Consider the following 244,779-nt stretch of genomic DNA (forward strand, 5'->3'; position numbering starts at 1 on the left):
CCAAATCTAACAGTATCCCTGAGAGTTTTACTGACAATGCCTATGACAGTTGCCTCTGGAGATAGATCATTCAGCAAGCTATAGCTGATAAAGACAAACCTACGTTCCAACATGAGTAATGATCGCTTAACCCAATTGGCAGTAATTTCAATTGAAAACCGTGTGGCACTATTTCATTTGATGCAATACTAGATAAATGGGCAAGTGCAAAGGCACGGCGTGTTATTATTTAGTAGCAACTTAAGAGTACTATATTTTGGTAGCAGCATTGTTACACATCAAAATTGTTGCTGCATACCCCCCTGACACTGGGCAGTTGCACCCCTGACCGGGACATAATAGCAGCGCCACCGACAGATTTACCTGCCGTGTTCAGGGTACTCAGACGGGGAACAAGGGCTGGTGCAAAAGTGAAGGAAAGGAGGGAAAATAACAGGAGATTGAAACCCTGCCTGCCCTCGATAGACATGGGCAATGTCGCTGGCCAACAAGATGGGCGAATTATCAGCCCTGGTGAAAGATCAACGTGAGTACGGGGCGGTCAAGCATGTAGTGCTTTACGGAGACATGGCTGACTGGGATTATACCAGACAGTTTGGTTGAACCAGTCGGCTTCACGGTGGTGCGGGGATAATAACCAGAGCGGTAAAATGAGAGGTGGAGGGCTTGCTGTGTTTGTTAACTCCAGATGGTGTAATCCCAGGCATATAACTGTAAAAGAACGTATCTGTTCTCCGGACATAGCGCTGTTGGCTGTAAGTTTAAGGCCACACTACATGCCAAGAGAATTATCACATGCCATCGCTGTCATTGTTTAAATTCCTCCAAGTGCTGCAGCAGTGCACGCCAGTGGGATTACAGACAAAGCACCCTGACGGTGGGTGTCCACGGGACGACACATCGTGTCGCTCTCATTGGGATAGAATGGAAGCGCCTTGTTGCCTGCCGACAACGGCTGAGGAAAAAGTCGGCTCTCCTGGCTGCAGAAAGTTGGGGATTTTTTAACTCTATGCAAATGAAGGCGACTTGCTGCCTGCTGAGAGCCAATCAGTTCGGCGTGTGGGTGATTTGGAAGTCAGCGTAGCTCATAGGGGCGGGAGTAACCAAAAATATCGAACAAAGATGGCGGACTCACGGCACTCAGTTACCGGGACATATTTTATGTGAATAAAGGTTATCTACACGACTTTTTATTGTCTAATCGACTCGGTTTGTTGTTTATATGCTACACGAATGCTGTGAGGTCAAACAGAATATTGTAGGTCTTAAATTAAGCTCTAATTAAGCTCTCAACTATTAGTTAGCTTGCCGCTAAAAACCCACTGAAAAGCCATTGTAGCTAGCTAGCTGCTAAATGTTACAATACCATGTTTCGTGATTGAACTGGCTGATATATATGGTTTAGATAGAATAAATTCACAAATTACAAATTAAAGTAATCAGCGCAACATCTTAACTGAACTCTGAACTATTACTGTTAGCTTGTCGCGAAAACTTTAACCGAAAACCCATTGGAGCAAATAGTGGCTAGCTAGCGAGTTGCTAATAAGTTTCATATACTTGAACATTTGCTACAGCCAAACTGAATTTTCTGACCACGCCCACCAGGCAACTAGTCGCATGGCGACTAAACGCAAGACATATCTATCGTGGACACCCACCGTAAGGGCCCGATCACACAGGACGCGCTTTTATAAGCGCAGTTGCATCGAAAGCGCGTTGGCAAGAGGCGCCTGGGGAAAAGCGCCTGTGGAGTGGTGCCTACATTTAGCTAGCCAGCTAGCCTATTTGTTTTAAAGGCATTTATGTGTCCGCCGTATAGAATTCGAATAATTCTTACATCTGGAGTTGTACAATTCCTCATAGTTATAAACTGCTAAAATGTGCGACTCCGCGCCTTGCGCTTAAAGTTGAGAATATTTTAACTTTTAGGCGCGCCTTTAAACCGCCAGAAAGGCGCACATGAAAGGCAACTAAATCATTAAAAAGAGGTATGTTGGAGGAATGTCTTCTATCGTTTTTGGCAAGTAACCGTATAATAAGCGGGATAATGTATTGTCCGTCGGTCATTCTCCAAAAATAATTCCCGATGCGGCGAACAACACCCCGACGCGCAGCGGAGGGTGTTGTCTGAAGACCCTTCAGGACGAAACAATACATTATCCCTTACGTGTCAATCAAAATTAGGTAGGCGGTATTTGACACACCATTGGCTAATCGTTTTCAATGAGTTGTATTCGATTATGTTAGGGGATGTTCTCTCAACTAGATAGTTAGTCATCATAACTAGCGAAAGTGCAGTTTGCTAGATAGAAAGCTAGCTAACTGCAAGCAGCTTAATTTGATTTGGAGCAGACATATGTGTTTTTAGCGATGTATTGAGTTGGGAGTGGGGTCTCACACACTGTTTAATCCACAGCTGGCAACTTTCCTCCTATGTTTTGGGCTTTGGAAATGTGAACAAAAACGACGTGTCCCTCTAATCTCTCAACGCATTGGAAACGATTAGCCAATGGTGTGTCAAATAACGCCTACCTATTTTTAATTGACACATCTCATTAACGTATTGAGAAGAAGAAATAGGAATTGGAAAGACTAAATGAATAAATAAATACATTCATTCATTTATTTCTGTCTAAATGCATGGATGTGGACATTTATTTATTCATTCATTAATTTGTAAGTATGGCAGGTTTGGTCCTCCATAGTCACCTTTCCTGCACTCTAAAAAATAGGTAATTGGATGAACTCAATTTAATTGTGTGCATTTATTGAAAGTGAAATCCCTCATTAAGACACACAAGAGACTAAACCTGGTTGGTGTTTTTATTGAAACATGTGTACACACACAAACAGGTTATTTAAAGGCACAGTATGCAACAATTATGCTTCAGGATTAGGGTTAGGATAAGCAGTTTAACCTTAAAATAACAGCTTTAAAAAAATTGGGGCGCTACAATGACATTTAATATGGAGAATCGCTTCGGTGCCATTGGCATAGCAGGGTCGATAGGCATAAAACTGCGTTATGTAGTTTTCCCTGCCGCAGCCCGCCGACCTGACTTGCTTACCTACTGCCGATCTAGTAAGTAGCTTATTTGTTTTTATTCGTCTTGCTTAGTCTTGTGTTGCACTTGCTTGATGTTGTTGACTGTGTAAGGACAGTCGTTGAGTAACTAGTTTGTCATAATGTCAAAGTCAGCACATTTCAAGAGATTTCGTTAGTTTTATCTGCTAGCATACCTTTAGCGAATAGCTATTGTTGCATACTGTGCCTTTAAACAAGAAAAAAAAAAAACGAGTTAATAGTCAAAAATACACAACGTTAATAGTAAAATACACAATCAAATTCAAGCAATTCATCAAATGTCACATTGCTCAGGAATTGATGCCTTCGATCACAATTCCCACATCGTGTGGCTCTTCATCTCTTCTGATCATGTAAATCTCCATGACTGTGCTTGCAATGTCCTTCTCTGCATCCTCAGTAGCGGAGGCCTGAACAACAACACAAACAAAGGACTCGTGTTAAGTAAATGCCACACACCACAAACAATATAAAATCAGACTAGACTAGACGGTCAATTCATTGGTTGTTGGGGTTAATTAGATGTGATTTCCCAAATCACATTTAAGTGCACTTGCTAACCTGTCCCATAGACCGAAAGACATTGGTAGGGATAGTATGCTATAGGATGTTCTCATTATAAATAGTGGGCCTTGGGAGAAATAAGAGTCGGTAACACTGTACGATGCCACATGAGGAACATCAGTGTTAAACTTCCCAGATATTCCTTGAAGAAAACATCTGGATCGTCATTAAGAGTCTATTGAGATTGGACACCTTACACAGCCATTGGTGAGGGGGTAAATTAAATGCAAAAAAGTATAGCGCTTAAGAGACCAGTGATGGACAATTAAACCTTACAAAAGCCACAATTCAATGACAAGGATGTTATATGCATTTCTACTAACCAAATATATGATCGCCAAAACGTCTTTCATCTTTTTCCCCTTCACTCCTCCTTTTCTCTTGAAGATCTCGATCAGCTTGTCTGAGAAGTGGTCCAGCTGTGACATGAACTTTGATGGCAGTGGCTTGGTGGTGATCGGCAAAAACTCTGCATTCACCTGAAACACATTCAAACAAAATACAAACATTTGTTTTTTGTTAGATATAATAAATACCACATAAGGATGCAGGATTAGTGGCAATTTCAAACAATATATTGTTCACACTCGTACACATTTACTTACTTCACACTGCAGAGTTCGAAAAACAGATGGCCTGCCCTGTTTCTGCAATCATGGGCCTCTGCTCCACAACACAACAACAACTCGTCTTCTGTGGGAGAAGGTTTTCATGGCATACATTACAATGAATGATACAGGGATGAAACAATGATACAAATCAGTTTGTGTAAGCGTTGAACGAGTAGCGTATTACTTACTATCACTAGGAGGTTGCCTTTTGCTTGGTAACGCTGATTAAACTGTAAAAGATAAACATGTTAGTTGTAAGTACTAAAGTAGTAGAAAAACGAATTTCCTTAAATGGGAAACTGTAAGAATAGGCCGCACTTTAACATAGTATATGTATCAAGTGAGAAATCGCAATGGTTGCGGTCACACCTGCTACATGCAATTTTAGTGCACAAACCCAGACCAAGCTTCAGAACTAAAACCTGCTTTAAATATTTTACCTGAAGTGCGAGACTGGCTAGCTGTAACTACGGTACAAGTGAATTTAATTTTGGACGACGATTCGACAGACCAAGCTAAAAATGTGCTTGAAATATTTTACCTCAAATATAGTAGGCTAGCTAGGTAACTGCGACCACGATACATGTGCATGCAGTGGACAAACCAACCAACTGAGCTTCTGAGCTAAAAATGCGCTTGAAATATTTTACTTTAAATAGTGCCAGGCTAGCTTGTTGCGAATAAAGTACACGTGGATGTCATTTTCTAATCGACAGACCAAGCTAAAAATATGCCTTTACCTCAAGTATTAGGCTATAGTAGGCTAGCTAGCAACGACCACGATACAGGTGCAGCTAGCCTGCTAACTCAGAATTGACAAAGTGAAAACGATGCGAAATTCCTATTACTTAATGGTTGTTCCATATATTTAGATCAGTATTACGAAATGCACATAGCAAAGTACATTATGTAAGGGATAATGTATAGAACGCAGGTCATTGTCGGAAAATAAGCCCCGACAGGGCGAACAGCACCCCGACGCAAAGCGGAGGGGTGTTGCTTCACCCTGAAGGCGCTTATTTTCCCGACAATGACCGGCATTCTATACATTATCCTGCTTATTATACGGCTACTTGCCAACACTAAAAAATTACTTCACACAGTGTGTTTTCTTTACAATTTATGTGTTACCATTAGTATTAAAAAGCGTAGAAAGCAGAGAAATATTTTGTCAAAGACGTTGAACATTTAACAAACATTCTTTAGAACACAGCTGCTCAACCGTCTGCTGAAACTCCATTGACAAGTTACCGGACTCCTTGCGGAGTGCTACGAAAGACGTGAATCAGAGGCAAAAAGGCCACTTTCCTTGGTCATTATTGCATACCAACGGTCAGGTATCGGTTAATTACTGACCGCAGAACGTTGGGAAGCTCCATTCAAGTGAATGAAGCATTCTACAGCATTAAGAAGAGCCGTGTATTAAAAAACGAATACATACCAAAGAATGAACTTCCACCTGCAGCCAGTGTCTCTTGCCGTTGTGAAACTTGCTCGAAAAAGGTGGTTGGAGATGAGGTTTGGGGGAGTTGTCTCGCACATGTGCAAAGGGTGGTTTCTAAACAAAGCTAATTTATTTTGAGTTGATCTAACCTAGTTAGAACCTAGATCTCCCAGGTGAAACTATTCATACATTTTGAGTTACGCATCGCCTACGGTGAATGATAACTAGTAATAATACTTTTAGAAATGATTTAGTTCGGTAAAGCTAGTTTAATGTTAGTTAGCTAACATTAGCTATCTCTGATAGTGCGTTGGCTACAAAGGCTTGCTTGCAAGCTAGCTAACTAGTCTAATCTGTATTTCCTGTAGGCCTACTATGGTAGGTACATGATGAAAGGTAACACAAAAATCCATAAATATAATGTGTTATTATTATAAAAAAAGAAAGAAAAAAACGATCGTTAATAGTTAAAAAATGTTTTACCTTTACTAAGATTGTATTAGCTGTTATTACTATAACAACTAATAACCACAAAGAAATAATACTATTGAATATGATTGTCTAATTTACTTTGTCTGTTTGGTTTTTGTTCAAAAAATCTAAGAAAACACTTTGAATCTGTAGACTAATGCTAATAGTCTTATTATTGCCATTTGATGACAATTGGTCATATATTGTAAGCCTAAATAAGTGTGTTTTTTTATTTTGAACAAAGGTTAGGCCTAAATGTTGTTTTTAAAAGTGCCCCCAATTTTTAGTTTTTTGAAAATTTCAGTAAATCGTTTTGCCATTTGTAGCCCGTTAACAAGAATGGTGAAGTCTTGCAAAAAGTATTGGTTTCATGCACTACTATGAATTAGTAAGTGATAATATCGTGATAATATGAAGTTCAAATATCAACGCGGTATGCAGCCATGACCCAAAGTGAGTGCCGATTATTTATTTTTTCAGTCAGATGATTTTATTTTTTGCTTTAATCCCTGAGTGCAATGGTGAAATGTTGCCTCTCCATCTTTCACGGCCCAAGAGTGGAGTCATCTTTTAGTTTAATGAACGATATTATTGACCAAAGGAGTGGCAACATGAATGTTCCTACATTCAATGCTATCCAGACAGTCAAATACACATTGCAGTCCAGAGGGAAGACAGCCATGCAGCTTTTCAGGAGGGATGATGTGAAGTTTGGGGAGGTGGACAAAACACTTTGCAGGAACATCAACTCTGCAGCAGCCACATATAAACGCCAGCAGAAGTTAGTTCAGGAGAAAAGCAGTAGCGGCAGACCCAGTATGGCTCCCAAGCCTCTGGCGGTGCTCAGCAGGCCAAGAAACAAAGTGCTGAAGAGGAGAAAAGGGCGAGGCTGAGACATGTGGCAAAACAGAGAAAGCGGGCCATGGAGACACAGGCTTCAGGCAAAGAAAAAAATAATAATAAATTGCCAATAAAACATATTTTTTGAATTACATAACATTGTATTGGCTGTCAATCATGATGGAAGAGTAGACAAGTTAAGTTACAGCATGTCCACCATCTCTTGTGGGGGTTATGCATTAAGCCATTTGTGGTGCCCTTACCACATTGTGCCTAATATACTGTAAATGTTAGACCCAGTGACAGGCTGGCATGAAATGGCTTCCATAATACTTGGTAAGGAGGCCATGATAAGTTTTGACTCATGGGTGAAATTAAGTTTCTCCAGCTCTCCCCAGGTTGGCAAAAAAAAAAGCATCTCAAAATACATCAGATTGGACCCCCCTAGGGCAGGGGTTTTCAACAGGGGGTCCGTGGCCCCCTGGTGGTCCGCAACGGCATTGCAGGGGGTTACAAACACGGATGCGCGTGCAGGCAACCTAGTGAGCTGTGCAGTTTGTAGCAGGGCAAGAATGAACCGTAGGCAGAAGGGTAGTGAAAACCCGCCAAGGCAGGTATATTTATTTCTTTTGTGGAAGCTGGGTGTGTGCAGGTGAAGGCCCCTCGATGTGTCCAGTGCTCAGGGGGTGAAGGTCTCGGGGAATCAGCCCAGTAGGCCAGGTGCAGCTGAGGGGCTCACCGGTGGGGGTAAGGAAGAGACTGGAGGCCGGGAAGTCAGGCAGGGTTCGGCCGGTCGCGGGCTCCAGTCGTCGGGTTGGATCGTTTGTTTAAGCGCTTTCTGTGCAAGGGAGAAAAACACTTGGTTAGCAAAACATAGAACACCCTCCCTTGACGGCGTGGCTCCTTTTGTGCTGCGTAAACGAGGGCAAACGAGAGACGGGTTTGGGTGGTGATGAGTGGCTGCCAGCCGTGCCTCGTTGAAGCTGTCAACCTTGGCCATGTGCTTCTGTTGACCACGAGAGACCAGGTTCCACTGCAGCAGCCCTCTAGAGGGCGCTAAAGAGACTTGTGATGGTGTGAGCCTGGCACAACACCGACTTGAAGGCTGCCTGGCCACAAGTTCTACAAAGGTAATGGACGCTGCGGGGCAAAGAACTCCGCGACGCGATGCGGAGTGGAGTTGCTCCGCACAGTCCATTACCTTTGTAAAACTGTACAGCTCGAAGGCCGTTATCCCGCTTATCTCCCGTTTACAACATCCAAAAATGTTTTTATTATTATATTTAGAATTTCCATTATCTTTAGGAAACTTAATATGCATAATAACCTGATAAATTCTTGATTTGAAGCCTAGTGCTCCCGTTAGAGAAAGAAAGTAGTGCCTGGAACTGGTCTTATGACCTTTAGTTTCCCCGGGCATTGCTGCAAAGTGACACTCATGAGCTCTCCTCTGTAAACGGACACACGGACAAAGGTGTTGTTCATAAGGTTTTACTATTTAAAGTTGAACTCCACGTTTCCGTTGATGGTGAAGTTGGACAGAGCAACAGGGAGGTCAAGTTTGGTGATTTTGGTCGAAGGCTCACAATCGAGCCGGCGAGTTAGCTGTGTGAGCTACTATCAGTTTGAATGGGTTTTTGGTCTACGCGTTAGCAGCCGCCTACAAATAATATTCGAGACTTTCAGTTAAGACTTACAATACTCTGCAACATTCGTGTAGCACATAAACAACTAACCGAGTCACTTTAGACAATTAAAAAGTCGTGTAGATAGCTTAACATTTCCCACTAACTTCTCCCAACACGCCGCATCTTTGTTCGAATTAGCCTAGCTGTCAAAAAATAAACGTTACTTTGGTTGTCAATTATAACCATTCAAGAGCATTGACATGGTACGGCGATTTAACTTTTCTACTGGGACTACGTCCAAGGTGTCCGGTTATACGAACTTAATGTACACCCCATTAGCCAATCAGAAAACAGTATTTCGTTCCTGAGGGAGATAATTCTAAATAGCATGCATTTGTAACTCACTTGGGATGCCTCAAATAGAGCAGGCCATCTGGAATGTATGTCCTCAATGCTGGGTGATTTGTTTACAATTTCATTCCTTCTGTGTGCAAATGTTTTCCCCATTTTGTCTTTAATAACTTTGCTGTTGTCCCTTTTCCTTACTTCAGTTAGTAGCTGAAGCCTCTCTTGTTCTTGACACTCTTCATTCTGTCCTGCCGGGTAAGGGCGGAGGTAGTTAACCTCTGCCTTTCTAGGCTTTTTGACACTCTTTGCAGACTTCTGGTCAGCAGGGCTTTTGCGTTGGAGTGCTTTGCACATAACTTCAGGAACTCCGAAGCCTCTGAGTTTAGTACGATAATTTGCCATCTTGTACTTCAAGCTTTGTTGCCAGCCATAGATACCCGAGAATGAGCCTGGTTCCTTTAGAAATGGATACTTCATGCAAAGTACCTCAGCAACGTCACTCATCTGTGAACCTGATGGATAAGCTGTATATGTATACATATTTTGTGACAGTTTCTCAAGGATGTCTGCCTTAACCTTCAAGGTATTCAAAAGAGTTCCATTCTTCTGATATTTTTCAGCGGATCTTCCAAGGCACATCTCAGTTTCATACGCAAACTGTGGAATGGGGAACTGCTTTCGCCATGGTTGGCATCGCTCTGTGGAACTTTTCTTGGTCAGGATTAGAGTAGACGCCTGTGAGGACACTGATACAAAGGATGACTCTGCACTTAATGCAAGTGACTCTGCATCAGATCTAAACTCACAGTCAGTTGATTGTTGACCAAAGAAACTGTCCAAATGATCTTCAACTGGAAACAGCTCAAGAAGAATCGGGGCAGCCTTAACAACCTTTATGGTGTCCTTGTGTTTGATTTGGTCACTTTTATGGAGGGTAAAGAAATCTTCAAACTCAGAATCCAAATACTGGAGACTGAACTCGAAAGGTATTCCAAAGTTCTCCTTCACAACAGTCTGCAGTTCCTCCAAGGGCGTAGGTTTGCATAGGGTTGGTAGGGACTAGTCACGACCAAGTTTGGAAAAGACACAATTGTCCCTACCAATATTTTGTTAATTTTGAAAAAAAAAAATTTGCACAATACATTTGCAAACTCATTCGTATTATTATACTATGTTTGTCGCCCAGAAGAGTGAAACAAATAAATGTCCAAGTTAACCAATGTGCCCTCGAGCCTGCGATACAAGATGATGTCATTTAATTGGCTGAAGTGGCAGAGTCAGAGATACTTCGAGAATAGTGACTTGCAGAAAGAGATCTGGCAGCTGTCTGACACGGTAAGCTACTTAATAGAATACGCCAGTAAATAATACAGCCTCATATTGGATTTCCGTTTGGTTTCAGCAGTGATATTTTTGACACTATATTGCTTTGTAGATAGGAAAAATGACACCCAAAAAGTTTTTTCACCACCGAGAGAGTAAGTAGCTATCAAGAAGGTTGTTGTTGGTTAGCTAATATGAACTTTACACACAGTACAATCCTGCTAGCCTACATCGCCACCCATTCTATAATGGAAACATGTTTTGAACGTTGTTTGTGTAGTACAGCATGTCACTTTTGCTTGTATTAATTCTATCCCTAGCGGCGTCTGCAATCGTTCGACTAGTGTGTTAGCAGCAGCTGGATAAGGCTTAGCCTAGTAAAAGCAGGCTAGCAACTCAAAAGTGATATTAACTGGTAATAAGTAGACCTATATGATCCTTTGGATAGTAATATGGCTATCCCTGTAATCTCGACAAATGGTAGCAGTCAACTAAGCAATGTTAGTGTCTGTTTAAAATTGATGAATTACTGTGCAGGAAAAATCGCACCCTGAAGCTACAGATGTAGAGCAGGGTGGTGATGAGTCAGCATCAGTGGTTCAGGTGAGATGCTAAATTGTCCATTTTGGCAAAGATTGCATTACATTGCTGCTGTTAAAGGGATGTTTAGACAATCACGAATGTTATCATCCACACTAGGGATGGGCATTCGATTAAATTGGTTTTTAGATCGTCGGGATAATTAACCATAGGCTATATTAAAATGCAGTGGAAATAGAAAAATAACTGCCTGTTTCCTCAATGAGATCTTTGGGCAATTCCATGCAAATGTCAACCTCACCATGAAAAAATAAAGTAGCCACATTAATAACAAAACCTATTTAAAATGTATCATCAAGGTCTATATTTTGAAGTACAAAAGACATCTGATCACAATATTCATGCAAATACATGTTTTTCTCACTACAATGAGGAGACGCAATACTGTAAACATTTATTTTTCAGTGAACAAAATTGTATGACTTTCTGAATGGGCAGTATGGCAAAAAAAAAAAATCACCTACGGATGTCTTTTAAACTGACTTTTCATCAGGAAGGGCTGTTGTGTCAATATGTAAATCAGTTATGTACTTTGTGTCTTTGCATTGGCTGGTGGAACGTGCTGTTATGATGCCCGTTCATGGGACAACTCATGTAACGTCCATAAAGTTTTTTAGTAAAAGTTGTCATAAAACATGCATTTTGAAAGCAATGTCAGCCAAACTTTCCAAGCAAAGCTAACTTTAATAAAGATGACATATTAGCAACAATTGTCATCCTGGTCTTATTTTTTGTATTATTTCCGAGCGTTACGGACGCTACCGTGACGGACGTCACTTTATAGAGTCGAACCCCAGTCGCATGTGTGCACGTTAATAACACTGTATCACGTTAATGGTAACACCCCACTGTTAATAGGCTACTGCTCTTGTGGCTCGCTGTGTAGTGTAAGTTTAGCCTACTATCATCCTGAATGAGCAATTTGCAGGAATCGGCTGCCGACATGAGAAAAAGGAACTGTATCACATGAATACGCAGTCTCTCACGATAGTATTTCTCTTCTTGCTCGCTGTTTACAAGGGCCCGCGAGTATCCGGTGCGGATAAAGCACTTTTGACGAGTAATATTTTGTAATACGAGTCAGATGCTCGTTATGAATGAAAATCCTGCAGCTGACCTGTCCACAATCTGCGCCAATCACACACACACACACACAGTGACAACCTCTCTATCAATTACATACGTTTGACAGATCACGTTGCATCTCTCATCATCCTGTACTCACGCATTAGCCTACATTTGACAGCTGTCACAGCTGAGGTGATTTACGACCAGTCAGTCGCATCCAAAAAGGTAACGTCTACTATGTAGTCTACCATGTCTACTATGTAATGTAATCGATCAGTATTAGAGTAAATGAGACAGTCATTTAGTATGAGAAGCTGGGGTAGCCTACATTTTTAGTAATATAGCCTTGGCTGTAATTTTACTTTTCCCTGCTAACTTCTGGCTGGCTAACGTTAGCTAATGAAATGTTAACGTGTTAACTTTAGCTTGATATGAGTGAAAGATCAGGCACCATCAGCTAGTGTGGTAACTTTAATCATACTGTATAAGTGCTGAATCCTCTTGACTATTACCAATACAGGCTTGCCTGCTAGTTAGTTCATAGAGTAAAGATTAGTTCATAGAAAATATCTCGATTTGCTGCGCTTTAAGCATCAACTGTCAATCAAAGTGCGTCTTTCTCCCTGCAGTGAATCCTCCTGACAGCTGCGCGTCTACACAGACTCAGTTTAACACAGACTTACTCAGAGACACTGAAAGGTAGGCAGGTCATTTAGTGCAGTTTCATATAGAAATAAAAGGAATATGAGCTGTCAGTGAAAGTGACCCACCCAGTTTGTAAATAAATATAATAATAATAATAACAATACATTTTATTTGTATTGCACTTTACATTATACAAATCTCAAAGTGCTAAATATGAAAACAGTGCATACTAAACATAGCCTATTTCATTTAATTTCAGCATGGGCAAAACAGATGTAGAACACCAGAAGGCATTCAGGGAGAGGAAAAAGTATGATGAAGCTTTTAAAGCAAAAGAGAGAGAAAAGAAAAGGAACACTCAGTCAAATGAGGAGGCAGAAAGAGTTCGGGCGTTAGGAAGGGAGAGAGTAAGAAAATGCCGTCTTCTCAAAAGTAATGCTCAGGAAGTCAGTCAGTCTGTGCAGCCTTTTAAAACGAGGCAATCTTTTGGGAAGGCAATAAAACGCACAGTCAAGGCTCTGCCACACAGCCCATCAAAGAAGAAAGCAGTGATCGAAAATCTGGCCCTTTCAATTAACTTGTTGGTCAGGAAACCCACCCCAAAAAACACCAAAATCCAAGATGCAACTAAAGATAAAGTGAAGGAGTATTATTCCAGGGACGACATATCCAGACAGGCCCCAGGGATAAAGGATGCTGTGACCATAACAGAGGGAGAAGTCAAACAGAGGGTCCAAAAACGGCACATGTCCATGTCCCTTATGGAGGCGTACCGTTGTTTTAAGGAGGACAATCCTAACGTGGTAATCGGCAAATCCAAGTTTGCTGAACTACGGCCACCTCAAGTCTGTCTCTGTCCAGAGACTCCAAGGAATGTGTGTCTGTGTAGGTACCACGAGAACACCTCTCTGCTCCTGGAATGTGTGCGGCGCCATGTTCCTCGCAAAGTGTTCAAGAGCTCAACTGAATTTGTCAGCTCCGTGGTGTGCAGCACTGATGACCCACAGTGTATGCTGAATACCTGTGAGGAGTGCAGGAATGCCCAACTGTTCCAGAGCAGTATTGTGGACCACATACCAGGTGATGAGAAACAACTGAAGACCACCTGGTGTGCCTGGGAGACGGTCGGGGGAGTGCAGGCGAAGGTCCAGAAGACTGGAATACTAGGAGATGTACTCCGTCTTCTCACGAGCAGTGCCCCACAATTTCTGAAGCACTGCTTCATAAAGCGAAAACAGAGTGCAGTGTTTGAGGAGAAAAAGAGAACAGCCCAAGCAGATGGAGACTCTGTGGTCCTACAGGTGGACTTTGCAGAAAATTACACTGCAGCGTATCAAGATGAGATCCAGTCAGCCCACTGGAACCAAAAGCAGGTGACCATCTCCACCTCTGATGACATTTTTAAGTCCAAGGGTGGACATTCCGGCCGGACGCTTCGGGCGTATTTGCAACAAGTCGCACCAGGGGTAAGTTTCTCATACACATTCATTATTTAATGGTGTCGGCAAATAAGTGCCACCACATTGTACATGCAGAGCTGTTAATTGACTGTCCTTGACCATTTAGGGGTGCTGTGTGTTTGAAATTATCTTTCAGAATACAGATATTACTGCTAAGCGAACAGCAGTCCTCTGTGGCCTTCCTGTCATCCTTGGAGATGAGAACCAAGACTTCTTCAAGACATGCTTTGTAATTAGTTTAATGTCCTAATTTACGGTGGCCGAGAGGGGCCACAACACATGCGCTGCAAATGCCACAACACTTGCATTTTCATACAACACCTCCAAATTCAGAAACAACAGTGTCATAAAGGTAGCCTATTTTCATATATACAATTTCAAAACAATCATGCACTCTATTGACAGTTTGGCAATATGAATAAGCCATATTCGATAGGGAAACAACATTAATCTATAATTAATAATTATTAAAAATAATTATCCACAATTCTAGTTCAGTGTTTAATCAAGTATTGCAATTAGTTGGTCATAGAAGAAATTATTAGAACTCCTATAGTTATAAGCAGACAGTGAAGTTGTACAGAAGCCTCTTTAGATGTAAATGTGACTTGCAGCAGTGAAGATACCCTCAGGACTGCCTATCAACCTCCTTTCTATTGTGGCTGTTTTGTGTTTTCTACCGAAATGCAAGGTTACATGTCAACTCATTTAATTGTATTTTTTAGGACTGTGACGAACCGGACCTGGCCAACACCTCCATTGGGATCCTAACAGTAATCCCTGAAGACACTCCATCTTCTCTTGACTCGCTGTATCTACAGGCCTCAAGTACTAACCTCATTTTGGAAGGAACATTGATGATGGATGACCTTGAAGATCTTCCAGGTGCCATGTGCCATCTGTTTGGGCTCATTTATGCCCTTAATTTGCAGTACCCTGAACAACTGAAGAGCACATTTGATTTTATTCAAAGAGTTCTTCTTTCGCTTGGACACAAATGCCTTAAACCAAAAATTCAGTCACTCAAAAATCTTTTGTGCAGTGAGTGAATGTGAAGTTGATGGGATCTGAAGTCGGTCATTCTTATTCCATTACCATTTTGTCATATTTCGGTCAGATTGCGCTCTCTCTCTCTCTCTCTCTCTTTAGATGCATGAAGTGGCATATCGGTAACATTGCTCTCTTTTCCACTCCTAAAAACAGACAAATACTTTTTTTAGTTAATTTAACATATTAAACTAATACTGTGAACTTCCTTTATGACATATATTGGTCAATTATTTTTTTTGTTTAGCCATTTTAATTTTATGCATAGTTATGTCATGACAATGTTACAGATATGCCACAAGCTATATCTTCACCATAACTGGAGAGAATGTGAATGTTTTTACAGATTCTTGGGGCAATTTCTAGCTATATATTACCTGCATTTATTCTCCCTAAAGTTTTTGCTTAGTTTTTTTTGGTCAATTGTTTTCACCGGAAAGACATCCTGCGTTCCTATGAGAGTGCATACACATAAAGTTCGTAACTGGTTATAAGATTGCAGAGTTTTTTACAAGCTCTGCATTAGTAAAAATAGTGATTTTTTTTTTTTTTGTATATTCCAGTTGCAGGGATCCTTTGTATCAGCCTCAGTTAATTTCAAATGGATTCCTCTAATTTTGACAGAATTATTTAAGTTTTATCTTTTGAAATCATGTTACCGATATGCCATAATATCCCAACCTGTTTTTTGTTGTTAAAACACTTTGGAAATACTATAATCATTTTTTTTTTTTTTCATTGAAAAAGAGAAAGAACATCTAACCCTCCAGAAACATAAGATTTATTAACCAAAATATTACCATTTTATGTTTTAATTTGACTGTAATACCAAATTGTGGCATATCGGTAACATTTTTTTAAATTGTTGTATTTTTGTCATTATCACATGAAGGAACAAAATATGAAACTGTTTTGTAAGAACCTAATACCATGTTTCAGTTTATATAACAATACTTGAGAAATGTGTTTAGTATTGGACAAATACAGATGTTTGTGTATTTTTGTGGCAATTCAGTAACGCAGCCTAGGGTTAGTTTTGGAGAAGCTATTTATGATGTGGCCAAATTATTCATCTTATTAGGTTATTTGGGTACGAATGAGGTAATGTGAAGAGTTTTGAAAACATTCAGACATTATAAGCATTTCCTTTTTGCAATTTTAGTAATAGCGAATTTAAAAGAAAATATTACTAACTATTGGGTTGCAAAACATTCATAAATTTCTCTTTCTAGGACATTTTTTAAAATATGCGGTGTGTCTAAAATGGTCTTGGATTGCTTAAGCAGCATTAAAGACACATCACATCTTAATGGGCACAATGTCACACCCTGTATCTTTATACGCTGCCACTATTGTAGATGTGGTATTTTTCATGATCGGCTGATACAAAATGGCCCCCACCATAGTGGAGAATCATTTAAAACTCTATAAACTATACATTTAATGAAAGCTCATGAAGTGTACATGTCATTAAACATCTTATTTGGCACATCAGATGTGTCTATATGGATGTAGAAAACAACTATCCGCACTACGTGCATACGAAATTCACGCCACTCGTCACGACTGAATGAGTCAGGATGACCCGCACCATAGTGGAGAATCATTTAAACCTCTATAAACTATACATTTAATGAAAGCTCATGAAGTGTACATGTCATTTAACATCTTATTTGGCAGAGAGACTGTCTAAGGTGGGCAGAGCAGAGAGACTGTCTAAGGTGGGCAGAGCAGAGAGACTGTCTAAGGTGGGCAGAGCAGAGAGACTGTCTAAGGTGGGCAGAGCAGAGAGACTGTCTAAGGTGGGCAGAGCAGAGAGACTGTCTAAGGTGGGCAGAGCAGAGAGACTGTCTAAGGTGGGCAGAGCAGAGAGACTGTCTAAGGTGGGCAGAGCAGAGAGACTGTCTAAGGTGGGCAGAGCAGAGAGACTGTCTAAGGTGGGCAGAGCAGAGAGACTGTCTAAGGTGGGCAGAGCAGAGAGACTGTCTAAGGTGGGTAGAGTAGAGAGACTGTCTAGGATGGGCAGAGCAGAGAGACTGTCTAAGGTGGGCAGAGCAGAGAGACTGTCTAAGGTGGGCAGAGCAGAGAGACTGTCTACGGTGGGCAGAGCAGAGAGACTGTCTAAGGTGGGCAGAACAGAGAGACTGTAAAAACCTCTATAAACTATATATTTGGGTCAATGACGTGACGCCTACATTTTCTGTCCGACTGCATTATTTTCAGTTAAAAAATGGTTTAAATGCATAAAAAGATACCATATATATGAAGTACCTCTCCCATATATGTACTCACTTTAATTATCCCAAAAACATTAGTTATTTGTAATTTTTCTGTTATTCAAAGTGTCAAAATATCATGTGGTGCGACCGTCCGGCCATGACTGCTGTTGTGAAAACTTCTTTGAAATTGCTCTAAATCTATTCAAATGTATTTTCTGCCCTATTTGGCATGATTTCCCAAGTGTTTTGTAGTCCTGTACAAAATTGCAAAAGCATTTGTATTTATATTTCCATCATAATATACAAACAAACGTTGTCCGATGATGTCCATATGTCATCGGGTTAGAAAAATGTGCGGATCAGGCGTCCTCGCGAACACGGATCCGCTGGTGGGTTGGAATCTTTCCACTCTTGAGACCGGTTTCCAAAGTAATGTTTGTGTTCATGAAAATTCTATGAAATTTTTTAGAAAATCTGGTTTTAATCTATGTTTTGTGTGGAATTTATTGTTTAATGATCTCTTTAAACAATAGGAGGTTTTCATATCATTTGGAGCGACCACTCATCATGTGGTGCGACCAATAATACCAATAACTGTATTAAATTCTTAATAAAATATCACATTTTTGGGGCTGAAATATTAATCACTAATACAGTATGCTTAGATGAATGGTATTTTTTAAACATTTTGATCCGTCTTATGCACTTTACAGGAAAAATAAGGCCCAATCCCATTTCTAATCTCTACCCCTACCCCTTCGCCTTCGCTTTTTCAAACGGAGGGGTAGCCGAAGGGGTTGAAACGCTAGCCCTTTGAATTGGGATAGCACTTCAACAATTACGTACGTCATCAGTACGACGCGTCAGCTGTTACGTTACCGGAGAGCGACAGCTGTCACTCACCAGACATAAACAAACATGGCGCCTGCAGCTGTTATTTACACAATGCAACATTTCATCAAACAAGTTTTAAAATCATGAATTACAAAGAAAATACTTTCATTTGTGTGATGCTTTCCCTGCTGTTTCCGACATTTTTAAATGGACTCGCGCGATGTTTTTTCTTTAATGATCACGGGTTCGCAATGCATTGAGGGAAATCAGTCTACCCCTCCGTTTGGAGGGGTAGAAAGCGCTTCCCCTTCCCCTACCCCTCTGTCTTAACGTGAATTGGGACAGCCCTACCCCTCCACATGAACGCGCAAAACGGAGGGGAAGGGGAAAGACGAAGGGATAGGGGGAGAAATGGGATTCAGCCTAAGTCTGTAAACCACATTTAAGAAGGGGACTTAAGACATAATAGAACAAAAAATTGAGAATTATGTACAAAAAACCCAAAAGAAATGCAAATACTGTCTCTAAACACTTTGTATTACTGACAACTTGTTAAAAAATGTTAAGTATGTTAAGGATATTAATTTGTTTTAAGATAAATCACGGTCGCACCAGATGACATTTTTTTAAGGCCATGGCCAATTTATCTAGATGAAAAAACACTAAAATCACTTAATTTAAAATTTGAATATGAATTTACGTGTACACAACATTCTAAATGTTTGAAAAATTGCAATAGATATTCATATTTTTTGTATTTTAAAATTGGCCTGTTGAAAATCCTTATACGTCATTGACCCATTTAATGAAAGCTCATGAAGTGTACATGTCATTTAACATCTATTCAGACACATCAGATGATTCTATATGCTTTTATTAATTAATCAGCCAATAATTTTCGCTCATATTTGATTCTGCTGATGATTTGTTTCATTTTGTAGAGCTGGAGGACAGCCCTGCCGTCCTCGGTCCCCTCCAAGGTGGCCCTTATATTCGAAGGGCCTATAGGGCCTTTCTGAATAATTCTTTCTTCTAAAACATCTAAAATGTAGGAAACATAGATACAAGATAGCATACAATGTTAATTTGTCATCCACAAAACTCTAAGCATTTTGGTTTTTGGAAATGTATGTATGCGTACCTTTTTCTGATTCTCTCGGAAGAGCTTCCCCCGGCTCCCCATCCAGCTGCCTCCAGGCTCTTCCCCTGCCCCTGCTGGCTCTGCTCCTGCCCCTGCTGGCTCTGCTCCTGTCCCTTCTCCTGCCCCTGCTGGCTCTGCTCCTGCCCCTTCTGGCTCTGCTCTTGCCCCTTCTCCTGCCCCTGCTGGCTCTGCTCCTGTCCCTTCTCCTGCCCCTGCTGCTGTGGGGTGGGGAGAACACGGCGGTGGCAGCAGCAAAGGTTCCCCACTCATCTCGCAGGACAGCACCTTAGCTGCTGCCACCGCCGTCCTTTCCCTCTTGACCAATCTGTTCAAATATGAAAACATACATTACCTTCCTATATCTTATTGCCTTATTGTATTGTATTGACTTTTAGCTAACCTGTAGCACTTTTGTGCTGTCTGTTGCCTGTGGCACATCAGGTCAGACAAATTCGCGGCCTGGTCTGGCCGCTGCTGGTGAAGCAGGGTCACTGCCGATTTGCGCATAAGTGTGCAGGTCACGCCGTCCAGCCCTGTTTTAGTCCACATGGACTGGACGGCCCTGCACACCTGGCTACTGACAGGAAAACATTCTGTTCTTTGGGCACAACCTGTGGGCGCAGTACGTCTGTGTACAAACTCATCCACCTCTTTAAATCGGTGGAGAGCACCAGTTTGGCTGGCCCCGAGATGTGTGCTGTTTTATGTTCTTTGACAGTAATCACTGTTGTCCCCTCAATCTCTTTAGCTACCCTCAATTCTTTTGTTGTCATGTTGGCCAATACGCCTGTTCTGTTTGCATTGCAAATCATTAGTTTCGCCATTAAAAAGTCCCGGGCCAGAACATAATCCGTTTGTCTAAGATTTTTCTTCGTGGTTAGGCCCAACATTCTTGTGGCGTCTCGGGCTGCAGCACTGGTTTGCTTTCCTATATGAGGACACCCACCGACTAATGGCATCCTGCAGAGAGTTTAGCTCCTGGTTTGGAACAGGACCTAGGAGTCTAAACGACATCAAATGTTTAATGCTGGCCAAATAGGACCGAATTGTCCCTGGCAGAAACTTCTGCTGGACGCAGTATTTCTCCAGGAATTTAGTCTTTATATTTTGTTTGATGAAGGGGGTGCCAGTGACAGACACAACTGTGTGTGCCTGTTTGGCGTGCTGGTAGGCAGACTTAATTGATTTTGCCCCTCCATCAGGTGATTTAAGCCAATCTCTAAAATTTTCGAATTCTAGGCCTAATTGTTTTTTTTTGTAATTTTGGCTGCAGTGTGACCCTTGTGCATGCACTTGAGGTGCTGGGCCATCCTTTTGACCACACAGCCACATCCTTTCACCGGGCACTGCTTGGGAAGGTGCCGGTCCACGGTGGACAGGCCCGTCCTCATTCTGAAGGTCTGGACGGCCCGGACAGCTTCCTCCTGCCTCCAGTCGTGTTGCTCCCTCAAATGCCTGGGGATGTGCACCACTGTTGCGTTGCACCCCTCAACGGGGCACTTCTTTGCTTTTCTATTTCTGGCTCTCCCTGTTACCTTTTCTATCACGGCCTGTAGGGGGATGGGCTTTGGCCGCCTGATTTGAACCTCTGATGAGGAGGAAGAGGAAGAGGCTGGGGGGCTGAAAAGCGACCCACTGCCACTGCAGCTTTCATCTGATGAATCCATCTGAATATGTGCAATGAAAAGACATGACGTTATCTTGGAGTTAGGAAATCTTATATGAAAACACTATTCCTTTCGATAATCTGTTTTGCAGCTAACCACCAATGCTCTGTCCACCATGTTTTTTATTATTGTTATTCATTATTATTATTATTATTTATTTTTTGTGTGTGTTTGTTTTAGGTTCATCTTTACTGTGCGTTAGATGTGTATGGTTTCATAGCTTATGGAGAAATAGGCCACCATGACTGATTAAATGATAGGCCTATAGTTAAAGCATTTGTGCCACACATAAATAGCTTCAAATAGTAAGAACGCTGCGGGGCAAAGATCTCCACGACGCGAAGCTCCGCGCAGTCCATTACCTTTGTAGAACTGGACAGCTCGAATGCCGTTATCCCCCTTATCTCCCGTTTACAACATCCAAAAATGTTTTTATTATTATTATTTAGAATTTCCTTTATCTTTAGGAAACGTAATATGCATAATAACCTGATGAATTCTCAATTTGAAAGCCTAGTGCTCCCGTTAGAGAAAGTAGTGCGTTTTTTGAAGAAAAAAACCATTATGTTGGCCACGTCACATCTGCAAGGGTGCAGCGGTTGCCCGTAACCAGTGTTGGGGAGTAACGGAATACATGTACCGGCGTTACGTATTTAGAATACAAATTACGAGTAACTGTATTCCGTTACAGTTACAATTTAAATTGATGGTATTCAGAATACAGTTACATTGTTGAAATCAATGGAATACATGACGGTACTTCTCTATTTCACGAGTTTATTCACTCTCTAAATAAAATAAGGCAACTTGATGCATTTCCCAGAAGCCCCAACATGAAAACGAATGAAAATGTTATTTGCGTGATCACATCAGTCTGCTGATGGAGTCTTAAGAGGAGCAGGTGCCAGAGCCGGCACAAGAGAGCCAGGGCAGGAATGCGTTTCTATCCTGGAAATTTAATAAGCATTTCATGTTAAAGCAAGAGAAGGGAGGACGGAATATAACTGTGCAACCTCCTTTCGGCTTGGAAAGACTCCACCTCCAACTTGAAAAAGCATCTAAAAGTAAGTTTATTTTTCAATTCGCCCAGGGTAGTCATCTGCTAGTTTAACTGGTCATCTTGCTATAACATAGTTGTATCAGCCAGATGTGCGCCTTTACATTCTCCTATGTGCTGATTTACTAGCCCCGGTGACCAGTAAAACTACAGCTTCCCTTGGCTAATTCAAAATAAACTTACTTTAAGATGCTTCTTCAAAAATCTAACCTCAGTTTTTAAGCGAACACAGGCTAATTTTAGCTAACGTTAGCTAGCATGTCAAACAGGGCTAATCACAGTCTTTCAACGGCTTATTTTCACTCCACATCACAACAAAATGACAGATAAGCACTTTGAGCAGGCTCTCCTGCTGAGATACGACCACACTTTACTGGGGTGTGTTGACATGTAGAATAGGCTAGGTGGGTCAAATGTAGGTAGGTGGCTCAAAACATACTGGTCTTCAGGTTCACAGGCATTCACAGGCAATGCACGTTGACAGCCTCATTTCTGTGTTAAATTAATTGTTATCTTTTTTCATTTGACATTCGTATAAAAGTAACACCTTTTGTCACCCTATCCTTTTTACAACTTTGACATTTTGAATAGGTTTTTGCTGCTAGCCTTTGTTGTTATATTACCAAGAAGTTATATTGGTTTTTGAGTTTAACATTGTTTCATGTGGGCAAAATGATATTTGATTGCATAGTTTAAAAAAATTATATTCTTTGCCATCATCTCATTCAGTTTGAGCTTACGTTTTGTTTTGATGGACAGTTTTTAGTTTGTCATTTTTCACAGCTGAGAAAATAAAGAATAAAGAAACTGTAAAGGGAAAATTGTGGCTACTTTAACCAAGTAAAATCTCTTTTGCGTTAACATGGTCTTATAGTCTTTGTTCCTCTACAGCAAATTATAATTACAGTACAATAAAATTGCACTTTCAGGGAGACTTGGGCCCAACACATTCAGCCAGTTGGAACAGTAGAACACACCAGAATAGGCCTGTTTAGTACGCAGGATTTGATGGCCGCATTCCTACACTTATACAGTAAAATGCAATTCAATGTTGAAGTATTCCAAGTATTCAGAATACAATACTCAGATTAGTTAATGTATCGGAATACGTTACAGATTACATTTTTGGGCATGTATTCTGTAACGGAATACGTTTTGAAAGTATCCTTCCCAACACTGCCCGTAACACAGAGGATGGCCGCTAACGTTAAGTTACTAGCCTATTGACGAGAGGGATAACCGGTGCCTCAATTTTAATGCATAGCCTACATTTTTTGGTCCATTATTGTTTGCTATTACCACTTTCAACAATAACTTAAACTAGATTTTTGCTAGATCATTGCTAGATAGCTATCTTATCTAGAGAGCTTAGTAATTTACAACTGTCATGTCTATTCATGCTTTCCTATTGCTAAATAACCAATGTTGAGTTAAATATTAATACTCAACATCTGCATTTGCATTTATCAAAGTGATTCATATCATACTACAATGACAATAGGTAGTCATCTAATGACATTGGCTTTTGGCAAAAAAAATAAAAGTACTCACCTTTAGCTGATTTTTTTTTCTGGCCGTTGCTGTCCTGATGTCCAAGCAAGCAAATTGTCCTTTGGTCAGTTTAAATGATCATCCTTTCAGTGGTCAGCTATTCAAAATTAACCATGAGGACTAACTGACCAGTCAAATGCATGTATGCAAATGAGCCTCGTTGGATACGGACGTCAAGGGGGTGCAACGGCGGTCTCTTGAACGTCCGCACAGGAGGCCATTGTAAGGACGGTATAGCTTCCGGGAGGGATCAGTAGGCCCATATAGGGTAGACTGAGTACAGTTGGATACACGTTTACTTTTACCAGCTTCCTCACACAAATTAGACTATTAAAAGACACCAAAAAAGAAATTCTTTTAGACTTAACATATTTTCAGGGTGTGTGCCAATATATAACCAAGGATTTATATCTTGAAGGTGTCTAATTTTTATACAATCAATCAAATAAAAAAGTGCACTTTTGTATCAACTGTACCCTCGCTGAAAAATGGTAGAGTACAGTTGAGACAGTCGGGGTCAGCTCATTTTTCCGACGCCCCATTGGTCCGATGCGTCAATATTCCGAAAATGTCCCATTGATCCTACAGCCCTTAGTCTTAGATAGATTTTCACCGATAAATTGAAACCCTTTGTCCCGACAGTTCAATGTTCCGACCAAAAGCTGCTTTAGATCACCGTCACCTCATGATAAAATAATGCATGCCTATACAGGCCTATAGTATTATTATTATTATTATTATTGTTAGGCCTACTATAATTATATAGACTAAATCGATAGAAAACTGTGAATCTCAAAACCAAAGCGGAATCATCTTTCCATGACAGCTCTCGAAAAGCAGCGCAAACAGGGTTCTTTCCATTAAGCTATCCTCCCGTCCTCGAACTGTGCGTGGCTGCAGTAGACCTATGCTGCTGTTAGCCCATCCGTAGTTGGTTTGTTTTGTTTATTTTACATTTGCAAAGACGCTGCTGGCCTAGACTTCACTAGCTCGACCAAAAATCGAAATAACTTGTCCGTGTCTGTCTCCATTGCGTCTCTGGTGTCTGGGCGCAAAGTAGAGAAGCAACAACGTGCGTCTGCAGTCGTTACAGCGGCAGTCTACTTGGCACCCGGTAAAAGAGGGGCGAGGAATATACGACCTGGGGAATTATGTTGACCGACCCCAAACAGCCATTAGTCGGAACATTGAGCTGTCGGAGCAATGGGTTTATGTTAATCATTTCGAATTAGTGGGCTGTAGGATTAATGGGAAATTTTCGGAATATTGACGGGTCGGACCAAAGGGGCGTCGGAATAATGGCATGCTACCGAGACAGTCGCGGGTGGGTCAAAGACGATACGCTCATTTTTTTGTGAACATGAGGATGAAATACATTTAAAAGTGTTAAAATTTGAGAAAAATCTATCAAATCATTTTCAAACATCATTTTCTTCAAGACCAAATCTAAAAGTTCTGGTTTCATCCAATTTTGTGAGAATATTAAGAGAATAATGGTAAAATTGTCAACATGGTGTAACCATAAAAACTTAGTACCAAGTTATAAAACTTGCTGATAAAATGTGAAATTCCCTTCAAAATGACCTTGAATATACTTTGGCATAATCTTACACAAGTACTTTCTAATACTAAATAATAGTAGTGAAACATCATTGTTTAGAATATTTTAATTAATAAGGGGAATCATGTCTGCAAGGTCAACCTCTTGAAATGTCAAGTGGTGTAACCGCATTTTAGTAGCCTGGTGACACCAGCCTACGTATTTCCGCCTGAATTGATTTCAAGCTCATACTCAGTCTGGCCCAGCCCCATTGACAATCGTTTCCAGAACTCAAAATTTTGCCGGACCAATCAGCGAACAGTTCAGAGCTGTGACGCAAAACTCGCCTTGCCGAGTTGCATGTAGTCCAGCCGAGTTTGTAGTTTAACAGTATAGCAAAAATTGCTACGGAGGAAGAGACACGAAAAGCTATCGGAGAAGTTGTCTCAACTCTCGAGAACATCAGAAAATTAAAAGGAGAACAAGAGTATTTTCTTGTAAGTTTTATGATTGGAAAGGACGTCGTAGCTCTTCTCCCAACTCGCTTTGGGAAGAGTTTAATCTACCGAATGCTTACTAAACGTTGCTGATTGGTTAAGGGAACACCAATGATTTTAAACCTCAAGATAAGCACCCGCCCATCTCAGAAACCAAAATGCATTGGGTTGGCCCAGACTGACTGACGGAATGAAATGGAGTCACAGTCTGGTAACGGCCAGGCTAGCATTTTAGGGGGCATTTTGTAAATATTGTGCCAGAAGATCATGTGACAGGATATGATGTCACAGAGAAGGACCCCTGAAGACACTGACTGCTACAAGTCAAGGTTAGTAACTCTCTCTGAAATTTTACATAATTAAGCTTTTTTAAGCCATGGCCAGGCTTGTTAAGGTAACATGTGAAATGGTATGACCTCGGTAAAAAAAAATATGAAACAATTTTTATCAAAGTTAAGTGTTGACCTAGGTGTCCTTAATAATGCCTGCAAATTTTGGTTTTAAACTGAAATGTCAAATGGTGTAACCGGTTACACCATTTGACATCCTCCTAAAAAGGAAGATGTCAAATGGTGTAACCGGTAACCGGCATTTCAATTAAAAAACAAAATTAGAGGGCCAATTTTATAAATTTAGGGCCAAAAGCTGTATATGTGATGCTGATTATAATATTTTTTTTTATAGTTTAAATAGTGACTCCTACTGTTCAATATAAACAGCAGGTTAAAATGTGTTTTTTTTTTCTCCATGAATTTATCGATATTAATTTGTTTGTTTATTTGTATTTGTTTAATTATTCATTTGGTTAATTATTTAATTATTTATGTATATATCTAAATATGTATTTATTAATCCATTCATTCATTTGAATTCACATTTCTATAATACTGTACATTGTAGCCTATGTAAGCCTATGTAATGCAAACAATAAGCTTTCTATCCTCTTGTCCCTTAACAGATGGCTCTTTCAAGTAAAGAAAAGGTGGCTCGCCACAGAGCACGACTCAATGCAGACCCTGCTGCAAGGGCCACTTACCTGGCCAAAAGAAAGGAAAGGTAGTACACACATGCGTAAATACACACACACACACGTTTCATGTGAAGGACTGCCAGTGTAAAGTCAGTGATGTAGATGTTCTGAAAGGCTAGTGGAAATGAGAAGTGTGAGGTGGTAATGAATGATAAGTTTTAGTTCTAGACATAAAAGGCTAATTGTTTTTTCTTTCTGTTGTACTCTTAGTTATCAAAGGAGGGAAAAATTACGAACACCCCAGTAGCGGCAAGGCCAAAGCAAAAACAGAGGAAGTTGAGGGAAAAGTGGAGGCAGTCGCAGAGACAGTACAGGAACGCACACAGGGTACTTGCCGATGTGCTGAACCTGACTCCTCCATCACTAAATTCGTCAGCGGATGATGGCCCTCCTCAGCCCATAGGAAACCTTGACCATGACTATGTGCAGCCAGAGAGACCACAGGCCTCATCGACTCCGTTAGCCAGCACAGACAAGTGTCAGCAAACAACACAGCGCAGCAATGAAGGAGAAGCAGAGGCTGAGTTCTGAGCTCCGTAGAGTAAAGATGGAGCTTAAGGTAGCAAAAACAAAGGCAGAAAAGCTGCAAAGAAAACTGGAAAGACAAAAAAAAGAAAGAAAAGAGCAGAAAGTCAGTGAGAAGAACAAACAGAGGGACAAAAAGAAAATCTCTGAGAAGAGACAGGAGCACGTGGTCAGATATCTGTGTAGGGATGAGAGTAGCCGCATGTTGCCTGGCAAAAAACATACTGTCACAAAGAACAAAACCAAAAAGCAAAGGAGAGTGCTGCTTCACTCCTTGAAAGATTTACATAGCAACTACTCTGAAACCGCATTGAGGCACCACAAAGTATCATATAGACAGTTCCTTAGATACTGCCCATTTTACGTGACTCCTCCCAAAGAGTCCGACCGAAACACGTGCGCATGCTATGACCACCAAAATTTTAAACTAATAGTGGACAAATTACAGCAGAAAGGAATCATACTGACAAACAGTGTATCTGAACTGCTGGCGCTCATTGCCTGTGATACTTCCAGGATGCAATGTATGTATCGCATGTGTGCGAAATGTTGCTACGATGAAGTGGAGTTTGAGGGCCCTCTGGATTACCAAGTTCTGACATGGGAGCAGTGGGAACGCGTAGTGACGAGAGAGGAGGGGAAAACTTTTACCAAGTTTAAGTTAGCCATGAAGAGTGGTAAGACCGAAGACCTTCTTGCTCTTTTGAACAAGCAGCTGAGCACCATGACGAGGCATCAGTTCAACTGGCTCCATCGAGCTAGATCAGTGAGGGAGTTGAAAGAAACTCTGCGCCCAGATGAACTGTGTGTTCACATAGATTTCTCAGAGAATTACAGCTGCAAGTTAAATACCGAAGTCCAGGCTTTTCACTTTGCTGGCAGCCGCAAGCAGGCTACCCTGCACACCTGCGTAGTATACACAGCCAATGGAACCCACACCTATGCCACCATCTCTGACTGTCTCCGCCATGATGAGCGTGCGGTGTGGGCCTCATTTGGAGCCAGTGTTGAGGGATGCTAGCCTGGATACCAGCCTGAACTCCGCCCACAAAATTTTTGTTCTGGGAGATTCAGTCTGGAATCGAGTTAGTTGGGAGAGATTTAACGTTTCAAAAAGGTTGAAACGCAATCTAAACCAATCAAATTGTAAGGGCGGGCTTTATACGTTGATGGACAGATATAGATAGAATATACCGGAATATACATCGAACAAAGATGGCGCCGTCTCGGGAGCTTAGTGGGACATATTTTATATGATTTAAGCTATCTACACGACTTTTTTATGTGTACATTGACTCGGTTAGTTGTGTATACGCAAAACGAGTGTTGCCGAGGATTTTAGGTCCTAACTAAAGCACTCTAGACCATTATTGATCGGTTATGCTAACGCGTTGGCCAAAATAATCGTTGAAACTAATGGTAGCTTCTAGCCTTGAGTGCTAATTAAGGAACGTGAGCAGGCATATCTCAGCAGATATTGACAGCGCATTCATTTTGAAAGAGGAACAGAGAAACGCGATCAAGGCATTTGTCGATTGAAAAGATGTTTTTGCCGTCCTTCCTACGGGAGCAGGTAAAAGTTTAATCTGTCAGATGGTAATACTACGTTGCGCTGATTGGTTCTAGGTATCCAATTCAGCGAAGAGGAATTTTCTTTCCTGGTTCGTTGAAACACGCCCCATAATCACAGCCCAATTGTCCGATCTCAGACTCATATTCTGACTAGAATTATGAGTATGACATCGTCAGGCTAGAGGGATGCCATTGCTAGGAGTGAAATACCACCTTCCACCCTCCATGTCTTCAGCGATGGACCTGTTACCCAATATAGGAACAGGAAGAATTTTTACCTCCTCAGCACTGTGCCCTTTCTGAGCGGATTCCAGAAGATCAGCTGGAATTTTAGTGAAAAGGCACATGGGAAAGGCGCCCCTCATGGAGTTGGTGGGGCTGTAAAGCGCCTTGCAGATACAGCGGTGCAGAGAGGGAAAAGCTTACAGTCTCCTGAGGACTTAACCAATTTCTAAAAGACCAGACATCAAGTGTCACATACTTTTGGATTTCTGAGGATGCCATTGAAAGGTATGATGACAAAGTCCCAGCAGTTGTCCCTGCTGTGAAGGGTACGATGAAACTACACCAGGTGACCTGCGAGAAGCCAGCCTCAATCCGCTACAGGGACATTTCCTGTTTCCGTGCGAGGCCTGCTATTTGCAGGTGCTATAATCCATCAGCGGTAGATTTCAGTGATCTCCCCTCAACATCAGTTGGCCTTGAAGATCAAAGAGGGAAGTTTGCTCTGGTCAAATATGAGGGTAAACCGTTTGTGGGTCAGATTCTTCAGGTGGTGGGTGATGAGGTTCAGGTTTCTTGCATGAAACAGCTAAATGGCAAAAATGTTTTCACCGGGCCTGACCCACCTGATGACCTCTTCTACTACCAGTCTGATGTGCTCCACGCAGAGATGGGCAGTATTTAAATTACTTGTATTTGAAATACTAGTTAATTTGCTTTTGAGTATTTTGTAATTTGTATTTGATAGGGCTGATCAAAAAATCGATGTAAAATGTAATTTGTAACAAAATACTTTAGAGTGGAGTAATTTTGTATTTAAAATACTCAAATTACTTTCTCCAGTGTTGAGGCAGAAGCTGTATCAAAGCTGTATGATGTCCTTATACGCAATTACGTATGACGGAAGCACGGTGGGGATAGCCCTCCCGGAAGCCATAGAGAATGCAATGAGAGCCCTGTTTTGTGAACGTCACACATAGGCCATAGGCTAGCTTTTCTATTGTATCATTCCGTTCCAGTATTATGGGAAATAAAATCTCTCAACGTATTCTGAAAGTGTACTACACCATCCTGCTTACATGAAGTTTCCACACGCTGAAATCCTGTATTTATTTTGCATTTTGACTCTGAATATCGAACTACCTTATCTGCCGCGGTATGATTCACGTGTTAAGCGTCACTGATCCAGTTCCGACCAATGAGCGATCACGATTACTACTTTGTGATGTGAGTGAGTCGCGGTCTGTTGGTAAACAAAGATGGCGACGCCCAGTCGAAAGCGGTTGCGTTCAGAGGAAAATCCTGCTTGCTGTATGCATATTTTAGAGAATTGTGACGAAAATACCTGCGTTTTAACTCGAACAAGATGGGACACATTCAGGAAGATCGCAAAAGAGTGGATATCGCTGAAAGGGAGAGAGAACAACGCCGTGTTGCCAATTGTACACATGTTGGACAGTGAATACTGTGAACTGGAAACACTCCCCTGCTATCATCCCTCCTGCTACAAACGATTTACTGATAAAAGACAGCTGTTCCATGCCAAGGAGAGACTAGAGAAACAGAAGTCAGGTTGTACTGGTGAGTAGGCCTCAATTTATATTTTCTGCACGTTTTTTGTCAATAACAGGCGAAGCCTCAGTCATAACCAGTAAAACAGCATTTCTGTATGACTAGCCTAACTATGCCATATTATATAGGAAAAATCGAATTAAAAATATTATTGGGACATGCCATCATGTTCATTGTTATTTCCAGACAGTGCAGGTCCTTCCCCTAAGAGATTGCGTTCGAAAACAGAAATGCAGGGATCTTCAGCAATACTTCCTGAAGTCTGTTTGATCTGCAAGAAAAAGGAAAGATTTACAACAGTCAGAGGAACGAGAGTGAAGGATAAATTGGCCAAAGCAAAAACAGAAAACTGCGGTAGTAAACTTAGTGTAATACATTCTTGGACTCTCTCGTAGTTTCAGTCTCATATTGCAGTGTTTGTAGCCTACTGAGGTTTATGTTTACTACTGTGTACATTTTAAAAATGTTTCCCTTCACATTCAAAATACGATATAAATCCTTGCAAAAATAGATCAAAACTTGTGATGTATACTTGTTTCTTGTAAGTGAGTGAGTCATATTTAGGCTTACCAGCATACTTTAAAAGCATTATGATTGAATTGACTGCTAGCCTAGTCCATACCCCTATTGTCTCTACTACATGTTTTATTCAAGTTCTTGTTTTAATAGTCGGCTTAGTCCTCATTGAATTTACATCAAAATGTTCAGGGCGACTACGCGAGGCAGCAGAGCTGAAGCATGATGAGAGTATTTTGATTCAGATACGTGGGAAAGATTGTGTAGCAGTGGAGGCCAGGTATCACTATGACTGCTACAGAGCGTATACTAGATTCCTTTCTAAGACTCAATCTGAAACAGGAAGGTTTGTATTAATGAGAAATGTTATCCCCAAAACATTTTTTTTAAGAATTTGAACTTATACCTGATTGAATTAAACTTTGCTGAGGGAATTTTTATGAAATATTTCAATTTCAATCAAGGCACTGAATCTTAACATTTATCCTAGGTGGCTCTTATTTTCCTTAGATAATGCTTTAATTATTGACTAGTGTAATTTCCTTGCAAACTAATCTTCATTCTTTAATGCATTTTACAGTGGGAGAAGGTCATTATTTGATGCCTCATACAAGGTATTCTGTGATACTGTCATTGTGAAGAGGATTTTGGACAACCAAGAAGTTCTTCGGATGACTAGCCTTCTAAAGACCTTCAAGAAAATTGTGCAGAAACATGAGTCATTGGATGCCTCCAATTACAGGTACACATAATTGTATTTCTGAGGGTATTACTGAATATACCTAACTGAATAGTAGTAAAGAAATATTTTTGCTATTGAATATGATTTTGATTTTTGGCTTGGGAAAAAAGCCCCCCTCTGCAAAGACCCTCAATTGTAAGATTTTGTTTTGGATTGAATAATGAACTTGTGGGACCAAGAAAAAAAAGCTCCTAATCCAAAACACAATGGAGGATCATTAATGCAATTCTGTAGGAATGAGCCTTGATCTGGGAATTTCAGAACTCTCTATTGTTTTTTTCTTTGAAATCTCATTCACCAGCACGAAATTGTTGTCAATCACACTTACCAGTACTTTTTAGGGGCATCAGTGGTCTAGTGGTTAAGAAATTGGCTGGACCGAAGGGTTGCAGGTTCAAATTCCACCTGAGACGCTGATGAGGTGCCCTTGAGCAAGGCCCAAGGCCTCGGTGGCAGCACACTGCTCCGGGTGTAGTAGGAATACTAGAAATAGCCATAGTTCCCGGATGGGTTAAATGCAGGGGATTAATAGAATTAAGTTAAATTCAGTTTTTAATTTCAGGAATGACCAGCTAAAGTCAAGGATTCAAGCAGACTATCCTCAGATCACCTTTCATCGGCCATCTCTGAGAAATAAGAGTGAACTTGTGTATGTTGAAACGCTTTCAACTGGGTCTGTTTTTGAGGAATTACACTCTACAGAAAGTGACCTAGGATCTTCAGAAACAGACAATGGCTCTTACAGCCCAGAGCATGTGACTTCAAGACTAGACCAAAAACCAAAAGACCTCCTACACACATTGTACTCTGCTGATGATACACTTTAGCGTGAGTAGGCTATTCTGGAGCGCTTAATCGTTTATGATGATCAAATTTGTGGTACATTGTGATTACAATGGATGACCCACAGGGTCGTAACAAATGTGTTTTCTGTTTTGCCTTGTGTCTTGTAGGTGGGTTGGTGCGCAGCTGTAGCTGGAGTTGGAGATCGGGGAGTCTGGCCCTGCACCTGGATTACATGTGTGTTTGTGTGTGTGTATGTGTGTTTGTGTGAGTGTGTGTGGGGGGGGGGATCAGAGAGTAGCAGCTCTCTCGTGTGTGTGTGTGTTTTGTGTGTGTGAGTGTGTATGTTTGTGTGGTGTGTGAGTGTGTGTGGGATCAGAGGGGGAGGGATCAGAGAGCAGCAGCTCTCTCGTGTGTGTGTGTGTTTTGTGTGAGTGTGTATGTTTGTGTGGTGTGTGAGTGTGTGTGGGATCAGAGGGGGAGGGATCAGAGAGCAGCAGCTCTCTCATGTGTGTGTGGTGTGTGTGTTTTCTATTTTTGTAAATAAATGATTATTTTTATTCCGTTGTCCGTCCATTTCATTTTCGTTTTGTCATGTCCTAAAAGCCCTAGACAGGGGCGTGACGACAATATTGGTATATGTTTTATTTGATTCCATTGAAGGTATAAGAAATTATTTGGAACTTATCTTAATATCAGTTAAGGGGCTTATATAGTCTAATCTGAAATGTGGTATGTGAAAAATTACACCCCATGGTGAGCTTCTTGCGCCTGGTGAAACATTTGCCAAACAGCTTATACTGGCAAACTTTTCGTGGGCGCAACCCACAAACTCAGCTCTGCAGCTCATCCTACGAATGCTTGTTCCTTGCAAATGTGGCACCATTTGAAAGGTGAGTAAACAGGCTTTCCAATGGTATATGGTTCATTGCCAAGAAGCGTTGTTACAACAAAGAAATAATCTACCAAACACCAAATTTCCTTAGTTTCAGTTTATTCTGGCACATTTTTCATGGGCGCAACCCACAAACTCAGCTCTGCAGCTCATCCTATGAATGCTTGTTCCTTACAAATGTGGCACCATCGGAAAGGGAAGAAAGTAGGCTTTCCAACGGTATAAGATGTATTGCCAAGAAGCATTCATACAGCAAAGAAATAATCTACCAAACAAAAGTAAGTTTCTCTACTTTTTGTGCTGAGTTTATGTCCATACTTTCATACATTTCCAACTTCAAAAGGCGATTTACTCACTAACTGCAAAATTCCTGCTTGTGGAACTTTTTGTGGAAGAAGTTTAACTATTGTACTTGATAAAAAACAAAAAAAAAAGTATTTCCCAGGATACTGGAACGGAAGTCAATTTCTAGGCCCTTTCTGAGAGCTAGCCTATGGCCTAACAGCTGCTGCCTGCAAAAATATATATATACAAAATCAATCAAGTTGTTGTCTTTTAATAGCTTTGCTTAGTTACACTGACATTCTGTGACTGTTCTTCCTTTTTTTACTGGGTTCACCAGAGCGGAATATGTGTGCGGGGGGAAGGGCGTGGTGGCGGTGGTTACAAACATGAAAAAAAGGATATGGGACTCAAATGTTTGGGAACCACTGCCTTACACCACTTACAAGGGCCCGTCATAATAGCCTGCACCTGGACCCGTGGTTACTACGTTACGCCACTGAATAGCCCAAACCTGAATGTTCTGCTATAGCCTGGGTGCCATCCGTTTGTACGCGTTCCACTGATTGCTGCCTTCTCGCTGGGTGCCATCCGTTTGTACGCGTTCCACTGATCTTGCTGAACAAACGGTCTGGGAGCGCTCCAGCCGCTTTGGTTTGGTTATGACGATATTCGGGCAGAATATGGCCGAGAGCGCTGATTGGTCCCTTCCTTGGCTCGCGTGTCAACTGGCCGCAATCTTGGGGAGGTGATCATTTTTTGTTACAATGTGTCAGAATGGGAGTTTTGGGGAACGATATATGTCAATAATTTGGTATTTCATGGGTCTACAGTGTTACAGTTATGGTTCCTGCACTTCTTGATTTCATTTTATGAATCTGAACTCTAACTGTCAATTCGCGTGAACGGTAATTTAAAAAGAAAGTCAAATGAACTTAACGAACTCACTCACAATACAGTTACTCAGAAGATTGAAGCCTCATATGTAGCCTTTATGTCTATGAGCAGGAAGGCTTCTCATCATAATAAACATGACCGACATGGAAGCCGAAAGGCCTAGCTTGATCGAGCAGGTAAATTCGTCTGTTCTCGATAATTAAGAAGGTATTTCAGAGCTAAAACTGCCCAGCGTGCCCCGCGTGGTTCAGCTCATTACTTGACGTCATAACCAAACCAAAGCGGGTGGAGCGATCCCAGACCGTTTGTTCAGCGAGAAGGCAGCAATCAGTGGAACGTGTACAAACGGATGGCACCCAGGCTAGTTTGCTATACCAAATTGTGAGAAAACTGAAAATTCAGAAAAAGTATTTCCTGTATTTTAAAAATACAAAATACATGTATTGTATTTTGTTACATTTTCTGGCAACAGTATTTTGTATTTTATTTTGATACATTTATTTGAGGGGTATTTTGTATCAAAATACATTTTGATGTATTTTTGCCCATCTCTGGCTCCACATGTGTGCTGAACCAGAGCCTGTGAACTGCCGCCACTCAAAGCTCACAGTAGATGACTGGAAACAATTCCAGTCTCACAGCCATAAGCTATGATATTTTTCCCACAATAATTTTCTTGTCAGGATAGGGATGTTTGTGTTCACAACCTATTTGTGACCCTGTTCATGTATATGAATTGTTGTAAAATGAAATGTTTACACTCACATTCACACACACACACACACACACTCGCACACTATTTGTTCATTGTCCACTGTTCATTCATCACTGTTCATTCATCACTGTTTGTTCATTGTTTTGGTAAATTAATATAATATGAAAAATAATATGAGAACATATTAAAACATTAATTCATTTTACCTTGATGACTATTTATTTGTTTTTTTTTCTGTGTGTGTGTGTGTTACTTATTCTTTGGCTGTATAAGCAATATGGTAATTTGGGGTAACCGATTTATGTCAAGTGGGGTAACCACTATTTTTCACAAAAATCTCATATTGTACAAAAACGTTAATATGGATGAGACTTCAGCATTCTACTACACTATAACAATGTGTTTTTAAACCATTTTTACCCAACTGGTCAAGGAATAGGCAGAAAACATTAATGTTTACAACATACTGTCCTGCTCAGTACAACAAAAAGTCCATATAATCTAAATCTAAAAATAATTATAATAAAAACTATTTCATGTGATATTGTATTACTTGTTTTCATGAGTACACTTACATAGAATCTAGGAGGGTGAAATATTGAATATTTGTCATTTATTTATGGTTACACCATTTGACAATATAAAGGGCCATTAGTTCTGTATTTGGTTAAAAATGGTAAAAAATTTCATGTCAAATACTATGAAACCAACAGAAATGCAAAATATACATTCTAACGGTCCTTGGGCATGTTGTTTTAATAGGTTTGAAATGGTCATCATGCCAAACCTTATTTGTCACTGACCTGGGTACAGTTGAGACTCCATTGAAAACAATGGAAATGTGACATGCCAGTCTTTGCAGTCTTTGTATTTAAATCATTGAAATAATTATGTTTCATGTGTTTTTCTAATGTATTAGGTTAAAATACCATAGACTACCATCCATAAGTCTTTAATCAATGTCATTTACATCACACCATCTATTCATATTTTTAATTTCACTTTAAACTTTAAAGTTTTGGCAACATTCATACAAGTAAAATTTCACAAGTTTGGCCACTTGCAAAGAAATGTGTGATCTATAATTGTAATGGTAGGTGTATATTAACAGTGAGAAACAGAATATCAACAAAAAAATCCAGAAAAATGCATTTTATAACATTTATGACTTGCAAAAATGATGCAAAAAATAAGTATTTGAACCCCCAAAACTGACTGACAAAAATGACTTAGTACTTGGTGGAATAACCCTTATTGGCAAGCACAGACGTCAGACGTTTCTTGTAGTCGGTCACCAGGTTTACAAACATCTCAGGAGGGATTTTGGTCCACTCCTCTTTCCAGATCCTCTCCAAATCTTTAAGGTTGTGTTTTCAATGGGAGGGAATGAGGTTCAAGCCCAATATTCCACGTTACATGGCCCCATCCATAGTCCCATGGATGCGGTGGAGTCGTCCTGTACCCTTGGCAGAGAAACAGCGCCAAAGCATAATGTTTCCACCTCCATGCTTGATGGTGGGTATGATGTACTCTTGGGGTCGTATTCAGCATTCCCCCCCCTGTCAAACACGGCAAGTCGAGTTGATGCCAAAGAGCTTGATTTTGGTATCATCTGACCACATTCTGTCTCCCAATCCTCCCTAGAATCATTCAAGTGCGCAATGGTAAACTTCAGATGGCCCTGTACATGCGTTTCCTTGAGCAGGGGGACCTTGCGAGTGCTGCAGTACTTCAAAAAATGACGGCGTGGTGTGTTGCCAATGGTTTTGTTGGTGACTCTGGTCCCAGCTGCCTTGAGATCATTCACAAGCTCCCCCTGTGTAGTTCTGGGGTTATTTTGCACCTTTCGAATGATCACTGATTCCGCACGAGGGGATATCTTGCATGGAGCCCCAGACCTAGAGCGGGTGACAGTTGTTTGGTGTTGCTTCCATTTATGAAGAATCGCACCAATAGTTATCTGCTTCTCACCTAGCTGCTTGCCGGTGGTTTTGTAGCCCATTCCAGCCTTGTGCAGGTCTACAATCTTATCTCTGACGTCCTTGGACCGCTCTTTGGTCATGCCCATGGTGGTGAGGTTGAAGGTGTGAAGAATGATTCTTTGGACAGGTTTCTTTTATACAGGTCACCAGTTGAGATCAGTATACCTTGTTAGACCTAATGAGGACTATCTGTGTGCTTTTTGGGCACATAACTGGCCATTGGTAGCCAGAATTCTTGCTGTTTGCTTGGGGGTCAAATACTTATTTTTTTGCATCAAATGCAAATAAAGTCATACATCTTATAAAATGCAGTTTTCTGGATTTTTTTGTTGATATTCTGTTTCTCACTGTTAAAATACACCTACTAACGTAGTGTTAGCAGACGTCGGTGTAGCTGTTGGGTAGTGTAATAGCAAGACATATTTGCACTCCACATAGGCACAGGTCACACTGAAGTATTATTGTGATGCATGTTTCCTTTTCATTAAGAAATGTTTTAATGTTGTATAGCCTTTTTGGAGATACACCATCAAATAAAGTTTGAGATTATGTATGGATGCAGTTGAATATAGATGTCAAAGTTGCTGTCTAAACTATAAACTAAATGTCATAAAGAAAGAAATAATTTTAAATGAAGTTATGGTTGAAATAGGATCACTTCTTTATTGTAAGGGTAAGTGTAGGGTAAGAATGGTCATGCAGTTGGACTCAAATGTAGGTTCATTTTAATGAATGTATGTACTGTATGTATGATCCACGTCTCATATCCACAAAGAAATGCTTTTACACACGGTCCGAAATACAAATATAGTTGACATTATGTGTGTGATTCAAAGGTATACAGAGACCATAAATGGACATGCAGTTGGACTCAAATGTAGGTTCATTTTATTGAATGTATGTACTGTACTGTACTGTGTGACTTCGATGATGCTAGCTTTGACAGCCCACTCTCAGACAGATCGTAATCTAATTATGTCCTTACAATGGGAACACAGTTTAAATACTCTGACTGGAGATGGCGTTACTATCCCCCACCCAAATTCAGTGCAGGACTGGGAGGATAACATGACGACGTGGGCCCAACATAACTTACAGCGAGATTTGTGCGTATTTCATGGACTCCATAGCAACAGACGGGAAAGCAATGGACAATCTGAAAGCCTCCGACGCAAACGATAAAATAGATCGCGAACTATGAATTCAGAGAGAGTTGTAGAGTAAAATTCATGTGTTTTGCATATGCCATGAATAAGTGCTGTAATCACAGTTACATTTCAACCATGCTTATGAAATGAGTTTGCCAAGTCAAATAAGTGCAGAAATGTACTGTAAAAATACGCTATACTAATAAACAATATGAACATTTTGATGGATTACTATTCCCTGTCTGTTAGATGACTGTACAACTCTAGACATTACTTTGAAACTTAATATAAAGAAGCTTATATAAACGAATAGATAAAATCAATCACTGTCTTAAGATTACCTGAGCAAAAGTCTGTATCTGTTCACCAAGAAGAATTTGAATGCGGACCTCCTTATCGTATCCAACGCTATTCTGAACTTTGAGTGAAGGCAGGATAGTTTTAATACCGCTAATATTGTTTGTGACGTCATTTCGGTGCTACGGGAAACGATAACCCATTAGTGCCTACGGGAAACGGTAAAATACAAATATCTCGCGAACTATGAATTCAAAAATCTTCAAAATCAAGGATGCACAGGTTCATGACATGCGTAAGCTACATGCGAAATCTCATAACTAACCTAACTACCGTCAGGGAGATACGCCCTAGACAGACTGACACACACACACACAGAGATTCCTGGATTTATAGATAGATGTATTTCAAAGCAAGAAAGGGTCATTCCACAGTCAGCTACATGTCTGTCAGGGTGTTGGCGTTTGCTATGGTGGACATGTAAAGTGCTTGCAAAGCAAAGGCAACCTGTCAACATACTGTAAACCATAGCAACAACCTTAAGTATCATGACAACACTAAACCAACCACTTGAACTACCATAACTACGCTGTGGCAACACCTTAGCACCTTAACACCTGCTGCACCATAGCAAAACCTTAGCAACCTCTGTCTACTCTGATCATTCACTGCCTGTTGTATGCAGTGCTAACCAATGTAAGAGTTTAACTAAGATCTGATGGGTTCCATTCATTAACGTCCGTATATCCAAAAGGCCCAGGAGCCATGGCCTCTAGTCTGGTCTCGGCTGGATCTTTTTACCCAGACAACTGGTGCTCAGTTGTTGGGCAACGCTGTCCAGACCAGTGGCAGCAGGGGGACTGTGATGCTCCTCATTACTACAAGGTTAACAAGTGCCTATAGGCACAAATACTGTCATAAAATACATGGGTCACTCTTACGGCATCTCACATCACATTTTCTGTCTTGATGTTCTGCTGATAGTGCAGTAAATAACATTGGGCCTCATTCTCGACAGCAGTTGGGAAGACTTTCCGAAGGATTTCAGAAGGAACTCCACTTCGGAAACATTTATGAAAACATTTGCATTCTCGTTAGTTTTTTCATCTGTGCTTTCTTCTGAACTTCAGACAACTTTCAGAATTCGAAATAGCAGTCGTAACTCTACCGGAATCTTCTCAAATGGGATTCCACGGCCAATCTTGTGGTTATTTGAGGAATCGTGTTGAGGAATGACATTTGAAAAAACTCTGTATTACAGTAAAAGGGTTAACGGTTGAATTTGTGAGAACCCGTTGGTGATTGCGTTCATGTCAGCTCTACAGACATCCTCGGATTAAAATAATTATGATAATAATAAATAGAGAATATTTGTATCATTAACAATTACGTTTTACATTTAGTCATAATTATACGAGGTAGTATTTATTGTTACACTAGGTCTACATGGCTCGTAGCTTGACTGTTCTCTCCCTTGTACGTCACTTTGGACAAAGGCCGCGTCTGCTAAGTGACTGAATGTGAATGACATGAACACTGCACATGTAAGTGAATAAATAAATAAACACTAAACCCAATCTCCAAGTACCGAAGCATTAATTAATTGCAATTTATACTCCTACTAGGGACCGGTCTTCACACCTATGGTGACTATTTTTCGATTTAAAAAAAAAAAAAAGTGAGTAATTAAATGTGTTTTACGGACGTCGGACGTTCAACGTAATACAATATCTCCACCTTATTAATGAACACCTGTTACGAGGTGGATTCGGGAGATTGCGACAGCACACGTTTCTAAAATTGCGTCTCCTAATAAGGAGCTGGCAGGGCGTGTATGTATGCAAATCCACTTACACGAGAACGCGCATCAACCTAAGAAACTAATCGGAAGGAACCCAGCTGAGAAGACTTCGGCTGCTTAGGAACACATTTTCAAGCGTGCGGGAATGCAGCGGAAGCGTTTATCTTACGTTGTTTTTGCGAAGTCGTGTAAGAAACATTTCTGAAGAATTACAGAAAAAGGTCGAGAATGAGGCCCATTGTCATTATTACTCCTTGAACACTGCAGATGGACTTAAATGATTTCCAGGGTATTCTGGGACGTCAGGACAAGTAGGTCACATATACCACTAAATTATACACATGATTTATATTCTATAAACATCCACATAAATCCTTTCAAAAGATATGACGGAGCAATTTCTTACCTAGCTGGACAGCGATGGCCCTTACATATTGTTCTTTGTTTTGTTATTTAATGACAGTAATGGCCCTCACAAGAGTGAGGTCATGGCCTTAGGGGAAGTCCTTGGAGTGCCTCAGAGACATCAGTGTGGAGGACCGCTGCTCAGCATACCTGAGCTGGCAGCTTGTGGCTCTTCTCTGCCAAATGAATGGAGTGAGTGATTGCCTGATCATATCATTTAACATTTAACATTTGTATGCACATGTTGGGAATAGGCCAAGATTTCCATGTTTTACTTATCTGATGTTATGTAGCTTACATATGATTTTGTTTTCTACAGCATGTTATGGGCAGCGATATTGCTGAGCTCCTGCACTGTCAGGAGACAGCCCGGCTTAGACGGGAGGATGAAACCACTGTCTATGATCTAGTGGACATATGTGACATCCAACCAAAGCCAAGGACTAAGGAGACTCCTAGTCTGAAGGCTGTTCTGCATTCCACAGAACCTGTTGACTTTAGTGTCATGGAACACTTAAGGGTGTTGCTCCTTGCTGGCAAGACAAGGGTAAAGTTTCTCCTAATTATTACATCTCGCATAACAAATATTATTCAATTCATCTGATGTAGTTGCTAATTAGCATGTTATATTGATGGTGTAGTGCCTGTAAGCTGTCAATGGAAAGGTGAAAATGTGTGAATCTTCGATTATTGACAGGAGGCACTGGATCACTCCGCGCAGGAGGGGCTGTGGGGCCATGCCTTTCTGCTGGCAAGCAAGATGGGCAGTGCAGCACTGGATGGGGTTATAACCAGGTGAAAAAAATATCTCTTTTTGGAACACATTGGCTTCACATAACTGTTCATACAATTATAACTTTGCATAATCACTAATTAATAATTCTGTATAAATCATATATTATAAATTGTTCTGTTATTAGATTTGCCAATTCAATGGAGGGGGGCGATCCTCTCAAGACCCTGTACCAGATAATGTCTGGAAGAGTTCCAGATGTTGTCAAGGTATGTATTCCCTGTGTGAGATGGATGTGTGTTTATGTGTCAATCATGCCTGACAGTTTTTCATTTGAAACTGCTTCTCTTCCAGCATTGTGGTGAAACTTTAATTCACTGGCATGCTCATCTGGCCATGATTTTGTCAGCGAGGTCTGATCCAAGCGATTTATGGATCGAAAGCATTCAAACGATGGGAGACAGCTTGGGTAAAAATGAGCAGTTACTAATACATACTTGCTCGTCCTAATGCACCTTATTTTCTAGTAGCAAGTGCCATCACAAACATAACTGATTGTGCTTGTGATATTTCTTTCATCAGCATCTAAGGGCATGATTGAGGTCGCCCATTTTTGTTATACGGCAGCTCAAATCCTGCTGGGTGCACAATATAAAGTGCCATTTAATGTTTTCCTGGACCCTGAGCAAAGGTGAGAAGCAGAGTAACGGCACGCATAAATATGGTCTAATGTCCAAGCTGGCAGTATTGCTCTATTTATGTCTTTCCTTCCCCCACAGACTTCCCCTTGGTCTACTGGGAACAGTAGAGGGTCCACGGGACTTCAAGGTATGACTTCTTGGTTACCGCACTTTTAAATGGATTAACCGTTGTGCTTTGCCTATGTGCCGCCATCTCTCAGAAACATATTAACCAAGGTTTTACAAAAAGTGTAACAGTGAGTGTGTAAAGGAAATGTATCAGTTGTGCTGTCAAGCTTGTGTCTCTTTCTACTAAAGGGTACAGCTGTGTTTATGTATTAGGCAAGGCAATGATCAAATCTTTCAAAATGAACAGATACCAATCGACTCTGTTTTGATTATAACACCGAATCTCTCCCTCTATCGAAGGGTGTCCATCTGGAGGTGTTCAGCGAGTCCAGTAGCTTCTCACTCCAGAAGCTCGTTGAGTGGATCACCTACGTTCTCCATCGATTCAGTTTGGAGTAGAACAGGTGATTCATTGTTGCAGTTTACTGTCCCTCTGGGGTCACTATGATAGTGGTTTGGTTTATTAGTTTGACAGACCAAGTGTGCGAGTGGTTGTTGTCTTTGTGAGAAGGTAGTCTATGCAGTCATATCTTACAGTCTGGACTATTACAATGCACTATACTCAGGGATAAGCCAAGAATCACTTCATAAGTTTGACTTAGATAAAGATACAGTATGTTTAACCATATTACACCAGTATAAGCAGAACTACGTTGGATGATCGAAAACGTATACGCTGGGCTTTTATTTGTGCTTATAGCAGTTTGAGTTTTACTATACTTTTCTTTGGTTATATTTATGTTTTGTTTGTTTAATTTTGTCTCCAGTCCACCCCACCCCACCCCATTTTTCAGTTTTTGTTTGCTTTTATTTGTCTTAACCATTTAGTTTTAACTTATATTAATTTTAGCTTTTGCTCATATATATACAGTCGCGTAAAAAATTAAGAGACCACTTCAAAATGATCAGTTTCTCTGGTTTTACTATTTTTTGGTATGAGTTAAAGTAAAGTTAACATTTAAGTTTTATTCTATAAATTACTGACAACATTTCTACCAAATTTCAAATACAAATATTGTCATTTAGAGCATTTATTTGCAGAAAAATGACAATTGGTCAAAATAGCAAAATAAATGGAAAGTTTTCACATCTCGAATAATGCAAAGAAAACAAGTTCATATATTCTTAAACTACACAATACTAATGTTTTAACTTAAGAAGAGATCAGAAATCAATATCTGGAAAAAACGCATCCTTTTTGTTATTTTGACCAATTGTCATTTTTCTGCAAAAAATGCTCTAAATTACATTATTTTTATTTGAAATTCAGTAGAAATGTTGTCAGTAGTTTATAGAATGAAACAAAAGTGTTAATTTTACTCAAACACATACCAATAAATAGTAAAAATAGTAATAAATTAGGGGTGCAACGGATCAAAAAACTCACGGTTCGGATCGTTCCTCGGATCAGAGTCACGGATCGGATCATTTTTCGGATCAGCAAAAAAAAAAAAAAAAAAATAGACAAGACAAATAAACATGTGGAGGAAGGGGCTGCTTAAATGCCGCGGTGATGAGCGGTTGTTGAGCCGCTTTCGGTTTCACTCCTGTCAGTGAAACACCGGGGTGATGTCGCTGTAAATGCGTGGCCATGCTCGATGTGTTTCCACTGTTGTATGGCTTTCTTGTGCCACAGTCAGTGGCGGTTCTAGACCATTTTTACTAGGGGGGCCAAGGAGGGGCCAGGGTTTAACCAGGGGGGCACATTAAAAACCAGCAACAAATGATATTTAAAGATTATAAACTTATATTACTTTAAAAACATATAAACATGAATAACTTAACATTATAAGAATAAGTGCAAGAGAGGTAGGGCCCTACAAAATGAACAACAAGTCTTTTACAGTCATTTAACCCACCATGGGCAATGCTGAAATCACTGTTACAGATAGTACAGTGTGCAAGACTGTAATTGTGGTTTACTTTTATAAGACAGGGGTACGTACACCTTTGTATAGTCTGTTGTAAAATGTCTTACATTTTCTTTTTGGGGGGCACTCTCCCTGTGCCCTGTTCCTAGATACACTGAACTGATTAATTTCATTATTGATTAATTCGGTCGGGAGAAGAGATAAAAGCCCGCCCACACTGAAAATGAATTTGTTGACTTACCGAAACAGGTAAATCAGGATGCTCCTGAGGCACACACGCACACTGCCTCACACACGCACAGTCTCTAGGTCCCTCTCCCTCTCTGTCGTGAGCGCGCTACACAGATGCTAACGCAGTTTGGATCACGTCTGTCTCGTGTGCGCGGTCTGGCTCGCTCGCTCTAGATTCCGGGAGATTTTAAGTAATTTGCGGGCATCAAGGAGTCGTTATCAATATGCGGGAGACTCCCGGAACTTCAGGGAGACTTGAGATGTCTTTGTATTCACATAACATCTGGGAAAGTCAACAGGCATAGGATATTTCCATCTTTTGGTTCTTGAAAAAAATCTTCTCTGCCTTCATGTGGCAGAAAAATCACCAGCTCAGCCGGTAGACAGTTGTATATCATCACTATGGTTACCACTACAGGCACAGGCAGACTACCAGCTTAAGTTTAAAACCCAGCGATCTATTAATGATAGGGAGCGAGCTAAACATTTAAATCGTAGCTCCTCTCTCCAACAAGCACCACACATGGCAAACTACAGTGTTAATTTACCCGTGTGGAACGATTCGTCGCATTAGTACCGCTTTTGGCGCTTGGTGTAAAATCATAATAAATTCATATTTTGTTTTATTTGGTCAGCATGGTCATTTATTTTTTTCATAAATCAATCCGCGGATCATGCGTGTGCCGAACCGAAACAGATGATCCGAACGGATCACGGATCAATGATGATCCGTTGCACCCCTATAATAAATAGTGAATTTTTTTTTTAAAGTGGTCTCTTAATTTTTTCCGCAGCTGTATATTCTATTCTGTATTATATATAATTATCTTAAGTCTTTGTAATCTCTTATTCTAAGGTGTTATTCTTGTTTACTTTTATTGTAAATTGATCAACCTGTGTAGTCTGGGAAGTCCCGCCCCACTTCTTCCGGCCAAATTGATTTTGCCTCTGCAGTGGGTCTGGTCAACTTCGGATAGCCGTTCATTTCAAGATTTCCAGAATCCTTGGAGCCAATCACAAACTGGCTTTTGGCTACCTGGCGCGCCATTGGCGGATTTAAACTTACCACGGCTACGTTACAAAATCTACTGCACGGAGAGTTTTTAAACATTGGACATGGTGGCCGCTGAAGCACCGCAAAACTTCGATAAGGCAAGTTTTCTTTGGAAACAGAACAGAAACTTGCCCTGGAACAATTCATACAGAAAAAATATGTGTTTGCTTTATTACCGATCGTTGTATCGTTGTATAGTATCGTTGGTCTGATTGGTTAAAGGACTGTCCAATCAGGTGGCTGAAGTGGAGCGCCGTTGAGAGTTGGCCAGACCAACTGAACAAATGGAATGCAGTGAAGGGGCAGGGAATTCCCAGACAACAACCTGTGTGGATGCATTCCAGAGTCAGCTTCTCCCGTAGTTGATATTGAAGCTGACAGCTTAGAGCCGCTAACAAGCCAGGATATGGCTGTGGAGGGGGACACAGTGGCAGCCCCAATTCACATCCCGTCCCAGTCCTGTGAGGAACGGACACATGATGGGAGCAACGGGATGAATGGTGAGGGTCTTTGTTAATGTTATAAAGGTGTCTCCCAAACCAACATGTTGGAGGGAGACTCCCAGTAGCTGCTCACTGTGGCCCAGATCTGATGTGGATGTATTCCAGAGTCAGCTGTAGGTTATTATGGGATGCGTAGTGATTTACAGCAGGCCTCTGAAAGCAGCACTGATGGTCTCTTCTCCAGAAGGACCCAGGAGGAGGTGTGTGGATGTGCTTAATACGTCGCAGCCTGAAGTATCAGCCGCCCCTCCCAACATGTGGGACAACATCATGACACCAATGGCAATACCCGACCTGAAGGAAGACCAAGGTCAGTCACACAAAAACAAACTCACACTCTTCAAAATATGGCCATATTACTGAGGATCAGCCCCCTGTGTTGACCAGTAGTTTCACTGGTACCTGTGTTAAGTCATTTTTGATGAAAAATATGGCTGAGAAAATGAAATGGAGTTTTAAAAGCAAGAAGAAATCTTGAGAGAAAAATCTGTTGATGCGTATTTCTTGATTCACAGATGCAGATGAGATTGGACTGACCACACCTTCAATCATTCTTCCAGCTCAGGTAGTCAACACACACAAAATACACATAACCAGCCTGGATTGTATTCTTGAGGATTTAATCAAATTGAAAAAGATTGACCCAATGCCATAACCTCTATACTGCATCCTCTCAACAGGTGACGAGTGACTCTGAGCCCAGCGGGCTAAGGGATTCTCCCGTAGTTGATGTCGAGGCTGACCACTTGCAGCCGCTTACAGTCCAGAATCTTGCTGACTGTGAGGATGCAGAGAAAGCCAGTGATTTTGGCACGTCTCCCGGTGGTGACCAATCACCTTTCCCGTTACCAGTGGTGAGTATTGACCAGCTTGCAAGCAGCCACCATCTTGAGCGCCCATCCTCTCAACAGGAGGTGGTTCGTGCCAAGGAGGTCACTTCTTTTGTGGTCACGGCCCAGGACTCTCTTGGATCTGATCTCTTGGATCTCATTACTCAGGCTGAGAGTCTGACAAATCAGCATCTTGCAGTGGAAGGGGGCACAGTGGCAGCCCCAATTCCCATCCTGCCCCAGTCCCGTGAGTTTATTTTTTTATGTTTATGTCTCCCAAACCATCATGTTGGACCTAGACTCCCAAACCCCTGAGCTGTGCACTTTTCCACTGGTACCCATCAAGTAATCATTTTGCAAAAAGAAAAATGCATGTTTTTGCCAATCAGGCGAATCTGGAGTGAATAATGTGTTTATCGTATGCAGAGGTTGGAGAAAAGAGCAAAGACAGTGAGGATGCAACCTCAATTTCAGCCTTTGGTTCAATTCAGGTAATATTTACTGTAATGTTAACCAAAGTAGTCAACACATCAATTATACATTACAAGGTTGGATTTGTATACTTGAGAAAGGAGAATCTAATGTCTAATGTTGAAAAAGACCTCAAGCCAGGTAAGGTGTGAATAGGTCTCCTTTTCTAAATAACACATTTTCATTTACACCCAGTCTTCCATAACAATAAAGTAACGAGTGTTGTATATTCCCACCCAACTCTATTTAACGGGATGCTACGGAGTGCGAACCTCTGCGAGCTATAAACTATACCAGCTATCTCTAAGTTCAGGAACCATGTTAACAGTTGGTATTTTCTATCGTATGCAATATGAACTCTTGTTAATATGAAGCTGCACAAGCACGGAGGGTTTTAAAACTATACGGGCTTTCTCTTAGGGAACCATCTGAACAGTTGGCAGCAGCTAACGTGTGTAAACATATATAACTCATATTAATATGTGTGAATATGGACTCGTGTTACAGTAATATGAAGCTACACAGGCACCCTGAGGGTTTCAACCTTTTCCAATAATTGTATTAATTGAATAAAGGAGACTGTAACATCAGGCAGATACATAGGTTTCATATAATGCAAATGATACTGTCCCATTTAAGGTATCATTACATGCAAATGATACTATCCCATTTAAGTCGTTTAAGGTTACTTAAAAGTGTCCTTAGCTAACTAGCTAGATAGCTAGCGTAGCAACTAGACAACCATAGCAACCAGGAAACACTGTTTGCTGCATAGCCTTAAGCAAAATATAAGTCCTCAAACTCAGCTCACCAAAAACAGGCAAGACTTGGGTTCAAAGTGATCACAACCACTTGTGGATAATGTTAAATTGCGTCACATAGACTTTAAACAATCCCGAGAGAAATATTGTGACACCTCCTCTCAGCAGGAGGTGATGAGTGGCACCAGGCCAACTGATATTGCTACCATCAATGGCCCTGCTGTCTTTGGTATGGAGGCTCCCCATATACAACCTCTGATAGAGAAGGAGGTTGTGGAACCAGCATCACTTGGTCACCAGCATCATAGCGTCACGGCATCACTCAGTGATGCTGAAACTATGAAGCAAGCCCCTGGCAACATAAAGGCAGTGGCTCCAACAGTAACAGCTGTTTCCACCAAGGATCACGCACCATCCTTTAAGGTTTGGATTCAGAAACTGAAAAATAATTTGTATTTAAGGTACACAATAATAGAGTTCCGTCAGTTAGTAATTGTTATAGGTATATACCGTAAATCCTCCAATTGTGGCCGGGATTCAATTAGAAGCCGGGCTTCAGATAGTAGCCGGGGTCGTGGTCCATACGAACAAATAAAGGCCGGGCCCCGAATACAAGCCGGGGGTAAAATAAAGTAGCCTATTACTGTAGCCTACCAACATCAGTCCTTCGGCTCAAAGTAGGCATCACAATTTAATTGAATGTATTTCACAAATAGATGTTCTCCTCATGTTTAATATTATAATATGTAATATTGTTGGCTAATTTCATGGGCTGAAATTTCCCCACGTAGGACTACTAGGCGAATGTTTAGCCTAAATCCACGTATCGTATAGCCTACTGTTGTTTATCTGTAACGTTTTAGTTGGCTAGGTTACTTTTTCCAGTAGGTATCATAAAACAGTTGTAGACTTACGTAACTTTGATATTAAATTCAAAGAGATGGTGTATGCTGATTGATTGCTGAAGAACATTCGGGAGAAAAAGCAGCAAAGAAGTTTGACATTGACCCGAGACGAATGCGATAGGCTACGACTAGCAGGTGGAGGTAGAAAGAAAGTTAGGCTGGATATCAAACCAGGTCGTTGAATACATTTTTTCAGTCCGTGATAAGCATAATAGAGTGTCTAGAAAAATGATTAAAATCAAGGCTTTGGGAATCTTTTTCTCCGTGACTGACAGTGGAGACCATAACTCCGATGTTTATTTTTTACGTTGACACATCGCACCTAAAGCGCTACGCGATGTGCAGGAAGTGTTGAACGCATATGCAATGAATTAGATTAGCCTACTGCAATTATGCCCATTATTTAAATAATACAATTCTATAACAGAAGATAAGTAAGAAATAAAGGCCTGCCCCTAATACAAGCCTGCCTCAAATAAAGGCCGGAGCGCTGTGCAGCCTAAGTAAATAAAAGCCCCGGCCACAATTGGAGGATTTACGGTAAGTGTTTTTAGGTAATTGATTTACTATAGATTGCTCTTATGAATGAAAGTGATTTTATGTATTTTGCCACAGAGATCTTGTAGAAGCTGGTTACGGTGGATGTTTCCTCAGAAGAAAGGGGTTCATCTTCCAGACGACACCAACAAATCCGTAAGGAATCTTATTTGAGGTTAATAAAACCAGGTAAAATAATTATACTAGGTAGATGTTTAACACATCTTTTGCAAAAAATGTGTTCTTACAGATTGTATGGGACGAGTCTAAACAGCGATGGTTGGATCACAATGAACCAGAGGTAACATCTTAAATGAGTAATAGGAATTAAACAGACAGTCATTTCTGTGCCACTGATCTTTTATTACAGTTTTAAAGTGTAAGTTCACCCCCAGCCCAGCTCCTTCCACTGTATCATTTTGGAAAACGCTTATAAGTGGGCAAGGGGCTTAGAGGGGGAGGGTGTCTCTATCAGCAAATAAAATGATTAGAGGGCGTTAACATATACATTTAATGCTATGGATGTGTACCAGCCAGTTGACTCTACGTCAGCATTGGTTAATTTGGTCAATATTAACACCAGCATTGATGTGTTTCATATCATGTCATACTATTTAGTTTACACATTTAAGTGTGCACTACCTCTTTAAATGAAAATCAAATAGTACCCATGGATTACAGGATGAAATACACAAAACAATATTATTGATTTTGTTTTATTCCAAAGACTAAAGCTATTCCGCCACCTCCACCCATGGGCCTTCCACTGATGCCCCTCAGTAACATGGGCAGTCAAACAGGAAGTGGAGGCCCAGCTAGTGGACCCCCAACCAACGGACCACCGGCTAACATGTTCCGGAAAAGAGCAGGCAAGTTTGTCTTTAGTGTGTTACCAACAAGACCTGACTTGAGTCAGTTTGATTTTTCAATTGAGTGATCACAGACTCAGAGCCGTCTTGTACTTAAGATCGTTGTATTTACCAAATCAGATCACTTAGTTGGAAAAATATTCCATTTCAGAGTTCCATTTTTAACATATTCAGCCTTTAGAGCATAGGTATTCTTTTTAATGTTATTAGTAGCAATTTAACCAGCCCAGCTGAAAACCTCTTTAGTTTATTGGCATGTAGTCTAATCTACAGCAAGATACTTACATCAGTGGTCTTGTTTACTAGGAACCCAGAACAGATACATTTTTGTAATGAACCCAGGTGGATATAAGCCTGGGCTGTGTCCCCCCACCAACCATGTTGGCCCTGCTGTCTCCTGTGGAAATATATTCCACCAAGCCTGAGGTTAGTCTTAAAATAGTTTGTTTTAAACTTTCATGATGGTTACTTTGACCCGTGTTACATTCTGTCGCTTTAACGTTATTGCATTTGTTTGTTTGTTTGTTTGACAGACTTAAAGAATGCAGGACATTTGAACTAGTCCACAGAAACCAGATATACAAAACAGACATAGTGTGACACAAAATAAAATGTTCCTTTAGCATCATAATTGCATTCTCCTGTCATCTGTTCCTTGCGTTTCCATAAAGATGCCTTTTCTTGTGTTTCTACCATCTCCCAACACCTTCCGTCCTACTTTGCCCAACCACTGACATGTCAAAGGATTCAAAATGGTATTACCTTACCTTAGATTTAAGTCAGTACACCGTTTTTGACTGAGAAGTTTAAATCTCCTCAATAGACCAATAAGGAACCCATTACAATGTCAGGCCAGATCACTTTTAAATGTTCAACTGTTTGCGATTTACAGCACAAGCTCTTAGTTTAGGATAAACCAAGTCACGACTTCTGGCCAAGAACAGCATACATTCTCCTCCATCAGATCCATGGAAGACCATGACTCATTTTTATACAAATGACATGCTAAACTACCCCCCACCACAAAGATGACAGGCAAGGCCAGTGGGCATTAAAAGGTTTCTTTGGAAATTGCCCAAAAGCAAAACACAAGGATTTGGGTTTCTTCAGTCAAAAGAACAACCAGTTTTGTTCAGATTTGGCAACCAATACAACCTGCCTACCTCAAAGAAGGACACAAGTTAAATATTTAATATTTTTTTATTGAATTCGATTTGCAAAGTCTTGAGATCCATGAGGTGGCCCCTATTGAGAAAAGGGAAACATTAGTACCTTCTAAAATGTACAGAAGAGACTCTGTGCGAAGATCATGTGCCTTACCTGGTACTTCTGGTCATCAGCCCTGTTAAAGAGGATGGGTCATCTCACCAGGCTCGCTTTAAGGGTGCTGTAGCAGTAAACATCCGTTCTGTCTGAGGGGGCTGTGAAAAAGCTTGAGGAACCTTAGTGTTGGTCTTTGAAATGTTCTGCACTTTGCCCAAGCCACTTGGAGCCTTCCTGACAGGGCGTTGAGGAATCCTCTCAAAGCTAATGTCGGTCCATGCATTGCTGCCATGCTCGTCGGTGGAACTGAAGTGAGTTACTGTACCAGGTGGAAGTTGGCCAGTGATGAACATTTCAAAGAACTGGTCATCATATTCCTCCTGGGGTGGACTGACATGACTACTGGGCTCTGGGACACCGTTCTCAGAGACAGCTGGGAGAGGAGGGGGAGGCTGAAGATATCCAGAATCATGGAACTCAGATTCTTCATTGCCATGTTCATAAGTAGCAACCCTCTGAATTAGTTGCCCAGCTTTGTAGAAGGGCTCAGGTGGAGGTGGTGGACCTGACATAACTACAATCTCAGGATTTGGCTGTTCAGGGTCAAACGGCATCTGAGATTCAGGCTCAGACACCCACGATGTATACGGAAACTCGTCAGCAGGACCAGGCAACGGCTCCATTGGACTTGCTTGGGGAACTCCTTTAACAGGTGCAGGGGAATACAACTGGCCTTCAAGTGGTTCATAAGAATCAATAGCTATGGGGGCAGCCTCAAACTCTTCATATCCAGAACTAGTTTGAGGCATGGAGCCCTTGGCTTCAGGAGAAAAGGTCATCTGAGACACATCGTGACTTGACTCTGTATACAGCCCAGGGGTCTGAGGTGGAGGTGGACCTGACTGCTGAACATCAGTGGAGCTTATAGATGGCCAACCAGTCTCCATTTGACCAAGCTGCGTCTGCCACCAGTTGTTGAAATATGGATCAAACTGAGGATTCATGGCATCTTGACCAGACTGCGGTAATGGTTGCTGGGCATTATATCCTTAAATGAAGGAATGTTAGAATAAAGTTTTGAAGAAAAAAAACCTACAAACCCATTTTTGGATTGCAACAGGTAAGACAGAAGGAAATTACAATGGGATATCTGCTTCAGAAAACAAATAATAATAAAAGTATTAAAGGGTTACCTTTAGCTGGGAAGCTATAGACACGAGACAGAATGGCAGACAGGAGAAAAGCCCTGAAATTTGAAAACAAGTTTAGATTCAAGACATTAACAAGCAGGAGAGCTGAATAATTAGCTTTGCAAAGCCATGTCACACCTAAGAACTGATTAAAATCAGCATTAGCAACCACAAGAACCTCCACAAGTATGCCAGTAGATCCAATTAACACCACTTAAAACTATTTAAAGTGCTTCTTAAAAAAAGGTTAAACACTACCTCAAGCTCAAGTCAATATCCATGATTCCAACAACTTCACTCCCAAAACATAAAAGAACTACCAGTTTGCCTGCTCCTAGTTGCAGTGGAGAATATATAGGGAAACATTCAGCCAATCAAAGACTTTATTGAATAATTAGGGTCCAGTGAAAATAACTAGCCAATAATGAACATGTTCGCAGGGGCGGTTTGAGCAAATTGGAGGCCCTGGGCAAAGAACAATGTTGAGGAACTGACATTTATTGTGAGTATATGACTTTAACAATTAAACAATTGTAAATTATTTTAATTATGAGGTTTTGAGTGCAGTGTTTTAGTAGTGTAACGTTTTTATTGCTTAATCAAAACAATGTTACTTGTTACATTTGATTAATGCTTTATAGTTCTGTTTCTGAAAGCTTTCAACTGAAACTTCCAAATATGTACAGGTACTGTTTTAACCATTTCAATTCTCTCTCTATCTGTTAATTTGTCACGCCATGGGGGTCTTCACTAATCACTGTATCTCCAACATTGATGTACTCACATTGTTGATATCACCGCTGTCGTTAACAGCCAGCTGCGCTTGAGCTGTGTTCATGACCATGGCAGTATCATGCGTGTCGTCGTCAGTGCGGGTGTGACAGTGTCTCGGATATGGGCAGCTGTGGTACATGATGGCTCACCATTTGTAGAAGCAAAGCAGGCAGAGCTCGTTGGTGTCACTAAGCTCATTGTCTGCTGCTGCTGTTAGCAATCGCTAAACTTGGCTTAGCCGCACTTGAAACATTATCAAATGAACTCGACACATTATCAGATATTTCTTCCACTTCCACGGACGAATTCCTTGATAGGAAATTGTGTGTTACCTTAGGTAATTTCTCCCTGAACTTCTCATCCTGCCCTTTCCTCTTTCTTTTCTCGCCACTTAAAAGACGTTTCACGCTTAACTTTGCGACCACACACGTCACCACACGAAAAATTGTCAGTGACAGAAAAGTCACGTGGCCTGGAATAATTTGTTCCATGATGGAATTAAGATACATTTTAAGCTGATACTGAAAAGAAAATAATCGTGTTTCATGCTTATTATGAATTGTCATTATTTTGCAATGCCAAGTGATTTATTTTAATTAGCAAAAAAAATAAAAAAATCGGAAATACGACGAGGCCCCCCTGGTGGCCGAGGCCCTGGGCAACTGCCCGGTTTGCCCGTCCGTCCGGTCCGCCCCTGCATGTTCGCTATAGGCTTTCCTCTAGCAGTATTCTCAACACCACCTCCGGTCATGTGATTGTTAATATGCAGTTTAGAAATTGGTGAAAGGCTTAATAGATAGCCTAGTGTCTACTTAATTTACTTTGTCACTGTAATGGTTAAATACATTCAATGAAAAATATGAATAAATGAATGTGTGAGAAGGGGAATTCTTCCCCTCCTCACCGTGGCAAAAAGGGATGCGGCCCTTTAAGACTGTTGGACTCCTCCCCCATAATGGTCGGTTCCTGGCTCACCTGATGCCAATGACCTAATCAAGAACTAGTGGACGTGCCCTTTTTAAAGGGTGCCTCATGTTCATGAGAGACTTTCTTGAGATGGCCATTGGAGAACTTTGAAGGCAGGCATGAGAGGCTGAAAGAATCTGGAAATCACTTACCTGCTGTGAGGCTAAGTGTAATGGTGTCTAACTCTGTGGATACTTACCTGTGCTGTGAAATTGTTCCTAGTGAACCTGTGTATTGAATATGTTCCTTCTGAACTTGAGACTAGTGAACTTGTGCTTGAGACTAGTGAACTGTGCTTTGTGAAATGTTCCTTGTGACCTTGTGATTGGTGAATCAGTGAATAAGAATATGCCTAGTTCTCTTTTGTGTTTGTAGCACTTTAAGTGCGGCCATCTTTGTGTTTTGACTCTATGTTTGTTTAATGTGTATGTACGTGTTTTCGGGGTGGATACAAACGATTCCCAATGTGAGAAAATAAATCGCAATATATTTTTATATGGAAGCCACCATCTCTTCCCAACTACACCACCCAGTCCAGTCACGACCTCCCAAAAACAACGTGGGGTGACCGCCCGGTCCCTCACAGTATAATGTATGATATAAATGCTTAAATATTTGACCAATTTTAAAAGTGAATCACATTTTGTTCCTGAAATCCAGAATCCACGTTTCTGTTGCGATCAGGAATGTCCCGATAATTGTTTTTATCCTAATTGTCCTAAAACCTTTTGAACAGCACATATCTTGATCTGATGACAGACCCTGGCCGCAGCTCTGTCAAGTCTAAGATCTGGGAACACTGGCATAAGTGCCTTTTTTAGCCCTTCTTTCCTTGTGTATATATATGTATTTATGATTGTATGTGTGTATATTTGTATGTCATTTATTGATTATATGTATTGTACATCTTCCATGTGGGCCTTGAGCCTGTAATAAAGTTTATTATTATATCAAATGCTTGATCTAGATCAAAAACATGACTGGATTAGTTGATCTAATCTGATTTCAGAATCCTTTTTTCCCCTATTGGACAAACCATTTTCAAGATTTTATCCAATCCGACACCTGAAACCCAACCAGATTACTTCTGAACAACTCGGCCAATGAAATCCAAATTGATCAATACAACCAGGGTCATTTCATGGTTTAATAATTAGGGATCATCACATAAATTATTAAAAACTGTAACACAGACATGCAAAAGTGTGGATTTGTCTTTCCTGGTGCAGTGTTCCATGCAACCTAAGGAATGCATGTCAACACTGCATTGTTTCACATAAAAGCATGAATGAGAACAAAATGCCTTAGCGAATGTTTTGTACTTGTGAATTGATGAATAAATGTTCAGCACGCTTTTCTGCTCTTGATTAGTTGAATGTACGATAGTTATGACAGGTTAAAACAGCTTTTAAAGTTCAAACAGGCATGGCAGATTGAAATCACACCAAAGTGTTTGGGATCTTAAGTACAAGGACGGTCCCTTCATTATGGAGTTCCTCAGTTGCCTCTACACAAACTCTATGCAAGGTACAGCCACCTTTAGAACCTTCAGCCTCTCCACACTTTGACCTCAGATCAGTGGTCATTGGAACACAAAGCAGCTGTACTTTAGAAAAACAGGACTTCCTTGCCGTCTGCAAACATTCTATACATTTCTGCAACTTTTTTTTACCGGAGAAGATTACATTGATTAAATGAAGGTACCCATTACAATGTCAGGCCTGGATCACTTAACTGACCTGGTACAAGAAGGACATGAAATTGAGATTTAGGTGTATCATTTCCTTGGCTACCCAGAGGGAAAAGAATGCTGCAATGTTTGTATGAAATACAAAATTATTTTATTCATTATGCATTTATGATTCAAATAAATGCTGAACAAAGAAAGCACATAATAATAGTAGTAGTAATGAAGGTGAAGTATAGCTTCCTGTTGCCTCTCTGCAGTCATCCAGTGTAACGTATGGAGACAGATGTTCAGTGCCATTATCAGCATCATATCCTGTGCCATAGTACACAAGAGAGTACAGACATTATTTCAACTCAGTCGATTCTGTTCCTTGTTTTCAGTTTGCTGCTCATCCTCCATTTGGTGATCATTTCCCAATTCACAGATTGGGGCTGGTGGAGTCAGTACCTATCAAATATAAAAGACATTCTAATTACAGTTCAGTGCATGGCCATGATTGGTCTTCACTCAGCAGTAACTATAAAAATATCACTGTAGATTCTGGTATAAATTACCACTTTCATAATGAAACCAATTTAATTCACAGTCTCCTGGACACTCTCCTGATTATTTCACAAACCATCGCCACACCATCTTCCTTAAACAGCAGTTTTCTCATACAATTCACATAATTCAAAGCAAACGTATCCACTACTACATATTGAAAACAATAACCGGAAACAACCATGTACACTTACTATCATGTATGCATCATCATAAATACAGGAGTGTCAGGTATATTCATTAAGCATGAATTGTTACAAACCGTCTTCTTCCTCCCGACGGGGCCATCTTGTGGTTATTTGAGGAATCGCATTTGAAACTAGAAAATGAATTTCCTGAAGGAAATACCGGAGCATGAAATGCAAAAGTTAAGAAAGGAAGAAGGAAAGAAAGAAGAGTGAAAGAAAGAAATAAGAAAGGAAAGATGAGTGGAAGAAGGAAAGAAGAAAGGAAAGAAGAGTGAAGAAAGGAGAGAAGAGTGGAAGAAGGAAAGAAGAGTGAAAGAAGAAAAGAAGAGTGGAAGAAGAAAAGAAAGAAGAGTGAAAGAAGGAAAGCAGTGTTGAAGAAGGAAATAAGAGTAGAAGAAGGAAAGAAAGAAGAGTGAAAGAAGGAAAGAAGAAAGGGAAGAAAAGTCGAAGAAGGAAAGAATATAAAGAAGAGTGGAAGAATGAAAGAAGAGTGAACAAGAGTGGCTCTGGATAAAGCCAGTAAATAGAGAGTGAAGATAGATAGATAAATACTTTATTAATCCCGTGGGGAAATTCTGGGATCTTGCAGCTCTCACATATTTTCAATAATTACAAACAATATATACAGACATTACAAACAATACAATTCAGCTGGAAGAGGGAAAATATTGAAAGAACAAGAGAAAAAAGAGTGAAGCAGAGAGATGGAGTGTGAGAGAAAGTAGAGTGAGAGGGATGGAGAGAAAAAAAAGTAGAGTATGGAAGGTGTCTCTTAATATTCCTAGTTGAATGGAGAGGGACAGAGAGAAGAGGAGCCTTGGAACCTTGGCGCACGTGTCAGTGAAGCACAGGTGCAAGCCAGTTTAAAGACCCTATTATGATGTCATAATGGCCCAATGTAAGTCAATGGGAACATTTAGATTCGGTTTTTTTAATATGTTGAAAAAGTATTAGAGTAAAGTAAAGTTAAGAAAAGTGAAAAATACATAGCATAAGTGTCCTTTACAAGACCTACGCAGCAAAGTTTGAATGAAGTTTCCACGTTAAGCGGTTAGAGCTTAATTAATTCCAGAAGTCGGTACGGTTTGTCAGACTGGGGAGCTGTGCATCTGACATAGTTGTGAGTAGCACTTGGGCTCCACAGGGGACTGTGCTGGCTCCGTTCCTGTTCACCCTCTACACATCTGACTTCATCTACAATTCTGAGACCTGTCACGTCCAAAAATACTCTGACGACACGGCTATAGTGGCGTGTGTGAGGGAGGAGCAGGAGGGGGAGTACGGGGAACTGGCGAGAGCCTTCGTCGACTGGAGTGACAGGAATGGCCTACTCCTAAACACCAGCAAGACCAAGGAGTTGGTCATTGACTTTCGTAGGTCTAAGCCACATTTGCAGCCTATTAACATTCAGGGCAAGGACATCGCGGTGGTGCAGACCTACAAGATCTTGGGGGTGCATCTAGACAACTTGGCATTGACTCCAGAATGGGAGATGCCATGGAGCTCTTCTAGGCTCCTTCCTTGAATGAAAGGAGTCTCCTGGGACAGTAGTCCAGCCTGGGGGAATGTGTTCTGCAGTTGGACATGTTGTCCAAAGCCAAGGAAGATGATAGCAATCTCAAGGGTCTCCTTCAAAGGGGTCTTAAACACCCCAAATGTATCCTGGTGAACCAGTTCACCATCTCCAAATAATAACTCAAATAATAATAATATCAAATAATAACTATTATATTTGTATTGCACCTTTCTGATTTAGGCCCCTTACCTTTTCACAGTTTTACTGTCACTTCATCACTGAATACTCTAACATCCTGAAACTACTACATGTGCCACCCTACAAACTCTCACATCATGTCTCAACATCTGTTCAAAACAGTGCTGCCCGGTTTCTCACCAAGACACGGAAATCTGAACACATCACCCCAGTCCTCCACTCCCTCCACTGGCTTCCAATCAACCAGAGAATAATCTTCAAAGTACTACTCCTAGTTCATAAGGCCATAAACACCACCGGCCCAGCCTATTTCCAGGATCTCCTCACCCCACCCCCTTAGGTCCGGACACGCAAACCTGCTTGCATGTCCCGGACAAATATGACCAGAATGGGGGAGATTGTGCTTTCTCCTCGCTGGGGCCACGACTTTGGAACAAGCTCCCGGAGAACATTAGGGCTTTGGATTCCCTCACTACTTTTAAATCACACCTCAAAACCCATCTATTTATATCTGCCTTCACCTAAAGTCCTGGTTTCTGTTTTTATTTCTTTTCTATATTGTTTTTAGAATGCACTGTTCTAATTGCTATTTTTGCACTCCTTTTACCTTGCATTATTGTTGTTGTGACCCTGTTAAGCACCTTGAGACCTCTTTGTATGTGGAAGTGTGCTATAAAAATAAAATCCATTATTATTATTATTATTATCCTGATACTACTACATGTGTCACTTTGTCACTGTAAACTCTCACATCCTGATGCTACATGTGCCATATAATGGTCAAAACAGCATATTCTACTTATTGTTTCAGTCAACTGTGGCTTTTCAAAAAGTAACTCATCATACCTTTATTGAGTACAGTATGAGGAGACAGGCTTTAAGACTTTTTAATAATAGTTTATTAAGAATTACAAAGTCAGTTTAAAAAAGTCAATTTACAAAGTCATTTTTAAAAAGTCAATACAGAGGCTGTTTTAAAGAGACTTCAACTTTACTTAACTGTTTTAAGATTAAACTTAAACTTAGACTATATTATTGTGTTTGGGTTTTGTACAATTTAAGTCCAGAGCAAATATCCACACATACTGTATATCACAGGTATGCACCCGAGTGAGAACGTCTGTCCTCACAGTCACCATCATGAAGAGTCAGCCCTCTATTCAAGGTTCTCTTTAAGGTGAGGTGAAGTGATCCACTGAGTAGGCAGAAAAACACACCAACAGGAGCCATCATGAAGGATGGGCCGTAACGGACACTGAGATGGAAGCTTGGACACACTGTCACCCCTGCTGGAGAACATACTGCTCTAAAGTATCCATCCCATGGAACCATACGATATGCATCACAAGTACACACAACAGCAGAAGACCTGTAGAGAGAGAGGGGATGGGGAGGGGTGGGTGAGGGTGGAATAAAAGCAATGGCATTAAACCCATATCATCTCTCAGGTCATAGACGGACACTTTGATGGGTAAAGACTTTGATTTGAAATGTATTTGGTTAAAATGAAACTTGAAGCCTACACCATTATTGACCTGCCTGTGTAGAAAATTCTGTATGAGCAGTAACAAAATGCATGAGTAGTTTGTGACTTACCACCTGTGAGGAACAGACCCCCTACAGCCTTATAGATTGAGGCTCTGCCTGACAAGCTGGCTCCAAAGCTCAGGAACCTGCCAACATGACTGTGCTGATTCCCAGCAGTATTAGGTAATTATTACACTTTTTCAAATATTTGACTATGGCATATTTATTATAATTGTGTTAGACTAATACATGATAAGTATAACTTGTATTTAATATAAATTTCCTTTTTTGAATTGAGTGATTTTTGACAGACCTAAAAAAATAAACATTAAGTTTAACTTATACCATGTCCACGCACCTATCCAGAATATCCAGAAGGATTCTTCCTCAACTCTCCCCTCAAAGATGCACCTCCAAAACAGGGTAGAACACCATTCCTCCATATACCTAGGATTTTGGTAAGTCCCTTCAGTAGAAGAAACTGAACTATATCTGATGAGCATTACTTTCACAGTTGAAAAAGGTTTTTAAAAAATCTGTTTTACTAGCATTTCTATCATGACAACTCACAGAAGAATAAAAATAAGAAAAACAGTATCAAAGTTGTACAAAAGTCTATTCATTAAAAGTCTATGTAATTTTATTATGTGATTCTTACAGTTAAGTCCAAATTCATGCATGCAATGTTGAGTAATAAGCAACATTTATACCAGCTTTTGACTGAGCACAGTCGAAACTTGGTGAGACCAGGCTTGAATGTTAGCGGGACACTTGTGTATTTTAAATAGAAACTGAGTTAGTCAGTGTATTAATAGTAGCATTATATGAGAGATATACAACGCCACATAACAGAAGAGCTAAGTGGCGCTACTATACTGTGTTTAGATTGTTTTTGTGAGGTTTTGTGCTGAATCTGGCCCAGTCTCAGTTTTTCTTGGAGATCTCAGTTTAAATTCTGCTGCAATGCAAAACCACTTCAGATGGATGAGACTGGCTGGTCAGAGGTAGAAGAGGAGCGATCACAATGAGGAGAGAAAGAAAGAAGACGCTGCAAAACAAGCTCCATCACTTTAGTGGTTTGAGAAATCTCATTATGTGACTACATATCTTCAACAAACCTTGTTAATCAACACTTTAGGCCATAACCTGAAATAAGTCCACAGAATGCTGAATAGATGTGAAATCGAAAACAGTGTTCCTCCCGGTGCACATGACTTGAAAGTAATTTTGCATTTAACATATACAGTTAAATGCAGATTCAGCCCATAAACCTACTTAATGTAGTAACCCTGTTTTGTGTTGGCATGAGTATCATAAATGAAACCAATGCAATGATCTTCTATGTAATGTACACAACTAAGATTGGGTTAATGGGGGAAGGATTATTTTATGTCTTCAGGTTCACATGCAGTGAGCTTCTATTTGACCAGCTTTTCAATACGGCTGCAAATGCTGTTTTATTTAGTTCTCTCCGGTACATCATTACCATACTAAGCAGTTTGCTGGCCACCTCGTCATTACATCATCCTGCATCTACACAACAGTTCATGGAATGGGCAAAAATCTGGAGGAAATAGGTAGTCCTCTGCGAACACGAGTGTTTTAAACTTTTTCAACTCAAAGTACCTTGGATATTGTAGTCATCAAATATACTGTATATGAAACGGTCCATAGACTCTCATCTGAATATAATCTGAATGTAATTGTTCTGAACTACAATTGGGTACTCAGACTGTAGCCACACAGGACACGGAAAATCGATAAAACAAGTCCGAGCGGACAACAAGATGCGTCAACTCAACTCTGCCAACTTGTGGACACAGGAAGGAATTACAATTGAAAGAATGCGTTTCAGACAGACCGACCGACAGACGGACGGACATACCCTCTTATAGAGATGCCGGACGCATCTAAAAAAGCCATTTTTAGTTTAACTTAAAGGCAATTCCCTAAACATCAGGGGCGTGTTTCCAGGGTTTCTGGGTGTAGAGTTGCATATGGAAGTTTCCATGGCAATAAAACCCTCCATTATCACTGCTGGGGCTGTGGTGACCTGGCTGTGTAAGCTGCTCAGAAAAGGGCTGCAGTCAGCTGGATTACACACACACATCATCAGTGTCATCCTCTTAATGAGACAGGCCATAAGACCTGCAGCACTCAGCCGAGGGGGTCGGGGGGGCAGAGGCTCCTTAGTTCAGATAGAATCCAACACCTACATACCCTGATAGATATAATAATAATAATAATACCTTTATTTTATAATGCGCTTTTCAGTGACCCAAAGTCGCAATTTACAATGTCATAGAGGGGGGGGGGGGGGGGGGATTACAGACAGGGGGGACAGCACAAACAGGACGCATTTACACTTACAGAAAAAGGGGGGGGGGGGAGGGATAAAAGTGAGTGAAAAGTGAGATAATGCTCAACCACACTGGAATGTGCAGTCTGGCCCAAGACGCTCATTCTCTGTCTTTTTCTAGAAAGCTCTATGTAGGAGTCCCGTCATCTTCATCTGAAGATCAAAGGCTGCTCAGAACATTGATCTGCTTAGTTAGTTGTAAGTTTGGATGGCATAGTACACTGATAGATCTGACAGTGTCATGTACTGTACCGCATCTGATTACTGCCAGGTTCAAAACTCAACTCCATATCTTCATTAGGGGACATTTACTGAACTGAACTGAGTAGTCTAAAACACAGGATGAATGCTGTTGTCTATAATTATAAACTGTTATAATCCATCTGAAAAATTGTGGAAGTACTGGAATACTTGAAGTCATCTTAATACGACTTTGGGTCCTTGAAAAGCGCATTATAAAACAAAGGTATTATTATTATTATTATTAATAATAATAGGTATGTCTCAGATTTACTTTATTGAAACTACAAAATGTCAAATGTCTGTGTGTGTCATATTCATATTTAATTACAATTAACTATAATTGTTACCTTATTATTTTGCATTAATATGTGTATTTGCTGCACTTTTATATAGATAGATAGATAGATAGATATAACAAGTGCCTCTAGGAAAGAGGGTCTGGCAGGAGAACACTGCCCTGAGGCACACTAAGTGTGAATAAAGGATTCTAAAGACAACCAAAGGGCTCTACAAACATTGACAGACGATGAACTGAGGAAACGCGAGGGTTTAAGTGCAGAAACAAGACACAGGTGGGCACGGAATAATGAAACACCCCAGGCAGAAAAACAAAAGGGGTGTGAACAAAGTCACAAAGGCCAACAAAAGAACAGCAAACACAAGAAGTAAACAAAGAAGTACATGCCCAAACGCATGACACAGAAACACAAGACCATGACAATGAGTAAATAAAGAAAAAAATAATTATGCGGATTATGTGTTAAACTTTAAAAATCCTTTATTTTGCTAGCATGTCCATTTGGAATACTACAAACATTATTAATAGGCCATATTGGCACCATGAACAATAACAAGTTGAGAATGTTAATGTCTTCCAAAGGAGTACTGCTAATTCTACATAACACATTTTACACAAATACAAGATCCAACACTTGATCCTTAGGTGAGGGAGCCAAACAAGGCAGACAGACTACAAACAGATGATTTAAACAGAAGATGTCTGTGTTTTAATTCGGCTTTAATATACAGCAAAACCAGAAACTATCAATGGAGGTGAATGCTCATTCACTCTAACGTTAATGATTTCTTTACTGGACTGCATTTGTTTCTGAGCTATTATTTAACCACTGTACTACACGTTTTTTAAGAGACATTTCATAGATGCAACCACAGAGCAAGACACAAATAATTTGTGGTTTTGATTTTGAAATCCATGTTAGTGTATCATGTTATTTCATGGTGATGTTTATTATATACATATACAATTATTTTCAGATGTAAGGCATGCAAAAGTACAATTAACATTTGATCTGTGGATATTCTGGTGTTATTGCTGTGTCAGCAGGGTTTAACTCGAGGCCTTAATTTGAAAGACGACTTTGCCTTCATAAGGTTCATAGAAGTTCTCGTAGCCGATGTTGTGAGCCATGACCCTACACTGGATCTTAGCACAGTGCTGGCCAATCAGGTGAAACTTCACGGCCACTAGGGGGTTCACATAAGAGGGCTGCAGGGAAACAGGAAGGTGAGAGTCGGTGTCTTAATGTCTCAGCAGTCATTATGCATTTAACCCTTTAAGGTAAGGAAAACTAGCAGTGTCTTTATTAAGTTTCATAATGCATTCTGCTAAGGCTGGAAGTGCATCCTATAATCTTGAGCAACGGACCCCATGCGTGTTCTATTCTATACTCTAATACGTTTGGTCAAATATAGCAAATGTCCTGACCGTGTCAATGAGAGACAAACAGTCATGTGTCAATGAGAGACAAACAGTCCTGACTGTAAATGACAGACAAACAGTCCTGTCTGTGTCAATGAGAGACAACAGTCCTGTCTGTGACAATGAGAGACAAACAGTCCTGTCTGTGTCAATGAGAGACAAACAGTCCTTACTGTGTCAATGAGAAACAAACAGTCCTGTCTGTGACAATGAGAGACAAACAGTCCTGTCTGTGTCAATGAGAGACAAACAGTCCTGACCGTATCAATGAGAGACAAACAGTCCTGTCTGTGTCAATGAGAGACAAACAGTCTTTACTGTAAATGAGAGACAAACAGTCCTGAGACAAACAGTCGCTTGGGCTGAGGCATACGCTATTCCAGCCAATCAGCATGTTTGCTTCTGGAGCACTGGAGGGGTGGGGAGGGGTGTTCAAATATTAACAATTTATCACCAGAATTGCGGATTGTACACGTAAGCAGGGTGCACAAGCAGTTAGGAAATCTCATTGCAGTGCTAAAGGCAAGGCAAAATGGTGTTGTAAAGAAAAAAAATTATAATTTAAACTGACTGCCTACAATAACAGCAGTCAATGCAATAAAGAGTTCTGCAAAGATGAGCTGCAAAGATGAGCGTCATCAAGATTCCTGTCAGTTTACTGTATAACTACGACCGCCTCCATGTCCTTCTTACTCTGGTGAAATCAAGTTAAGTTTTAAGAAACCCTTAAACTTTCACTGAGCAGTGAGATTTAATATCTGCATTTGACCTATCCTGTACTTAGGAGCAGTGAGCACCCTCTCACTAGGAGCAGGAGCAGGAGTAGGATCAGGAGCACACTCTCACTAGGAGCAGGAGCAGGATCAGGAGCACACTCTCACTAGGAGCAGGAGCAGGAGCACACTCTCACTAGGAGCAGGAGCAGTGAGCACACTCTCACTAGGAGCAGGATCAGTGAGCACACTCTCATTAGGAGCAGGAGCAGTGAGCACACTCTCACTAGGAGCAGGAGCAGGAGCACACTCTCACTAGGAGCAGGAGCAGGATCAGGAGCACACTCTCACTAGGAGCAGGAGCAGGAGCACACTCTCACTAGGAGCAGGAGCAGTGAGCACACTCTCACTAGGAGCAGGAGCAGGAGCACACTCTCACTAGGAGCAGGAGCAGGAGCACACTCTCACTAGGAGCAGGAGCAGTGAGCACACTCTCACTAGGAGCAGGAGCAGTGGGCACACTCTCACTAGGAGCAGGAGCAGTGAGCACACTCTCACTAGGAGCAGGAGCAGTGAGCACACTCTCACTAGGAGCAGGAGCAGGAGCACACTCTCACTAGGAGCAGGAGCACACTCTCACTAGGAGCAGGAGCAGGATCAGGAGCACACTCTCACTAGGAGCAGGAGCAGGATCAGGAGCACACTCTCACTAGGAGCAGGAGCAGGAGCACACTCTCACTAGGAGCAGGATCAGGAGCACACTCTCACTAGGAGCAGGAGCACACTCTCACTAGGAGCAGGAGCAGTGAGCACACTCTCACTAGGAGCAGGAGCAGGATCAGGAGCACACTCTCACTAGGAGCAGGAGCAGGAGCACACTCTCACTAGGAGCAGGATCAGGAGCACACTCTCACTAGGAGCAGGAGCAGGAGCAGGAGCACACTCTCACTAGGAGCAGGATCAGGAGCACACTCGCACTAGGAGCAGGAACAGGAGCACACTCTCACTAGGAGCAGGAGCAGTGAGCACACTCTCACTAGGAGCAGGAGCAGTGAGCACACTCTCACTAGGAGCAGGAGCAGTGGGCACACTCTCACTAGGAGCAGGAGCAGGAGCACACTCTCACTAGGAGCAGGAGCAGTGGGCACACTCTCACTAGGAGCAGGAGCAGGAGCAGGAGCACACTCTCACTAGGAGCAGGAGCAGTGAGCACACTCTCACTAGGAGCAGGAGCAGTGAGCACACTCTCACTAGGAGCAGGCGCAGTGGGCACACTCTCACTAGGAGCAGGAGCAGGAGCACACTCTCACTAGGAGCAGGAGCAGTGGGCACACTCTCACTAGGAGCAGGATCAGGAGCACACTCTCACCAGGAGCAGGAGCACACTCTCACTAGGAGCAGGAGCAGTGAGCACACTCTCACTAGGAGCAGGAGCAGTGAGCACACTCTCACTAGGAGCAGTGGGGCAGGAGCACACTCTCACTAGGAGCAGGAGCAGTGAGCACACTCTCACTAGGAGCAGGATCAGGAGCACACTCTCACTGGGAGCAGGAGCAGTGGGCAGGAGCAGTGAGCACACTCTTACTAGGAGCAGGAGCAGTGAGCACACTCTTACTAGGAGCAGGAGCAGGAGCACACTCGCACTAGGAGCAGGAGCACACTCTCACTAGGAGCAGGAGCAGGAGCAGGATCAGGAGCACACTCTCACTAGGAGCAGGAGCAGTGAGCACACTCTCACTAGGAGCAGGAGCACACTCTCACTAGGAGCAGGAGCACACTCTCACTAGGAGCAGGAGCACACTCTCACTAGGAGCAGGAGCACACTCTCACTAGGAGCAGGAGCAGGAGCACACTCTCACTAGGAGCAGGAGCAGTGAGCACACTCTCACTAGGAGCAGGAGCAGGAGCACACTCTCACTAGGAGCAGGAGCAGGAGCACACTCTCACTAGGAGCAGGAGCAGGAACACACTCTCACTAGGAGCAGGAGCAGGAGCACACTCTCACTAGGAGCAGGATCAGGAGCACACTCTCACTAGGAGCAGGAGCAGTGAGCACACTCTCACTAGGAGCAGGATCAGGAGCACACTCTCACTAGGAGCAGGAGCACACTCTCACTAGGAGCAGGAGCAGGAGCACACTCTCACTAGGAGCAGGAGCAGGATCAGGAGCACACTCTCACTAGGAGCAGGAGCAGTGGGCACACTCTCACTAGGAGCAGGAGCAGGAGCACACTCTCACTAGGAGCAGGAGCAGGAACACACTCTCACTAGGAGCAGGAGCAGTGAGCACACTCTCACTAGGAGCAGTGAGCACACTCTCACTAGGAGCAGGAGCAGTGGGCAGGAGCAGGAGCACACTCTCACTGGGAGCAGGAGCAGGAGCAGTGAGCACACTCTCACTAGGAGCAGGAGCAGTGGGCAGGAGCAGGAGCACACTCTCACTGGGAGCAGGAGCAGGAGCACACTCTCACTGGGAGCAGGAGCAGGAGCAGGAGCAGTGAGCACACTCTTACTAGGAGCAGTGGGGCAGGAACAGTGCTGCGCCCAGGAAGCAGTTAGGAGGTTAGTGCCTTGCTCAAGGGCATTTTAGCCATGGATGTTAAGGGTGGCGAATGCGCTGTTCGTTCACCCTCCACGCTCACATTTTCTCGCTGGACCAGAACCGACCCAAAGCCTGCTTCTCTAACCTTTAGATAACCCTAAACCTGCATCTCTAACCTTTAGATAACCCTAAACCTGTGTCTCTAACCTTTAGGTAACCCTAAACCTGTGTCTCTAACCTTTAGGTAACCCTAAACCTGCTTCTCTAACCTTTACGTAACCCTAAACCTGCTTCTCTATCCTTTAGGTAACCCTAAACCTGCTTCTCTGACCTTTAGATAACCCTAAACCTGCTTCTCTGACCTTAAGTGACCCCAAACCTGCTTATCAGGGGCCGTATTCACAAAGCCTTTTATCTTACCACTAGGAGTGCTCCTAACTCGCGCTTAAACCTTTTACGTAGGAGTAATTTCTTAAAAGTGATTCACAACGGCTCTGAGACCTACTCATACTAAGGATAATACCAACTCCTAAGCTTAAGATAAAAACTCCGTTGCTATGGATGACGACGATTCTCATGCACGAGTTTAGAAGGGGTGAGGACGGTGATTGGTTGTTGACAGGCTCTCTCATTAAAAACTCATTTGTGACGTCCCTCTAACAATCCCACTATATCAACTGAAAATAAGAGAATAACCTAGGCTTCAAATTAAGTCATATTAAATAGTTATGGACAGTGCAGTTAGCAGAATGCACACGCATGATGACAAGTTTGTGCATCCAACGGGAATGACAATTTGCACGATAAGATAAATAGAAAGCGATCAATATATAATATGGCAATTGCATGTAATCAAGGCAGTAATAATTAAAGCACCCAGCAAACTGTTAGGCTATTATATTTCCAGCCCTTGACCACTTCAAATATCAGCACATACGGCCCTTCAAGCCCTCCAATCTTAATTGATCAAAGCGAAACGAACGTGAACCGTAGCCTAGGCGAAAGCCTACTGGTCCCAGGACCAATAGTCACTGTCACCCCAGCGGCATCCAGCTGGTAAGTTCTCAAAAACCTGCGACCGCTCTCCGTTGAAATACACGAGTCATCGGTACATCCAGGCCACGGTGGACGAATTATTGTAATGTGTGTCCCGTCACTGGACATTACTGCGATGATCGCCATGGAATTTACTTTGATATTGTGTAATAGGCGATTGTCCAAAAGCAACTGGATAAACTGTTGGATGATGTGGGGTCTACAGTGCGTTGATAGTTTGATGAATTAAACGGCTGACTGATGATTCCCAGTGTCGTCAGTTGCGTTTTCCGCGAAGCCAAATAGGCTTTCTTTATGTTTCCAAACATTTCACTTCGGGACACATCGTTGTTTAAAGGCGTCATTGCATCCCGCGCTAATTCTACGACAATATTAATACCTTCACGGTTTAAGCAATGTCTTTTATCAATTCCAAGTCGGCTGCAGCCATCTTACGATTTTTTGTGAATAGGTCTTAGTGATTTAGGAGTCCTCATGAGGAGTTTTAAGCTGTCCTAGACTTAGGTGCTACTTTTAGGGATAAAATATTTTGTGAATTGCTCTTAGTAAAAAAAATTAGGAGTCCTACATTTAAGACTGACACGCCCATTATTTTTAGGAGTTTCTCCTAAATTCGCCACTTATGACCTACTTTTAGCCCTAAGATTCTTTGTGAATACGGCCCCTGACCTTTAGATAACCCTAAACCTGCTTCTCTGACCTTAAGTGACCCCAAACCTGCTTCTCTGACCTTTAGATAACCCTAAACCTGCTTCTCTATCCTTTAGGTAACTCTAAACCTGTGTCTCTATCCTTTAGGTAACCCCAAACCTTGAACATTGTAGCTTGAAAACAAACAAAGTCCCAGAGATCAGCTTGTTATGGGACAGATCCATCACTGATCTTGCTCAGACCTAGTGGAACAGGGCCAAATCAAGCTCCAATCAAAGTCAACTGCTGATTATGACGGTGTGTACCTGCGCTTGCTTTCCATAGTAGGGGAAGTAGGAGAGGTCGAAGGTGCCGTTGGAGGGGAAGTACTCTATCCAGTCCACGTTTTCATGTCCTTCCTGTACGGGCACAAATGCAGACATTGGATACGTGATTCGTACATTAAGATGTGAAAGTACCCACAAGGCAAAGGCACACTGTCTGAAAAAACCCACCAATGTAGTGCAGTTGACATAGGGGGCCATGTCAGTTCCGTTGTTGGGCAGAAAATTAATTATCTGTGGGAAAAAACACAGAATCTTTCATTTGAAACAAACAATATATATAAATATGTATATTGTACCTTATCTGTAAAATGTGCTTTAACATTTGTTGTGGTTTGTTATTGGTGTTTTGTCCTGCACCCTATACATTTTGATGATAACACATGGCTTTGTTCCATTGTACCCTATTCATTTTGATGATAACACATGGCTTTGTTCCATTGTACCCTATTCATTTTGATGATAACACATGGCTTTGTTCCATTGTACCCTATTCATTTTGATGATAACACATGGCTTTGTTCCATTGTACCCTATTCATTTTGATGATAACACATGGCTTTGTTCCATTGTACCCTATTCATTTTGATGATAACACATGGCTTTGTTCCATTGTAGCCAAACGTGGGGTCCTCCAGGCCCGAGCACTGTTCAAGCATGGATTGGTGGAAGGGGCAAGACCACTTAGTGTGTCCTGGAGCATCAAACGATGTCTGTAAATTGTAGTGTCCTGGCTTGCATTGGTGCATTCTATGACAGGTTTCCTGTAGGGTGTCATTGTAAGCTTTAAGACACAAGAGGACAAAATCAGTGCCAAACTCATTCAACGCCAAATGAATATACACAATTTATATAATGAATAAAATGCGTGCAAATTCAGGTTGAATAATCTACTATCCTCTACGATTGGTTTTGAAGTCTCTTCATTAAGCAAATTGGATCCTTACGGATGAGGAAGTCTTTCAGGCACTGGGCCATCATCTTCACGCTGCTCTGCTCAGACATGTTGTAAAACAACTCCAGGTTCTCCTCATTGTACACATCCGGCCAAACCATTACTCCTATATGTGAAATCATAGAAGGCAAGAGGTTTATTAAAGCTTTATTACACGGCTCTTCTTAATGCTGTAGAATGCTTCATTCACTTGAATGGGGCTTCCCAACGTTCTGCGGTCAACTATTTTCCGATAACTGACCGTTGCTATGGACTTAATGACCGCTGTCAAGGAAAGTGGCCTTTTTGCCTCTAATTCACGTCTTTCGTAGCACTCCGCAAGTAGTACGGTAACTTATCAATGGAGTTTCAGCGGACGGTTGAGCAGCTGTGTTCTAAAGAATGTTCAACTGTCTTTGAAGTGCAACGTCTTTGGCGAACTATTTCTCTCCTTTTAAACACTACATATAGTAACAAATACATTGTAAAAAGACACACGGTGTTAAGTAATTTGTTTGTTTTAGTAGTAACCGTATAATAAGCGGGATAATGTATAGAACGCCGGTCATTGTCGGGAAAATAAGCCCCTTCAGGGTGAAGCAACACCCCTCCGCTTTGCGTCGGGGTGCTGTTCGCCCTGTCGGGGCTTATTTTCCCGACAATGACCTGCGTTCTATACATTATCCCTTACTTAACTATGGTTTATTATAGCAATCTTGGAAATAGAAACACTAAATATTGCTACTTTACTCTCCAATTTCGCTCACAAAGTTTTCGATTTGTATGTCCTCACCAGGGGAATGTAATCGATCCTGGTAGTCTGGTGTGTATGGATCGAGGGTGTACATCAGGGTCCATAACGACAGAGCAAACAGCGCTGTCATCACCACATAAAACGCCACATAGTACAGGCTGATGCACACTGGTAGAGAGGGAAACATTAACATGGGGCTATCATGACAGACATGCAGGCTTATGAAGAGCATACAACCATTTAGTTAGAAACAAATTCATAACCACTGCCTTCAGCAAGCAAAGAGACGGTCGTTTAAGGTGAGCCTGTCACTCACATCTCAGGTGGAGACCTGCCAGTATTGTGTTTACATACCAGTTGGCCTCTTAAAGACATGTCTGTCCTCTTCAAGGTGAGCTCTCTGACTGAATAATATACATCTACTGAAATGCTCAGAGGACACTCTTCTGGAGTGACGGCTTATCAGTTATTATACCTCTAAACACTGTGATGTATTCTGGAGGGACTGCTTATCAGGTATTATACCTCGAAACACTGTGATTGTGATAAGGAGAAGTGCTCTTTATCACAAGGTCACGGCAAAGTTGCTGCGTTTGCTATGTCACCAGGAGAGAACCAAGTGAACCTGTTGGTGATTGAGTGAAAACCTTCAAGTAAGGACACACTAAAAGCAGACAAATATACAACTATATTAATGTAAACACACACGTAAGACAGACAACTATATTAATCTCAACAGACACACTAAAGACAGACAACTATATTAATCTTAACAGCAACTGACAATGTAAGTGTGACTACATGGCAATGGTATTTACTGATTGAACCCCAACCGAACATGATGTCTATACATACAATTTGGGCACTATTTGCAAGCTCAACTAAATTATACAATTTTAATTATTTATTTTAAACAGATGCAGATATATTTGAGGTTGCCATGGAGTCCGTATTGTTTGTCCATACAAGTATCCAAAAGGGCATGGACCACAAAATCATTAAAAAATAGAATACTTTAGATTTCTTACATTCTACATATTACATTTGAAGCCTGAAACCTTTGCTGGAAACCAACATCGAGCATAGGACTATGTATGTATATCTTGCCTTGAGGTCAAGCCCATAACATTGGTGAGTAATTTAGTATCCTGTATCTCTGATTAGTAACTGCACCGTATATCAACAGCATCAAAGTATTGTATGTTATTTTTTATAAAACAAACGTGTGTATTAACCACACTTGTTAATTAGCCATGTTTTTCAATGTTAGGTCATTGAGTCAAAACTCTACTACAACAGTTTGGGTCCTCTGTGTGTAATTTAAGCAGCACATCTTCTTCACACTACCTGGTGTGCACGCATTTAGTACGAAAGAGAAAGAGAGAGAGAGGGCTTGTCTTTGTTGGTATCTGGTTATAGCTAGAAAATAGCTTATTCATTATGGCAAGATTTAAAGGCTATGGATATAAGCAGTTTAATTCACTATGGCAAGACTTAAAGGCTATGGATATAAGCAGTTTTATTCATTATGGCAAGACTTTAAGGCTATAGATATAAGCAGTTTTATTCACTATGGCAAGACTTAAAGGCTATAGATATAAGCAGTTGTATTCACTATGGCAAGATTTAAAGGCTATGGATATAAGCAGTTGTATTCACTATGGCAAGATTTAAAGGCTATGGATATAAGCAGTTGTATTCACTATGGCAAGACTTAAAGGCTATGGGATATAAGCAGTTGTATTCACTATGGCAAGATTTAAAGGCTATGGATATAAGCAGTTGTATTCACTATGGCAAGATTTAAAGGCTATGGATATAAGCAGTTGTATTCACTATGGCAAGACTTAAAGGCTATGGGATATAAGCAGTTGTATTCACTATGGCAAGACTTAAAGGCTATGGATACAAGCAGTTTTTTTCAAAACGAAAAAGGATAAGTGCAAAGAGCAGCAGGCGAGGTTAGAGGTGGTGGAGGGAGAGTTCTCATCTGCTGTTGACAATTTGGGCAAGAAGAGTTCATTTGGGCCAGAGCGGAGCACATTTGCCCTTTAGTTCACATGTGCAAAGATGAGAGGAGCTGCATTACCGTGGGTGAAAAGTATTAACCGGAGGGCCACAGAAAGTTTACAAAATCAATGTTAAAACCGTGGTTAATAGCCGGGAAATAATATTACTCATTGCTAGTGTAATGTTAAAAACGTGGTTAATAGCCGGGAAATAATATTACTCATTGCTAGTGTAATGTTAAAACCGTGGTTAATAGCCGGGAAATAATATTACTCATTGCTAGTCTGACTCATGTCTGTAAATATGACACCTTCCATCTAAACTCTCCACCTTCATACATACCCCATTTGACTGGGGTCCTGCCCATAAATGTTCCATGGTCTGGGTTCCACACAAAGCGCCCAAAGTCCTCACATCGTTGTCCACAGGTCCTCTTCTCCTTCAAGGTAGCCATCTCAGCCAATCAGATTGAAAGCTACAAAGAGAAAACCAACACTCTAACTGTAGCATCATAAGTACCATGACAGATTCATGTCCCCAATGTCTCATATTATGCCTCACTGTCTCCTTCCCCTGTCTTACCCACCTTTAGTGTGAGATAGACGTCTCCTTTCTGTATTGGTCTCTTCATGGAACACCAAGGTAAGCATGGAATGCATTTGCCCAGAGACTGCTTTATAAGCTCTGATAAGGACCAGCTCCGTGCGCACAGACTGGGGTGGGCTGAGTGCCGCCACTGATAGTGTGAAGAGGTGAGACTGTGGAAGGTTACCTTGTGTGGAAGGTTGTTACTCTTTGCCATCATAACCACACCAAACAACGGAGGGCCTATCAAAATCTCTTAATGTACAGTAGCCTATATCCCCGTCCTGCATGTGCACAGTTGCTCATATAGTATTACTGCTTCCCACCCTTTAAGTATACAGCCGACACAATCACAAGGTATAGTTTCTTAAAAATGTCCAGTGCTGCCTCAGTAAACACTTAGGAATTACATTTATACCATATATTCCAGACTATTAACGCAGTTTATACATTGATTTAGTTACATTTCTGTAGCTCTGCTACACAGGGCGTCCTATACCCGGGATTGCATTTTTTCCCGCCTGATAGCTATGCACACAGGAACTCTGCCAGGTAAAGCGTGAATGGGTCTCTCTCCCTTTCACATCTGAAACCCATTAGTGGATCAGATTAAAAAACAACATCAAATAGATAACACATTTTCATTCACACTCAGTCACATTTTGTCTTTTATAACAAGTTAATGGGTGTGGTGTATTCCCACCAGACTGTATTTAACAGGGTGCTATCTGACACAAACTAATTTTAATATAAAGGTAATATGAACTTGGGTTAATATGATGTTCAACCTTGAGGGCTTCTATCTATCATAGCTTTTTTACTATCTTAGCTTCCACTAGCGAACTTAGCTTAGGGGGCTTAGGGAACCTCCTTAACAGTTTGCAGCTGCTAGTATGTGATGAACTCATGTTAATGAATGAATCTGAACTCGTTAATATGAAGCAGCACAGGCAGGCTAAGGGGTTTCTACCTTTTCCTATCAAAATCAGCCCACCAATAAAAGGCAGTTGTGGGTTCAAAGGGATCCCAACTACTTGCGGGTGATGTTAAATGGCTTCACATAGACATTAAACGACCCAGAGAAAAATAATGGGACATCAATGGATCGAGGGCTTACTCTGATATCAATGTAATGTAAGTTAATGCCCTTCTCAAACACGTTCAATTCAATGGTTACGATTCTCACTGCAATTCTGTCAGAAGATTATCGTTCCACGGTAGGCCTACTTTTTCGTAGGTGTATTATAAAAATGAAATGGTGTATGCATTTTGCCAATGGTGTGATTATGTAGTGAACTGAAGTTAATGGGCTGATCCAAAAACACGTCAGAGAGCTTGAAGCCATGTAACCCTATAACTAAGTGTTAGCATTATCAACTGTCAACCTGACATTCAGGTTACCCTAACGTTATTGAGAAAATCTCTGCCACAAATAAGAGAAGATGTCACTGAGGTTAATATGTTAATGATACAATGGATAGCCTCTCAAAGTGCTACATCTAAAACTCATGCTTTTCTAAAGAATGTCATAAGCACAAGTATTGCAACCATCGCAGTTGGGATTGGTTTGCCAAGAAAAATGACCAGAAAGTGCTGCATAAAATGTGTTTAAAAGCAAAAAAAGTCAAATTTGGTGTAATGACAGCTACTGGCCAGGCTAATCTCCAACTAGCCATCTACTAGTCTATAATGGCCTGCGTGATAGCTATACTTACTGAAATAATACATGGATAACTTTCAGTGGACTACACAAAGGATGGTTTACTATCATTAAGCTTTAGACCTTGGTTACTGTCCAAGTGTGTTTTGACATTAGACCTCTTAGTGTGTTTTTGAGATGGTATAAAGCTGATTAGTTATTGCCTTCACATGGTTGTTAACACTGGTCACAATCAATTAAAACACCAAGATTTTTGACAATGTCCTTCTTTTCAGTCAAAATAAGTAGCATCGTAAGTCTGTGTTAGTGCATTGACAAAGAGTAGAGTAAGGACACTGCGGAACTGTGAGGTTGATGTTTTTCAGTACAGTGAGTAAACAATTTTGATCTTTGCATGTGATTCCTTTAGTAGTTCCATCAAGCAATCACTGACTTGTGGAATCAACTCGCAGCAATTACATTGATTTACAGGTCCTCAGGATGCTGCAGAAAGTCCCATTGATTTGAATGGGCCATCCCAACGTTTGGAGGCCTGATATTCCTTGAAAAATTATTTTGGCATTGGCAAATGTTTTTTTGCTTCTCAATCATTTCAGTTTTCCGTTCGTTTTTCATAATGAAAAAATATTACCATTAACACATTACATTGCATGAAGAACAATTTTTTCTCAGCGGAAATGGCAACAAAATAATTTTTAAAACATGTTTGGGGGAAATGTATTTTATCGTTTTGGCTGTGCGTCGGGGTCCTGTTCATCCTGATGGGATTCATTTTCAAAACGGACTATACATCATCCCTCACATCTCACAGTAGCACCTGCACAACAATGGTCTGATATGAGCCTTGCTGAAGAATGAAGAACCCAGTGACCGTGTACATGCAGTCTTTCTCACTTGTATAAGACTTACGAGGGGTTAAGATGGGGAAGGTATTATAGCGTTAGGAGATAAAGGCTTTAGAGAAAGGTGTTGAGTCAGGGGGATGAGTGTGAGTGTATGTCATGCCCAGCTAAGTCTTTCAGTTTAGTGTCTAGCCTCAGTCTGTCTCTGTCTCTTTCTCTTCTTGGCTTTCCATCGCTCCATGGGGGCCGCCGTTCCTAGATTTGAAGCTGAAGGACATTAATCCTTGGACTATCCCGTTCTTTGGTTTTTGAACGCAACCCATGTTGCTTTCCTCCACCCCTCCCTCACGGTGTGGGGTACTCTGAGCTGCGTCCCTCTGTCTCACCTGGTTCTCTTTCCTACCTCCACTCCGGCACCCTTTTTCTTTTCTTAGTGTGAAGAGAACACAACATCCTTCGTCGCCATGGATATGGGTAGTCTCACCACCGTGGTGGCAAATTCTGCATATATCTCGGCGCGCGGCAGCTTTGATGGTTCTGCGAATCCGGCTGCCAACCGCGACAAGAAGTATCATGCCAGGTTGAAGCTGCCACACATCACAGTGTGCGAAGACCTCCGGGAGACACTAGACCTTCAGTTCCAAAGTATCTGTGAGGAGCAACCCATAGGCAAGCGCCTCTTTCAAGAGTACTTGGAGACAGCCAACGAATACAAAGGGCCCTGTCGACTGTGGAAGGACATTGAAGAATATGACACAGCTGAGGACAAAGACCGACTGAGAAAGGCGTCTAAGATCATTGAGCGTTACATGGAGCCCGCTGCCAAGTACTACTGTCCTTTTCTCCCTGAGAACGACATCACTAAAGTCAAGGAGAGGCACAAGGAGGCGTGCGATGATCTCTTCAACCAAACCCTCATCAGCACACTAGACTTCCTTAAAGAGGTTCCATACACGTTCTATCTGGAGACCATGTTCTTCAAGCGGTTCCTCCAGTGGAAGTGGCTGGAGATGCAGCCCATGACTGAGGACTGGTTCCTGGACTTCCGTGTGTTGGGTAAGGGCGGGTTCGGTGAGGTGTCAGCCTGCCAGATGAAGGGCTCGGGCAAGATGTACGCCTGCAAGAAGCTAAACAAGAAGAGACTAAAGAAGAGGAAAGGATTTGAGGTGAGAGATGCTTTGCAGATATGTAACAAATTCCACATTTAGATCAGTTTCAAAAACAATAACAACAACAACAACAACCATAATAATAATAATAATAACAAATAATATTTATTATCACAATTCCATACCTTTGACATTGGCATTGTAATAATGCCAACGGTTTGGCCTTTGATTTGGTATTGTAATAATATATATGATTATGTATTATTATTATTGTTATTAAAAGTTATTTTCTTTCTAAAAAGATTGGTATGTGTTGATCCATAAGTTGATCCTGCATGTTCTCAAACCATATGATCACTTCACTGGGATATTTTCACAGCCAAAGCCGCTCACCTTCATCTGAATGTCACTGCCCCTCAGATTATGTTTCCTGCTTACTTACATAAGACTTAAAGAGTTTGGAGGGGGCTTGTATCCGGTTATCTAACTGGCATACTTTGATATTTGTTTTGGATTTTGTGTTGTATTAAATTATGTCATATTTAATCACAGAATTAAATATATTTTGTGTGATATTTAATCAGTCATATTAATCACAAACAGAAATGGATTTGTTCTTATATTTAATCAGTCATATTAATGACAAGCAGAAATTCAGGTTAATGTTAATTGTTGAGAAGAAGACACACAGTTGGATTTACAAGTTGTTTAACGAGCAAGACTGGCTATAGAGTTGAGAGCACAAATACTGTATGGGCCTCCCTAAAATAATTGCTCAACTTACTGTTTTTTATTCTATGACGTAAGTGTTTCTTGTTATCGGTAATGATAACATAGCACTGTTCTGCACCAAAAGATGACACATTTTATTTTAAGAAGTGTAAAAATCTAAAGTTAACCTGACAAGAAAACCCATAAACTGTCTAGCAAATATTCTTCAAAGTAGCTACTTAAATGGTTACTTGCAGATTCTAACCTTAAGTTAAAGTTCTTTACGTTTTTAAGAATGTAGTATCACACAACATGTCACATATAAGACATTAGGCACATCTCTAATAGACCTTAATGGTCAATAATTGCATGCAGTATTATTGATTATTGTAGTTAAGCAGAACGACAGAGCAGTAGGTCTGCTATATGTGTATGCACCGCATATAAACACATTTGGTACATCAGTACTTAGTTCAGCTAGTTGTGCAAAAAAGGCATATTTGAAAGGCATATTTCAAGCTAGTTACAGTACATTCTGCATTGTAGCAAGGTGACATTTTGCTCTAAAACTGGTTAAATGTGTTCAAAAGCTGAACTATATAGCTGTAGTGTTGCTAGTATTGCAAGTCGTTGTGAATATTCCTCCTGTGATGGACGACTGAGTTGATTATGAAATGATCTGGTAATATTAGGACATTTTGGATGGGAATCACACTGGGCCACTAAAAATGGCTGTGAGTGTTTTGAAAAGTAAACTCATAAAAACTGTAAAGTGAAATTTGCCTTGAAAGAGATGCATGTATATGTATGTGCCTTGAAAGAGATGTTTGTATGTGTATATGTCCTGAAAGAGATGTATGTAGGCCTATATGTTGAGCGATAGACATTACCTCAGCAGAAATTAAATGTTTTCAGCATGTCAAATTTGTTGAAGAATGGGTGCTTGGGTGGCATACAATCACAGCGTTGGAAACCAGTACAAGGCATTAGCATGTGTGCTGTAGTATTAGCGCTACCATTGAGCTCATTAGGAAGTGCCAACTCCAACATATTTATATATGGAACAGATTTGATGTGCCTGTCAAAGGAAGGACATAAGAGTAGACAGCACAAACATAATGCATAGGAACATCGTTACCCTGACTACAGGGGATTGTTACATCATTACCCTGACTACAGGGGATTGGGGACGCCGTCAGCCTCTCATCATCCTTATGAAGAACTAAAATAAAATCAACTTTGAAAAGCTTCTGTCTACAACTACTGTTTTGGAAAATCTATATAGCATATATGTATTGAAGACTCTTTTAGTGTTTTACAATGCTAATGGCTGTGTTTAAGTGATATAGCATTTAATGTTAAGTTCACTCTAAAGGTGTTCCACAGTTCAAGACTTTTGCCTGAATCACAATTTTTTGGACAGTCTACCTACAGCTAAACTTAGACCAGACTGTTTAGGGAGAAACAACTCAAAAGCCAAGTGTCAGGAGATGCTGCTCAAACCCTCATTCAGAACATGTTCAGCTCTTGTCTTGGTCCACTCTAAAGCTATTCTACTAGGCTTGCTTGCATGTGCAGTGACACCTCTGCAAATGCAGCAAATAAGAAACAGTCCCCTGTTCATTATTTCCCATTGGCCCTCTGTAGCAGCTTGCAATAGCAGCCACTAGATCAGCTAGCCTGGCCCTGTCAGCCTATTGCTCCCAGATCAGTTTCTGTTGTAATTAGAGTTTGGAACTGGTGTTTGCGAGGTGAAACTGTAGACCATTCTGAGGGGTCCACCAACCAGCAACCAGTGGGGGTGGCTAAGTGCAATCACATTGAAATTAAGCATTTGTTTGAGTCGTAGTTAAAACAATGTCGGCAGTGCTAGAGCTTGACAATGCAATACAAAAGGTAGAAGCAATGCTAGCAAACATCAAGGAATTGAAGCCGGAGTTGGAAACATTTGTAAATGTGTTCATTGAGGGTCAAGACATTGTTGCCTTACTGCCACAAAGTGAATTTGGGGCTGCAGTTGCGTTACATCATCTTTTCCTAACTACTTCTCCTTGACCTCGTTGGAAAACGTCATGAGGTACAGTAAAGAGAATCTGACTGCACTTCCACTAGGCTACTTATTATGCAAAGGTGGAAGTTATTGATGTGGGTCATTTGATCATATTTGATCGGTTGTTGATTGGATTGTTATTGCTGTTGCAAGGAATGGCGGTACTTTCTCCTTTCCTTTCATAAAGGATGCTCCAGCAAAAGGAGATACCAAAGTAAGCATTGAAGCTCCTTTCCTAAGCATTTGGAGAATTCAATCAATTCTTATCATGGCTGACACTTAGATACTTCCGGGTCATTCATCCTGAATGAGGTCTGGACTGGTTATCTAGATAAAGTCTGTTGATCCATTGCCATGCTCCTTCTTGCCCAGCACATTCCATACAACAATGCTGGGCACTGCCATCTCTGTTACTAGATCTCCATCTACTATCTATCTATATCTTGATTATATTGTCTGTATTATTATAATAATAAAATGAATTATAATAATAATTATGTGCACGTTGTTACCTGGTCTTTCGTGTTTTTCTCCTCAGGGGGCGATGGTAGAGAAGAGGATTCTGGCACGCGTTCACAGCAGATTCATCGTGTCTCTGGCCTACGCCTTCCAGACCAAGGATGAATTATGCCTAGTCATGACCATAATGAATGGAGGAGACCTAAGGTGATAGTTGTGATGTATTGGTAATAGCATTGACACACCACGCCAGTAGGGGATGCTATGCTATGTTTAATATGAGATGTATGCATTAAGAAATAAACCAGTGTAGAACTATAACCAAATGTGGTCGGTCGTCACTCTGCATACTGATGCTATATAAGTGAATAAGAACACTGCAGATGACTTGGAAAGTCATTACAATCATATAGGACCATAACAGGAGTCATGAATGTAGTGTCTGATCCTAGGAATGGAGATCAAATAGACACTTATACAAGAATGGACAACAAGCTTAAAGAGTAGTCATTTTGATTTCGTTTCAGCCATTTTCTTGAACATGATTTTACTCACATTCTGTGAAAGATAAAACTGATCATGTAGAATGTTAATAAGAAACACTTCTGCGGTATTCTTTTCTCTCAGGTATCACATATATAATGTGGATGAGAACAACCCAGGCTTCGACGAGACTAGGGCTGCCTTCTACTCTGCCCAGATCATCCAGGGAATGGAGCACCTGCATCAAAAGAGGATCATCTACCGAGACCTGAAGCCTGAGAATGTCCTGCTTGACAACGAGGGTGCAAAGACATAGTCACTCACACAAACAGAAACACATATTTTCTCATGTAACTCAAACGGTTATAGGCTTATCCACACAAAGCATTAGAATCTCTGTGACCTTCTTAAGCAAATATAAATGTTGTTAAGCAAATATAATTGGACAGTATAAAGAGTTATCAACCTTATCTCTTGTAATGTACATATTGCTGAAACACAAGCTCATGGTCACTCTGTCTCTGTCATTGGTTTGCTCCAAGGTCATGTGCGTATCTCTGACCTTGGGTTGGCAGTGGAGCTGAAGGAAGGACAGGACAAGATCAAGGGCTATGCTGGAACTCCAGGTGAGAGCCTGACAGTAGCCTTCACACTCATGCTATACATGGCAAGACTATCAGTGATAATCAGGATTATAAATAATAATTATCATTTTTTAGTTACAAATACCCTTACATGAGTTCATCCTCTGAATTCTCACGCTGACTCTCAGTCCAAACAGGTTGTGTCATAGTCAAGTAGATAGGTATGAAAAATCTTGCTATCCTATATGTGTTTAGTATTTTTAACTTTATTATCCTCCCTTTTCCCCCTGAATTATTTCCATTATTGATCAAAGAAAGCTATTCTGTCTTTCAGCACAGCCGTGATATTGAGTAGATACAGGCCTACACGTTTATGATAACAAAATAAGCTGTCAGGCTTGAGATCGTCGCTCCTAAAGCAAGGAACACGTTCCCTGACACATGTGCCTTGACCACTGTAGGGTTCATGGCCCCGGAGCTGCTGAAGAGTGAGGAGTATAATTACTCAGTGGATTACTTCACCTTGGGAGTCACACTCTACGAGTTCATCGCAGCCAAAGGGCCCTTCAGATCCAGAGGTGAAAAGGTAGCCTGTCCTCTCTTTCTCTTCCTTTTACTGCTTTTATTAAATATCTATCCTCACCTTCTTATCGTATTATTTTATAACACAGCTTGTGATTAGCACCATGTTATCTTAAGTGGAATAGTAAACTGCGTCCCCTGTGCCTGTTGTAGTTGTCAAACCTCCGTGTCTAATGTAATAACTCACTGCAATGCACGGAAACATCGGTGTATGTCTCACCCTTCTATGTCTGTAATTAAGTGTTGTCTGTTGATTTATTCCATTTTATTTTGTTTATTCTATTTTATTTTGTTTATTCCATTTTATCTTGTCTTATTTTATTTTTCTTTCAATATCTAATGCACTATGTACAGCACTTTGGTCAGTGCAAACTGCGTTTAAATGTGCTCTAAAAATAAACTTTACTTACTTACTATTTAAATAAGGACACAGGCGGGGTTTCTAGATTGTTCTTCAGGACATTGTCACACCAGTTTGTTCCTTTTGCTCATATGTGGTTGAAATAATTAATCTGGAACTCTGCCTCAGCATAGCTGTGGCTCTACAATGTGGCTTGTTCTTGCAATTTCGCCACATGGATATAATCTAAATCTAAGTCTCCAGGTTGTGTGTAAATCAGAGCTGCTTCAGTCAGTGCGTTCACATGATGGCAGTTCTCCGATTTCGGCCAAACCCCGATTTCTCTCTCCATGGGGTCTCCATGGGGGGTTAACTGCGTTATCTCACGGCACATGGCAGTGACAAATCCTGATCTTGGCCGCGTCAGTTCAAATCAAATGTGGAATGTTTACAAGCGGGCAACTGCTACCGTTGATTATACAGTAAATAAGTTGTGAAATGAAACAAAAACACACCACAGTTAAAGTTGTATTAGTATTGATTGATTGACATCGATATGAATGGATTACATGACATTACATGCTGTGCTCCATCATCTTCCCCTGTCTTTCCTTGGGCTTGTTCTATCTGCATAGGGAGATTCTGACTGATTGTGCATTCTTTCTTTTTTTAAGATGTTTTTGGCTTTTTTATTGCCTTTAATTGATAGATAAGTGAAGAGTGGGACAGGAAATGAGAGGGTGAAGAAGTAGGGAGTGGACTGGAGAAATGACATCGGGCTGGATTCGTACCCGTGTCCTCCATGGGAGTCAAGCCCGAATGTGGTCGAGGCTACTGTGTGAGCTACAGTGACCCCCTACTGAATGTGCATTCTGTGTGCAGGTGGAGAACAAGGAGGTGAAGAAGCGAATACTAAATGACCCAGTCACCTACCCGGAGAAGTTCAGTGAGAATGCCAAGTCCCTTTGTGAAGGTCTCCTGGCCAAGTCTGTAGACGATCGACTGGGGTTCAAGAATGGATCGTGTGATGAGCTGAGGGCGCATCCTTTCTTCTGTGAAATCAACTGGAGGAAACTGGATGCAGGTATTTTGATCGATTTCTTTCTTACTGTAGATGTGTGCAGTTTGGTTCACTCATGTCTTCAAAGTGTTAAATCATAAATCATGTTACTTTTAAGCCAATATAAAGCTAATCCAGAGGGTGTGATTTGTTGTGTCAGCCGTCAGACTGGCTGACTCCCACTTGCAGAGGCAGATTGATTCAAGTGATTAGCTGGCCTTCATTTCATAAGCTGTGAGTCACTGACAATACAAGAGAACTTGATACTCATAGTATCAAGGTAAGCAGTGACCTGAGTGTCAAAGAACTTATGTGTCTTTCATCTGAGACTTTTCAAGTGTTTCTCCAGCACACATTAAACATGATTTCATTCATCTGAGACTTTCCAAGTGTTTCTCCAGATGAAATGAAACGTGATTTCATTCATCTGAGTCTTTTCAAGTGTTTCTCCAGCACACATTAAACATGATTTCATTCATCTGAGTCTTTTCAAGTGTTTCTCCAGCACACATTAAACATGATTTCATTCATCTGAGTCTTTTCAAGTGTTTCTCCAGCACACATTAAACATGATTTCATTCATCTGAGACTTTCCAAGTGTTTCTCCAGATGAAATGAAACGTGATTTCAGTCATCTGAGACTTTTCAAGTGTTTCTCCAGTAGAAATTAAACATGATTTCAGTCATCTGAGACTTTTCAAGTGTTTCTCCAGATGAAATTAAACATTATTTCTCCTTATTAGGCATCCTTCCACCTCCATTCGTGCCGGACTCTAAGACCGTGTATGCCAAGAACCTAGACGACGTGGGTGCCTTCTCCACAATCAAGGGTGTGAATCTGGACGACCCAGACAACGAGTTCTTCGACGAGTTCGCCTCAGGAAACATTCCCATTCCCTGGCAGGAGGAGATGATCGAGACGGGCATGTATGGTGAGCTGACCGTCTGGGGGACCCCGGGGGCGGTGCCCAATGACCTCCGTCGGGAGTCCATCCATGAGCTCCCTCCCAAGTCCTCCACCTGCTGTGTGTGTTAAACAGCTCTCTGGATGCAGAACTCTCATCCCATTTTGTCCATGTACAGTATGTTCCAGTTGGAGAGAGAGATTGGTTGAATCAATGTGGAACATGTTGAAATATATTTCATTCAGGGGTAATATTTTTTCCTTCATAGGTCCTAATAGAGGAACAATATTTTGCTGACAGGCAATGATACTGACTGAAAATACCAAACTAAAATTGTATATATGCAACACAGTTAAGAATGGTTAGGGAGTGAGTGAGAGATTGTGGGCTCTAAAAAATAAAACAGCAGGTGAACTTGGCTATAAGTTCCATTCGTGAAACTTGCTGGTGGAATTGGTAGGGCTGTGTCCTCTCAAAAGATTGCCCTGAGCAAATGAACTAGTTTGAGTTGTGATGTCAGGCACAAGATTATATGCATAGTCCCTCTAAAGCTCTCAGGTGTGATTACCATGGCAACATGTCGCAACATGTTGCGGGCGGCAGAGGAGAGGCTACATGCAGGTTTTATTATTTTATTAAAATGTTATTTATTTAAGATCAACACATAAATCATGAATTATCCACAGTCCAGAAGAGCCCAAGCAGCAAATAGAAGCAAGATGATTAAAATGAAAGGTGAACAGAAGGTTACTTCTGATAACAGAACAATAAACCTCTAAAATGCTTGACAAAATGTAAAAAAAAAAAATGTCTAATATGGCAAAGTTGTATAAAGTTGAGATAGTTGATTGTTATCCTTGATGATTTTTGTGAAAGTTATTCATGTTTTTGCTTATTTAAGTGTTTACGTAGATATTACTGCAGAAAAGTAGAATATTTGTCGCTAGAATTCAATTCCACAAATTGATGAAAGCTTGTCATTGACAAAGAAGTTATTTCATCCGCAGCATTAATAAAGTAAGAAAATGAACTTGCTTCCAACAACTATTTATTTCGATTTAAAATTGTAGAGACTGGTAGAACTGATCAATTCAATTTAAGCCAGTCTTCTTGATTTGTATTGTTATTAACAATGCATATCGTCTCAAGTCTTTTTAGACATCAAGGCCTAAACCCCATAGAGCAAGCCCATAGTCAACAGTTCTATCAAGTTAGAAACCTCGAGCAAGGCCCAGCTCAGAAAGGGAACACCTGCCCAAGGTTGGCCCATGAAAGAGATAGAATTAGGATATGGTAGCGGAAAAGACAAAGACACAGAGAAGGGAGGAGGATATGAGAGAGAACAAAAAAGAAGCATATATACATACATTTGCTGATGAGTATTGTGAACTTGCATGTTATTCTTACTTCTGATAGGATGTGGAGCTATGAGTCGGCATATCTTGTCACAATGGGAATATTTACGGTTGTTTCCGCTATGCTAAAATTGTGTTTGTAATATGTAAATTGACATTTGTTACATTAATGTTAAATGGAGTTGACAGTTGAATAGAGAAACCCAAAGTAGACCACTGAGGAGTGATGGAGGACTATGTACAAGGGCTGCTGACACTCCCCACAGCAGGGCCCGTCTAAACAAGGAGGATGGTACTGGGAATGGGAATGGCTTTTTCTGTATACATATAGGTATACAAACAGTAAGGGATGAAAATAATGCTGACAGAGTTTTGAGTGGTCCAAAAGAGGAGGTCCTTTTACGACATCTCTTGGATATTAAACACGCTGGGTGCAACATGCTTAAGGGAAACTCCAACAGAGCGGGGAACTGGGAGACCTCAGAGCCAGACTGAGAGCTAAGGGCCAGACTGAGAGGTGAGAGCCAGACCGAGAGGTGAGAGCCAGAGAGCTCAGAGACAGAGATGAGAGATGAGGGGCTGAGAGCTGAGGGCCAGAGAGCTGAGAGATGAGGGCCAGAGAGGTGAGAGATGAGGGCCAGAGAGCTCAGAGATGAGGGCCAGAGATCTGAGAGACAGAGATGAGAGATGAGGGTCAGAGAGCTGAGAGCTGAGGGCCAGAGAGCTGAGAGCTGAGAGATGAGGGCCAGAGAGCTGAGAGATGAGGGCCAGAGAGCTGAGAGATGAGGGCCAGAGAGCTGAGGGCCAGAGAGCTGAGAGATGAGGGCCAGAGAGCTGAGGGCCAGAGAGCTGAGAGATGAGGGCCAGAGAGCTGAGAGATGAGGGCCAGAGAGCTAGAGAGCTGAGAGATGAGGGCCAGAGAGGTGAGAGCTGAGAGATGAGGGCCAGAGAGCTGAGAGATGAGGGCCAGAGAGCTGAGAGATGAGGGCCAGAGAGCTGAGAGATGAGGGCCAGAGAGCTAGAGAGCTGAGAGATGAGGGCCAGAGAGCTGAGAGATGAGGGCCAGAGAGCTGAGAGATGAGGGCCAGAGAGCTCAGAGATGAGGGCCAGAGAGCTGAGAGATGAGGGCCAGAGAGCTCAGAGATGAGGGCCAGAGAGCTGAGAGATGAGGGCCAGAGAGCTGAGAGATGAGGGCCAGAGAGCTGAGAGATGAGGGCCAGAGAGCTGAGAGATGAGAGATGAGGGCCAGAGAGCTGAGAGATGAGGGCCAGAGAGCTGAGAGCTGAGGGCCAGAGAGCTGAGAGATGAGGGCCAGAGAGCTGAGAGCTGAGGGCCAGAGAGCTGAGAGATGAGGGCCAGAGAGCTGAGAGATGAGGGCCAGAGAGCTCAGAGATGAGGGCCAGAGAGCTGAGAGATGAGGGCCAGAGAGCTGAGAGATGAGGGCCAGAGAGCTCAGAGATGAGGGCCAGAGAGCTGAGAGATGAGGGCCAGAGAGCTGAGAGATGAGGGCCAGAGAGCTGAGAGCTGAGAGATGAGGGCCAGAGAGCTGAGAGATGAGGGCCAGAGAGCTGAGAGATGAGGGCCTGAGAGATGAGAGATGAGGGCCAGAGAGCTGAGAGATGAGGGCCAGAGCGCCAGAGAGCTGAGAGCTCAGAGCCAGAGAGCTGAGAGATGAGGGCCAGAGAGCTGAGAGCTCCGAGCCAGAGGGAGAGCTGAGAGCTTAGAGAGCTCAGAGCCGGACGGAGAGTTGAACATGTTCCCTGTTGGAGTGATAAAATGGATCACAAATCAGTGCCTGTCCCTTCCCCTCAAGATTCAACAGCTTGTCTAGCAGGGCATGATGCCCCACCACGGTTCATGTCAGCATTGGACCATGTAGGTAGGTGAATGTGTTAATACAATCTTCTTTTATTTCTTAAAGAATGATATACCACTTAATCTGAAGGTAACTTACGAGCTGTTGATGTGTGCTGACGCTGTGCATGACATGTAGCTAGTTGTTTCCTAAACAGTGGCATCAGTCTAGCGTCAGGCTAGCTCACCCCTGAAAAATACAGGTTTTGTGTCTCCATATCAGCTTTAGTTTTTGAATGTTACATGGACCTCAGTTGTATACTATGGAGTGCTGTCATATTGACACCTGTAGTGTATCTTTCTTGATACCTTCTTGATAGTTCAGTCAATTCATTACATGGAACAGGTTCTCCAGGCCATGTGTTTTGATTGGAGAACTTAACAATTAAAATTGCAGAAATGGCAGAAAAGAATGTGGAAGGCTTGGTGTAAATGTTGGAATGTGTTGCTCAGAGATGTGATCTCAATGCATTGCTCATACTTCTTTGCTGAGTGCACTTTTGTTTCTCTACACACAAAAAGGTTGTTGAGATTCTGTAAGAAGGTGTTCATATAGCTCAATAGCATCACCATATTGATAGACTTTGTACATTCAAATAAATATTTTTTCCCAGAAAAAAGTATGTATGTTGTGATCATTTACTTAATGTCTTTTTTTTAATGTGAAGGAATACAATTAACTTCGGTATCTCAGAGCTCTGAGCATACATCCAGAAATACAGATGATTTAAAATGTATCTATCTAAGTCTTTTTAGCAGCCTTTTTGTCTAGTGCCATGGCTAACAAAATGACATTTGAACCCACTACGTATAGCAGGGCGTTACACAGTAGGATTCCTTACCGTCCACCTCCACCGAAAGTCATCTCCTTCTACACAGAGAAACTGGCATCACATCACTTTGAAAATCTTTCCTATCGCATTCTAACAGATTGAGGTCACACTATTACTTCAGAAAGTTTCATTTAACACCAGGCCCAGGCCATCACATTGCCTCCGAAATGCTTCACAGAGGGCGTGATACAGTCATGTACAAATGTTTGTTTACGAAGAAAAAAAAAAGACGTGTGGTTACACTGGAAATTGAATCATTGATCATGTCGTGCCAGCGACATCTAGTGGTGGGACCAGGCCATGGAAATCTCCCACAAGTGGTCGTTTTTTATACACTATCTATGTTGGTGTGATGATGGCTTAAATAGCTTGAGTCTAGATACATTTATTTTCAGAACTACAGTGATATTACATCCACTACCCAGATGCCAGGCTTGTATGCTATGTATGTCTTTACCCATGTAGGCTTATGTCATCAATAAGGACTACATTGACTATGTAAATTAAATTCTATACAGACATATTACTTGACATAAGCCAATATAAAGGTACGTAGTTGTAATATCTTGCGGTGCAATAAAAAAGGCACTTCTGACAGCCGGCTGCTTCTTAAATGAATTTACTGCAAAACTTTTTTGTACTGTGCACTAGGTTCGTCTTCCATGTTACTTACATATTCCATCATGTGACCCCACAAACCAATCATGTCCTCCGTGGGGTGTGCTTACCCAAGTAAGGTTTGTGATACCGGAGACGGGCCTTGGCGCTACCATGGCAACTGTTGAGCGTGTACCTTGGGAGACACATGGCTGCTGGAGACTTTGACACAGTGGTGCAATAAAACCGTTTTCAACCAGAGCCAGACCATGAACAAGAACAGGCCCCAGAACAATTTTTGGAAAATTAAAATTCAACAGGAATTTCTGAATGGTTAATTAACTTAACATCACTTTGACGCTTCTTGTTGTATATTTGCACATTGGCTAAGGTCATACGGTCTTGGTGGCTTTGTCAAAGACCAAATGCTATGAGTCAAGTATGTAACTACAGTTACTTCCATTTATTACAGCAATTAAACATAGTGCTCTCTTTAAGTCGTTGCATTTGGTGACCTATGTCTTTAATAGTTCATTCCCATCAGCGTGGGGCTGTAACAAGAGGCAGAGCTGCCTTTGGGTCAACATATTGCACTGGTGCCAATACATAACCATACAATGCAATGTTTTCTCCAGAGTAAGAGTTAAGTTTAATGCTTGACTATTTTATAGTGTTTTCTCCAGAGTAAGAGTTAAGTTTAATGCTTGACTGTTAGGTCAAGTAAGGTAAGTGGTGAAATGTGCTTTGGTGCACAGCGTATAGAATGACTCAAGCTAATTAACTAATTAGTCAAATGATAATTAAAAAGATAGGTTTTTTAATGAACCAAGGCTGTCGCCTTTAAATCTGAGATCTCTCCATTCTTTTTAAATGTTTTGAATCTGAATTTGTAAAGCTAAACTTGAATATATTAGGTGTCAATTAGTCATAGGCATTGGTTATTGCTATTTACTAAAACATGTTCAGAGAAGCTGTTGCATGCTAATTTAGAAGTTACCTGACTGACTAAGTAATCCTCCTTGGTGCAATACCACCTGGCCCACCAGTTTCAGGAAGGTATATGTTTGACTGATGGACATATACAAAACCACAGCTGACCTTGAATAGAGGGGTATTTTATTTTTAGGGTTTATGTATGACCTGTGAACAAGTAGGCACTTTTTTGTAATAAACCCAACTGAGTGGCATGTGACTTTTTTATATTATATTTTGTTATAATTAGTTATAGTTATAATCACTTATAAAAATTGTCAATTTGATTAAAGTTTGAAATACTTACTCTAAGTAGCCTAAGTTGACCAAACTAGATTTCTCCTTAAAGTAGCTTTGCTGTTATTCAGCGTCTTCCAACGTGCTTTTAAGAAGCTTGCCCAACTCCCCCCTATTTCTAACCAACAACAGGTGTCGTGTTCTCCATGGAGCAGCCTTGACGAGCTGAGGCGACAGCTACACAAACCATTCGCGCAACCAACCGGCGAGATGCTGTGACGGAGACCAAATAGCTGTTTGTTGAGTTGTCTTGTTGACTTCTTCTTGGGGGAAAAGCTCCATATCTTATCCAGTGACATTTCCTTACGAATATTCGTCTTGAACGGCAAAAACTCTTCTGTGAGGATATGCAGCCACATCCCACACCCCCAATTCAGCCCGGGACCACAGCGTTGGAACCCGCAGGTAACAGAGAAAGGTCGCTGTATTCTCGTCAACAATTCACAAACAATCTGTCCTTATTTCATCACAACATAAGAAGCTAACAGCACACACCACATATGCTATGACTAGACATCAGTCACTGGAAATTTCGAGAAACTTAGTTTTGATGTAGACCTACACCATATCACTATTCTAACATTAGTAAAATGCTGTTGTTTAACCCATCTTTGACCAACATACTCTTTGTCCTAAATAACGCCACACATGATGTGTACGAAGTGCATCATTCTATGATTCGGGCAGTGTTGTTTTTTTTCTCAGTAAAACAAAATTACTTGTGTGGGTATACATTTGAATTAGCGTTGTATGTTGGCGTTAGGCTACATCTGACGCGGTAGCTGGCGAGGTAGGCATCATTTGTGGGATTATGTGTGCACGTTTTCCTCTTCGACAGAACCGTACCTGAAGCGGAGACGGACAGCTCTCTGTTTCACTCTGGCTCTTCTTGCATTGTCAGTGGTGATCCTAATAGTGGGTTTCGTCTCTTCAACGCGCACCGATAATGTTGCTGTAGCTGGCTTCTACCCCGGCATCATTGTAAGTGTGTTTGCCTCTACATTACATGCCAACAGTTTGCAGTCTCATTTATGTTTTCAGATTGAACCAAGTGTAATTATGTTGCAATAGGATTGTTTATTGTTGTAGTTTAGATGTGATAGCTTTTTATGATACGGAATGTTGGGAACAAAATCATTAATAAGAGCTAGGCCTATTTTGGAGGAATGTATTTTATGATTTTGGCATAGGCTACTGTATAGTGCGCAGGTCAGTAGGAAACGACACTCGCCAGGATTTATTTTCTGATACTGACCTGCGGACTGTAGGACCTACATGATCTCTTACTTATCCAGAGCGACTCACAAAACGTTTGATACAAATATAGTTAAAACAATAATGAGAAAATATAATGTTAAAGCAAAACTATTACTAGGCGATGTTAATAATAAAAATAAAACCCAAACAGACAGCACTGTTATACCACAAACGAAAAGTTTGACTGCAAACTCTTGCTGCAGAGAAAAAACAAAGACAAAGACAAAGACAGCTGACGCTCATCATACGAGTGAAGTGGTCAAGAGGGGAATAAAGCTGAATTATATAATTTAAATCGGCTGATGCCAATCCAGTAGCTGTTCTATAGGCGAGAGTAAAATATTTTAAATGTATGTATACTGCCTGTAGCAGCTACAGGCTCAGTTTTAATTCAAAATGGTAAATTGCTATGGTATTATGAATGATATTGCTCCAGTAAAAGTTAAGACAATCACAAAGTAACAAAAAGGACTGCCAGAATTTAGTTTGATAGACAATACAATTCTTGGGGGGAAGAAAAATCAGGATCTCTGCTCTTCCACATGCTGCCTAAATACTTAAATACTTACCAACTGTTTTCAAATCTGTTTTCTACCACTTTTCTGCATATGTGCTTAAAATTGTTGATGTATCATTGCTGTCTAACATTTCCTAAGTGCCACTGGGTAGTTGTTATAAAGCCCATACTCAAAAAGAATAATCTTTGCTTCCATACTTAACAATTATCGACCCATATCCAACATGCCATTTGTTGGTAAATCATTGATAAAACAGTTTTCAATCAACTAACTGCCTTTTTTTTAAACATCAAATGGCTGTTTTGATAACTTTCAGTAAGGATGCAAATCTCAGAGTCACAAATCCGACTGTGAATATCCTAATGGGCTACCAACTGTACCAGTGAGAAACTTGTAATTGTGTTCTAATGGCTATAACCTAAGCCAACAATTAGGTTACACTAGTGACTTGAGGTCATTCAGTGTTACAGTAAAAAAAAAAAAAAAAAACACCACTAAAAAATCCCTACTAAGAGGCCTGGCTGTGCGAAATTGAACTTCAATTAAAGTTAATGTTAATGGGCCCAAGTTAAATAGAATATACTGGAAACATTGACCTAAAACTTTAGTGATAGACTTACCCCATCTTTACTGTCTTTGGTGGTTTGGCTAAACTTGCAAATACATGAAATAACTAGTAGGGCACTCAGAGATAATAGATCGCAGAACGGAGGTAAAGGTCAAGTAAATTTAGCAGTATTTCTCCCTATCAAGAGTTTTATTTTCCGCTTGAGTCATGACACAAATGCTATTTCATTGTAATACATTCTTTTGTTCATGCGGAAGAGTTGGGATAGTAGATGTGGCGTGCTAGTCATTTGTCAATATTCCATTGTTCTCATCACCTCTCCTTCTCGTCCTCCATAGTTGAGCTTTGGCTCCTTCCTCGGTCTTCTTGGTCTGAATCTTCTGGAGAACCGCCGGCCTATGGTGAGTCCAATCGACTTTATGTTGGGATGTGTTTTAAAAGCTCCTGAGGTAGATGCCAATGACTACAAGGTCTATGAACTTGTTTTTATTATTTATATTATAAACATGTCTGAAATCATCAAATGGTAAGTTCACTGTAAATTAGTGATATACATAGGTATACAGGTATACATAGACTACATTTCCTTGAATAGACTTATCAGTAACATCTTTATTGCCTTTGTTATATTAAAGCAGCACAACGGATCAATAGCTATTCGCTAAAGGTATGCTGGCAGCTAAAAATAACGAAATCTCTTGAAATGTGCTGACTTTGACATTATGACAAACTAGTTACTCAATGACTGTCCTTACACAGTCAAACATCAATCATGTGCAACACAAGACAAAGCAAGACGGCAAATAAGCTACTTACTAGATCGGCAGAAAGTAAACAAGTCAGGCCGGCGGGCTGCGGCAGGCAAAACTACAGAACGCAGTTATATCCCTACGGACCCTGGTATGGCAAAGGCACGGAGGCAATTCTCCATATTAAAAGTCATTGTAGTGCCCCAATTTTATTTAAGCTGTTATTTTAAGGTTAAACTGCTTATCCTAACCCTAATCCTGAATGGGGCTTTAACACCACAGAGTTAGCCAAATATATTTGTGCATGATAAGAGGTCAGTTAATTGTAATTTAGGTGGCTTGGTCAGTGTCTTTCTGTATGTGAGGTTTTTGGACATTGCTAAGTAATAACTTAAGTACAGAAAAGCCTCCTCAAGAAAAACTGACAGAAATAAATGATGTTTGTGTGTGTGTGTGCGCGTGAGGTGTGTGTGTATGTGTGTGTGTGTGTGTGAGTGTTTGTGTGCAGAAATTAATGAAGTAAACTGCTGTGTGAATTCACCAACATCACAAAGACTCTTAACTTATTCATGGTTTGCTACTGGTGTAACCAATCCCTCCTCATACATACACTCTGTACCCTGTACTCGGTACTCTATCTCTCTCTTTCTGTGTGTGTGTGTGTGTGTGTATGTATGTATATATATATTAAAGTCATTTATAAGTGCAGTACAATACAAACACATCCAAATAGTTTAACAGCATGCCACAAAAAGTGAGAGAGCTTTTTGTATTTAAAGTGCATAAAAAGTTCTGGGAGAAGGTCTCTGGCAAAATGTTGTCTACTTGGAGTGTTGCTGCAGAGCGTGCCGTGTAGAGTAACTTGACATGGCATCTCTGAGGAAACAGTCTATGGCTGGGCCTTCTCTTCTCACCACATGGTGGAAGGATGACCACACAGTGTTATGGGACAGAATATAATGTTCATGATGCACTGGAGGCCAAGATGAGTACGTTCAGGTGGGTGGTGGGGTTTTGTGGGTCAAGATCAGTACGTTCAGGTGGGTGGGGGGGTTCTGTGGGCCAAGATCAGTACGTTCAGGTGGGTGGTGGGGTTCTGTGGGTCAAGATCAGTACGTTCAGGTGGGTGGCGGGGTTCTGTAGGCCACTCTGCTGGTCAGAATCCGGGTGGTGAACTTGGTGCAGGCAACCACAGGGATCCAATGCAGGGAGATGAACATTGGTGATGTGAAATCTAATAGTATTAACAAATAAAGTCTCACACCTTACCAAATGAACATTGGTGATGTGAAATCTTATAGTATTAACAAATAAAAGCTTGCACGTTACCAAATGGAGGCTTTGCAGTGGTCTGTGTTGGGTCTCTGGCCACTGCTACAGTATCCCTGCCACACCCAGACCAGTACTTAAATATTCATTAGGGAGCCTCTGGACTGCTCTTCAGTTCACTACCTGGAACTGAGCCTCTTGTTTCCATGGTCACATGTACAGGCTTGTTCACACATGCACGCACACAAACTTCTATACCCACACAAAGCACATGCAACGTGAATTGATAGCTAGTTAATTCATTATTGAGCCCTGCTCTATATCAAGGTGCTGTGCATGTGTCTGGGGCGACACTGAGCCTAGTCACAGTGACTCAGAGGGACCTTTGTGGAAGGTGTAGGGAGAACGAAGCCGGCACAGATAGGCACGAGACAGATAGCTGTTTGTTCTGGTCGTTTAAAGATGTGCCACTCTGTCAGCAGACTTCAAATATGGTCAGTAGGAAAGCAGGTGGATTACAATGTCTGGAGGCTGTAGACTTCACCTGGCCTCACCTTAAACCATCACATGATGTTTTGTGATTTACATACACAGTACAATTGTGTATGATTTGCTCCCTGTGTTGTACAGATGCCCAGGACATCATGGGTAGATATTACAGTTTATCCAATTAAATATTTTCATTTCAATCTTGTAGTGTGACAGTGTGTCCTGTGGGAGGGCTTCCATAGAGTGTGTGGAGCAGGGGATTACAAATCTACAGAAGGCAATGGAGACTGGGATTAATCCACAGCAGTACAGAAGGCAATGGTGACCGGATGAAGAAGATACAACTTGCCACTTTCTTTTAATTTATATGAAGTGGACCATATTAAGTGTGAGGGGGTGTGAGACAGTTCAGTATCCTGATGGCATGGGGCTAAAAAATTGTCTCTGAATCTGTTGGTACGGGTCCGAATGCTTTTCTACCGTTGGGAGGGTAAAAACTAGGGCTGGGATGGTTGGAAAGAATCCCACCATCCATGCAGCGCTGGCTGTAAAGGTCCTGTATGGATGGTAGCTCAGTCCCTGTAATACACTGCGCTGATTTGACCACCGTCTGCAGAGTCAAAGTTGGTTTGTATTCAACAGTCCATACTGAACCTCCACAGCCGACGCAGGGAGAAGAGCCGCTGTCTAGCTGGCCTATATGGTGTGACCAGCTGAGTTCCTAACTGATGTTAATGCCAAGGAATCTGAAGCAGCTGAAGGCCGAAAGATACTTCTACGACTCTGTTACTCCGTGATCACACAGTTGCCTCGATATAATAATTTCATTTATGGTTTTTACGCCACACCATCTAAGGGTTAACTTTATGATTGCTTCTCATATACATCAAGACTTGCATGCATGGCTAACCATTTCCCTCTTCTAACATGGCATCTTAATCACACACGATTACATATACATTGGCCTTCATATAGCCACACGCGCAAGAAGAATACTCGAACTTCGCGCTGCACACAGGCTCGTCCTTTTTCACACCACACATATATGTTCACGAACGTGCACACACATTCACGCGGAACTACGGTGGTCAGACAAAGGAACACACACACACATATTTTCAGGCGCACTCCTAACAGCGCAACTCAGAGCTCGCGCACACACACATTCCCTCTCTCTTACACAAACACACACTCCCTGAATTCATAGGTTAGTTACATTTAGTTAGAATACATATTGTGTGTTATTTTCTTATCATTGTGTAAATAAATACTTTGATTTATATACGCTGGTTTATTTAATGTTACACAAGAATGGACATTGTCAACCTCTTCTATTCAGAACTCCAATGACCTTTAACCATACTATTAATAAGGTAACTTTGTTTGTAGTTATTAACTTAATTATTAATCAGAGTTCCACATGGATAGTATAATATATTTAATGAGACTGATATATTTAATGAGACTGATTTGTGGATTATCATTACTTTGACCACCGTGAACACTACACTTTGTGTGGCGCCCCCTAGGTGTTCAACTTAATTGATCTGCCTTTGTGTTGAATGGTTGATACCTGTCCAATCGGGTGATATTACCAACACATTGTTGCTGTTGTAAGGACAGCACCAGTGTGTCTTGGTGGCCCTCGTGAAGACAATTTCACAATTTACACACAAATGCACCCACATTCACCCGGCGCCTGCTCACTGGGTAAGGTACCTACATAATCTGATACTCCCTTGTGAGAAAGGTACCAATTTTACCTACAAAAGTTATTTGTTTGATACATTTTTTTTGCTTCGATTTTTTTTAAAGTTACAGAGAAATAGACATTGTACAATGTTAAAACCCCGTTATTGTAACTGTAAAATACGTTTGAGCGGATTTGCGTGGTGTTTGAGCCAGCTATCTAATGTTAGCATGCTACTACTGACAAGGTAAACAGCCCTGGGGTCTCCCTTGGACAGTTGCAAAATTTGGGAGGTGCATGTCAGGCTACGGAGAGGTGTTCAGAGAGGGTTTGCAACGTCAGAGAGGGCTTTCCGTGTCTCTGTGTCGCCATAAATGGAGGACCATAAATCTGCCTTGACTCTGTCCACTGCTGTGCCCCCGATGTAAATGGGTGTGTGCCTCTCTCCTTGCAGCCTCCTGTAATCTACCATCACATCCTCTGTTTTGCTGACATTGAGCAGCAGACTGTTGTCCTGGCACCATAATAATTAAGGTTGCCACCTCTGCTCTGTAGGCAGACTCATTGCCATGCTTGATGCAGCTGATTATGGTTGCGTCACCAGCCAACTTGATTGTTGTGTTAGATACGTCAGTGGCTACACAGCCGTGTGCATAATACATCCCTGTGGGCCGCTGGTGTTGAGTGATAGGCTGGAGGAGATGATGTTACCAAGACGTACCGCCTGTGGCCTCTCAGTGAGGAAGTTTAGGATCCAGTTGCACATGGAGGACTTGGATGTTCAGGTCTAGCAGTTTCATGATGGGCCTGGATGGTACTATGGTTTTGATGTTACCAAGACGTACCGCCTGTGGCCTCTCAGTCAGTGTGGACACATGTGTCCAATTTCCGATTTCAGTCCGATTTAAATTGGATATTGGACACATGTGTCTCCCCAGAACTAGATTCATTGTGTCCGACTTGAGTCCGACTGGACTCCGATGTAAACCCCTGGACACACGATTCGATTCCGCTGGTAATTGGACTGGGCGCGCATGTGTCTCTCGTATCTGATTCAAATTGGACAACAACAACTTTTGCACGTGCTTGAGATCGTGCCCAGTGAGGAAGTTTAGGATCCAGTTGCACATGGAGGACTTGGATGTTCAGGTCTAGTAGTTTCATGATGGGCCTGGATGGTACTATGGTTTTGAAGGCAAACTGGACTGGGTCCAATGCAGAAGGCAGGGAGAATGTAATGTGGTCTTTGACTAAAGGCGGCTGCTTGGTTCAGCGTTGGGGGTTAACGGTTGCGCAAAATTTACTCGGTGCAGTTCATGCTCCCAAAGGTTGCGCGTGTTGTCATGAGCCTGCCATTTGCTTGGCAGATAGAAAGCTGTTTCCCTAACAGAAAGTCTGAAGCTTGAAGTTCTTTTCAAACCTTTGCTTGGGTAGCACTGTTAAACTGAGCAGACATGCAGACTACACTTGAGTAATCTCATCACGTAACATTCGTTTTCTAAAAACAATCACATAGTGTTGCATGTTTTACTGTGGTAGAAAATACGTTAGCTTAATGCTAACGTATATAGAAAATCCTATAGACACCGCGCTAGGTATTAGCATCAAGTAATTCACGTTAACATTTTTGTATGAGCCTGACATTTGCTCTGCAGATAGATAACAGGTTCCCTAACAGAGAGTCTGAAGCTTGAAGTTCTTTTCAAACCTTTACTTGGGAAGCACTGTAAAACTGAGTAGACATGCAGAATATTTTAGTAACCTCATCTCGTATCATTCGTTGATAGAATGCAGGCTGCGAGGCTCGCGTAAGGGCTTACGTAAAAAATGACGCAAGTCTAGAAAAAGGGGCCGACGCACGCAAGACGTAAGAAGTCGCGCAAGGGGCTTGCGCGGCTTCTTGCGCTTGCGCTTACGCTTACGTAATGAAGCATGAATCAGCCTTAACCGCTCAAAGCACTTCATCACAACAGATTTGGGAGCAACCGGGCGGTAATCATTGAGACAGCTCACTGATGATTTATGGGGGGACTGGGATGATGGTGGCCCACTTGAAACATGTGAGGACGACAAACAGGATCTCGAAGAGGTTAAAGATGTCGGCAAATACCTCTGCCAGTTCAGATGCACAAACCTTGAGAGTGCGCCCTGGGATGTTGTCTGGTCCTGGAGCTTTGTGTGCATTTACTCTCTATAGGATCAGCAGACATCAGTCACAGATACTTGAAAAGGGCAGGAATCTTGCTATGACAGTACCTCTGACCTGCTGGGAGTCTCAAAACGTGCAGGAGTTCAGCACCTCAGCAAGAGAAACAGACACCTCCTCTGCTTTTTTTCCCCTGAACTCTCTTTTTGCCATTTTAATGGATTTCCTGAGTTCATAACAGGCTTTTTTTTATTCACTTGGGTTACCAGAATGAAAGGCTGCTGTCCAGGCTCTGAGTGCTGAAGAGAATTCTCCATTCACCCATGGCTTCTGGTTTGGGAAAGTTTGTACAGTCCTCCGGTGTACAACGTCATCAATGCACTTGTATGCATATGTAGCCTGTTACAACCTCAGTGTAAGCGGTGATGTTGTCAGTGGCATCCCAAAAAACTCCCCAGTGTGTTGTTTGGAAACAGTCCCGTGGAGTAGCAGCTGTCTGATCAGCACTGTACTGAGCGAATCACAGGCTGCTCACGTTTCAGATTCTGCCTATCAGGCGTATTCACGTGACGTCACCACCCCAAGCGCCGCCATCTTGGGGTTCACTTATTTGCAGTTTGCTCGCGAGCAACAAAGTTGATAGAAGTTCTCGAAATGTCAGAAGAAGTTGACCTCGCGACCTGTTGTTATTATTGTTGCTGTTGTTAGTATTATTATTGTTACTGTAATTATGATTCCTATAAAGCCTACATGTTTGCCAAGTCTCAGCTCAATCTGAAACATGAGCCTGCTTTATTCTGCAAAGCTGTTGAATTCTCTGCTCAGCTTTGGATATACACAGCCGCCTGGATGTCGACTGCAGTGCTTTGTTTTGAGCACCATCAGTTCGGAAATGCCTGCCTCGCCCAAGTATGTTAGAGCTAAAGGGAGGAGAAGTTAGTGGGGGGGGGAGGGGGTAGTGTAGCGACCTGTATGTGTTGATGTGTTGATGTTCTGGTTCATTGTGTTGTCTGTGTGCCTGGGTGCCTGTGTCCTTGCTCTCTGTCAGCCACGGCAGCTCATGTGCGGGTTGCTATGCGCTGCGGGGGGCTGGCAGAGTAGCCGGGGGGCGGGGACACCTGGATAAGCTAACCAGTGTTGCCAACTTAGCGGCTTTGTCTCTATATCTGCCGACTTTTCAGACCCCCTTGGCGACTTTATTAGCAAAAACGACTAGCGACGAATCTAGCGACTTTTTTTTGTTGTCATTTGGTGGATTATTGTGTTGACAAAGCACTGAAAAAGCATCTCACATATCCTGTTCTGCAGTTCACGTTACAAGTGATCTCACGAGAGCTCAGAACAGCGAGGGCTGTCATGGTCTCCTCTCCACTCACACAGCGCCTGCACGGGCAGTCTGACTAAATAACAGCTTTGTATTTGCGGGAAAAATATTATCCTAATATATCTTTTGTTCTGCCTGTTTTGTGATATACATGCCTAAAAGGTGCCTTATACTTCTATACTGAAATAATATCGCATAATAATTTGTATAACTAAGATGATTTTTCAGTTGCCTATTTTTCGGTGCCCCCTCAGGACTTGGTGCCCTGCGTGCAGCGCGTAGTGCACGTTATGGGAGCGGCGGCACTGCGAACACACAGTGTGTAATACATCCCTCACATGCAGATAACTCTCATCGTAATTGCAGAGTTGAATCTAATAAAGGCAAGGGTATTGCTCAGTAGGCTAAGGGCGACTGCAATGCTAGCACGTAGAGAAAGCAGTGCTAAACAACTTAACCTTTTCGCGGTGTGTTTGCGCTTAACCCGTCCCAGTCCCACATCCAACAATGAGGCACAGTACCATAATCACAAGCCACACAGTTTTGAACTGAAATTGTGTCTCTTTCAGGATATGATCATTTCTGATTTCATGATTGTCATTTATTGAGAAGAGTGGCATAACACACAGCAAAACAATGCCGTGCATGGACCCCAAGATGGCCACCAAAGCTTGTTGCTGGGGATAGGGGCCACGTGACTGAATATGCACCATAGGCTGATAACAGAAGGGCATAGGAATGATTCGATTTGCCAAATGCCGAGTGGGGGCAGGCTTTGTAGGCATGACTGAACGGGGTGTTGGCGTGATCCAGGATGTTTACACCTTGCAACGGGAAGTTCACGTGTTGATGGTACTTTGTCTGGTTTTTGTGCTGGTTTTCAGACATATCTGAAACACACTATACATAAAGAGAGTAGCAATGCACAATACAACAACATTTTTGATAATATCGATGTCAAATAATAATAATAATAATAATAATAATAATAAGTATAGCCACAAAAGCGGCAATGAACGGGGTCCAAGCAAACATGTGGGGATTTAAAAATTGAGATTCAAAAATTGAGGCAAGATTAATCATGGCAGAATTGGGGCTTGACATTAACATTGTGAAAATCAGATAAACTTGTGAGTAATGACAGGAAATGAATGGTAGGTTAGGGTCATGGTTAGGTAGCGTTACCAAGTTCTGGTGCCAAAACTTTTGCATACGCCACAATTACTGTTACATTTTTATCATTCTTAAGTGGAAATAAAATGTAAGTCTGCATTAATGTTTTTAAGGAAAGACTCCTTGTTTAATGTTTCCAGCAGGGGTTTTATGTACTTCTTTTAACTTATAAACAACTAAATCTGTCATTTCCACACACATGCCCAAACCAAGAAACCCATATGTCTACTTACACTGCTGTACTCTGCCATTGATCCATCTTTTTGCTAAATCTTTTATTCCAAATATGTTATCGTCATTCAGCTTCTGGCAGCCATTATTTTCATCAGCCTGGGGGTAAAGTCCTGCTTCTTCTGTGCCATCGTAGATGGAGTCATCGCTGCTGATTTCCTTGTGAGTACACAAATACAATAAGCACTTCTTTTCAAAAAACCCTTCAAAAAAAGTCAATGTATCATTTTAAAAATATTTATTCAAACTAAAATGTGTCCACCAGCTCAGTCAGTTTCTGTGGGGCCATCCCATTAACGATGAGTGCTGTTCTTATGCCTGCAGAATCACATTCTTAATCCAGTCAGTCAAACAGAGAGAGTGTCCAGTGCTAATGTGTCCAGTGCTAATGTGTCCCCTCTGATGTGCCCAAAGAGAGAGTGTCCAGTGCTAATGTGTCCAGTGCTAATGTGTCCCCTCTGATGTGCCCAAAGAGAGAGTGTCCAGTGCTAATGTGTCCTCTCTGATGTGCCCAAAGAGAGAGTGTCCAGTGCTAATGTGTCCAGTGCTAATGTGTCCCCTCTGATGTGCCCAAAGAGAGAGTGTCCAGTGCTAATGTGTCCTCTCTGATGTGCCCAAAGAGAGAGTGTCCAGTGCTAATGTGTCCAGTGCTAATGTGTCCCCTCTGATGTGCCCAAAGAGAGAGTGTCCAGTGCTAATGTGTCCAGTGCTAATGTGTCCAGTGCTGTTGTGTCCCCTCTGATGTGCCCAAAGAGAGAGTGTCCAGTGCTAATGTGTCCAGTGCTAATGTGTCCACTCTGATGTGCCCAAAGAGAGAGTGTGTCCAGTGCTAATGTGTCCAGTGCTGTTGTGTCCACTCTGATGTGCCCAAAGAGAGAGTGTCCAGTGCTAATGTGTCCACTCTGATGTGCCCAAAGAGAGAGTGTCCAGTGCTAATGTGTCCAGTGCTAATGTGTCCAGTGCTAATGTGTCCTCTCTGATGTGCCCAAAGAGAGAGTGTCCAGTGCTAATGTGTCCAGTGCTAATGTGTCCAGTGCTGTTGTGTCCACTCTGATGTGCCCAAAGAGAGAGTGTCCAGTGCTAATGTGTCCAGTGCTGTTGTGTCCCCTCTGATGTGCCCAAAGAGAGAGTGTCCAGTGCTAATGTGTCCAGTGCTAATGTGTCCTCTCTGATGTGCCCAAAGAGAGAGTGTCCAGTGCTGTTGTGTCCCCTCTGATGTGCCCAAAGAGAGAGTGTCCAGTGCTAATGTGTCCAGTGCTAATGTGTCCTCTCTGATGTGCCCAAAGAGAGAGTGTCCAGTGCTAATGTGTCCAGTGCTGTTGTGTCCCCTCTGATGTGCCCAAAGAGAGAGTGTGTCCAGTGCTAATGTGTCCAGTGCTGTTGTGTCCCCTCTGATGTGCCCAAAGAGAGAGTGTGTCCAGTGCTAATGTGTCCAGTGCTGTTGTGTCCACTCTGATGTGCCCAAAGAGAGAGTGTCCAGTGCTAATGTGTCCACTCTGATGTGCCCAAAGAGAGAGTGTCCAGTGCTAATGTGTCCCCTCTGATGTGCCCAAAGAGAGAGTGTCCAGTGCTGTTGTGTCCACTCTGATGTGCCCAAAGAGAGAGTGTCCAGTGCTAATGTGTCCACTCTGATGTGCCCAAAGAGAGAGTGTGTCCAGTGCTGTTGTGTCCAGTGCTAATGTGTCCTCTCTGATACGCCCAAAGCTTTTTGTTTCCAGCCTCATCACCTGCTTTGCTGCAGAATGCAAAGTTTAGAAATTTGCTGTCCAGAAAATGTATTGGAATGTGAAAAGGAAACCTATTGATCAAACACCTTGTTTGGACGAGTGCAATTGGTGTGGTGTTAGCATGCAGCACCCCATTGATTAGGTATTTGTTCAGCATTTGGAGGAAGAGAATGGGGTGGAAACTCACTTCTATTTAGGCACTAGAAACAGCTGCTGTAGCATCCCAGAGCTGCTCTGTGTTGAGGTTATCTTTGAATGGCCCCTTGTAAACCTGGACAGAATCAGTTTTCCCTTGTAAACCTGGACAGAATCAGTTTTCCCTTGTAAACTTGCACGACCGACTCCCGCACCCCTGCACAGTGGTAAGGGGGACACAAAAATGTAACACAAAATGTTTCCAATCTTGGTTCTGAAAAGGGAGGAGACATGATCTACCAGAGAAACCGCTCTTGGGGGCCAAAGTCTTCTTGCTCCCTTCAAAAACTGGCTTAGCAGTTTCCTGTCATATAGTGTGAGAAACTCAACCTGTTACAATGAGCCGCAGTTATAGCCACTACAAAACATTTGAGAGCAGTACGCTACTTCTCTTAGCACTCAACGAAGAAGGTCAGAATAGTAGAGGCAGAACTATCTTTTGGATCACGCTGATGCTCATTTTTAAAGATGTCAGCAGTCGATTTGGATGCTAACTGGCAGAAGCTAACCCTCCAGATGCTGAGCCCCAAGGGCCATGGTGTGTGTAGTAGCTAAGCTCATTCAGCAATAACACAATGCTACAGCCAGCCTCAACAAAACCCACGATGGATGATATGTTTTCGGTTTGGTTTGTTTATCTATTTATCAGCAGGATTACACAAAAGCCCCTTGCCCGATTTTCATGAAACTTGGTGGAGGGGTATACCGTAGGCAACAAAGAACCTGATAACATTTTGGAGTGTTGATAACCTTAACTTTTCTCCTTATTTCATGCTTCCGTAGGTATCAACTAACACTGCGATGTTTGCTGCTTCCAAAAAACATGCATTGTTACCTATACTCTGCTTATAGCATGTGAACATATTTGGCTGCTAAATAATGGAGTGTTGCTATACACGTAGCAATACACGTGTTTGTATCTGAGTATAATTTCACTTTCACATTGCATGTCAATTGCAATGCAATACATTTCACTATGTTCCAATTTATTTGCTGACCTTTTCTTGCTAAATTGAAAAATTGTGCGTCAGGCATCTAAGGACATGAGTTAATGTTTTCCATTTATTTTACAGCATTTGATCTGTTCTTACTTCCTTGTGTACCCATCACATTTTGTCTACGGTAATTAGATTATCAATGTTAATTTCACAGAATGAAACTCTCAAAGACATATACAGGTCACCACAACTTGATTTTCTGTCTATTCTTATTCCAACCCCCAGGATATGAGACCTGTGGTGCAGGGGAGGTGTTCATATTATGACAGTGGAATGAGCAACGCATACGGCAACTACTACACCAGCACTGAAGTAAGAATCCCATAAACACATGTCTAACCACAGGGAAAATACACCATCTGCACTGAAGTAAGAATCCCATTAACACATGTCTTATCACAGGGAAAATACACCACCGGCACTGAAGTAAGAATCACATAAACACATGTCTTATCACAGGGAAAATACACCACCGGCACTGAAGTAAGAATCACATAAACACACCAAAAAATACCCCAGGATCTACTGGGACAAGGTCTGTGCACTGACATACACCCCCCCACACACAGGCAGACACAGACAGACAGACAGACAGACACCCTTATGTATTGTTTATATGCGAGGTGCAGACGTCAAGGACCGATTATTATGAGTCACTGCTATGAAAGTTTGCAGGTTTAACTTTCACTTATAATACCACTCAATGAGCAGTACATTTGTTATAGTTTCACAGGTTTAACTTCGAATATAATAATGCCTGATCATGTAATACTCACAAAATAAGGATTAGAGCACTTTGGAACTACAGGGTTGAAAATACCTCTCGACTAGCAGCAAACTGTGTAGATATAATAACTTGATATCATCTAGTTTGACCAGGGAAATGACAGAAGAATTGGTGGAACGACCTGCCTAGCACTACCAGAGCAGGAGCGTCCCTCCCTACCTTTAAGAAACTCTTGAAGACCCAACTCTTCAAAGAGCACCTCTCTTCCTAAACTGGCACCTTGGCTCAACCTGCACTTAAGCAGCAACAGGCCCGCACTTCTTTTTTTTTTATTCTTTCTATGTCGTTTTATAAGCAATATTTATGGTTACACAAGGTTTTTTAATGCTCTTAGCTTGATTGTTCTCCCTTGTACGTCGCTTTGGACAAAAGCGTCTGCTAAATGACTAAATAAAAAATAAATAAATAAAAAAATAATACAACAAAATGTGGATAACAATATGAAATACTGAAGTTCATTTGAAGAGGTGTTTTTCATGCTAATATTAAATGCTCACTTTTAGAATGGTAGAAGTTTTAGTGAGTGGATAATACTGAAAAATGACTGAAAGATAACATTTCAAAACTGAACCCATCAGACTTACATTTAGCAAATGCCATTATTGAAAAGGTCATAAATCGCTGACATTGGGCCTCATTTATAAAACGTACTTACGCACAGAATTGATTTTAGAGCGGCGTGCGATCAAATCCACGTCTAAGTACAGATTTATAAAAACCGTCTTAGACATAGAAAAAGACTTATCTCTACCTCTGGTTTTAGTTTGCGTAAGTACATTTCCTTGTGGCAATACTGGAGTACTGCAGGAATTCAGAACTCTCGGAGCGCCGACAGCTGACACGCAGTTTCATCATATTTATCGTCAGCACCACCGTCACCATTAGGGCAAATGGTGAAAGGCCAAATTAATGATTTGCTCAATGAAATCAATTAAACTATTAGAATAATTCACACATGAATGAGATTCACAAAAGGTATTCCGTTTTTATTTCACAAGTGTAAAACATTTTGCTCAAACTATAGCCTTTAAAAAGTCTAATAGTGGCTTAGTTTTCAGTAGGAGATATGGCTGCATGTTCAGGTTTTGTACGTTCTTGGATTCCTGGCTACAGGAACGTTCCGAAAAAGGAATTGGAGACCAGTCGAGCAATCCCCGTCATCATTAAGCAGAATTTTGCTCGATGTTCTTCGCAGTATTATCCCTCCATATGCCCGCAATTTATTAGATTTCCATACAGTGCCGAATAACAGCAAAATGTGAAAGAGGATTTCCTGCGTAAAACAGGGTTCCCAATGTATTCTCATCCAGATTGCGCACACTCAGACAGCCTAGGAAGCCCACTTCAATACAGCACATGCGGGTCGGTAGTGGAGCGTTCCAAAGCCATGGTTCTGCGGACGCAGATGTGGCTTCTGGTGCTGCTCGTGCCGCAGGTGCTTCGGAGACGTGTCTACTACATGTCACATACTTTGCTTTTGCCATTACGCCACCTGACAGACTTTCTAACAATGTTTTGGCCCGCATCTGCTCTTCCATCAGCAGAACGTCGATGTCAGCCTTACTATAATTCTTCTGTTTACATGTTTCTTTCATGCTTGCCATTGTCACAGAGATTTTGTGCATTGAGGATGCGCTCTGTTTGTGCATTGATAATATGCTAATTAGATTAAATAGTGGCGTTGTGAGGGAGGAGATTCAGTTGCGCACAATTCCACGACCATTTGTGATTTATAACCGAAGGATTGGCGTACACATGTTTTTTTGTGTGTACGTCCGTTTTCTGTGGATCTCACTTACGCTCATTTCAGGAAATGTCTTAGACAAAATGGGCCTCATTTATAAAACGTACTTACGCACAGAATTGATCTTAGACTGTGCGTGCGATCAAATCCACGTCTAAGTACAGATTTATAAAAAACGTCTTAGACGTAGAAAAGGACGTATCTCTACGTCTGGTTTTAGTTCGTGTAAGTACATTTCCTTGTGGCAATACTGGAGTACTGCAGGAATTCAGAACTCAGCGCCGACACGCAGTTTCATCATCATCCTCGTCGGCACCACCGTCACCATTAGGGCTAATGTTTTGCTCAATAAAATCAATTAAACTATTAGAACAATTCACACATGAATGAGATTCACGTCTAATAGGTATTCCGTTTTAATTTCAAAAGTGTAAAACATTTCGCTCAATCTAGTATAGCCTATAGAAAATAGTACCTACGTTTTCAGTAGGAGATATGGCTGCATTGGCGTTGTTAGAGGATATTGCCAACTGCGCAATAAGGAGATAAAGGGTTTTTTCGACACAGGATGATGTATGGCTGATAAGTAGGTACAGCTTGCCGAGAGCGTGGTGCCCAAATAGCCTCTCGTCTACAGAGGCGCACCAGATGCAACCAGGCCATACACGTTCAGGTTTTGTCTGTTCTTGGATTCCTGGCTACAGGAACGTTCCGATGAGAAATTGGAATTCATTTAGCAGAATTTTGCCCGATGTTCTTCGCAGTATTATCCCTTTATATGCCCGTAATTTATTAGATTTCCATACAGTGCCCAGGAACAGCAAAATGTGAAATAGGATTTCCTGCGTAAAACAGCGTTCCCAATGTATTTTCATCCAGATTGCGCACACTCAAACAGCCTAGGAAGACCACTTTAATACATCACATGCCCGTGCGCGGTTGGTAGTGCAGCAAAGGCATGCCTAAGGAAAGGTGGCGATGGCCGGCGAGGCTCCGATGCTGGAGCAGCAGGTGCTGCTGCCGCAGATGCACCTTCTGGTGCTGCTTGTGCGACAGTTGCGGCCGCTGGTGCTTCGGAGACATGCCTTTTACATGTCACATACTTTGCTTTTGCCATTACGCCACCAGACAGGCTTTCTAACGATGTTTTGGCCCGCATCTGCTCTTCCATCAGCAGAACATCGATGTCAGCCTCACTTTAATTCTTCTGTTTACATGTTTCTTTCTTGTCACTGTCACAGAGAGTTTGTGCATTGAGGATGAGCTCTGTTTGTGCATTGATAATATGCTGATTAGATTAAATAGGGGCGTGTTTAGGGCGGAGATTCAGTTGCGCACAATTTCACGACCATTTGTGATTTATAACCGAAGGATTGGCTTCTGTGGATCTCACTTACGCTCATTTCAGGAAATGTCTTAGACAAAATGTAGAATGGTTTCTACGCAACATTTTATAAATGAGGCCCATTGTTTGATGGTTTCTACGCAACTTTTTATAAATGAGGCCCATTGGCTATGGTTCGGGATAAACTTGGAGTACATTAATTAACACAACACTGTTTATGCAGAGAACACGTCCGATGATATCAGTTATCAAGGTAAAGAACAGTGAAGAACACTTTTGAATAATTTTCAAAAATGATTTGTGGCCTTATGGAAAAGAACATTTTCTGTTGAAATCCTAGGTCAACAACTGTCAATTTCAATTATCAGGGTGTAAGTTTTCTCGAAAGTGACTATTATGTGTGTACAGCAATCAAAAAGAACCTGCTTGAGTAGAATCCAGAAATTAAATTGTATGTACCGTCTGGGTAAAATCTGTGATGATAAGAAGAAATAAATGAATTGACAATAAATTACCTGCATTTTATGAGCTAGTTGCAATCATAAAGCAAGCATCTTCTGTGTGTCCCTCTCCCAATGTCCTTCAGGTGACGTGCCAGTCCTACAATACCAAGTGTGCGCTCCAAGTGAAGACTCACAGTTGCTATTGCTGTGATTTGTACAACTGTGAGAGGCAAGGATTTCAGTTATCTGGTTACAGCACCCTTAAATGGTCGGAAGAACATATTTGTTTGACCTGTAACTTGGTTGTGTTTCGCTCATGACCTCTTAATGCTGTGAGTGTAGGTAGAACATAACTGGAACACCACAAACTTTTCTATTTGGTACCATTCTTCTGGTACCATGACCACTACTATGAGTTTATTTACACTACATTTACACTTTATAGGTGTGTTTGGTAGAATTCTAGTACCATAAATACTATTATGAGTTCATGGGCGTGTTTGGTACCATTCTAGGCTGGACTACCACGACCACTACAATGAGTTCATGGGCGTGTTTGGTACCATTCTAGGCTGGACTACCACGACCACTACTATGAGTTTATGGGCGTGTTTGGTACCATTGTAGGCTGGACTACCACGACCACTACTATGAGTTTATGGGCGTGTTTGGTACCATTGTAGGCTGGACTACCACGACCACTACTATGAGTTTATGGGTGTGTTTGGTACCATTCTAGGCTGGACTACCACGACCACTACTATGAGTTTATGGGTGTGTTTGGTACCATTCTAGGCTGGACTACCATAAACACTACTATGAGTTTATGGGTGTGTTTGGTACCATTCTAGGCTGGACTACCATAAACACTACTATGAGTTTATGGGTGTGTTTGGTACCATTCTAGGCTGGACTACCACGACCACTACAATGAGTTTATGGGTGTGTTTGGTACCATTCTAGGCTGGACTACCATGACCACTACTATGAGTTTATGGGTGTGTTTAGTACCATTCTAGGCTGGACTACCACGACCACTACTATGAGTTTATGGGCGTGTTTGGTACCATTCTAGGCTGGACTACCATGACCACTACTATGAGTTTATGGGCGTGTTTGGTACCATTCTAGGCTGGACTACCATAAACACTACTATGAGTTTATGGGCGTGTTTGGTACCATTCTAGGCTGGACTACCATGACCACTACTATGAGTTTATGGGCGTGTTTGGTACCATTCTAGGCTGGACTACCATAAACACTACTATGAGTTTATGGGCGTGTTTGGTACCATTCTAGGCTGGACTACCATGACCACTACTATGAGTTTATGGGTGTTTGGTACCATTCTAGGCTGGACCATAGATATCTATAATAAAGGCTAGATATCCTGCCTGCGTTTCTGGCCGACGGAGCCGAATGTCCGCACATTTCGGCCATTTTGAGGACAGTATAGCTCACTCCCCCTTAACATTGTGTTGGAAGTGGTACTTTTTAAGTAACCAGAACTTCCTTAATTTTCAACCGATTTTCAAACGGGTTGGTTTGTTATAAACGTAAGATATTTCTTATGGCACTACATACTTATGAAGAATTATAAACATGGGTTTTCATATGAAAATAACATTGACAGGTCTCTGACAGGTCTCGTTTCAAGGGAGTGTTCAATAGAGCAGGTTGCACAAAATTCTGGCATCTTCATTGGCAATAAAGTCCGCAATTTCCTGTCGAAATCATAATGTAAGATGTTTAACAAACCAACCCGATTGGAAATCATGTGCAACTTCAGTTTTATTATGTGCAACTTAAGTTATATTGAAAAGAAAGAACAATTATGCCTCGCCAATTGATGTAAAATGACTGATACACAATAGCCGTGATACACAATTAAGCTGCACATTTCAACATGTTCAAGCATCCAGAATTATTACCAAGGTAATGACGATTGTAAATCAAGTCATTTGTAAATCCGTCAAAAATGTCCGCGAGATAAGAGTGTAAACGATTGTGAAGATCACTGACGTTACCTAATGTACCACTGATCCCTACCGGAAGTATACTGTCCTCAAAATGGCCTCCTGTGCGGACGTTCAAGAGACTGCCGTTGCACCCCCTTGGGCTGGACCACCACGACCACTACTATGAGTTTATGGGTGTTTGGTACCATTGTAGGCTGGACTACCATAAACACTACTATGAGTTTATGGGTGTGTTTGGTACCATTGTAGGCTGGACTACCACGACCACTACTATGAGTTTATGGGCGTGTTTGGTACCATTGTAGGCTGGACTACCACGACCACTACTATGAGTTTATGGGTGTGTTTGGTACCATTCTAGGCTGGACTACCACGACCACTACTATGAGTTTATGGGTGTGTTTGGTACCATTGTAGGCTGGACTACCACGACCACTACTATGAGTTTATGGGCGTGAAGAGCTGCTGGGATGTGGTCCATCTGCATCGGCTGCTGTGGGCGGGTGTGGTACTTAATGTCATCGCCATCTTCCTGGGCATCGTCACGGCAGCCATCCTTGGAGCCTTTAAGGACCTGGTGAGGTGGACTTACCAAGTGTGTTTGAAAAGGAGGGAGAGAGAAACATCACACACATACAGCTCTGGAAATCAGATGTGTTTGGATATGAGGGAGAGAGAAAAGTCACACACATACAGCTCTGGAAATCAAATGTGTTTGAATATGAGGGAGAGAGAAAAGTCACACACATACAGCTCTGGAAATCAAATGTGTTTGGATATGAGGGAGAGAGAGAAATCGCACACATACACCTCTGGAAATCAGATGTGTTTGGATATGAGGGGGAGAGAGAAATCGCACACATACAGCTCTGGAAATCAGATGTGTTTGGATATGAGGGGGAGAGAGATATCACACACATACAGCTCTGGAAATCAAATGTGTTTGGATATGAGGGGGAGAGAGATATCACACACATATGTTGTCAGTAGGTTATAGAATAAAACTAAAATGTTCATTTTACTTTAACACATACCAATAAATAGTAAAACCAGAGAAACTGATCATTTTGAAGTGGTCTCTTAATTTTTTCCGCGGCTGTATAACTTCTGTACTGGTTCTGCCGCCTTCCTCGAGGCTAAATGAAATAATTGAACTTTCTGTTTTGCCCCTTCAGACCCCAGCTCCTCCTCAGGCCTCTCCTGCCCCCAGTGCTGCTCCTGCCCCACACATCCTCTACAACCCCTCTCAACATATGATGCCCTATAACGGTTTCTGTCCCCCAGGGCAGGCACTGCCTCTATACCCCAATTACTCCATGCCCATGCAGGTTAATACCCATGCAAATGTTGTCATAGTGACCTTCATGAAGCTTATTTAAAACAATTAACTCATGTGTTCAACATAACATACCATCATTTCCTTGAAGATGTCATTTGTTGTCTTCCCTCTTTCTTTCCTCAGAACCACAGCGGCGGTCCTCCCCCCCTCTCTCAGCCCAACTCTGAAGCTTCCTCTGCCCCGTTAGAAGAAACTCAGCTCTACCCCCAAAACCCAAGTAGCCCCTCAAACCCCCCGACCTCTGACCCCTCCAGCTACGTGCTCGGCCCTAATGCCCCCACTCTCTATGCACAACCCTGTAGCATCTTTGAGAAGCCTCCTGCCTATGCTTGCTGAGGGCATTAAGGACAAAAAAAAAGGGAAACCCCTAAACTGAGGAGTTCCTCCTAACCTCTAGGGGATGATTATAACTACATAGAAACTTCATTTTGTGTTTTATTCAGGCCACATCGACTGTTTTTTGTTGATCTACAATGTGAGACTTATTTTTCGATGGGTTGTGACTTAGCAAACTTCTTTCTCAAACAGTGAACTCATCAACTGATGTGGGAAACAAAATGATTTGTAATGCCAAGAGGTCACAGAAAAAAACCTGTCCTGCGCCCATAACAACTGCTCCATTCCATAAACTTGTTTTACATAGCAGATAGTGTGGGCTCCACGACCAAATTTGTAGACATTATAAAAATATGATGTCTTTTTAGGTTGAGTTTGAGGGAATGGTGACTTGCATGTTGTGCTTACACTTGTAATGTGCTCTCCAGGGGCACAGACCAGATATGCATCATGTCTAAACAGGATGAGTCATGGATCAGAGATCTTCAGATGCAATCTGTGCCACACCCAAATGTGCTCCCACAGCTCACATCTTAAATTGGATATCTGATCATGCACAGGATATGGCCATTAAAATATAGTGACATGCTTCTCTTCATCAAGGTTTTAAAACTTCACTTTTGAGAACTCACCTTTCCATCCATGCCCCTGAAGATTGCAGTAATCACTACCTCAAATTACAAGGCTACAATCAGGACTCTTTTTTTTTTCTCTGCTGCATAATCTAAAAATATGTCCTAGGACTTTAATAACTATCAAAGCAGTTTTACTCCTGTTCTTGTCTTTTGGGTTGTGTTGTTTCCAGAGTCATGCATTACTGGGGTGTGAGATGTCCTCCCTGGGCAGGTCTGCTGGCTAATGTTACATACATAGGCAAAGAGTATAAACAAGGCCTTACAGAGCACCACAGCGGTGTGTGAAAGGCGGACATCTGAACTGATCTCCAAAGACACTCCACATTCAAGAGCTACAGTGGTGACAGGCAATCAGGCAATGCATAGTCTACTGCAGTGGTTCTTAACCTTTTTGGAGGTACTGAACCCTGCAAGCTTCATCAGTGCATTCGCCGAACCCTTCGTAATTTGAAAAATAAAATATGATTTCTTCAAAACGTAGGTATGTATTAAAACGGCCCGACATTGCTAGTGTGAACAGGGCTATCGTGTGTCTTGACCCCTGCCGAACCCCTCAGAGTGTCTCAACAAACCCTTGGGGTTCGATCAAACCCAGGTTAAGAACCACTGGTCTACTGTGTCTGAAAAATGCAGGTGAATGTCATTTAACGTGGCTGTGAAGTAGGACAGAACTGTGTTCAGTCCATGACATTGAGTACCAAAGACAATCTCTTGCCTTCTGCTTCTAGTAGTAGTAGTAGACTGACTTTTATTTTTCTTATTTTTATTTATTTCTATGTGATGATTGTAATTCTAACAACCTGTTTGTGAAGTGACCTTGGGTGTCATGAAAGGCGCTTTAAATAAAATGTATTATTATTATTATTAGTACGACTCTGATGTTCGATAAAAGCAGCAGACTCACAATGCTGAGGATGAGGTCGCATCGCTACAACACTCAAGGTTTTCATTGATTGTTTTAGCATTCAAAACTTGTAGATGGCATTTCTTTCTTTTAAGATTTGGTGCTGGTTTTTCGAACTAAAACATGTTTTGGAGACTTAGGTAAAGGTCTTTCTCTTTTCAATGTTTGTGAAAGTATTGCATTTCCATTCAATGTGTTTTTTTTCTTGAACACAGCCAGCTCAAGTATACTTGTGTTTATTGATTGATTGATTGAGTGGGACTGAAAGACCCTTTCAGGTTTCCCCTGCAGCATTGGGGAGCACCAGCAGAAGATACAAAAACAACAAAAAAGCTAAACTAGAATAATACACATGGTTTAACAAATAACCCAAACATTCAGGGAGTCTACTGCTGAACCAAGCCTACACACACACACACACGCACACACACATACACGCACGCACGCACACACAAACAAAAACAAACTAGCAATACCCTGCAATACGGACTACAATACATACAGGTCAAAAAGGCAAGGCAAATTTATTTCTGTTTTAGCTCTGGTCAGACCTTTTTTTTGAAAGAGTTTTTCTAAAAGAGTCATTACATCTTTACAATTCATTTCTCCATGTTTGCACCATTGAGAAGACACATAATGCCCAAATCTTGTTTGGCTACAGACACAAGCATAATGGCATGGGGGCAGCTTATGAGGAGAAAGTATAACTGGAGTAAGGCCCCCTTCTGACCTCCCTCTTCTTTTGTCTTCTATCTAAAAGCACTGTACAGTTATGTATATACACAGAAACTACATATTACAGTGCATCTCATTCAGTAGCTTACATGGGGCTGTGCAGTGTTTCTGCCAGATGTCACATATACGGACAAGTGACACACGTATATATGCAACCCCAAATGTGTCTTGGTGACAACATTATAAATACATTGCTCTTACGGTCTATGTGGCATGTGCTATATTTGTTGCATCCCATTCATTACTTGGGGCAATTTTTATCAGCGTCTTTGCTTGTTTTAAGCTTTATTGGCTAAAGCACAAAAACTGCCCATGGCAGCTATGAGAAAAACCGTGTCTACACTCTATTAAAACATTTCTTGCCGCTGGAGGAAGAAAGAACATTCTGTGATGGAAAGAACATTACTGGTCAATGTGGGGGTGGAAAACATGGTCCTGTGGTCTAGTTCAGCAGCTGGGCCGGATTCAAGCAGGTGGACACTGGTGTGACTGGGATAATCAGGCTGGATCTGGGAGATGATAGACGGACGGTAGAGGTTTGTACGGGCGAAAGGTGGCTTTAAAAGGAGAACAGTTGAGGTTTGTACGGGTAAAAGATGGCTTTAAAAGGAGAACAGTTGAGGTTTGTACGGGTAAAAGGAGGCTTTAAAAGGACAACAGTTGAGGTTTGTACGGGTAAAAGATGGCTCTAAAAGGACAACAGTTGAGGTTTGTACGGGTAAACGGAGGCTTTAAAAGGAGAACAGAAAGGAAATGTGTTTGGGACCAATGCATGTCTGTGCCAATATAGAGCTGCAATATTACTACATTCCCAGCAGGGGGCAGGACTGAGAGCGTATATCATTGTGTTTGTGCAGAGCCCCGTCCAGATCCAACATGTCCCCATTGATGGTCACGTCCATGCAGCCTGTGTAGAAGGCTGAGACAGGAGTGGACACCACAGACACATCTAGGAAGAAGACAACACACACACACACACACACACACACACACACACACACACACACACACACACACACACACACACACACACACACACACACACACACACACACACACACACACACACACACACACACACACACACACACACACACACACACAGTCAGGCAGGGGAAATGGAATGCATCCTGTTCTTCAGTTGAACATTGAGCAGGTTTATGTTTAGGGTCAATCTAGGTCAACTCACCTAGAACCTCCCAGGTCATAGCATGGCTTTTTACATTTGATTCATATAGATGAGCAAAATGTAACTTAAACATTTGTAAGATTGGTGTCATTTTTTGCTGATCTTAATATGTTTAAACCATGTCTTAATAATGGAACAAGCTGTCATTTGTGCATTATATACTGTACATAATATCATGCAGATATTGTCCATTAAATTCATATTGATGTTGTTCCTGATCTCCTGAATTGAATGAAGTCTCCCAGATTTTGAACATGCTATATGCAGGTCTGGCAAGCTGTTGCCTGGTGAAAACTCAGACCAAGATGGTGGAGGCTAAAGGCTACATGTAGCATGACCGCACGTATAGATAAGATAAGATAAGATAAACTATTAATCCCATGAGGGAAAGTCAGGTGTTAAAGCAACAAGTTAGTAGAAATAAGAATCAAGTTTATACATAAACATCAACATAAATTAATACAAATTTGAATAAGAAATAAAGAATAGAAAGGGCTTTATGCTTGAAAGATATCTAGGTGACGATTAATGTAACCATCAACACTGATTGCCATCTATGTTACATTAACTTAGTCAAGGCAAAAACCCCTTGTAGGTCTTCATTTAAGCACTCAAGCGTTTGAGCCTGCTGAGAGACTTAGAGAGTTAAAGCAGGTTGTGTGGGAGCCAGAGGTGGATGTCGAGTGCACTGGCTGTGGTCATGAGGGAGACGGGGGAGATGGTGGCCATTAAAAGAAGAAGGAAGCAGTCTGACAGGAGGATCACTTTTGATGAGATCAACACCCCTTTCATCTCATCTTCCTGCTTGCACTTAAACAAAAATGCTCTGAGATGGAGAGGAGCCAACAAGGATATGATCTACTTCTTGAAATGCGCCCGCTCACGGATCTAGTCCTGTGGAGTTTTCAGAGGGAGTATTACCCCCATGAACACCTCTCCTTTTAAGTGACAATGACTAAATATGGGCAAAATAAACATTACTCATCTGTGTAGTCTTCAATTTGTGTTACTGTGCTAACAAGGCTAACTTAAAAAAGTGAAAGTGAAAGTCCTCTCTATGGCAGCCGTGGATGTGGGCATGGGAGAGCAGTGGTCTACCACTTCCCACGCCCACATTTTTCCTACTGGTCGGGGATCAGGAGCTAATGGTGCGTTCATGAGCAACTGGGAAAGTGGGAAAGTTCCTGTGCCAGAGTTGAAGGATACACCTGAACACCTGTCAAACTAGGAGAGTGGGAGAATACACCACTAGGTAAGTGGGGGTGTTTGGAGAGCTCTGAGAAGTAGGTTTGTTTTCACGATAGCGGCAGATATTGACTGCAGCTAATCAGCATGTTTCTCCTCTTCTTTCCAATTCTCATTCCATTTCTAGTTACCCACGGCAACAACGATAACTAGCCTTACTAGCTGGCACCATCTCTGACCAGAAGGAACCCAACTACCAGCCTCTGGAGGACCGAGAGTGGGTGAATGATCTGTCAGTCATCTGCCCCTCTGCTGCCCAGCTCTCCCAGCTGTAACACCCATAGTTGTATCCCCTATTTGAGCTTGTCCAACAGCTTAGAAAAGGCAAAGTCAAATAAACCCAAATAAACACTAGGTGAAACCCACCTGGCAGGCCACCGATGAAGGTTCCGTAGGGTGAGGCGAGATCCAAGAACTCCTGGACCTCAGGGGCCTCACTGTCACCTGGTTGGCCATCCACCTCCAGCAGTGTGAGGTTCCCAGAGACGGTTACATTCACCAGGTGAGCCCCGGATCCACACAGAGACACCGCAGCACTAGCCACCACCACATCTCCCATCGACACTAGCACATGCTGTCAAAGAAAACACATCTTTACATACGCATTTCACCCATTTAGAGATTTAAGAGTGATTCATTTGGACTTTCATGTTGACATCCTAATAAATACATCCAGAACAATATTTTAATCATAATTTAATATTCTAGATTAAATCAATAAATTACACCTCTCCATAACTTCTGTTAAAAATCATCAGAAGATTATTACATGAAGAAAGTGATTATTAGAAATAGAAAAACATCGTTTTAGTTCTGCTTCATATGATAATTAATTCTTGCAAGCACCGAGAGTAGCCACAGAAAACATCATTGTTGTTACACATAAATGTCTCTATACTTAGACCAGAACCAAGAGTTAACTATACACCAGCTGAATTGGTTCTGTCAGTATTGTCAGATGTGTTTTTCCGTTTAAAATGTAGTAAAAGTAACACATGCTCTATTTTCATCCCTTACAGAAATCTAGTTACTGTTGTCCCCCTCACCTCATGCCACTGTCTCTTCACAGGATGATAGTCGCTCACAGAGATGGAGAAAGGCACAGCGTCTTGGCGAACAAGTGCAAAGAGAACGCCCAGAGACGAGGCGGGCCGAAGATTTAAGAGGACATTCAGACTCTGGGGGTCACCTGGGGAAAGACAGTGAGAGTCAGAAGTGGAATCTCTCTCTTAAATTAAACAAACACACACACACAGAATTTGCACGTCAAGATCGTAGATATCGTAGACTCTCCCATCCCAAGTTCCGCCAAGATAACAAGAAAGTACTGCCTGATAGGCTAGTTGTATAGGGAGAGTTCTGTAGATTGTAGCCTTTGAGAAGTAAAAGGCATAATTTATTTGTTCAATACGAAACAAAATCATCAATTTGTGTTTGTGTCAAGTGTGAACAGGAAACATGGTATAGTCAAGTTCCAATAGTCAAACTTCGACTCGACGAGGGAGCTAGCATCAATATAGAGTGGAACATGTTGGTTCATCTGTGACTTAAAAGGGACGATTAAAAATATAAAATTCCCTACAGCGTCAAGTCTCTTGGCAGGTTCACTCTGAGAGACTGCAGCAGACAAGAGATCACTCGAGGTTTATATAGAAAGAAGTCAGCGCTCTCTGGTGCCAAACACTTAGTCAACAGGGATAACCACGTGGTGGGTCTCTGACGTCCGAGGTCATCTTACCATTCTTTTTTGCAGCGTAATGCATCAGCAAGGCAGAAAAGAAGGACTACTAGAGGTGATGAATGATGAATCATCATTTTAAACACGATCATTTGGGATGAGCTAACATAACGTGCTGGTGGTGGTGGCAGAATAAGGGCCATATATGCCTTTATAATCACTGCCTTATCTGCATTCCAATTCTGATGGTTTTCTACAAAACGTGATCACAAATCTTTTTAGTGATTCCAAACTTTTGAACAGTAGTTCCCTTCCCTATAGTTATGGTATCACATTTAATATTTCAAGGTACGTTTACATACATACCTTAAGGTCCTTTATATATTCTTATACATAAAGGTACATTTACATATATAACTTAAGGTTGTATAGCTATATATATATTTTTTAGCACAAACAACTATATATTTGTATCCTAACTCACCATGGCTGTGATTGAAGAAAGCGAACCCAGTGCCGTTATAGAAGGCACCACGCTCCACCTTGGCGAAGCACTGCATGTTCTCATTATTGCGTACGGTCTCCTGGATGGACGAATCCTCTCCTGTCAGCCAGCGCCACTCACGCATGCAGCCATCCAGCCGTGTGTTCACCTGCATCTCGAAGAGAAACACACACACACACACCACACACACACACCACACACACACACACACACACACACACACACACACACAGAGACCTTGTAAGATTAAATTGCCTTTCACCAAACACGTATTGTAAAAGTATGCTTATAACACGGCAGGGCTTCTGATAAACTCAGTGCTCTGCAATCATGAGTACCTGTTGCTCCTACAGTGCAGCTCTCTTAATCACATTTATTTTCTATTTTTGTAAATATTTGTTGTCATTAGTGTTAGTAAACACCCGGCTGCACAACAGTAGGTCAAGGGGTGTAATACCCCTGTCCACCTGATACCCTACCCTGGCGCACAGATAGACGTGATAGTGACCGTGTTCGGAGCTTACTGTGGGATGAAACACTGTCAGGCTCTCTGTTCCCTGGATCCTTTCACTTGGGCAGTCAAGGAGGAACACATCTGGTGTTGACTGAGTAGGGTCAATTATGTTCTAATGCAACCCTATCTCCTGATGTTTGAGAGTGACCACTGTTTTCAGATCCTCCTATCACTGGGTTTGCCATTCGTCTCCTGTTTCCCCCCCCACACTCTCGAGCCCCCTCCATTTCCCCTTTCTCCTGGTCTCATGAGGTCACAACTAATCCACATTTAGAGATGAAATGTATTTTTGGTACCAAAACGGATTTATAGACGCAGTGGCTCTCCACATTTGCTTCTCTCTGTCTAGCTAGCATTCGCCATCGTCAGGTAGATGTACTTTACCTCTCCTTTCCAGCTCCTATCTGCATACTCCTGATGAAGAACTACAGACCAGTCTATTTACTTCCTTCCCCTTCTTCTTCTCACCTTACTGATGAGGCCATCTTGTTTAAAGGGAATACCCCCAACTGTGAGGTTGAGCTCGTGCAGGCCTTTCTTCAGAGTGAAGAGGTCTCCGTTCACAGCGATCTTCATCACCGCCTCGCGGTCGATCTTTATCACCAGGCTTCTGCCCTGCTCCTCCACTGAGATCTGAGATACAGGAAGACAGTAAGATGATTGTCCCACATGTTGCTGTGGGGTTTGTACGGTGGCTGAGGAATGGAGAGGAAAGGGAGACGGGTGGAGTGGAGAGTGAGAAAGCGAGAGAGGTGGAGAGGGGATAGAGTGAGAAAGCGAGAGAGGTGGAGAGAAAGAGAGCGAGAGGTGGAGATGGAAAGAACGAGAGAGAGAGAGGTGGAGAGGCGAGAGGGATTCAAAGAGAAAGCGAGAGGGTGAGAAAAGCCAAAGGCTCCGAGTAGGCTTCACTGCCATCATGTAGTGTGATTATTACGCCTCCATTGTAGAGCCACATCGGGGGCACTCAGAGAGGCAACAGTGTTTCATCTTTACAGGAAGACAGTAGGATGGTGAGAGGGGTCTGATATTATTACGCCTCCATTGTAGAGCCACATCGGGGGCACTCAGAGAGGCAACGGTGTTTCATCTTGTACAACTGACACATTAGAAGCACCAGAAGACAATCAATCATATAAGAAGCATTAAAAGAGAATGACACCATTTTGACAACTCATTCTGGATGATAACTGTATACATGCATTTAACGGTACATTTATTTCATCGTGGAAACAATCAAATCTTCAGTAGCCCATCAATGTGATGGATAACGGTAGGATACATTTAGAATGTGTGCAGAGTTACTACATTCACTATATAATGACCTTAGAACAGTAACCATGTGTATCAGTTTGATTTAGAAATATAAAAATAGAGCAAATGTAAACCATTTCATTAGCCATTCAAACTTTAAGTGGGAAACTATTTTTGTGAATTATGGAAGGAAAATTCATTGCTTGAATGTGTATACCGTATTTTTTACAATGAGACCTTAAATGGGTGTTAGAGTACTTGTGTGAAGTTCAGCAGATGATTACAGAAGTTTCCTTTTCAAACCCCCTCTTTTGAATCCCTTTCTAACTTTCACCCCACATAAAAACCCTACACCCCAGCTGTAATGCACTTCCTACAGAAGAGTGATACGGTGAACTCTGACCTTGTGCCATTCACCGTCGTTGACCTTTGGGCCACTGCTGGTGATGCGGCTCACAGCTCCATATTTCAGCTGCAACTCCAGTTTCCCATTGTGTATCGCCAGCACAATCCAGGAGCTGTTGAGGTGACCCCCCGCAAAGAAGACGACCCCTTCAGGGTCAAAGGTCCTCAGGTCAAACTCTGCTGTGAAGCTGCAAACCAAAAACATGTCAAGTCAAGTCAAGTCATTTTATTTCTATAGCCCATTTCATACACAAGCAATTCAATGTGCTTCACATCATAGTAACAAATAAAAACAGCAATTCACGCTATACATACAAGCAATACATACACGCTATACATGAGCCGTAGGTTACAAACCCAGAGTAACATAGCGCAGAAATGACAATTTCAACACATACACATGTTCGTTGAAGGTGAGGATATGAGAATAGAAGTAAAAGACACTGCATCGTCCAGAGATAAATAGAAATAAAAGAATAAAATAAAAGGGCAATATGGAGAGGCAGGTAGAGTTTAATGTCCTGTGATTCTTTTATCAAAGACAAAGGAACACATCAAAAACTGACTGAATCAAAATGAATCTACAGTAATACAGCATACTATAACCATGTGGCATCAATAGTCTAGGGAGCCCAAACAAATTGACGTTTTGTTCCTATTTAAAGCCTACTCTTGACTGTCCAGCAACTCACCCTGTTTGAACTCTCCTGCGGAAGCGTAGCCTGACCACTGGGGACCCGCTGAACATGCGCCCCAGATACAGAGAGCGTGCGTTGCGCTTCATGTCCAGAGGAACACACGGCTCCATGAGCTTTAATGGGCATTGGGTGGTGGTGGTGGGGGGGGGGGGGGGGAGAGAACAGAACGAGCGTGAGACAGAAGTAGTATGCATCACCATTGTATGTGGAAGAGAGTTCTGTTCAATCTGAACATACACAACCATCATGTAACAGCATACATCACACACAGGTTGTAGTACGTTAAAGCGGACATTTTCAATTCTCATCCAAGTGGCCAAAACAGATAACTTCACATGTTCTACCGTGACTGCCAGTGCTCCTAATAGTACTGTTAAGTGGGCCCTACTTCCTTTAAAAGAGCTTTTCAAAAATATCAGACTACGTCAGAATTTCCAAAGTGCCTTAATCTGGCCCCGGACACTAGAAGGCCAATGTTTTCCACCAAAAAAGCCAGACAAGAATAGACTATGAGTTACCATGTCCATACATCATATTGATAGTGGCAGCTCTATTGATAAAGTCCAAACAGTAGGCATTTGTTATAAAGGGGTAACTTGAAGTGTGCCACTATTTATATTTTTAATACCCTTTTTTTTTTTACTATTTTAGCCAGCACCTCATTAGGGTGTGCATCGCTCTATTTTTCTATGAAGTCCAAACACTGTTCCTTCAGAGAGACAATGTGGTCGAGACAAATCCATACTCAATAAACCGTCCTAATGGCAAGACATAAACAAAAATGGAGCAGGATTGGGGAACCCCAAGGTCACCTCACAGGTCCGAAGATCTTGTGCCAACTTCTTCCCTTGGCGTCCATCACAGAAGCAGCGGAAACTTCCTGGCAAATTCACACACTCCTCTTCACACAACTGCAGTTCGCATTCATCCACATCTACCAAGAAAGACAGCAACCAAAAGAGAGAAAAGATAGAGATGGGGGTCAAAGTGAGGACCACAGCAGCAGCGACTTGAAAAAAATAGACACAGAGGGGTTCATCTAGAAACCACCACCTTAAAGGCATAGCACATACATAGTATATAGGGAGAAACTCTCTTCGTGAACTTTACTGAGGTTAGAAACATGACGAATAAAATACTGCGGAAACATTTGCACCCAACCATGTGATGTTCTGTTCTGTGAATAACATCTGATGTTATTTTAAAAGCCTCCCAAAAACCCCAAACAAGTGTTTAACTTAGAATGCAACTAAACATCTAAGACAGTTGTTTACAAATGTTCGGAGCTAATACTAACACTACAGTTTAAGCCTAGATGATACGCCTTGTTTGATTTCCACAAAGAAAACTCAGAAAAGTCGTCCATTATCACGGCATAAAGTGTGGAGGGAGAGAGTGAATAAGAGAAGCACTGACAGATAATGTGGTTCCGTGAGTGAGAGGTGGTCTTTAGGACCTTTGGTCAGTGTGAAAGAAGTGAGAGGTGGTCTTTAGGACCTTTTGTCAGTGTGGAAGAAGTGAGAGGTGGTCTTTAGGACCTTTAGTCAGTGTGGAAGAAGTGTGGACCTCTCATGACATTGGCAGGAAAGAACAAGAAGAGATAACAGTGCTTACCCAAGCAGCTCTTGGTCTGGTTGTCATAGATGTAGCCCTCTTCACACAAACACTCATAGTCACCTATCAAGTTAGAGCACCGAGCAGTCCCACAGACCTCAGGGCTTATCACACACTCATCCACATCTGGGGAGGCACAGAGGTCATTATCACACACTCATCCACATCTGGGGAGGCACAGAGGTCATTATCACACACTCATCCACACCTGGGGAGGCACAGAGGTCATTATCACACACTCATCCACATCTGGGGAGGCAGAGAGGTCATTATCACACACTCATCCACATCTGGGGAGGCACAGAGGTCATGAGGAGAGAATCATACCATCACACTATCAAACACAATCATACAACATGACTATCAAAGACATTCATACAATATTACACTATCAAACACAATCATACAACATGACTATCAAAGACATTCATACAATACTACACTATCAAACACAATCATACAACATGACTATCAAAGACATTCATACAATATTACACTATCAAACACAATCATACAACATGACTATCAAAGACATTCATACAATATTACACTATCAAACACAATCATACAACATGACTATCAAAGACATTCATACAATATTACACTATCAAACACAATCATACAATATTACACTATCAAACACATTCATACAATATTACACTATCAAACACAATCATACAACATGACTATCAAAGACATTCATACAATATTACACTATCAAACACAATCATACAACATGACTATCAAAGACATTCATACAATATTACACTATCAAACACAATCATACAATATTACACTATCAAACACATTCATACAATATTACACTATCAAACACATTCATACAATATTACACTATCAAAGACATTCATACAATATGACTATCAAAGACATTCATACAATATTACACTATCAAACACATTCATACAATATTACACTATCAAACACATTCATACAATATTACACTATCACACACATTCATACAATATTACACTATCAAACACATTCATACAATATTACACTATCAAACACATTCATACAATATTACACTATCACACACAAATGATACAATACAGCCCACTAATCTCTACTGGTGAACACTGTCTGAATGATGTTTTACAGGTTATTCACAAGTGAGTCACACAAACTACTGTTGTACTTGTGATTGTAAGATAATTCCTGAAATGAATTTCACAGTGCCTGAGCGTGAAGCCTGCAAAGGTCACTGGAAAAGGACAGGCATGGGTTTCGTCCTGAATACAAAATGGCGACACCAGGATCCATTTTAAATTTCCTGACGCTTTATATGGTATTACCACAAAGATGAAAATAGTAAGTAAGGCTTAATAAAAGTTAAAAGACTAAAAGGATTGGAGTGTGATGACTGTGTGTAGAGTGTTGAGTATGGAGAGGACCTACCCACACACAGGTGGTGACCAGCCAAGGTGTAGCCTAGGTGGCAGGAACAGTGGTAGCTGCCTTGGGTGTTTCTGCAAAGCTGGTCACATTTTCCATTCTGCTCACTGCACTCATCTATGTCTGTAAGTTAAAGCATGAAAAGAACACAGACCACAATCATCACATGCAGCAGGTATATTAACAAGTCCGAGCGGACAACAAGATGCGTCAACTCAACTCTGCCACCTTGTGGACACAGGAGGGAATTACAATTGAAAGAATGCGTTTCAGACAAGACCGACCGACCGACCGACCGACAGACCGACAGACCGACAGACCGACCGACGGACGGACGTACCCTCTTATAGAGATGCCGGACGCATCTAAAAAGAGTTCAAAACATTTCCATGGATCATATTATGTGTGGTGCTTTGAAGACCTACGCTAGGCTTCCATACAGTGAAACACTTCACACATTTTGCTAACCACTTTTTTGATTGCGATGGAGGAAGCTTATGTAAGGAAGAAGTTAATAGTTTGCGGAACTTATAGCCGAAAGCAGGGGAACAAGTTTGGTAAGCACACACAAGACCAGTGGAGACATGTCTTAGTCTTCGGAGCTAAAAGATCCACAGCGGATTTTGGTTGTCTAGGATGGCCACTCAAAGGAGCTTTAAAGGAGTTATCTGAGGTCGCTGAAAGAGCTAGTGCATGTGAATTAACCAAAATATGTTGATGCAAAGATGTTCTGCAAGTCAAAGATATGGTGGAGACCTTTGAATGAGCCTTTTAAACAAAACAGGTTTATTAGCCAACATAATGTGCCTCTAAAACATAAGAGTGACGGTTGCAGAAAATAATTTCCAGCTACAATAATCGCTGGGTGTAATAGCCTTCTATTTAAAAATACGGATGAAGGGAGTCAACGAAAGGGTGATGCTGATTGGGCCGCTCACGGCGAGAGGTCCTCCCATGACTGATACGCATTTCACAATCTCCATGACCTGCTTGATTGGTAATGTTAGTCTTCAGTCTTTTAGGCACCCTCAGCCTCGGTCGGTAACAGCAAAGGTGGTTTTATTGGCTAACTTTATTCTGATAGTCAGCTAAGTTGACTTTTCTTGACAACATTGTGAACTACTGTATCTTTGGTAGTTCACTTTTAGATTTTTCTCCCCTCCCTTTAAGGATCATGGTCTTCCTTATTTATACTTCCTCTTTCAAACCATCAACTCATCCGTTGCCTGTCTTACTTGTAGTTTTTTTTTTAAAAGTCATACATTTTATTAGACCACTTATTTATAGTTGTATTACAGTCCTTCTACAATCATTTTTCATATAAGTGACTTATGACAATCATACAATATGACTATCAAAGACATTCATACAATATTACACTATCAAACACATTCATACAATATTACACTATCAAACACATTCATACAATATTACACTATCAAACACATTCATACAATATTACACTATCAAACACATTCATACAATATTACACTATCAAACACATTCATACAATATTACACTATCAAACACATTCATACAATTCTCCTGACAGCTCCAGAAAAAGCATGGACTCACAGGCCAGCTTTAGGGTTTCACATTGAGATAAAACTGCAGACTCAAAGATGTAACAATTCGCTTTATTTTCTGCCGCAACCAGAGAATGCTGATTGTTTTTACTACAGCCTGCTGGTGTAGTACTACTGAGTCACTCATAAGCCTCACCATTTCCATAGCTGGGAAAGAAACCATGTAGTCCTAAGTAGGGGTGTAAAAAAGAATCGTTTTGCATCGATGCATCGATCCAACAGCCGACGATACGATGCATCGACACGTCCGCAAGAGTATAGATTTAAAAATAAATAAATAAATAAATAATTTTTTTTTTTTTTTTTTTTTTTTTACTTTTTGTTGCTAGTGCACTTTGATGAGTATTTTTTATTTTATAGTGACTGAAGTAGGCCTACAGGGGTATTTTTCGTTACCATTTGCTGCTACTAGTGCACATTTGCACTCATTGCACTGATTTTGTGGAGCATTGTCATTTTAAATTGAATTAACTACAGGCCTATTTTTTGTTACCGTTTGCTGCTAGTGCACTTTTGCACTGATTTTGTTGAGTATTGTTATTCTATAGTGAATGTGGTATAGGCCTATTTTTGTTACTTAACACTTTGTACTTTGTACAGTACTTTTTGATGCAAGGCCTTTCAGAATCTATAACAGGGGCATTATTATTTTTCAGTGAATGAGGTTGTCATAGGCCTAGGTGGAGTACAACTTTTCTACTTCTGTTATTGGCTGTTGTTTCTCAAATAAAATGCATAACGATATAACAGCTTTCATTGATTTATTTCAAATCTGAAACATTGTCTAGCCTGTAAGGTAAAAAAAAGAACAAATGAATCGAATCGAATCGAAATCGAATCGTATCGTGGTGTATTCATGAGTATCGAAAATAATCGAATCGTTGGGTCAGGAAATCGATACTGAATCGAATCGCCATGATGGGTGTGATTTACACCCCTAGTCCTAAATACAAAAGCAATGCGCCATACTGGCCAATACCATACTGGTGTGCCTTGTGACAATGGAGAAAATACTGTCAACCCAATGGAACTAGCTGATCTACCAGACCTTAACGGCCAACACAGTTGCAGCTTGTGGTGGATGATGATTTGATGAGCCAAAGAACTGTCATGGATACAACTGCAATGTTGAAGAAATGTGAAATACATTTTCCATCAGTCTGTTCTTGCCTAGGAGCATTTGGGGGCTCTTCAGAATGGCCTTCGTCTGCTGAAGCGCAGTTTGATTCAGGCTGTCTGAACCAGATGGAACTCAACACTACATTAAAATATGGGTCTGAAATATTGGTCCTCTTTTTGTCACAGATTACCATTATAGTATCGGCCCTGAAAAAAATGCATCAGTCGACCCCAAGAAAATAATTGATTTTTTTTAAAAGCAAGGGAATTTTTCAGTGCTTCCAAAAATATTGTAGATAGATGTAGAATGAAAAGCAAAGATGTTCATTTTAAGTTGTACCAAGTCTGTATACAAGCCTCTAAGTATATGTTCACAATTTAATCATGAATAGGGACGTCATGATACCAGAAATATACAAGTCGATACCAATAGCAGTGAAATTCCATGAATTTGATGCCCAATTCGATACCAGGGTAAAAAACAAAACAATAAATCCCATGTATTTCAACATACATTCCTTTATTAAAACATTTGAACATTACAAAAGTCTTCAAGAAATAAATAAATAGAAACGTGTAAAGATGTGTAGCCACTTTTATATGGTCTTTTGAAAACTTTAACCACGTTACCTGTGTGATACTATTTTACTACATATTCATATTGAAACCTAAATTCGGTTTTAGCTAATAAAATTACATTAAACAGAGTATGTTTGATGTTTACAAGCTGAAGTAGTCAGGAAGAAGCCGAAGAAAGACACTGATTGGCTCAGAACAGTTTGTGTGGTGTATTGTAGGAATTGGATGAGCTTTTTAGAGCATGATTTTTAGCCAAAAATACTTCCAGCCACAATGTCACATCAGAAGTTAACGATTTGTTAGTTTATTCGTTCAAGAAGCAGAAAAGGAGTTTGGAAACAGAAGTGAGGAATGTATTTGTTTATCTGTGATTCAAGCTAAGTGTAATGTTTGTATACGGTTTAGGTTGTTCCTGCATTTGAAGCGCTCATATTCCAGTTATCGCTTGTATTAATATGAAAATATGACGTTTTATCCAATGAACAAAATGTTTTCTCAAAGCCTGTGTACATGTCTCTCTATACACCAGATTTGTCTCTATTTAGTAGATCCAGGGGTGGAAAGTAACGAATTACATTTACTCACGTTACTGTAATTGAGTACTTTTTATGAGTAATTTGTAATTTTCTGAGTAGTTTTTGAAATGTGTAATTTTTACTTTTACTCAAGTAAATTTTGACCTAAGTAGTTTTACTTTGTTACATTTGAATCCCCTCACGTTACTGAGTAAAAAATATTGATGGTGAAAAATTAAATGCGGGCGGAAATTTATGTGTCCCGGAACTGACAGTCGTGGCCTTGCCTTTGAAAAGCGTGGTCTTGTCCTACGCGCGCCCTTTTCCCATCATCACGATCTGGTGCATCTAGTACTGTGCGTCGTAACCAAGACGTCGACTCGAGACCATGGCGGAGGAAAGGTCCGAAGAGGATAACAACACTACACGTTCTGGAGACGAAAGCCAGAAAAACCCTTGGCCAAAGTTGGAAGGATTATTTGTTTACAAACGCACAAATGGCACAACGTCATTATGCAGTGCAAAATGTGCCTGCCCGCCAAAACTGAGCTCTCGGCATTTAAAACCTCAACATTTTTACGAAAGCACGTTGTGGTAAGTTAGCGCATGTATTTTTGTCTCTTACATCTCAAACGTTTTTATTTTGTTTTATTATTATTATTTGTGCTTCTCATGTTAGCGCAGTGTGCCTTCATGGTCCTATTATTTAAGTTGTGGGATCCTGTGGCATTTTATTGTGAATAGTGGGATCCTGTTACATTTTAGTTTGATTTGTGGTATCTTGTGGGCACTTAATTTTGTGTGCATTTTGTTTTTGAATACTTTGTTTGTAGTTCAAATGTCTTTCTTCTTACCATAGTGTTGTCCGTTGGACAAAAGGACTCAACATTGTTTGCACTTTATGGTACAGGTTGCAACTGTCCTTGTGCCGTGAGGAAGTAAGTTCCTGAGCCCAGCTGATCTTTTGTGAGTGTGGATGTGCACTTAAATACTCCTCAAAATTGATTAAAACAACTTGTGCTGAATTTGATTCATGACTCACCTTTTTTTGCATTAAATAACTGAAAGTAACTAAGTAACTTTTACTCAAATTACATTTTAAATTAAGTAATTTTGTACTTTTACTCGAGTACATTTTGAGATGGGTAATTTTACTTTTACTCGAGTACATTTTGAGATGGGTAATTTTACTTTTACTCTGAGTACAATTTAAGCAAAGTAAAGATACTTTTACTCAATTACAATTTTTCAGTACTCTTTCCACCTCTGAGTAGATCTAACTCTGCATGCTTCATTGTTATTTTTGAAAAGATAGTTTTTTGGGGCTTTTTTGCCTATATTCAGATTGGACAGTGAAGGTTTGGACAGGAAATGAGATGGAGAGAAGAGGTGGGGAGTGGGAGCGGGAAACGACAGCGGTTCGGATTCGAACCCCATGTCACCGTGGGCGTTCAAGCCCGTATACGGTCGGGGATACTGCTTGCGCCACAGTGCCCCACCCCTTCATTGTAATTTTTTGAACAAGAACTGGCCTTTGGTGAAATCAAAATGCAATCATTTCTGTTTTCAAGCTTATTTCATTCATGTTGAGCCTGAGGAATCTGATGCATTAAATATCACATCTCAATTTTCATATTTTGGGGCATTATTCCCTTGTTTTACCATGGTGGGTCATATATAGTGTTCGTAAAAGCCTTGCCTTCCCTATCCAACAAGAGATGTATTCGCCTGAGTTACTGCACAAATGATGTCTTACGAGTGTGTGTGTGTGTGTGTGTGTGTGTGTCTGTGTGTGTGTGTCTGAGTGTGGTGTGTGTGTGTGTGTGTGGTGTGTGCGGTGTGTGCGTGTGTGTGAGAGAGTGTGTGTGTGTGTGTGTATGTGTGTATGTAAGTGGTATGCGTGACGATAGAAATGTACCTTTGTCACACTTCGGGCCAGTCCATCCTGTGAAACAGTGACAGAGGAACTCGCCCTTTTTGTCCTCACAGCGCACCGTACCTCTAGAATAACAGGGTGACGGAGAGCACTGGTCTGGAATATCTGAAAATGAAACAGACAGGAATCATTCTCGTTCTCAGTGAAGTATTGATCATACCATAGCTGACACAGAACAGTTATTGTTGCATGTAGGACATTGTGAATGCTTCAAGAGAACATGAATGAGAAAGAGAATGAACAGAGCAGTGCATCAACTCTCCATCAGGAGACATGTCATGCTACCAAACACAATTGTTATAAAGTCTAAAAGAGATACATAAATTGTGGGAATAACATTCCAATGTTGCATGAAACCTTAAAGGGTTTGAATCACCTAGCAAATAAAATTACAGTTTAAAAACGACCTAAAATAAAACATGCACACTCATACTTGACTTTCTCATACTTTAAGTCACAGTAAACTAGCATCAACACCCGCCATTAATTAAGTATCTGTTTTATTTTACATGCTAAGGCTTTGTCATTCGCTACAGGCTTCAAAGGGGAGATCGCCAATGTGGGGGAAAGTCAACTATAAACTACCATCCAGCACTATGTAACTGGGGTACAGGACATGAGACCTCACAAGAACTATGGAATGCTTTATGGCACCACCTCACGCAACAACACATGTGCTAGCTATAAGAGGGAGCTAGCGCAGTATTCTCTGTATGAACAGAGGTGACAAGGAACCTGAGGAAGATGTTGACGTAGGATACGAGGAGAAAAAGAGAGAGTAGGAGACTGCACAAGTAACCAAGCAATTCAGCTGCCGAGCTGGCCTTCTTTCTAGTCAGTAATGACTTAATAGCTGTCGTGCTACATCTTAAAAGAATTCAACATAGGTTGTAACCTTACTGAGGTCACCCCTGTCTCATGGAGATTTGTAGTTTTTCCAGATGCTCTAAGACATGGACCTGTCTTGTCTCAGGCTAGCATCCAAATAAATTCATCTTGTGTCAAAAAGTTTGATCAGCCCTTGTCAATCTGATGCCAATACGCCTTAGAAGATTGCAACCTTGAAAACCTAACTCAGCTAGCTTGTAATAAATTACACGGTCTAAAGTATATTAAGCATGTTGACAACAATATATTATTAGATTACATATACTCCACATTCAAATGCTTAGAAAACAATGTGTTTGGGCTTAAAATGCCAGCTTGTCAACAAATACATGTGTACACCGTCCATTAGAGGGTCAAATGTGATGTGCACCTTTAGGGGGAGCTCAGGAGCAAAACATACAATTTCTCGTGGAATGGGGGTTTAAATGCCAAGGACACGGAGAAGTAATATGGAACTATACGAGTAAGGTGCAACAACCCTAATCCCTACCACTCAACCCGACCCCTCCATTTTGTGCGCTCATGTGAAAGGATATTGGCATCCCAGGGGTTGAGAGGTAGGGCAAAGTCGTAGGGCTACAAAGGCTGTCAAAAAAGTAGATCTTCAAAGGCAGACTCAAAACAGAGAGGCATGATAAATGTCCCTGAATGCCTGTAATTTTAACTTGAGGGGCAACTCCAAAAACAAGGGTGCACTCGGAAAAAAACCACCGAACTAAATAAATGACGTGGCTCCTTTTTCGTGACTTACATTTTCCTACTGTGCTTAATTGTTTGTATTGGGACAATGTGCCAGTTGGACGTAATTTTTTAAACCAGCCAGAACAACGAACACCTTTATCTGTTACCTTGCTGCTATTACACGTGAATTTGGCTAACGGGATTAATACAAGTTTATCTATCTATCTACCTAAATCGATGTTGTTAGGAAAGGGATGACAACTGACAAGCCACACTTTTATCTATCACGGTTTAATCTATTTGCATCAGACCATTGTACAAAACCGTGTCAGCAATGGCCCATATTAGCATATCTGACTAGCTCTCAGACAATGATAGCTTCTTTCATAGCCTGCTAGCTAGCATTAACGTCTCTTCAGTGGTACAGTACGTGAAGAACAAAGGCCTCAACAATAGCCAACATTTGTTGTTAGTAATAAAACCATGAAATTGGAAGCAGTTGTAAACCATGAAACGTCAAGGATCCACACCACTTGCATTGTGGTCTCTCGTGCTCAAGCTCAGCCTCTCCATAAAGCACAGGCATAGGTTTAACAACTCACAGACATGTCATGTTGCACATTGCTTTGTTGCACTGTTCTAAACTCTTTATTATCAATACAAAAGATAAATAATTTTCGCATAACCTACAGTCTGCTCTGACCACTGATTTTATTAACCACCATAATGTATTCCTGTGCAGATTAAATGAAGGCTATACGGCTAGGCTAAACGTTGCTAGCTGGACTACTGTCACTTTTAGCATGCTCCTGTCTTCTTCTTCGTTTTTTCAGTTGTCTGTACCACCGTTAAAGCGCCACCAACAGACGTGGGCGGATTCAATCCGGGTTCATGTGCACGCAAATTTCTCTTTACCCGGCTCCATCTGCACGCAATTAAAGATTCGATCCGTGTGAAAAATGAACCCGGATTCAAAGAATCTAGACTCCGTGTGCATTAGGCCTTAGTGTGCTGTGTGCTTAGGCGTTTACTTGATGCCTATTTATGCAGTCTTCTTGTCTTCAAAAGACATTACCTGTGAAAATGATTTGTGTTAGGGTGGGGAGAGGTGTTAAGAGCCCCTCTTCAACGGCCATTAGCTTTCCCATTATAACCTTCTGATACCACCATAGGGTAATAAATGTTAGATGCTCTTTAATAATCCATAAATAGGCTTTTACACTTACATAGGGCTTTTACATTTTTACACTTTTACACTTATGAACCCCTTCCCCCCAGATCTTCCCCTTCCTACCCTTTGTCCTCTGTTCTCACCCTCCTCCCCCACCAGGTGAAATTGAATTGAATAGAATAGAATATATGCATATTGGCAGCCAAAGCTCATCCTGAATTGTGTGTGTGATTTCATCTGCTATGTTTCGGATTATTTCCCTTCCCCTTCTGCCACGAGCCCCCCCCCCCCCCTTTAATATCTTTACCTGGCCTACTCCAAGCAGATGGGCCACCCCTTATGTGCCGAGGTTGTACTTCAGGTTTCTTCCTGTCTTTCTGTTTCCCTTGACCCTGTTGCCATTGAAAACCTAGTACTTGCTGACTTCAAGTTACAATGAATTTCGGTTACGTTAACTGAACGGACTACTTAAGGAATGATAAGAAAGATGTGACTTAGAAGCACAAAACCCATTGCTAATGCTGACGTCATTCATTTTTTGCAGCGGTTAATATAAAGGAAATATCAGACCTCCGAACATTAAAGTGCGGCCCATTTAAATCAATGGACCTTTTTTTCAACACACTGAGGAGCCTTCTAATAATTATAAATAACGGAGAGAGATAATTGAGGGGGGGGTCAGAAAGACTTACTGTGCACACAGGTAATCAGGTCTTGCTTCTTTTTCTCTGAATCCCCAAAAGTTTCCATACATGCTGGAAAGAGGCAAAATATAAGAATCGATGTTATTAGTATTAATAATTCAGTGCTTAATTTTAAAGGTTATTGAGAGATTAAAAACTGGTGGTCAATATGATGACTTACCCAAGTATTTTGGGTAAAAGTAGTCCTGAAACAAATAAACAAACAGAAATATAAACATGAGATGTTGCCCAACCATGATACAGATATTCAGATACACCAAATGTGTCTGTGGGTGTGTGGCCGTCTGTGCATGCCCTGTGTCTACAGTAGTCAGTCAACATTGTGTAACTCCAACAGCAGTACTGCAGATCACCCTCTTTACACACATTCATTCATAAAATGAAGTAAAACAGAGTGATCTTCTCAAAACACAAATATTTACACATACAAATGACACAGGTGCAGTCAAGAGAACTCCTGTGTATTCAAAACAATCATCTACTAATCTGCTACAGTCATGCAACGCAGCAATCAAGTAATAAACCACTCATTTGAGTTTCAAAGACACCCAATATCCACTCTGGATACGTTTACTCAGCATGGTCAATGCACCCCTATCCAAATTGGCGGTTTCGGTATCTTTATAATTACTCATTGAACTCCACTAGCTGCCTGTAGCTGCTCGCATTAAGTTCAAGTCACTTATGCTTGCCTACAGAGTAGTGGTGGGGAAAAATGGATTCACTTCAGTTTCACGATATTTTGCGTTCGCAATTATATCGATACAGTAGCGCACAGTATTGTGATATTTAATAATACAATTATGTGTTTTACTTTCTGATTTTCTCCATTGGTTTTCTCTGACTTTACTCTGATAATATTACATTTCCATATTACAACCACAAGGTGGCGCTTGTTGCGCTGGTTTGATGAAGTGCATTAAACAACAAATTAGGTGGTGCTTTGTTACCTTGCATTCAACAAATTTAAATGAAAATGGCTTCACCATCTCAACCGATTGTACACGAAGATCCGTCTTCTTTTAAGTCGAAAGTGTGGCTACATTTCGGTTTTTATCGAAAATGTAACACTAGTAAAGACCTTGACATGCAGTTTGCCATCTGCAAAGAGTGCCGGATGAAAATTAAGTATTGTGGGAATACGACGAATTTGAGAGTGCATCTCACAAGGTTCCATTTGGAGTTAGCGATAGCGACCCCTGAGGACTTGAAACGACCCAAAGTTGTCCTACCCCCAAATCAACGCACCTTGGACCAAACTAAAATGATAAAGTTACCTCCAAACTCCGAAAGAGCAAAGAAAATCACTGAGGCAATAGCCTACTTCATCCCCAAAGACTTACAGCCTTACAGTGTGGTGGAGAATGAAGGTTTCCAGAATCTGCTTGGCATACTGGAGCCCAGGTATCACGTAAATATTTTACCGACACTGCCATCCCCAAACTCTACAGCGAAGTCAAAGAGGAGGTAAATGGAACTTTAAGTTTAGCCGAAGGAGTTGCTATAACTTGTGACAGTTGGTCATCAAGAGCTACTGAATCCTACATGACCATAACCGCGCATCACATCACGGATGAATGGCAGCTTTTAGCTTATGTTCTTCAAACCAGGGCGATGCATGAGTCATACCGGGGCTAATGTGGCTGAGGTGCTGAAAACGGCAACTGAAGAGTGGGGCATCGCTAACAAGCCGATTGTTTTGGTAACGGACAATGCGTCCAACATGGTAGTGGCTGCGCAGGTCGGGGGCTACCTTCACGTGAAATGTTTTGCCCATACCCTCAACCTCGCCCCACAGCGCGCACTTAGGCTGCCTGCTGTCGCTAGGTTACTGGGAAGAGTCCGGCGAATAACCACTTTTTTCCACCGCAGTACAATCTCCAACTCAATGTTGGAGCAAAAACAAAAGCTCCTGGACCTCCCCACTCACAAGCTGAAGACCGATGTTGTGACCCGTTGGAACAGTGGGTGCGAAATGCTTCAGCGTTTCTTGGAACAACAACCAGCGATCTGTGCTGCTCTGTTGTCCTCTGACGTCAGGCGGTCAGGAAGTGATATCTGCACCCTCAACGAAAATGACATTACAGACGCTGAGGACATAATGCAGGCACTTCGACCTATGTTTGTAGCCACAAAAATAGTTTCAGAGGAGAAGAATCCCACTTTGTCCATCATTGCTCCAGTGCAGGCAAAGCTGCTAAATGACACACATCAGGCAATGGGGGACAAACCAATTGTGAGGGACATCAAACAGGCAATAAATCAAGATCTGCAGAAGAGATATAGCACTGTTGAGGAGAAAAACACCCTCCACACAGCATCGGCCCTGGATCCACGATTTAAGTCACTGCCTTTCCTGACCACAGATGACATCAGTGCCACATATTCCAAACTGGTTGTGGAGGCAGCCAGCCTTCAGGTAGGCTTTATGGATCTACTAGTTATTATTTAGTTATTATTTTAAAATATCAGAAAGGAGTTTACAAATGCTTTATTATTTATTTATTAAAACCAAGCCTATGTTCATCTGGCTACTTTGGCTACTACATCTGTTTTAATTGCATTGAGCATTCCACAGCTATTCCAAACCGGAGATGTTTTTTCTTTTAACATCAAATTTTTCTCTACAGCCCACTAATAGGCAAGAAGAGACCAGCAGTGCCTCTGGAATAGAAATGGATGGACAGGATCTTGAGGTGCTTGAAGAGCCACAACCTAAAAGAAGATCTGGGCTAGCTGATTTACTGGGAGAAACATTTTCTACCACAGCCCCACTAAAGTCAGCATTTTCCCAAGCTGAAGAGGAAGTGAAGAGATACCAGGAGGCTTCTCCACTGCCACTTGAAGAAAACCCTCTCAACTGGTGGAAAGCTCATGACAAAAAATGTATCCTTTCCTGGCCAAACTCGCCAAAAGATACCTGAGCATTCCAGGCACAAGTGTGTCTGCTGAAAGGGTGTTCTCCACTGCAGGGGATATAGTCACAGCCCAGAGGAGCACTTTAACATCTGAGCATGTTGACCAACTGCTTTTTCTGAGCAAAAATGCCAACATTCAAAAATTAATTTAACATTTTGGTTCATGACCTTGCAGCCAACTGGACTGGACTCTAGCAGTACACATTTTTGTTTATTTTTCTCAAGTTGATTGAAGCACTGAGTTACTCTTATTTACATGAGTATTCTAAGGTTTATGTTACTCTATTAAGTCTGCTTTGTGTTACTCTATTGTATTTAAACAATTTTAAGTTATGTGCTGGGAGCTCAGCGTTCATGTGAGAGTTTACCTATTCTGAAATAATTACAAAGGTCCTGTGTCCTGAATGTTCAAGGACAAAGTTTTGCACTACCCTCCTAAGTTTTTGCACTGTTGTTCACAGAATTAAAAGTGCCATTTGAAGTGAGTTGAGCAGTCTTTTTTTCCTCTTTTTTTGTAATGTCTTTGAATAATATGGGGAACATGAATCGCAATATATCACAGAATCGAATTGCAATACTCGCTGTATCGCAATATATTGAGAATCGCAATAATATTGAATTGTGGCCCAAATATCGCAATAATATCGAATCGTCATTTTTTTTGCCAATTCCCACCCCTACTACAGCGTGCTTGCTGGTTCTGCTCCCACCTACCTAAATGCTCTTGATAGGGCAAATGTTACACCCAGGACGCTGCGCTCATCTAGTGAGCGTCGTCTGGCACTGCCGCCTGTGCAAGCACGGCATTCCAAACTATTCTCATTTGTAGTTCCACATTGGTGGAACAGCCTAGTACTACCAGAGTAGGGGCGTCCCTCTCTACCTTTAAGAAGCTCTTGAAGACCCAACTCTTCATAGAGCACCTCCCTTCCTAACTGGCACTGGGACGAATGCTTAACTTGCTCTTCAGCAGTTATAGTCCTGCACTTCTTTTTTTTCTTTCTATGTCGTTTTCTATTTATGTAAAGTAGTATTTATTGTTAGACCAGGTTTTTTTTGTATTGCTCTTAGCTTGATTGTGTTAAGATCCCAGCGATCTAAGAGACATTTTGTAGTGCGATCACTACTTGTGTTCTGTTTGCTACGTGTTTCCCTATGTTTGTTTTGTTCCTGTGATCAGGCCATGTGCGTTTGTTATTGGTTGCAGACTCCGCCCTCTGCTTTTCCTGGACCTTTCAGTAACTCACCGGTTTCCCATTTTACCCGTGATTTGTTGGCCTAATTGTTTCTCCCTTGCCTTGTTAATTCCCCTTATTGTTTTCACCCGTGTATTGCTCTGTTCCCATTCATTTCGCTGAAAGTTCGTGCATGAATTAGTTTCACCTGTGTTAATCATCCTTGCCCCAAATTATCGTTGATTGCTTTACCTGAATTGTTTCACCTGTGTAATTCTGTTCCCCCTGCTATAAATTGTTCTGTCCCTCTTTAGTTCACTGTCGGATTGTAATTCTTATCGATGCAGATCTAAGCCCGAATTCTGTCTTTTCCAGAGTGCTTGTGGTATTGTTACGATTTTCTGTTTTGTGATCTTCTGTGTTTTGCCCTTGGAATTCTGTTTGCCTGTTATCTCTTTTGGACTTTCTGATTTTTGCTCTTCTGTGTTTTGCCGTTTTGGAATTGTGCTTTTTGCCCTTTTGCGTGTTCTGTTTTTGGAAGAAAATAAATCTAAGTGTTTTTGCAATCTGGTTTGCGATTGGGTCCTTGCCGTGAGAAGGCCTAACAGATTGTATCTTCCTTGTACGTCACTTTGGACAAAAGCGTCTGCTAAATGACTAAATGTAAATGTAAGAAAAAAAGACAAATACAACTTTCTATACAGAAAAGTGGCACCATGACTGAGTGAGGTAGCTTTCACTTGCTACCAACTACCAGTGGAGAGAGCTACATAGGGTGTCGCCGTCAATTTGTTTTCAATTTCTCTTTTTGATGCTTCATAGACCTTTCGTGCTAAAATGAGTGAGGGAGGGGACATTGTATCACGGTTCATTTGTTTTCCCCATCAGGAACCACCTGAAAAATGTCTAAGTCTTGAACAAAGAGAAGAATAAGAATCTTTACGTAAACTATCAGGCCCGGCGCCTCCAGGTCATGTGCCCTTTATTTAAGCAATAAGCCCCAAGAGGCCGTGCTTTGCGCTGATTTTAGAGCAGGTAAGGGGAGTTGTTAGGCACGACGCGAAGCGGAGACAATTCAATTTAAGAAACAATAGTTTAATGATAAACCGTCATTCTTCCGCCACTAAAAATTATAGTTCCTAAATAAATCGTTGCCACGCAATCCTTGAAGCAACGCAACAGCCAGATGGAACACTGGGTATGAAATGCACTATATGAATGCCTTGCCATTCGCTGCGCAGTAATATGGAATGTAATCAGGTCAAATTGTAAGGTAATGCTGGATTTTACAACGGCTTTTAGCCAATCACAATCAAGGATTTGAACAATCAGGTTTAGAAAGTGCGTTTGTACACCTCCAGGTCATGTGCCCTTCATAGTGCGTTTGGACTAGGGCTGCACCCGATCCGATATTTGTATCGGTATCGGTACCGATATTGAAGACATTTCTAGATCTGGTATCGGTGACAATGGGCCGATCCATATTTTAATTTTAATTTGTTATGTTTATGTATATACTGGAATCCTATTCCTAGTACAGTACATTATTGACGATACAGTAGGCCTACTGCCTTTCGTACCTTATTGCTTAATTACAAGTTGGGACTACCTCTAATGCTAAATATTTGGAAAGTCTACCAACCAAGCTAGTGAAGCTATTGTTTTCTCCACTTCAGCTCCCTTATTATTTTATTATTTATTTTACATTGTATTTTGAATCCCTAATTGCACTGACTAAACCAGTCACACTTTATTTACATGATTAAGATTGTTTTAGAGGGGCAAAATTATTAAATAAATAAGTCATTCAGTAAATGTATATCTGTTTATTAGTTTTTTCAAAAATAGGAAAGAAATGTTTAAGTGAAGTCCCATGATCCCAGTCTTTTCCCCCCAATGAAACTGACAGTTTGTAACCATAATTTTGCTCTGTTTTTTTTTTTTATATCGGTATCAGATCGGTATCGACCGATACTAAACCTCAGATTTCGGTATCAGAGGTGAAAAAAGCAGATTGGTGCATCCCTAGTTTGGACACCTCCAGGCAGGCGCGCTGGAACCTCTTTCATGCCGGGGGTGCTGTAGGCTCTACTGAAATATGTGACGTCCATAGGCGGAGATCCCGGGGGGACAAGGGGGACGTGCCCCCCCCCCCCACTATGAAGTTGTCCCCCCCCCCCAACAATCATTGTAAACGCAAATAAATAACTTTGAATAATATAGTAATATGAAATAAAAGCCCGACAACACAAGCGGTGCTAATTAGCAAAGCACCTAACCCCGATCACTGCTCCCCGGGCGCTCAAAAGCAGCTCACTGCTCCGGGTTAGTGTGCTTCACTGTGTGTATCACTACCCTGGATGGGTAAAATTCAGAGATAAAATTCAGTGTGTGTGTGTGTCACTATCTCTGCCGTAAAACAGTCACTAGTCACTAGGGCTCATTTCCTCATTTCATCTCCTCAAAACAATGTGTTTTTTAAGTGTTGAAAAATCATGATCCCCTATTCCTCAAAGCGTTTTGGTTCACATGCTGTTTCCAACGGGCGGGGCTACTGTCAGCTCCCTGTTTCAGTCAATCAGCCCAGTAGCCTACACCATGAGTCGTCAGCAGCCAGCCCCCGGACCAATTCTGGCCCGCCAGCGCTTTTTTGAAAAAAAGTGTGGCATAGTGAAGGTGTGTCTGCGATAGTGACGTATCGTGGGTGTCCTACTGGTGAAGGGTTAGGGTCAAGGGGGAGACACGCTTATTAGTGCACCTGGATATAGCCCCAGCAGAGAAGCTATCGGCAGAGCTGCCTTTTGTCTTTGGTTTGTTTGAGTTAATGAAAGCTACATCCAGCGGAGTGATTGAAAGTGTGTGTGTGTGTGGAAGATCCAAGGTAGGACACGCTTCTTTATTAACTTTTACATTAACTTTTACATATTAATACATAATAATGAGTAAGAGCTTTATTTATTTTTCTGCAGCGCCCTCAGCACCCCCCTTCCCGCACCACTGCCTCCAGGTCATGTGCCCTTCATAGTGCGTGGACAGTGAAGGCGCAGCACCTCAACAAAACAATAGGAGTCCGGCAGATTTCCTGTTTGGACCCCTAACTTTCCTGGCTAATCAATGGCTCAACAAATGACTATGGAAAAAGTTTTCATAGAAAGAAAACCAACTGAAATTGTGTTCTGCAACTTTACCCCACTCCACCCCGATAGCATTATTGAGATGACAATCTGATCCACTTTCCTTCAGTAACATACAGCCGCGGAAAAAATTAAGAGACCACTTCAAAATTATCAGTTTCTCTGGTTTTACTATTTATTGGTATGTGTTAAAGTAAAATGTACATTTTAGTTTTATTCTATAACCTACTGGCAACATTCCTACCAAATTTCAAATAAAAATATTGTCATTTAGATCATTTATTTGCAGAAAAATGACAATTGGTCAAAATAGCAAAAATGATGCAGTGTCTTCAGATCTCGAATAATGCAAAGAAAACAAGCTCATATTCATTTTTAAACTACACAATACTAATGCTTACACTTAGGAAGAGTTCAGAAATCAATATTTGGTGGAATAACCTTGATTTAAAATCACAACTTTCATGTGTCTTGGCATGCTCTCCACCAGTCTTTCACATTGCCGTTGGGTGACTTTATGCTACTCCTGGCGCAAGAATTCAAGCAGCTCGGCTTCTTTTCATGGCTTGTGACCATCCATCTTCCTCTTGATCACATTTCAGAGGTTTTTTATGGGATTCAGGTCTCGAAATTGGGCTGGCCATGACAGGGTCCTGATCTGGTGGTACTCCATCCACAACTTTACTGGCCTGGCTGTGTGGCATAGAGCATTGCCCTGCTGGAAAAAACACTTCTCAGAGTTGGGGAACATTGTCAGAGCAAAAGGAAGCAAGTTTTTCTTCCGGGACAACGTTGTACTTTGCCTGGCTGAGGTTTGTAAAAGACCATAAGGATTGAAAAAGCGGACTGGAGGTTCTTCTAAGTTCGTCTTCTCTGATGAGTCCGATTTCACAGTAGGTGCAAGACTCTCTGGCTTGTAGGCCTCTCCAGGTCTCCGTCTAACCATCAGACGACCATGTGTTGGGCAAAGCTGAAAATTGGACTCATCAGAGAAGACGAACTAGAAGACCCTCCAGTCCGCTTTTTTCAATCCTTATGGTCTTTTACAAACCTCAGCCAGGCAAAGTACAACGTTGTCCCGGAAGAAAAACTTGCTTCCTTTTGCTCTGACAATGTTCCCCAACTCTGAGAAGTGTTTTTTCCAGCAGGGCAATGCTCTATGCCACACAGCCAGGCCAGTAAAGGTGTGGATGGAGTACCACCAGATCAGGACCCTGTCATGGCCAGCCCAATTTCGAGACCTGAATCCCATAAAAAACCTCTGAAATGTGATCAAGAGGAAGATGGATGGTCACAAGCCATGAAAAGAAGCCGAGCTGCTTGAATTCTTGCGCCAGGAGTAGCATAAAGTCACCCAACGGCAATGTGAAAGACTGGTGGAGAGCATGCCAAGACACATGAAAGTTGTGATTTTAAATCAAGGTTATTCCACCAAATATTGATTTCTGAACTCTTCCTAAGTGTAAGCATTAGTATTGTGCAGCTTAAAAATGAATATGAGCTTGTTTTCTTTGCATTATTCGAGATCTGAAGACACTGCATCTTTTTTGCTATTTTGACCAATTGTCATTTTTCTGCAAATAAATGATCTAAATGACAATATTTTTATTTGAAATTTGGTAGGAATGTTGCCAGTAGGTTATAGAATAAAACTAAAATGTACATTTTACTTTAACACATACCAATAAATAGCAAAACCAGAGAAACTGATAATTTTGAAGTGGTCTCTTAATTTTTTCCGCGGCTGTATAGCCTACAATGTGGCCTGTTCCGGTGGTGAAAATAGACACCAGTGATTCCACCTTGTGGTAACTTAAGAGCCAGAATCCATCCATTAAAGTCTATGGCACAGAGATGTCATTATCTACTATGAAGATTTAATGCATTCTTTGGTTATCTTTCATGTATAGTTTGCTGTATTCACTTCATTGATGTGTCTCCTCCCTCTTGCTCCTTTTTCTCTTGCTGCAGAGTCTGCAAGTTACCCAGTAACTAGTCACACCTCCTCTGCAGTCAGAAACTGCAGAGTCAGAGTCCTGCAGCGTGAGGCATGCACATTTGGAATGAATAATTCAGCTGCCATGCAACCAGTATTACTTCTCTGACAATTCCTGCACGCAACACAGGCATCATTCCTTTGCACTCACGGGAACCTTCTTTACATGCCTGTCCTCCTTAAAAAACGCATTTCCGCAACCCCTGGCTCCACCCACCTCCAAGGATGCTTCACCTCACCCCCTCTTCAGCTTTATGTTAAAGAACTGCCCTTTCACATCTCCCTGCTTGTTCCTATTTCTCCTATCTCTTGACAGCGGACAACTATATATACCAACATTATAGATGAGACAAGCAGGGTATTCATTTCAATGACAAGGACCAATCCTACAGCACACAAAGTCTCCTAACCTCTTTCCCGGGTAACCACACAAATCCCAACCCTAACATCTGAAGAACTCCTCTACATAAGCAAATATAAGCCTCTTCTACATAAGCAAATGTAGATTGTCTTTCTGAAAGCCAACTATTTCCATACTGCCATATCACACACATAGTATTTACACACATAGCAAGACACATGCCTGGAGTCAATTTCATGCCAGTGACAGCCAGGAAGCTTTGGCAGGTGGGCTGAGAGGGTAGGCTTTGTGCAATACACAGAGAAATAGAGAGAGAGAGTGAGAGAGAGAGATGGGTGAAGAGTGGAGAATATGATATGGGGCAGAAAAAAGAAATCTGAAAAGAAGACTAAAAGAGGGCACAGAAGAGTTGAAAATGTATTTGCTATTCACATTAAAGCCCCTACCACTTTAATCTCAGCATTTACTGCAGTGATGCCAGAGATAAGATAGATCCGTCCCAGAGCTATGATTCATTTCCAGAGTTAGCTGCAATCTGGGATATCATCTCAATGTGAGTGAACTTATCCTAACTGCAGGAAGGGTGTGACTTTGACACCACACCGGAAAGGAGAACGAGTGGAACTGCAGTCCAGCTCAGATGCACTAGCATTCGCGTGTCACGATGCATGAGTTTTGGACTCACCTAGGTTGACACGCACTCAACGTTAAAAGTGACTAATCATTCGCTCACCGTTTAGCATACGTCCTGGACTATTAGCGTATGGCCTTCCGAAGGCCATGCAATTCAGCGAAGGTCAATAAACGAACTAAACAAAATAAGTAGGCTACCCTACTATCGTAACCAATTCTGATCATTGCGGCAGGATGCGGACAAAATGCATTGTACAGTCTGCCATGAGTTTACAATGTATTGTAATATAAAACCCATATCATGAAATGTCAGTGATACAGCTAAGGAATCTGACATTTGCCATGGAAAAAAATGACAAAATATTGCCGCTCACCGTCTCGGGGTCATTTTCAAACACTTCTCTTGCCTCCTCCTTGCTGCATCTCTCTTCGACGCACTCTCTCTCCAAATGTCCTTGTTTCGTCTCCTCAAAAACTTGGTATGCTCGCCTCTGTCTCCATAAGAACTGATTTGCTTCTTCCGGAGATAGTGATACTAGAAATAATTAACAAAACAACCTAAGCCGCTGGTCGAATACAAACCTATTTACATGACATTGCTGAAATTGTAGCGACCTCTGTAAGCGAATTCAAACGTAGCGATAAGAGCATATGTCAAATGTTGTATGCTAGATCTTTCTGTCGATAACTCACCACAATCATTGAAAGAACATGATTTGTTTACTTACGTCCTGATATCCAAGAGGCGAACTGTAGCAGGATTAGCCATGAGCTCAACAACTCCACCACGGTCAGCGGCATGTTTGCGGCTATTTAAGATCAAGAAACTTTCTCAGTCCTGTGGTGCGCAAGCAATAGAGCACTTTTCAATTGGAACAGTTCAACAACCTCAGCCTGGTCATTTTTAAACCGACCTACGTACCTTCAGTATAAGCACACCTTCAATAGGCTACGTGGACCGTACACGGTTTTATTTTGCCTCCATCCCTGCTGAAGTGGCATCTAAGCCGCAGATTCGACGACAAATGTCCAACAGAAAGTTCTTAAAGCCAACATAAAGGAGTTCCAAAAAGCAGACAATTTCCCCGGCTTTATTGTAAGTTGTAGGGTTGTGAGACTTGGTACGGAACTTGATGTAGCCTTCTGCAAGCTATTCCCGTCTGCTTGCTTGCAGTGCTATGCAGGCACTACCAAATTCGTTGAATCACAATGACGTAAAGTTACCCGACTGAGTTCTGACAAACGGGGGCATACGCGCATGATAGTATTCAACTATGAGTATTCAAATGTAACTTTCTGTGGTGTAAGCTGAAAGGGCTATGCCAGATATCCCAAATAAATACATAAAGAACACTACACGAAGAACCTGGCTAATCAGGTAAATAAATAAATTCGTTGAATTGAGGGAAGATTAATAAGCATTCAAGGCACTTGTTTGTCCTTTCTTTCATAAAACTATAACCTAATGTTGGGAAATGACATCGAGATGCCGTCGTATTTGCTTGCCCTTACAGTAAATTGTGAGTAACATGACTATGAATATTTACTTTCTGTTTCATCTGCCATAATTTTTATTTCAGTTTAATCAGTTTCCCGTCACCTAGGTTTTAGTTTCATCTTTACTGACTTGCAACCCCCATGTACACTCGCCCCACTCCCGACTCTTCCTGTTGTCCCGGTCCTGGATCTAGGTCAGGATCCAATCACCTCTTACTGAAAACAATGTCATGTTTTCTCTGAGTCTGCAGATGACCACAGGTTGAACAGGACCTTCTTTGATAGGCATCTTACCGGTCATAACTTGTTTGTATCCCGTCAAAACACAAACACTGACTTGCCTGACCTCATGGTATTTCTCGAGGTCAAAAAACTTCTCTGTCAGCGATGCAGAAGCTAACATGGCCTTGGGGCCATATCTCTATGGGTCATGGTGTGGTGTTTTAGTAATCATTACAATTGGTCTATTAGTATGTGCAAGCTGCAACACATTTTTACAAACGACAGTGTTTTGGTTTTCAGTTGTTTTTATTCAAATACAAGATAAACAGATACACCATCAAAATCCAATAAACATCCAACACTGTACATTTAAATGAACTTGCCTCTTGGTCACATCAGGGTCTCAGACTGCTCTGAGACTGTTCAGCAAGTTTATCTGAGTGGGTGGGGCGTGTAGTTTTAGACTATAAAGAAACATAATACTTGCTTCATTTAAAATTATGAAGTACAATAATATCAGCAAATCTGACCAGCATGAGTTAACATATGAAAATGGTTATGCTGTGGTAGGGCTAAAGGTACTGTCTTAAATGTTCCCATTTACACGGAATAGTCATCTCTTAGAGCTCAGCTCTGGATCAATTGTGTGTAACAAACAAACTGCTCTTGCAATCACTACAAGCCTGTTTGTAAAAGGCTAAGAGACAGGAGGAGTGTTCTTCTAGTAAGTGTGTACTTTGGGTCTCTCTGATATCCAGCCTTTTTTTGTTGTACCAGGGATATGAAGCACCTCAGTAAAGTGTGAGCCTGTGATGTCACTCACATGTGAGGATAGATCACTATCCAATGCAAACTTCCCCTAGATGTCTGATCCACTCCTAACAAACGCAATATAGCTAAATCAGTATAGCGCAGTGGTTGCAGGCTTAAGCCCTGTAATGCTTTAGTTTACATTTAAATAAGGTTTGGAGATGGAATTGAAGGCTACAGTCTACAGGCTAATTGGCTTCCTGGCCAATCCAGAAATGTGTCACACAGACTCTCTTAGTGTAGTGGGTTTTAACGGCCTGCAGATGGGAACTTATTTAATTTAATATATATGTGTCACTTCAAGGAATAATGTATGCAGTAAGGTGCTAATACGGTGTCCTGTATTGGTCGACGTTATTTTTGTTAATATTTCCAATGTAGTAAAAACCTTTCCATTGATAGTGGTTTTGTGTACGCACATCCAAAAAACTTTAAATAGGTGCACGGTCAAAGTGGTGAACAAATAAAACAAGATATCCAACATTTCCTCATTTGTACAAGCTATTTATTCCTTTAAGTACTCATATGTCCTTAGGACATCTAGGACAATAATGCCTTGTTCCAGGGACAACTTGTATGCTGCCGCTGGGACAAAATGAAATGTGCTGCTTCAGACGCTACATGTATACTGTTCAGACGCTACATGTATGCTGTTCAGCCCATCAGGACATTTCTCTCCTTCCTGATACCCCATCTTATACTTTCATTAGCATTTACGGATTTGTGTTCATTCTCAACACAGAGGCACACAAATATGAATGGGAAAGATTTATTACATTGGAAATATAAAAAATGAAATAACGTCTAACAATACAGCATAAAGCTATTAAGTATAGCCTTAGCCTTTACATATACACAGCACTACCCTACAACCATTGCACTATATTCGTTATATCGTTTTTTTGCTACATTGTGTTTGTTAGAAGTGGATTCACATCGAGTGGCAGTTTGCATTGGAAAGGATCTGTCCTCACACATGTGGATGCCATCAGAGGTGATCAGGAGGACCAAGGCCAGGTGATACCAGAGGATATCAGAGTGATCGTGTGCTTTGTGTGTGTGTGTGTGTGTGTGTGTGTGTGTGTTTTAAAAATGAATTGTAAAAACCAACAGTTGATCAACCAACCCAAAGTCACTAAAAACCTATTATCTTGTTTTCCCTAATGCTCTTTCTTGCTTTTTTCATTATTTCTGGATCAGAGCAATTTGGTGACGTGTCACAGAAACCTGCCCGTGACCGCTGTTCCTAGTAGGCCTTGTGTTGGTGTCAGGGGGACACCGGGGGGCAGGAGTGGGACTTGATGCTGTTGTGTTTGCTAAACGCATCATCAAAGTCCAGCTGTTGTCCATTCACAGAGATCTCTATGCAGCCATGGTAGTAGGCGGACACTGGTGTAGAGGCAATGGGAAGATCTGTAGGAGTGGGTGTATAGTTGCAAAACAGTTAGTATGTACACATATTACATTTCTCTTTTCCTCAAAAAACACTATCAAAAGTAAGTGGCCATCAGGTAATTCATAAAGGTTTAGACCTTGGCAACTAAAACAAATACTGATAAAGTAATGCAATTGCTTCATGGCTAGCTGCCGTCAGAATGGCATGATTTTCTATTTGAGTAAATGACCAAATAAAGATTTTCTTATCTTAAAACAAATTAAAATAATTAGGGGGGATGCTATTCTACATCCAGCAGTCCAAGTGTTTTGGTGATCTACACATTACTAGGTGTTCCTGTTGCCTACATTTCAGTCAGAAACCTTAAATTATTTAAGTAGCTATGCTTTTGCTTTTTATATTTATGGAAAAAAGATTACAACACAACTAAGGCACGGTAAGATAACAACACTTCTAAATCACGGTAAGATTACAACACTTCTAAGTCACAGTAAGATTACATGGTCGTTGTTTTAGCTAACTGCGGTTTTAGTAGCTCTGGTTGTTTTGAGATTATAATGACTGACTCAATAATAATGACTGTTTCAAACAGCACCCTGGCCTTTCTGTAGGGATTAACATGGTGCTGGTCGTCAGCTGCAATAAATTACATTTCATTTCTACTCCTTATAAACACTTTAGAGTGTCAGCCCTCATGTAAAGCCCTCCATGTGAGAAGACTTATTTGTGTAAAGACCATCGAGTCTTCCTGTGCGAGTTCACTGGGAAAGGACATGGGCCAGGCAGTCCCGCAGAGAAGTCTCTTCCTTGTCTCACAGAGTACTGTGCCTGACTGTGTTCTATCCTTCCCAGGCTTGCTGGGCAGGGACAAGTCTCAGAATCTCCACTTGTCAACAGGGCCGGATTAACAATTTTCTGTGCCCTGGGCAACAAGGCTCAAGGCCCCCCCCCCCCCCGCCGCCGCCACCGAACAATCGTAAAGTCGCTATTATCAAGATCATAGCCTACACTAGTGGAGATGTATGTGTGCACAAAAGCCTCAGCATAAAGTGCATGCATTCAAGAGACCATTCAGACGCACAAATGTGCATAACTTTTTACAATTAATCTTTAACAGAACTTGGTGGCTTGAGGAGTACTTATTGAATGTTTCAATTATCTTGAAAGCAAACAGCTAGGTAGGCCTTAACTTAAAACCATAGAACATTTTAAAAATGCAAAAATGTGAAATTATCACCAACCATGAAGCAGACAATTAGTGTGTTTTTAGTAAAAGTAAATCATTGACTACACTGTTGCATGTAATTTCAAAGTCAAGATCATGTTTATTGTATCACAATTCAACATTTGATGTTGATCACTTCACTACTATATATCCTTATTATTTTTATTTAAACAAATGGACCTTACAACTGGCCTCTCCCTTAAAGACTGAACTCATGACTACACAAACAATTATGAGGCCTAATGACCTATCTTTACTTTTAAAACTTCTCTCATTAACACTAGGGGTGCGATATGGGCAAAAAAGAATATCTCGATATTTTTTTTTCATTTTGACGATAACGATAATTAGACGATATTTAAAACAAATGTGATTGGAATTCTCAGAGTTATACCTTCTTGAAAATTACAATAATGGGCACAATGTTTAAGGAAAACACTTCTTTATTGTCTTTAAACAAAAATAACTTAATTAAACTGCAATGCAGAAATATTGAACTCTTGAAATAAAGTGCTCCATGCATCCATGAGAATTATTGCACATCAACAGCAGTGATTATGGCCTTATTAAACTTAAAATTCTGTCCCGGATTGTACAAAAATACAAATACATGAGCATTCGAGCATGGATTGGGACGATTTTTTCTGTCCGAGCCCGGCCAGGTCCGACAGAATAGTAACCGAGCCCGGACCCAGTCCGACAGGCATTCAAATATTTATTTTTTTCGAATCCGAACCGAGCCAGAAGGAATCAATCTCAGCTGTTCATAGTACTAATGCCACATTGACGTACGTTTTTTTTTATGAATAGCCTGGCTTTATTAAACTGAGGCATCAACAGTTAAATGCTCTCTCACACAAACAAGCGCTGTTAAACGCACAAGCGTGCACAATAAGGCCAATACGTATATTTAAATTAAATGATTGACATTGCAAGAACGTTTAGTAAAATGGTGCGGCTCCTTTAAGAAGAGCACGTACAGGGTGGGAGAATGGTGACGCATAGTTTGGATGCAGCGACAAAGATTTATGTGCTGTAACAGTGTTAACCAGTATGTGAGTAACGTGAGTTTTAATAAAGCATAGCGTGTGTAATGTGTAGCTATTTCATTCCGTTTGCTAAACTTTCCTGCTGTCTGTTTTTACTAACCAGCAGCAGACGTAACGGGAAGGGAATTAACCCGAAGTTAAAAACATGTAGGCTAATCTACTTCGGCCGTGGAGCATTTTACTCCCCTGCAATCTCCAACTACGAGACAGCCTCCGACAGCAGGAAAGGTTAACAAACGGAATGAAATAGCTACACATTACACACGGTATGTTTTAATACAACTCACGTTTTATGCTATACCAACGGAGGCACAACAGACATCACCATGCGCTGCCAGGACTGCGTTCATAACGTGATATTTGTCAACAACGTTGTCAAGTGCCCCTTTGATGTCATGGGCCCTGGGCAAGTGCCCAGTTGCCCTAATGGTTAATCCGGCCTTGCTTGTCAACTGTTGTACCTCAGGGATCAGTGCTTGGACCCCTCCTTTTTTCCATTTACACCACTTCCTTGGGTGAGATCATCCATTCACACGGGATCTTCTACCACTCTAGAAGATATTCTGCTGTACTTGTTTTCCCCTGGATGCCTACACAAGATTGGCTCAACTTCTGCATTCCTTAGTGATATTTAAGTGTGGATGAAGGGCCGTCATCTTCATCTCAACTGTTTTAAACCTGAGCTCCTGGTATCCCCAGCTAATCTGTCTAGCCCACAAAATATTAACATCAAACTTGGTTCATCATCATTGACCCAAACTAAAGCTGCACAAAACTTGGGTGTTATGATTGATGACCAACTTAATTTCTCTGAGGATGCAGCTTCTGTCTCAAGGTCTTGTTGGTTCACTCATTATTTGCGGAATATCAGACCCTCTCTCACTCAATACGCTACACAATACCTTGTGCACGCCCTGGTTATTTCTAAACTCCAATAATGAAATACAGTTTTAATGGGCCTGCCTGCATGTGTGGTGAGATTGTTGCAGATGCTTCAGATTGTGCTGGCGCATAAGGTCTTTGATCAGCCATATGTAGGACATATGAAACTCCTCTGCTAGTGACCCCTCACTGGCTCCCTGTAGGTGCAAGAATTTCATTTAAATCTCTCACTCTCACCTTGGATTGGCACCAGCCTATTTCAATTCTATGATTCAGCTCTCTGTGGAGGTCACAGTCAAGACATTTCATTTGTGGCTTTCTCGGTGGTGGAAAGACCTCTTTAATGCTGTCAGTTCCAGGAACAGCATTGAACTAGTTCATTTGTTTCAGCCACACATTACAAAAAATTTTATTATTTTGGTATCATAATTATTATTTTTAGTAGAAGTAGAAGTACTACTTTTAGCAGCAGTAGTATTTTAAAGGTAGGGTAGGCGATTCTGGAAAAACCAGCAAGGATAAGATTTAAAAGTATACAACTGAGCCTTGTGGAAGACTGCAGTCCTGCGCCATGTGCAGGTAGACAGGCAGGTAGGCCATCTTATCATTTTATCCGGGACAAATAAAAAGGAAATACTTTTTACAGCCCTGTGTCTACCACAGATGACTAATTAAGCAATGTATTCATTGCTATTAGGATTTTAAGAGGGTAACAAAAAATGCTACACTGACCCTGCCTTTAAGCTTGCTGTAATTTAAGCATTTTTGACATTGGTTTGAACACGGAACTTTTGGTTCAGGAGATAAGTGGTCTTACTATTATTATGGATAGGATTATGCTATGCAGTCAATACTGATGTGCTTTCTGTGTTAACTTATGCTGCAAACTCGATTAGATAGATTAGATTTTCATTTGAGACATTTCACGAGCTGACTAAGTAGTCGCTTGACAGTGCATACTAACCAGGAATTCCCCCAATGTAGGTGGCAACCGGCGACTGCATGGTGATGTTGAGACGACTCAAGGCCTCCTGCAACAGAGGCTGTGTAGTGTAAGACACGTCTGTGTCGTTTGAGATGCCCCACATCTGGAGCTCTGCCTCTGACACGTTCAACTCCACTTCCAGTCGCTCGGGGTAACACAGCATCATAGTTTGGAGAGTTGCCACAGCGACACCATCCAGAAACAACTGCAGGTCCTAGACCGCCAACAAAAATGTATGATAGAATGACTTGAGAGTGTGCTTCTTAAATGCTTAAAGCAGCAGTATGGAGTTTTGTTCTAGTGCGGTAACTTACACAGAAAAATAATGTAAAAACCTTGTAAACAACAACAACAACAATTCTGTTAACTCTTAAGAACTCTATCTTTGCACCATCCACACTTGAAGCACAAGAACACTTTCCTCGTGGACATCAACACTTTCCCAATCTATGCATAATGTACCATAGGGTCAGATCCATTCCTGTATCTGTAAACCTCCCACTCCTTGTGAACATCTTCTCCCTATGTGTATGTGATTTATGTACGTATGTATGTCTGTGAGTTGCACAAGTGCATAAGTGTTTAAGCTACTGGATGACCTAAATTTCCCTCGGGATTAATAAAGTATCCATCTATCTATCTATCTATCTAAAATGTGTTTATTGACAGGCTGAATCAAAGTCGGGACCATAATCCACTAAAAGGAGTTGAAGCAGTTCTGTAAGATGAAATGGGACAAAATTCCTCAGAGCGAATATGCTAGACTGATGAACAAATACCACAAACCATTATTACTCATTTCCAATTAATCAGTTACTGAATGAAATGGTTCACACACCTTGCCATATACTGATAGTGTGGAAAGTGTGCATGGCTGTAGCACCAGAATTTGGGTTGACAAAAATGTAAAACAGTGTATTTTAAATCTTTGCATCCAGTAACATGCCGTTTACACCTCTGAGTTTCTAGGCAACATCCGGTAGTTAAACAGGGGGAAGCAAACCTGTGTTAGATGCTGCATGCATGTGAATGGGTTATGTCATAGCACTCACTGCGTCATTGGGTCCTTGCGTGACAACGGCCACTGACAGTGGAACTGTATCATTGGCGATGAGTGCAAACAGGACCCCTGTGCTTCTGGACGGTCGAATACTCATCTTCACATTGATCTTCCAGGACCCCGCCTCACCTACAGGAATAAGACATGTATGCATCAGAAAATAAATATAGGCTGGACATGTGAGGGAATGTTTATTTTATGAATACCGAATTTGTCTAACCTATAACCAAAGGAAAGGACTGGCTAAGGTCATAGAAATAGGCCTATCAGCTTAGTCGGATAATATACACTAAATCTAATATTATTATTATTATGACAAGAGGAGGAAGAAGTCGGTTTAGTTTAAACAATCTAGCTCATACCAGTTACCCATCCTTACAATACCTAGACTACAGAGTCCATGTATTCAACACCATACATCTTATAACGTTTAAAAAGTCTTTATAAAGTCTTATACGTTTTGATAGTCTTCATAAACTCTTATACGGTTTAGATAGTCTTTATAAAGTCTTATAAAGTTTCAGACTTCCATTGCAAGCTGGTCTTTGCAGCACTCCTTGAGTGAGTTGAGGGTGTGTTTCTGTGAGAGATTAAAGCAGCTGTGTGTGGCGCTCACTGTATTCTAGGTTGAATTGGGCGAGCCCAGCCCCAGTGAAGAAGGACCCCTGCTCCACATGCACAAAGCAGTGCTTGCTCTCCTTCCCTTGAATCACCTCTTTCACTCCCGACGCCCCCTGGTTCATCAAATTCCATCCCCGAATACAACCATCTAACCGTGGGTTAATCTGAAAGAAAAACACAGGATCAAAAATCATTAACACCTTCAGTACGGTAAACACAGTAGTGTAGTGTCCAGACAAAAAGAAAACATATCAGTAACAGTAAACCTTGGGTACCTGGTATTTATGCAAAACGAGCAAAATTATAGATTTTGTGGAAACACAGAACCAGAGATTTTTTTTTACATATTTCTCATATTTGACACAATATATTTCATGTTATGTGTTTTATAAGCTGCTAGTGCAAGCAAGGGGTTAAGAGAGCGTTTTCTCTTTTTGCTGTTGGTTTTGTATGTACCGGTAAATAGATTTGGTCACATGGCTAAGGACGTTGACTAGAATGTGGGGCTTCAGTGATATCACCTGTGGAGAATTGGATTAAAGGACACACTAGGGCCAAAAGCAGGACATGCCAGAAATCATGAAGACTTATTGTTAGCAAAATTTGCAAATTGCATTGACTTTATTAAAGTGATGTATTTTCTCTAATTCACTGAGAGCTCCACAAGGTATGAAATGGAAATGAAGTATGAATAAGGTGTGCAAAAACATGAAGGAATCACACTTGGCAGGTACAATACTTGCATCATAAATATGTGGTAAACAGCTTGCATATACATTTCATACTAAAATGGCATAATCCTATGCGCGCATACCAGAGCCGTTTTTTAAAAAGTAGCGCGTTATTTGAATGTAGGACCATTTCACACACGCACACCTGCACACTCGCTAGACTGTTCCATTGTTTGTTCTCCGAATGTTAGGAAGTAGTCTTGCCTAGCCTCTGAAAGTACCCAAATTGGAAAGACTCGGAAGGACTTGTCCTAACAAGGAAGCATCCTTGACTTTGAGAAACACCCACTGTTATCGAAAATACTATGTAAAACTTAAAGGTACAGTGTGGAGTATTTAGGCAGATCTTTTAGCAGAAATAGAATATAGTATTCATAATTATATTCTCATTAGTGTATAATTTCCAACAGACAAACCAAAACAGCCTCTAGAGAGGGCCTTTGGCATTCTTATGGCACTTGATGGCCACCGTAGGTTCTCCTACATGTTGAAAAGGGAGGGGTTTCCAGTTGGTTGCAATTCAGCAACCTCACCACTAGATGCCACTAAATCCTCCACACTGGACCTTTAACATATTTATAGAAATTCATCTATGGATCTTAGACTTTTTTCATTCTTGTTTCTTTTGTTACATCTTCAAGTACTTACGGGTTTGATGACACTGTCAGTCCGGTTGGGCAAGCCGGCAATATAAACTTTTGTCTCCAGTTTCCCATTGACTGATGTAAAGAGACTCTCTGGGCTGTTGATACTCATGACGGCCTCTTTACTGATCTTCACACTGATGCTGTTCTCCAGTTCATCCACTGATATCTACAAAACAACCCAATATTAGCATATGCAAAAATACAAATAATAAAGCAACATCTCTACCTGATATTCATGTATGTTTTTCACCATGATATACATGACATCTCTTCCTAATACAGAGACACATAATTAAACCTCTTACACAACCCTCATTAACAACACAATAGAACACTCTCACTACTATAGACATTAACACACAAACAACAAGCATAATATATATTCAACCATCAAACTATACAAAATTCACAATAACACACATTATTATATGGCAACGACAGTACAAGCCCTCTGATTGGCTAATGGGTAGTCATGCCAGCCGCGTATTGACCTTCTCGCCGGTCTGCCGGTCTCATACGGATCCTTATTGTCCTCGTCATCTTCAAAATCATTGATATTGATAGACATCAAGACCACTGCCATTTGTGTTAAAAATAATAATATTCCTCTGATATACCCATACTGAACATAGCTACAAACTTTAAAAGAAACGCCTTTAACAGTCGGCCAATAAGATTTCCACTGTCTTCTCTACCATGGCTCTGTCTCCGATCAGGGGACAGGCTGAACTGTAACGGTGCAAACCCATGACAGCGACGCGACCCGCTTCCATCGCTTTGAGTGGGCGTGGTGTAGCTTGTGGATATAGCATAACAGACTGGACGAGTGAGCTAGTGAGCAGGCTAGTCAGTTAGAAGCTATCTAATCACTTGTCTTTATATCAAAACTGTCATTGTGTTCAAGTAAGCCCAGGATTAAATATATAACATACCAGGAGCAACAACAAGCCCTAACAATGTCATCCAAGCTTTTCTTTTTAGCAAATGAAACGACCTCACGATGCCATAGACCTAAAATTTTCAAACTGTCACAGACGACACCAAACAATCTCATTGGCCGCTGCCGGGAAAAAACGCTCCTCATTTGCATAAGTTTCAACATGTTCGAATTTTCATGGTTGCGTCGCCCAAATCGCTGGTCTACGTCACAATGGATTGGCTCCTGTTGAAATGCATTGGGTTTAGAAATTGCGTCGCTCATAACGGTGTCATGGATTTGCACCGCAACACTCACAGACAGGACTGGATTAGGGACCCTTAAGGCCGAATTATGCTCTGTTTTAGACGTAACGCGTAAGCACGTAAGATACACAACCCCCCCTTGCGCGGTAAAATACCCCCCCTTACGTGCTTAAGTGCGTCGCCCAAAATTCCTGACTATGCGACTAAAACACTACGGCCCTACACAGCTCGCAAAGGCTGCACCTCCCACACCTGCTGAACTCATGTATGAAGCACTTCGAATGGGATACTTAACTCCAACCCATTACTTGAAGATTTGAACATTAGAATATTGCAGGGTATTGAGGTGTTTTAAAAAGAAGTGGTCTAGTTTAGTGGAAAGGCCCAGATAGCTTTTACGTAACAAAATGTTGATGATAAAGATATGCAGAGAACAGAAGTCTGAATGCATCTTATAGCATTCAGGTAACGCTCAAGATTCACACACAATATCCAATATCCACAATATCCTAATCAACCTGAGTTTGATACATTTTTTGCTGGTAAATTCTACAACATCAACATTCCACTCATTTTTAAAAGTGAGAAAGAGCAGTATGGCAGTTATTGCTTGCTACTACCAAATGCTCTGGTTGGAACTATCTCCAGCCTGACGCCTGAACCACAGTCATGGGGATATTCTTAATCAACCCCGTGTCATATTACTTTATTCATTTTGCCATTTCACCATCATATTCTCTAGAGACCCATGAAAAGTTCTCATAATACCACAAACAGTTTATCAAAATAACAGCACATTAACACTACAAAACCAGCACAAGATAATTCACAAATATCACAACAGTCCATAGAATCAAAATTCCCCTGACTTCTCTCTGACAACACGAACATGTCCTATTGATTTGACCTGATTGGTGTAGTAGACTTCAAAGTTAAACTCACCACATGCCACTCTCCATCGTTGATGGCCTTCCCACCGCTGGTGACTTTCAGGGAGTGCTGGTTCTTAAACTGGACTTCAATACGGCCACCACGCAAGCCAAGCATGAACCAGGAGTCGTGCGAGGACTCGGCATAGAGCACCACGCCTTCAGGGTCAAATGTGCGAAAGTCGAACTCTGCAGCAAACCTAAAAAAGGTAAGAAGAATCTTAACCCCAGAATAAGAATCAGAAAGGTTTTTACTGCCAAGTAGGTTTTCACCTACCAGGAATTTTTTGTGGTACATTGGTGCAAACAATAAACATACACAATAAACAATACACAAATTAAGTTGTATTAAGTAAGTAAGTAAGTAAGTAAGTAAGTAAGTAAGTAAGTAAGTAAGTAAGACTTTATTTATATGGCACATTTCATACAAAAGTTGCAATTCAAAGTGCTTTACATAAAATCAATAAAGGCAAGCAGAAGGAGCAATACATGGAGTGAAAGATAAATAAAAATGATCAACATCGTATCAGAACCTGGGGCCGTATTCACAAAGAATCTTAGGGCTAAAAGTAGCTCATAAGTGGCGAATTTAGGAGAAACTCCTAAAAATAATGGGCGTGTCAGTCTTAAATGTAGGACTCCTAATTTTTTTTACTAAGAGCAATTCACAAAATATTTTATCCCTAAAAGTAGCACCTAAGTCTAGGACAGCTTAAAACTCCTCATGAGGACTCCTAAGTCACTAAGACCTATTCACAAAAAATCGTAAGATGGCTGCAGCCGACTTGGAATTGATAAAAGACATTGCTTAAACCGTGAAGGTATATTGTCGTAGAATTAGCGCGGGATGCAATGACGCCTTTAAACAACGATGTGTCCCGAAGTGAAATGTTTGGACACATAAAGATAGCCTATTTGGCTTCGCGGAAAACGCAAATGACGACACTGGGGATCATCATTCAGCCGTTTAATTCATCAAACTATCAACGCACTGTAGACCCCACATCATCCAACAGTTGGATGTACCGATGACTTGTGCATTTCAACGGAGAGCGGTCTGCAGCAGGTTTTTGAGAACTTACCAGCTGGATGCCGCTGGGGTGACAGTGGCTATTGGTCCTGGGACCAGTAGGCTTTCGCTTAGGCTATACGTTTCACGTTCGTTTCGCTTTGATCAATTAAGATTGGAGGGCTTAAAGGGCTGCATGTGCTGATATTTGAAGTGGTCAAGGGCTGGAAATATAATAGCCTTACAGTTTGCTGGGTGCTTTAATTATTACTGCCTTGATTACATGCAATTGCCATATTTTATATTGATCGCTTTATATTTCTCTTAAAGTGCAAAGTGTCATTCCCGTTGGATGCACAAACTTGTTATCATGCGTGTGCATTCTGCTAACTGCACTGTCCATAACTATTTAATATGACTTAATTTGAAGCCTAGGTTATTCTCTTATTTTCAGTCGATATAGTGGGATTGTTAGAGAGACGTCACAAATGAGTTTTTAATGAGAGAGCCTGTCACCAACCAATCACCGTCCTCACCCCTTCTAAACTCGTGCATGAGAAGCGACGTCATCCATAGCAACGGAGTTTTATCTTAAGCTTAGGAGTTGGTATTATCCTTAGTATGAGTATGTCTCAGAGCCGTTGTGAATCACTTTTAAGAAATTACTCCTACGTAAAAGGTTTTAGCGCGAGTTAGGAGCACTCCTAGTGGTAAGATAAAAGGCTTTGTGAATACGGCCCCTGGTGTTCTGATAGGCTTTCTAAAATCATGATAAAAGGAATAAAAGTCATAAAACCCTTAAAATAGAGCAGTATCAGACTCATATTCTGACTAGAATTATGAGTATGACATCGTCAGGCTAATCAGAGACAGAATGCTAGAGCCAATCAGAGACAGAGTCTTTGAGCCACGGACTCCTACTGGTTGACTTGTTCACACAGATGTTCACACAGTCACTAGGCAATACCAAACAGGTAGTCCCTTTAATCCAAATCTGGAATAAAATTTGTGGGCATAACTTTGATCTGCTATAAAACCAGTCAGGCCTAATGACTTAAATATATGGCACACATTGGGATGCCCTTTCTTCATGAAGAAATTAAGGCAAAATCAAGTCACAGTTACTGTCAGATTCTGCTCAGAAAGGGTTTGGAGCCAGAGTTACTCATGAGTCCCACACCAAATATGAAACCTGTTTGAACATCTGTCCTTATCACCTGTTTGAAGATCTGTCTTTATCACCTCTGCCAAAGAGGTTGTGTATTTGGTTCAGTTTGCTTGTTTGTCTGGCTGATTGCCTGTCAGCAGGATTACACCAAAACTATTGTCATGAAATTCGGTGGAAGGGAGAAGCATGGGCCAAAAAAAGAAATGAACCCACATCCTTGAACGCCGCGAGAAACGAGACACGGCGTATTGGCCTTGGTCTGCGCTCCGTGAGGGCCCTTCTGTTTGCCGCTGCTACATTGGGGTGGGTGGTCTTAATCATTCTACTGCAGTTGAAGACAGATGTCACGAGACCTGTGGTTGCTTCACTTTATAATTGAACTCACTGTGTGTATGCCTTATGCAGATGATGACCAGACCCCACACATTCTGTCATTAACTTTTGTCCATCTCAACACACTCACAATTGTACCCTGCTCTCTCTCTCTCTCTCTCTTTCTCCCCCCCCTTTCTCTCTCTCTCACACACACACACACACACACACACACACACACACACACACACACACACACAAAACTAGAATGGCTTAACGCCACTCATTTGGAAATAACAGACCAACTTTGAAAAACTCAGCTTTGTTTGTTTGTTTGTTTCAGTACTGGTTTATAATGTTGACTATAATGAGACTGCCAACTCTGTATACACAATAAATGGTATTGTGGAAAGCTATGATTCCCCATTTAAGATAAGGGGACAGAATCTGCCAAGCAGGTCCGAGAACAACATGTTCCACAAGAGCTAGATAACAAAGATTTGTCCTTGAACTTACAGTTTACCAAAATGTGAACACCTTAGTTCACCAAAAGTAACAAACATTTGCAAGAAAGTAGCAAAGAATATTATTTTTAGGACAAAATGAAGATAACACTGGAATGGTCTTAAAAACACATTTTCATTTTATGGCACCATGTCCAGTCGATACTCACTTGGTGTTTTCTGGGAGTCGGAAGCGCAGATAGATGACGGGCAGGCCAGCAAACTGTTCCCCAAGATAGAGCATCTCAGAGTGTCTGTCATCCTCGAGCTGCACACACTCTGGGATCTCCACACACGACGAGCCATCTGAGGCCAGGGTCAGACCCTTTCGGCCGTCGCAGTAACACGCGTAGCTGCCCTCCGTGTTCACACACTCACCCTGGCAGACGCTCTGCTCACACTCATCCACATCTGGATCAACAAAGGGATCAGCATGAACATTACAAAATACATGCACACACACTTACATGAACAGAAAAACAAAGCACCTGGTAACTTCCCATCTTGGCTTTTTAGGATCTGGTTTATAGAAGCCACTGCGGTGGTGTGAGTGAAATGGAGACACTATATTTGACTAATGCTGCTGTGTCAAACTCACTTTTACTGATCTTTGCAGCAAATAAATGCCAAGGAGGAGATTTTGCCACTGAATTATTTAAACAGGCAACAGTCTCCTAAGTTTCTTACAGTTTCCATTTCCCACTGAAGTGAAAGAGTGGATGCTGATTCTCTATCAGGTTCAAAAGTGGTTGATTATGTGAAGACTGTACTAATATATTTTGCTTTATAGTATGGTGAATAGCAACAGAAACCCTATTGTGCTTACAATGTTAGATAGGCTAGCTCTGTGCCTGGCTATCTGTGGAACACCAGGCCCAGAAATAACAGTGCTACCATATGCTCTTTGTGTGACCCTTAGTCAGAGAAAGAATGAAAATAAAGTGTAAGAAAAGCCACCCTATAAGTGACCTTGGCTGGTGTTGCCAGCTGCAACCCTAACTTCAGTTATTTAGGAACAGAAACACTGCCACATAGACATAGGCCTGTTTTCAGCAAAACAGGAATCTGCCCCATTCTTCACACTTATGTGCTAAAACACATATTTTACCATTTTACATCATGTGTTAATGCCAACTTGTTGGTCACATTTGAGTCAGCCTGGGACCCCCCTCATCCTGGGAGATGCCATCCATCCTAACAGTAGCTCCTGTAGGCATGTTCTCAGTTGCAATATTTCTAGGACTTTTATTTGTTAGGGTCCTGTAAAATACTAGCCTGACGATGTCATACTCATAGTCATAATTCTTGTCAGCATATGGGTCTGATACTGCTCCATTGAACTGTGATTATGGGGCGTGGACTATAGACTGTTCTAATGTTGTTATAGTTGTTTGCACTGTAGACTGTTCTTGTCTGTTAAAACAGGTCAACAGAGGAAGGGATATATAGACCAGAAGGGTCTGAAAACGTTCCGTTTGCACTGTACAAAATATGGCTGTCCTATGGTTGAAAGGATTTGCTTGCTTTTCACCTTTATCTGTCGTCTGTTTATCAAGATTTGGAAGAACAAGCAGCGGTACTATTATCAGACCATGCAAAACTCTCATACTCTCTAGATGTTGTTCTCACCCTGACACGCTCGTGCAGTGAAGTTGTACTTGAAGCCAGAGGGGCATCTGCACTCATACATCCCTGGCGTGTTCACACACTGAGCTGGCTCCTCACAGCTGCTAGGGTACAGCATACATTCATTAATATCTGCAGAGGAAAGAGACATACACAAACACAAGGGAGGGTCAACTGCATGCACACACAACACCACATGAACATGAAGTAAATAAGAACACCAATGATGGATTTCATGCTTGGCAAAAACAGCTGCTTTACACTAACAAAAGTTGATGACTGGAAAGCATCAGGCTCTTGTGGGGTATTCCAAACAAAGTTGCGTAATACGACAAAGTTCAGCTAAGTCAATAAATGTTTGAGTCTCGTGGTACAACAAGTTAAACATAATGTCCACAAAAATGTGTCCGTGTGTCTATGCATAAGCGCTGTAACTTTGAGAGGTCAGTGCTGGTGACGCCATGCGTCTTGTGTTAGTATGTGTCCGTGTTTTAAATGCCCTGAAGTTTGGTGCGTTTGTTTTTGTGCTGACCCAAACTTTGAAATGAGTTATGTTTTGTTCCTCAGAAACAGCATTCCATCTGCAGCTGTTGCACATCTAAACCCTCTATCAGCCTGCTCTTCTATGTGGGAGGGAAATCAGCTGGGCATCTGGCCAAGACACAAGCCAAGCATGCACACATACACATACACCCCCCACACACCCCACACACCCCACACTAATCCCCACCACTGGGACCAGAGCATGATAACCACCGGGTGTTCCTGTCCTTAACCTCATTTACTCAACAAACATGTTGTTCCCAAAAGTGGGACTTGTTTCCAGAATCGAACATAACAATCCTTCCTGATTTATAGCAGGGAAGGCACAAATGACTTGACAGTGTTGGAAAATGATGAAACTACATAGGAAGTGAAGATACTAATCACCCAATGTGATATAAATGAGCACAGACTCTCTTGTCCAGAGGTCCGTTGGCCTTCCTATTCGGACTTTGATATTGATGTGGTTGGCACAGACTCCACAACTCCAGAAGTGACAACAAGTGACACTAACTGGCCACAAACTGCATTTTCCACCCTAAAGCCCCACCAAAGTCATCCCATAGCAAAATTGCTTTAAGAGAAAAAGATCATTTGCAAATTTAATTCTAGCAACATAATAAATGTGATCTCAACAGAAACTGACAAACAAACAAATGTAAGTTTCTCCCACTCAAATGTCAAATCTGAATCCATGTCATGACTACTGAAGTACAAGCCAGCAGAAGGCTAAAATTGCACATATGAAGGTGACGATTGTACATCTTCCAAACTGTTATTTTACACTCAGCTGTATAACTTTTCCTCCAGACTATGACTCAGACGGAAATGTACTGATCCTATGACAAATACCACAGCTGAGTACTCTTGATTGGTCCTGCTCTCCTGAGCACTGGTCTCTCCTGTGCAGTGTGTCTCTCCTGTGTCTTTCCTGTGCAGTGTGTCTCTAGTGTGTCTCTAGTGTGTCTCTCCTGTGCAGTGTGTCTCTCCTGTGTCTCTCCTGTGCAGTGTGTCTCTAGTGTGTCTCTCCTGTGTCTCTCCTGTGCAGTGTGTCTCTAGTGTGTCTCTCCTGTGCAGTGTGTCTCTCCTGTGTCTCTCCTGTGCAGTGTGTCTCTCCTGTGTCTCTCCTGTGCAGTGTGTGTAGTGTGTTCTCCTGTGCAGTGTGTCTCTAGTGTGTCTCTCCTGTGCAGTGTGTCTCTAGTGTGTCTCTCCTGTATCTTTCTTGTGTCTCTCCTGTGCAGTGTGTCTCTAGTGTGTCTCTCCTGTGCAGTGTGTCTCTCCTGTGTCTCTCCTGTGCAGTGCGCCTCTCCTGTGTCTCTCCTGTGCAGTGTGTCTCTAGTGTGTCTCTCCTGTATCTTTCTTGTGTCTCTCCTGTGCAGTGTGTCTCTAGTGTGTCTCTCCTGTGCAGTGTGTCTCTCCTGTGCAGTGCGTCTCTCCTGTGTCTCTCCTGTGCAGTGCGTCTCTCCTGTGTCTCACCTGTGAAGTGTGTATTGCTCACCTGTGCAGTGTGTCTCTAGTATGTCTCTAGTGTGTCTCTCCTGTGCAGTGTGTCTCTAGTGTGTCTCTAGTGTGTCTCTCCTGTGCAGTGCGTCTCTCATGTGTCTCTCATGTGTCTCTCCTGTGTCTCTCCTGTGTCTCTCCTGTGTCTCTCCTGTGCAGTGCGTCTCTCCTGTGTCTCTCCTGTGCAGTGCGTCTCTCCTGTGTCTCACCTGTGAAGTGTGTATTGCTCACCTGTGCAGTGCGTCTCTCCTGTGTCTCACCTGTGAAGTGTGTATTGCTCACCTGTGCAGTGTGTCTTGTCGTTGGAGAAGTAACCTTCCTCACACATGCAACGATAGCTGCCGGGGAAGTTGTAACACTTCTGATTGCATCCCGCAGGGAACTCTGGGTCACTGCATTCATTGATGTCTAGTGAGTTAATAAGGCAATACACTTTTAAGCAATTCAGTACTGTATACTGTATAAAACTACTGTAGAAGTATCAGTATCAAAATATTGTTTCAATTGAACAGAAATACAAACACCGGAACAATTGTTCCACATTATTCTTAATACCTGACTTAACCCCTCAGCAAACTACTACAACAGTGTAATTCAGCTTACATCTCTTTGTTAAACAACATAGACAATTCAAAACAGAATGAATACATGTACATTCAAATAAGTAAGGGATAACGGCCGACTAGCTGTACAGTTCTACAAAGGTAATGGACGCTGCGGGGCAAAGAACTCCACGACGCGCAGCAGAGTGGAGTTTCTCCGCGCAGTCCATTATCTTTGTAGAACTGGACAGCTCTAAGGCCGTTATCCCGCTTATCTCCCGTTTACAACATCCAAAAATGTTTTTATTATTATTATTATTTAGAATTTCCTTTATCTTTAGGAAACTTAATATGCATAATAACCTGATGAATTCTTAATTTGAAGCCTAGTGCTCCCGTTAGAGAAAGTAGTGCGTTTTTTGAAGAAAAAAAAACGTTACGTTGGTTGTCAATGGTAACAATTCAAGAGCATTGATATGGAACGGCGATTTAACTTTTTTACTAGGACTACGTCCAAGGTGTCCGGTTATACGGACTTAATGAACACCCAATTAGCCAATCAGAAAACAGTATTTCGTTCCAGAGGGAGATAAGAAGCAGTAAACAACATTGTTAATAACATGGCTTCCAGGCTGGAGCCACAGGGTGCTCTTAAGGTTCTGCCTCCAGAACTAAGGAACTTGAGGTGGCTGTGCATGCACACAGTTCCGGAGCTTACATGTCTGGATGTTTGCCTACCGGGGGCCACAAGTGAGTTGGCACCTCCAACCATAGCACAGAGGGCCACTGGAGAGGACACTTCCACACCGCAGTGGGAGAGAGTGAGGGTAAAGGTCCAGTATATAGCCAAAGAGCCTTACATAGGCATCCTACAGTGGCCACTTAGAAGGCAGAGGTGATGCTAACCCATTTCACATGTTTCGAGTAAGAGACTTGTTATAGCATAACCCCCTACACTTTGCCATCAATGTCGAAAGTCAGCTCCCAAAGGCTTCAAAGTCATTCCTTCATATTATTAAACTTAAACTAATGAATATTGATCTTGGTCATGGCCTAGTAGTGTGATAACTAGCCTTATTAATTGATGAACGTATAAGTTATGGACATCATTTTCTAAGACTATACCCACCATCCTCACAGCGCAGACCCTTCCAGCCAGGCTTACACACACATGAAAAGGAGGCCTGGCCATCTATGCACCGCTCTGAACCCTCCTTATAGCATGGCATTGGAGTGCACTGATCACTGATCTCTGCAGAAACACATAGAGACATCCATACATACATATTCAAGTTCAAAAGTACAAACAATCAAGACTAGGAAAAATTCTATTCATAAAAAGATGGATAGACTACAAGCTCATGTTAACTGTTTTCAAGCAGTTAAGACAAAACATATTTATTTGACAGAACTTTGTACAAGACATACAATCACCGGTTCACCATGGACACACACCTTTGACACATGTCCGTAGGTCCTGAGGGATGCTGTGGTCAGAGCTGGGTTGGTTGATGCCAACACGGTATGATCCAAGACACACTGGAATGGAGAGGCTGACATTATTAGTGACACCACTTAATGATTAAAAACTATGTCAACGGTGTAAGAGCTAAATATTCGATTCAATTCATTTATACATCACCATTAGCAATTTCAGTTGGCTCAATGCCCTTTACACGGCCTAAGACGTGAAACCCCTATGAAACTATGTTAACAGTGTAAGAGCTAAATATTCTATTCAATTCATTTATACATCACCATTAGCAATTTCAGTTGACTCAATGCCCTTTACACAGCCTAAGACGTGAAACCCCTATGAAACTATGTTAACAGTGTAAGAGCTAAATATTCTATTCAATTCATTTATACATCACCATTAGCAATTTCAGTTGACTCAATGCCCTTTACACAGCCTAAGAGCAAAATTGTAGGCAACAGTTCAAGAACAGGGAGAAATCTTGAGCAGAACCCAGTTCTAAAAGGGTGGAGCCTTCTGGTTGGTCCAGTACAGAGATAGAACAGGGGAAATGGAGGGGGCAGGGGGGAACAGGAGGAAAGTAAGAAGGAGCAGAGGTATTCAGAAGCAGGCAAATGAACTCATGCATTCATCTGTCAGGGGAAAACATATCAGCAAACGTGCGGCATACATACACACATACAAGATGTCAGTAGGTAAAATGGAATAGCCAGCATTCAAAGTAGTGCTTCTGCAACAACATAGTACATTGTAGATACTGTATATGAAAGGGTTAAAAAAAAAACAGTACTGGTAATCTAATAGATCTGATACTACAGTGCTGGTCAGGCTGAACACTCTCTTGCTGATGTGATTATCGTGTTTGTGGGAAATGAGGTATTGTGTTTGTGTTAGGCAACATTTGGAGGAAGTTATTATTATTTGTAGGTGTAACAAAATCAACTATTTGACTTTGCTACCAAAGTAGCAAACAGTTACAGTTAAAACTAACATTGACAGCTAATGAAGGTGTAAGACTTACCAACATATTTTGGATAGAAGTACTCCTAAAAAACAAACAGGAAAGAAACACTTCAGTTCCAAAATGACTTTGTTGATCAAGGATACTTCTACTTTCTGTTTGTTTAGGTTTCGTTTTGCCTGTTTACATTTTTGGACCATCTGGATACACCTACCAATAACACAATCACTCAATCCCTGTATCTCCACTCATGGGAGTACTACATACTGTAGACCTGCAGAGCATGAGAACTGTGGGCTTTACGAGAAATGCCTAGGGCAGAACGTCTGGAAATGACGCTATGGTGATTCACTGTGCTAACAAGTGTAGGGAGATAACAGCTGACGACTGAGCCAAAGCTTTTGCAACTCTTCCCACTGTTATTGTATGACTGTGACCCATTTTTCCACTGTCACATTGCATTGTGTCCTTGTGTTGGTCATGGAATTTGAAGAGTTCTAGACTTAAGAACCCGGCTGTGAAATTGAGCAGACTGTGAAGTGGCGTGGGTTTGAATGGAACTAAGGACACATCTCTGTTGAAACTGTAGATAGCATAACTTGTTAACGTTGCCCAAATAACACCTGCAGCAGTGATATATGTTCCATAAACACTGCATCTCATTTACTAGGCTTAATTATCTGCTTAATTACTCATTGCCTTGTATTTCATTATTATTGTGTTTGAATTCCAGCATTTTCATCACTATATGCTTGCAATAGCCAATAGGATTGTCAGTTGACTGCTAATGCTTGAAATGGAAGCATAGACACGAATGGTGAAAGATCCTCTATAGACATGATGGGGAAAGATCATCAATAGACGTGATGGTGAAAGATAATCAATAGAAATGGTGAAAGATCATCAATCCTGTTGAATAATACACTTCCGTCACTTGAATATATGTTGTTGATTTCTTGAAAGTCAGCTTCTGATGATCAGGTATATTTGTACACGACATTCCTTTAAACTTGTTTGTAGAACTACTACTTTCCACCTTTCCTTGAAGTCTTTTCTGTAGGTCCAGTCCTGGTGCTAGTGTTAAATAAAGGCTCAATAGCTCTCTTGACAGTGAGTGGATTGGACACTGTGGGAAGTCCCCACGCAATAGTGTGTGACTGAAAGTTCCTGGTTCCTTTAATTTGCAAATGTTTTCACATGGCAAATGAACCTCAACTACAGAAGAAATTGGGCTAAATGCAGTCGGGAACAACTTCTTTGGTACGGACAGAATTTTGTGCCACCTTCAAATGCAAACACAATTTGGGGATGAAGAGAAAAAAAACAATGGCCACAACGTCTTGTTTTATGGTGCGCAGCATGCAGAAACTGGGCTTTGTGTAAATACAATGCTCAAGAGTTATACTTTTCACTATGTGATGTGAAGAGAACGTGCCAAAAAGCAAAATCATCATTTTCATTGATTTGCATCTTGTTTTCACCATCTGGAAAAACAGAGAAGGGATTACATCACACACAATTTAATAATAAAGTTGTGCCATACCGCACCCAAATAGAAAATGTGTCTTTGCTTTTTTTCCTAACTCTCTACCGGCTTATTTTCTTTTTCCAAAAGTACATACAGAGAGCGTGCGCCAGGATATCACATCACTGGCCAATCACAGCCCTCTAACAAACAGGGGGTGTGGTTCAGGTCGGCAATCACTCGTGAGGGAAGATTGACTTAACCCTTGTTTTTAAAACTTATTTCGATAATTGTCCATGCCAAAAACTCTTTGTTTGGTTCATAGGACCACAGACCACTTGAAAAACCTTTTGTCGAAAGCTTTTGTCTCCCTAAGAGGTCAAAGCAATGTCTACTAGTCTACGGCTATCTATGGAATTCCCAACACTCTGTCTGCAAACCAACGTTGACGCAAAATGAAGCAGGCAAGACTGTTTCAGCTAACCAGGTACCATGCCAGAAACAGACTCCAGTTAACAAGGGTAACTTTAACCTTCCGTTATTCTGCTAACGTTAGCTAGCTGGATAGAGGGGTAAAGGCCATTTTAAAAAAGCTGAGCGATAGCAGCTGATGTGACTTTATTTTGCTATCCACCACCTGTAGCTCACTAGCTCACCACTCAACAAGCTATGCTCTAATCTAAGTTGGCTGCTGTCACTCAGCTTCCCATGGACTGGCTGGCCTCATCTCTCGCCCTGGCCCGGAGGCGCTTGAGAGGATGGCACGTAGTTATGTGTTTATCCCCCGCCACGCACCTCCAGGGCCAGAAAGTTTTGTTAGCAATTATCACTCAGCTTCAAGGCTATGAGTGCCTCCTTCAACCAGTCTGCAACACATTGTAGAACAGGGTATAATATTCCAAGAATGTCATGCTCCTAATCCACAAAGAATAATTTAACCTTACATTGATAATTTAACACCTGATGAGATGAGTGCAATACATATCTTAGACAGACCGATGACTGTAAAAAGACACCGCTTCCACTAGGGAGACAGAAAACATTTTGTTTGTGAAGTTTCAGGTTGTCTGGTCCTGTAAACCATACACCGACTTTTTGGCATGGATAATTATCAAAATATAAACTACAGTATATATATATATATTTTTTAAACGAGGGTAAAGTCAATGTAAGTGAGTTATTGAGGTGGCCAGACTTTAGTGATTAGCTTTCCTGGTGGCACTATCTCAAAGCAAAGCAACCTTTTCCACTTTGGTGTGGTACGGCAAGATTTCATCATTAAATCCTTCATTATTGTGTGTAATGTAACCCTTTCTAGTAGTTTTTCTGAACTGTATGCAAATCAATGAAATTATAATTCTGCTTTCATTGTGGCACCTTCCCTTTACATCACACAGTGAAAAGCAATGGCTTTTGTGCACTGTATTTCCACATGGAACGTCCTCTGCATGTTTCACACTGTAAAACAACTTTCTGCAGCGATTGGTTTTCCCCCTCATCCTAGAATTGTGTTTGCATTTCAAGGTAGCATGAAATCCACTCCGTACTTATGTGTGCAGATATAGAAAAATATCTGATTTTGTGTTTCATTATTTATTGTGCTTCATTTCGTGTTTCACCAAACAAACTTTGCCCTGTCACAAAATCAATGTTTTCTCTTTGCGAGCAGACTTTGTGTGCTGAATAAGAAATCAGGGCCCGATTGTCCTTCAGGTCACTTATGGTGACTGCGTTAGATTGGGGTTAACCAACGCCAGTGTAGAGAGATAGAGATGTTTTGATACAGATTTTTTATTTTATTTCAGCCATCAGCAATCACATGATACAATTTAGTTTCAGGTTTTGTAGTTGGCTTGCATACAGCTTTTGTGGTGATTAATGTAAACATTGACAAAATACTGAAGCCAGTCTATGCAATTTGGTCAATTTTCAGGTAATTTTCTGTCTTTCCGGAACAGTTCTTTCATGCAATTTGAGGATACTGACAGGATATATACAAAGAAATTGAAAACATGAAAAAGTTATAACTGAAAAGTTACAGATTAAGGAACTGAAAGAGGATGAGACTCCCACAAGAGGAGGTGACTCACGGTTTCAGGGTAGTTCTCAAAAATCTCTCGTGCCTCCTCCTTGTTGCAAAGTTCTTCAATGCACTCCCGCTCCAGGTTTCCCTTATTGGTCTCCTCAAAGAGGGAGTTAGCACGCCGCTGACGCACCAGGAACTGTGAAGCCTTGCTCTGTGTCAGGACTAGAAGGCATAGATCCACATTCAAAACTAACACTCACTTATGATAAGAAAGATACAGCAAAAATAATCATTTGCATAGAATATGCCCTTACATTTGTGCATATTATAAACAGATTTTGTGTGTCTGTGTGTATTTTTGTATGTATGTGACAGAGAGACAGCCCATCAGAAAGTTAGAGAGCAAAGAGATAAAGAGAGTGCAGAGTTTCAATATAAGTTGTACAAGTGCAAGGCCGTGGGATAAGACTATTGACACTCTATATAAACACAGTATATTCACACGTTGTCTACCCAATTCTATCTTCATGTGCATACCCAACACACATTTCTTTCAGAGTAAACAGCAATTGCACATTTATATATAACACAGATTTTTACCTCGATTCTGGTCACATATCCGACCTAGATTAAAGTAACAGCATTGGCTACACAAATTGAACCCGGTTACAGAATGTACAGTGGTCAGCTTGTGATTGATAAGAACCCCGCTGGCCTGATCGAACCAGACCAAGCCCAGATGTCTCGCTTTGTTCCGTTATGGCGTCTCGTTTCCTCGCCTTAATATCTCGATTTAACCCGATTATACGCATCCACTGTGAGAGCCAGTTGTTTTTACGCAGGGATTAACGTCCCCACGTGTTTGCTTCAAGGCTATTTAAAGCGAGCACATAACTAAAGATACAGCGATACTCGTCAGACCTGAAATTACAATAGGGCAGTCACATCCAGTTTAAGTTACAGATAGGAGACCTCGTAATTCAAGTTGAAATTTGCGTAGGTTATATTTTTCGCAACTTCAAACCTTTAATTATAAATGGCTCACTTTAGCCCGAACTGAGATGAAGCAGTTTTTGCGCAACAAAGCACACGAAAACTTATTTTACGATGTTTCAGTATTAAACAACATTCCAACAGGCCGACACGCACGACTGAAAATAAATCAGGGTTTATGAGTCTTAAACTACCACGACTTCACATGGACTTCCCCGATTCAGTTAGTACAACAGTTCGTGGTTTGAGCTGTGTAGCAGTACTTACGTAATCGATGGGCATCGCAGAATACTGCGAGAAGTACAAGACATGCTGCATACTCCCCTAGAGCTGTTTTTTTCCTCCACATAATCAAGCCGTTCAGGTTGAAGTAGGCCTGGGACTACTGCCTCTTGGGCTGGTAGGATCAGCTCCGTTAGAAAAGTTTATTCCACCCGAAAATGTTTTCGCTGTTTCGGCGAATGGAGTAGGGCAAGCGCCAGAGAACGCATAAGCCAGAGCAAGTCAACAAAGAGAGCGCTAACACGCGCACACACACTACCTAACCTAACTGCATCACGCAGTGTACACATAGGCTAGCATTTCATGCGAGGACTCGAATTTATAGTTTGAACTGGAAGTTACTATTCTGTGTTCCCTATCAGATTATAACAGGGAAACCTCCCCGAGTGTTTTTGAAGGTTGTCCAGTATTCACAAAACATTCATGATCGATAAAGCACAACTATGAATCACAATGTTAGTCACAAGTCAAACATTTCCTCATGCAAAATCGAATTATGTGGCAACTGTGATGTGCAGGACACATTGTCACCGTCATTCTCTGTGAGACATTTGTAGCCTACTTCTGAATTCGTTTTACGGAGTTCATGTAAGTTGGATATGAAAATAAATGTTGGACCAATTGGGGGCGATCCAAATGCAGTGGGAATTTCAACTCATCAGCGGAACACCCATATTTGGTCATAACCCTGTCAGTCCTTCTCACTTTTAGCCTTTTCACCTCCACTTTCAACATGTGCCTAACTTAAAGCGTCACTATGTCAGTTTAGGCCGTTTTAATGCAGTTAAAGGCACCCAGTGCAACTTTATGTAAACATTCAATGAAAAATAAACATTCAATTTCTAGTCTTTTTTACACATAGTAAGTTTCAATAACTCCATACCATTACATATCGACATTCAAGGAGCAAAGATGAGACGTCGTTGTGTGGTGAGAACTGATAGAAAATCGTAAACAACAACAATCGCCGGTGGGGAGAAGCCATTTTTCCATTGACTGGAAGCCTGCTTTATTTATTGTAGGCTACAAAAAAATAAAGAAAATGGCGGCGATTGTTGTTGTTATCGATTTTCTATCAGTTCTCACCACACAACGACGTCTCATCTTTGCTGCTTGAATGTCGGTATGTAATGGTATGGAGTTATTGAATCTTACTATGTGTAAAAAAGACTAGAAATTGAATGTTTATTTTTAAGCCTCGAAAGTTGCACTGGGTGCCTTTAAAGCGTCACTATGTCAGTTTAGGCCGTTTTAATGCAGTTAAGATATGCTTTTGTAGGATCCAATTTTTGCATCCTCAAATAATTTTGGTGGTATAGTGAAATACAAATGTACACAGTTGTTCCACTAGCCTCCATTATAATCCCCTATGTATTTTTAATCCACTAGCTATAGTTTTTTAGCCTGGATACTAGACCGAACCCCGACCCACAACATTTGAGGTCGGGAAGTTCGGTCTGGCATTGCTCCATTGGGGAGAAGTTATCAGTTTTCAGCAAAATGATCTAACCAATGAAATGTTCAGGGTGGGCTTTATACGATGATGGACATATGAATAACCAACGCTTGAGTTGAATTAACGGTAGATTCGAAATCGTACCAATATGGCGGCGTCTCGGGAGCCTGTTAGTGGGAAATATTTTATGTGAATAAAGCTATCTACACGACTTTTTTTATGTCTACATTGACTCGATAAGTTGTGTTTGTGCTGCACGAATGTTGTAGAGTATTGTAAGTCTTAGCTGAAACTCAAGACCATTAGTATTAGGTTACTGCTAACGCTTAGACCAAAAATCCATTGAAACACATAGTAGCTAGGTAGCCTCGCGGCTAACGTGATCATGCATATCTCACAGATATTGACAGCGCATTCATTTTGAAAGAGGAACAGAGAAACGCGATCAAGGCATTTGTCGATCGAAAAGATGTTTTTGCCGTCCTTCCTACGGGATCCGGTAAAAGCTAATGTATCAGATGGTCATACTACGTTGCTCTGATTGGTTCTAGGTAACCAATTGAGCGAAGAGGCATTTTTTTCCCTGGTTCGTTGAAACACGCCCCATAATCACAGCTCAATGGAGCAGTATCAGACTCATAGTCTGACTAGAATTATGAGTATGACTTCGTCAGGCTAATAGTTTTTTGCTCTGGGTTGGAAATCTCCTGCACTACAAGAAGGCAAACAATCATGAATGATCATTTGTTAATGAATGTTTAAGATTTGACGTAACGTATAAAACAAGCCACAATGGTTCTGGAGCAAAGGTATATGGACAGATGACACTAAAATGAACCTTAACCAAAGTCGTGGAAAGACAAGGTATGGGAAAAGACAGGAACTGTCCATAATGTAAACAAATACATGACACCTTTTTGGCTTTTTGTTGCATTACGACTCTTATCCAGCTTGTCAATTCCCCCCCCCCCCTCCCCCCCATCTGTGTGACATGGAGGAGAAAGTGTCATAGCCTGGGGATGCGTGGCTGCTTTGGGAACCGGCTGACTCATCTTTATTGATGATGTAACCAATGATGACAGCAGCCAGGCTATATATAAACAACCCATCCGGTCTCACGGGCTGGAACTTCATCCCGCTACAAGACAAAGACACCAAACACACTGGACAACCACAACCTGTATCAGTTACAAAAGTGGAAGGTTTTAGACTGGATAAATCATCAGATTTAAAACCATTTCAAGTATGTGTAACCGGTGTTGCGCAGACAGACAGTCCCGCACCGGACTCACAACCTGGCCACCTTTCTATATGTTTACTTGTTCTGTCTGGTGGGGAAGTGAGTGGAATGAGACTGCTCAATCTTGTCCTCTGTGTACTTAGAGGCTTAGAAGGATTTTTCAAGAGATTTTGAATTTGGATTTTTCTTTCTTTATTTTTATTTTTGCATGTCCCTAATCTGCATTTTTGTGTTGGATTATGGTTTGCTTGATCCTTTTCAAGCTTTAGTTTGATCCCATATGACTTTTGAACCCTCACACTGACTGTAGGCTTTTGGCCAGACCCACATACAGACGTAAACCCTGCACTGGGTCCTTCACAGTCATGATGATTTAAATGTGATGATTACCTTCTCCAGTCTATATCTGATCTGATTAGTGTGAAGACCATACCAGGTTGGATTCCTTCACCAACCCACTTGCACTTTGCCGTATGTTTCCGTGGAAGCCAAACATTCCTGGGCATGCTCTACACACTTCTTGTAACAGACATTCATTGGTACTTGAACTCAGCAAGTCACACCTGAAACCTTTAAGTTCTATTTGCTTGAATAACTATTTTTCTCAGCAGAAGCCACCAAAAAGGCAACACAATCGTTAAAAAGAGATATTGTAGAGGAATGCCTTTTTATCGTTTTGGCAAGTAACCATATGATCAGTGGGATAAGTTTATCCTGTCAGGATTTATTTTCCGACACTGAGCGGTGGATTATTCCGGACATATTCACATTTGTGTATTGTTACAGAGCTCTCAAATCATTTAATTCGGAGGAAGCCTGGCTTCCACTAAGAGTCACTATTGAAAAGTACAAATCTTAATCACCCGTATTTTACCTGGGCAGCCTGAGCCAGAGATACATCACTTATGAGATACATCACCTCTCAGCCCCAGATACATCACTATCCCTTATTTAACCTGGTCATGGTCCTCTCAGCCCCAGATACATCACTATCCCTTACTTAACCTGGTCATGGTCCTCCAGAGATCCATCACTATCCCTTATTTAACCTGGTCATGGTCCTCCAGAGATACATCACTATCCCTTATTTAACCTGGTCATGGTCCTCCCAGCCTGAGATACATCACTATCCCTTATTTAACCTGGTCATGGTCCTCTCAGCCCCAGATACATCACTATCCCTTATTTAACCTGGTCATGGTCCTCTCAGCCAGAGATACATCACTATCCCTTATTTAACCTGGTCATGGTCCTCTCAGCCCCAGATACATCACTATCCCTTATTTAACCTGGTCATGGTCCTCTCAGCCAGAGATACATCACTATCCCTTATTTAACCCGGTCATGGTCCTCTCAGCCAGAGATACATCACCATCCCTTATTTAACCTGGTCATGGTCCTCCATAGATACATCACTATCCTTTATTTAACCTGGTCATGGTCCTCTCAGCCTGAGATACATCACTATCCCTTATTTAACCTGGCCATGGTCCTCCAGAGATACATCACTATCCCTTATTTAACCTGGTCATGGTCCTCTCAGCCAGAGATACATCACTATCCCTTATTTAACCTGGCCATGGTCCTCCAGAGATACATCACTATCCCTTACTTAACCTGGTCATGGTCCTCTCAGCCTGAGATACATCACTATCCCTTATTTAACCTGGTCATGGTCCTCCAGAGATACATCACTATCCCTTATTTAACCTGGTCATGGTCCTCTCAGCCAGAGATACATCACTATCCCTTATTTAACCTGGTCATGGTCCTCCAGAGATACATCACTATCCCTTATTTAACCTGGTCATGGTCCTCCAGAGATACATCACTATCCCTTATTTAACCTGGTCATGGTCCTCCCAGCCTGAGATACATCACTATCCCTTATTTAACCTGGTCATGGTCCTCTCAGCCCCAGATACATCACTATCCCTTATTTAACCTGGTCATGGTCCTCCAGAGATACATCACTATCCCTTATTTAACCTGGTCATGGTCCTCCAGAGATACATCACTATCCCTTATTTAACCTGGTCATGGTCCTCTCAGCCTGAGATACATCACTATCCCTTATTTAACCTGGTCATGGTCCTCCAGAGATACATCACTATCCCTTATTTAACCTGGTCATGGTCCTCTCAGCCTGAGATACATCACTATCCCTTATTTAACCTGGTCATGGTCCTCTCAGCCCCAGATACATCACTATCCCTTATTTAACCTGGTCATGGTATACATCACTATCCCTTATTTAACCTGGTCATGGTCCTCCAGAGATACATCACTATCCCTTATTTAACCTGGTCATGGTCCTCTCAGCCAGAGATACATCACTATCCCTTATTTAACCTGGCCATGGTCCTCCAGAGATACATCACTATCCCTTACTTAACCTGGTCATGGTCCTCTCAGCCTGAGATACATCACTATCCCTTATTTAACCTGGTCATGGTCCTCCAGAGATACATCACTATCCCTTATTTAACCTGGTCATGGTCCTCTCAGCCAGAGATACATCACTATCCCTTATTTAACCTGGTCATGGTCCTCTCTGCCCCAGATACATCACTATCCCTTATTTAACCTGGTCATGGTCCTCCAGAGATACATCACTATCCCTTATTTAACCTGGTCATGGTCCTCTCAGCCTGAGATACATCACTATCCCTTATTTAACCTGGTCATGGTCCTCCAGAGATACATCACTATCCCTTATTTAACCTGGTCATGGTCCTCTCAGCCTGAGATACATCACTATCCCTTATTTAACCTGGTCATGGTCCTCTCTGCCCCAGATACATCACTATCCCTTACTTAACCTGGCCATGGTCCTCCAGAGATACATCACTATCCCTTACTTAACCTGGTCATGGTCCTCTCAGCCCCAGATACATCACTATCCCTTACTTAACCTGGTCATGGTCCTCTCAGCCTGAGATACATCACTATCCCTTATTTAACCTGGTCATGGTCCTCCAGAGATACATCACTATCCCTTATTTAACCTGGTCATGGTCCTCTCAGCCTGAGATACATCACTATCCCTTATTTAACCTGGTCATGGTCCTCCAGAGATACATCACTATCCCTTATTTAACCTGGTCATGGTCCTCTCAGCCTGAGATACATCACTATCCCTTATTTAACCTGGTCATGGTCCTCTCAGCCCCAGATACATCACTATCCCTTATTTAACCTGGTCATGGTCCTCTCAGCCAGAGATACATCACTATCCCTTATTTAACCTGGTCATGGTCCTCCAGAGATACATCACTATCCCTTATTTAACCTGGTCATGGTCCTCTCAGCCAGAGATACATCACTATCCCTTATTTAACCTGGTCATGGTCCTCTCAGCCAGAGATACATCACTATCCCTTATTTAACCTGGTCATGGTCCTCCGTAGATACATCACTATCCCTTATTTAACCTGGTCATGGTCCTCCCAGCCTGAGATACATCACTATCCCTTATTTAACCTGGTCATGGTCCTCCATAGATACATCACTATCCCTTATTTAACCTGGTCATGGTCCTCCTGATATACATCACTATCCCTTATTTAACCTGGTCATGGTCCTCCCAGCCTGAGATACATCACTATCCCTTATTTAACCTGGTGTTTGTTTGATTAAAGCAGTTTTAGGATGTCAGGAGAAAAGGAGAGAAGAGCGCCCCTGCTACACAGACAGGTTCACTTGTAAATATGTAAATAAAAACATCAAACTGACCATGCTGGAGAGACCTGGTAGCAAGGGATTAGGGCTGGAGTGGGCTGGAGATAGCGGAGAGGGTGGCGCACTGGCAGATGGCTTTATTTGGGGATCCATGAACAAACCATCTGGTGCATCACGGTCAGACCTGGAGCACACCCTGATGATTTGACCCCCACTCTCCCCAACAGCGGACTTGATTCCAATGACCCACTAGCTGCACATTTGGTGGAGATATTGTCAGAGTAGATGTGTGTCCCTTTGGCTGAAACTGCTAGTCCAATGATTAGTAGCTGTGGTTTCCATCAAACTTATTCATCAAATTTTAACCAATCCAAAAGTATAGGATAACATTTGAAATTTGCATATAATCTTCTTTATCGGAATAAGAAATGAATTTGCTGAAGGGGGGTAGATTAACTCCTGTTTTGCATAGGGTGTAATGCGACTAAGGGTGGTGGAAATGGGTTTGTTCCTATCAAATCAATTCCTTGAGATTTTATTATGTGTTTTGGGTTAAGTTGCCCTAACAACCTCAGGTTTGAACCTTTACAGCTGTTCACAACTCCTCCCCTGATTAGGAGTGAGGGCAGATGGAAACTCCCTAGTACACACATTTCTTTAAGCAGGATTTCCATTAATACGCTTCAAATATACAGATGAATTGGATGAAAACCTCTGTTCGGAAAGAGGAAGCACATGACCTCTATGTAATGCAAAAGACAGAACTTGGGAAAAGAAAATACTTTCGTAGCTTGGCTAGAAGATTTAAGAGGTATTGAATCGTATTCTACATCCCCATGATGTGTAGGGGTTGGGAGTGATGGCACCTATATGGAGCGTGAGGAGGGAGAAGAGTGGACAGACCAATCAAAACAATGACAGACAGGTTACACTGTTGCATGGCTATAATAAAAGTTTCTCTGTCTGCTGAACTCAGGCAGCAGTATGATGTGGGATTTAAAGTCTATAAATGAATAGTTGTATAGTTTTAGTCGGAGAACATTCATTTAAGTTATATTCTTTGTATTATTTCTTTGCATTATTTCTTTCTTTGAATGATTTCTGATGTTAAAACCGAATAACTTCTCTGAAATGAATTAACTACTATTAATGAAACATGACTGACGGTCTGTAAACGTACCTGTTACTGGTTGTTTAACCCTTTTGTTTTATCGTCAAAGATACAATGAGTTAATCCGTTGAGGTCAGGTAGTAGCTTCTTAACCGACATCAGTGCATCAGTCCCAAGTTTTGGGCATATTGAGTTTGGGTTAATGAACGTTAACCGAGCTGGAAGTTAATATTTTGTGAGATAGCGGGTTGGCTGGTAATACGAGGAACTCAGTTTGAGAAAGATTGAGCTGAAAGTGACGCTCCATCATTTAAGCTGAAGTTAAGTGTCTTCCGCTTACAAGTGATAAGAGAACCTATGATAATGAAGGATCTCATCTAAGGAAGTAGCGCAGATAGACAAAAGGAGGGGTCCAAGTATCAATCCAGAAAGTGAGTGAAAAAGAGGAAAAGATGAAGAGACTAAATCGATGGGAAAATGGATATAAATAACGAGATAGATAGAAAGATGGATGAGGAGTAAGAAAAATGTTTAATCTTTAATTACACGTATAAAGTGTTTAATCTTTAATCTTAATTCTTACACTTATGAAGTGTACAATTATCAAAATAACATGGCACAGGTGGAATTTACGAGACCTATCAAATTAACTTTGAAGGAAGTTTCTATGTTCAGTGGTTCAAGCTAAATTATTCACAGAAAATCGCTCAGAAGAATTATAAGAAAATGCCTAGGAAAAACACTATAGTGCATCGCTTTACAAGCACTTTAATAGGAAGCCTAGGAATAACAGTGTAGTGCATTGCTTTGTCTGTACTGTAATGACAGCATTAAAATTATTATTCATTTTGAAAAGTGGAAAAAACACAGGACCAGAGGGATAACTCAAATTCCTTCATTTCGATGAAATTACACTCATTTTGATTTTCAATTCAATTCCTGTACACATATCACATAACTTTTTAATGCTCATTACAAAGTTATACAAAATACAATAGTTTCTGTTCATAAGGTGTGTTTCGAAAAAAATGCTCCCCTTTTATATGAAGGTGGATAACGATGTTATTTTTATCATTTGTTTATCAAATGTTATTGACAAATAATCATATGCACAAACAAAAAAAACACTGTGCGTCTCTAGACAATTGGCATAACCATACAATTTCATAAAAACATGTTATAAAAATAAATACTGTGGCCTTACTTTGTGGGTGCAAGAAATTGAGTCTGTTCCTACAGTATATTCAAAAGTCAGGTATAGCAGGGGAATACATATCAAGGTAGTCACCTTCATACAAACCAAATTTAAAAAGGAGGAAATAAAACTACGAGGAGGTTTCTTTGATTGTATGGGAACTTTTAGTCTCACCATGAAAAAGTAAAAAAAAAAATGTGACATAGATGCCACAAAGAACACATGCATTCTTCTCCCATAATCACTTAACACTGAAGTCCTGACTGCCAATATTTATAACAAGCTGCACACACACACACACACACACACACACACACACACACACACACACACACACACACTGAACAGAAACACATAATACCTTAATACCTTCCCATAGACAAAGATAAGAAAATGCATTGCTTAAAAAATGATTGCACACGACAACATCTACAAGAATGGAAAAAGACACATTTAACCCCCCAGGAAATTTGTTGTAGAAAAATAATTGCCTGAGCTAATCCATATCCTTGAGGAACCATCTTATTTAGCCATCTGTCCATTCACAGGTTTTTTGCCGTAGAAATGGCATCAGATGGTATGATTTGGCTTTGGCCACGGCACAAATACATATAGAGAACAGAATATAGAGTCCAGAGAGACAGTGAACACCTCATTGGAGGTTCATGTTGGACTCAAGATATACGTACATAAGAAGGTTTACAGGAATGCTTTCAAATTCTTCAAAGTCTTTTCACCAAAGACAAGTACTGGCAACGCTGTGAACTCTCACTGGTGTACCCAATGGCATAGCACACTGATTAGTACATCAAGATAGAAATATGAATGGAATTACAACAGAAAAAGAGATTGGTCCTTGTTTTGCTTGTGTCATGCAGCTGGTTAAAGTGTGTGGGGTTTGACACACATTTAACTCTGATGATTCGTTTTGTTCGTCTGAGCTGAAACATCGATGCATTGTTTGTTTTCTGCCCTCTTGCTGTTGCACAGATAATGATCCATCCGTGTAGCTGCTGGACCAGATGTGCTATTGATCACCATAGACATATATGGGTCTATGTTGATCACCAATGAGGTCAGATTGAGTAGGTGGAGCTCTCTGACTGCTGCCGAATGTAGCACTGGAAACCCTGGTCACCGATTGGATGCTCTCTGTCAACAGAAAACAACCATGTCAAAGATAATGCCATCAGTGTGAGTAGGGAGATGTGAGGAGAGAAGATAACAGTAAGCATCCTCTGCCTCTCTGCACGCACCAAATGGCTTGATGACACTACAGGTGAATAGGGTCAACATTTGAACTAATAGAGATCACCATGAAACTTACCCAGTTTATTACTTATAGAGATCACCATGAAACTTACCCAGTTTATTACTTTGTATTCCAAGTATTCTAAAATATTATGTTTAAATATGCAAATGAGGCACTATCTAATTAAACATGCATGCATTTTCAGAACATAACGCTGGACACTGGAAAAAGCCAGCTTTAAAATCTTGTTTCATATTGTTGACATATTTCAGACGAAGATTTTTACAGGGGAAATGTAGGATATGTCTCTTTATCACTCCATAAACCAGAAAATACTGCCAACGGAAATTCTATTTTCACCATGTTTTTAGGAATAAAATTAAGCAATAAGACCCCAGAGGCCTTGGTTTGTGCTGATTTTAGAACAGGTAAGGGGAATTGTTAGGCAGAATGTAAAATGTATATTTAGGATGTTTTCCTTCGACTACAACACATGTTATGGAAGCAAATAACCCAAATCTCCACCTGTAGTGTCTGTAGTGCCAGTAAACTGTGACAAAGAGTTTTCCAGACATTCCACATAATCTCTACCCAGCAATGTGTACTTCTACAGGGACAATCCCATTGATGAAATCAGAAAGAGTAGCTGTTCCTTAGCGTTGATCTGAGGAGGCACTTACTGGCTGCCATACTTGGTCTTCCTGAACTTGTCTCGCTTGTACTGTGTGTGCTGCTGCTCCAGGGTCTGCACAGCGGAGACGATCAGCTTCAGGGTCTTGTACGTCTCCTGGGGGTCGTCGATCACAAAGCTGGAGTACTCCTCAAGCTCGGGTCCATCATACACCGACTTACTCCCGCATGCCTCTACGAGAGGGAGCATGATTAGAGAAGGATATGGACAAACAGCATGGATGTGTACATTGACTACATATGTGCTATATGCAGGCTCAGTTAAGTTACTTTAGTTCACATATTTCACGTTTGACTTTCTTGTGCCCCCAAAACATTTAGGAAGCCAACTAAGCTTCCTAGCTAACTTTTATCTTTAATGTACTGCAAGATGTGTAGGTATCAATACAAACAAGCATCCCAGCTCAAGATGTGTAGGTATCAATACAAACAAGCATCCCAGCTCAAGATGTGTAGGTATCAATACAAACAAGCATCCCAGCTCAAGATGTGTAGGTATCAATACAAACAAGCATCCCAGCTCAAGATGTTTAAGTATCAATACAAACAAGCATCCCAGCTCAAGATGTGTAGGTATCAATACAAACAAGCATCCCAGCTCAAGATGTGTAGGTATCAATACAAACAAGCATCCCAGCTCAAGATGTTAAAGTATCAATACAAACAAGCATCCCAGCTCAAGATGTTTAAGTATCAATACAAACAAGCATCCCAGCTCAAGATGTTTAAGTATCAATACAAACAAGCATCCCAGCTCAAGATGTTTAAGTATCAATACAAACAAGCATCCCAGCTCAAGATGTTTAAGTATCAATACAAACAAGCATCCCAGCTCAAGATGTGTAGGTATCAATACAAACAAGCATCCCAGCTCAAGATAATTACATGTGGAGACCAAGGGCCGTATTCACAAAGCCTTTTATCTTACCACTAGGAGTGCTCCTAACTCGCGCTAAAACCTTTTACGTAGGAGTAATTTCTTAAAAGTGATTCACAACGGCTCTGAGACCTACTCATACTAAGGATAATACCAACTCCTAAGCTTAAGATAAAAACTCCGTTGCTATGGATGACGTCGCTTCTCATGCACGAGTTTAGAAGGGGTGAGGACGGTGATTGGTTGTTGACAGGCTCTCTCATTAAAAACTCATTCGTGACGTCTCTCTAACAATCCCACTATATCGACTGAAAATAAGAGAATAACCTAGGCTTCAAATTAAGTCATATTAAATAGTTATGGACAGTGCAGTTAGCAGAATGCACACGCATGATGACAAGTTTGTGCATCCAACGGGAATGACACTTAGCACGTTAAGAGAAATATAAAGCGATCAATATAAAATATGGCAATTGCATGTAATCAAGGCAGTAATAATTAAAGCACCCAGCAAACTGTTAGGATATTATATTTCCAGCCCTTGACCACTTCAAATATCAGCACATACGGCCCTTCAAGCCCTCCAATCTTAATTGATCAAAGCGAAACGAACGTGAACCGTAGCCTAGGCGAAAGCCTACTGGTCCCAATAGCCACTGTCACCCCAGCGGCATCCAGCTGGTAAGTTCTCAAAAACCTGCGACCGCTCTCCGTTGAAATGCACCAGTCATCGGTACATCCAGGCCACGGTGGACGAATTATTGTAATGTGTGTCCCGTCACTGGACATTCCTGCGATCGCCATGGAATTTACTTTGATATTGTGTAATAGGCGATTGTCTGGATAAACTGTTGGATGATGTGGGGTCTACAGTGCGTTGATAGTTTGATGAATTAAACGGCTGACTGATGATTCCCAGTGTCGTCAGTTGCGTTTTCCGCGAAGCCAAACAAAAATCTTTATGTTTCCAAACATTTCACTTCGGGACACATCGTTGTTTAAAGGCGTCATTGCATCCCGCGCTAATTCTACGACAATATTAATACCTTCACGGTTTAAGCAATGTCTTTTATCAATTCCAAGTCGGCTGCAGCCATCTTACGATTTTTTGTGAATAGGTCTTAGTGATTTAGGAGTCCTCATGAGGAGTTTTAAGCTGTCCTAGACTTAGGTGCTACTTTTAGGGATAAAATATTTTGTGAATTGCTCTTAGTAAAAAAAATTAGGAGTCCTACATTTAAGACTGACACGCCCATTATTTTTAGGAGTTTCTCCTAAATTCGCCACTTATGACCTACTTTTAGCCCTAAGATTCTTTGTGAATACGGCCCCAAATTTGCAACGCACAACACACTAGCAGAGAAAGGATTCATAGAACTCCTTTTAAACCGAACTGAAATGTATTCCAACCTGGTTCAAAGAGACAGTGACAGTGCACTAGATGAGGTTTAGGTTGTCAAGCCTGTGTCTAGTGTCCATCATCCCATGAGATAGTCCCTTTCATAGCATCACAAGTATTCTATCGTACAATGCCAGGAAGTCAGAACGATAGATCTAGATCCTCTGTGGTTGTTTAAATCTAGTACCATTTCAGTGTCTATGTGGATTTAAATCTATGACAGTATCCACCTGAACTCTATGTGGATTTAAATCTAGTACCATTTCAGTATCCTTTTGAACTCTATGTGGATGTTAGTTTTAAGTATGTTGGTCATCCCAAATTAGCTTGCCAGCTCAAACCATATAAATCAAAGGAGAGGACAGAAAAATGGCTTCAACATTCAACTCAAAAAAGTCTGTGGGGTAAATCCAGGAATCCAACAGATTTCCGACCCTTTGACCCCTCTGGCTACTAAGCTGTGGGCTAGGTAACATCTCTGACCCCTCTGGCTACTAAGCTGTGGGCTAGGTAACATCTCTGACCCCTCTGGCTACTAAGCTGTGGGCTAGGTAACATCTCTGACCTCTCTGGCTACTAAGCTGTGGGCTAGGTAACATCTCTGACCCCTCTGGCTACTAAGCTGTGGGCTAGGTAACATCTCTGACCTCTCTGGCTACTAAGCTGTGGGCTAGGTAACATCTCTGACCCCTCTGGCTACTAAGCTGTGGGCTAGGTAACATCTCTGACCCCTCTGGCTACTAAGCTGTGGGCTAGGTAACATCTCTGACCTCTCTGGCTACTAAGCTGTGGGCTAGGTAACATCTCTGACCCCTCTGGCTACTAAGCTGTGGGCTAGGTAACATCTCTGACCTCTCTGGCTACTAAGCTGTGGGCTAGGTAACATCTCTGACCTCTCTGGCTACTAAGCTGTGGGCTAGGTAACATCTCTGACCCCTCTGGCTACTAAGCTGTGGGCTAGGTAACATCTCTGACCTCTCTGGCTACTAAGCTGTGGGCTAGGTAACATCTCTGACCCCTCTGGCTACTAAGCTGTGGGCTAGGTAACATCTCTGACCCCTCTGGCTACTAAGCTGTGGGCTAGGTAACATCTCTGACCTCTCTGGCTACTAAGCTGTGGGCTAGGTAACATCTCTGACCCCTCTGGCTACTAAGCTGTGGGCTAGGTAACATCTCTGACCCCTCTGGCTACTAAGCTGTGGGCTAGGTAACATCTCTGACCTCTCTGGTTACTAAGCTGTGGGCTAGGTAACATCTCTGACCTCTCTGGCTACTAAGCTGTGGGCTAGGTAACATCTCTGACCCCTCTGGCTACTAAGCTGTGGGCTAGGTAACATCTCTGACCTCTCTGGCTACTAAGCTGTGGGCTAGGTAACATCTCTGACCTCTCTGGCTACTAAGCTGTGGGCTAGGTAACATCTCTGACCTCTCTGGCTACTAAGCTGTGGGCTAGGTAACATCTCTGACCCCTCTGGCTACTAAGCTGTGGGCTAGGTAACATCTCTGACCTCTCTGGCTACTAAGCTGTGGGCTAGGTAACATCTCTGACCCACCTTGCATCTTGACAAGTTTGGACATGTAGGAGCTGAAGAGCGTGTAGATCCTCTCTGACTCTCGGTCTCCATCCACATCCAACTGGATATTAGCCGGCAGGCCTCTGTCAATCAAACACCACAGCCAATCACTATCATGGAACTGAACATGCTGTGTTCAGACAAACACCATAGCCAATCACATATCATGTAACTGAACATGCTGTGTTTAGACAAACACCACAGCCAATCACATATCATGTAGCTGAACATGCTGTGTTCAGACAAACACCACAGCCAATCACATATCATGTATCATAAAATGTATTTAATATAATTCAATATAATGTTTATAAACTTGCTTCAGTCTGTGTGCCACAAGTCCATGAATGCATGGTTTATTATTGTATTAATATAGAGGATTATTAACAATCTTTTGCTTTTAGGCTCTTATGTTACTTGAGCCACACACACCATCGGTCCAACAAACAGGGGTAAAATTGTGTGAAATAAACTCTATCAAATTACAAATAACTTTAAAATGTTATACCTAAACCGGCATTCAAAGTTTCCTGTAGTATATAAATAATTACAGAAACGATGAACAGGTTATTGCAGTAAGCAGCACCAATCTAAGGTCTTCTCTCTCTGTTACGCATCATGGAACTATGACTTATTTTCACAGCTTCAATGAACATGAAATAATTAGTAACAAAATGTGGAAAACAAATATAACAAATTGCATACAAGTTGTAAAATGTGGAATTATTATATATTTAAATGACATTTTAGAGGGTTACAAAATACAGCATTGTTACATAATGTGTTGCAAAAGAGCTGTTCTATTCTTGTGCGCATCAAAAGGGATTTACAGAAGTTATTCAGCTGCAATGGGAGTGTCATCACGGAACATGTGCACCACTGCAGTAGCATACTGACTGAACGCTACATGGTTTACAGCCCTAGGGACCTATCCCGCCCAACACCCTCCCTTATCCTAAACTGGGTTCCTATCCTGTCAAAGGATGAGCTCTCCTTGAAGGGTTTTTACTTGCTTCACCCCATAAGGGGAGCCTATCTAATGCCAGAGTAAGCTGTTTCCTGTAGTTAGTTTAGTTCCTCCCAAGGTTCAGTCCAATACTATCCAATACTCTCCATTCTAAAGACATCCATTGTTTATTCAGAAGCATTTCAAATCACACCTCTTTAAAACTCATCTGTCATTCTAATTTGTTATATGCCTCTCAAATTTTGTTATAAGGCTAGTTGTTATTATAATTTTTGTGATAACTATTGTCGTTATTATAGTCTTATATTGTCCTTTATTACACGGCTCTTCTTAATACTGCAGAATGCTCCATTCACTTGAATGGGGCTTCCCAACGTTCTGCGGTCCGTTATTAACCGATAACGGACCGTTGCTATGCAATAATAATGAAAGTGGCCTTTTTGCCTCTGATTCACGTCTTTCGTAGCACTCCGCAAGTAGTCCGGTAACTTATCAATGGAGTTTCAGCGGACGGTTGAGCAGCTGTGTTCTAAAGAATGTTCAACGTCTTTGAATTTCAACGTCTTTGGCGAACTATTTCTCTGCTTTTTAACACTACGCATAGTAACAAATACGTTGTAAAAAGACATACTGTGTTAAGTTATTTTTTTGTTTTGGCAAGTAGCCGTATAATAAGCGGGATAATGTATAGAACGCTGGTCATTATCGGGAAAATAAGCCCCGACAGGGCGAACAGCACCCCAACGCAGGTGGCTGGTGATGCATCGAGAGGCCCTCGTCTGGCCTGGGCCCTCCCAATCTCAGCGTCACCCCCAGGGGCAGCAGCACCTACCTCACGGGCCCCTGTGACCTCCCATATTGTGTAATGCATCTTATGCTTTATTTTTTTTTGTTAATATTCAATTTTTTCATTTAGTTTTTAAGTAAAAGGTAACAAAATACTCTGTCAAATACATTCATTATACCTATAACTGTAAACAATGGAACCAGTTCTCCTATTGGGTTGTGCAAATATTAAGTTTAAACTGGTTTCTACAATGAGAATGCAATATCAGGATGTTTGGTCCTCTAAATGCTAATATGGCGAGTGTACAGGAAAACTATGTGGTGTCCACATGTAGTCCACACAATTCAGCATATACTGTTGTCCTTTTGAAGGATTGCACCTCAAATGAACAACCTGTTACTGCATATGAGCATACCTAGGAGGAACAAGTATGAGACGTCCAGTTTGCCTAATATCGCCACCTTTGAAGCAAGGAAGCAATACTAGACTGTGGAAAGCCTCAGTATATGAGATATACACAGACTGACCCGGTGCAGGGGCTGCATCCTGGGGCGCAGTCTGAAGACAGCTTGCAGCAGAGCCAGTGTCCGTTGAGGTAGGCGGAGGGGTGGTAGGTGCTCAGGCGTTTGTGGTTACACTGGCTGACCTTGGTCAGGATGTCTATCCAGTCCCGTGCCTCCACACAGTTATTAGCCTGGATATAGAGGGCACGCTCGGGCTGGATGACCTGGAACATCTGCAGAGGAACAGGAGGTATGGGAAGGGAAGGAGGAAGAACAGAACTCAAATGATATAGATGGAGTCAGGTACATACTGATCTGCTAAACGTGCATTATGCTCAATTTCACTCTGGGGGAACCTAATACAGTTTGGCGTCTGATGGTACACCCATAGACTCAGTGTGATGGTATACCCATAGACTCATAGTGGGGTGTGATGGTATACCCATAGACTCATAGTGGGGTGTGATGGTACACTCAAAGACTCAGTGTGCTGAAGGAGGTCCTGAGGTAACTAGTATTATTACACGGCTCTTCTTAATGCTGTAGAATGCTCCATTCACTTGAATGGGGCTTCCCAACGTTCTGCGGTCAGTTATTAACCGATACCTGACCGTTGCTATGCAATAATGACCGCTGTCAAGGAAAGTGGCCTTTTTGCCTCTGATTCACGTCTTTCGTAGCACTCCGCAAGTAGTCTGGTAACTTGTCAATGGAGTTTCAGCGGACGGTTGAGCAGCTGTGTTCTAAAGAATGTTTGTTAAATGTTTGACGTTCAACGTCTTTGACGAACTATTTCTCTGCTTTCTCCGCTTTTTAATACTAATGGTAACAAATAAATTGTAAAGAAAAACACTGTGTGAAGTATTTTTTTTCGTGTTGGCAAGTAGCGGGATTATGTATAATCGCGTCGGGGTGCTGTTCGCCCTGTCGGGGCTTATTTTCCCGACAATGACCTGCGTTCTATACATTATCCCTTACACAGCACCTTTACTAGCGGGATAATGGACTTCACAGCGTTCGGGCAGCATAATGGACTTCACAGCCTTCGGGTAGCACAATGGACTTCACAGCGTTCGGGTAGCTAAGAATGAACGCACTTGGAGTTGTAACGCATTTCCACCTTGACCGCTCATTCATTTCTGCTAACAATGTGTCATCTAGTTTCTCTTACTTATTGTGGTAATAAGAAAAAAATGCAACCTCACAAAATTCTAGATGGACTGACTATAACAGTGTTGTGGTGTTGTGTCGGTTATCTACAATCTGTTCTTTAGGAATCAGTATTAGAAAATATTAGTGCTGTCAAACGATTAAAATATTTAATCGCGATTAATCGCATTTTTGTCATAGTTAACTTAAACTGACAGCACTAGAAAATATATTAGGCTTCATAACGAGTAACCAAGCCTACTAATTTGGGGATTCTCATATTTAATGTAGCAGCCTTACTGGCTTGTGTTTGAATGTCACATATAATCAATATTCACAAATCTACAGTACTTGAATGCCCTGTCCCCACCTTTTCCACTATCAATTTTGTATGCATCATGTATATACCACATTATGTATTATGTACACTCAACACCTGAATGCTGTATACTTTTCCCCTCATGTATGTTGTATACATATACTACCTGTAGGCTAGCATGCTCGTCATGATTCATTTCCCCCATGTATGTCGTATACATCTACCACATCAATGCTAGCAGGCTCGTCATGATACATGACCTCTCCTTCTGCCTCCAACCCCCCTTTTCTTTTTGATCTCGTTCTGTTTAAGGTCGCCATTGTGCTTGCTCTAAGGGGGTTCAGGCCCTAGCCTCTGAAAAACGCCTTGAGACAGTTTGATTGTTTTGGGTGCTCTATAAACGAATCAAACTGAATTGAATTGAATCTATGTTTAGGTTGTTTCGCACAGTGCTACATGCCCAAGACAGTGTCAATGGCCTCATCCTATTCCTCAAACTCACTTAATTACACTTTGGTAAATAATTATCACTTTCTTAACACTGATTTGGACACGGGTGTATACACTGCTGAGAAATATACACATCAGAAATGTGCTCCTTACTTTAATCCCATGCGTTTGATTTTGAAGTCTAAATCTTACATTCTTCATCTTGAAGGACTCCTCTTCCAATCGCTCCACAGCCATGATGTTTTCAATGGGAATACTGCAAAGAGCACCCTCTCCTAAACAAAAGGGTAGTTGCATTACAAATCCACACACACACACACACACACACACACACACACACACACACACACACACTCACACACACACACAAACACACACACACACACTCACACACACACACACACACACACACACTCACACACACTCACACACACACACACCCCCCACACACTCACACACACACACACAGACAAAGACAAACAAAAGGAGGGAGAGAGAGTAGAAAGGGGTTGTTATTACCATCACTCAAGATTACCTTTGGTTCTGTGGTACGTACACTCGTGATTGGTGAGTCGAAACCACCTCTTTTTGAAGTTCTTCATTCCAAAGCGGTTTCTGCCCTGTGCTCTTTTAATCATAAATCTGGAGAGCATATGGAATGAGGAGAAAAGTAAACAACAGCAAACAATGACCACACCTACTGGCCTCTGCGCCATATGCTGTTTTCCATTCATGATGGTCTATTGTAATATTACCACACCTAATGTGGTTAGGAATACAGTTATTCCCATTGAAATCCAAATGTGTGTTTACATTGGCATATTGGCACGCACAAGCGTAACGCACATCCAAAAGCCATGCGGCTCTTAGCACAGTGCATGTTACGTACTATGCCAGTATGAGTGTCAAGAAATGATTCTGTTTACATCTTTGGGACAAATAAACACATAAATAAAATAGGGTGCAAGCAATGTAACGTTAACAAATAATTAACACTATTATTTTTTGCAGCATTTTAATCCTAACTGTAGCCTAACTGCAGCTCTTCCAAAACAGTTTTACAAGCAAAGGAATTGATTTTTTTCTGGATTTCCTGCCAAGACATTTAATATTTTTTTAGTTCTTTCAAAATTCCACATCAAAACTTTAATATCAAATCTGATAGAATTAATTCATTTAAATTAAGTTGCATGAGATAGTTTTATTCAGATCAAGCTTTTACACAGATTATCAATGGAATATTTTGACCCATGAAAATGTGGGGAAACAATTTGTACGTAAAAGCTTTTGGATGAATTTAATTCTGTCCCATTTCTCGGTTTGCCAGGTGGACATTAGGGCTGAACGATCTATCGTTTTCGACCGAAAATCGCGATCTCAAGCATTACGATTTTGGGATCGTCAAAGCTGCGGTTTTTCTTGCTGAATAATAATAGCCTAGGCCTAATAATTTCGTCAATAATTCCCATGCATGCTCAATGCCGGTGTAGAAAGGCTCTGTGTCAGCTACCAATCACAAAGCTGCAGGCTGCGCGTGACCAGGTGACGTTTGCTCCACTCCAATCAGTGTAGCTCGACATTCAACTTCAAGCATATGGCTGAAGCGGGAGAAGACGCAGAGCCGACGAAATTATTGTCGAAGAAAAACAGCACGTCGGTCATTTGGCAGTATTTTGGATTTGAGGCCAAAACACAGTGACCAAAGACTCATTTAAAAGTTTGCTGCGCACAATGGACAAGAGGTATGTTCTGGCCTCCCGCACCTACTTTAACCAAGTCGCCATCCCACAGCTGTACGGAGAATGCAAGGCCAAAGTTGTAAATGAGCTGGAAAAACATGGAGTTTTACGCGTCAACTATACGGATCTGTGGTCAAGCAGAACAACCGAGCCATACATGAGTTTGACGGTGCATTTCGTGAACGAAAACTTCCAGTTGGTTTTTGTTGTTGTTCTTCTGCATCTTACCCTAAAATCCCTTATCTGCACCTTACCCTGACATGACTTTGTTCCGTTAAGAAAAGGTGTACACTCTTTTTACTTATCTTGTGCTGGCGACTAAATTGTCTCTGATTCTCCGCCACTTGGCGAGTGACATTGCGGAGCAAATCTCCCGACTATTGCGCCCGTCATGGTTAAAAATAGCTTTTTAATACAATAATTTAGCCAGCGAATACATAGTTCTAATACTTTGCCGGCGAATACAAAGGTTATAAAGTTCTAATATTTCGAGCGCAATTTTAAAGTTGAAACCGACTTAGTTGACCACACGCAAGTTAACGCAGTTAAACGAAAGCTAAAATAATGTGCTGATTCATTGCCGTTGCATCACCTCAAGCAAAGGTGCAGAGAACATCTAGGGTGGAAGAAACAACAGCCACAACATCAGCTACAGCTTCACCAAGGGCATGTTGCAGTAGGTGGCTCATTTTATTTTGTGTAACACATGTATTCATAACATCAAGCCTTTCGCCCACTACACAGTGTCATGCTCCGGTAAGTTTTTTTTTCCTTTGCTCTCGCACGCCCCCTTCAGTGAAGCAGAGGTACTGTTTGCCTTCCCTTCGTTTTTTTCAATGCGGTTTTTTGTCAGATCAGTAAGACTATAGTATAATAAGCTTTTGAATATCCATGCTGTAGTGTTAGTTGGACAATATTTATCTATCATATAAGTGTCATTTAAAAGCTTAATTTAGATTTTTTTTTTTAGTAGCCTAGACCTAATGCAGCGCTTCTTATGAGGTTAAATTAATTCATCTGAAGTACATTTTTAATAGCCAACTCTTGAATGTGCTTTAAAAAATTGTGGTCATGCAAAAGTAAATTAAATAATGACTGTATCGTGAAGGAGGGCCTTTAAGGATTCCCGGGTATAGCATACAGCGCGTGTTGCGGAAGTCACCAGCCAATTGGGCAATATTGGTTGATTTCTTTTAATCCATTCTGAGAGTGATTAACAATGATATTAAAATCATAGGTAAAGATTGTTTATATCAAACAATGTCAGAGTAGGTCTGAAATGGCAGGTTTAATTTTGCCCGGTAAAAAATATGATTGGCTGGTAAAAAATGTCATGTTGTCTGGTAAGCCAAAAAGTTAATTTCGAGCCCTGATTACCTTAATGGAATTCATTGGTTATATTCATTTATACTGGAACTTGATATAAAGAAAATAAATCGTGGTTGAAATCGAAATCGCAATCTCTACCAGAAAAATCGCAATTTCAATTTTTTCTTAAAATCGTTCAGCCCTAGTGGACATTAAGACAAGTCAGTACGATTCTTCATCCAAAAACAATTACAGAACTTGTCCTTGTATTTCTAGTGAACTAAGACAAACCTAACAAGGACAGCTCTAATCGTTAACCAGGAACACAACACAAGGTTGACTCATCAAGTGTATGTTAAGTCACTTGAATAATCACTTAGGACTGGGAACCAAAAACACAGCTCACAACAAAGGTTCATGAAATGACATGCTTGGCTCTGTTTTCTTTTTTTATTATTATTATATTACAATAGGGCCATTCATCAAATGCCTTCTACTTTCACATTTTTGGTTTGCCTTATTTTTTATGCGATGGTGGACTACAACCATAGAGCATAAATGTAATATCACTATAAGTTACCGAAGAGCACTCTGGTACACTTCCATTTCCAACATAAAATTAAAATGGCTGCAAACAGAAACGAGCCATAGCTTTGAAATAATGTAAGCTTCCTGTTTTTGCAACAATAAATACTATTTTGTAAGTGCGAGTTTAGTACAAGTTAGAGGAAGAGTTGAAGAGTTGGGTCTTCAAGAGCTTCTTAAAGGTAGAGAGGGATGCCCCTGTTCTCGCAGTGCTAGGCAGCTTGTTCAACCAACGTGGAACTACTAAAGAGAATAGTCTAGAGATTGCCATACTTGCACAGTTGGCAGTGCTAAACGAAGCTCATTAGACAAGTGCAGCATCCTGGGGTTAACATCTGCCCTTACAAGAGCATTTAAGTAGGTGGGAGCAGAACCAGCAATCACTCTGTAAGCAAGCATAAGTGACTTGAACTTCAACAGTACAAGATTACTCATGTTTACTGCTCTGAATATTAACGAGAACCAGTGATTTTGGAAAAGAGTTCAAAGGTCGGGCCTGGTTTCTAGTGACCAACCAATGCATGGCATTTCATTTTTTTAAATGGTGAACTCTTGGGTTGTTCATATGGGGTGGAAAGGGTCAAAGGTCAGGGGTCACACAGAGGTCACAGAGCTAACCTGTCACAGGACCGTCACAGGGCCTCTTACCTGCAGGAACCCTTTCCATTCACTCTCTTAACTGTGAGCTTAACACTCCTTTGCCCAGGAGAAAAAATACAAGCAGCAACATCATGACTCTACATTTGGAAAGAACTAAAAAGCAAATAAAAACCTGTAGACATGTGCCCAGACATAGTCATATATGCCCACTGCCCCGCACACAAAGGCACACTGACATCTGTATACTGCAGATTAACTTCATAACGGAACACTTACATCTGTACACTGCAGATTAACTTCATAACGGAACACTAACATCTGTACACTGCAGATTAACTTCATAACGGAACACTTACATCTGTACACTACAGATTAACTTCAAAACGGAACACTTACATCTGTACACTGCAGATTAACTTCATAACGGAACACTTACATCTGTACACTGCAGATTAACTTCATAACGGAACACTTACATCTGTACACTGCAGATTAACTTCATAACGGAACACTTACATCTGTACACTGCAGATTAACTTCACAACGCAACACTAACATCTGTATACTTCAGATTAATTTCAGAGTAACATCCTCTGTGGTACGAATGCTAAACTTTTCAATGACTGATTCTCCATCCACACCCACCTCCTCTAATCCACTCATCAGAATGACTGCACTCTACATCTCCTAACATTGACTCTCGATACTCTGAATAGCTCTTTCATTGCTTACAGCCGGGCAGGTGGGGTCTGTGCCAAGTATAAGGCTCTCCACCTGTCATTGACACATACTAATATGAATGGTGTTCATTGATCATTTCATAGCCTACATACCCCTCTTTCAGCATGATGGGTGTCTCAATGCTCCTCTGGTCCCATTGGCCAGAAGAAGAGATTAAGTCCAGAAACTGAGGAGGAAGATGCAGAATCACATTTAGCTTCTTTATGTGACAGCATTTGACAGCTTCCTCCACACCATAACATCTTTAAAAAAACAGGTGCATTCTGTCATACCATCAGCGTGATAGAAGCCTCATTAGTCTCATTTTAGTTTTTAAAATAGAATACAGAACCAAGACTTCAGAACTAGAACACCTATTCAAACTTCAGGAAACATAGAACGACTGCACTGAGATGAAAGAACGAAAGAAAATCTGACATTTTTCACGGCATCTGCATATTTCTGCTCGTTGAAGTAGTCATGAAATGCAGCCATGTAGGATTCTTTGAAGCTAGCCTGGAAAATAGAGAAAGGGAAAGAGAGGGAGACACCAATATATCAACACTATGGTCTTCAAGTACACATTAATACATGAATATTTCCCACCAGTTTGACATTGTTATGGTATCCATAATTCAGGATTGCAGCCAGATGCACCGTGAAACACTAGTTAGCACATTACAGTATTGTGCTTGAGAGATTTCTCACACTACTTAGCACATTACAGTATTTGTGCTTGAGAGATTTCTCACACTAGTCAGCACATTATAGTATTTGTGCTTGAGAGATTACAGATTACTCACACTAGTTAGCACATTACAGTATTTGTGCTTGAGAGATTACAGATTACTCACACTAGTTAGCACATTACAGTATTTGTGCTTGAGAGATTACAGATTACTCACACTAATTAGCACATTACAGTATTTGTGCATGAGAGATTACAGATTACTCACACTAGTTAGCACATTACAGTATTTGTGCTTGAGAGATTACAGATTACTCACAGACTTGGACTTGGCAAGGCTGCCCAGGGTCTGGATGGTCTTGGAGATGAGTGTGAGAGTGCGGGACGTGCAAGGGTCCTGAGGAGAGTGTGAAAATGTGCACGAGTACAAAGTGAATCTCTGTGTGTTAGTGACAGTCTGTCTATTTCAGTGTGCTGCTTGCAAACCTATTTTACTCTGAATTTCACAATAAGGAAAACTTATTTCACTTATATCACTACCTTTAATAACACCAGGACATGGACTATCGACCTGGACATGAGAATGCAGTGGGAGAATGCCAATGGCTCTTACCGGATGGTGAGGCCGCAGCTGGAACAGGTTGGGGGAAAGGATCGCCGGGGCAAAGAACCGCAGAAAGATGAAACTGCTAACTGCTGTGTATCTCACATCCTGGTCAACTGCATGGACATGAACACACAAAGACACTCATTAAACTACTAACTGCTGTGTATCTCACATCCTGGTCAACTGCATGGACACGAACACACAAAGACACTCATTAAACTACTAACTGCTGTGTATCTCACATCCTGGTCAACTGCATGGACATGAACACACAAAGACACTCATTAATTGTCAATTAATTTTACATGCACACTTAAAAGTAACACAAATGCTTAACATTCGATAAAGTCATAAATAAACTTCATCTAAAACAAACTCAACTCTCAATAGTGAGTGGTACCAGTAATAAACAATATTGGAATGGAAACTGATTTCTAAGTCTGTACCCCCTTTAAACATAGACTTTTGAAAAGATGTTGGGGTGCACATATAACCATTCACTGACTGGCTGCTTAGAAAAATAGGTTGCAGTGTGAGATAATGGCCAGCAGGTGGGAGGGTGAACCAAACATACAGCATCAGTCCACTGACAGGAACAGAACACACACACATGGACTTGGAACCAGACCATTTCAAGTTTTAAACATTTGTTCTGTCTCAGACTATTCTCCCCCTATCCCCCTCCCCCCCTCGACACAATTATCACAATGACAAATAATAAACCCCTACTATGTTGTTGTTATTTTATTGTGAATGCATTTCTACACCCACTGGCCTATTTGTATGTATGCATAGATGTTTTTGCTTCTTGCATGCTAGCATGTATACTAAGGGTGTTTAACATTATCATATCTGGCAATTAATTGCATTTTTTTAGTAAATATTTGACTCCAGATTTGATGTATCTTCTTAACATGTTGGGTCGCTGATTATGGCATAAACCATTTGAGTTTCACACTCACATGATGCAGGTGAATGTAATGCTTCTGCGAATCCCTGAAGATTCTTAAAACATTTACATAACTAAAATGATTTTGTGGCTGTCAGCACTAGTTAAAATGACAAACATTTGTAATAAATTGAAAAATCATGATTGAATAAGTCGTGCCTCAAGAATCATGATCACCTGGTGATCCACTACTAATGTAATGTCCACCTCTCACTGATGGATGAATGATCTAATGTCCACTGATGGATGGATGAATGATCAAATGTCCACTGATGGATGGATGGATGATCTAATGTCCACTGATGGATGGATGGATGATCTAATGTCAGTCCCTCACTGATGGATGGATGAATGATCTAATGTCAGTCCCTCACTGATGGAGGGATGAGTGATCTAATGTCCAGTGATGGATGGATGAATGATCTAATGTCAGTCCCTCACTGATGGATGGATGAATGATCTAATGTCAGTCCCTCACTGATGGATGGATGAATGATCTAATGTCAGTCCCTCAATGATGGATGGATGAATGACCTGCGTGCCTCTTTATTCTCTTGCTTCCCCTCCTTCACAGTTTTGCCACTTCTCTGAAATTACCTTGAAACCGAGTGGCAGCAGACTCCCGCAGTGAGAAGAAGATGTCACACATGACACACCACACACACACACCACACACCACACACCACACACACACACACACACACACACACACAGCACACACACACACACACACACACAGCAGAGCACACACACCTTGAAAGCGTGTGGCAGCAGACTCCCGCAGTGAGAAGAAGATGTCACACATGACAGTTGGGCAACGCACGCCAGACGTGGTGATGACATTAAAGATGCGATCAACATACTGCCGCAGGTTCTCCTGAGGTACAGAGAACGGGGGGGGGGGGGGGGCAGAACTTCAGTAAATTATTGCCACTTATGTATAACAATACATCTCTGTCTAACCTTGAACCTTGTATGATTGTGTGTGATGGCAAATCCCTGAAGGGACTAAATAGTCTTGATTTAATTAACAAGAGGTAAATTATTGCCACTTATGTATAACAATACATCTCTGTCTAACCTTGAACCTTGTATGATTGTGTGTGATGGCAAATCCCTGAAGGGACTAAATAGTCTTGATTTAATTAACAAGAGGTAAATTATTGCCACTTATGTATAACAATACATCTCTGTCTAACCTTGAACCTTGTATGATTGTGTGTGATGGCAAATCCCTGAAGGGACTAAATAGTCTTGATTTAATTAACAAGAGGTAAATTATTGCCACTTATGTATAACAATACATCTCTGTCTAACCTTGAACCTTGTATGATTGTGTGTGATGGCAAATCCCTGAAGGGACTAAATAGTCTTGATTTAATTAACAAGAGGTAAATTATTGCCACTTATGTATAACAATACATCTCTGTCTAACCTTGAACCTTGTATGATTGTGTGTGATGGCAAATCCCTGAAGGGACTAAATAGTCTTGATTTAATTAACAAGAGGGACTATGTTTTATAGTTTATCTAGTTGAAACAAGACTTCCATTGCAGCAAGCCGATTGCAGTTATCATTATTGAATCTGCATGTGCATGTCTCTCTCTCGCTAACACACCTACTTTGAACAAAACAAACAAAACATTTCACTGACCTTTATAATAAAGTTCAATAATTACTTGGAAAAACACACTCATGCACACTCACTCTGTTGGTCTCCAGGCTTTCTGATTCCTTCAATTTGACGGGGTCAATCTCACAGGGCTTGCGATCTGCGCAGATCTGCTCAAAATCAGAAGAAAAGTTAATTCAAATGGAGGTAAATAGACAAAGAAGAAATTAAGCATGTGAAGTACAATGTGTGAGAGAGCCTTAAAGGGAGTTTAGAGAAATCATTTTTGTCAATAATTTTGGTTTAATTTATTTTCATTTTGTACATTTTGTAATTTTAACAATTAAAAACCTTTTAAGATGAAATGACCTCACCTCATCAATGATAGGTTTCAACGTGACCTGCAAATAGTGCATCCCTGCTAGTTTCATGGTTTCATCGATGCATTTGGATGTGAGTGAGTTTCCTCTGAAGATGGTGTTGGGGTCCCTACAATAGCATGACACTGTTATTATCAGCATCAATATGGACCCTGATGTCATTGATGGGCAACGAGGCTGGAAACAATGCAAAGTACATTGTTCGTGACCTCAAGGTCATTTACTAACATCATTTTGGTACTTTCATAACACGAGCACGTTTCTGAGCCTGAACCTGGCTGGGTCAGTGCATGCTGGGGTGTGTCCATGAACAGACAGTTCGTTCCGTGTATAAATGACTTCCTTCAAAGCAACACCTAGACACCTCTAAATATCCTCCACTGTAGAACACTTGCTGAGCTCTGTATTACTATTGTGTGTGGTTAATAAGGTATAGACGAATCTTTGTAACTGGCTAATAAAGAATGTCATCATTGCCACCTCCACTCATTACTCAACCCATATCTGCTTGACTGTGCCCTGCTTTGTGCGAATGGAAAGAGAAACTCTCACGGCACGTTTGCTGCTGGTCAAAGCTTGTTTGCGGTGCTCGTTGCCCTCTGGCATTGGAGTCACATGCGTTAACTAACATTTGTTCACTGGTAGACATCTCCTCCCTCACAGGTAAAACTAGGTGCAAGGCACTATATACACACTTGGGGAATTGTGTTTGGTGGTATGTAAGACACTATATACACACTTGGGGAATTGTGTTCGGTGGTATGTAAGACACTATATACACACTTGGGGAATTGTGTTTGGTGGTATCAAGACACTATATACACACTTGGAGAACTGTGTTCGGTGGTATGTAAGACACTATACACACACTTGGGGAATTGTGTTTGGTGGTATGTAAGACACTATATACACACTTGGGGAATTGTGTTCGGTGGTATGTAAGACACTATATACACACTTGGGGAATTGTGTTTGGTGGTATCAAGACACTATATACACTCTTGGAGAACTGTGTTCGGTGGTATGTAAGACACTATACACACACTTGGGGAATTGTGTTTGGTGGTATGTAAGACACTATATACACACTTGGAGAACTGTGTTCGGTGGTATGTGAGACTCACTGGGTTCGGCTGACCTCGGCCTGGGCGATGGCGCTGACAAAAGGCACGATCTTTCCGCAGTGCAGGAAAAGGCGCACCAGGGGGATAGCGGCCTCCTGTTTCTCTCTGCACACCTCCCCCAGGATATGAGCTGCTGATGCTGACACAGGCTACAGCAAGGAGACGAGGTGTTAATACTCCCATACAGGCTCAATTCATTCAGTTCAACCAGGTTCACTACTGTTCATCTTTATTGAAATGGAGACATTTAGGGCCTGATTTACCTGATTTAACAGGATTGTGCCCATTTCAGGCGTAAAATAGCGGGTGTAAACATAAAACGGTATTTACAAAGGAGGCGTATTTGAGTAGAAGCACATATTACCGCTCTCTGGGTGTGAGCCGCAAAGAGGTGGGAGGGTATAAGGAAACGTGGGTGTGTGCCGCAAAGAGAGGCGTTAAGTGCGCCTAATTATGTATTCCGTGGTATTTACTAAAACTGCCTGGCGAGAGTGCGTCTCTAATTTGCGGGTTTGTCTTAAACTTTGGGTGAGTCTGAAAACTTTGATATGGCAGCAGTTATTAGAACAAGGCGAACACACACACACAAAGACAACGCGCAGAAATAATTTTTTCAACACGAATAACACTTTTCCCCAGTTAAGCGAATCAGAAATCATTAGACGGTACAGGTTAACCAGCCACGCAATACTACAATTTCTGAACCAGATCGACAGACGACATCGTACCCTCCACCCGGCGATCACATTCCATTCCATCAGTTGTTAAACTCCTGGCAACATTGCAAATATTGGCCTCCGGATCACTTCAAACAGTTATAGCATCAGCAGTTGGTATATCTCAGCCTTCACTCAGCCAAATATTCACCCAGGTACTCGACGCATTGCTACGGCGCACTGGTCAATATATACATTTCCCCACTACGATAGCTGAAATTAGAGACATCAAACAGGACTTTTTTCAAATTGCAAACTTTCCGAACGTAAATGGAGGCATTGATTGCACCCACATCCAAACAGTCCCACCTTCAATCCACAAACACATTTACCAAAACAGAAAGCACACATATTCAATGAATGTCCAGGTCATATGTGATGCCAACATGACCATTACTAACGTGAGAGCCAAATACCCTGGATCTGTCCATGACAGTTTTATCTTCCGGAATAGTGCCATCTATCCAAGATTGATTAACAGGGATTTTGGAGAGGCCTGGCTACTTGGTAAATGTATTTGTTTCAGTGGGGATATATTGTAGTGAACCCATGTCCCTTGTAGAAATGATTAATCTCGCCATGTACACATCTATATTGTTATATTAGACAGTTTATGTATTAATGCCACCCAATAGCATATTCTTTATAATCGTGTTCTTTTAAACATCCCGCCGTAGGTGATGGCGGGTATCCCCAACAGCCATGGATAATGACACCTATACCGAACCCAGCATCGGCAGCAGAACAACAATATAACCGCGCGCACATTGAATCAGGTTCAGTGATTGAGCGAACGTGAACCAATATATCTATCTCCTCTTCGCAAAACCTCGAATCTCCATGGTGGCAGTACCATGCAGGCGATTTCTCCCGTCTTTTAACGGTGCGCTAAATAACACTAAAGGGCGGAGTAAGGCGCTGATTGCCCAGGTTTCATAAATACCACGGAAAATGTGGAAAAACACTGTGTGGTAAATTGCGCAATGTTATTGGAGCAATGTTAGTTAATCAGGCCCTTAATGTCTACAAACACCACACATACAGTGCCTTTACTGATAACACTACTTAAAGGTGCAGTATGTAATTCTAATCCAGTACACTTTCTGTCAAATTCAGAACTGCTCCTCATGGTCCTCTAACTACTCAAGTCAATCCACACACTGCTTCAGGAGCATGGAGGGGATGGGTGCCATTTGATTGTCTGTTGAGCACCAATAACAACAAACCTTCGCCAGAATTGCAGACTGCACCTTTAAGGCTACAACAGAAAGAAAAAGAGCATTCACACACTAACACACTGGTATGTAATGCACAGATCTATATACAGCCGCGGAAAAAATTAAGAGACCACTTCAAAATTATCAGTTTCTCTGGTTTTACTATTTATTGGTATGTGTTAAAGTAAAATGTACATTTTTGTTTTATTCTATAACCTACTGGCAACATTCCTACCAAATTTCAAATAAAAATATTGTCATTTAGATCATTTATTTGCAGAAAAATGACAATTGGTCAAAATAGCAAAAAAGATCCAGTGTCTTCAGATCTCGAATAATGCAAAGAAAACAAGCTCATATTCATTTTTAAACTACCGTACTTTCCGGACTATTAGCCGCATCTGAATATAAGCCGCAGAAGCTAAATTGCACAATTTGTACATATACAAGCCGCACCGGACTATAAGCCGCAAGTTTTTTATGTTTAATTACCATATGGTTCGTGCACAGAGGGGATTGTCGGGAAAGAGGCAACTGTTTGGGGAGGCTCCCATTTATTAACATTTGAACAAACAAGTTGCATATTTGCATAACGTTTTCAACCATTTAGTGCAATAGTAGCTACAGAAGCTACAGAACATAAAGCTACAACAACAAATAAAGTGCCTGTAACACGACAGTAAGTCTAAATTGCAGTAACACGGCTGCTTAAAATATACGGTTATCAGCCTACCAGAAAAGTTAATACCGTAATCCTCCTCTTCATCTTCATAAAGATCATCAACAAATAAAGTGCCTGTAACACGACAGTAAACCTAAAATTGCAGTAACACGGCTGCTTAAAATACGTTATTAGCCTACCGTAACCCTCCTCTTCATCTTTGGTGAAGTACACGGCTGTAACCAGAAAAGTCAAGTCATTAATCCTCATCTTCGTCTTCTTCCTCCGTACTAAAACCACAAAAGTCCTCATCTTCAGTGTCGGAAACAAACAGGTTCAGGGCTTCGTCAGCCACTCTCCCCTCTCTTTCGATGTCGCTCTCAAAACCAACGAACTCCTCTTCGTCACTGTCGGAATCGAACAGCCTCTGAAAGGCCTCAGGTGTGGCGGCGTCCTCCTCTCCATCACGCAGCAGTCCAGCCTTTCTGAACCCGTTGGTGATTGTGGATTTTTTCACACTCCTCCACGCCATCAGGATCCACTCGCAAACTTGTGTGAAAGTGGCTTTTCTCATGCGACCCGTTTTGGTGAACGATTTCTCGCCGCTCGTCATCCACGCCTCCCACTGAACGCGTAGTGCCACTTTGAACGCACGATTGACACTGATGTCCAGTGGCTGCAGATGCTTCGTTGTGCCCCCAGGAATCACAGCTGGAACGGAGTTTGTGCTCTTGATGGCTGCTTTAACCGAATCTGTGATATGCGCCCTCATACTGTCCAAAACGAGCAAAGCTTTTTTTTGCCGAAAGTATCCTCCAGGGCGTTTGACATAGCACTCATTCAGCCACTCCTTCATTACGCTTTCCATCATCCACCCTTTCTTGTTGACTTTAAAGGAGATGCCGTTTGGGATCTTTTCTTTTGGCATTGTAGTCCTCTTAAAAATCACCATTGGCGGAAGCTTCACTCCTGATGCTGTGCAGCCAAGAACACAAGTGAAATTTGTTCGCTCGTGTCCAGTGGTTCTCAACGTGACGGACGATTCACCTTTCTTGTTAACTGTCCTAGTGAGAGGCAGGTCAAATGTTAACGGCACTTCATCCATATTTATGATCTGGTCCGGTCCGATAGAATATTCCTCTATCTTTCTTTGTGTGAATTCGCCAAAGTTTGTTATTTTTTCTTGGTAGTCGGGAGGGAGTTGCTGGCACACAGTCGTCCGCGCCCTGATGGACAGTCCCTTTCGCTTCATAAATCTGAAACACCAGGATGGTCCACCTCTAAAATGTTCAATTTTCATTTCGGTGGCGACTGTTTTGGCCTTCAATCGGATCTGCACGGTGGAAACTCCTCGGCCGTCTGTTCTTTGAGTGTTCACCCAATCTTCGAGTCTTCAAGTTCGGGCCATTTGCTTTTGTGACCTCTGAAAGCTTTTTTTGACTTTTTGCATTGAGACAATTCTTCCTGCTGGCGTCTCCAACGTCTCACCATTGACTCGTTGATTCCAAGGTTACGTGCAGCGGTTCTATTTCCTTGGTTTACTGCCAAATTGACTGCCTTTAACTTAAACGCTGCATCATATGCATTTCTACGTTTTTTTCCATAATGAGGGTGTCTCACAAACTGTCTTGCGCTCGCAATGTCCGTCTTTCTCGCTGTCGTTCTGTCTCGTACCACTCGCGGTAGAAGTCTGCTTCGCGGCTACTTCAGCGTGTTGAAGCAAATGTGTAAACATTGTGGATGGTAGCCTAAACATTTTTAATTTTAATTTTTTTCTAAAAAGATTTCGCTTTCCCCCTAGTGGCCGTTAGCTGTAAAAATCCATAGACAAGCCGCACTGTTATATTAGCCGCAGGGTCGAAAAATGGGGAAAAAGTCGCGGCTTATAGTCCGAAAATTACGGTACACAATACTTATGCTTTAACTTAGGAAGAGTTCAGAAATCAATATTTGGTGGTGTTGATGAGTCCAATTTTCAGCTTTGCCCAACACATGGTCGTCTGATGGTTAGACGGAGACCTGGAGAGGCCTACAAGCCACAGAGTCTTGCACCTACTGTGAAATTGGACTCATCAGAGAAGATGAACTAGGAGACCCTCCAGTCCGCTTTGGTTCAATCCTTATGGTCTTTTACAAACCTCAGCCAGGCAAAGTACAACGTTGTCCCGGAAGAAAAACTTGCTTCCTTTTGCTCTGACAATGTTCCCCAACTCTGAGAAGTGTTTTTTCCAGCAGGGCAATGCTCCATGCCACACAGCCAGGCCAGTAAAGGTGTGGATGGAGTATCACCAGATCAGGGCCCTGTCATGGCCAGCCCAATTTCGAGACCTGAATCCCATAAAAAACCTCTGAAATGTGATCAAGAGGAAGATGGATGGTCACAAGCCATGAAAAGAAGCCGAGCTGCTTGAATTCTTGCGCCAGGAGTAGCATAAAGTCACCCAACGGCAATGTGAAAGACTGGTGGAGAGCATGCCAAGACACATGAAAGTTGTGATTTTAAATCAAGGTTATTCCACCAAATATTGATTTCTGAACTCTTCCTAAGTTAAAGCATTAGTATTGTGTAGTTTAAAAATGAATATGAGCTTGTTTTCTTTGCATTATTCAAGATCTGAAGACACTGCATCTTTTTGCTATTTTGACCAATTGTCATTTTTCTGCAAATAAATGATCTAAATGACAATATTTGTATTTGAAATTTGGAAGGAATGTTGCCAGTAGGTTATAGAATAAAACAAAAATGTACATTTTACTTTAACACATACCAATAAATAGTAAAACCAGAGAAACTGATAATTTTGAAGTGGTCTCTTAATTTTTTCCGCGGCTGTATGGCACCTTATGATACCGATACATGTTTAACAGAAAATATGCTTGATCACACAACTCCACCTCCATATAATATAAAATACTATATGCTTGAGGACACAACTACACCTCCACATAATATAAAATACTATATGCTTGAGCACACAACTCCACCTCCACATAATATAAAATACTATATGCTTGATCACACAACTCCACCTCCACATAATATAAAATACTATATGCTTGATCACACAACTACACCTCCACATAATATAAAATACTGTATGCTTGAGCACAACTCCACATAATATAAAATACTATATGCTTGAGCACAACTCCACATAATATAAAATACTATATGCTTGAGCACAACTCCACATAATATAAAATAATACTATATGCTTGAGCACAACTCCACATAATATAAAATAATACTATATGCTTGAGCACAACTCCACCTCCACAGAAGCTGAGTGCAGCACTAGGTCCCGGAGCGGGCTGTAGTGCTCGGAGGGGAAGACATGGTCCTCTGTGTAAACGATGTTAAGCCTCAGCGAGCCCAAGTCATCTGCCTTCACAGGTTTATTGCCATTGTCCCTTGGTTGCAGGAAGTACCTACGAGGAAACAATAGTTAAGACAACCCCACAAACGACATACTTACTGACAGACACAACTCTTATGACAGACACACTAACTGACAAACACACTAACTGACAGACAGAGCTCTTAAAACAGACATAGGACTCACCATGCATCATGGGTTCCTGCCTGTCCCAGTACCCTCAATGGCACTCGTACCCCCCCAAGGAACTCATCTCCAAACTTCAGGTTGCTGGCATTCCACAAGTCCACCCTGACGCACATAATACAGAATCAAGTCTGCATCTCAACCACCAGTGTATTACACCACACGTCACAGTCACTGGGAACAACGCACAGAACCCCCAAACTCCACTCATAAACATCACCACCAACATAACTTCACAGCCCAACAGTGCAACTCACCGCAGGGCCAGCTTGTCTACATCCTCCTCTTCCACATCAAAGTGTCTTCTGGTGTAGCTGAGGGGTCTCGTCACCTAGACAGACACAGCTTTGTCAGTGATTTAACATTAAATAACTTTTTTCATCATGTGTAATCAGCTACTGGCAGCTTTTAGCAGCACAATATTACACCTCATCATTTCATTAAAACATTAAAGCACAACATAACGTAGCAACATGACATGGCAGCTAATACGTTTTTACTGACTAGGCTAACAGAAAGAAGCCTAGCTTGGCATCTGACTTGTATCCTTTTGTAACTTTTAGCTCTCGCCAACGAGTAAAATCCATTCTGAGACTGACTCTTTTAACTGTCTCTTTTTCTTTTCTTATCCATGTTTTCCTTTGTTTCCTCATCACCTCTGTCATGATGTCCATACAGACAATACTGCACTAGCTTCCTCTTATAGCTCATGGGTCTAGTTGTTGTTGTGTGAGGCGGTCCCGCAAAGGTGCACCAGGCGTGCTGGGGCAGTAACACATATGCCATTCTCCGTATTCAGTCAGTATTAAATATTAAGTCAGTGTCAGCTAAATTATTTTGAAGCTGTTATTTTAAGGCAAAATTGTTGCATAATGTTACTTAAAAAAAAAGGGACAAAGGCAATTTCAAACCAAAACACTCACCTCAAAATAAAATACTTCGTCAAACTGAGGATTATTGGTTTTCCTCTTAACTTTAGTCTTCTTCGCCTCCGATCTTGGCAAGAAAGTGAAACAGGGAATTAATGGTCAAAGAAGTGGCCACATGAATGTTAAGGTGTATGTGACACATGCCATTGGGTTGCTTTCAAAGTTAAATATTCGTTCTTAAAGACTGCAATATTGATAGTCCTTGTGTCCCTTGTTATACGAGTGTCTTAAACACAGACAGTTAGTAATTTGAAAATGTTAACATAGATGAGCCAAAACCTTAGTACAAATAGACTTTATTGTAGTTATTTGGTAATTCTGTACAGTTAAAGTGCAACAGGGATCTCTAAGGCTGCCTCTAGGGAGCGGTGGCAGGGCTGCCTCTCTCCCTGGAGGGCCCAAGCAAGGACACAGCACACACACACAACACACACACCACACACACACAGCACACACAGCACACACACACACCACACACACACAGCACACACAGCACACACACACACACACAAACACAGCACACACACACACACACACACACACACACACACACACACACACAGTTAAAGTGCAACAGGGATGTCTAAGGCTGCCTCTAAGGAGCTGTGGCAGGGCTGCCTCTCACCTGGAGGGCCCAAGCAAGGACACAGCAGCATAAGGATCACACTGTCCATTGACGATGGGTAGGCCGTGGCACTCCAGTACCCTGTGATACAACACACAGCACACACACACAGCACACACACACAGCACAAACACATAACACACACACAGCACACACACACAGCACACACACACAGCACAAACACATAGCACACACACACAGCACACACACACAGCACAAACACATAGCACACACACACAGCACACACACACAGCACACACACACAGCACAAACACATAGCACACACACACGGCACACACACACGGCACACACACACGGCACACACACACGGCACAAACACACACACACACACACACGGCACAAACACACACACACACACATGGCACAAACACACGGCACACACACACGGCACACACACACGGCACACACACACACACACACACACACACACACACACACACACACACACACAGCACAAACACACAGCACACACACACACAGCACACACACACACGGCACACACACACAGCACACACACACACAGCACACACACACAGCACACACACACACAGCGCACACACACAGCACACACACACAGCACACACAAACACAGCACACACACACACAGCACACACACACACACACACACAGCACAGACACACACAGCACACAGCACAGAAACAGCACACACACACACACAGCACACACACACAGCACACACAGCACACACAGCACACACACACAGCACACAAAAAGATAATTAAACGGCAGTTCTTCAAGACAGTGGTTTCTCAATCACATTATGTCATACAGATGAAAATAAATAGTGTGTGTTAAAATAGCACATCTGTCTAGATAACTGCTCCTGCACAAAGCAATATGAAATATGGACTATTATCTGCCTTCCTAATTCCATGGGGGAAGCAGTTTTACTCTGAAGTCATACAACTGCACACATTCCTCCAGTTCCTGATCATTAACACCAGTGGCTGAGAGGCATGTAATGGATAGCTGTATACTAACTGTGGTCTACCTCCTGTGACAGTCTGCATTCATGGCAAAGTTCAGACAGTCACAGTTTTTGCCTGCCGGTGTCATTCAGATCCTACAATATACAGTGGCTGAATTTTTTTTTCCCAACCTAGTGGATAACAAAGCTCCAAAAGATCGCTGCCAATGGCATAATGCTCAAAGCCCCTATTCTAGGAAATATTGAAGATTTTATTTATTTACAGTTTTTAGTTATGCATAGTTTAGTATGCACATTCAGGGCCCTAATATGAAAGATCCGAGAGGTCTGTAAAATATAGTGGGAAAGTAAGTGAAGAGGTGAGTAGTGATTTGTAGCCTACGTGTATTCTCCCTTTGACCTAAGTCTGTGTGAAACTTGTGCGTGTTCCAATGCACTATGAACGGCCCGTTGTCATGACGGAGCTGCCAAAGGCTTTTGTGGCGCAGTTGAAGTCGGTTGTGCATTCTCTGTCAAATTATGAGGCTTCTGAGGGAGAACATTTGACACAAATGAGATAAACTGTAGTGCAATGGCATTTGGGTTTTATGTTTTTTTTATAGGCACAATCTTATAACTTTTTGATCGCACTTTGTATATTTATTAGTGGTGGGGTCTGTCATCAGAACTTTGAGGAGACGAAACCTTTTACCATTACCCCATTGCCTTTCCCTATACCTGTACATCCCTCCAGCAGATAACATATTACTGTAAGAGTAGCCAAGACGATTCAATCTCTTCATATATTTAGCTTATCTCACTCACCGTGTGGCCAGTTTGTGACAGACAGCCCCGCTGTCTGTGATGACCTCACTGAGACGCAACTCAAGGTGAACTTTTCCCTGGAAAAACAAACAAACACAAAAACATCACTGCCACTGTACCATACACACACAGCACTTCCTTATTCAAAAACATCACTGCCACTGTACCATACACACACAGCACTTCCTTATTCAAAAACATTACTGCCACTGTACCATACACATACAGTACTTCTTTATTCTTAGAAGCAGATCTCACACCTCCAATGTGTGTAGAGAACATATAGACAAGGGCTGAAATGTTAATAATTCACACTTTCATTAATTTTTGTGGTCTTTGCTTCTCTTCTATTTGATTTAAATATTCTACCTGGCAATTATATAAATATATAAATATGTGTGTGTGCAAAGTAACTCCTTATAATTAACACTCTTTGAATCGCTACACTCAGAAGTATTTATCACAAAGTTGTTCAAAGTGGATTTGATTAAATTAAATACTTTGATTAAATACGCAAACTGGTTTACAAAGTTTGAAATGATTGTTTTTAAATGAACTGTGTGCTCCTCTTTTCTGTGTAAATAACTTGCTGTTGAACCAGACATATGAGAATGACCTAAATACAAAATGGCTCTCCTCTGTCTTGCCTGAAGGAGACTTTTGGTATCCTGTCCTTGTGACTTTGATGCTTTGTTTGTGGTCTATACACTCTCTGTTTGTTGAGGTTCTGCTCTGCTTCACGGAACACACACACATACAGGGGAGAGTGCTCGTTGTTAGGCCTCACTGACATGGCATTACCGACAAGGCATCAAATTGCTCAAGAAGGAGAGAGTTGGTGGGTGTTTGTGTCTAGGTGTTGTGTTGTGTGGTGTGGTGTTGTGTGAGAGTTGGTGGGTGTTTGTGTCTATGTGTTGTGTGGTGTGGTGGTGTGGTGTGGTGTGGTGTGGTGTGGTGTGGTGTGGTGTGGTGTGGTGTGCTGTGGTGTGGTGTGGTGTGGTGTGAGAGTTGGTGTTTGTTTGTGTCTATGCGTTGTGTTGTGTGGTGTGGTGTGGTGTGGTGTGCTGTGGTGTGCTGTGGTGTGGTGTGGTGTGAGAGTTGGTGTTTGTTTGTGTCTATGCGTTGTGTTGTGTGGTGTGGTGTGGTGTGGTGAAAGAGTTGGTGGGTGTTTGTGTCTTTGTGCTGTGTTGTGTGGTATGGTGTGAGGGTTGGTGGTTGTTTGTGTCTATGTCATGTGTAGTGTGGTGTGGTGTGGTGTGGTGCGGTGCGTTGCGTTGCGTTGCGTTGCGTTGCGTTGCGTTGCGTTGCGTTGCGTTGCGCTGCGCTGCGCTGCGCTGCGGTGTGGTGCGGTGCGGTGTGGTGCGGTGCGGTGTTGGGATTCACCTGAACTTCCGAGTCAGCACTGACTGGTTGCAGAGGGAACCAGGTGTCTTTTCCATGGTATTTCTGTAGGTCCTCTTTCTTCACCGCAACCTTACCTGTAATGAGACAGACAGAATGGATTAGAACATTACAAATTAAACTTGGAATTGAAATTGTGTTAACTTACGTATATGGTGTTTGTGTGTGTAAATATGAATTCTAATATACTTCACATAAAGACAATAGTCACAAGAAATGATTTTAAAATATTTTTGTAAGTCTATGTTTGTATGTGTGCGTGTGTGTCTGTGTGAATGAAAGCTCCCATCTAGTTCAGTGAATACGAAAAACCAGGACGATTGACCAATAATAGATTGGCATTTGCTTCATTACACCAAAGAAGACAGAAAGACAGAGAGACAAAAGGACAGAAAGAGACAGAGACACCAAAGAAGACAGAAAGAGAGAGAGAGACACCAAAGAAGACAGAAAGAGAGAGAGAGACACCAAAGAAGACAGAAAGACAGAGAGACAAAAGTTTCTTGCAAAATAATGTCATGTCCTTCTACCCCTATCGCACTGAGATTTACTCAACATGTGTACACGCACGTCCAAGCACGTCCACACACACACCCACACACACACACACACATGCACATACTGTACACACACGCACGTACACACACACACACACACACACGCGCACGTACACACACACACACGCGCGCAGGTACACACACACGCACATACACACACACACACAACTCATCCTACATTTGATGTCCAGAAAAACACTTTTAAACACTTTTAAATTATACTAATTTTACGACGAATAAAACTCAAAAAGTTAGCTAGATTTTTTTCACGTTTCTCTTACTTCAGTCCTTCCACAGTTCCCCAATGGAATTTGTTGCCTTTCTTATGCAGACGTTGACCTTACTCATCAGATAACTGAACCCTTTTGAAAGAGTGACAGAGTAGCCAGGAGCAGCACACAGCAAAAGCACACAGCTATTTTGTACTTTTACAGGCCTTAGCTCTATTTGGCATAGTTTTACTACCTTCACTTCTAAACTATTGGTGAATATAAGACATTCCATGCCATTATTCTTTTCAAGAAAATCATGTCTATCCAGATCTGCCATAATTTGATAAAGTTTCATATTATCCTTCATATTAATGACAAATTATTGGTCTATTTAAATTGTGAGAAATTAGATAAGATTCTTATTTAAAGTGTTCTGTCTCTGTCACCACACATGCGCACTGTCTCCCTCCTTGCTTACCTTACCCTTCTTTGCAATGGACGAATTCAAGCAAGTGTCTGCGATGGCACCATGTTGTGGTGACCAGAAACTAAATGTAAGAGTGACTACTACCTCTGTGCAACGTTAACTAAAGCTTATTGTACAACAATATACACTTTTTGAGGTATGGTTGTATAGGCAAGTAGTTGTGGTACCATCCTCAAATTCATTTTGATAGCGCATGAGTATGTGAAGGACAGATAACCACCTGTGTCTTTCCCACTAGCCATCCAGGATATGCCCTATGTAGTTCTGTGTACCGGGCTGGAATACCCTGCAAAAATGGAAGAAAAGCTTTCACAGCATGACATTGCCAGCTATACTGCCAAAAGACACATGTTAGTGTGTTGGCAAGCTTCTATCAGTGTCAACTGGGCTGATGGTGGTGTTTGCAAGGTTTTTGCATGCATTTTAGGTAGTTATCTTGCTAGTTTTGGAAAAGAACTCCTTATTGCTGCTTTTTATTGGAAAAACAATTAATGTTGCCTTATAGTCAGCTAATAAATTATGTTGTTAGCTAAAATGGTTGCAAACATATTAGGACCATCTCTGTGCTATTTAGCTAGCAAGCCATATCAGGGGAAAAAAACTCTAGACCAGAAACCTATTCAGCTATCACCACTGCCATATAACAACAAAGTATAACTTATTAAAATTTGACAGTTTCTTACACTTTTTAGATGCCTGTCTCATTTTTTTAATAATACATGGGCTGGCACCTCCACCATTAAATTAGTTTATAAAGCTGAAGGATGGCAATGGCTTGGCAACTAGGGCAGTCACCAGGGGAGACTGTTATACAGTATAGACACAGTACGTTTGGACAGACAGTCTTCTCAGTACCAACCTCTAATTCTTGGAAAACCCTCCCTACTGATGTGAGGGAGTGTGCCAGTATTTCAGTGTTTAAAAACAAACTTAAGAAATGGATACAAAATAACCAAACCTGCAACCATTATTAGGCCACTGCATTACTTAATGGTAACTTATTTTCATGTCAAACACCTTGTCTGTCTGGTTTTTACAATTTGTTATCTTAACTGCACTGGTTTGTCACACTGTTGTTTACTTTGTATGTCTGTCTGGTTTTTACAATTCGTTTTCTTAACTGCACTGTTTTGTCAAACTGTTGCTTACCTTTTTTTATTATTTCTTTTAGTTATATCCTTTTTTATTATTATTTATTTATTTTATGTCCATATCTCTCTGTCATGCCATGCCAAGGTTCAACAGATGAAAAATAGCTAACCTAATTCCGGTGCATTTACATTTTCTGGGAAATGTTTATCAATGTACACTGTCCCTTTTCAAATAAACGCATAAATAAGAACACCCACACTAGATGTATAGCAAGACTGCAAAATAGCAAAAGTACCTTTACAGGGAGATTGTGAACCAGAGTTTTTCAGGATTCTCAGTGTACTTGTGAATGCTAACACAGTGTCTTTCATCTTTCCTCGTGGTATATTGAGCATGGCTGTGGTTTCTGAAATGTGCACAATTTAAATTATTGAACCAGAGGACCTTAATGATCATCATCCTGTCATTTTACATACAGTGCCACTTGAAAGTATGTGAACCCCTTGAGCACTTAAGCGTTTTCTGTTGTTCTACCATGATTTTTCATTTTTTTATCACCAATTTTCCATAGATGAAATGTCAGGTTTATGTTTATCATTTGCATGTACTTGTTTAGAGGAAATTGTTTGAGAAGCTGAAAAACTACATGAAACATGGAATTAGTCCATTTCAAAAGTAAGTGAACCCGCAGCTGAATTGATAAAGTCAAGCAGGTAACAGATTCAGTGAAACTTATTTCGGTGAATAATTAGTCAATTGAGCAAACCGATCATCTGAGACATCCTTAGGGAAAGGTTTGGGCAACACAGATTAAAAGAGAGAGGAAACCAACCAAACTACTGTAGTGCCAAGGTGTACCCACACAGATCAACAATGCCGAGAGGAAACAAGATATCCGAGAACATCAGGAATAAGGTACTGACAGCCCATCAGTCTTGGGAAAGCTATAAGACCATCTCCAAAAGATTCCAGCTCCATCCATCCATCCAAGACAAATCATTTTGAAATGGAGGGCATTCAACATGACCGCATCTCTGCCTAGAAGTGGACGCCCATCAAGACCATCACCAAGAAGCACCAGAAGAAGAATAAATCAGGTAAAAGTCAACCCACACATCACCTCTAAAGAGTTTCGGACCTCTCTGGCAGCATCTGGGGTAAATGTGCATGGGTCTACAATCAGACGAAAATTGTTGGTTTTGATCGTGACAAAATAATTCTATCTCGGACTCATCTGTTTAAAGAAGGGACTTCCAGAAGGCCTTTGGTTTATCCAAGTGCTCTCGGGCAAAGTTGAAACGGGCAGTTTTGTTCTTTCTTGAGAGCAGAGGCTTCCTTCTAGCAACTCGATCATGAATGTCATGTCTATTCAATTTTCGTCTGATTGTAGACCCATGTACATTTACCCCAGATGCTGCCAGAGAGGTCTGAAACTCTTTAGAGGTGATGTGTGGGTTGACTTTTACCTGATTTATTCTTCTTCTGGTGCTTCTTGGTGATGGTCTTGATGGGCGTCCACTTCTAGGCAGAGATGCGGTCATGTTGAATGCCCTCCATTTCAAAATTATTTGTCTTGGATGGATGGATGGAGCTGGAATCTTTTGGAGATGGTCTTATAGCTTTCCCAAGACTGATGGGCTGTCAGAACCTTCTTCCTGATGTTCTCGGATATCTCGTTTCCTTTCGGCATTGTTGATCTGTGTGGGTAAACCTTGGCACTACAGTAGTTTGGTTGGTTTCCTCCCTCTTTTAATCTGTGTTGCCCAAACCTTTCCCTAAGGATGTCTCAGATGATCGGTTTGCTTAATTGACTAATTAAGCACCCAAATAAGTTTCACTGAATCTGTTACCTGCTTGACTTTACCAATTCACCTGGGGGTTCACTTACTTTTGAAATGGACTAATTCCATGTTTCATGTAGTCTTTTGGCTACTCAAACAATTCCCTCTAAAAAAAGTACATGCAAATGATAAACATAAACCTGACATTCCTTCTATGGAAAATTGGTGATGAAAAAAATGAAAAATCATGGTAAAACAACAGAAAACTCCTAAGTGGTCAAGGGGTTCACATACTTTAAAGTGGCACTGTAGTTCAGGGAAAAGCTATGATCTCCTTAAAGAGGTTTTATAAACATTTATAAAAGGTGGTCGTCACGTCAGTATAGTTATTGTGAAATGTGGCATTTCAGTAGTTGGCTTTGACTTAACTGTGTTTGTCCTTTTGTTGTCACAGAACCTCCTGTTCAGTGTTGTGCTGGATCCTCATAACATAAAAGGACTCAATAATGAAACCAGACTGACACTGAAACTGGACTTTGTGATTCAGTTCGAGTTGATGTCTGCTGCGTTTATTGAGAAGCATCCATGTCTTAAGGATCCAAGCTGGAGAACGTGTTAATATAGCTGGACCTCGAGCATCACATTTAAGCTTGGGAATTACCACCAGAAACGACAACTGATGGATTGCAGTGAATTCTGTGTAAACCAGAAAAGACTTCCAGAAGATTCCAGGCATTGTTTGAAGAAAGCAAGAGAATGTGAAGTGGACTTTCTCCCTGACATTCCAGCAGGGCAGACTGATGCGTCTCTACCAAGTGAAATAGATCCTCCACAGTAAGAAATGAAGAAGAAACATCCCAACCTGGCATTCATCCATTCCAAAATGGAACTGATATTTGCACTTTGAAGGAAGGAGATAGTGAATAAAGATCTCCTGGTGGCCGGCCTACACAATGTCCGGCATTGTTAATGGAAGAGCAGGTAAGTGCATAGATTTGAAATGACCTAGCAGAAGCTCATTCTGAAGTACTGTATCTTTGAGTCCACTTAAATGGTGTGTGTGTGTCTGATAACAGGTCTGTGCAGAGTTTGACCGAATCACAGGACTTCCTCTCAGGGCGGACTGGACAACTGGACAAACTGGATAACTGTATAAGTGGGTCTCTATACCTTTAACAGTTGGGCATGGTGACATGACACCATATATGTAAATACATTTGAATTATTTGACAGTTTAAATACATAGTTGAAGGCAAAGTGAATAACAAGACCATTTGGCTTTGTCAGTATCTGTACCTTGTTGTTGTTGTTTAAATGTTTACCATATCTCATTTTTATTTAGTTGTTGAGTTATTACACCCGTCCGTCCCCACATTGCTATATTTGTAGCATACACTTGCAGAAGTCAATGTCTCTCCTACTGAGACAAAAACAATCCCAGTGATCCATATATTGTACCTTGTTCAATGCCTTGTTGTATAAAAATGTCCTAGGCCTAACCTTTCCTCTTTTTACAAAAACAAAATGACGTGTGTGCACAAGACTTATCTAACCATCTTGTGTTCCGCTCCTGTATGGTTAAATATTATTTATTTAGTGCTTTTCTGTGTCTTCCAGACAACCAATGTGATTGAAGACGACAGCTCTGCAAGGCCTGCTTTTCTTCTTGAGGAAGAACACTTATTCCTTTTTAAAGTCTTGCCTGGGAAGAAGATAGCAAACCCAGTCATAACTGAATTGTAATCATCATCATGTTCAAATAACGGTATCACTGTGGTTTCAACAAACCAAATCCTTTATTACTCATTAGCGTGTGGTCATTTATGGCCTTTAAATGATTTACTAACATTAATGTAACTAAACGAAAGAAACACATTAAGATTCCTTATTCTAAGAATTATATTAAGATTCCTTATTCTAAGAATTATATTAAGATTCCTTATTCTAAGAATTATGTTAAGATTCCTAATTCTAATAATTATGTTAAGATTCCTAATTCTAAGAATTATGTTAAGTTTCCTTATTGCCACCACTGTCACTGACCCACTGAAGGGAGCCCATGATTAGTGAGGTGGTTGAAGCCATTCTGGACCTTTTCACTACTATGGCTCTCCTGTTCCGTATCCAAAAGAACTCAGGGACACCTCTGAAATCATTCGAAAGGTTCTTATGCACCTTCATACCAACATTTCTGAAAGGGTGCAATCTCAAAACCATGTGACTGAGGTGCTGGTGTACTGGCCATTGAGTACTTCTGCATTTGGATTCCAAGACAGTGGTTGAGGGGAATATGTACACTGCGTCAGAGTGACTGTGCATGTGTCTCTTAGAGAAGGGCATTCATTCTAACTCTTCTCTGATCTCATTCTTCAAGGGCTTATACATCTTGAGCCAACAAATGTGTCAATATGTACTGTATATGTTTTTTTGTCAAAATTCTGGTATGCTTTACTATCGATTGTCTGTTTTTAAACATGGTAGAATTGATTATATTCAGCCATTCTGTGAATCTTACCAGTCAGAAGCATTCATTGCACAAACAGCGGATACTTTCTTGTTTGAAATAGTTTATGATGGAAATTGCCAACATCCTCACCAATGCTGGAGTCCCTTCTGAAGACATCTCTGTCAAATATGTAGAAAGAAAGGTGCCGGAAGCTTCTTGGTATTTCACAGTAGAAGTCTTCTCCATAGAAAGGGCTGCAAGGAAGAAAGAGAAGGGGGGTTTCATTGGCAGTAAAACAAGAAGAGAAGAATGAGAACAGAGGGAGAATAATAGACAGAGGAGGGCAATGATGCAAACTGGAATAAAAAAAAACTGCTGTTGTTGTAATAATGGCTTCCTGTTACTGAAATGGGAACAAATCAAACTAAAATATTTTGGGCCATTACAAACAGGTACTGGTCTCACTACATCGGTTATCCCCATGTCATGTTTGTGTCAGTGTCACAAATTCAGCGTCCACATTTGGTTAATAATGTTTGGCTGACTAACAATAATGACAAGATGGATCTTCAAGAATTTAATTAAGGAGTTTTACATGTATCCATCTTCATTTTAGAGGAGACAGTCCAATAAAGCAATACAACAGTTTTATGTGTTTGCCACTGAATTCTTCTCAGATTACATTCAAGATTAATTTGATTAAAACCATTGCACTAAAAATACAATGCAAGCCAAGGGTGCACACCTGGAGCGCCTACATTACTGTGCAAAGTGTCTTGACTAGGAACAGTAGGCAAGGCAAGGCAAGGCATGTTCATTTAGCACATTTCATGCACAGAGGCAATTTATTGTGCTTTAGCAAAAAGGAAAAGTGACATAATAATAATAATAATTTAATAATTAATTTAATTTTTAACGCACTTTTCATTCCAAAGAATCTCAGAGTGCCTCCAGAATCTCAGAGACATCCAAAGGATCAAATTAAAACAAAGCAAAAAATATGCAACTAAAAGAAATAAAAAATACATAAAGTACTAATTAAACGTTAGTAATATAAAAGATGAGTGGTATAATGAGCATTAGTAAGGCACAGAAAAGAGAGCAAGTTCTGATGTGGCCTTCAAACATTCTCCTCCCTTTCACCTCCTTTCACCCCGTCAGACAGATTTCCAAACTAGCGCCGCTAAAAAGAAAAGATTGGACAACCAGGTTGTGTTTATCCAAGATGGAGCTTAGCAGAACAATGCAGGCTCATGTTTCACATTGAGCTGAGACTTAGCATAAATGGAGGCGCCGTAGGAATGAAACTTGTACTTGGGGGGCGTCCAAGTACATCAGAACAGTTTGGGGGGGCCTGACTTGCAAAGGTTTGAGAGCCCATCTTAGAGAAATTAAGTTGTCTATCCCTGCAGAACTAAATGGAGTTGTCTATCCCTGCGTAACTAAATGTAGTTGCCTATCCCTGCATAACTACATGAAGTTGCCTATCCCTGCGTAACTAAATGAAGTTGTCTATCCCTGCGTAACTATGTAGTTGTCTATCCCTGCGTAACTAAATTAAGTTGTCTATCCCTGCGTAACTAAATTAAGTTGTCTGTCCCTGCATAACTACATGAAGTTGTCTATCCCTGCGTAACTAAATGTAGTTGTCTATACCTGCATAACTAAATGTAATTGTCTATACCTGCATAACTAAATGTAGTTGTCTATCCCTGCGTAACTAAATGTAGTTGTCTATCCCTGCGTAACTAAATGTAGTTGTCTATCCCTGCATAACTAAATGTAGTTGTCTATACCTGCATAACTAAATGTAGTTGTCTATCCCTGCGTAACTAAATGTAGTTGTCTATCCCTGCGTAACTAAATGTAGTTGTCTATCCCTGCGTAACTACATGAAGTTGTCTATCCCTGCGTAACTAAATGTAGTTGTCTATACCTGCATAACTAAATGTAGTTGTCTATCCCTGCATAACTAATGGATACAACTACAGAAGCTTTGTTGTCAGCAGTAGCGCGTTGAAACTGATTACATTCTTACTTTATTTATTTTACTTTCCACTAATGGATTTGGATCCAAATCTGCAGAAGTAATGCTAACAAAGCGTTTTGGTAAAGTCTGTAGTTGGGGACCTGAAATGCTTTGCAGACCATCATATAGGAATTCACTGCAAATACTGGGCTTGGCCATCATATAGGAATCCCCTGCAAAGACTGGGCTTCGCCATCATATAGGAATCCACTGCAAAGACTGGGCTTCGCCATCATATAGGAATTCACTGCAAAGACTGGGCTTGAGCATCATATAGGAATTCCCTGCAAAGACTGGGCTTGACCATCATATAGGAATATTATCGATGAATGCATCTCTCAAAATACATTTGCTTCCTACTCCCATGAAACAGTGTGGAAACATGGGTTGAGGGGAGAGAACAGATTTGATCCCATCTTGTTTTGTTCTCCCTGAAGCGTCAATCTGAGCATCGTACCCCAGAGCCATCGCCTCATCCTGAGTAGTGTTAGTGGATAGGAAATGTAAGTTTGATTGTTTGACACATCATGGTGATCAAATTGTTCTATTTATATGAGGCAGACCAAATCCTCTCTGGATTGTTGTGGTAAAACATGACTGAGAGTAAATGCAGCCATCTTAGGCTGGGGAAGTTCTGTCTGCCCAAACAACATTTCGCCGTAGTAGACTAATAGGGTTGTACTTGTCTCGTTGTGCTATTGCTTTGGGAAAAAAAAAATCATGATTAGTTTTAAGCCAGGTAAAGATAGCGTGCTAGCATGTAAACCATGGATTCCTGTGGTTCTTTTCATCTGAAAATACCTGTGTGTTTAAATGCTACAACCGTTAAAATCCATATAATCACATCAGGCCCAACCATATAACCCACGGCCACGGCCGGATTAACCATATGGGCAACTGGGCAACTGCCCAGGGATATAAACGAGAAAATGCAATAAGTACTGTATGTATAAAAAAAAAACAATCAAGTAAAGTATTTTTCTACTCAAGGACTAAAACACCCCTGTGGATAGGTATGGTTTGTGTTCTGCGGGGTGGGGTTAGGTGGGCACCAGAGTCACTGTTGCCCAGGGGCACCATGAAGTCTTAATACGGGCCTGCCCACGGCCCACCACTGTAGGCTAATGGTATTTGATGAAACCCAACAACTATTGAACTATTGCTGAACTATTGCTAAACAAGCCAGCTCAATGACAACAGCAATTTCCTGCATTGCATTTCCTATGAGTTTATGTTTGAAGATAAGTGATGAAAATGGAAACAAATACTGACATGATAAACTGAAATGCCTTGCAGGACATCACGAAAGAAATGGATGTTGTCACTTAGTTAAGACCTCATCCATTTAAATCAAGCCCACATAATGAATCTCTATGTTTGACAAGTATACAGAACAAGAGGGCTGCTGTGTAGTACTGATTAGCATTGAGATCACTTCTACAAGCTAGCTGCCTAACTGGGACACACTTACCAGAGGGACTTCTCTATGATCTTGGTTCTGAACACTTCTTCCTGGTCCAGGTTCACAGTGCAGTAGCAGTCCCTCATGCGGTTGGGTCCATGGTAGGGTGGAATGTTCTTTGCCTCTCCTAGGAAAAAAAGAGAGGGGAGAAAATGATCAGCGAAGTCGGAAGTCACTTCATTACATCTGGAGGTGTCAAAGGCTTAATTCAGCAAAATACTGACAAAGGAGATAGCTCACTCGACACACCCAGTGAAGTGCTGATGAGGTTGGATCATAGTGACTTGCGGTGTGATAGTTACATTTTTACAGCATTTTATTCCAGCATTACATTACATTTTATCACAGCACGGCTTCCTCTAATGTTTCTGGGAGAAACATTCTTGAAATTAGGTGTTTTGGTAAAGCATCTCGTCACCTGTGTGGCAGTAGATTGTGAGGTGTTTTGGCAAAGCATCTCGTCACCTGTGTTGCAGTGGATTATTAGGTGTTTTGGTAAAGCATTTTAACACCTGTGTGGCAGTAGATTATGAGGTGTTTTGGTAAAGCATCTTAACACCTGTGTGGTAGTGGATTAGGTGTTTTGTTAAAGCATCTCGTCACCTGTTTGGCAGTAGATTGTGAGGTGTTTTGGTAAAGCATCTTAACACCTGTATGGCAGTAGATTGTGAGGTGTTTTGGTAAAGCATCTTAACACCTGTATGGCAGTAGATTGTGAGGTGTTTTGGTAAAGCATCTGAACACCTGTGTGGTAGTGGATTATTAGGTGTTTTGGTAAAGCATCTGAACACCTGTGTGGTAGTGGATTAGGTGTTTTGGTAAAGCATCTTAACACCTGTGTGGCAGTAGATTATGAGGTGTTTTGGTAAAGCATCTGAACACCTGTGTGGTAGTGGATTAGGTGCTTTGGTAAAGCATGTTAACACCTGTGTGGCAGTAGATTATGAGGTGTTTTGGTAAAGCATCTTAACACCTGTGTGGTAGTGGATTAGGTGTTTTGTTAAAGCATCTCGTCACCTGTTTGGCAGTAGATTGTGAGGTGTTTTGGTAAAGCATCTTAACACCTGTGTGGCAGTAGATTGTGAGGTGTTTTGGTAAAGCATCTTAACACCTGTGTGGCAGTAGATTGTGAGGTGTTTTGGTAAAGCATCTTAACACCTGTTTGGCAGTAGATTGTGAGGTGTTTTGGTAAAGCATCTGAACACCTGTGTGGTAGTGGATTATTAGGTGTTTTGGTAAAGCATCTGAACACCTGTGTGGTAGTGGATTAGGTGTTTTGGTAAAGCATCTTAACACCTGTGTGGCAGTAGATTATGAGGTGTTTTGGTAAAGCATCTGAACACCTGTGTGGTAGTGGATTAGGTGTTTTGGTAAAGCATGTTAACACCTGTGTGGCAGTAGATTATGAGGTGTTTTGGTAAAGCATCTTAACACCTGTTTGGCAGTAGATTGTGAGGTGTTTTGGTAAAGCATCTTAACACCTGTATGGCAGTAGATTGTGAGGTGTTTTGGTAAAGCATCTTAACACCTGTATGGCAGTAGATTGTGAGGTGTTTTGGTAAAGCATCTGAACACCTGTGTGGTAGTGGATTATTAGGTGTTTTGGTAAAGCATCTGAACACCTGTGTGGTAGTGGATTAGGTGTTTTGGTAAAGCATCTTAACACCTGTGTGGCAGTAGATTATGAGGTGTTTTGGTAAAGCATCTGAACACCTGTGTGGTAGTGGATTAGGTGTTTTGGTAAAGCATGTTAACACCTGTGTGGCAGTAGATTATGAGGTGTTTTGGTAAAGCATCTTAACACCTGTGTGGTAGTGGATTAGGTGTTTTGTTAAAGCATCTCGTCACCTGTTTGGCAGTAGATTGTGAGGTGTTTTGGTAAAGCATCTTAACACCTGTGTGGCAGTAGATTGTGAGGTGTTTTGGTAAAGCATCTTAACACCTGTGTGGCAGTAGATTGTGAGGTGTTTTGGTAAAGCATCTTAACACCTGTGTGGTAGTGGATTAGGTGTTTTGGTAAAGCATTTTAACACCAGTGTGGTAGTGGATTAGGGGTTTTGGTAAAGCATCTTAACACCTGTGTGGCAGTAGATTGTGAGGTGTTTTGGTAAAGCATTTTAACACCTGTGTGGCAGTAGATTGTGAGGTGTTTTGGTAAAGCATCTTAACACCTGTGTGGTAGTGGATTAGGTGTTTTGGTAAAGCATCTTAACACCTGTGTGGCAGTAGATTGTGAGGTGTTTTGGTAAAGCATCTTAACACCAGTGTGGTAGTGGATTAGGTGTTTTGGTAAAGCATCTTAACACCTGTGTTGCAGTGGATTATTAGGTGTTTTGGTAAAGCATTTTAACACCTGTGTGGCAGTAGATTGTGAGGTGTTTTGGTAAAGCATCTTAACACCTGTGTGGTAGTGGATTAGGTGTTTTGGTAAAGCATTTTAACACCTGTGTGGCAGTAGATTATGAGGTGTTTTGGTAAAGCATCTTAACACCTGTGTGGTAGTGGATTAGGTGTTTTGGTAAAGCATCTTAACACCTGTGTGGCAGTAGATTGTGAGGTGTTTTGGTAAAGCATCTTAACACCTGTGTGGCAGTAGATTGTGAGGTGTTTTGGTAAAGCATTTTAACACCTGTATGGCAGTAGATTGTGAGGTGTTTTGGTAAAGCATCTTAACACCTGTGTGGTAGTGGATTAGGTGTTTTGGTAAAGCATCTTACACCTGTGTGGCAGTAGATTGTGAGGTGTTTTGGTAAAGCATCTTAACACCTGTATGGTAGTGGATTAGGTGTTTTGGTAAAGCATCTTAACACCTGTATGGCAGTAGATTGTGAGGTGTTTTGGTAAAGCATCTTAACACCTGTGTGGTAGTAGATTGTGAGGTGTTTTGGTAAAGCATCTTAACACCTGTGTGGTAGTGGATTAGGTGTTTTGGTAAAGCATCTTAACACCTGTGTGGCAGTAGATTGTGAGGTGTTTTGGTAAAGCATCTTAACACCTGTGTGGTAGTGGATTAGGTGTTTTGGTAAAGCATCTTACACCTGTGTGGCAGTAGATTGTGAGGTGTTTTGGTAAAGCATCTTAACACCTGTGTGGTAGTGGATTAGGTGTTTTGGTAAAGCATCTTAACACCTGTGTGGCAGTAGATTGTGAGGTGTTTTGGTAAAGCATCTTAACACCTGTGTGGCAGTAGATTGCTCATACCTCAGCCTTTCCCGTATGCCACATGTATTACCCTGAGGGAACGTCAGATCTTACTCTCGCTCGTTTACCCTAGACTGAGAGGGTGCACTCGAGGGGGCATCCCAAATGGACCCTACAGCTCTCGGCCACTGCAGCCTATGACATGTCATAGTAAGGTGCTGTCTGTTCTTAAGCGTACAGCATCTTTTTTTTTCTCTATGAAACAGGTTCCCTCCCTCCACACTTCCTAACAACCTAGTGTGAAATCACTTATTTAAAGCTTTTATTCAACATCAGTGCTTGACCTCATGAATGCTCTACAGCAGGGGTGCCCAATACGTCGATCGCAATCGACTGGTCGATCGCAGGGCCAATGAGAGTAGCTCACAGAACTCCAGGGTTGGTATGGAAATTAAACTCAATCGTAAATGAATTCAACTTGTCATTTAAGTGTGAAACCTAAGTGAAAAAGCCTGTATGACACTGTGTGTTCGTTTTGGTATTGTAAATTTAAAAAAGACACATAATGTGCGTAGTTGGTATATCATTCTGACCCAGACACTTAAAAGGTAGATCACCATTCAGAAAAGTGTGGGCACCCCTGCTCTACAGAATGACGGAGGCACCAATTCCCACAGAAACACTTCAAAATCTTGTGGAAAGCCTTCCAAGAAAAGTAGAAGCCGTTTTAGCTGTAAAAGGGGGACCAACTCCACGTTATAGTATACATATTTGAAAAACAGTCCCTGTTGGTGTAATTGTCAGGCGTCCGAATACCTTTGTATGGCTCCATATAGTGTATCTCAACATTACATCTTAGGACATTTTATATTTTTAATTATTAGTTTGCATGCAATTTGTGAGCATGCAAAAAAACTGATTTCCTAGTGAAGAATCGAGAGAAGAAGTGAACTGGATTGCAAAGTCAGGTAACACGGAATATCCATCTGGTTGGTTAACCTGCCTTCCTTGCCTTGCCAACTGCCATTCTAACAAGACAGTCAGCCCACTTTAGCAGACCCAGAACTATGCAAGGATCCCATATGTGGGTATGCCATCATCTCACAACTCCTTCACCACCCCCACCTGTCAGTGGATCACAAACTCTCTGACACGCAGCCAACAGGAGGCGAGGCTCCATGTATTCCCATCTAGCCCCTGTGCAAGCAGCAGTGTCTCTCCCAGGGACATGTACACAGTGTATATATGGCTTGTGCAAGCTGTGGGAGTTCCACTTGCTACCGGAGCAGCTGACCCAGTTCAGCTGTCATTGAGCCCTGTGAACAACTATAACTCTTGAGTGTTTACCACCGCCTGTACATATGTAAGGGATAACGGCCGACGAGCTGTGCAGTTCTACGAAGTTAATGGACGCTGTGGGGCAAAGAACACCACGACGCGGAGCTACTTCGTAGAACTGCACAGCTCGGAGGCCGTTATCCCGCTTATCTCCCGTTTACAGCATCCAAAAATGTTTTTATTATTAGTATTATTATTATTTAGAATTTCCTTTATCTTTAGGAAATTTAATATGCATAATAACCTGATGAATTCTTGATTTGAAGCCTAGTGCTCCCGTTAGAGAAAGTAGTGACTGGAACCGGCTGTTTTTCAAAAAACAAAACGTTACGTTGGTTGTCAATGGTAACCATTCAAGAGCATTGATATGGAACGGCGATTTAACTTTTCTACTGGGACTACGTCCAAGGTGTGCGGTTCCACGAACTTAATGTACACCCCATTAGCCAATCAGAAAACAGTATTTCGTTCCAGAGGGAGATAAGCTAAATGATTGTATACTGTACTGTATATTAACATTTCACACCATCTTTTCTTTTATCAGTCTTAGGAATCAGAGAACTGTGTTTGCATGTTTGTGGATCTTGTGTGGGCAGGGAAAACTAGGCTTTCTTTAATCTGCTGACCACTGTCACTCTGAGCTTACAAACCCCAACATTGCAGAGGACGTCCATATCTTCACCATCAAAAGTCACCTGGGGGGGGGGGGGGTATTTCAGAAAGCGGGTTTAACCAAACTCTGAGCGTGAACCCTGAAGTCTGAGTTGGTGAACCAGCTGATCTCAGTTCAATCAACTCTGACTACACTCTTAGTTAAGTGTGAGCCTGATGACTACTGGAGTTCAAACCCCTGTAAAGCTGGTCACCCATGTCATCAGACAATTATTAATTAAAAGTAAAAGTATTTCTATTCGTCTGTGGTATAAAATTACTTAAAACCCTAATAGAGCAAACATTTAATTTTACAGCACAAACCAGCAAAAAATTAACTGCAATCCTTTTATTAATTTGCTGTAGGGGTACATTTGAATGTAGTCTATTCTTTGAACCTGAAACCACACTTTCCTCTAATATTAGGGAGGTAAAAAAGTATCACTAAAGCAGCAATAAGAAGTTCTGTTCTACAACTAGCAAGCTAACCTACCTAAAGGGCATGCAAAAACCTTGCAAAAACCACCAACAGCCCAGTTGACATTAATAGAAACTTGCCAACACACTAACTGGTGTATTTTGGCAGTAGAGCTGGCAATGTCTTGCTGTGAAAGCTTTTCTTTCATTTTTGCAGGGTGTTCCAGCCCGGAACACAGAACTACATAGGGCATATCCTGGATGGCTGGTGTTCAAGACACAGGTGTTTATCTGTCCTTCACATGACCATATGCTATCAAAATTAATTTGATGATTGAACCAAAACTAGTTGCCAATGGAACCTTACCTCAAAAAGTGTAAAATTGTTGCATAGTGTTACTTTATGTACATTTTTATTTTAACTTAAAAAATGGTAATGTTCGATTAAATCGTCATCCAGGAATGTATTCGGGATCTCAAAATCCTCTCCTGACCTAAGGCTATGCAAATGAATGTGGCTTCAACATCAACGCGTAAACGGGGAAAGGACACGTCATGTCCAATAGCTGCTCAACGGGACGGAGGAGGTATGGAGATAAGGACTGTAAGGGATCATAAAGAATGGATGTTGCAAGGCATGAACATTTGATTGACCTGGTTCTGAAAGATAAATAGGCCAACGGATAAAATCCAATAAAAAAAGACAAAAATACTTGTATAAATATATTTTGGGGTAGGTGAACTTGGATAGTACTGTTAGACATTGTTCTAGTGAGTAAGAGGTTTGGGCTTAAAACGCAAATGTGACAAGAACCGTACAGATGAACCTTGAGTGGGGTCACCTTTCTAAAATTAGTTTTTGTAAGGTGCTGTTAGAAAGCACTGTGCCATTGTTCCTTCTCAGCGTGGATCTGTGATCTTTGGATTATGTTTTATTCCCTTTGGCTTATGGATTCAGATCAATAAAAGCATTGAGATATGAGTGTGAGAGAAACTTCATTCAGTTTCATTGAGAGAAAGGTAAATCCACCAAAGAGATCCACACACTTTTCCTTACTTTTTTTACACATCACACAACCCACCATTGATGTATTGGCAATCATATGACAGACACAAAGCAGAAGGCATTATATGTCACTGTCTTGAGACTCACTGCATAGAGTCAGAGAGCATTTCCTTAGACCTTCTTAATGGTCAATGAAATGGTGACCTTCCCATTCTCCCCCACAAAGGCAGGGGAAACCAACTGCCAATGCTGTGCCAAAGAAAGAGGGAGAGGAAGGGAAAGAGAATGAGAAAGAGAAATAGACATAACAGGAAATGAGATAGTACAAAAGGAATTCCAACTTTATCCAAGACGTAGTTTTGAAGATACTGAATAAACCAATATGTGGGACAGTGTTTAAAGAGGCTGGAAGAGAGAGTGAAAAAAAAGAACACAAACTTTTTTGTTCTATTTTAAAAACCCACACCTAAACAATGAGGGGTTTAAATGACAACCGCTGTGCATTGAGAGCGGACACTAACTTCATTAATGCTAGCATGTGACCCAATGAGCCCCAACTGCTGTTAAATGGGGATCAGACTCCCAGAGCGAACAGGACTGTTTTGTTCAGCTCTGTGAGATTTTGGGACATGAGAGACTTCTTTGGAGCTAAATTTACAAAGGGGGTTTAGCCTGCATTATTCTGGTCAACATCTTAGCCTTAAACACTCGTTAAACATAGCTTTTACGAGCAGTGATGATGAGTGCAATTTACGATTAACGATCATGACCCGTTTAGCTGTCCATGTCTAACTTGGCTGATCACACAAAGGCCAAGTATTCAAATTAATCACTTTTTGCATGGGCCTTCATTGGCTGAGCCAGACCTGTATGTTACGGCCTTCAGACGCACATGTTGTGCGAGTAAAGCTTTAAGCCTAGACTGCCGTTGAGATATCATCAACATGTCCATAAAAACCAGAGTGAAAATTTCACTTAAAATTATTTTATAAATGGACACCCTTTTATATCTTTACATTAGAAGACAGTGTACTTGAGATCCATAGCTGAAACAATCTTCTGGCAATGATAACATTTTCATCTTCCTACTGTAGGTGCCTGCACCTTGGCTAAAAAGAAATTAGCTAGCTGACTGAATGATAATTGACAGATGTTGTCTTACCTCACACTAGGTAGGCTACAGGCATGCCAAGACCATCCAAACCCAATGCAAGTGGTGAAATAGTCCATTGTAGCATAGTGGAGAAACCCATACATGAGTTCAGAACAGTTCATCGTAGACAGTCTTAGTAGAGGGCTCTCAGCGACAGCTAGCCCAAACTGCACATCTCACCTTAGACAGCAGGAGTGTGTTCAGCATACATATTTCAGGACTGATGTCTAATGTCCACCTAGTTAAATGATGTCTAATGTCAACCTAGTTAAATGATGTCTAATGTCAACCTAGTTAAATGATGTCTAATGTCAACCTAGTTAAATGATGTCTAATGTCAACCTAGTTAAAAGATGTCTAATGTCAACACTACCGGTAGTTAAATGATGTCTAATGTCAACCTAGTTAAATGATGTCTAATGTCAACCTAGTTAAATGATGTCTAATGTCAACCCTACCCCTAGTTAAATGATTTCTAATGTCAACCTAGTTAAATGATGTCTAATGTCAACCTAGTTAAATGATGTCTAATGTCAACCTAGTTAAATGATGTCTAATGTCAACCTAGTTAAATGATGTCTAATGTCAACCTAGTTAAATGATGTCTAATGTCAACCTAGTTAAAAGATGTCTAATGTCAACACTACCGGTAGTTAAATGATGTCTAATGTCAACCTAGTTAAATGATGTCTAATGTCAACCTAGTTAAATGATGTCTAATGTCAACCCTACCCCTAGTTAAATGATTTCTAATGTCAACCTAGTTAAATGATGTCTAATGTCAACCTAGTTAAATGATGTCTAATGTCAACCTAGTTAAATGATGTCTAATGTCAACCTACCGGTAGTTAAATGATGTCTAATGTCAACACTACCCCCAGTTAAATGATGTCTAATGTCAACCTAGTTAAATGATGTCTAATGTCAACCTAGTTAAATGATGTCTAATGTCAACCTAGTTAAATGATGTCTAATGTCAACCTGGTTAAATATCGTCTAATGTCAACCTAGTTAAATGATGTATAATGCCAACCTAGTTAAATGATGTCTAATGTCAACCCTACCCCTAGTTAAATGATGTCTAATGTCAACCTAGTTAAATGATGTCTAATGTCAACCCTACCCCTAGTTAAATGATGTCTAATGTCAACCTAGTTAAATGATGTCTAATGTCAACACTACCCCCAGTTAAATGATGTCTAATGTCAACCTAGTTAAATGATGTCTAATGTCAACCTAGTTAAATGATGTCTAATGTCAACCTAGTTAAATGATGTCTAATGTCAACCTAGTTAAATTATGTCTAATGTCAACCTAGTTAAATGATGTATAATGTCAACCCTACCCCTAGTTAAATGATGTCTAATGTCAACCTAGTTAAATGATGTATAATGCCAACCTAGTTAAATGATGTATAATGCCAACCTAGTTAAATGATGTCTAATGTCAACCTAGTTAAATTATGTCTAATGTCAACCTAGTTAAATGATGTATAATGTCAACCCTACCCCTAGTTAAATGATGTCTAATGTCAACCTAGTTAAATGATGTCTAATGTCAACCTAGTTAAATGATGTCTAATGCCAACCTAGTTAAATGATGTATAATGCCAACCTAGTTAAATGATGTATAATGCCAACCTAGTTAAATGATGTCTAATGTCAACCTAGTTAAATGATGTCTAATGTCAACCTAGTTAAATGATGTCTAATGCCAACCTAGTTAAATGATGTATAATGCCAACCTAGTTAAATGATGTATAATGCCAACCTAGTTAAATGATGTCTAATGTCAACCTAGTTAAATGAAGTCTAATGCCAACCTAGTTAAATGATGTCTAATGTCAACCTACCGGTAGTTAAAGGATGTCTAATGTCAACACTACCCCCAGTTAAATGATGTCTAATGTCAACCTAGTTAAATGATGTCTAATGTCAACCTGGTTAAATATCGTCTAATGTCAACCTAGTTAAATGATGTATAATGCCAACCTAGTTAAATGATGTCTAATGTCAACCCTACCCCTAGTTAAATGATGTCTAATGTCAACCTAGTTAAATGATGTCTAATGTCAACCTAGTTAAATGATGTCTAATGTCAACCCTACCCCTAGTTAAATGATGTCTAATGTCAACCTAGTTAAATGATGTCTAATGTCAACCTAGTTAAATGATGTCTAATGTCAACCCTACCCCTAGTTAAATGATGTCTAATGTCAACCCTACCCCTAGTTAAATGATGTATAATGCCAACCTAGTTAAATGATGTCTAAAGTCAAGACTCTGTATGGGTCACCTCTGGTTGAACTCTATACTCTATATAGAAAAAGGTGTGCACATCCAACCCGTGGCCAGTTGACGGACAGTTTTAAAGGTAACTGGAATAAAGGATAAATGTCTTTTACATTTCGACCATGTGAAGACAACAAGTCTTAAGACAGACAAGTAGTGAGGTCATCGTGCCATTGGGAAGTCACATGATGTCACAGAAAGAAAGTATGAGTGTCACAGAAATAATGCAAACATTGGCAAAGAGGTCAAATATCTCTACTGTGAGAATAAAACTAGAAATAAAACAAAAAGACTAAAGAGCAAAGAAATCATAATACTTGTCAACAAAAGGTCAGCACCTCTAACAAAAGGGCACCCAGACACTGTCATAGTAAGAATTACCGGTTTTTCCACTTCCTCATATGATTCTTGACTCTGCCATTAGCAGCCTATTACACACACACACACACACACACACACACACACACACACACACACACACACACACACACACACACACACACACACACAGAAAAGATGTAGAACAAGCCTGCACCAGTAGAAACAGGAAAGACTTTTCTGATCAAATACTATTTGACCCTTGTAATAGTGCAAATGTCATTGGAACTCTCATTATTGCCCCAAAATGATTGAACAACTTCAGATTCTTTGGACCCTCCACCTCAGGAGCAATACTCCTCCACCCCCACACACACACACACACACACACACACACACACACCCTCCACCTCAGGAGCAATACTCCTCCACCCCCACACACACACACACACACACACACACACACACACCCTCCACCTCAGGAGCAATACTCCTCCACCCCCACACACACACACACACACACACACACACACACACCCTCCACCTCAGGAGCAATACTCCTCCACCCCCATGAGTCTATCACCCTAGTCCTCCCATCATGAACACCTCTATGGGTGCAGGCAAATTGCTAATACTCAGTACTCAAAAAAAATAGGTGGGGCTACCATGTTTAATCGAACAAGTTTTATATTTTGCAACGTGCTGCACATTCAAATGTGCTGCTTGACAGCCATATGTTTTTGCTAAATTTGCTGGTACTCAACTGATGAGTTATTTTGACTTTATTTTAGGATGTTACTGTATGTTCTTTTACTCTTTATTTTTTATTGTGGTTTAGCTCAGGGGCTCCAGTAGAATTTCAACTCTTAGGCACAAGCAGACACAGCGCGGGACAACAATGCAAAATTGAATCGTAAATTGATAAATGTCCTAATTGAATACAATAAAACCTCAACCAATCAAATCAAATAAAAAATCAACCATTGGTCTGTTATGTTTTCAACCATTTATAGAAATCCTTTTCATCCTCCGAGCTACACACGGACTGAAGCTGGAGAGCTGCCTGGAACCTTCATTTTGTAAATCTTTTTAGACCTACAGGGAACTCTCAGCAGACCTGCCATTATTGCTGACCTTCCCTTACTACCAGTGCACACAGGCTACTTCCCCAGAAGCACAAAAACGAATATGAATACCAAACAGTATCAGTCACTATCATCCAACACTGACACACAGCAGCACAGCCCAAGATAGTGCCCTGCCTTCCCTTTCCATACATGACCACACAATAAAGATCTGGGCCTAGTTTCCCGAACGCTAAAAAGGACTTGAAATCGGTCGTAAGAGGGATATTGCAGAGCGGTTTCACGACGCCGCACTTACGGCAATGATGAGTCTATGATGTCGCCAAAATCCACGTAGGCCGTTAAGATACGTCGTTATCGGGAAACGAGGCACTGATTTGGCTAAATACATGTGCCTACAGGAAGTGCAATGTGGCCAGGAGGAGTCGACGCAAGGGGCTTACAGTGCCAGTCCCAGATAGCTGGTGTGTCAGAGCCATAAGCTAGCTAGCAGTGCTAGTGGCCAAAAGCCTGTGAGCTAACTCTAGCATAGTGTACTGTTGCCTGCAGCAGGCTGAGGGATTCTCTCCCTTGTTGTTTTTCTCTTCAACTATAGTGTAATAAAATATGAATTAGGCATCACTGTGGCTTCTTTCATGAACTTGCAGTCATTCGATTGCGTTAAGAAACTCTATGTAAACTCTAAGAAACTCTATGTATGTCTCCCCTGCTATACTACTATACTGCAAGATCAGGGAGATGTCCTCTGCCCTGCATGAAGCCTACTATACTACAAGATCAGGGAGATGTCCTCTGCCCTGCATGAAGCCTACTATACTACTATACTACAAGATCAGGGAGATGTCCTCTGCCCTGCATGAAGCCTACAATACTACAAGATCAGGGAGATGTCCTCTGCCCTGCATGAAGCCTACTATACTACTATACTACAAGATCAGGGAGATGTCCTCTGCCCTGCATGAAGCCTACTATACTACAAGATCAGGGAGATGTCCCCTGCCCTGCATGAAGCCTACTATACTACAAGATCAGGGAGATGTCCTCTGCCCTGCATGAAGCCTACTATACTACTATACTACAAGATCAGGGAGATGTCCTCTGCCCTGCATGAAGCCTACAATACTACAAGATCAGGGAGATGTCCTCTGCCCTGCATGAAGCCTACTATACTACAAGATCAGGGAGATGTCCTCTGCCCTGCATGAAGCCTACTATACTACTATACTACAAGATCAGGGAGATGTCCTCTGCCCTGCATGAAGCCTACTATACTTCTATACTACAAGATCAGGGAGATGTCCTCTGCCCTGCATGAAGCCTACTATACTACTATACTACAAGATCAGGGAGATGTCCTCTGCCCTGCATGAAGCCTTCTATACTACAAGATCAGGGAGATGTCCTCTGCCCTGCATGAAGCCTACTATACTACTATACTACAAGATCAGGGAGATGTCCTCTGCCCTGCATGAAGCCTTCTATACTACAAGATCAGGGAGATGTCCTCTGCCCTGCATGAAGCCTGCTATACTACTATACTACAAGGTCAGGGAGATGTCCTCTGCCCTGCATGAAGCCTACTATACTTCAAGATCAGGGAGATGTCCTCTGCCCTGCATGAAGCCTACTATACTACTATACTACAAGATCAGGGAGATGTCCTCTGCCCTGCATGAAGCCTGCTATACTACTATACTACAAGATCAGGGAGGTGTCCTCTGCCCTGCATGAAGCCTTCTATACTACAAGATCAGGGAGATGTCCTCTGCCCTGCATGAAGCCTTCTATACTACAAGATCAGGGAGATGTCCTCTGCCCTGCATGAAGCCTTCTATACTACTATACTACAAGATCAGGGAGATGTCCTCTGCCCTGCATGAAGCCTACTATACTACTATACTACAAGATCAGGGAGGTGTCCTCTGCCCTGCATGAAGCCTACTATACTACTATACTACAAGATCAGGGAGATGTCCTCTGCCCTGCATGAAGCCTACTATACTACAAGATCAGGGAGATGTCCTCTGCCCTGCATGAAGCCTACTATACTACAAGATCAGGGAGATGTCCTCTGCCCTGCATGAAGCCTACTATACTTCTATACTACAAGATCAGGGAGATGTCCTCTGCCCTGCATGAAGCCTACTATACTTCTATACTACAAGATCAGGGAGATGTCCTCTGCCCTGCATGAAGCCTACTATACTTCAATACTACAAGATCTGGGAGATGTCCTCTGCCCTGCATGAAGCCTACTATACTACAAGATCAGGGAGATGTCCTCTGCCCTGCATGAAGCCTACTATACTACAAGATCAGGGAGATGTCCTCTGCCCTGCATGAAGCCTACTATACTACAAGATCAGGGAGATGTCCTCTGCCCTGCATGAAGCCTACTATACTTCTATACTACAAGATCAGGGAGATGTCCTCTGCCCTGCATGAAGCCTTCTATACTACAAGATCAGGGAGATGTCCTCTGCCCTGCATGAAGCCTACTATACTACAAGATCAGGGAGATGTCCTCTGCCCTGCATGAAGCCTACTATACTTCTATACTACAAGATCAGGGAGATGTCCTCTGCCCTGCATGAAGCCTTCTATACTACAAGATCAGGGAGATGTCCTCTGCCCTGCATGAAGCCTACTATACTACAAGATCAGGGAGATGTCCTCTGCCCTGCATGAAGCCTACTATACTACAAGATCAGGGAGATGTCCTCTGCCCTGCATGAAGCCTACTATACTACAAGATCAGGGAGATGTCCTCTGCCCTGCATGAAGCCTTCTATACTACAAGATCAGGGAGATGTCCTCTGCCCTGCATGAAGCCTACTATACTACAAGATCAGGGAGATGTCCTCTGCCCTGCATGAAGCCTTCTATACTACAAGATCAGGGAGATGTCCTCTGCCCTGCATGAAGCCTACTATACTACAAGATCAGGGAGATGTCCTCTGCCCTGCATGAAGCCTTCTATACTACAAGATCAGGGAGGTGTAGGGGAAGAGGTGAGCGACGTGCGAGGTGAACCTCATATGCAAATACCTCATTTTTAAACACCCAATCGTTGTTTCCTGACTTATAAACATAACACAAAAGAAAAATAAATACTACACTACTTTTGAAGATCTAATTAATGTCATTAACCAACAACAATTGATCCAACATCTATTTTAAGGATCTATGTTTTCAAGTGGATGAAAACACCCGCCTCACCAGCATATGAACATACCGCGGCTGCCCATTCTACCCTCGGCTGGTTGGTCACAATATGAACAACCTACTAAAAAACTAAAGACAGTACAAACCAACCGAGAAAAAGCAGAACATGCCACCCTATTAGATCTTAAAATTGAACACACAGTGGTGGTGGGAACAGCTGGTAGGGATGGTGGAATGGAGACCATGACCTGGAGATTCACAGGCAATTAAGAAACTTTGTTTATGTATGCTTCCCCTAAGTGTTATGGGTTCACCACACCATTACCCCTGTCCTCTATCTAAGGGGCGTAACTCTCCCCTGAAGGTCACACTGGTTGTGAATGGCTTTGGTTGTCTCACTTAGGAAGTTTCTTCATATGTGGACTGCTGTGGACTTGGACTTGATTAAGCCCTGCTTTGTCCCAGGCCTTCCATAATATGTTATAGACTGAATTTGAACTCTGGACGAGATTTCATTGAGTTATTTAAAGATTACTGCACTGTCAACAATGATGTTTTGATTGAGACCTCTCAGTTTATATACAAACATTCCTCATCCTCATGCTGGAGGTTTAAAAGCACTGAAACACTTTCAAGCTAACTTTCAAGTCAAGCATAGATTGTCTCCTGGGGCTTACAAACATTGTCCTCGCTTATATCTTTCAAAAAATGTTTTTTTTTTAACTTGACTTACTTTTTACAACTAAAAATGTTACCCAACTTAGTTTGCCGATACATTGGGGTGTTTGAGAAAGACTTTGCTTGAGCCACGAACAGTGCTTTAGCCTACCCACAAGCCTGGAATTATCTGACTTTTTATATTATCAAAATTCCAGATCTGAACATCTAACTTTCACTATGGAGTTTAACAAAGAGTACAATACACGTATTAATAGCATAACATTAGAATGGGTAACTGCATACAGACCTAGGCTGTATCGCAAGCCTACAGACAGAAACACCAATTTTAAGAGGTGACCGATTTAAGACATGGCCAAGACTTTGCCATTAGCCCAGATGAGTCACATAGCACCCAAGCAGAAGAAGTGTCTCAACAGAGGGTACAAGATTGGATGGCTAGAGGTGCTAAGGGCATGTTTTGAAAATATATCACAGGACTAGGTATCTACAAACAAAGAATAAAAAAAGGAAACTCTTACTGTGTTAATCACCACTGGGGGCAGAACTACAAAAATAGTAGATAAACACTGGCATGATTCCTCTTATTCCACAGTAAAATAGTAAATAAACACTGGCATGTTTCCTCTTATTCCACAGTAAAATAGTAAATAAACACTGGCATGATTCCTCTTATTCCACAGTAAAATAGTAAATAAACACTGGCATGTTTCCTCTTATTCCACAGTAAAATAGTAGATAAACACTGGCATGTTTCCTCTTATTCCACAGTAAAATAGTAGATAAACACTGGCATGTTTCCTCTTATTCCACAGTAAAATAGTAGATAAACACGGGCATGTTTCCTCTTATTCCACAGTAAAATAGTAAATAAACACGGGCATGTTTCCTCTTATTCCACAGTAAAATAGTAGATAAACACAGGCATGTTTCCTCTTATTCCACAGTACAATGCACATTTATATTAGAAAATGACCAAATAGAACATAAATAAATGACATTTCTCATGCAATGTCAAAAATGCAAATGTACTGTATGGCCGGGATACCTACTAAAGTTAGCAAGCTAAACCACTAACTGTGGCCCATCCTCTCTCGTAATACCACTTAAGACCTCAAATGGGTGTTAGCGAGTTGCTGTAGAAACTCGGAGCAGGTATTGGGTGCATCCCCTCAACTGTCGGAGGTGAGAATGTATGAAAATTCATGTGGAAAGCACTTCCTGATTAGACCGTCAAACTGCTATCGAAACAGATTAGGCTGATATTTTGCGGAGCAGCGAACCATGCCTCTGCCATATCTGGTGGAATAGGAAGTACTGGCTAGAGTGGCAGAGATCAGTGTCTGCATCACAGATGGAATGCTACTGCACTGGTCCTGGTGGAAATTGAGCGTTAGTCTTCAGCATTGGAGACAGTGAGGCTGATGCGGGTAGTGTTCTTAATGTGACCCAGTGCCAGGAATCCCTGCTCTCAAGCATCACAAGCAGTATTTCAGCAGGAAGTTCTGAAATATCCCTTTTTCGAATGCTTTTACCCACTAGTAGGCTAATGGGTGAGTCCTTATTCACTCAGATCATTCACCCGCATCCTTTTAATAGCGTAAAAATAAGTCATGAGTCTGCATCCTTCATTAACCCAGATCTGTTCAGTCCCCTACCTGCTGCTAACACCACACATAAGGAGGTGGTTGCCACTACAAGGGATCCTTTTCCTCAGGGGACACAGGTGGGCTGACTGAGTGGATCAGGGGAACTTTCTGCAGAGCCAGAAACATAATGCACTCAAACATCGCTGATCCAGACTAAAACCCTAACTGAGTGCATCAGTGGAACTTCCTACATAGCATAGACATTAAGTTTAATGTAAAAACATTATGTTGCCATTTGTGAAACATTACCCATGATTTGCGTTAACAGCATATACTGTATGTTGACTTTTGACATTGTCATAGCAGCCCATTGGAGAGGGTGGGAAAGAGTGGAATAAAAAGACGTTGCACAGATCTAGCAGAGGCCTTAGTTAGCCTATTCTGTTTTTCGGTGGATAATTTGGAGCAGATTTTTTTAAACTGACAAACCATAAGCCATTTCTGTAACATTCTTTATATATTACACTGATAGGTGCCCTGTTGCTCTGCAAAATAATAACACGCATGGTCCTTGTTATTGATAATAACACTGTCATTATCTGTCTTATATTTTAAGATCTGTTTTATATGGGTGTTTACCAGAATAACTGAGCGGATGCAAGCGGTGAGCAAAAAAAAACTGTGGACATTTTTTTCCAGTTGACTTCTAAAGGTGCTTACACCCGTGTGTGGTTTGTTGTCACCAAACCACACACCTTGATTGCAAACTGAGGTGAGAGATGATGGAAAGATAAGCAGGTTCACTTTAAATCAAATGGGAGAACACAAAAGACAAACAGTTATAACACAAATATTTTGTGGAATTCCTAATTGTATCCTTTCCTAATAATGGATTTGTATTCGGGGAACTATACATACTATAGTCTTGACCTCGCTAACATATTTCAAAGTAGAAAATCCAGCAATCCACATCCAACATCTTAAGAAAAGAAAAAACACTGAGCAAATGACAATGACATCCGTTTATTATAATCAAAGGTACTACATGAAGCTGGAAATCTGAGGATACGTGTGACCGCAGAAACATGGAAGGATGGACACAAGGAGAGAACAAGAAATATAACCTCATAAGAGTGTGAATGAAAGTCAACCACTAAATAAGTAAGATGCCTGCCAAAAAAAGATCAAGGAACTCAAAATGTTAAACCAGATTAGTTCACGCCAAACTGTGGTACATTTAGCCAAACAGGAAGCATTTCAGAGCAGTTTCCTGCTCAACATCTCCCCACCCTACCCCACCTTTCAGTACACTTGATAGAAGGTTGGAGCTATTTCCTCCAAATCTGTTCTCTTGTAGCAACACTGGACTCTACAATACAGACGCCAAAATAATTAACAGCAGTTTTCCTCTTGCAGCTCACGAAAGAAAACACACTCCATATGTAAACAACTCACACCTGCAGATCAGCTTCTAGCCCTCCAAGCCCCTAAACACTCTATAAGGATGTGTCCTTGTGTCCAGTGTGATAACATGGACTGCAGGCACAAAGGAGTTTTCAAAGTGTGTTATCCTATTTGTTACAATAACAACATACTAATTCATATCACAAAAAAAACTGAAAGGTTCGAAGTGTGACTGAGCCATACACAATCCCCATCCAAACAATTCGTTGCCTCAAGAGCACGGAAGAGGGGGTGCCATTTAATTGGCTGTTGAGCTTAAATATCCTTTCGCCAGAATCGCAGACACCTTATTCTCTTAATTTCAAAAGACAACACTAATATTGTCCCAGATCATTTACACTTTGTTACATTTGGCTGTGTGGATTCTTTGGAAACACTGAAACACAACCATAATGAAATGGCAACCATCAGTGTAGACAAACTTGAGACATATGACTGTTGCCCTCACACTGTGTGTGCTTTTTGAAAACTGTCGCATGGTATGTAGGCACAGTTTGCAAATAAGCTAACAATGGTTCAGGCTTTTTGCAGCAAGCCATCATACGTAAAGATTGTGAAGTAATAGTGATTAATTCTGGGTTAACACGAGGACAGTTTAATTTCATTTACATGGCACACGCTATTCGTGATGGCATGCCAGTGTGGCTTTAGTGTTGTCGGGTAAGCCTGTGTGATGGGGGTTGTTGTGTGCCACTCACTAAGTATCTTGATATGACACATTTACTGTCTATCTTGAACGGAATCACTGAGGTCAGGCTACGACCTAAATGGACCAAGTTGAGCTAGCATTTAACCGTAGGCTACTCGCTGAGAGATTGTGGGTTCAGGCCCGACAACCCGTTCGTTTACAAACAGTGTGATACAGGCTGCTTCTATAGCAAAGCGGCCTGAGACTGTGTCGTAACGTGACATCTGGATGCGGTGCTGCTTGATAGCATTTTTAGAAAGTAGGCCTATTCAGCCGAAAACGCTGCGATATCCTAATGTCCTTTTTCCGGCACTCCAGCATCGTAGAAATAACTAACGGCACGCGGAATGAAATTGATTATTATTTATTTGTATTTGCTCGTTGCACGGTCATTCCAGCACAATGTACAGCCCAAATGCTGGCGAGTGTCTGACTTGGTTTGTGATATAAAAAGAGCTCTCAGCCACCAGGGTTCGCTTTAGCGTGGTGTTCAACCGTTTTACCCGTTCTTCTGAAAAAGAAAAGACGCATGGGCCGCCTACCCCATCATCACTCACCAATTTTTACTTTGACGCTCTGGAAGACTCGGAGCCCTTCCTCTTCGACCGCCATGTTTGCTGTCCTTGTTTCCCTTTTTTCAGTGCAAAATATTGCTGTAACGCTACTCAATCTACCGAAAGTCCTTTCGAGCGCCAGTCAATTCCAGAGCGTAGGCTATCAGGATACCTCCTCGTCCCGGACAGCGCGTCCCCCTACACACTGCAATGTAGGCAGTTCAACCAAGAACATTTCATGAAGGGCGGGGCTCGAAGTTGTTTTCACAACAACTGATTGAATGCTGGGGATGTGACGCAAGCAAGGGGACGGAAAACATTAGTGGAATAAAATGGGTTTCTGCTCGGTGTGCGAGAGTTTTTAAAGACATAGGCTACTGTGAGAGAGCTAGCCTATTCACAGCATGAATGAAATTTGCATACCAGGGCAACAAGAAAAGTATGTTTGATAGTTACAAAACTGTTAAAGAAGATGCCCATTACTTTAAGCTATCTTTACATTATAACTCAGGGTAAATTTGGTTTGTGTTCACGAGACTCACGTTTTTTTAAAAAAGACATTTAAAGGTGTTTCCCTTGCGCTCTCGTTTACTCACAGTTAGAACTGTAAACCTTTGCATGCTTAAGAGTGTTATGGTCTCATCATAATCCAATTTCGAGAATGTGTCCCCGACAGGCCAACCTCACTTAAAATATATCGGGACACTGATGGTTGACGGTACATGTTGGATGTCAATAATGAAGGTAGCAGGATTAACATCTGACTCCTTTAAAATAGCCTGCATCTAATTATACACCACAAATCCTTGTGACAGCAGGGTATACTCTAATGTGGGATGTAGTATGCGTGCAGAAGGATCATCCTACAGCACAAAAAATAGCCTACTTTGCGGCAGCACATCATTTTGGGATATTGATGTTTTACTCTGGATGAACTTGACTGCAGTGTTATTCATCACTAGGAGTTGTTTTAAATGCATGTGGAATTATTTATACAAATAAATGAATTATTACAGAGTAGAAGTGTTCAGAAACACTTTCATAAACTACGACCAATGAAATCCAAGACTAACACTAGTTTTAAAGATGTTTTTTTTTGCCACAAGTAGCATTCAGTATATAACATATAGTCATAACATTACAATAATGTTTGCCTACTTGCTATAAATCTTCAAATTGTTGTACCATTTGCTGGACACAGACAACCTAGGGTCATTCCTTGCCAGTCCGAGACTGACTCCTGTTCAGTCTCTTGCTCAGTTACCCTCTAAAGCCTCTGCTTTAGTGTCTATAAAGAGAATACTGCGCTAGCTTCATCCATATAGGTAGCAGAAGGGTGTAAATGTTGTTGTGTGAGGTGGTGCCATAAAGCATTGCATACTGTAGTTATTGCGAGAGGTGTCGTGCCAAAAGTAACAAAGGCTTTCCAGGTGTGCTGTTCTCTGTATTACAAGCCAGCGTAACGTTTAACGTTAAATTGTTACTTAAATTGTTGCTTTAAAATGGTCATCAGTGGTGAGAACATTGATGTATTAGAATTAAAAATGTATTAAGAAATATCAGTTAATAAAATGTGAAAACAGATCACATTTTTATTTCTGAGCCACTACACTCAAATATGGTTTATTATATATTAAAGAATGAAAGAATACATGTCATTCTCCTCTTTTCCCCCTAATACAAGCTATAAACACATTCTTAATGTTAAAACAAATTCAAATGTGGTAGGCCGAATGCACAGTGTTAAGGCCTCTCTCTCCAGCCTGCTCTACACACCTGTGCAGCCCCAATTAAAGCCAAACTGTGGCTTAACGAGTCAGGTAATACAGGCCAGTCAACCGAATGACAGACAGAGATGAGAGTTTCCACAAAAGCATATGTTTTTGTTATTTGAGCACAGGTTAAAAGAAAAGGGGACAGTTACACATGCACTGGTACTGGTTGGAGGGCTTTGATGTGCAGACCTTCCAGGAGTTAAGCATCCATGGCCTACTGAGCTTAACCTAACAAAAAGAGAAAAGAAACAAAGCACACAAGCACAGCAAATGATATGATTCAACCCAAAATCAAACGATAAATAAATAAATCAGTGCTGCGAAATCAAAATCACCAAACACAATCCGTGGGTGTGAGACCAAACATCAAAACTATAATA

General features: G+C 41.3%; 6 protein-coding genes and 1 pseudogene across 10 annotated transcripts; 2 read left to right on the forward strand and 5 right to left on the reverse strand.

Moving 5' to 3' along the window:
- Positions 1 to 60,021: 60,021 nt before the first annotated feature.
- On the reverse strand, positions 60,022 to 60,899 carry LOC308362091 (transmembrane protein 182-like; annotated as a pseudogene). The gene is made up of 3 exons: positions 60,770 to 60,899; positions 60,526 to 60,668; positions 60,022 to 60,298 (listed from the first exon to the last, which is right to left on the reverse strand). The product of its transcript is annotated as a transmembrane protein 182-like (transcript).
- Positions 60,900 to 64,406: 3,507 nt separating this feature from the next.
- On the reverse strand, positions 64,407 to 74,215 carry LOC308362423 (potassium-transporting ATPase subunit beta-like; the record flags this gene model as incomplete). Its single annotated transcript, XM_080835046.1, has 7 exons — positions 64,407 to 64,565; positions 70,046 to 70,138; positions 70,235 to 70,297; positions 70,639 to 70,847; positions 71,011 to 71,124; positions 71,791 to 71,919; positions 74,104 to 74,215. 7 exons carry the CDS (start codon positions 74,213 to 74,215, stop codon positions 64,407 to 64,409), a joined length of 879 nt encoding a protein of 292 aa, XP_080691172.1.
- A 3,097-nt stretch (positions 74,216 to 77,312) lies between these two features.
- grk1a (G protein-coupled receptor kinase 1 a) lies at positions 77,313 to 85,262 on the forward strand (the record flags this gene model as incomplete). Its single annotated transcript, XM_080834292.1, has 7 exons — positions 77,313 to 78,014; positions 81,257 to 81,384; positions 81,805 to 81,962; positions 82,203 to 82,286; positions 82,706 to 82,830; positions 84,049 to 84,250; positions 84,970 to 85,262. 7 exons carry the CDS (start codon positions 77,313 to 77,315, stop codon positions 85,260 to 85,262), a joined length of 1,692 nt encoding a protein of 563 aa, XP_080690418.1.
- A 6,124-nt stretch (positions 85,263 to 91,386) lies between these two features.
- Positions 91,387 to 113,346, forward strand: tmem255b (transmembrane protein 255B; the record flags this gene model as incomplete). The annotated part of the gene is made up of 9 exons (XM_080834585.1): positions 91,387 to 91,444; positions 91,878 to 92,020; positions 93,721 to 93,783; positions 102,526 to 102,615; positions 105,599 to 105,685; positions 109,836 to 109,921; positions 112,089 to 112,248; positions 112,847 to 112,999; positions 113,134 to 113,346. The coding sequence occupies 9 exons, from the start codon at positions 91,387 to 91,389 to the stop codon at positions 113,344 to 113,346; spliced, it is 1,053 nt and encodes a 350-aa protein (XP_080690711.1).
- Positions 113,347 to 115,130: 1,784 nt separating this feature from the next.
- On the reverse strand, positions 115,131 to 146,701 carry gas6 (growth arrest-specific 6). 3 transcript variants are annotated; one of them, XM_080834040.1, is made up of 16 exons: positions 146,451 to 146,701; positions 146,257 to 146,337; positions 145,903 to 146,063; positions 135,472 to 135,496; positions 135,300 to 135,362; positions 131,850 to 131,972; positions 126,136 to 126,255; positions 124,720 to 124,845; positions 123,918 to 124,039; positions 123,100 to 123,218; positions 122,406 to 122,595; positions 121,220 to 121,384; positions 120,217 to 120,385; positions 119,101 to 119,243; positions 118,421 to 118,628; positions 115,131 to 116,569 (listed from the first exon to the last, which is right to left on the reverse strand). In XM_080834040.1, exons 2-16 carry the CDS (start codon positions 146,327 to 146,329, stop codon positions 116,424 to 116,426), a joined length of 1,953 nt encoding a protein of 650 aa, XP_080690166.1. In that variant the 5' UTR covers positions 146,330 to 146,337; positions 146,451 to 146,701; the 3' UTR covers positions 115,131 to 116,423. The 3 variants fall into 3 exon arrangements, with proteins under 3 accessions (XP_080690166.1, XP_080690164.1, XP_080690165.1); XM_080834038.1 differs by having other exon boundaries at positions 146,257 to 146,366; XM_080834039.1 differs by having other exon boundaries at positions 146,257 to 146,701.
- A 1,144-nt stretch (positions 146,702 to 147,845) lies between these two features.
- pros1 (protein S) lies at positions 147,846 to 173,362 on the reverse strand. The gene is made up of 14 exons (XM_080834043.1): positions 173,157 to 173,362; positions 171,961 to 172,118; positions 168,466 to 168,490; positions 167,423 to 167,506; positions 167,097 to 167,219; positions 165,708 to 165,833; positions 163,386 to 163,514; positions 161,927 to 162,167; positions 158,778 to 158,964; positions 156,655 to 156,819; positions 155,271 to 155,439; positions 154,647 to 154,783; positions 153,574 to 153,808; positions 147,846 to 149,470 (listed from the first exon to the last, which is right to left on the reverse strand). Exons 1-14 carry the CDS (start codon positions 173,236 to 173,238, stop codon positions 149,325 to 149,327), a joined length of 2,007 nt encoding a protein of 668 aa, XP_080690169.1. The 5' UTR covers positions 173,239 to 173,362; the 3' UTR covers positions 147,846 to 149,324.
- An 8,184-nt stretch (positions 173,363 to 181,546) lies between these two features.
- On the reverse strand, positions 181,547 to 242,791 carry rasa3 (RAS p21 protein activator 3). Of its 2 annotated transcripts, none has more exons than XM_080833860.1 (24): positions 242,628 to 242,791; positions 223,096 to 223,213; positions 219,746 to 219,849; positions 213,003 to 213,097; positions 211,620 to 211,696; positions 209,846 to 209,926; positions 209,215 to 209,287; positions 208,549 to 208,622; positions 208,292 to 208,396; positions 208,001 to 208,157; positions 202,135 to 202,283; positions 201,005 to 201,119; positions 200,726 to 200,800; positions 199,771 to 199,894; positions 198,075 to 198,181; positions 197,781 to 197,858; positions 197,212 to 197,289; positions 196,887 to 196,960; positions 192,357 to 192,463; positions 192,014 to 192,093; positions 189,928 to 190,136; positions 187,626 to 187,729; positions 183,787 to 183,970; positions 181,547 to 183,006 (listed from the first exon to the last, which is right to left on the reverse strand). In XM_080833860.1, the coding sequence occupies exons 1-24, from the start codon at positions 242,680 to 242,682 to the stop codon at positions 182,931 to 182,933; spliced, it is 2,499 nt and encodes an 832-aa protein (XP_080689986.1). In that variant the 5' UTR covers positions 242,683 to 242,791; the 3' UTR covers positions 181,547 to 182,930. The 2 variants fall into 2 exon arrangements, with proteins under 2 accessions (XP_080689986.1, XP_080689985.1); XM_080833859.1 differs by having other exon boundaries at positions 192,014 to 192,096.
- Positions 242,792 to 244,779: the final 1,988 nt, after the last annotated feature.

Source organism: Sprattus sprattus (genome assembly GCF_963457725.1).
Source record: "Sprattus sprattus genome assembly, chromosome: 3".
NCBI classification, from domain to species: Eukaryota; Metazoa; Chordata; class Actinopteri; order Clupeiformes; family Clupeidae; genus Sprattus; species Sprattus sprattus.

What these genes read in the sequence shown, in the direction of transcription:
- pros1 (XM_080834043.1), bottom strand. Translation starts at nt 173,238, where the DNA reads ATGTGGAGGAAAAAAACAGCTCTAGGGGAGTATGCAGCATGTCTTGTA. An exon ending in CTTCTATCCAAAATATGTTG is followed by an intron (nt 167,507 to 168,465) that starts GTAAGTCTTACA and finishes TCTCCATTCCAG; the next exon opens with TGTGTCTTGGATCATACCGT. An exon ending in CGCAAGGACCCAATGACGCA is followed by an intron (nt 153,809 to 154,646) that starts GTGAGTGCTATG and finishes TTGGCGGTCTAG; the next exon opens with GACCTGCAGTTGTTTCTGGA.
- rasa3 (XM_080833859.1), bottom strand. Translation starts at nt 242,682, where the DNA reads ATGGCGGTCGAAGAGGAAGGGCTCCGAGTCTTCCAGAGCGTCAAAGTA. An exon ending in AGCTGCGGCCTCACCATCCG is followed by an intron (nt 197,859 to 198,074) that starts GTAAGAGCCATT and finishes CACTCTCCTCAG; the next exon opens with GACCCTTGCACGTCCCGCAC. An exon ending in CCCATCATGCTGAAAGAGGG is followed by an intron (nt 192,464 to 196,886) that starts GTATGTAGGCTA and finishes TATGCTCTCCAG; the next exon opens with ATTTATGATTAAAAGAGCAC.
- gas6 (XM_080834040.1), bottom strand. Translation starts at nt 146,329, where the DNA reads ATGCCGCTGACCGTGGTGGAGTTGTTGAGCTCATGGCTAATCCTGCTA. An exon ending in CCTGATTACCTGTGTGCACA is followed by an intron (nt 131,973 to 135,299) that starts GTAAGTCTTTCT and finishes TTTCATTTTCAG; the next exon opens with ATATTCCAGACCAGTGCTCT. An exon ending in AAGATGGCCTCATCAGTAAG is followed by an intron (nt 120,386 to 121,219) that starts GTGAGAAGAAGA and finishes TTCGAGATGCAG; the next exon opens with GTGAACACACGGCTGGATGG.